At 44.9% G+C, this 288358-nt stretch overlaps 2 protein-coding genes and 2 pseudogenes across 4 annotated transcripts in view; 1 reads left to right on the top strand and 3 right to left on the bottom strand.

Moving 5' to 3' along the window:
* LOC141272102 (uncharacterized) overlaps positions 1–7699 on the top strand; it is an 11726-nt gene extending 4027 nt beyond the window's left edge. For all 3 annotated transcript variants that reach the window (XM_073682418.1, XM_073682416.1, XM_073682417.1), the window contains 6 exons: positions 414–563; positions 693–872; positions 955–1078; positions 1162–1259; positions 5374–5464; positions 5632–7699. In XM_073682418.1, coding sequence (XP_073538519.1) covers positions 486–563; positions 693–872; positions 955–1078; positions 1162–1259; positions 5374–5464; positions 5632–6773 — 1713 coding nt within the window. In that variant the 5' untranslated portion in view covers positions 414–485 and the 3' untranslated portion in view covers positions 6774–7699. The remainder of the gene's footprint in view (positions 1–413; positions 564–692; positions 873–954; positions 1079–1161; positions 1260–5373; positions 5465–5631) is intronic.
* An 8068-nt stretch (positions 7700–15767) lies between these two features.
* On the bottom strand, positions 15768–79875 carry LOC141271473 (uncharacterized; annotated as a pseudogene).
* A 1342-nt stretch (positions 79876–81217) lies between these two features.
* LOC141272099 (uncharacterized) lies at positions 81218–90539 on the bottom strand. Its single transcript, XM_073682412.1, has 5 exons — positions 90239–90539; positions 90037–90160; positions 89856–89953; positions 81584–81733; positions 81218–81454 (listed from the first exon to the last, which is right to left on the bottom strand). Exons 1-5 carry the CDS (start codon positions 90491–90493, stop codon positions 81248–81250), a joined length of 834 nt encoding a protein of 277 aa, XP_073538513.1. The 5' UTR covers positions 90494–90539; the 3' UTR covers positions 81218–81247.
* A 43267-nt stretch (positions 90540–133806) lies between these two features.
* Positions 133807–283225, bottom strand: LOC141271472 (uncharacterized; annotated as a pseudogene).
* Positions 283226–288358: the final 5133 nt, after the last annotated feature.

Genomic DNA, 288358 nt, shown 5'->3' with positions numbered 1-288358 from the left:
TTCATATAAAAGACTTAATCCGACAATATTGGTTGAAGTGGTGATGACAGTGTGTTTGTGATGTGATGCTCCACAGAGATTATTCATCATTAGTGTTGAGCGAGTATGTTCTGTTCCGAGTATGCTCGGGCGAGCACCGAGTATTTACAGCTGCTCGGTGATATGGTTGAATCGCTCCCGTGTGCATGATTTGCAACTGTTTGACAGCTTTATTACATGTGAGGAAAGTGTAAGAAATACACATTCCTCACATGTAATAAAGCTGTCAAACAGTTGCAAATCATGCACACGGGAGTGATTTAACCTTATTACCGAGCAGCTGTAAATACTCGGAGCTCGGCCCGAGCATACTCGGCGAAAGGGTTAATAGAACATACTCGCTCAACACTAATCGTCATCTTCTCCCCACTCAGGTCCCTACAATATCGGATCCTCTCAGTGGAGATCTTCTATATAAGACAATTTTCCTGATTGACCCATCAAGAATGATTAAGGACAGGGACAAGATGGCGGAGAGGATATTACACCTCACCCTAGAGATCCTCTTCCGGCTTACTGGAGAGGTGAGAGATTCTGATGACGTCACATTACATCATTCTTATCTATGGGAATAACAGATGGACAGAACTGGAGAGGTGAGGACTCTGGAAATGTCTGTAGTGAGATTTATTAATGTGTCTCTCCATAACCAGGATTACACAGTAGTGAAGAAGACCTCTAGGGAGCGCTGTCAGGCCCCTATATCGGAGGGATGGGGAAGACCCCTGAGCCCAATCACGGGGCCTCCACCTCACCTCCTAATACATGAGGACATCAATGACCAGAAGATCCTAGAACTCACCTACAAGATGATTGAGCTGCTGACTGGAGAGGTGACACTGCTGGGAATGCTGGGACATTATACAGTAACGCTATGAAGGGATCGGGGGATGACGGTATCATTGTATGTGTCAGGTTCCTATAAGGTGTCAGGATGTCACCATCTACTTCACCCTGGAGGAGTGGGAGTATTTAGAAGGACACAAAGATCTGTACAAGGACGTCATAATGGAGGTTCCCCAGCCCCTCACATCCCCAGGTAATAGACAGGACTAAATACACACGGCCTATAACTATCTGTATGTAAAGAATGAATTCAGTCCCTTTATGCCTTTCCTCCAGATCTATCCAGTAAGAAGACAACACCAGAGAGATGTCCCTGTCCTCTTCTTCCACAGAACTGTAAACAAGAAGATCCCAATGTTCCTCAGGATCATCAGGTAGATGGAGAGAAAGTGTCATGAGATCTTCCCTATGATGTGTAGAAGCTGTGAAGGTCTTGTGTTCAGTCTTGTTTTATCCATTCTGTCATCTGCTACCCCCATCCTGCACCCCCATTCTGTCATGTTCTACCCCCATCCTGCGCCCCCATTCTGTCATGTGCTACCACCATCCTGCGCCCCCATTCTGTCATGTGCTGCTGCCATCCTGCGCCCCCATTCTGTCATGTGCTGCTGTGGGATTGCAGTCTGCGCTTTCCAGCACCATTTTGTTGAAGACACACTGCATGTGTGTCTTCAATAAAACGGCACCGGAAATGCGTTATGCGCATGCGCCGTTTCCGACGGCAGATTCATCTCCCGTCCCCCGGCCCGAAGAGACCCCGCGGCAATCCCGGATAGGTAAGTTGTTGTGCCAGAGATCACGGTATGCGTTCATTGCTTACGCATACCGCGATCTTCTGGGCCACAATCCTCATCCTCGTTTAGGATGTGGATGTGTTCCTCTGTGGGGTCCAGACTGCGCAGGCGCGTTGCGCTTGCGCAGTCTATAGAGGCTTTGGACAGAGGTACGCTCCCAGGATTATATTATAGATGCTTATAAAAATGAAGGTACTTAGTGCATAAATTGGCTAATTCATGTATGCCCATCAACCACGAGAAGGTGACCTTTCTTTGATGGGATCTTAAACCTAATATTTATCAAACATGCCTCTCCCTGGCTATGCCATCAACCCTGCTTGTTCTTTGTATGTAGTTGGAAACTTCTTCTGTAAGAAGGAGCACCCTGTCCACATACACTGTGTTCCAAATTATTATGCAAATAATATTTTCTCAGATTTTCCCAAATTACCTATATGAATTGCAGTCATTGTAATTTTCCAGTCAAATAACTATTAGAGTACAATTGAAAGGTTTTTGTACAAACTGCCTATGATAACAGTATATTTTTTAAAAAATAAAAAACTCAAACTGCACTCAAAATGCATGTTCCAAATTATTATGCACAGCAGAGTTTTCAACCTTTTCATTTTAATAAAGAACAAAATAATGGTCATTTTTGAAATTATAAGCATTAGCAGGTTATTACAAGCTGAAATCAAACAGTTTTCAACTCAAAACTCTATTTTAGGTGATGTTACATTTGCACATAGGACCCCTTGTTCGAAAGGATCTTCTGAACTCTCTCGTCCATTGAATTTGTCAGGTTTTGGATGGTTTCTGCTTTAATTGTTTTGCATGAGGACAGAATACCCTCCCAGAGCTGTTGCTTAGATGTGAACTGCCTCCCGCCATCATAGACACTCCTTTTGATGATGCTCCAGAGGTTCTCAATGGGGTTGAGGTCAGGGGAGCATGGGTGTCACACCATAAGTTTGTCCCCTTTTATGCCCATAGCAGCCAGAGATGCAGATGTGTTATGTGCAGCATGAGACGGGGCATTATCATGCATGAAATGATCTCGATGGTCCAGATGGATGGAGTGGAGGATGGCTGGTTGATGGACACCCCATGCAAACACGGCTATGGCGCTAACAAGGAGGAGGTGGAGTAATGTTTTGGGCTGGAATCATGGGGAGAGAGATTGTCGGCCCTTTTAGGATCCCTGAAAGGGTAAAGATGAACTCCATAATGTATGTTGAGTTTCTCAAACAGCACTTCCTTCCATGGTTCAAGAAGAAGAACCGTGCATTCCGCAGCAAGATCATTTTCATGCATGATAATGCCCCGTCTCATGCTGCACATAACACATCTGCATCTCTGGCTGCTATGGGCATAAAAGGGGACAAACTTATGGTGCTCCACTGACCTCAACCCCATTGAGAACCTCTGGAGCATCATCAAAAGGAGTGTCTATGATGGCGGGAGGCAGTTCACATCTAAGCAACAGCTCTGGGAGGGTATTCTGTCCTCATGCAAAACAATTAAAGCAAAAACCATCCAAAACCTGACAAATTCAATGGATGAGAGAGTTCAGAAGATCCTTTCGAACAAGGGGTCCTATGTGCAAATGTAACATCACCTAGAATAAAGTTTTGAGTTGAATACTGTTTGATTTCAGTTTGTAATAATCTGCTAATGCTTATAATTTCAAAAATGACCATTTTTTTGTTCTTTATTAAAATGAAAAGGTTGAAAACTCTGCTGTGCATAATAATTTGGAACATGCATTTTGAGTGCAGTTTGAGTTTTTTATGTTTTTAAAAATATACTGTTATCATAGGCAGTTTGTACAAAAACCTTTCAATTGTACTCTAATAGTTATTTGACTGGAAAATTACAATGACTGCAATTCATATAGATAATTTGGGAAAATCTGAGAAAATATTATTTGCTTAATAATTTGGAACACAGTGTACATTTAAAAAAAAATGATAATATTTCATAGTATTTAAACTTCCATAATGACCTTCTGAGTAAGAGAAGTGTGAAGTAACACTAACTTTATAAAACAGTTTTAGGCTGTTTTGCATTTAAAATTGTAGCGTATGAATGGAAGTGTAAGGGTACGTGCACACGTTAAGTATTTGCTGCAGACATTTCTGCACCAAAATCGTGTCTCTTGGTATTAAAAACGCTGCGTAAAATACTCACATTTTTTATGAGCTTTTTATTTATGTTTTTTTCCCATTCATTATGATGGGTGAAAAACTCTAAAAACGCTGAAAAGTTTTACATGCTGTAGATTTGAAACTGCTTCAAATCTGTAAGGAAAAAAAAGCAGCGCATGCATGAGAATTCAGAAATTTCATGCAACTGTATCGCATCCAGGATGCCAACACAGTTGAACGTGCGATGATGGGCAGTGGGGGAGGCGTAGTGACTGCACTGGTGCAGGGTTCCCCCAGCTCACGGGCCCCATAGCAGTCGCGTGGCCAGCCTCCATTGGCGATATGCCACTGATCCATATTATATACAGCTTGTGACACAAAGCAGATTAAACGAAACTGCAAGTCTGCATTACGACAACTCCTGTGCTGTGTCCCCTCAATGCAGCAGCCCCCACAGTTTGCGCTGCACTTTCCATTTAAGCTCCACTGACACCGGACTTGGGGGAAGAGGATGTCAGTGTTAGCCCGGCCAAAGAATGTACACGTCCTGATTTTACTGGTACTGGAAAAGCAATACCGGTGTTATCAATGTTGCGTCTGGCAGCATCCGTGTGCCATCTGTGTGCTAGCCATGTGACATGTACCGGAATAGAATGCAGAACAGAAATGTCAGATGTTTATTTGTTGAAGGTGTGCAAACATGTAGATATATAGATGGGGTATGGGATAAATAGATGATAGATATCCGTGAGATATATGACTAGTGCTGTGCGTATGTAGCTTACTGTACATGTATTAAACTAATAAATAAACAAATGAAAATAATGATGTGGGGTACCCCCCAATTTTTGATAACCAGCAAAGGTAAAGCAGACAGCTGTGAGCTGATTTTATCAGGCTGGGAAGGCACATGGCTATTAGCTCCTTCCCAGCTTAAAATTACCAGCCCTCAGCCACCCCAGAAGTGGCGCATCACATGAGATTCTGTAATTCTGGCGCTCTTCCCAATTGACCTGGTGTGGTGGCAATTGAGGTAATGGGGTTTGGGGTTGATGTCAGCTATGATTTGTCAAAAAACACAGCTGTTATCAAGCCCTTTTGTTAGTGATGGAGAGGTGTCTATCAGACCCCCAATACTAACCCAGTAATAAAAAAAAAAAACACACACACGCACAAAAAATTCTCTATTAAAATAAACACTTGCTGTCTCTGGACTATAACACACAGGCACTTTTTAGCAGGGTTTTTTTCTCGCTAAAAAGTGCATCTTAGGCTGCGTGCCCACGATGCGTTTTTCATGCGTTTCCGCTGCGGAATGTGAAATGCATGTGAATACGCATGTGAATACGCGTGTATTCTGCAGGAAAAACGCAAGTACAATCTGCATGCATTTTTTTCTGCCAGGGAGATGCAGAAACGCTGCAGAAATTTTCTGCTTCATTTCTGCATCGTGGGCACATAGCCTTATAGTCCAAAAATAATGGTAATGATCTTTTCTGGTTTTCAAAATCATTTCAAACGTTTTTTCCATCTGTCGGTTACTTGTATCATCTTTGTTTCAGGGTGAAGATCTGACCCATATTAATACTATAAAGACCTACGTGATGGATGATGAGCCGTGTAAAGAGGAGATTCCTACAGATAACTGCACAGGTGAGTAGTGACCACAGAGAAGTCACTGATTATATTCATTCACTGACTTGTACAATTATGTGTAGCATTTTTTGGGAATATTAAAACAGTTGTTTTTTTATATGGAAATATTACAACATACTGTATGTTATTGAACAATAATAAAACTATTTTTTTATTCCTGGCAGACGATGCTACCAGAAGTTCAGAGGAACATCAATTCATTTCAGTATTTAAAGTAGAAGATCATGGTATAATACCGGATACATATGAATATCATGCCAGTGTTCCAGAAATACTTTCATCCCTTTGCAGCAAAGATCTTTCATTTTGTGCTTTATCGCCGACTGTTACTCAAAATGAAGAAAGCAGAAGGGATTTTGAACATCAAAGACCTCGCACAGAGGAGAAACCGTTTTTATGTCCAGAATGTGGGAAATGTTTTAAGAAGAAATCAGTTTTATTTAGACATCTTAAAATTCACACAGAGAATCCATTTTTATGTTCCATATGTGGGAAACATTTTTCTCAGAAATCTGACCTAGCTGAACATCAGATAATTCACGAAAGTGAGAAACCATTTTCATGTTCAGAATGCGGGAAATTTTTTACAGGGAAATTAAATCTTGTTCAGCATCAGAGAATTCATATGGGGGAGAAGCCATTTCCATGTTCAGTGTGTGGGAAATGTTTTACCCAGAAATCAGCTTTAGTTACTCATTACAGAATTCACACAGGGGAGAAGCCATTTTCATGTTCTGAATGTGGAAAGTGTTTTCGCCAAAATGCATCTTTCTATGCTCATAAAAGATCTCACACAGGGCAGAAACCATTTTCATGTCCAGAATGTGGGAAATGTTTTGCAGAGAAATCACATCTTGCTAGACATCAGAGAACTCATATAGGGGACAAACCGTTTGCTTGTTCAGAATGTGGGAAATGTTTTAATCAGAAATCGTCCGTAGTTAAACATCGGAGAATTCACACAGGGGAGAAGCCGTATTCATGTTCTGAGTGTGGGAAACGTTTTGGCGATAAATCTAAACTTGTTACTCATCTGAGAATCCATACAGGGGAGAAACCATTTTCCTGCTCAGAATGTGGGAAATGTTTTAACCAGAATTCAGTTCTAGTTGCACATCAGCGAATTCACACAGGAGAGAAACCATTTTCATGTTCTGTATGTGGAAAGTGTTTTGCACAAAACTCATCTTTATTTGCTCATCAAAGAGCTCACGCAGGAAAAACACTTTCATGTTCCGATTGTGGGAAGTGTTTTACCTACAAATCATATCTTCTTAAACATCAGAAAAGTCACACAGGGAAGTAGAAATGTTTCCTTTCTTTTAGATAATTTATTTGCAGCACAAAAATTGGCAAGAGAAAAATATGTACGCATATGGTTAATATACCATGTTAATTACTGAAGGCACAGAACAATATACAAAGGCCCCAATTCATAATGGCTTTTGCGTCTTTTGTGCTTTGTGTCCTTTTTTTGTTTGCACCCAATTCATTATTGTATTTTAGCCTTTTTTAAGTCTATTTTATATGTGCTCGTCGTTTTTTTTGTTTTTTTTTTCCACGTTGTGGGCAGAGTTTAGTGATTCCAGATGTTTAGCCAATTGCGACTTTTTGAAAAGTTGCAATACTTGGTGCAATTTCACTCCAGTTTTTCCCATGATTTATTTTTGAGTATGCCAAAAAGTTTGGCACAAATCTTGCGACTTTTAGTGCCAAAAGTCGCAAGAACAGTTCAAGACAGGAGAAAAGTCCATTTTTGACTTTACACCAAATTCATGATTCGTGTGCGCCTTTTTGATTAATGTGGCAACTAATACCACAATACAAAGAAAAAGGAAAGTTATATAAAAAAATGCAAATTATTAATCAGGGCCAAAGTATTAAGAATAAGGATCCTGCACATGTAAATTTACAATGCAGCAATGTTAAAAAAAAAACAATTACAAACCTGCTAAAATAATAAAAAATGCGGTTTCGCATTTGTTTGTCAAGGAAAGTATCTACGGTAGATGTTGATACGAATAACTCAGTACCCCTGTTCGAAAAAAATAATGTTAGTAGCTAACCATAAATCCCATGCTTTGTGAAAAAAAAGTTTTTTTTTACCAAAAGTTAGGCATCCCCTATGTAGATATAGTCCATTGTTGTAAAGTGTCAACCTATTTAATACTTCAAAAAAGTTGATGACAATGTTTTGTAAGTCATCCAATGCATTGCTGTCATTTTTATGAGCCAAGAATAAAGTTTCTCTCGAAAATATATGCATGCAATGTGTCCATTCTTCTTCAGGAATGGCAAATAAAGCAATTTTTGGATTGCAAAAAAAGTGGAGATGGTAAAGGGAAGATAGAAAACGTAAAGAAGTTGTCCACTACTTGGAGACCGCCTTATCATACCCCATGCTTGGCCCCGACAAAATAAAGCTTACACTCCCCTCCCGTGCTGGCGCCATTCCAGCTGTGTCGGCACTCGCGTTTCCGGAGTTCTCATGCGGTTGTTATGACACGTGAGCCTGGCGCCCAATCAGTTCTGGCGTCACTGGCTCCACCTTCGGCACGGGAGGTGAGTATAAGCTTTATTTTATCGGCTCCAAACATTTACATCAAGAAGGGGTTGTCTTAGTAGTGGACAATGCCGTTAACACATTGGACCAAAAAGTATTAGCGAGGAATGTATCTATTCCTAGTATGAAAATACAAAGTTATCTGGATATTGGCATGGAATAGCAAGTAGAACCATCAAATGAAATGATGACAAATAATGGCATATGAATAGAAGGAGGCATACAAATGTATCAATGAGATGACGGAGGAGTATTTCTACACGGGTTGAGCATAGGACTCTTACAAACTGGACTGTACTGCTGAGCTGGGCTGTGGTGAAGTTAAGAGGAGTGGTGAAGATAGAGGACAAAGGAGAAAAGAGGAAGGAATCTGTGTGCACAAAATGATCCGTATTGTGAAAGAAATGTTCATCAAGATATGTGCCAACTATCTACTGTATATAATGTTTTATCAGGTATCATTGAGTAAAAATTGAACTGTCTAGCACCTGGTCCTGGCAAACCAATGTCACCGGTTACATGCAGCCTGCAAGGGCATTGCGCCCCCACAGCACGAGTCCACGCACCCAGCCAGGTCCCCCACCTTCATGTAACATGCCGGGGCGTAAGAGACGAGTTACCTCGCCCATGGTACCGCCCCGCTCCACGTTACAGCAGGCTCATCTTTCTGCTTAAGTGAATGGATTTATAGTAGGATTGAATATCAGGGAGGCCAAGGCCTCCATATTGTTTTGGGAGGGAAAGAAGGAGTTTACAGGGGAGTCTTGGAGGTTTAGGTTTCCATATAAAGTAGGAAAAAAGCTTTCAAAGGGAATTTAAAAAGGATATAAAAACTGTCTGCGTTTTGATTGACAGCGCGGACATTCAATCTGAGACTGGGAGGTGCTGAACTTCCGTCAGGTGTTCCCTGTTCCTAATGATTACTCAACTACTTAACTTGGCTGGCAGTCCCAGATAGCCATCATTCGTAGCTTCAGTTGTGTGGTTTGTCTCTCCGTGCCTTGTGCTTTGCTTGTAGATCTATTGCTGCCAGACTTTGGACCTCGTTCTGACCATCCATTTGCCTAGCCCCTTTGCTCTGATCCACTATCTTCCTGGTATTCTAACCTTGGACTGTTACCAGACTACGCCTTTTTCTTTTCCCTCTGTTTATCACGTACCCTCCTGGCTCTTGACCTCGGACTCCTTGAGTATCCTGACTCACAGCTTGTCTGTGAGAAGTGACTCAGCATCACATCTATAAAGCGTTTTGTAAATACATATAATCTTTAAGCCCTAACCACTTTCGTAATTAGCTTTATTATTAAATTCCCTACACTTTTCAATATCCTGCTATTTGCTCATTTTGTTTTTTCTTGGGTTTTCTCATTTTGTTTTGTTTTTTTACACTTTGCATGTATACCTGGGCATAGTCCAGCTCATTTCTTTGGTTTTGCTGTAATCTCTTGTCCTTCGCACAAACTAGGGCACCCTCACCCACCTTTCTGAGCTTAGTATTTCATCTGTATAGCTTCTCATGCATGGTTGTCTCAGTCTTGGGTTTTGCCTGTGAAAAGGCCACAGTGTGAACGTGCTCTTCCATTTTGTACGTATACCAGCGCATAGTCCATCTCATTTGTTTGGTATTGCTATGTGTTTTTTTTTACTTTACTACCTGTAACAGCAGGTTTGGAGTATGTCACAACTCGTTCATAAGATGTTATTCAAACAATCATAGTAACAAGGAATGAAGTCATAGTAGTTGTAGTATAGTGAGAGGTCAATAGGTGGCAGCAGAGTTCTGCAGTAGTTAGAATCATGAGGAATGTGATTTCTACTCCACAGCATTAATAAACATTAGGCCAATGATCTTATATACAGTGTAGACAGGTTCTACAGATGAAAATAAGCTGCTGGCATAGAAAAATTAGAGCTATGCTCTTTTGCACCGGGAGGAGTATTTCTTGTAACGTTTGGAGAACTTTGACTACTGTGGTAAGGGTTCTTGTAGATGGAGGAAGGGCACCTAAAATCTCGTGGTCAATCACAAAATGGTGGACAGCACCAATGTATCTTCGGAGCAATACAAGGAGTTAGCAAAACCCCAGCAAAGAATGGCACAGAGCACTTAACACCTCCTGTGTGGACCACTTCCGTGACAGATAGTGATGAGAGGCAGATGTTTCTTCGGTAGAAGTCCTTGTCTGGTATCACCAGCCATTGGCTCCAGTTCTGCAGGATCATTGCGTGTCACAAGATGGCAGTCAGGTGACGAGCAGATGTTTTCTTGTTGCTTCTGGCAAAAGGCTTCACCCACCTTGTTAGTAGGAGCAGAGACCCTCCTCTGGGCAGATACAAAGGGTGTTGGAGACACAACATCACCGCTCCCTCAGGGATCTATGACCTGAGGAGTCCGAGGCCACAGTGGCACCAGGGTCTCAATTCCTGAGATGTCTCCACATCAACTTTACTCTCCCTCGCCTCTTCGGCATGCACACTTCTACCAGGAGTGTGTAGGTAAGGGAAGAAATATGTATCTATTGTAAAGGCCTGTAAATATCAGTTAAAAGTGGTCTAGAAGCAAGATCTTCACCAACACACATCTGTCTCCTTGAGTGGTAAGCCAGGTTCCTTCACAAATCAAATGTGTAGCGAATTTACCAAAAAATTCCAATTTGATTCCGCATGGGTAAATGTATGCCATTGACATGAGTTACGTTCCACATAAGGTCTAGTCAGTGCTGGAAGCCGAAAGATACCGATCACAGATCTGAAGCAGAGGACTTTATATGAAGCTGCAGTGGCAGGACAGACGAGAGGTGGGCCTAGGAAGGGTGAGTATAATATTTTATTATTTTTAGCCTCTTTCTAGACCTCCATTTATTATACTTTTGGGTCATTCATTTCAGATTGAATTAAAACTACCAGTCAATTTGAGTGAATCTTCCCAAAATAAATTGAAAGCTGGTAAGGTATTGAGATTAAGCTTGGCTGACAGTAAGGGGTCTTTCACACGTCCGTTTCCACACATACTGGAGACACTGACACACGTAAACCCATTCAAATGAATGGTTCTGTGCACGTCAGTGTGTTTTCACGGACCGTGTGTCCGTGGGCAAAACACGCTGATATGTCTGTTTTTTACCCGCAGCACGGGCCGCAAAATGTCCCACACACGTGAACACGGATGACGTCCGTGTGTCATCCGTTTGACACATATCAGCACCTGGGAATCAGCGGTACAGTTCGTGCTGTTCCCAAGCGCCGGGTGCTGCAGGCATCTGTCATCATTGTCCCCTGCCAGAGTTGCGATCAGCGCGAGCAAGGGACAATGTTGAGAGTTATATTTTGCCCCCTCTGTGTCCAGCAAGTGTAAAATAAGAATAAAATAAAAAACATTATATTCACCTTTATACCTAATTCTTTGAAGCCATTGTCCCCTGAAAAAAAAATAAAAAGCAACCATAATGCTCACCTGTCCAACATGCTGTCCCACGCTGTAATCCATCTGACCGACAATTCTGCATCAGCGTCTGCGGTGGCTTGAGGCGACTGAGGAGAATGAGTCGCTGCAGGGAGCGGGCCCATGAACTGTGCTGAGTTCACTGAGTGACAGGACACCACTCGGTGAGCTCAGCGCCGGTCCGGGGCCCACTGGCTGCAGCGAGTCATTCTCCTCTGCTCCTCAGCGTGTGAGGTCAGATGGATTACAGTGTGGGACACTTATTTGATCTTCAGACAGGTGAGTATAAGGATTTTTTTATTTTATTCTTATTTTCACAGGTTTTGCAGACAGTTATAATCAACCAAAATGTTGTCCTTAGGTACCATTATAGGGTATTGCTGTGCATATAGATATATGAAAATCAATAGGTTTGGTTACAGATCTAATTATATCACCACAGATCAAACAATGGCAGAAAAATCTTTAAAATGTCAAATTTTATTACACAAAAAGAAATATACAAAAAATATAAAAAAAAAAAAAATGGGATAAAAAAGCACTTCAGACTGCGAGGGACAAAAAGACATGATATGGGGCTGCCACAATAATAAGTAAATAAGTACCTCAGGTAGGTAACAGAGGGATTATACACTATAAAAAAGTGGGCAGCTAAAGAGTATGTATACAAATAAGCAAATGCACGCCGAATGGCAGTAAAGGTTACCACAGGAATCCCAGATTGAACATGCAGCCTCTAACTCTCATAGTAAAAAAAGTGCATTGTAAAATGCATTACATATAAGGCTTGTGCCAAGAGGCTCAAGAAAATAGAAGGTATATAGATACAATAGGTTAGTAGTACCTTAAACAAATCTGCCAAGATGCAGATGCCAGTGGAGTCAAACGTCCCTTGATAAAGATAACGAAACGCGCGTCGAGGCACGGTACTATCCTTGGCACACTGTCCAGAGACTCCTTGGGACTATCTTGATCTTTCTTCTACACTTTGGTGAGTTACATCAATGTGGAGACTGTTGTTCACACTGTTTTAGCATCAGTAATGGGGTACTTCTCCTTTCTGTTTAGCTGCGGGTCTTAATTGGGTTCCCCCTTGAAGATTGATTATATGAATACGTACTGGCATGCACTTTAATCACCCCTTATATATGGTGGGACATTTTCCCGTATTTGACCGACGCTTTTAGGTTCTAGTATCTCATTTTTCCTTATGCAAAACTGTAATTTGTGATCATATTATTGACGCTCACCTGCATATATCCGCCTAAATTTTGGGCGGCAACTATTAGTATACTATATATTACTGTCCCTTGGATGTCCCTGAGGTTTGGCACACGTCATTTTCCTTCCCTGCCTAATGTGAATTTATGTGTATTTTACTCTGTCTTGAACTTTTCATATTTAAATAAAATTATGTCCATTTTTGCCGTAAATACTCCAAGGCTCTCCTTTTTTTTCTAGTTATTGCGAGTAGGCATCATGGATCCAGTGCCTGACACTATGTCGTGTCACTAGGGTCCATAATTATAATACAATGGCTGGCCACTTTTGTTTAGATACAATAGGTTAGTAGTACCTTAAACAAATCAGCCAAGATGCAGATGCCAGTGGAGTCAAACGTCCCTCCACCCCAAAGCATGTTTCATGTTTGACTTCCTCAGGGGGCGTGGTTTGGGTAGGGATGTCAGTACATTATATGTGTTTGAGTAGTCAATGAGAAAACTTGACTTAATCACGTGTGTGCCGTGCCGCATGTTGACCTGTCGGCGCATGAAGCCTCGGTATCGCGTCCTATATCACGTGATTGCCGGCTTCAGTTCAGTCAGTGGAGGGCACTGTAGATGAGGAAGTAGACAGTTATAGTAAGGGAAGGGTTAAACATAGATGAGAACAGCCCCTATTTTAGGCAGATAGAGATATAGATAAAGTTGGAGATAGTACTGTTTAGAGAAGGATAAGACGTACTACAGCAGGAGCTCAGGGCCAGTGGGCTGAAAGTCACGCAGGATACCAAGAAAACGAAAGGAGATGAAAGCAACAACATGAGAAAGGCAGCGACCAATTTCAGTGAATCATCCCTTAACGTCCGAGGCCTACGGCATGGAAAAGGTATGGAGGAGCCAGCCTTTCTTTAGTCCTCAAGGGGGAAAACAGATGGGGATTCACAGGCAGATATCAGATGAGAGTTGCAGGAGGCTGTGGAGCTGGGGGTGGGACATCCGAGGGGCAAGAAGTGCCAGCAGAGAGAGGGATAACGCAGGCAGCAGGAACTGTTACCACTGCAACACACTGTGCTGTATCCGTGACTAAAACTGAACTGAATGTTTTTAGTAAAGTTGGATTGTTGAAAAAGTGTCTGGTGTGAGCGGTGTGGCTGAATCCGGGACCGGGATCGTGGAGAAAACGGAGTCCCCAGGACAAACAGTGAGTATTATCCAATTCACACAACAGACAGGACATTATCTTTTATTTGTGGGGTGCCAGGGTGTTGGAGAACAGCAGCACCTCGCCCATGACTACCGCCCTGCGCACCTTACACAGAGGAGCATAACTCAGGATATAAAGTCAGCAGGTTGAGGGAGAGCTAGTAAAAGAGAAAAAAAAGGCTAAAATAAACCATCTAGCCCTCGGTATTCCCAGCAGCAGCTCACTTGTATTAAACATGTTCACCAAACACCTGTTTGATTCCAGCATACCTCACTTTGTAGAGCAGACTAACCAGAAGCTCTGCCTTTGTCCATTCTCAACACACTCTACACTGCTGAGCTAACCCCGGACTGGATAATAGGATCGACTTTTCTCAGCCAGGTTCTTTTGATTACTCAAAAAAACCGGACCCAAAATCCAGTCACATTAAACCCTCTCAGTAACCTACCGTTATTGGTACAGCTTACATTACCAACACATATCTACCATCCAGGACCTTACCTCCTGCTTTCCTACAACACACACATACTGTAAATATACAGATATATAGACATACACACATACATATGCACACACCTACAGAGATATACACAAACATGTATACACACAGATATTCACGTATATTGGGGATGTTTTTACTTCCAAGGATCAGGAAAGCCGACAATGCAGTTCTCACCTCCATGTCTCCCTTCTGGCCCATATGCTCAATTGAAGCTCCTCTCAGGCGGGAAGGTGGCAGTGCAGGGTGTGCTGCGTAATTTCACTATAGCAGACAGTAGCGTACTGCATGGCCATATCTGTTGCACTGTGATGCAGCCAGGCTGGCACATCAACACATTTAAAGGCACTGCAGAGTGGCCCTGTATAGCTGCTGGGGGAGCGGCCCAATTGACATTTTCCCCTCTGCCCCCTGGCCAAACTTGCCCCTGATCTGGATATACCTATTGATGCCCTACTTATTTGTTCAATGTGCTCATACTGGTTATTTGTCAGTGGAGCCTTTTGATTATACTATTTCCTGGACAGCTTCTATTGTGTTTTATAAAATGGTACTATAAAAATGGTTTTAATAGTGATGAAATAAAGGTGTTTTTAGCAGGAGTTTTCTCTCGTTATGGTATTTTTTGCAGTAATTGGTCCCTTGAGGTTATTTCATTCTTGGTTAGTGTTTTTTTTTTCAACAGTACATTGTAAGTATGTAATTCTCCATTCATTAGTTATATACATATTCTGCCGATCAACAGAATGGGAACTTTTATCTCAGGTAACGTGGAGCGGCAGCGCGCATGCTCAACCTGCTGCGCCACTCATTCCTCATGAGGCTGAGCTCGGCTTTTTTGGAAGAACTGCCATTTTATTCAGTGGTAAAAGTTCCCTGTTTTGCCGATCGGTGTGGGCCCAGTAGTCGGACACCCATCCACCCAAATTATCAGCTATCCTGCGGATAGGTTCTTGTCTTCACTGGACAGATCCTTTAACTCCATATATTCCAAGGTAATATTTAAACATAAAAAGACCAAAGACAAATAGATCCAAACAAAAAAATGTAAGTTTTAAAATCAAATCTTTAATAAGAATTCGTAAAAAATTTTTAAAAGGGTTGTCCGACACTCTTCTTCCTAAACTTGCATCAGGCGTGTGGAAACAGTGCTGTACGTGATCGGGACACTTGCCGAAGCCACTATCCGACTCATCTAATTAATAGGATACCCTGCTAATTAGCTGAGACCGTTTGAGCTGCGGATGGTTACCTCAGCCACTGGGGTGATCATGTATAAAAGCGTCTCTCTCATTGTCGAATAAAGTATCCTTGGCTTTCAACAACTTTAAAATGCAGATATATATGAACGTAAAGTATTTTACAAACATGATTGATAAATGTTTTTATTTGGATTCAATTTGCTTTACAATAACAGATATTTATTAGTAATTGTACACATTTCCTAATCATCATTAAGTGCTCCAAATTACTTTCCTTTTCTCTTGTACATACTTGACTTAACTGATTGTAAATTATGACTTTTTATTGTACAATTTGTCAATAAAATGATTTAAAAGAAAATGACTACTTTGGTGTGTGAGTACTTAGATGTTTAAGATAATTCGATTTCTGTGCAAGATTCCTTTTACTCGGAACACAAAAATGGTTTCTCTTGTGCGTGTGTTCTCTGATGTTGCTTAAGTCTATATTTCTCTGTAAAACATTTCCCACATTCTGGACATAGAAATGGTTTTTCGCCTGTGTGATTTCTTTGATGTCTCGCAAGTCTTGATTTAACGCTATAACATTTCCCACATTCTGAACATGAATATGGTTTCTCCCCTGTGTGACTTCTCAGATGTTTGTTAAGTTGACATTTCTCTATAAAACATTTCCCACATTCAGAACATGCAAATGGTTTCTCACCTGTGTGAATTCTCTGATGTACAACAAAAACTGATTTCACAGCAAAACATTTCCCACATTCTGAACATGCAAATGGTTTCTCTCCTGTGTGGCTTTTCTGATGATTAACAAGGTGACACTTCTCTGAAAAACACTTTCCACATTCTGCACATGAAAATGGCTTCTCCCCTGTGTGAGTTCTCTCATGTGTATCAAGATAGCGTTTCATTGTAAAACATTTCCCACATTCTGCACATGAAAATGGCTTCTCCCCTGTGTGAATTCTCTTATGTGAATCAAAAGAGTATTTTCCTGTAAAACATTTCCCACATTCTGTACAGGAGTATGGTCGCTTCCCTGTGTGACTTCTTTCATGTGTAACAAGATATTTTTTTTCAGTAAAACATTTCCCACATTTTGAACATGAAAATGGTTTCTCCCCTGTGTGAGTTCTCTGATGTGCAACAAGTTTAGATTTCCCTGTAAAACATTTGCCACATTCTGCACAGAAGTATGGCCGCTCCCCTGTGTGACTTTTCTGATGTGAAACAAGATGACATTTCTCTATAAAACTGTTCCCACATTCTGTACATGAAAATGGCTTTTCCCCTGTGTGACTTTTCTGATGTATAGTAAATCTTGATTTATCGCTATAACATTTTCCACATTCTGAACAGGGATATGTCTTCTCTTCTGTGTGAATTCTCTGATGTTTAACAATTTTAGATTTCTTTGTAAAGGTTTTCCCACGTTCTGTACATGAAAATGGCTTCTCCCCTGTGTGACTTATCTGATGTAGAGCAAGTCTTGATTTATTGCTATAACATTTTCCACATTCTGAACATGAATATGGCTTCTCCCCTGTGTGAATTCTCTGATGTTTAGCAAGATGAGATTTCTTTGTAAAACTTTTCCCACATTCTGTACAAAAATATGGTTTCTCGCCTGTGTGAATTCTCTGATGTTCAACAAGTTGCGATTTTTGTGAAAAACTTTTTCCACATTCTGAACATGAATATGGCTTCTCCCCTGTGTGCATTCTCAGATGCGTCACAAGATGGTGTTTCAATGGAAAACATTTCCCACATTCTGAACATGAATACGGCTTCTCTCCTGTATGAGTTTTCTGATGTATGACTAAAACACATTTCTGCTTAAAACATTTCCCGCATTCAGAACATGAAAATGGCTTCACCTCGGAGTGAGTTCTTAGATGTTTAACGAGATATGATTTGTGGGTAAAACATTTACCACATTTTGAACATACAAATTCATTTTTCCTTGTATGACTTTTCTCATGTATAACAAAAGATGATTTCCTTGTAAAACATTTACTACATACTGAACATGAAAATAGCTTCTCCTCTTTGTGAGATCTTTGAAGCTCAACATCTCGTGTGCTATTTTTTTTTTGCATAGCAGTCTGTGATAAATCAGAGGTTAAGATCTTTTGAAAAGGATCAGATAATAGACTTTTGCTTTGAAGGGCTGGTGGTATATCTGGGTTAATGGCATACTCTTCATGCATATCTGGTTTGATATCACGATCATCTGCTATAAAATCTGAAAACATCAGATGTTCCTCTGAGCTCCTGGTACAGTAATCTGCCAAGAATAAAACTGAATGTATTATTAGTTTTCCAATAACACTGCCCTAAAATTATATTAATTATAATACATTCTATAACGTTCCTTTAAAATTTGTAGCAAATTTCAATTACCAACATCTTAAGACAGTGGTGGCAACAGTAGCATCAAAACAAGTACTTATAGATTATGTGATTAGCACATCAAGATGTGCTTTTTGACTGTTTTTACTCCTCTGTTGAAGCCAGCTTCTCCGCAGACCCATGTTTTAGTGTCATGGTCACCAATCTTTTCCAGTGAAATATTCAGCCGAGACTCGTAACATATTTTTAATATTTAGTGGCTTTTTATTGGCTAAAGAGTGTATTCCAAATGGAGGACAAGTCCTTTATACTTCTCTATACGTGATGTCAACTAAATACAGAAGCATTGTTGAATGACTATTTCTACATTAGGGCAGATCTGACTGCACAAATGGGTCCTTTTTGAGCGTGACGCACAGTTGGTTTACCTCTGCTGCTTTATGGATATTACATGCGTTAGGGGCTTATTTGGTGACGTGGATTCGCAACGCCGAGGGTCATAGTAAGCAGCAAGGATTGAAGGTATTAATGCAGCAGACATGGAGAAGCCAGACAACATGTGTCACAGTGGGGAACAGTAAAGCTGAATATACAGGATGGCATGTGGATCAGTGGGGCTGGAGTTCTAGATAGTACAATGATCAGCAGAGCAGGTGGTACAGGCACCTTGGAATAGCAGAGGTGAATATGTTGGCTGGTAGCTAGATGGAGATCCGAGTGCGTGGACAGCAACCTGGAACAGCAGAGCTGTGTCAGCAGTAAGGCAAAATGGAATAACATAGTCGAGTGTGTGGAAAGCAAACCCAGAATAGAAAAGCAGAAATGACAGACACCTTGCTATAGCAGAGCCGGATGTGTGGTCAGCATTTGGGATAGTAAAGCCAAGTTGACAATGAGATACTTAGATGTAATAGAGGGGAGTTTGTAAGAAGGCACACTATACTGCTGCAGCAGGACCCAGCTTTTTTAGAGCTGGGTTAGTTAGGTAACAAAGTACTAGAACCTATGTGGTAGTAGCATGCACACACTATCTGAATACTCAAGCGATGAGCAATCGCTAGAGCTTGCCTTAAGAGGCCTACGGCGAAGATGTCAAACATGCATGCCAGGTTACCATAAAAACCCAACATACATATGACTAAAGAGAGCTGGCAACAACAGAAGGAAGACACTCGGATAAGCAATGGAGCAAGAGCAGTTGACAAACAACATAATTTTGGGATTGTATGATGCATCATTAGTTAATTGTACTGCACATTAAACTTTATGCTGCTACTTTCTAATTTCTGGATATGCTCAAATGCTATTTTGTAGGCGTAATGTATTGCACATCGCACATTGGTCGTGTCTTATTTCCTTTTTACTCCTTGTTTTTGATATTGGAACCATATATATTACAACCCCAATTCCAAAATTGGAACACTGTAAAATGTAAAGAAAACCAGAATGCAATAATTTGGAAATCTCCAATAGTCATATTTTATTCACAACAGAAGATAGTTTACAGATCAAAAGTTGAAAGTCAATTTTTTTCAACTGAAATGAAAAAAAGTCTAACTCATTAGAAATTGATGGCGGCATCACACCTCAAAAAAGTTGGGACAGGACTAATATAAGGCTGAAAAGTAAGTGGCGCAAGCAAAAAAACAGTTAGAGGGTCGATTTTTAACAAAGTCACATGGCTGTGTATAAAAAGAGAATGTTAGAGAGGCAGAGTCTCTCAGAAGCAAAGATGGTGAGAGATCACCGATCTGTGAACAACTGGATCTAAAAATTGTAGAACAATTGAGAAAACTGTTCATTAATGTAAAATTGCAAATACTTTGAATATTTCACCATCGACAGCACATAATGTCAAGAGATTCTGGAGAAATCCATATTCAAAAGGGATAAGGCTGACTGTCATTATTAAATGCTCGTGCTCTATGGGCCCTCAGCTGGTTCTGTGTTAATACATGTAAGATTTGGTCGTATAAATGCCTGCATGGGCTAAGGAATATTTCCAGAAATAATTGTCTGTGAACACAGTTCACCGTGCAATCCACAAAAGAAAGTTAAAGCTGCATCATGTAAGAAGAAGTCATATATCATCACAAAGCAGAAACACTGATGTCATATATAGACCAAATTTTATTTAAAATGGACTGAGGCAACATGGAAAACTGTTCCGTGGTCGGATGAATCAAAATGTGAAATTCTTTATGGCAACCATGGACGCCTTGTCCTGTGGACTCAAGAGGAGAGGGCTTGTTATCAGCGCACAGTTCTGCATCTCTGATGGTACGGGGTTACATTAGTGCCTATGACAGGTGCAGTTTAGACATTTGGAAAGGTGCTATCACTGCTGAGCATTATATAGAGGTGTTAGAACCACATATGCTCCATCCAGACAATGTCTGTTTCAGAGAAGGCCGTGTATATTTCAGCAAGACACTGCTAAACCACAAACTGCATCCATCATAACAGTATGGCCTCGCAGAGGAAGAGTTCAGGTGATGAACCGGCTGCCGGCAGTCCAGACCTTTCACCAATACAAAATGAAAAAGTTGCCAAATAAGAGCCAGGACAGTTGAGCATCTAGTAATCCTACATCAGACAAGAATGAGAAACATTCCTTTCCCAGAACTCCAGCAATTGTCTCCTCATTTGTCAGACGTTTACAGACTGTTGTAAAAAGAAAAGGGAACACTACACAATGGTAGGCATGGCCCTGGTCCAAATTTTGAGATGTGTTTGTGCCATTCATTTCTCAATAAATACATTTTTTCAAATTAAACAGAAAAATGTCCAACGTTCACCTTCTGATCTGTGTCCTATGTTCGGTTGTGAATATAATATGGCGATAAGAGATTTACAGATCAATGCATTGTGGTTTCTTTACATTTTACACAGCGTCCCAACTTTTTGGGAATTTTGGTTGTAAGTACAGTACAAGTCTAACCTTATGGGTAACTTACTATTGGTCAGCCACAGTATACCCATGGAGTGACTGTTTTGTTAATTTTAGGAGTTACCATATTTTTCGGACTACAAGATGCACCGCACCATAAAACGCACCTAGGTTTTAGAGCAGATAAATAGAAAACAAAAAATGTAAGCAAAAAAGGTGGTCATGATGCTCTGTCTGCTGCTGACACAGTTATAGGGGTAATTTCCCCCAATTATATTAATTTCCCCCATCCTGGTATATATGGCCCCCTTCTTCCTGTTATACGTGGCCTCCATCCCCATCCTGGTATGAATGCCCCCCTCATCCCCCATCCTGGTATGCATGGCACCCCTCACCCCCCATCCTGGTACGCATGGCACCCCTCACCCCCAATCCTGGTACGCATGGCACCCCTCACCCCCAATCCTGGTATGCATGGCACTCCTCATCTCCAATCCTGGTATGCATGGCACTCCTCATCCCCAATCCTGGTGTGCATGGCACCCCTCATCCTGGTATGCATGGCACCCCCTGATCCCCATCCTGGTATGCATGGCACCCGCTGATCCCCATCCTGGTATGCATGGCACCCCCTGATCCCCATCCTGGTATGCATGGCACCCCCTGATCCCCATCCTGGTATGCATGGCACCCCCCTGATCCCCATCCTGGTATGCATGGCACCCCCCTGATCCCCATCCTGGTATGCATGGCACCCCCTGATCCCCATCCTGGTATTCATGGCAACCCTCATCCTGGTATGCATAGCCCACTCATCATGGTATGCATGGGACTGGAGAGTAGCGAATATTCATGCTCTTTAATAGTGGGCACACGTGACCGCTGAGCCGCAGCAGGAGCCGCGCTGCGGCTACACTGTGCGCGCTATGAAGGAAAATTAATATTCTCTGCTCCCCATGCCCATGGGCGTGGGGAGCAGTGAATATTTATTTTCTTTAGCAGCGGACAGTGTAGGCTGCAGCAGGTGGCTCCTGCCTCCTGTGCCCCGCTCCTCAGCCACTGCCGCTCACCCTACACCCACCACCATCCACAGCCACAGTATATATATATGGTGTAAGAAAGACTTGGCACTCGCTTCTTCACATAGACTGAATTATTTTATTGTTCATAGAAATGGCCACTTGTCTGAGCAGTGGATACTGCAGACACCTTTTCAGTGCTGCATGCTGCAGTGAAATCAACTCCCAGATGACTGTAGAAGGTCTTACTGACCGAAACGTCTTTATTAAATCTGGAATTTCTATGAACAATCTGGAATTTCTATGAATAAAATAATTCAGTCTATGTGAAGAAGCGAGGGCCAAGTCTTTGTCTTTCTTACACTGTTTAAAGGATTGGGGTCCTACTTGTGCACCGAAGTAAACCCAGAAGTGCAGTGTTTTAAAAGTGTGTCTTATAGCCCGAAAAATGTGGTATTAATTTTTCTTGTATTGTATGGTTTGCTATTTACAATCCACCTTTTTCTTATTCATGATGTTCTCACTTATTTATGAGTATGTTTGTTTGTGATTTGTAAAACTTTTAAAGAATAACTAAATATTTTTTGTTAATTATTGATGAGCCTTCATCTGCTTTCTTCTGTCTTCAAAACCATGCTGATAGTGCTGGTTTATCTGCCTAGTCCATGCTCCATTACAAGCTGCTATGAACTACAGATCTAGAAAGAATCTATTCTAAAATACTCCCCCCTTCCCGTGTGAGTTTCTCGGTTACCCTCCTCCTCAATGCACCAATAGACACTGTTTACTGCACGCAGTAAAGATTTTTGCAGTTCAGAGCAGCTTGTGAAAAAGCATGAACTAAGCAGACGAAACAGCACTTTCAGCATAGACCTTAAAGTAGTATGCGAGGAAAAAAATTGACATGTGCACGGCCCCATAGAATAAAATGTGTTTTGTCTGATCACACTCGGAATAAAATTACAGCCATTTGCACGAGCCCAAAGACTCCTTTTCACAAATTTACTCCACAACTTTTGAGTCCCAGTTTGGTTCTGCTGGCCGAATCTGTCGATATTCGATTTCATCAGTTTGTTCGAACGAACTTGGCCAGGAAATTCAATTTGCATGTAAGTTATTCGATGAAAATTGGATTTGTCTTATGCTCTGGGGTCTTAATAGAACCCAGAGCATAATAAATGGAGAGTCTATAGAAAAAAAAAAATAAAAATAAAAAATTCGATACTCACTGGTCTTCCACCCCATGTGGCCTCTTTTTTCCACAAGCGAGTGATGTCCTCTTCTGCTATCTCCACTTTGCGCCAGCTAAGTCAGTGCCTTGGGCAGCACATGTCATCACATCAGAGACCTATTTATCACTGGAAAACCAGGAGTAGAATGAAGATGGCCCAAGTGGATGTCACACGCCAGAGGATAGAAAAAGTGGCCAAACTGAGTAGAGGACCCGACAATGAGCTGCAGCAACACCAGGACAGATGAGAAGTGTGGTGAATATCTTTTATTTAAACCCTTTCCTAGCCCTGTACAATTCAACAAAATGGTGACTAACATTTTCCTGAATTTGCAAGTAAAGAATTGTTAAAAATTTGGATTCAGGACAATCTATTTTTTTTTTTTGTAAAATTTGAGGTGAACTAAATTCACCTTAAACAAATTTGCTGATCTCTTGGATACGAGGCAGGTCACTCTGCTGCAGACTGCACAATCCAACATCTTCACAAATTCCCAATTCTTTTAATTTCTAAGCTACTGAATCTTAATCATTTCTCTAGAAGTCCCTCGGTTATCTCAGAGCCCTCCTTCGGTCCTTCTGCTCAATCGGAGGTCAAAGAAATTTTGTACCAACCTGTGACTTCTCAGCATTTAGTGATCACCACTCACCTGTGCGGTTATCTGTAGGAATCTCCTCTTTACACCGCTCATCATCTCTCACATATGTCTCTCTAGTATTAATATGGGTCAGATCTTTACCCTGAAATAAATATTGTGAAAGTCACAAGAAATTATTTTGAAGAACAGAAAAAAAAATCCTAAATTAAAATGACAACCAAAAATGACATGACCTCAGTAGTTATTAACCCTTTCTAGACATTGGACCTACTGTTAGATCCAGTGTTGGGTCCCTGTCTTTGATGCGGGCTCAGGATCTGAGCCTACATCTTTACTAGAAGATGATGACTTTGTTATTCACCTATTATCTGTATCTGACGGCAACAAGTGGAGCCCACTATTGTTAACTTCTTAAATGCCGCGGTAAATCTCTAACAGCAGCATTCAAATCATGTTAACCGGGGGGCTCAACGTTCCTTACACCCTTCAGCTTCCTCGTAGGGCGTCAATCAGTTGTCACAACGGTACTCCTATAAAAGACAGCCTTTAGTTCACATTCATAGGGGACCATGATTTTTAAAAATAAAATTCTTGAAAAATGGCAACACTAGTGATTTTTTTTATTAATTTTTAATTTTTTTTGCTACTTAAATTAAAAAAAAAAAAAGCTATTCAAGTTTGGTATAGCTGTGATCGTATCCAAAAAACAATTGCGGAATTGGTAAAATGATTGTTGCCATTCAAAGCTACAACTTTCTATAAAAAAAAAAAAAAAAAAAAAAAAAAAAAAAAAAGCCCTCACACAGGGCGATGGAAAAATAAAAAAAAGTTATGGCTCTTGGAGGAAGGGGAGGAAAAAGTTGAAATCATAAAAACGGAGAGTCATGCGGTCAAGAAAGGATAAAATAGCTGCAGGTCTTCTCTATAAATCCAACCTGTTGGCTCCTAATTCTAACCAGCAATCTCCATAACCAGAAAATTGTAAGAAGATCCAGACAACATTAAGGAGTCCCCTAATCAGGTGGACTAAGAGTATCATGTTGCATATGAAATCCAGGATCATACTGTGTGAAACGTTGCAAAATTTGCTGCAATTACTAATAGCACAAAAAAATTCCCAACATTTAGAGTCTTTACATCAGCTCTACCAACTTTGTCTGCAGTAGATTTTGGACGCATGGCAGCTAAAAGATGACCAAATCCATGTGTCTTAGTGAATTCAGTGAATCTTTTTCCAACGCACCTTTCAAGAAGTGTCACATACAAAACGACAGTGTTGATAAATCGACCCCCTCTATCTATTGCTTTAATTCTGCCATGTACACAAGTATAAAACATACACTGAATGGCCACTTTGTTAAAAACTCCTATGTATTTGGATCTCCTTTGGCCTTCAGAATTGGAGCAATTCGTCATGTCATGGAGGAAACTAGGTGTTGAAATTGTTATGTAGGAATATTGACCTGGATAATTAGATGAAGCTACTGACATGTTCTGATTAACCCGTTCTTCCTCATCAGAGAGATTCTATGTTGAAATCCATGACTAAAAGACCCTTGTGGCACAGTTTATCATCCTTCTGCTATAGGATAAACAATTGCCTCAACAGGAGGAACCTGGTTACCCAAAACGCTTGCGTATCAGAGGACCAAATGTGTTCCCAAGAATCATTCCCCACACCATCAGTTGATGTCCACCAGTCTGACAAAAAGGGATTAATTTATACATGATGTTGGGGCCAAGTTCTGAATCTCCCATCAGCATGATACCATAGAAATTTAGATTAATCTAACCAGGCAATGTTTTCCCATTGGTATTAGATTCACTTGTTGCATTATTTCACCATTGTAGTCATCTTTCTGATACCATTAAACAGCAATGACTCTCAAATTGGTCATTTGGCATTATAACGTAAACATCTGTGCTAAAGGAATGAGGAGCGGTGTCTTTGGATGCCTTTGTTGGTCACCAGCACATTTGGCTGCTATCACTGCGCACCCACTTTTCATCTGAATGATTCTTCACCTTTTCCCTGGACCTCTTTCATAGGTGAAGTATTTACAATCACAAGATCCTCCTTTATTGGATGATTTTCTATGATCACAACATTCTCGTTATACTCTTGATGCCATTGTATGAAAAACCGCAAAGCTTTGAAGCTTTTCAAAATAGTGTCCCTGGCTACTCTAGCACTGTTAATCCTGTCTTGTTCGAAGTCTCTCAGATTGCTTGATTTTTCTATTCTAATGTGGATTTACACAGAAATTAATCCACAAAAAAACTGATCACTTGATTTAGGCTGCACGCCATGGTCACAGATGTAATTTCCATACAGAGAAGAGGGCTGAAGTCTCTAGTAAATTGGCCATTCAGTGTATAAAACTGTTTGTTAAAACCAGACTGAACACAAGACCTTCACAGCTTCTACACATCATATGGAAGATTTCATGATACCTTCTCTCCATCTACCTGATGATCCTGAGGAACATTGGGATCTTCTTGTTTACAGTCCTGTGGTAGAAGAGGACTGGGACATCTCCCTGGTGTTGTCCTCTCACTGGATAGAACTGTAGGAAACAGATACAGGGACTGAATTCATTCTTTACATACAGATAAGTATAGGCCGTGTGTATTTAGTCCTGTCTATTACCTGGTGATGTGAGAGGCTGGGGAACCTCCATCATGACGTCCTTGTACAGATCTTTGTGTCCCTCTAAACACTCCCACTCCTCCATGGAGAAATAGACGGTAACATCCTGACACCTTATAGGAACCTGACACATACAATGATACCGTCATCCCCCGATCCCTTCATAGCGTTACTGTATAATGTCCCAGCATTCCCAGCAGTGTCACCTCTCCTGTCAGCAGCTCAATCATCTTGTAGGTGAGTTCTAGGATCTCCTGGTCATTGATGTCCTCATGTATTAGGAGGTGAGGTGGAGGCCCCGTGATTGGGCTCAGGGGTCTTCCCCATCCCTCAGACATAGGGGCCTGACAGCGCTCACTAGAGGTCTTCTTCACTACTGTGTAATCCTGGTTATGGAGAGACACATTAATAAATCTCACTACAGACATTTCCAGAGTCCTCACCTCTCCAGTTCTGTCCATCTGTTATTCCCATAGATAAGAATGATGTAATGTGACGTCATCAGAATCTCTCACCTCTCCAGTAAGCCGGAAGAGGATCTCTAGGGTGAGGTGTAATATCCTCTCCGCCATCTTGTCCCTGTCCCTATCCATCCTTTATGGGTCAAACAGGAAAATTCTGTTATATAGAAGATCTCCACTGAGAGGATCCGATATTGTACGGACCTGAATGGAAAGAATATGAGCCCATGTAAAATTATAAGGTAATTCACGTGGCAATGAGCAGATTTGTTCTGGTCAGAATTTGCACATAATTTTTTATGCAAATCGAATGTACATTATTATGCTGTGTAGTGTCTTCAGACCCGAGAGCATAATAAACATATGGAAAAAAATTATCCTTTCCTGGCCCTCACCGTTTACACAGTGCAGACTTGCTTCAGATTAATCATTTTCTTCGGTGTGGCATTCACTTGGCCATCTTTGGCACTTTCAAAAATGGCTGGTGTCTGAAAATGACAAACATGGACCAGTGAAGACCAAACCAGTTATTGGATCAAAAAATACAGATGAGGGCCAGGTGAGTATTATTTTTTTCAAACTATTTCTCAACCTCTTCTTGGCACTTTTGAATGCAGCAAAATGTCAGCTCTCCACTATTTTGCTGGATTTGTGTGAGTTGAATGGCAAAAATTGTTGGAATTCTGGCGAACATGAGACTAATGTGTTGTCAAGGCAGCACCTCCATGTTTGAGGTCATGACATAAAACTCCTGATCAATTAGTTTTCAACCAGGTATATGTAAAATCCTAGAGATCTTCAAATCTTGGTGAAATTTTATTGAGAATGGATTGGATTTGGGTATAAGAATCCAGCTTATGGGCAGCTGCAGACAAGCGTATTTTCGGCCTGACAAAACATCGGATCGCACTCAGACCAATGTTAAGTTCAGGTCGCACTTGGCCTTGTAAGTCAATGAGTCGGTGGAAAACATTGGACTATACTCGGATGTCATATGAGCACAGTCCAATTTCCACGAACTGAAAGAATGATGAAGAAGAGGTTTTTTTCTCTCCATCTTCTACTAATCCAAGAAAATCAGATCACACTATGATCACACACTGATCAGAGTACGATTTGCATAATCGACCGGATTCTCTTTAACCCCTTCCCGACCCGTGTCACACCGTCTGTGACATGGAAAACAGTTCGTTCCCGACCCGTGTCACACCGTCTGTGACATGGAGGGATCGCGCCCCTGCAGCGCCTGCGAGCGGGGTCGCTCAGGTGTCACAGTTGCTACTGCAACTGGACATCCTGAAGTCGACCCCACCGGGGGTGGATTAACCCCCCCGTGCCTGGGACCCCTCCGATTGGCAGTTTCACTAAAAGTGAAAATGAAACAGCCAATCGGAATGAATTAAATATTTCACCAATGAAAATTGGTGTAATATTTAAATCTGGGCATGGCCTGATGCTTACAGCATCAGCCATTGGCTGGGGGGAGTGTCACCTCTGTCCCCCCCTCCCCCCAGATCTGATTGGGGGGCTAGCGTCGCATGGATACTAGCCCCAATCAGATGTGGAGGGAGTTTTAAATGATGGCCGCAACTGCCCAGCTCCTACCCGTCCATGGATCATGTGGTGCCGTTGTGGACCCTCTACTGCTGCCCCCTGTGGACCCTCTGCTGCTGCCCCCCGTGGACTCTCTGCTGCTGACCCCGTGGATCGCGTCTGCCGCCGCTGATCCGCATCAGGTAGTATTGCCCCCACTCCCCCCTGACCCCCCCTCCACCCCACCTCCACTTTCATACCTGCACCCCGACCTCCGCTCCCTCTCCCACGTCTTCATCCACCGGCTGCTGCTCTCCTTCTGACAGCCGGTGGACTGTGATCACAGGCAGCAGCAGGCTCAGTGTAAATGCCCTGCTCCTGTGATCAAACCCACCATCCCCCAGTCCCAGTGATATCACCCCCCACCTCCCAATAATCACCCCCTCCCCCCAGTGTTCACCCCCCCCCCCGCAAACCCAGTGATCACCCCCCTGCTGCTGGCTCCTGCTCCCCTTTCTGCCCCAGTAATCACCCCCCTGATGCTGCCGGCCTCCTACCCCCCTTGCTGCTGCCGGCTCCTGCCCCAGTGATCACCCCCCTTGCTGCTGCCGGCTCCTGCCCCAGTGATCACCCCCCTTGCTGCTGCCGGCTCCTGCCCCAGTGATCACCCCCCTTGCTGCTGCCGGCTCCTGCCCCAGTGATCACCCCCCTTGCTGCTGCCGGCTCCTGCCCCAGTGATCACCCCCCTTGCTGCTGCTGCTGGCTCCTGCCCCAGTGATCACCCCCCTTGCTGCTGCTGCTGGCTCCTGCCCCAGTGATCACCCCCCTTGCTGCTGCTGCTGGCTCCTCCATCTCCTCAGCCCCCTCCTACACCTGACCACCCCCTCATGCGCCCCCTACGCCAGACAGCCCCCACACGTGACTGCAGAAGGTTACACCAAGCACACACACACACTATAATAAAGTTTCAATTTTTTTTTATTTTTTATTTTTTTTATTTATTTATTTTTTTACACACGCACGCAGCACACAAAATGTCCCGCCCGTCCCACTCATCCCAGTCTAGGGCGTACTCAGCTGAGGAGGCTATGTCAGGTTGGTGTGTGTGTTGTAGTGTATGTGAGGTTGTGTGTGTGTGTGTGTGTGTGTGTGTGTGTGTGTGTGTGTGTGTGTGTGTGTGTGTGTGTGTGTGTGTGTGTGTGTGTGTGTGTGTGTGTGTGTGTGGTGTATACACTACAATATACCACACCGCACACCAACCTGACATACACTACACAATGGTGTCCGCTAACAAATTGGAACCATGTTGCGTTTGGAGAGTCCCTGTGTGACCAAACATTGGAGCTCCCCAACAAGTGACCCCATTTTGGAAAGTAGACCCCCCAAGGCACCTATATAGATGCATAGTGAGCACTTGGAACCCCCAGGTGCTTCACAAATTGATTCATAAAAATGAAAAAGTGGAAAAAAAAACACTTATTTTTATGGATTAATTTTTGAAGGACCTGGGGGTTCCAAGTGCTCACTATGCATCTAGATAGGTGCCTTGGGGGGTCTAGTTTCCAAAATGGGGTCACTTGTGGGGGAGATCCAATGTTTGGGCACACAGGGGCTCTCCAAACGCAACATAGTGTCCGCTAACAAACTGAATGGAAAATCGGCTCAAATTGTTAGCGGACACCATGTTGCGTTTGGAGAGCCTGTAATGTGCCTAAACAGTGGAGCTCCCCCACAAGTGACCCCCATTTTGGAAACTAGACCCCCCAAGGCACCTATCTAGATGCATAGTGAGCACTTGGAACCCCCAGGTGCTTCACAAATTGATCTGTGAAAACAAAAAAGTACTTTATTTTTCACAAAAATTTTCTTTTAGCCTAAATTTTTTAATTTTCACATGGGTAACAGAATAAAATGCATCCTAAAATTTGTTGGTCAATTTCTCCTGAGTACACTGATACCTCATATGTAGTCATAAACCACTGTTTGGGCGCATGGCAGGGCTCAGAAGAGAAGGAGCGCAATTTGACTTTTGGAGCTAATTTTCCATTCAAAAAGTAAAATGGCGCTCCTTCCCTTCTGAGCCCTGCCGTGTGCCCAAACAGTGGTTTATGACCACATATGAGGTATCAGTGTACTCAGGAGAAATTGACCAACAAATTTTAGGATGCATTTTATCATGTTACCCATGTGAAAATTAAAAAATTTAGGCTAAAAGAAAATTTTTGTTAGAAAAATTAAAATGTTCATTTTTTTCTTCCATGTTGCTTTAGTTCCTGTGATGCACCTGAAGGGTTAATAATCTTCTTGAATGTAGTTTTGAGTAGCTTGAGGGGTGCAGTTTTTGGAATGGTGTCACTTTTGGGTGTTTTCAGTCATGTACACCCCTCAAAGGGACTTCAAATGTGATGTGGTCACTAAAAAAAATGGTTTTGTAAATTTTGCTAGAAAAAAGATAAATTGCTGATGAACTTTGAACCCTTCAAACTTCCAACCAAAATTTTTTTTTTTTCCAAAATTGTGCTGATGTAAAGTAGACATGTGGGAAATGTTATTTATTAACTATTTTGAGTCACATCACTCTCTGGTTTAGAATAAAAATTAAAAATTTGAAAATTGCGAAAGTTTCAAAATTTTTCCCATATTTTTGATTTTTTCACAAATAAACGCAAATATTATCGACCTATATTTAATACTAACATGAAGCCCAATATGTCACGAAAAAACATTCTCAGAATTGCTAGGATCCGTTGAAGTGTTCCAGAGTTTTTACTTTGTAAAGGGACACTGGTCAGAATTGACAAAAATGCCAAGGTCTTTAGGGTCAAAATAGTCTGGGTCCTGAAGGGGTTAATGAGAGAATTTACGGTCATGTGCACCTACCCTAAATGTTACCAATATTGGAAGCTGAGCCTCATGGGAAGGTGTTGAAAGCGGGAAACGTGTCTCACATTCTTAATCAGAAAATAGAGATGAATCACATACATCTGGAGGAAGTGAGAGAGCAGCAGCTGCCATTTTTTCTGGATGTATGTGATTTGTCCAAAGGCAAGAAAAGTGAAGTCAGCGCAGATTGCCCTCAGGGATTGCGTGACATAAAAATGTCAAGCGATCCCCAGGAGGACCAGTGTTGACACTGCTGGAACAGCACCAGCACTGGTGGCGAGTATAAGTGTTATTATTTTACAAGGGGAAAACATAGGGTTTTAGAAGGGGTTGTCTGTGTAGTGGAGAATCCTTATACTTCTTCCATTTTGTCACAATTATCAATATTGCATAAAAAAAAACAACAGCTAATCTTTAGACAACCTTAAGGGACTTTCTCACGAAGTGCTGTTCTTGGCGATCCCTGTCAGTCCCGTAGACCAGAGGTCCCCAACCGCCGGTCCGCGGACCAGGACCAGGCCGTTGGGGTTTTTCAGCCGGTCCGCGGGGAGAGGGGGCCCCTCCAGCCTCCAGCAGGGCCGCCATCAGGGCATGACTGCCCTGACTCCAGTATGGGGCCCGGCAGGAGCCCCCTCGGAGCCCCCCTCTTGTGCGTCTCTCTCCTCATGGGGCCCCCGGCCGCATGCTAAGCGCCGGGTCCGGGACATCTTAGCGCTGCGCTGCTGCGGCAGCACCTTCATGATTCCCCTGACTTCCGGTCATGTGACGGCGCCGTCACATGGCCGGAAGTCAGGAGAACCTGGTGTCAGCGATTTGGACGAGCGGCAGGATTCTGCAGGGATCGCATGGGGGTAAGTATAACAAGTTTTATTTTTTTTTTAAATACAATTAACTAGGAGTGGGGGGAATGGGAGATGCACATGGGGGGGAGGGGAGAGATGAGAGATGCACATGGGGGGGAGGGGAGAGATGAGAGATGCACATGGGGGGGAGGGGAGAGATGAGAGATGCACATGGGGGGGGAGGGGAGAGATGAGAGATGCACATGGGGGGGAGGGGAGAGATGAGAGATGCACATGGGGGGGAGGGGAGAGATGAGAGATGCACATGGGGGGGAGGGGAGAGATGAGAGATGCACATGGGGGGGAGGGGAGAGATGAGAGATGCACATGGGGGGGAGGGGAGAGATGAGAGATGCACATGGGGGGGAGGGGAGAGATGAGAGATGCACATGGGGGGGAGGGGAGAGATGAGAGATGCACATGGGGGGGAGGGGAGAGATGAGAGATGCACATGGGGGGGAGGGGAGAGATGAGAGATGCACGGGGGGGGGGGATGAGAGATGCACGGGGGGGGGGATGAGAGATGCACGGGGGGGGGATGAGAGATGCACGGGGGGGGGGATGAGAGATGCACGGGGGGGGGATGAGAGATGCACGGGGGGGGATGAGAGATGCACGGGGGGGGGATGAGAGATGCACGGGGGGGGGATGAGAGATGCACGGGGGGGGGATGAGAGATGCACGGGGGGGGGATGAGAGATGCACGGGGGGGGGGATGAGAGATGCACGGGGGGGGGATGAGAGATGCACGGGGGGGGGATGAGAGATGCACGGGGGGGGGATGAGAGATGCACGGGGGGGGATGAGAGATGCACGGGGGGGGGATGAGAGATGCACGGGGGGGGGATGAGAGATGCACGGGGGGGGGATGAGAGATGCACGGGGGGGGGATGAGAGATGCACGGGGGGGGGATGAGAGATGCACGGGGGGGGGATGAGAGATGCACGGGGGGGGGATGAGAGATGCACGGGGGGGGATGAGAGATGCACGGGGGGGGAATGAGAGATGCACGGGGGGGGATGAGAGATGCACGGGGGGGATGAGAGATGCACGGAGGGGGATGAGAGATGCACGGAGGGGGATGAGAGATGCACGGAGGGGGATGAGAGATGCACGGAGGGGGATGAGAGATGCACGGAGGGGGATGAGAGATGCACGGAGGGGGATGAGAGATGCACGGAGGGGGATGAGAGATGCACGGAGGGGGATGAGAGATGCACGGAGGGGGATGAGAGATGCACGGAGGGGGATGAGAGATGCACGGAGGGGGATGAGAGATGCACGGAGGGGGATGAGAGATGCACGGAGGGGGATGAGAGATGCACGGAGGGGGATGAGAGATGCACGGAGGGGGATGAGAGATGCACGGAGGGGGATGAGAGATGCACGGAGGGGGATGAGAGATGCACGGAGGGGGATGAGAGATGCACGGAGGGGGATGAGAGATGCACGGAGGGGGATGAGAGATGCACGGAGGGGGATGAGAGATGCACGGAGGGGGATGAGAGATGCACGGAGGGGGATGAGAGATGCACGGAGGGGGATGAGAGATGCACGGAGGGGGATGAGAGATGCACGGAGGGGGATGAGAGATGCACGGAGGGGGATGAGAGATGCACGGAGGGGGATGAGAGATGCACGGAGGGGGATGAGAGATGCACGGAGGGGGATGAGAGATGCACGGAGGGGGATGAGAGATGCACGGAGGGGGATGAGAGATGCACGGAGGGGGATGAGAGATGCACGGAGGGGGATGAGAGATGCACGGAGGGGGATGAGAGATGCACGGAGGGGGATGAGAGATGCACGGAGGGGGATGAGAGATGCACGGAGGGGGATGAGAGATGCACGGAGGGGGATGAGAGATGCACGGAGGGGGATGAGAGATGCACGGAGGGGGATGAGAGATGCACGGAGGGGGATGAGAGATGCACGGAGGGGGATGAGAGATGCACGGAGGGGGATGAGAGATGCACGGAGGGGGATGAGAGATGCACGGAGGGGGATGAGAGATGCACGGAGGGGGATGAGAGATGCACGGAGGGGGATGAGAGATGCACGGAGGGGGATGAGAGATGCACGGAGGGGGATGAGAGATGCACGGAGGGGGGTGAGAGATGCACGGAGGGGGGTGAGAGATGCACGGAGGGGGGTGAGAGATGCACGGAGGGGGGTGAGAGATGCACGGAGGGGGGTGAGAGATGCACGGAGGGGGGTGAGAGATGCACGGAGGGGGGTGAGAGATGCACGGAGGGGGGTGAGAGATGCACGGAGGGGGGTGAGAGATGCACGGAGGGGGGTGAGAGATGCACGGAGGGGGGTGAGAGATGCACGGAGGGGGGTGAGAGATGCACGGAGGGGGGTGAGAGATGCACGGAGGGGGGTGAGAGATGCACGGAGGGGGGTGAGAGATGCACGGAGGGGGGTGAGAGATGCACGGAGGGGGGTGAGAGATGCACGGAGGGGGGTGAGAGATGCACGGAGGGGGGTGAGAGATGCACGGAGGGGGGTGAGAGATGCACGGAGGGGGGTGAGAGATGCACGGAGGGGGGTGAGAGATGCACGGAGGGGGGTGAGAGATGCACGGAGGGGGGTGAGAGATGCACGGAGGGGGGTGAGAGATGCACGGAGGGGGGTGAGAGATGCACGGAGGGGGGTGAGAGATGCACGGAGGGGGGTGAGAGATGCACGGAGGGGGGTGAGAGATGCACGGAGGGGGGTGAGAGATGCACGGAGGGGGGTGAGAGATGCACGGAGGGGGGTGAGAGATGCACGGAGGGGGGTGAGAGATGCACGGAGGGGGGTGAGAGATGCACGGAGGGGGGTGAGAGATGCACGGAGGGGGGTGAGAGATGCACGGAGGGGGGTGAGAGATGCACGGAGGGGGGTGAGAGATGCACGGAGGGGGGTGAGAGATGCACGGAGGGGGGTGAGAGATGCACGGAGGGGGGTGAGAGATGCACGGAGGGGGGTGAGAGATGCACGGAGGGGGGTGAGAGATGCACGGAGGGGGGTGAGAGATGCACGGAGGGGGGTGAGAGATGCACGGAGGGGGGTGAGAGATGCACGGAGGGGGGTGAGAGATGCACGGAGGGGGGTGAGAGATGCACGGAGGGGGGTGAGAGATGCACGGAGGGGGGTGAGAGATGCACGGAGGGGGGTGAGAGATGCACGGAGGGGGGTGAGAGATGCACGGAGGGGGGTGAGAGATGCACGGAGGGGGGTGAGAGATGCACGGAGGGGGGTGAGAGATGCACGGAGGGGGGTGAGAGATGCACGGAGGGGGGTGAGAGATGCACGGAGGGGGGTGAGAGATGCACGGAGGGGGGTGAGAGATGCACGGAGGGGGGTGAGAGATGCACGGAGGGGGGTGAGAGATGCACGGAGGGGGGTGAGAGATGCACGGAGGGGGGTGAGAGATGCACGGAGGGGGGTGAGAGATGCACGGAGGGGGGTGAGAGATGCACGGAGGGGGGTGAGAGATGCACGGAGGGGGGTGAGAGATGCACGGAGGGGGGTGAGAGATGCACGGAGGGGGGTGAGAGATGCACGGAGGGGGGTGAGAGATGCACGGAGGGGGGTGAGAGATGCACGGAGGGGGGTGAGAGATGCACGGAGGGGGGTGAGAGATGCACGGAGGGGGGTGAGAGATGCACGGAGGGGGGTGAGAGATGCACGGAGGGGGGTGAGAGATGCACGGAGGGGGGTGAGAGATGCACGGAGGGGGGTGAGAGATGCACGGAGGGGGGTGAGAGATGCACGGAGGGGGGTGAGAGATGCACGGAGGGGGGTGAGAGATGCACGGAGGGGGGTGAGAGATGCACGGAGGGGGGTGAGAGATGCACGGAGGGGGGTGAGAGATGCACGGAGGGGGGTGAGAGATGCACGGAGGGGGGTGAGAGATGCACGGAGGGGGGTGAGAGATGCACGGAGGGGGGTGAGAGATGCACGGAGGGGGGTGAGAGATGCACGGAGGGGGGTGAGAGATGCACGGAGGGGGGTGAGAGATGCACGGAGGGGGGTGAGAGATGCACGGAGGGGGGTGAGAGATGCACGGAGGGGGGTGAGAGATGCACGGAGGGGGGTGAGAGATGCACGGAGGGGGGTGAGAGATGCACGGAGGGGGGTGAGAGATGCACGGAGGGGGGTGAGAGATGCACGGAGGGGGGTGAGAGATGCACGGAGGGGGGTGAGAGATGCACGGAGGGGGGTGAGAGATGCACGGAGGGGGGTGAGAGATGCACGGAGGGGGGTGAGAGATGCACGGAGGGGGGTGAGAGATGCACGGAGGGGGGTGAGAGATGCACGGAGGGGGGTGAGAGATGCACGGAGGGGGGTGAGAGATGCACGGAGGGGGGTGAGAGATGCACGGAGGGGGGTGAGAGATGCACGGAGGGGGGTGAGAGATGCACGGAGGGGGGTGAGAGATGCACGGAGGGGGGTGAGAGATGCACATGGGGGGGTTATGTTTACATAACTTTGTTGCCTTATGAAGGGCGGGGGGGGCCCCCAAAAATTTCTTGCACAGGGGCCCACTACAGTCTGTGTCCGCCCCTGGGATGAAGTAAATGCAGCTGAACAGCAGCTGTCAGGACAGCTGCCCTGTCCTGCTGCAGGGCGTGATGGGGCCTCAGTGATGCGGCTCCTGGCACAGCACATTATGTGGGGCTCCTGGCATAGCTCCTCGCGGGGACCTGGTCTACACTATATGATAAGTATGCACTAAACTCCAAATCCCTCCATTACCCCGCCCCCATATGACCAAAGCCCCGCCCACCCCACCCCCTCCTTGCTGGGCCATGGAAAAATGATCTTGCTTCAAGCCGGTCCCTGGTGCAAAAAAGGTTGGGGACCACTGCCGTAGACAATGAATAGAGTTCATGTATGATCGCGCAGCTACAGTAAAATGCAATGGGAGAATGGCTTTTTTTCCCACCAATAAATTAATAAATGCAGATTGATAAATGAGGACAGTAAGTGAATTTTAGGATGGATGAATAGCTGACGTGGCAGCAGCAGGAGCAGATTGTATGTTGCTATAACATCATACAAATTCTGAAAAAACTTGAGGAGAAAAGCTGCAGCTCGCCAATATAAATGTTATTGTAATATGTAGACAATGGTTCACATTGTGGAGTACTACAAGTCCCAGGAAGCTATCAGGCTGTAATAAAGGCAGGACGTGTGCATGCTGTCTGTAGGAGTCTGAAAACATAAGGCAGCACGGTGGCTCTGTGGTTAGCACTGCAGCCTTGCAGCACTGGGGTCCTGCGTTCAAATCCATCCAAGGACGACGTCTGCAAGAAGTCTGTATGCTCTCCCCAAGTTTTGTGGATTTGCTCCCACGCTCATGTGTTCCCTCTAAAACAATAGATTTTATTTAGTTGATTAAAAAAAAAAAAAAAAAAAAAACACACACACCAAAAAATCCTGTGTATTAAAATAACTTGCTGTCTTATTAGAAGACAATAAAGGCTCCCAAAGTGATATGATGGCCTCGACAAGCCCTGATATGCCACTAAATAAATCCTGCCTAACGTGGAGGTTGGCACCCTAAAATTGCGTATTTGGCGCCCCCACTCAGCGACGGCTGTCCCTGTCTCTCCCTGTTAATCCCTGTCAGGTGATCTAAACAGGGTAATAAGGCGACTGCCTGGTGTAATACAAAGTTGCTCCTATTTCTAATCAAAGTATACAGGAGATATTGATAGACATTTTGACAAAAAGAAAATTGATAGAATTATCTTGTATCATATTAAAAGCTGCCAGCCATCCTGCAGCAGCTTTCATCATGCAGCTCCATTTTTTATGAATCTCTAATACCTGCATCGGCCTCCTGATGAACCAGACACAGTTGGGGAAACGCGTTGAGGCGCTAATAGGATACAAGATAAAAAACCAAGCAATGTGAACTGAGGTCTAAGATGGTACACATGCAAGAAATAGGAGAATGTTCACACTAGCAAAAAGATACAAAACCTACAAAAGACAAAAAATATATCACATACCCTACCATCATTATATATAAATGTAAAGCAAAGTTGCATATGAAATATAGGGTACTTAGTGAACTATTTTTGATCAAAAAAAGTATACAAGCCGTCCCACCGGTGACCCTAACTGGGACGGTCCTACACTGTCTATATTAAAAACCTTACTGTATATCAGAGTTGAAGTAATGCATATAAAAGGGTAGACAAATAGGACCGGGTCCCAACTCCAGACCACCTAGGCCCGTGGTAAGCTACATATATACTAATCAGCTCAACAAAGGGGATGCCACACCCTTAAATTGCACAGAATGCAAACAAGACAAAAAACCAAGCAATGTGAACTGAGGTCTAAGATGGTACACATGCAAGAAATAAGAGCATGTTTACACTAGCAAAAAGATACAAAACCAACAAAAGACAAAAAATATATCACATACCCTACCATCATTATATATAAATGTAAAGCAAAGTTGCATATGAAATATAGGGTACTTAGTGAACTATTTTTGATCAAAAAAAGTATACAAGCCGTCCCACCGGTGACCCTAATTGGGACGGTCCTACACTGTCTATATTAAAAACCTTACTGTATATCAGAGTTGAAGTAATGCATATAAAAGGGTAGACAAATAGGACCGGGTCCCAACTCCAGACCACCTAGGCCCGTGGTAAGCTACATATATACTAATCAGCTCAACAAAGGGGATGCCACACCCTTAAATTGCACAGAATGCAAACAAGACAAAAAACCAAGCAATGTGAACTGAGGTCTAAGATGGTAGACATGCAAGAAATAGGAGAATGTTCACACTAGCAAAAAGAAGCAAAACCTACAAAAGACAAAAATATATCTCATACCCTACCATCATTATATATAAATGTAAAGCAAAGTTGCATAATAAATAAAGGGTACTTAGTGAACTATTTTTGATCAAAAAAAGTATACAAGCCGTCCCACCGGTGACCCTAATTGGGACGGTCCTACACTGTCTATATTAAAAACCTTACTGTATATCAGAGTTGAAGTAATGCATATAAAAGGGTAGACAAATAGAACCGGATCCCAAAATCAGACCACCTAAGCCCGTGGTAAGCTACATATATACTGACCAGCTCTTATTTCTTGCATGTGTACCATCTTAGACCTCAGTTCACATTGCTTGGTTTTTTATCTTGTATCCTATTAGCGCCTCAACGCGTTTCCCCAACTGTGTCTGGTTCATCAGGAGGCCGATGCAGGTATTAGAGATTCATAAAAAATGGAGCTGCATGATGAAAGCTGCTGCAGGATGGCTGGCAGCTTTTAATATGATACAAGATAATTCTATCAATTTTCTTTTTGTCAAAATGTCTATCAATATCTCCTGTATACTTTGATTAGAAATAGGAGCAACTTTGTATTACACCAGGCAGTCGCCTTATTACCCTGTTTAGATCACCTGACAGGGACAGCCGTCGCTTAGTGGGGGTGCCAACCTCCACGCTAGGCAGGATTTAATTAGTGGCATATCAGGGCTTGTCGAGGCCATCATATCACTTTGGGAGCCTTTATTGTCTTCTAATAAGACAGCAAGTTATTTTAATACACGGGATTTTTTGGTGTGTGGTTTTTTTTTTTAATCAACTAAATAAAATCTATTGTTTCTATTGCAATCTTCTCATACACACTGAATACTTTTCTTCAGTTTTGCTCCCACGCTCCAAAGACATAATGATAGGGAATGTAGCTTGTGAGCCCCAATAGGGACAGAGATGATGTCTGTAAAGCGCTGTGGAGTTAATGGCGCTAAATAATTGAAATAAAAACAAAAAAAATATATACATCCACACAGCTGCCTCAGCTCCTCGGCGTCTTGTTCTCACAGATACTCGTATAAGGCTACGGCCTCCTGTCAGTATTTTTCTCAGGAGTGGGAGCCAAAACCAGGAGTGGGTGATAAATGCAGAATTGGTGACTTGTTTCTATTATACCTTTTCTCTGATTGTTCCTCACCTGGTTTTTGCTCCCACTCCTGAGAAAAAATACTGTCCGAATACTGATAGTGGGACTGTGGCCTTAAGTCACCTTCTGTGAGGAAATGTAATGGGGAATCGCCACATACCTCCTCCTGCACAGCCGCCGCACACTGGATGCATGGTCCTGTCTAGAACTCAACTTCCTCTGTGAGGAAATTACATCACAGGAAGTGGCTGAGCACCCACAGCTCAAAGCCCACACCAGGAAGCAGCAGTGTGTGTGCTGGTAACTAAGAGGAGTGAGGAGCTGTGTGTAGACAAGAGGGGGGAGGAGCTGCAGGAAGGAGCTGTGTATAGATGAGAGGAGTGAGGAGCTGCAGGATGGCGCTCTGTATAGATGAGAGGAGTGAGGAGCTGCAGGATGGAGCTGTGTATAGATGAGAGGAGTGAGGAGCTGCAGGAAGGAGCTGTGTATAGATGAGAAGAGTGAGGAGCTGCAGGATGGCGCTCTGTATAGATGAGAGGAGTGAGGAGCTGCAGGATGGAGCTGTGTATAGATGAGAGGAGTGAGGAGCTGCAGGATGGAGCTATGTATAGATGAGAGGAGTGAGGAGCTGCAGGATGGAGCTCTGTATAGATGAGAGGAGTGAGCAGCTGCAGGATGGAGCTATGTATAGATGAGAGGAGTGAGGAGCTGCAGGATGGCGCTCTGTATAGATGAGAGGAGTGAGGAGCTGCAGGATGGCGCTCTGTATAGATGAGAGGAGTGAGCAGCTGCAGGATGGAGCTATGTATAGATGAGAGGGGGGAGGAGCTGCAGGAAGGAGCTGTGTATAGATGAGAGGAGTGAGGAGCTGCAGGATGGCGCTCTGTATAGATGAGAGGAGTGAGCAGCTGCAGGATGGAGCTATGTATAGATGTGAGGAGCTGCAGGATGGCGCTCTGTATAGATGAGAGGAGTGAGGAGCTGCAGGATGGCGCTCTGTATAGATGAGAGGAGTGAGGAGCTGCAGGATGGAGCTCTGTATAGATGAGAGGAGTGAGGAGCTGCAGGATGGCGCTCTGTATAGATGAGAGGAGCTGCAGGATGGCGCTCTGTATAGATGAGAGGAGTGAGGAGCTGCAGGATGGAGCTATGTATAGATGAGAGGAGTGAGGAGCTGCAGGATGGAGCTCTGTATAGATGAGAGGAGTGAGGAGCTGCAGGATGGAGCTATGTATGGATGAGAGGAGTGAGGAGCTGCAGGATGGAGCTATGTATAGATGAGAGGAGTGAGGAGCTGCAGGATGGAGCTATGTATAGATGAGAGGAGTGAGGAGCTGCAGGATGGCGCTCTGTATAGATGAAAGGAGTGAGGAGCTGCAGGATGGCGCTCTGTATAGATGAGAGGAGTGAGGAGCTGCAGGATGGCGCTCTGTATAGATGAGAGGAGTGAGCAGCTGCAGGATGGAGCTATGTATAGATGAGAGGAGTGAGGAGCTGCAGGATGGCGCTCTGTATAGATGAGAGGAGTGAGGAGCTGCAGGATGGAGCTATGTATAGATGAGAGGAGTGAGCAGCTGCAGGATGGAGCTCTGTATAGATGAGAGGAGTGAGGAGCTGCAGGATGGAGCTATGTATACATGAGAGGAGTGAGGAGCTGCAGGATGGCGCTCTGTATAGATGAGAGGAGTGAGGAGCTGCAGGATGGAGCTATGTATAGATGAGAGGAGTGAGGAGCTGCAGGATGGCGCTCTGTATAGATGAGAGGAGTGAGGAGCTGCAGGATGGAGCTATGTATAGATGAGAGGAGTGAGGAGCTGCAGGATGGCGCTCTGTATAGATGAGAGGAGTGAGGAGCTGCAGGATGGAGCTATGTATAGATGAGAGGAGTGAGGAGCTGCAGGATGGAGCTCTGTATAGATGAGAGGAGTGAGCAGCTGCAGGATGGAGCTATGTATAGATGAGAGGAGTGAGGAGCTGCAGGATGGCGCTCTGTATAGATGAGAGGAGTGAGGAGCTGCAGGATGGAGCTATGTATAGATGAGAGGAGTGAGGAGCTGCAGGATGGAGCTGTGTATAGATGAGAGGAGTAATAGGTAATAGACTGCAAGATGGAGCTGTGTATAGATGCGAGGTGTGAGGAGCTGCAAGACGGAGCTGTGTATAGATGCGAAGAGTGAGGAGCTGCAAGACGGAGCTGTGTATAGATGCGAGGAGTGAGGAGCTGCAAGACGGAGCTGTGTATAGATGCGAGGAGTGAGGAGCTGCAAGACGGAGCTGTGTATAGATGAGAGGAGTGAGGAGCTGCAAGAAGGAGCTGTGTATAGATGAGAGGAGTGAGGAGCTGCAAGACGGAGCTGTGTATAGATGAGAGGAATGAGGAGCTGCAGGACGGAGCTGTGTATAGACAGGAGGGAGGAGCTGCAGGATGGAGCTGTGTATAGATGAGAGGAGTGAGGAGCTGCAGGATGGAGCTGTGTATAGATGAGAGGAGTGAGGACGGAGCTATGTATGGATGAGAGGAGTGAGGAGCTGCAGGATGGAGCTGTGTGTAGACGAGAGGGGGGAGGAGCTGCAGGAAGGAGCTGTGTATAGATGAGAGGAGTGAGGAGCTGCAGGATGGCGCTCTGTATAGATGAGGAGTGAGGAGCTGCAGGATGGAGCTATGTATAGATGAGAGGAGTGAGGAGCTGCAGGATGGCGCTCTGTATAGATGAGAGGAGTGAGGAGCTGCAGGATGGCGCTCTGTATAGATGAGAGGAGTGAGGAGCTGCAGGATGGAGCTATGTATAGATGAGAGGAGTGAGGAGCTGCAGGATGGCGCTCTGTATAGATGAGAGGAGTGAGGAGCTGCAGGATGGCGCTCTGTATAGATGAGAGGAGTGATCAGCTGCAGGATGGAGCTATGTATAGATGAGAGGAGTGAGGAGCTGCAGGATGGCGCTCTGTATAGATGAGAGGAGTGAGGAGCTGCAGGATGGAGCTATGTACAGATGAGAGGAGTGAGGAGCTGCAGGATGGCGCTCTGTATAGATGAGAGGAGTGAGGAGCTGCAGGATGGAGCTATGTATAGATGAGAGGAGTGAGGAGCTGCAGGATGGCGCTCTGTATAGATGAGAGGAGTGAGGAGCTGCAGGATGGCGCTCTGTATAGATGAGAGGAGTGAGGAGCTGCAGGATGGCGCTATGTATAGATGAGAGGAGTGAGGAGCTGCAGGATGGCGCTCTGTATAGATGAGAGGAGTGAGGAGCTGCAGGATGGAGCTATGTATAGATGAGAGGAGTGAGGAGCTGCAGGATGGCGCTCTGTATAGATGAGAGGAGTGAGGAGCTGCAGGATGGCGCTCTGTATAGATGAGAGGAGTGAGGAGCTGCAGGATGGCGCTCTGTATAGATGAGAGGAGTGAGCAGCTGCAGGATGGAGCTATGTATAGATGAGAGGAGTGAGGAGCTGCAGGATGGCGCTCTGTATAGATGAGGAGTGAGGAGCTGCAGGATGGAGCTATGTACAGATGAGAGGAGTGAGGAGCTGCAGGATGGCGCTCTGTATAGATGAGAGGAGTGAGGAGCTGCAGGATGGAGCTATGTATAGATGAGAGGAGTGAGGAGCTGCAGGATGGCGCTCTGTATAGATGAGAGGAGTGAGGAGCTGCAGGATGGAGCTATGTATAGATGAGAGGAGTGAGCAGCTGCAGGATGGAGCTCTGTATAGATGAGAGGAGTGAGCAGCTGCAGGATGGAGCTATGTATAGATGAGAGGAGTGAGGATCTGCAGGATGGAGCTGTGTATAGATGAGAGGAGTAATAGGTAATAGACTGCAAGATGGAGCTGTGTATAGATGTGAGGTGTGAGGAGCTGCAAGACGGAGCTGTGTATAGATGCGAAGAGTGAGGAGCTGCAAGACGGAGCTGTGTATAGATGCGAGGAGTGAGGAGCTGCAAGACGGAGCTGTGTATAGATGCGAGGAGTGAGGAGCTGCAAGACGGAGCTGTGTATAGATGAGAGGAGTGAGGAGCTGCAAGAAGGAGCTGTGTATAGATGAGAGGAGTGAGGAGCTGCAAGACGGAGCTGTGTATAGATGAGAGGAATGAGGAGCTGCAGGACGGAGCTGTGTATAGACAGGAGGGAGGAGCTGCAGGATGGAGCTGTGTATAGATGAGAGGAGTGAGGAGCTGCAGGATGGAGCTGTGTATAGATGAGAGGAGTGAGGACGGAGCTATGTATGGATGAGAGGAGTGAGGAGCTGCAGGATGGAGCTGTGTGTAGACGAGAGGGGGGGGGAGCTGCAGGAAGGAGCTGTGTATAGATGAGAGGAGTGAGGAGCTGCAGGATGGCGCTGTGTATAGATGAGAGGAGTGAGGAGCTGCAGGATGGCGCTCTGTATAGATGAGAGGAGTGAGGAGCTGCAGGATGGCGCTCTGTATAGATGAGAGGAGTGAGGAGCTGCAGGATGGAGCTATGTATAGATGAGAGGAGTGAGGAGCTGCAGGATGGCGCTCTGTATAGATGAGAGGAGTGAGGAGCTGCAGGATGGCGCTCTGTATAGATGAGAGGAGTGAGCAGCTGCAGGATGGAGCTATGTATAGATGAGAGGAGTGAGGAGCTGCAGGATGGCGCTCTGTATAGATGAGAGGAGTGAGGAGCTGCAGGATGGAGCTATGTACAGATGAGAGGAGTCAGGAGCTGCAGGATGGCGCTCTGTATAGATGAGAGGAGTGAGGAGCTGCAGGATGGAGCTATGTATAGATGAGAGGAGTGAGGAGCTGCAGGATGGCGCTCTTTATAGATGAGAGGAGTGAGGAGCTGCAGGATGGAGCTATGTATAGATGAGAGGAGTGAGGAGCTGCAGGATGGAGCTCTGTATAGATGAGAGGAGTGAGCAGCTGCAGGATGGAGCTATGTATAGATGAGAGGAGTGAGGAGCTGCAGGATGGCGCTCTGTATAGATGAGAGGAGTGAGGAGCTGCAGGATGGAGCTATGTATAGATGAGAGGAGTGAGGAGCTGCAGGATGGAGCTGTGTATAGATGAGAGGAGTAATAGGTAATAGACTGCAAGATGGAGCTGTGTATAGATGCGAGGTGTGAGGAGCTGCAAGACGGAGCTGTGTATAGATGCGAGGAGTGAGGAGCTGCAAGACGGAGCTGTGTATAGATGCGAGGAGTGAGGAGCTGCAAGACGGAGCTGTGTATAGATGCGAGGAGTGAGGAGCTGCAAGACGGAGCTGTGTATAGATGAAAGGAGTGAGGAGCTGCAAGACGGAGCTGTGTATAGATGAGAGGAGTGAGGAGCTGCAAGACGGAGCTGTGTATAGATGAGAGGAATGAGGAGCTGCAGGACGGAGCTGTGTATAGACAGGAGGGAGGAGCTGCAGGATGGAGCTGTGTATAGATGAGAGGAGTGAGGAGCTGCAGGATGGAGCTGTGTATAGATGAGAGGAGTGAGGACGGAGCTATGTATGGATGAGAGGAGTGAGGAGCTGCAGGATGGAGCTATGTATAGATGAGAGGAGTGAGGAGCTGCAGGACGGAGCTGGGCCGTGGGGTACTTGGTAGCCGGGCCGGTCGATGCTGGGGGATGTCACAGTGGCAGTGACCCGGTCCGTGACCCAGGGTGGTCAATAAAAGGGTAATAAAATAAAAGGAATAAAGTTTTTATATACAGTATAATGTTCGTGATGCCACCTGTGGTATGCGGCTATAGGGGGCTGCCGTTGCGGTGCAGATCCCTTGGAGCTGGTGGTGACGCAGCTGAGTTGGTTCAGCTCTCCACAGGCAGAACTAAGCTCCCGGGCAGGATGTAGTGATGCTATGAGGTAGATGTTGCTGTGCGGTATAGTGCAGGGCTGGTGATGGCGCAGCAATAATTCTAGGACACAGTGGGTTGCAGTCTTCAGGTTTACTCAAAGTTGTCAGACTCCAGGTTCCCAGTGACAGGGTAACCTCCCACGCCGTCCTGTGTTTACCAAGGCAGGGGTTCAGCAATCTCCCAGGTGTTTCAGGAATACCTAACAGGACCCCATTCTGTGTGCCTTCCTCGGTCGTCTTCCTGCACTGGCTCTCACCCTCCTGCCCTGCGCCTCGCAACCAGTGTCCCAAGCCGGTAACCTTGGATTTTGGCGGGCAACGTGCAGTCCCCTGAATCCTATGTGGCTACCTTTTTAGCAATGTAGTTTCAGTTGTGAGCAGCTGCAACCTGAAAGTACAATAGCCTCCGGTTTCTAGCTGAGCTTTGTAGTTCTCCACTAGTTAGGGGCCGGTCCCCTTTGTGGCCTGATCCCTCCACGTTCCTGTAGATTCGGGCGCACGGGTGGCTTCCGCACTCGCCGTTCCCCTGGGATCCCCTCACTTCTGGAGCCTTCCCTCTGCTCCCGTCCTCTTCCAGATTGTCCTCCTGGGCCTCTTAATCTAGGCCCTCTCCTCTGAGCAGAGCTCCTACAGAGCTCCTGCTCCCACTCTCTCCTCTCAGACTGAACTCACTCTTCCAAGATGGTTCCCCTTTTTATATTTCTTCTCAAGTGCTCCCCTGATCTTCTTCCTCCACCCACACCCACTACATTGTTCCCCCCACTTCCAACCAGGGACAGGGCTCAGCATAAGCCAGTGCATCTTGCCCCGCCTGCTTGTCTGGAATGGTGTAGTGTTGGATGCAGGTTGGTGTGTCCCGGGCAGTACTCCCTCCTTACCTGAGAGTGGGGTACCACACCTCTGGGTGAGATTCAGTACCTCTGTGGCGACTGAACCCGCAGGGGCACCACATATAGATGATAGGAGTAATAGACTGCAGGACAGAGCTGTGTATGGATGGGAGGAGTGAGGATGGAGCTGTGTATAGATAAAAGAAGTGAGGATGGAGCTGTGTATAGATGAGAGGAGTGAGTAGCTGCATGATGGAGCTGTGTGTAGGTGAGAGGAGTGAGAAGCTGTAGGATGGAGCTGTGTATAGGTGAGAGGAGTGAGGAGCTGCAGGATGGAGCTGTGTATATGTGAGAGGAGTGAGGAGCTGCAGGATGGAGCTGTGTATAGATGAGAGGAGTAATAGACTGCAGGACGGAGCTGTGTATGAATGGGAGGAGTGAAGAGCTGCAGGACGGAGCTGTGCATAGACCAGAGGAGTGAGGAGCTGCAGGATGGAGCTGCGTATAGATGAGGAGTGAGGTGCTGCAGGATGGAGCTGTGTATAGATGAGAGGAGCGAGGTGCTGCAGGACGAAGCTGTGTGTAGATGAGAGGAGCATAGGCGGATTATAATGAGGGCAATCCGGGCGACCGCCCGGGGCCCCGAGCCTGCAGAGGGCCCACGGCTCCAGGCGGGGTGTATAATGCCGGATCGCCCTCATTATATGTGCGGGCCGCCGTGGCACATACCGGTAGCAGTGGCTCCCCCAGCAGCAGCAGCCGCTACTTCTTCATCGGCCGGGCCAGCACTGCAGCAGTTAACTTCCCTGTGCAGGCCCGGCCGCGTCACTGCTAGGAGACACGGCCCTGTGCGCGGCCGTGTCTCCTAGCTGTGACGTCACGCAGTGCGCGCCCGGCCTGCACTGCTACTTACCACGGGAGAGGAGCAGGAGCCAGGAGGACTGGAGCCGAGCCGGGGGATGGTGAGTGTGTGTGTGTGTGTGTGTGTGTGTATATATGTGTGTGTGTGGGCAGATGTCATTGTGTGATGTCTGTTTGTGTGTGTATGTCTGTGTGTGTGTGTGTGGGCAGATGTCATTGTGTGATGTGTGTGTGTGTGGGCAGATGTCATTGTGTGATGTGTATATGTGTGTGTAGGCAGATGTCATTGTGTGATGTCTGTTTGTGTGTGTGGGGGGGTAGATGTCATTGTGTGATGTCTGTGTGTGTGGGCAGATGTCATTGTGTGATGTCTGTTTGTGTGTGTGGGCAGATGTCATTGTGTGATGTGTGTGTGTGTGGGCAGATGTCATTGTGTGATGTCTGTTTGTGTGATATCTGTGTGTGTGTGTAGGCAGATGTCATTGTGTGATGTCTGTTTGTGTGTGTGTGTGGGCAGATGTCATTGTGTGATGTCTGTTTGTGTGTGTGTGGGGGGGGGCAGATGTCATTGTGTGATGTCTGTGTGTGTGGGGGCAGATGTCATTGTGTGATGTCTGTTTGTGTGTGTGTGTGGGCAGATGTCATTGTGTGATGTCTGTTTGTATGTGTGTGTGTGTGTGTGGGCAGATGTCATTGTGTGATGTCTGTTTGTGTGTGTGTGTGGACAGATGTCATTGTGTGATGTCTGTTTGTGTGTGTGTGTAGGCAGATGTCATTGTGTGATGTCTGTTTGTGTGTGATGTCTGTTTGTATGTGTGTGTGTGTGGGCAGATATCATTGTGTCATGTCTGTTTATATGTATTTGTGTTTCAAATGTGTTTATGCGTGTATGTATATGTCTGTATATGTTTGTGTGTGTGCGTGACTGCGTGCGGCCTCCTGCTGAGTATAGTTGGTGCCGTGCGGCCTCCTGCTGTATCTGGGGGGGCGCCGTGCGCCCCCCCGCTGTGTACAGATGGCTACGTGCAGCCCCCCGCTGTGTATAGATGGCTACGTGTGGCCCCCCGCTGTGTATAGATGGCTATGTGCGGCCCCCTGCTATGTATAGATGGCGCCGTGCGGCCCCCCGCCGTGTATTGATGGCGCCGTGCGGCCCCCTGCTGTGTAGAGATGGCGCCGTGTGGCTCCCCGCTGTGTATAGATGGCTACGTGCGGCCTCCCGCTGAGTATAGATGGCGCTGTGCGGCCTCCTGCTGTCTCTGGGGGGGGCGCCGTGCGGCCTCCCGCTGTGTATAGATGGCTACGTGCGGCCTCCCGCTGAGTATAGATTGCGCTGTGCGGCCTCCTGCTGTCTCTGGGGGGGGCACCGTGCGGCCTCCCGCTGTGTATAGATGGCTACGTGCGGCCTCCCGCTGAGTATAGATTGCGCTGTGCGGCCTCCTGCTGTCTCTGGGGGGGGGTGCCGTGCGGCCTCCCGCTGTGTATAGATGGCTATGTGCGGCCTCCCGCTGAGTATAGATGGCGCTGTGCGGCCTCCTGCTGTCTCTGGGGGGGGCGCCGTGCGGCCTCCTGCTGTGTATAGATGGCTACGTGCGGTCTCCCGCTGAGTATAGATGGCGCTGTGCGGCCTCCTGCTGTCTCTGGGGGGAGCGCCGTGCGGCATCTATACTCAGCAGGAGGCCGCACGTAGCCATCTATACACGTATACTCAGCAGGAAGCCGCACGTAGCCATCTATACACAGCGGGAGGCCGCACGGCGCCATCTATACACAGCGGGAGGCCGCACGGCACCATCTATACACAGCGGGAGGCTCCATGGCGCCATCTATACACAGCGGGAGTCTCAGTGCTTTGCAAGAGCAGTCAATAAATTCTGCTTGACTAATTCTGAGCACCATGAAGTCTGGTTCGCTTATAACCTGCTGTCTTCATTTGCAGCTTGCTGAATTCTAACTCATTTACTGTCATTCGAGACGATGCCTTTGCTGGTCTCTTTCACCTTGAATACCTGTAAGTGCTCCACTTAATGTCATATTTTTGATTCTGTTCTTCTTCATCTTTTGGCATGTGAAATTGTATGAGCAAGTATTCATATGAATTTATGACCTACTTAAACCTTCGAGGACCTTAAATTTTATTCAATCAAATTTTTTTCCAGTTTAAAACTATGGGACATATACAGTGCCTACAAGTAGTATTCAACCCCCTGCAGATTTAGCTGGTTTGATAAGATGCAAATAAGTTAGAGCCTTCAAACTGCAAACGAGAGTAGGTTTTATGAACAGAAGCATAAATCTTACAAACCAAAAAGTTATGTTGCTCAGTTGAATTTTATTAAATTTTAAACATAAAAGTGTGGGTCAATTATTATTCAACCCCTATGTTTAATATTTTGTGGAATAACCCTTGTTTGCAATTACAGCTAATAATCGTCTTTTATAAGACCTGATCAGGCCGGCACAGGTCTGTGGAGTTATCTTGGCCCACTCCTCCATGCAGATCTTCTCCAAGTTATCTAGGTTCTTTGGGTGTCTCATGTGGACTTTATTCTTGAGCTCCTTCCACAAGTTTTCAATTGGGTTAAGGTCAGGAGACTGACTAGGCCACTCCAACACCTTGACTTTTTCCCTCTTGAACCAGGCCTTGGTTTTCTTGGCTGTGTGCTTTGGGTCGTTGTCTTGTTGGAAGATGAAATTACGACCCATCTTAAGATCCTTGATGGAGGAGCGGAGGTTCTTGGCCAAAATCTTCAGGTAGGCCGTGCTATCCATCTTCCCATGGATGCGGACCGGATGGCCAGGCCCCTTGGCAGAGAAACAGCCCCACAGCATGATGCTGCCACCACCATGCTTGACTGTAGGGATGGTATTCTTGGGGTCGTATGCAGTGCCATCCAGTCTCCAAACGTCACGTGTGTGGTTGGCACCAAAGATCTCGATCTTGGTCTCATCAGACCATAGAACCTTGAACCAGTCTGTCTCAGAGTCCTCCAAGTGATCATGAGCAAACTGTAGACGAGCCTTGACATGACGCTTTGAAAGTGAAGGTACCTTACGGGCTCGTCTGGAACGGAGACCATTGCGGTGGAGTACGTTACTTATGGTATTGACTGAAACCAATGTCCCCACTGCCATGAGATCTTCCCGGAGCTCCTTCCTTGTTGTCCTTGGGTTAGCCTTGACTCTTCGGACAAGCCTGGCCTCGGCACGGGAGGACACTTTCAAAGGCTGTCCTGGCCGTGGAAGGCTAACAGTAGTTCCATAAGCCTTCCACTTACGGATGATGCTCCCAACAGTGGAGACTGGTAGGCCCAACTCCTTGGAAAGGGTTTTGTACCCCTTGCCAGCCTTGTGACCCTCCACGATCTTGTCTCTGATGGCCTTGGAATGCTCCTTTGTCTTTCCCATGTTGACCATGTCTGAGTGCTGTTCACAAGTCTGGGGAGGGTCTTAAATAGTCAGAAAAGGCTGGCAAAAAAGATCTTTAATCCACACATGTGAAGCTCATTATTCTTGGTGCCTGAACTACTTCTTAATACTTTAGGGGGACCAAACAGAATTCTTGTTGTGATGAAAGCCGGCCGGTGGGTGCAGCTCTCTGGCACCCCTTTACCTCTCAGGTCAGTCAAGGTACTGCACCTAGAGAAAGTAGTGCCAGGTAGCTGCAACCAGCGCAGGGAACACGGTAGAGTGTTATCCCTTCAACGTCACTAAACCGTAACGTCACTACACAGCACAACTCGCTAGCGCCCTCTTAGCCTCAGGTCAGTCAAGGAACTGCACCTAGGATAAGCGGTCGCCAGAGAGACTGTCCTGTAACCTACTGGGTATCGGGGCCCTCTGTAGTGAGGGCGGTATATATATCTTCCTTGGCCGCGCCAGGAATATATATATCTGAACCTCCGACCGTCACTACCAGCCTTCCCCAATCCCCAGTTGGTATGCTGCCACCAGTCCCTATTTTAGATATACGCCCAGTCCGTGAATGGGCCTATATCGGGTCAGGAACCAACCCTGGGTAGCGTTTTTGGCTTGAGCCGAGCTCACACGGACGTGCGTTCGTTATGCAGAATAAAAGGCAGGCCCACAATTACTTGAGGTAATTGATTATAATAATACACTAGATACACGATATACAACTAAATATACACAGGTATAAGGTCAGGCTAAACTATACAACAATGGAATACAACACACAGAATCACCACAGCATATCAGTTACCGGTTTCTTGATTTTCTTGTGACGCAGGGAGAGGATTCTGCGGTCTCAGGCACGGTTCTTTGTTACAGGCTGAGGCCTACCACCGCATGGTCAAACTGCTCCTCCCCTTGGTGGCCTCAGCTGGTGCTCAGATGTTCAGCACACCACTCTTGGGTCAAGACTGACTTATCTCTTATCTGTCCTGCTATCTTACCTGCCCCGTCCCGCCCACTGCTGGTGAGGTCAGCTGGCTCAGTCTCCACCCTCAGGTCTAACTTCGATCAGAAGCCCAAATTCTAAGGAACCCAATAACTTCTTCTGGGATGGTCTCAGGATACCCCCAGGGGTTCCCATGGATTCGGGCCACCGTAACCGACCTTTTGATATCAATTATGATACCATACGGTCCTCAGGAGTGGCTCAGCGCTATATCTTGGCTTCCAGAGCACGTACCAACGTCTACCGCGGAGGCTTGTGTGCGCAATGGCTCCGGGACGCCGTGATATTTTTTTATTGGCCCATTCCACACAACATGCGTGTACTATTCATGTTTCTATATCTTATGCCTCCATGCTTGTGACAGACAAAGAAACTAGTGCTATGGGACAAATGGTCAGTTACAGATGGACGAAGCACCCCCCCCTGCTGGCTGTGTTTCCTCTCGAAGTCTTTGAAGCTCCTAGCATTCAAGTGTTAAGTAGGCCCTGGGGCTTCTTATCTCACAGGAGCCTGGATGGGGGAAACTATCTAGTTGACGTTTTAACAGAAGGTCCCAAGGGTGGGGGCTGCTGAAGTGTGGCCATCCCTGGATATGATTTATCATTACCAAGATGGCGGCTACGGGTTCATCACACCTCCCCCTATACGAGGGCGCGAGGGGGTAGCACATTCCTGTGTTCCCCCATGCGTCCTTCTGCACCCTCCCCTTGCCGGGATAACCCGTCAGCGTTACCGTGGTCACGGCCTCTTCTGTGGCGAATGGAGAAGTGGTACTGCTGGAGAGCGAGGCTCCAGCGTAGCAACCTGCCATTCGACCCAGAGACCGTGTGTAACCAGCTGAGGGGGTTGTGGTCCGTCTCCATGGTGAAATGGCTCCCGTACAAGTAGGGCTGCAGACGCTGCAGGGCCCATACAATTGCCAGGCATTCTTTTTCCACCGTGGAGTAAGCCACCTCCCGGGGCAGTAGCTTCCTGCTCAGGTACAAGACAGGATGTTCCTGGCCTGTCGTGTTGACCTGACTTAGCACAGCACCGAGGCCAAAGTCACTGGCGTCGGTCTGTACCACAAACGGCCGGTCGAAGTCGGCAGCTTGCAGTACAGGGGAGCTACTTAGGGCGGCCTTGAGTGCCCCGAAAGCTGTCTCGCAGGCGACTGTCCAGTCGACTGCGACGGGCAGCTTCTTCTTGGTGAGGTCCGTCAGGGGCTTGGCCAGGGTGCTATAGTGTGGGACGAACCTCCTATAGTACCCGGCGGTCCCCAAGAAGGACATCACCTGCTTTTTGGTCCTAGGAGTGGGCCAGGATGCGATGGCATCCACTTTCCCAGGTTCTGGCTTCAGAACCCCCCCGCCTACCCGGTGACCCAGGTAGAGGACCTCACTCATGCCCAGCTGGCACTTTTCCGGCTTGATGGTCAAGCCTGCCCGGTGGATCCGACCGAGCACCTGCCGCAGGTGCTCTAGGTGATCCTCCCAAGTGGGACTGAAGACTGCAATATCGTCCAAGTACGCAGCCGCGTACCCTTCAAGTCCCTCAAGCAGCGTATTGACCATCCGCTGAAAAGTGGCAGGGGCATTCTTCATGCCGAAGGGCATCACTGTGGACTCGTACAGTCCAAAAGGGGTGATAAAGGCAGAGCGTTCCCTTGCCGCGGGGGTCAGAGGAATCTGCCAGTACCCCCGGCTCAGATCCATGATGGTCAGGTACTTAGCCCCGGCCATCCGATCGAGCAGGTCATCGATGCGTGGTATGGGGAACGCATCGGTGGCCGTTACAGCGTTGAGCCCCCGGTAGTCCACGCAGAACCGTGTAGTTCGGTCCTTTTTTGGAACGAGGACTACAAGCGAGGCCCACGCGCTGCTGGATGCCTGGATCACCCCCAGCTTCAGCATCTCGTCTATCTCTTGGCGCATGTTTCCCTGCACCTCGAAAGAGACCCGATATGCTGAACGCCGGATCGGCGGGTGATCGCCAGTGTCCACGTCGTGGACAGCCATCTCAGTCCTTCCGGGCAGGCTGCTGAACAGCCCCCGGAAGGGGTGCAGGGTGGTCCCCAGCTGGGACCGTTGGTCCTCCGTGAGCTGGTGGCCAACCCCCACATCCTCGATGGACCCACCCGCCTTGGCTTGGGTGAACAGATCCAGGAGGGTTTCTACCTCTCCTTCCTCGGGAAGGTTGCACACTGGGTGGGCAGTCGCTTCCCGCTCATGATGAGCCTTCATCATGTTCACGTGGAAGGCCTTCCTCCTTCCACGGGCGTGATCCAGGGTGACCAGATAGGTGATGGCGTTGAGTTTCTGGTGCACGAAGTAGGGACCTTCCCAGGCTGCCTGAAGCTTGTTCTGTGGTACGGGGACCAGTACCCACACCTTTTGACCCACCTGGTAGGTCCTCTCACAAGCATTCTGGTCGTACCACCGCTTCTGGTCGGCCTGGGCCTGGGCCATATTGTCCTGCACCAGCTTTGCCAAGGCCATCATCCTGTCCCGGTGGCGCACGACATACTCGATGACCGACACCTCGAGGGTGGCCAAATCCCCTTCCCATGCTTCCTTCACCAGAGCCAGGGGGCCCCGTACCCGTCGCCCGTACAGGAGCTCAAAGAGGGAGAACCCCGTTGAGGCCTGCGGAACCTCCCGGTAAGCAAATAGGAGGTGTGGGAGGTAACGCTCCCAGTCTCTCCCGTGGGAGTCGACCAACATCTTAAGCATCTGCTTTAAGGTGCCATTGAACCGCTCACACAGGCCATTAGTCTGTGGGTGATACGGGCTGGCCACCAGATGTTGCACCTGCATTTGCTTACAGAGGGACTCCATCAGTCGCGACATGAACTGGGTCCCTCGGTCGGTGAGCATTTCTTGGGGGAAACCCACTCTGGAGAAGATCTCCAGTAAGGCGGTAGCCACCTTGTCGGCCCGAATGGACGACAAAGCTACCGCTTCCGGGTGGCATAGTCCACTACCGTGAGTATGAAGCATTTCCCGGAGTGGCTGGGAGTGGACAGAGGTCCAATAAGATCCACAGCGACCCTCGAGAAAGGCTCTTCGATGATTGGCAGAGTTACCAGTGGGGCTTTGGGGAGCGGCCCCGCCTTCCCCACCCTCTGACAGGTGTCACACGAACGGCAGTAGGCACCCACCGCGGCTCCCATCCCAGGCCAGTAGAAATGCTGAGCTATCCTGGCCTTGGTTTTAGCGATCCCTAGGTGTCCGGCCATCGGAATCTCGTGTGCGATCCGCAACAATTCCGCCCTGAACGGATAGGGTACCACTAACTGTCGGTCCCTGGGCCACGCCTCCGGTGAACCCTGCTGGACCGTTACCCGGTACAGCCGTCCCTGGTCCCAGACCACACGCTCGCAGTCTGACTCCATGGGAGGCTGTGCCGCCTGTTCCTTGAGAGCTTTCAGGCTGTCGTCTGCTTCCAACGCAGCCTGAAATTCCTGACTTGATGTGGCCAGAATCGACGAAACTGCCACATCCTCCGTCAGCCCCTCCGGGCATGTCACCTGGCCGCTGTCTGACCCGGCAGACACTTGGTCAGAAGTGGGGAAGCCGTCGGACCTCTGCAAGGCTCCTTGGGCTCCGGCGCTCCCACTCCTGGTGACAGCGGCTATGACCGCTGTGACCGTGGGTGCCCGCTTCCCCTCTGTTTCTGACCAAGCCGCCCGATCAGGCAGGCTTCCTAGGCCTTTGGACATCTCGGATGTGGGGAACTCCTGCCCTGGGGTCTTACCTGGCGGCTCCTCTCTTGGGACACCCCCACCCCCCATGGCCTGTTCCTCCCCCTGCAGTGGGCCTATACTCAGCAGCCTGGATACCCCTGGGAGCCCTACACTGCCGGTAGCTGCCCCCCTCTCCATCCCTGAGCTTCCCTCTACAGAATCCTGCCCGCCCCCTCCCTGACCGGAGGACAAGAGGTCACGGCACGCCAGCTGAGCACCTCTGCGGGCATCCCCACACTCCCCACCTGCTTTCACTAACCCTGTTTGTGTTGTGTCTGTGCAGGTGTTACCCTCAGGTTTCACTCCCTCCTCCTCAGCAGGACGCACACTACATACAACATGGTTGGCATTAGCAGCAGACAAATCAATACACTCTTGGGGGGCCGAACTTGGGGGTTCAGAGGGTACATACTGCGATACTAGACACCCCAAGTCGGTCCCTAATAAAACATTTGCGGGAATATTTGGCGTTACTCCCACCTCCCGCATCCCCCTCCCGGCACCCCAGTCCAAATACACCATGGCAACGGGAAGTGCCGGCTCCACGCCTCAAACCCCGGAGACGGAAAGAGTCTTTCCTGGTACCAAGTCCTGGGGGGACACCACCTCAGGCCGTACCAGTGTTCGTTCAGCGCCAGTGTCCCGCAGTCCCATGACCGCAGAACGGCCTATGGTGACGGGTTGGATGTTGTCCAGGGACCTACCACCACCCCCCCCCCCACACACAAAACATTGGGCGCTCTCTGGGACTGGGATGGGGTCTTTTGGCGCTGGGGACACTCAGCCCTAAAGTGTCCTTGTTTGTTGCATAGATGACAACGTCTTACGTCTGGTCCTTGCCTGGAGAGGGCAACAGGGGGATACAACCCTTGTGTTCTAGGGGCCGGGGAAACAGGGGCATGATTGGGCTTACCCCCTCTCCAGGTGCTGCTGGCAGACTTCTTCAGCTCAGGCGCCCTGTTATTGGCATACTAGTCTGCCAGGGCGGCTGTAGCAGAAGCCCCTGTTGGTTTTCGGTCACGGAGGAACTGTCGGAGGTCCTCTGGGCAGTTCCACAAGCACTGCTCCGTGACGAACAGTTCCTGGACCTCCTGGCGGGTAGTAAGCGCTAGACCCGAGGTCCAGTGCTCTGCGGCTCTCAACAGCGCCCGCATATGATCGGTCCAGGTGTCCTTGGGGCCACGCAGCAGGCTCCGAAACTTCTGGCGGTACGACTCGGGAGTGAGGTTGTACTGCCGGATCAGGGCCCGCTTGATGCAGTCGTAGTTCTGTACCACCCCGGCAGGTAAGTCCCCCAAGGCATCCAGGGACTTACCCCTCAAACGGGGGGTCAGGTATCTGGCCCACTGATCCCGGGCCAGATGGTGCTGAAGACAGGTCCGTTCAAATGCCACCAGAAAGGAGTCCAGGTCCCCATCCTTCTCCAGTAGAGGGAAGTCCTCAGCTCGGACTTTGGACGACTTGGTCTCCTGATGGGTTGGTTGCTCTAGCGGAAGCCCCCGCTGGGCCAGGTCCAGTCGGTGCTGGCGCTCCGCAGCTCGCTCTGCAGCTTCACGCTCCGCAGCCTCCCGGCGCTCTGCAGCTTCACGCTCCGCAGCCTCCCGGCGCTCTGCAGCTTCACGCTTCGCAGCCCGCTCCGCAGCCCGCTCTGCACGCTCCTCCTCCGCTGCCTTCTCTGATGCTGCCAGGAGGGTTTTGTAGACGGCATCGCCATGAGACTTGCCATAGCCGCTTGTAAAAGGGCTTGTGATCTGGACAGGCTGGGCTGGTTTGGTGGTGGGCAGCCCACTGCGGGACCGTATACTGGGGACTGGCTCCCTGAGGTGCCCGGGCTGGACTCCTCCTCGCCATGAGTAACAATGTCCTCCCCTCCTGCCACACGGACCGTAGCATTAGCCTCTTGCAGGGTCTTGCTCCTGGTGCCGTCTGCCATCTTGGTAACCGACACCGCTGCAACCCTGAGTTTGCACACACCTTGTTATACTTTTAGCCTGACCGTCTAACGTTGGGCTAACCTTAAGACTCCAGCAGTAGAAGTTACCACTGGCAGTCTTTAGTGCCTGGGAGTAGGGGTCCCACAACACTATTATTCTGCAATCCCACCGCTCTGCCACCAATGTGATGAAAGACGGCCGGTGGGTGCAGCTCTCTGGCGCCCCTTTACCTCTCAGGTCAGTCAAGGTACTGCACCTAGAGAAAGTAGTGCCAGGTAGCTGCAACTAGCGTAGGGAACACGGTAGAGTGTTATCCCTTCAACGTCACTAAACCGTAACGTCACTACACAGCACAACTCGCTAGCGCCCTCTTAGCCTCAGGTCAGTCAAGGAACTGCACCTAGGATAAGCGGTCGCCAGAGAGACTGTCCTGTAACCTACTGGGTATCGGGGCCCTCTGTAGTGAGGGCGGTATATATATCTTCCTTGGCCGCGCCAGGAATATATATATCTGAACCTCCGACCGTCACTACCAGCCTTCCCCAATCCCCAGTTGGTATGCTGCCACCAGTCCCTATTTTAGATATACGCCCAGTCCGTGAATGGGCCTATATCGGGTCAGGAACCAACCCTGGGTAGCGTTTTTGGCTTGAGCCGAGCTCACACGGACGTGCGTTCGTTATGCAGAATAAAAGGCAGGCCCACAATTACTTGAGGTAATTGATTATAATAATACACTAGATACACGATATACAACTAAATATACACAGGTATAAGGTCAGGCTAAACTATACAACAATGGAATACAACACACAGAATCACCACAGCATATCAGTTACCGGTTTCTTGATTTTCTTGTGACGCAGGGAGAGGATTCTGCGGTCGCAGGCACGGTTCTTTGTTACAGGCTGAGGCCTACCACCGCATGGTCAAACTGCTCCTCCCCTTGGTGGCCTCAGCTGGTGCTCAGATGTTCAGCACCCCACTCTTGGGTCAAGACTGAGGGATCTCTTGTCTGTCCTGCTATCTTACCTGCCCCGTCCCGCCCACTGCTGGTGAGGTCAGCTGGCTCAGTCTCCACCCTCAGGTCTAACTTCGATCAGAAGCCCAAATTCTAAGGAACCCAATAACTTCTTCTGGGATGGTCTCAGGATACCCCCAGGGGTTCCCATGGATTCGGGCCGCCGTAACCGACCTTTTGATATCAATTATGATACCATACGGTCCTCAGGAATGGCTCAGCGCTATATCTTGGCTTCCAGAGCACGTACCAACGTCTACCGCGGAGGCTTGTGTGCGCAATGGCTCCGGGACGCCGTGATATTTTTTATTGGCCCATCCCACGCAACATGCGTGTACTATTCATGTTTCTATATCTTATGCCTCCATGCTTGTGACAGACAAAGAAACTAGTCCTATGGGACAAATGGTCAGTTACAGATGGACGAAGCACCCCCCCTGCTAGCTGTGTTTCCTCTCAAAGTCTTTGAAGCTCCTAGCATTCAAGTGTTAAGTAGGCCCTGGGGCTTCTTATCTCACAGGAGCCTGGATGGGGGAAACTATCTAGTTGACGTTTTAACAGAAGGTCCCAAGGGTGGGGGCTGCTGAAGTGTGGCCATCCCTGGATATGATTTATCATTACCAAGATGGCGGCTACGGGTTCATCACACTTGTGGTTTGAGGGGTTGAATAATAAATGACACTCTGAATGAACTTTTAACGTTTAAAAAAAAAACAAAAAAAAAAAAAACCAAAAACAAAATTTGCTGCAGTGCATTTCCCACTTCCAGGCTGATCTACAGTACAAATGTCACAATGCCAAGTTAATTCCGCATGTGTCAACCAGCTAAATCTGCAGGGGGTTGAATACTACTTGTAGGCACTGTATGTGCCTTGGTCCTCAAAGGGTTTTTAAAGGGGTTGCAAACATAAATACGAAAAAAATAATTCAATTAGTGCTTTTTGTGTTCATTTAATTTTTATTTGAAGTCCATTTTTTTTATATACCTTGAAATTAAGCCCTACCCCATGGAATGAAGCCCTACCTACATGACATCTGAGAGCTACATGGATCCCGCTTGAGAGGTGCCTGTCCGTCACTACTATTCAGTTTTAGGGTCCACTCACTAAGCCATATATTCTCTCATGCAAGAGAATAGGGCCAATTATGCTAATGACACTCGACTCAAACTCAGAGCTTCAACTGAGTGTGATCTGATTCTCTCGCAGCACAGATATGGAGAAGATGGAGAACTTACTTTCTCCATAGTCTCTGTGAGTGTTCATCGGACTGCACTTGGATGACATCCGAGTGCAGTCTAATGTTTTACGTGCACCCATAGACTTGTATGGGTGCACATGGTCCGAATATCGAATGAGATTATTTTCTCATGCCAATAATCGCAGATCTGCACTGTCCCATAGTATAACATAGGACCGAGTCCTATCCGATAAAACATCACATAGCATTCAGCCGTGTTATACGACAGTGTGAGCGAGTCCTTAGAGTCAAGGAATATTTACATGCAGATGATGATATTACTCTCCAAGTGCATATTTTTTTAGGCGAGTTCATAGTAAATGCTTTGCCTTTTTGACATGTGATCAACTAAAGAACAAGAAAGATTTAGGACCTCCCCTATAGAGAAACGGAAAATAGTTTGGAGGACTTGCATGTCCTTTTTTATTTATTATGAGAAAATCATAAAAGATCCCGTTTTTTCACCATGCTGTGACTTTCTGCTGAGGGAGAGGGAGAGAGCTGCCCTATTCAGAGTCTGTAATAAGACCTGCTGACAAAAGTGTTGAAGATACAGTCTAATGTGAATTAACAATGAAAAAAAGTTAATTTCACAAATGGCTTGTATTTTTTTTAATGCAAACCTTTTTGTGTTTACAGCTCCTTTAAAGGGAATCTGTCATCAGGTTTTTGCCACCTAATCTGAGAGCAGCATAATGTAGGGTTAGAGGCACTGATTCCAGTAATGTGTCACTTACTGGGCTGCTTAGTGTTGTTTTGATAAAATCATTGATTTGTCAGAAGGTAATTATCACTAGATGACTAGTAAGTTCTGTAGGACCCCACCCCCATCACTGATCAGTAGATTTCTGTGTACACTGAGCATGGGCAGAAAGCTGCCAATCAGTGGTGTGGGTGGGGCTATACAGAGCGCAGCATTCAGAGAGCTGCTAGATCTGCAGCAGATAAAACGGTGATTTTCTCAAAATGACAACAAGCAGCTGAAAAAGTGACACATCGCTGGAATCAGGGTATCTGCCCCAATATTGTGCTGCTCTCAGATGAGGCAGCACAATTAATATTGTGGCAAATTAATTTCCCGTGAACTATCACATGATCTATCACAGGGGATCATGTGACATGTCACGTGATAAATCAGGTGGGGGGGGGGGGGCCGCGCCTTCTAAACTGCCCGGGGCCCTTGCTACTCTTAATCCACTCCTGGAGAGGAGTGAGGAGCTGCAGAATGGAGCTGCGTATAGATGAGAGGAGCGAGGTGCTGCAGGCCGAAGCTGCATGTAGATGAGAGGAATGAGGAGCTGCAGGACGGAGCTGTGCATAGACCAGAGGAGTTAGGAGCTGCAGGACGGAGCTGTGCATAGACCAGAGGAGTTAGGAGCTGCAGGACGGAGCTGTGCATAGACCAGAGGAGTGAGGAGCTGCAGGATGGAGCTGCGTATAGATGAGAGGAGTGAGGTGCTGCAGGATGGAGCTGTGTATAGATGAGAGGAGCGAGGTGCTGCAGGACGAAGCTGTGTGTAGATGAGAGGAGTGAGGAGCTGCAGGATGGAGCTGCGTATAGATGAGAGGAGTGAGGTGCTGCAGGATGGAGCTGCATAGAGATGAGAGGAGTGAGGTGCTGCAGGACGAAGCTGCAAGTAGACCAGAGGAGTTAGGAGCTGCAGGACGGAGCTGTGCATAGACCAGAGGAGTGAGGAGCTGCAGGATGGAGCTGCGTATAGATGAGAGGAGTGAGGTGCTGCAGGATGGAGCTGTGCATAGACCAGAGGAGTGAGGAGCTGCAGGATGGAGCTGCGTATAGATGAGAGGAGTGAGGTGCTGCAGGATGGAGCTGTATATAGATGAGAGGAGTGAGGAGCTGCAGGATGCAGCTGCGTATAGATGAGAGGAGTGAGGAGCTGCAGGATGGAGCTGCGTATAGATGAGAGGAGTGAGGAGCTGCAGGTTGGAGCTGCGTATAGATGAGAGGAGTGAGGTGCTGCAGGACGAAGCTGTGTGTAGATGAGAGGAGTGAGGAGCTGCAGGATGAAGCTACTTATAGATGAGAGGAGTAATATACTGCAGGATGGAGCTATGTATAGATGAGAGGAGTGAGGAGCTGCAGGATAGGGCTGTGTATAGATGAGAGGAGTAATATGCTGCAGGATGGAGCTGTGTATAGATGAGAGGAGTGAGGAGCTGCAGGATGGAGCTGTGTATAGATGAGAGGAATAATATACTGCAGGATGGAGCTGTGTATAGATGAGAGGAGTGAGGAGCTGCAGGACGGAGCTGTGTATGGATGAGAGGAGTAATATACTGCAGGATGGAGCTGTGTATAGATGAGAGGAGTGAGGAGCTGCAGGATGGAGCTGTGTATAGATGAGAGGAGTAATATACTGCAGGATGGAGCTGTGTATAGATGCGAGGAGTGAGGAGCTGCAGGATGGAGCTGTGTATAGATAAGAGGAGTGAGGATGGAGCTGTGTATGGATGGGAGGAGTGAGGATGGAGCTGTGTATAGATGAGAGGAGTGAGTAGCTGCATGATGGAGCTGTGTATAGATGAGAGGAGTGAGTAGCTGCATGATGGAGCTGTGTATAGGTGAGAGGAGTGAGGAGCTGCAGGATGGAGCTGTGTATATGTGAGAGGAGTGAGGAGCTGCAGGATGGAGCTGTGTATAGATGAGAGGAGTAATAGACTGCAGGACGGAGCTGTGTATGAATGGGAGGAGTGAGGAGCTGCAGGACGGAGCTGTGCATAGACCAGAGGAGTGAGGAGCTGCAGGATGGAGCTGCGTATAGATGAGAGGAGTGAGGTGCTGCAGGATGGAGCTGTGTATAGATGAGAGGAGCGAGGTGCTGCAGGACGAAGCTGTGTGTAGATCAGAGGAGTGAGGAGCTGCAAAATGGAGCTGCGTATAGATGAGAGGAGTGAGGTGCTGCAGGCCGAAGCTGTGCATAGACCAGAGGAGTTAGGAGCTGCAGGACGGAGCTGTGCATAGACCAGAGGAGTGAGGAGCTGCAGGATGGAGCTTTGTATAGATGAGAGGAGGGAGGTGCTGCAGGATGGAGCTGTGTATAGATGAGAGGAGCGAGGTGCTGCAGGATGAAGCTGTGTGTAGATGAGAGGAGTGAGGAGCTGCAGGATGGAGTTGCTTATAGATGAGAGGAGTGAGGTGCTGCAGGATGGAGCTGCATATAGATGAGAGGAGTGAGGTGCTGCAGGATGGAGCTGTGTATAGATGAGAGGAGTGAGGTGCTGCAGGACGAAGCTGCATGTAGATGAGAGGAGTGAGGAGCTTCAGGACCGAGCTATGCATAGACCAGAGGAGTGAGGAGCTGCAGGATGGAGCTGCGTATAGATGAGAGGAGTGAGGAGCTGCAGGATGGAGCTGCGTATAGATGAGAGGAGTGAGGAGCTGCAGGTTGGAGCTGCGTATAGATGAGAGGAGTGAGGTGCTGCAGGACGAAGCTGTGTGTAGATGAGAGGAGTGAGGAGCTGCAGGATGGAGCTGCTTATAGATGAGAGGAGTATTATACTGCAGGATGGAGCTATGTATAGATGAGAGGAGTGAGGAGCTGCAGGATGGAGCTGTGTATAGATGAGAGGAATAATATACTGCAGGATGAAGCTGTGTATAGATGAGAGGAGTGAGGAGCTGCAGGACGGAGCTGTGTATGGATGAGAGGAGTAATATACTGCAGGATGGAGCTGTGGATAGATGAGCGGAGTGAGGAGCTGCAGGATGGAGCTGTGTATAGATGAGAGGAGTAATATACTGCAGGATGGAGCTGTGTATAGATGCAAGGAGTGAGGAGCTGCAGGATGGAGCTGTGTATAGATAAGAGGAGTGAGGATGGAGCTGTGTATAGATGAGAGGAGTGAGGATGGAGCTGTGTATAGATGAGAGGAGTGAGGAGCTGCAGAACGGAGCTGTGTATAGATGAGGAGTAATATACTGTAGGACGGAGCTTTGTATAGATGCGAGTAGTGAGGAGCTGCAGGACGGAGCTGTGTATAGATGAGAGGAGTGAGGAGCTGCAGGATGGAGCTGTGTATAGATAAGCGGAGTGAGGATGGAGCTGTGTATAGATGAGAGGAGTGAGGAGCTGCAGGATGGAGCTGTGTATAGATGAGGAGTAATATACTTCAGGACGGAGCTGTGTATAGATGAGGAGTAATATACTGCAGAATGGAGCTGTGTATAGATGAGGAGTAATATAATGCAGGACGGAGCTGTGTATAGATGAGGAGTAATATACTGCAGGATGGAGCTGTGTATAGATGAGGAGTAATATAATGCAGGACGGAGCTGTGTATAGATGAGGAGTAATATACTGCAGGATGGAGCTGTGTATAGATGAGAGGAGTGAGGAGCTGCAGGACGGAGCTGCGTATAGATGAGAGGAGTGAGGTGCTGCAGGATGGAGCTGTGTATAGATGAGAGGAGCGAGGTGCTGCAGGACGAAGCTGTGTGTAGATGAGAGGAGTGAGGAGCTGCAGGATGGAGCTGCGTATAGATGAGAGGAGTGAGGTGCTGCAGGATGGAGCTGCATATAGATGAGAGGAGTGAGGTGCTGCAGGACGAAGCTGCAAGTAGACCAGAGGAGTGAGGAGCTGCAGGACGGAGCTGTGCATAGACCAGAGGAGTGAGGAGCTGCAGGATGGAGCTGCGTATAGATGAGAGGAGTGAGGTGCTGCAGGATGGAGCTGTGTATAGACCAGAGGAGTGAGGAGCTGCAGGATGGAGCTGCGTATAGATGAGAGGAGTGAGGTGCTGCAGGATGGAGTTTTATATAGATGAGAGGAGTGAGGAGCTGCAGGATGGAGCTGCGTATAGATGAGAGGAGTGAGGAGCTGCAGGATGGAGCTGCGTATAGATGAGAGGAGTGAGGAGCTGCAGGTTGGAGCTGCGTATAGATGAGAGGAGTGAGGTGCTGCAGGACGAAGCTGTGTGTAGATGAGAGGAGTGAGGAGCTGCAGGATGAAGCTACTTATAGATGAGAGGAGTAATATACTGCAGGATGGAGCTATGTATAGATGAGAGGAGTGAGGAGCTGCAGGATAGGGCTGTGTATAGATGAGAGGAGTAATATGCTGCAGGATGGAGCTGTGTATAGATGAGAGGAGTGAGGAGCTGCAGGATGGAGCTGTGTATAGATGAGAGGAATAATATACTGCAGGATGGAGCTGTGTATAGATGAGAGGAGTGAGGAGCTGCAGGACGGAGCTGTGTATGGATGAGAGGAGTAATATACTGCAGGATGGAGCTGTGTATAGATGAGAGGAGTGAGGAGCTGCAGGATGGAGCTGTGTATAGATGAGAGGAGTAATATACTGCAGGATGGAGCTGTGTATAGATGCGAGGAGTGAGGAGCTGCAGGATGGAGCTGTGTATAGATAAGAGGAGTGAGGATGGAGCTGTGTATGGATGGGAGGAGTGAGGATGGAGCTGTGTATAGATGAGAGGAGTGAGTAGCTGCATGATGGAGCTGTGTATAGATGAGAGGAGTGAGTAGCTGCATGATGGAGCTGTGTATAGGTGAGAGGAGTGAGGAGCTGCAGGATGGAGCTGTGTGTATGTGAGAGGAGTGAGGAGCTGCAGGATGGAGCTGTGTATAGATGAGAGGAGTAATAGACTGCAGGACGGAGCTGTGTATGAATGGGAGGAGTGAGGAGCTGCAGGACGGAGCTGTGCATAGACCAGAGGAGTGAGGAGCTGCAGGATGGAGCTGCGTATAGATGAGAGGAGTGAGGTGCTGCAGGATGGAGCTGTGTATAGATGAGTGGAGCGAGGTGCTGCAGGACGAAGCTGTGTGTAGATCAGAGGAGTGAGGAGCTGCAGAATGGAGCTGCGTATAGATGAGAGGAGTGAGGTGCTGCAGGCCGAAGATGTGCATAGACCAGAGGAGTTAAGAGCTGCAGGACGGAGCTGTGCATAGACCAGAGGAGTGAGGAGCTGCAGGATGGAGCTGCGTATAGATGAGAGGAGTGAGGTGCTGCAGGATGGAGCTGTGTATAGATGAGAGGAGCGAGGTGCTGCAGGATGAAGCTGTGTGTAGATGAGAGGAGTGAGGAGCTGCAGGATGGTGCTGCTTATAGATGAGAGGAGTGAGGTGCTGCAGGATGGAGCTGCATATAGATGAGAGGAGTGAGGTGCTGCAGGATGGAGCTGTGTATAGATGAGAGGAGTGAGGTGCTGCAGGACGAAGCTGCATGTAGATGAGAGGAGTGAGGAGCTTCAGGACCGAGCTGTGCATAGACCAGAGGAGTGAGGAGCTGCAGGATGGAGCTGCGTATAGATGAGAGGAGTGAGGAGCTGCAGGATGGAGCTGCGTATAGATGAGAGGAGTGAGGAGCTGCAGGTTGGAGCTGCGTATAGATGAGAGGAGTGAGGTGCTGCAGGACGAAGCTGTGTGTAGATGAGAGGAGTGAGGAGCTGCAGGATGGAGCTGCTTATAGATGAGAGGAGTATTATACTGCAGGATGGAGCTATGTATAGATGAGAGGAGTGAGGAGCTGCAGGATGGGGCTGTGTATAGATGAGAGGAATAATATGCTGCAGGATAGAGCTGTGTATAGATGAGAGGAGTGAGGAGCTGCAGGATGGAGCTGTGTATAGATGAGAGGAATAATATACTGCAGGATGAAGCTGTGTATAGATGAGAGGAGTGAGGAGCTGCAGGACGGAGCTGTGTATGGATGAGAGGAGTAATATACTGCAGGATGGAGCTGTGGATAGATGAGAGGAGTGAGGAGCTGCAGGATGGAGCTGTGTATAGATGAGAGGAGTAATATACTGCAGGATGGAGCTGTGTATAGATGCAAGGAGTGAGGAGCTGCAGGATGGAGCTGTGTATAGATAAGAGGAGTGAGGATGGAGCTGTGTATAGATGAGAGGAGTGAGGATGGAGCTGTGTATAGATGAGAGGAGTGAGGAGCTGCAGAACGGAGCTGTGTATAGATGAGGAGTAATATACTGTAGGACGGAGCTTTGTATAGATGCGAGTAGTGAGGAGCTGCAGGACGGAGCTGTGTATAGATGAGAAGAGTGAGGAGCTGCAGGATGGAGCTGTGTATAGATAAGCGGAGTGAGGATGGAGCTGTGTATAGATGAGAGGAGTGAGGAGCTGCAGGATGGAGCTGTGTATAGATGAAGAGTAATATACTGCAGGACGGAGCTGTGTATAGATGAGGAGTAATATACTGCAGGATGGAGCTGTGTATAGATGAGGAGTAATATAATGCAGGACGGAGCTGTGTATAGATGAGGAGTAATATACTGCAGGATGGAGCTGTGTATAGATGAGGAGTAATATAATGCAGGACGGAGTTGTGTATAGATGAGGAGTAATATACTGCAGGATGGAGCTGTGTATAGATGAGAGGAGTGAGGAGCTGCAGGACGGAGCTGTGTATGGATGAGAGGAGTAATATACTGCAGGATGGAGCTGTGTATAGATGAGAGGAGTGAGGAGCTGCAGGATGGAGCTGTGTATAGATGAGAGGAGTAATATACTGCAGGATGGAGCTGTGTATAGATGCGAGGAGTGAGGAGCTGCAGGATGGAGCTGTGTATAGATGAGAGGAGAGAGGAGCTGCAGGACCGAGCTGTGTATAGATGAGGAGTAATATACTGCAGGACGGAGCTGTGTATAGATGAGAGGAGTGAGGAGCTGCAGGACGGAGCTGTGTATAGATGCGAGGAGTGAGGAGCTGCAGGATGGAGCTGTGTATAGATGAGGAGTAATATAATGCAGGACGGAGCTGTGTATAGATGAGGAGTAATATACTGCAGGACGGAGCTGTGTATAGATGAGGAGTAATATACTGCAGGTTGGAGCTGTGTATAGATGAGAGGAGTGAGGAGCTGCAGGATGGAGCTGTGTATAGATGAGGAGTAATATAATGCAGGACGGAGCTGTGTATAGATGAGAGGAGTGAGGAGCTGCAGGATGGAGCTGTGTATAGATGCGAGGAGTGAGGAGCTGCAGGATGGAGCTGTGTATAGATGAGAGGAGTGAGGAGCTGCAGGACCGAGCTGTGTATAGATGCGAGGATTGAGGAGCTGCAGGATGGAGCTGTGTATAGATGAGGAGTAATATACTGCAGGATGGAGCTGTGTATAGATGAGAGGAGTGAGGAGCTGCAGGATGGAGCTATGTATAGATGAGAGGAATGAGGAGCTGCAGGATGGCGCTCTGTATAGATGAGAGGAGTGAGGAGCTGCAGGATGGAGCTGTGTATAGATGCGAGGAGTGAGGAGCTGCAGGATGGAGCTGTGTATAGATGAGAGGAGTGAGGAGCTGCAGGACCGAGCTGTGTATAGATGAGAAGTAATATACTGCAGGACGGAGCTGTGTATAGATGAGGAGTAATATAATGCAGGATGGAGCTGTGTATAGATGAGGAGTAATATACTGCAGGATGGAGCTGTGTATAGATGAGAGGAGTGAGGAGCTGCAGGACGGAGCTGTGTATAGATGCGAGGAGTGAGGAGCTGCAGGATGGAGCTGTGTATAGATGAGGAGTAATATAATGCAGGACGGAGCTGTGTTTTGATGAGGAGTAATATACTGCAGAATGGAGCTGTGTATAGATGAGAGGAGTGAGGAGCTGCAGGATGGTGCTATGTATAGATGAGAGGAGTGAGGAGCTGCAGGATGGCGCTCTGTATAGATGAGAGGAGTGAGGAGCTGCAGGATGGAGCTGTGTATAGATGCGAGGAGTGAGGAGCTGCAGGATGGAGCTGTGTATAGATGAGAGGAGTGAGGAGCTGCAGGACCGAGCTGTGTATAGATGAGGAGTAATATCATGTAGGATGGAGCTGTGTATAGATGAGGAGTAATATAATGCAGGACGGAACTGTGTATAGATGAGGAGTAATATACTGCAGGATGGAGCTGTGTATAGATGAGAGGAGTGAGGAGCTGCAGGACGGAGCTGTGTATAGATGCGAGGATTGAGGAGCTGCAGGATGGAGCTGTGTATAGATGAGGAGTAATATAATGCAGGACGGAGCTGTGTTTTGATGAGGAGTAATATACTGCAGGATGGAGCTGTGTATAGATGAGAGGAGTGAGGAGCTGCAGGATGGAGCTATGTATAGATGAGAGGAGTGAGGAGCTGCATGATGGCGCTCTGTATAGATGAGAGGAGTGAGGATCTGCAGGATGGAGCTGTGTATAGATGCGAGGAGTGAGGAGCTGCAGGATGGAGCTATGTATAGATGAGAGGAGTGAGGAGCTGCAGGACCGAGCTGTGTATAGATGAGAGGAGTGAGGATCTGCAGGATGGAGCTGTGTATAGATGAGAGGAGTGAGGAGCTGCAGTATGGCGCTCTGTATAGATGAGAGGAGTGAGGAGCTGCAGGATGGAGCTGTGTATAGATGCGAGGAGTGAGGAGCTGCAGGATGGAGCTGTGTATAGATGAGAGGAGTGAGGAGCTGCAGGATGGAGCTGTGTATAGATGAGAGGAGTGAGGATCTGCAGGATGGAGCTGTGTATAGATGAGAGGAGTGAGGAGCTGCAGGATGGCGCTCTGTATAGATGAGAGGAGTGAGGAGCTGCAGGATGGAGCTGTGTATAGATGAGAGGAGTGAGGATCTGCAGGATGGAGCTGTGTATAGATGAGAGGAGTGAGGATCTGCAGGATGGAGCTGTGTATAGATGAGAGGAGTGAGGAGCTGCAGGATGGCGCTCTGTATAGATGAGAGGAGTGAGGAGCTGCAGGATGGCGCTCTGTATAGATGAGAGGAGTGAGGAGCTGCAGGATGGAGCTGTGTATAGATGAGAGGAGTGAGGAGCTGCAGGACCGAGCTGTGTATAGATGAGGAGTAATATAATGCAGGACGGAGCTGTGTATAGATGAGGAGTAATATACTGCAGGATGGAGCTGTGTATAGATGAGGAGTAATATAATGCAGGATGGAGCTGTGTATAGATGAGGAGTAATATAATGCAGGATGGAGCTGTGTATAGATGAGGAGTAATATACTGCAGGACGGAGCTGTGTATAGATGAGGAGTAATATACTGCAGGACGGAGCTGTGTATAGATGAGGAGTAATATACTGCAGGACGGAGCTGTGTATAGATGAGGAGTAATATAATGCAGGATGGAGCTGTGTATAGATGAGGAGTAATATACTGCAGGATGGAACTGTGTATAGATGAGGAGTAATATCATGTAGGACGGAGCAATGTATAGATGAAAAGAGTAATATACTGCAGGATAGGGTTGTATATAGATGAGGAGTGTGTTGATGAAGTACCAGTAACCCCAGTGTCAGTTTCGTTTTCCTGGAGGGATAGTGTAAGAACACAGCACCTATAGTCATGTGGGTATTTGTGCTAAGGCTCCAATCCAGCAGAGAATGCCCTCAGGAGTAAAATTATCATTAGAGTCGACGGGAGCCCTGCGGAGTAGGCTGCCTATTCCCAAGCTAACTTTGTCACACTATATAAAATCCATGCCGGTCGCATGGATTTATATAGTGTGACCAAGTTGTCAAGCACTTTCCAAGTTATGTTAAAATCTCTTGGAAAGCGCTTGTCAACCCACATGCGGAAATGCATGTGAAGAACGCTTCACATCCGCATGTCCCTGGCAGGAAAACGCATGTACAATCCGCATGTACAATCCGCATGTACAATCCGCATGTACAATCCGCATGCGTTTTTTTCTGCCAGGGAGATGCAGAAACGCTCAGGAAATATCCGGAGCATTTCTGCATTGTGGGCACATAGCCTTAGGGACACGATAAAGTCACTAAAAAATAAATTAACACCTACAGATGTAAGCTATATATACAATGTCTAATAGACATGCATGTATCTCATATAATCAAAAAAACTAATGGAGAATAAATTTGCCCATGTTGTCAATGCCCTTTAAGCCATAGCACATATTACCAGCCAGTATATTTATAAATTAATGCAGTAGAGTAGACCAGTCATCTACTTATTTTAAAGTTGAGTTACCCATCACGACGCGTTTCTTCTCTTGTGAGTTGCACAAGGGGTTCATCAGGGGATCTATTTGAGTAGAAAGCAGAGCTCCAATCCAGCTCTTGCTACAAAGACTGAAAACATCATAATAGATTGCTGCATGTATGACATAGGCTAAAACTCTTTTAAGCCCATCCTGCCACACAGGTACTGGAAGTATTCCAGTTCCGGGATATGTTGAGGCCGCCTGTTCGATGCCACGCCAATGTGCACCAGATACATATACAGGTCCCCGGATGTACCATCTCTCAATGGTGGAGCGCAAATGCGTTCCACCAGATAACCGCGTCACCGAAAGAGACATCTCTAGACGATGGAACGCAAAATGCGCTTCATACTTCATTCTTACCAAACTTTCTCCTCTCCAGTCCGTCCTGAATGCGGCAGCCAGAGTCGTATTTCTGTCCAGCCGCTTCACCGATGCCTCCATCTTGTGCCAGTCATTACACTGGTTGCCCATTCGCTACAGGTTCCAATATAAACTCATCGCTCTCACCCACAAAGCTCTCCACAGTTGTGCACCGCCTTATATCTCCTCTCTCATCTCTGTCTATCGCCCTACACGTGCCCTCCCCCTCCGTTCTACGCATGACCTAAGACCAACATCACCCATAATTCGAACCTCGCACCTCCGTCTCCAAGACTTCTCTTGTGCTGCGCCAGTTCTCTGGAATACACTACCCCAGGCGATCCGACTGATGCCTAGCCCCCACGTCTTCAAGTGCGCTTTAAAAACCTATCTCTTTAAACAAGCCTACCACCTCAACTACTCAGTAAACTAACTTTCCCCTGTCCCCTCCTTCTAAATATTATTCAGAATCTGTTCCCTACTGTTCATCTGTCTCCACACCCTCCATGCACAAGATAACTGCACTCGATACTTGAGTATTGCACTTAAACATACGCGCTGATGACCGGATCATGCAGCTTTATATGAAAATCCCTATTTATTATAATTGCTAGATCTGAAATAACAAGCACTTTTCACCTATTGTGCCCCCATTTCCTTGTAGATTGTAAGCTTGCGAGCAGGGACCTCACATCTAATGTAACTGTTTAAACCGTCTTACCTTGTATTGAATTTATTGTCTGTACATATCCTCGCTTAATTGTAAAGTGCTGCAGAATATGTTGGCGCTATATCAATAAAAAATATTATTTATTATTATTATAAGTGTAAATTGCCGTGTCACCGGAAATTATGTCAAATTGGAACACAAAATTCGTTCCATTGAGTGCTCACAGAGTACAAGCGAACACTGGGGCTCTCCATCAGGCGGCACAAGTCTGCCAAAAGGATGATGCGTTAAAGGGCAGTACAAAAAAGTATATAAAGTCGTCAAGGGTCATGGGAACATGTAACCCAAATGACATAACAAGTGATTAGGGAGGGAGGGGGAGAAGAACCATAATACAGCACCCCCTAACACAGTGGTTCTCAACTCCAGTCCTCAAGACCCACCAACAGATCATCTTTTCAGGATTTCCTTAGTATTACACAGGTGATGGAATTATTACCTGTGCAATACTAAAGAAATCCTGAAAACATGATCTGTTGGTGGGTCTTGAGGACTGGAGTTGAGAACCACTGCCCTAACAGAATATGTAAGGATGTTACATAGAATAGAATAAATATGACCCTAAAAATAAAGGGTCAGATAATAATGGCGTGGCCCCTTAGAGACCAATGTAATTAGACATCATTCACTGTACAGAGAAGAGATGTTTACACCCTTAAATATAGCTAGTAAAGCTGAGTTGCTCATTCAACCCCTCACGACTCATAGACTCAAGCAGAAAAATCCAGCGCCTTTCCCTCTGGAGAATTTTTGTCTCAATCACCCAGTCGTTTTGACTGGGGAATAGTTTCAATAACTCCAAACAAGGACGACCCCAAATACCCCTGATGTACATCAACCATATGGCGTGCTAAGGGAGTATCCCTTTTGTGGTTGATGTCGCCAATGTGCTCGCCTATTCTTACCCTGAACTGTCTTTTTGTTTTACCCACATAGTTTTTGGAGCAGGTGCATATACAAACATGTACGACACCTGCAGTTTTACAATTGGCAAAGTCCCTATTGGTATATGCTCTGCCAGTAATAGCGCTAGAAAAGATTTTTGACGTGTTCATATACTTGCAAAAACTGCAGGTGCCGCATTTAAAGGTACCCACTTGCCTCTGATCTAACCAGGTCCCTCTGGGTTTTGGGGCATTAAAATGATTATGTACCACATAGTCTCACACGGACTTGCCTCTCCTGAAAGTGACTAATGGTGTTGGGGAAATCTGATCCGATAGATCTGGATCTGCTTGTAAAATGTCCCAATATTTACGGAAGATGTTCATTATTTTGCTATTTTGGTCATCATAAGTTCCAGTAATTTCTTTACATGTATTCTTAATTCCAAGGGTAAGCAACTCCGTGCGATTGCATCCCAATGCACGTCTATAGCCATCTTAACAACTTGTGAAGGGTATCCTCTATTTCGGAACCTTCATTTCAGGTTATTCGCCTGCATATAAAATTCTCCCAGGGAAGAACAATTTATTCTCAGCCTCAAGAATTGTCCCTTAGGGATTCCACTCTTGAGGCTTGGGGGATAACTCTCCCACCTAAGGAGACTATTTGATGCAGTCGGCTTTTGGAAAATTGAGTTTTTTAGATAGCCCTCCGCACCCTTCGCTATCATAATGTTCAGGAGAGTGATCCTGTCCCCACCCAGAATTTTATCCGGGGGCACCATTTGACATCCCCGTCCTGGAACACAACAGTGTCTTCCCACCAGCCCAGGAGCAGGTTAGCATACATGGGGCCACAGGGACTCCCCATCGCCGTGTCCCTGAGCTAGTGGAAGAAACTGCCATTAAAGAGAAAATAGTTATGACTAAGTACAAATTTCAGTACTTCCAATACGAACTTATGTGCTGTTAAATATGTACCTCTTGTACTTAGATAATACTCAGCTGCTTGGGTACCTTTTTTGTGCGGTATGCTACGGTACAATGACTCCATGTTAATGGATGCGAGAATTGTACCAGATTCAAGATGGATATCCTCTATCTTAGTCAGTAAATCTTTTGTGTCCTGAATATAAGACCCTTATTCTATTTCACTTGGTTTTCTACACTGTCATGTCATTACATTATGAATGACAGGACGGAGGAGAGCTGCAGCATGCGTGAGCTGCTCTGAATCTATCCCAGCTATCGGCATTATTCCTCCATAACTAGAATAGATCAAAAGCATTGTATGTAATTACAGGGTGTAATGACATTACATATGTGATGTCAGAAGATCTCAGTGTGGATATTGGATATAAAAATATCTACACACCCTTGTTGAAATGCCAGGTTTATTTTAATGTAAAAAAGAAAACAAGAAGAATAATTTCAGAACTTTTTCCACCATTAATATCACACATAATCTGCAAACATAGTTTTTAAAATCAAATGTTTAATAATAAATGGCAAAAAGTTTTATAGGTTGTCCAATACCACTTTTTTTCCTCACCTGACATCAGGCATGGGGAGACACTGCTTTACGTGATCAGGACAGTTGTCAAAACAATAGTCCAATTCTCTATTGTTCTCATCTGATTATTAGGACATCTTGCTAATTAGCTGAAACAACTTATGTTTCAGATGGATGTCTCAGTAAGGGCACAGATAGACGGCAATATAACACGGACAACGATCACATCGCACTGCTCGGACTGGCCGAGATGGATGTCTCAGTAAGGGAACAGATAGACGGCCATATAGCACGGACAACGATCACATTGCACTGCTCGGACTGGCCATCGGCTCTCCTGACCTGAGCGTGACAGCTTCATGTATTTCTATGCAGCTGTAATGCTTGGGTTAGGAGAGCCATATGCCCAGTCCGAGCATTGCGATGCAATCTTCGTCAGTGTTATACGGTTGTCTGTCTGCGCCCTATATTGATCATTAATAGCAGTGTCTCTCCGTGGCCATTGTCAGCTAAAGTAGTGGAGGCACCCAACAACTTTAAAATGCAGTTATATAACATAAAATTGTAGACTATTTTATATACATGATTGATATATAGGTTTGTTATTTGAACGCTTTCCTTTTCAATAACAGATGCTTATTATTAATTGTATAAATTTCCTAATCATAATTTAGAGCACTAAACTATCTTATTTTCTTTTACAGATATGTGAATTTAATTTCACTGCAAATTACTTTTTTTGTACAATTTAAAATATCAGAAATTAAAATAAAAAAGGCTACTTCCCTGTGTCAGTTCTTTGATGTTTAAGAAGTTTTAATTTCTGTGGAAAACATTTCCCATATTCAGAACATAAAAAGGACTTCTCCCTTGCGTCAATTTTGTGATGTTTAAAAAGTTGATATTTCTCTGTAAAACATTTTCCAGATTCTGTACATAAAAATTATTTCTTCTCTGTGTGACTTTTCTTATGTCTAACTAGTTCAGATTTCTCTGTAAAACATTTCCCACATTCAGAACATGAAAATGGCTTCTCTCCAGTGTGGTATTTCTGATGTGTGGCAAGATGATATTGGTCTGTAAAATGTTTCCCACATTCTGTACATGAATATGGCTTCTCACCTGTGTGAATTCTCTGATGTATAACACATAAGTATTTCCTTTTAAAACATTTCCCACATTCTGTACAGGCATACGGCTTTTCCCCTGTGTGAATTCTCATATGTACAACAAGATTGTTTTTATGTGTAAAACATTTCCCACATTCTGAACACGAAAATGGTTTCTCCCCTGTGTGAATTCTGTGATGACTAACTAAGTGAGATTTCTCTTTAAAACATTTCCCACATTCTGAACATGAATATGGCTTCTCCCCTTTGTGAGTCTGCTGATGTCTAACAAGTCTTGATTTACTGCTATAACTTTTTTCACATTCTGAACATGAATATGGCTTCACTTCTGTGTGAATTGTCTGATGTATTACAAGATTAGATTTTTTCCTAAAACACTTCCCACATTCTGAACACGAATATGGTTTATCTCCTGTGTGACTTTTCTGATGTTTAACCAGTCCAGATTTCTCTCTAAAACATTTCCCACATTCAGAACATGAAAATGGCTTCTCCCCTGTGTGAATTCTCTCATGTATAACAAGTCTTGATTTCGCTGTAAAACATTTCCCACATTCTGAACATGAAAATGGTTTCTCTCCTGTGTGTCTTTTCTCATGTTTAGCAAGGGTATATTTGTCTATATAACTTTTCCCACATTCTGCACATGAATATGGCCTGTCTCCTGTGTGAATTCTCTGATGTATGACAAAATCGTATTTCCTTTTAAAACATTTCCTGCATTCTGCACAGGAATATGATTGTTCCCCTGTGTGATTTCTCTCATGTGTGACAAGGTTGGTATTCCCTGCAACACATTTTCCAGATTCTGAACATGAAAATGATTTCTCCCCTGAGTGATTTATGTAATGGCTAGCTAATTGAGATTTCTCTGTAAAAGATTTACCACATTTTGTACATGAAAACGGTTTCTCTCCTATGTGAATCATCTGATGTCTAACCAGTCTTGATTTAATGGTATAGCATTTCTCACATTCTGAACATGAATATGGCTTCACTCCTATGTGAATTATCTGATGTGTAACAAGAAAGCTTTTTTCTGTAAAACTTTTCCCACACTCTGTACATGAAAATGGTTTCTCCCTGGAGTGACTTCTCTCATGTCTAGTAAGTCTGGATTTAATGGCATAACATTTTCCACATTCTGAACATGAATAAGGCTTTTCTCCTGTGTGTATTCTTTGATGTATAACAAGAAGGTGTTTTTCTTTAAAACATTTCCTACATTCTGTACATGAAAATGGCTTCTCTTCAGTGTGACCTCTCTGATGTATAGCAAGTTTTGATTTATTGATATAACATTTCCCACATTCTGAACATGAATATGGTTTTTCACCTGTGTGACTTTTCTGATGTTTAACAAGTGCAGATTTCGCTATAAAACATTTCCCACATTCAGAACATGAAAATGGCTTCTCCCCTGTGTGAATTCTCTGATGTATAATAAGACTTGCGTTCGCAGTAAAAGATTTCCCACATTCTGAACATGAAAATAGTTTCTCTCCTGTGTGTTTTTTATGATGTTTAGCAAGAAGAAATTTCTCTGTAAAACATTTCCCGCACTCTGCACATGAATATGGCTTCTCGCCTGTGTGATTTCTCTGATGTTTGACAAGTTGAGATTTGTCTGTAAAACATTTCTCACATTCAGAACATGGATATGGTTTTTCCCCTGTGTGAATTCTCTGATGTATAATAAGACTTGATTTCGCTGTAAAACATTTCTCACATTCTGAACATGAATATGGTTTTTCCCCTGTGTGAATTCTCTGATGCATAGTAAGACTTGATTTCGCTGTAAAACATTTCTCACATTCTGAACATGGAAATGATTTCTGTCCTGTGTGGTTTTTCTGATGTTCAGCAAGGAGTGATTTCTCTATAAAACATTTGCCGCACTCTGCACATGAATATGGCTTCTTCCCTGTGTGAATTCTTTGATGTTCAACAAGTTGAGATTTCTCTGTAAAACATTTCTCACATTCAGAACATGAAAATGACTTCTCTTCTGTGTGAGTTGTTTGATGTTTAAGAAGATATGATTTGTGAGTAAAACATTTCCCACATTTTGGACATAAAAATTCCCTTTTCTCATTGTGACTTCTCTTATGTGTAACAAGAGTTGATTTCTTTGTAAAGCATTTCCCACAATCTAAACATGAAAATTTCTTCTTTCCTTTGTTAGTTCTTTGATGTGCAATATCTATTCTGTTAATTTTATTTTGCTTAACATTCTGTGATAAATCAGAAGATCGCATCTGTTGAAAATGATCAGAGGAACGATATTTGCTGTGAAGGGTTGGATGTATAACTGGTTCAATGGCATGCTCTTCATATGTATCTGGTGTGATACCATAATCAATATCTCTAAATTCTGGAGATATCAGATGTTCCTCTGAGCGCCTGGTACAGTCACCTGTCAAGAATAAAACAATAGCAGTGTCTTGAAAGTATACCCCGTGAATTTTTCCACAATATTTCACGTTACTCCCACAAAATTTAAATGTATTTTATTGGGATTTTATGTGATATAGCAACACAAAGTAGCAAGGATTTGCGAGGTGTAAAGAAAAATGACACATGGTTTTCTAAATATTTAAAAAAATATAAATCTGAAAATTGTGATGAGCATTTGTATTCAACCCCTGAGTCAATATATTGTAGGATCACCTTTCACTGTAATTACTGCCAGGGCTGTGGAGTCGGAGTCGTGGAGTAGGAGTCGGTGTCCATTTTAGTGGAGTCGGAGTAGGTATAAAATGGACGGACTCTAACTCCTAAAATGTCTAATAAATTGGGTCCAGTAGTTCAATGTAGTTTGTGGGGAATATTTTTTTCATAAGAATTTGGGAAAGTTATGAAATGTCCTATAAATGTCTGTCCTATTCCTGATCTAAGGGTCTAGACTTTTAGCTGAGATGAATCTGTGCTACAGTAAGTTTATCACTTAAACATGAGCCATGTATGAGGGAGTCGAAGTCGGAGTTGGTGTCATGGAAATTGAGGAGTCGGAGGTTTGGCTTACCGACTCCTCAGCCCTGATTACTGCTGCAGGTCCTTTGGGGTATGTCTCTACCAGCTTTGCACATCTAGAAGCTGATTTTTTTGCCCATTCTTCTTTGCAAACTAGCTGTAGCTCAGTGAGATTGGTTGGCAGCATGTGTGAAAAGCAATTTGCAAGTCTTGCCACAGATTCTCAAAAAGATTTAGGTCTGGACTTTGACTTGGCCATTCACACACATGAATATGCTTTGATCTAAACCAGTGTTTCCCAAACTCCAATTTTCAGGGCCCCCAACAGATCATGTTTTCAGGATCTCCTTAGTATTTCACAGGTGGTGGAATTATTATCAAGGCATCAGAAATTTCCACAGGCTCTCATAGCTGAGCAATACTAAGGAGATCCTGAAAACATGATCTGTGGGGGGCCCTGAGGACTGGAGTTTGGGAAACACTAATCTAAACCATCCTTTGTTGCTCTGGCAGGATGTTTACAGTCGCTGTTCTGCTGGAAGATGATACCTACGCACCAATCTCAAGTCTTTTGCAACCTCTAACAGATTTTCCTCCAGGATTGATCTGGATTTAACGCCATCCATCTTCCCATCAACTCTGACCCACTTCCCTGCCCCCGATGAAGAAAAGCATCCTCACAGCTTAAAGTTGGCACCATGTTTGATCGTGGGGATGGGGATGATGTTTTCAAGATGTTGTGCAGTGTTAGTTTTCCGCCACACAGTGTTTTGCATTTAGCCCAAAAAGTTCTACTTTGGTCACATCTGACCAGAGCACCTTCATCCACATGTCACGTAGGGAACACAGCTAGCATGTGGAAGAAGGTGCTCAGGTCAGATGAGACCAAAATAAATCTTTTGGGGCTATATGCAAAATGATATGTGTGGCACAAAACTACTACTCCATTTTGATGAATTTGGATTTTGTTTGTAAAATTCGACACAAATCTCAATAATTTCTCTCGAAGTCCTTCTGTTACCTCAGAGCGCTGTGCTGGTCCTGATGCTCAATTAGAGGTCAAACAAATTTTGGATATCACGAGATTCAGAGAAAAACTATTTTATGTTTAGGTAAAGCTATTGTCCAGAGAAAAAAAAAAGGACAAACCCTTTCTTTGTGTTTGATAAAGCACCATTTCAATTTTACCTATTAAAATTTTTCTGCTAAACTGTGTTAATAAAAATAGTGTGCTTTTTGATTACATGTCAAATCTTTCTGCTCGTAAAATCCTCATCAAAAACGCTGTATGAACAAACTCTAATTTTCAACACAAAATTGTAGCAACCAATCAATAGAGTCAAACAAAATCTGTGACTTCTCTGCATTTAGTGGTCACTACTCACCTGTGTAGTTATCTGTAGGAATCTCCTCTTTACACCGCTCATCATCCCTCACATATGTCTCTGTAGTATTAATATGGGGCAGATCTTTACCCTGAAACAAAGATTGTAAAAGTGACAGATAAATGGAGAAGTCTTGTGAAATGATTTAGAAGAACAGAATAGATCATAAAATAAAAAGACGAAGTTAGCGCATAATTTGTGCGGCCCCCCCGAAGGATGGTATAAATATCCAAATGGCCATCGGCAGAAAAACAGTTCCCCACCCCTTGAGGGTAAACAACTGCCATGATGAGAGGAACTCGGTTAGCCAAGACGCTTAATCCAACTACAGGTATCACATGACCAGGGTGTTCCCAGGAAACATTCCCCACACCATTACTCCACCTCCACCAGCCTGACAAAAAGGGTTGAATTGATATTGGGGCCAAAATCTGACCGTCCCATAAACACGGTGTCACAATCATCTAGCTTCATATGACCAGGCAACGTCCAATTTTTGCACTCCTTTACCCACTGGAGTCACATTTCTGTTACCCTTAGACAGTGATAAATCCAAAATGGTTGTCCGCTGTTTCAGCCGATCTGTGCTAAGCAATGACAAGATGCGTGTTTTGACAGCTTTGTTGGTTACCAGCATATTTTGCTGCGATCACTGTGTACCCTTTTTCATCAGAGTGATTCCTCACCTCCTCTTTGGACCTCTTTCATACATAAGCTGTTTACATCAACAGGATCCTGTTTCATTGGATGTGTTATCTTGGCATACTCTTGACACCATTGTACATAAAAACCTCAAAAAGGCAGTTTTTAATTTACTGGCCCTGGCTACTCTGGCACTGACTATCCTATTTTGTTTGAAGTCTCAGATTGCTTTATTATTGTATTGTAATGTGGATTCACACAGAAACGAATCCATGCAGGTTGATAAATCACTTGATTTATGTTGTACACATCCAATTTCCATACAATGAAGCTCCAACTGGAAAAGTACAGGTGTCTCTAATAAACTGTGTATAATACTGATGTATAAAAAGAGTGAACACAAGACCTTCACAGCCTTCTACACATCATAGGGGAGATTTCATGACACATTCTCCCCATTTACCTGATGATCCTGGGGAACATTGGGATTTTCTTGTCTACATTCCTGTGGAAGAAGAGGAGGGGGACATCTCTCTGGTGTTGTCCTCTTTCTGGATAGAACTAAAGAAAACACAAAAAGGGACTGAAATCATTCTTTACATATAGATAATTATAGGCCATGTGCATTTAGTCCCGTCAGTCACCTGGAGATGTGAGGTGCCGGGGAATATCCATCATGACGTCCTTGTACAGATCTTTTTGTCCTTCTAAATACTCCCACTCCTCCATAGAGAAATAGACTGTGACATCCTGGCACCTTATAGGAACCTGACACATACAATGATACTGTCATACCCTCGATCTCTTCATAGCGTTACTCTATCCCAGCATTCCCAGCAGTGTCACCTCTCCAGTCAGCAGCTCAATCATCTTGTAGGCGAGTTCTAGGATCTTCTGGTCATTGATGCCCTCATGTATCAGGGGGTGAGGTGGAGGCCCCATGTTTGGGCTCAGGGGTCTTCCCCATCCCTCAGACACAGGGTCCTGACAGCGCTCACTAGGGGTCTTCTTCACTACTGTGTAATCCTGGTTATGGAGAGACACATTAATAAATCTCACTACAGACATTTCCAGAGTCCTCACCTCTCCTGTTCTGTCCATCTGTTATTCCCATAGATAAGAATGATGCAATGTGACGTCATCAGAATCTCTCACCTCTCCAGTAAGCCGGAAGAGGATCTCTAGGGTGAGGTGTAATACCCTCTCCGCCATCTTGTCCCTGTCCCTATTCATCTTTGATGGGTCAATCAGGAAAATTCTCTTATACAGAAGATCTCCACTAAGAGGATGAGATATTGTAGGGACCTGAATGGGGAGAAGATGACGACGTAACATCAAAAAGATCCCATGTTAAAATACTAATGATTAGTTGATCCCTTCTCTCGAGTTTGGCCAGGAAATTCAATTTTGATACTATTTTTTTTCTATGCAAATCAAAACTATATTATTATGTTCTGAAGTCTTTTCCAACCCCAGAGCATCAACAACATATATAAAAACGTGAAAAAAATTATACTCAACCTATCTTACCGCGTAGCCCCACTCCAGTCCAATTGTTTTCTTTGGTTGCTTAAGTCAGTGGTACATGCTTCACTAGGCCATGTTTGGTGGCTTCCAGCAGCTAAAACATTTCCAAAAATGGCGGATGTCAGAAGGCACCAAAGATGATCCAGTGAAGACAATACCAGTCTTGAACCAAAAATACAGGTGAGGCCTGGGTGAATATTATTTCTTTTTAAGCTTTTTGTAACCCATTCTTGGCCATTTTTAATGCAACAAAATAGCAGCCTGACACCTTTTTGTTAGTATTGCGCAAGTTGAATTGCGAAAAATATAATTCTGGTGAATTTTGATTCACCTCAAAACGATTTGCGCATCTGTAGAACATGCAAATACTGGAGACAATCAAGGGAATCATGGGTTCTACATACAAGAGCTGTGCACATCAGAGCGGTGTTTGTTGCGGATCTCAGGGTCCAGACCCCCACTGATTGGCAGCTTTTTTGCAGTGTCTATCTTATATACTGTGTATATGTATCAAAAAATTGCATAAAAATCAGTTACAATTGAGCAGCATTTTAAGCTGAGGATGCAGGAAAGAAGCTGGAAGCGGTATACCTGCCTCACATTCTTACGCCAAGTTCACACGACTATATTTTTGGTTCGAGTGCCGCTCGTAAAAAAAACAGACCACTCGGACCAATGTTATTCAATGAGGCTGTTCATATGAGTGATTTCTTTTGATGGACTGAATCTGCGAAAAAAAAATTGCAACATGCACTTTTTTCTTCCCTGCCAGATGAGACTTGCCCACTCAAGTCTAGGTGCGCCCAACAAAACAAAATCAGATTCCATACGGAGCCACTATGTAGTATACGATATTTATGGATATGTAAGAAGACAAGCCACTGTGTAACCAGAAGAGGCGTGGTAGAGGGGAGGAGATTGATCAGGACTCTGGGGACAGCTTTGTAAGGGAAATGAGTTGAGGAGGAAAACAGCACTTGTGCAAGTTCTGAGGTGATTCTGACGCCAGAGAGAGACGGGAGGAGCAACAGCAGCGTCCGGAGCTCCTGTCAGGAATATCTGCCCAGCCCAGACGTCGACGGTCAAGCCCCGAAGACCCGAGCGACGCCAGTCAAGGTTCCCAACCCAGACGTCAACGGTCAAGCCCCAAAGACCAGAGCGACGCCAGTCAAGGTTCCCAACCCAGACTTCGAAGGTCAAGCCCGAAGGCCAGAGAGACGCCAGTCAAGGTTCCCAACCCAAACGTCGAAGGTCAAGCCCGAAGACCCGAGCGACACCAGTCAAGGTTCCCAACCCAGACGTCGACGGTCAAGCCCGAAGACCTGAGTGACACCAGTCAAGGTTCCCAGCCCAGACGTCGACGGTCAAGCCCTGATGACCCGAATGACGCCAGTTAAGGTTCCTCACCCGAATGACGTCAGTCGACAGCACGGGAACAGGTTGCGGCGGCACTGTTCTCAGACATGTAAACATTTGGCATAGTCGGCAGGATACGCAGAAGGCTCAGAAGTTCTTTTTTGTTAAGAATTACAATCATCTGGAATTTATAAGGACTCTGTGTAATAAGGTGTGATAGAGTGATATTGCGTAAAACATGCCTTTCTTTAAGAGAAAGGTAGGTCTAAGTGAGTCTATTGAGATTCCAGATTGGGAACAGACTCCCTATAATATTTTGGCAACCAAATGGTCCCATAGTGTTGGTTTGAGTGAACCATGGGACAAATGTTTGAATGATGCTGAACCTGATGATGTGGTTTCATGCTTGCAGAAAGTGAAAGTAGAAAAAGGTAAAGAGTTGAGCGATGTTGGTAGGCATGGATGGATTCTGCTGGTTGCATATAGAAAACAGCATGAGGAAAGAATACGTATATTAACAAAAAGTTCAGGAATTGGAAAGACAGTTGTGTGAGGCCCAGAATGCATTGGTTATAGCATAGTGTCAGAATAAGTTATTAATGGACAGATGTGATGGATATCAGCATGTTGCAGAAAAGGCTGCTTTATGTGTAGCGCAGTATAAATACAAAAGGAGGCGAGGGAAGGTTAATAAAAAGAAAGTAGCTTTGGCCCTAACCAAAGCAGGGATAGAGTGGAGCCCTGATCAGTGGGATTCAACAGACTCCGAAAACATCACCGATCCAGAGACTGAGGATGAATATTTCAATAGAAAGAGAGAAATTGATCCTCCTCTTAACCCAGTGAAAGTTCAACCTATATATGGGAGATGGATTGTAGAGACATCTACAGGTAAACAGAATAATAATGCAGTAGAGGATTACAGTCAGCAGGAGCTTAATGACCTTCATGATCGTTTTTCTCAAAAGCCAAATGAATCTTTGGTAGCTTGGGCTGTCAGATTATGGGAGATGGGGGCTCATGGAGTGCAGGTGAACGCAGTGGATGGCCCAAAATTTGTCCATCTCAGTCATGAACCTGTAGTGAAGGAGGCCTTCCATACCTTGACAATTCAGCAGCCGCATGTGGTGTGTAGTATGCTTGATGTTGTGGCCATGGCATTGCAGCATAAATACCCATCCGAGACGGACTGGCCGCCCAATGATAAACCATGGTTTACATTGAAAGATTGTACTCAGAGGTTGAAGGAGGAGGTCATGAAAAATGCTATTTAGGCAAGCTCTTATGATGATTATATGCAAGTTGCTGTGAGCGTATCTGTTAGAAATCGTATCATTAGAAATGCCCCTCCAGCCTATAAGCATATCATGATGACAATAATGATAAATCAGACTGGGAAAACTATCGCCAATACATTGGAGGCAATTAGACAGTTAGGGGATCTGGGAGATTGGGGTAATTTTCCCTCCGAAGAGCAGCGTGACAATGTCAAAAGTAACTACAATCCTAGATCCCGTATTACCCGGAAAGATATGTTTATGGCCTTGATAAAGGATGGTGTCCACAGGGATAAAATAGACGGGATTGGTACTGACGAGATGTGGAAATTGTATCAAAAGAGAGGACTTAATAAAAAGTCAGGGGTTTCACACTATAGAAAGGTTACAGTAAAATATTCTGAATCCCCACAGCAGGGGCCGGGCAGGACACGGGGAGAGAGAGGGCCCACTCCCTCCTCGTCGCCAGCAAAGCCCACAGCACCGGGGTTTGAGGATCTTTATGCTGAAGTTAAATCCTTGATATAGAAATTCAAAGCCCAACAGAAGGGGGCATCATTTTCTCCTAATAAGATGTCTTCATCTAAAATGGAGATCGATGGAGGGAGACAGATAAAAGTGATTGACATGCTGGCCACGGCCCACAAATGTTGGTAGATACAGGGGCCGAGGCCAGTTTGATTAATGGAAATCCAAAACAATTCAGTGAGTGCAAGGTTATAACTACAGAATTAGGAGGAAAGCAAATTGAGGCAATTCAGGACAGAGCAAAACCAGGAGTTAGTGGAATCTCCACATTGCATGAGAAGTTAAGCAAAGTCCCTCTGGGACTTCAGGAGCTGGAGATACCCTTTCGAACAATTGATTCCTGAGCAGAGGAAACAAGCGTGGTTTACAGAAGGGTCAGCTAGGTACCAAGGTAACAACCATGTGTGGAACGCAGTGGGCAATCAGACTACAAGTATACAAAGCAAAGAAGTATGGGGAAAAGAGTTGTGGCAAGATATCTGGGCCATTGTATAAATAATTAAAGTGACTGTGATTCATGTTGATGCTATTTGTGCTTCAGATACCCTGGAAAGATTCTTCAACCCAGTAGCAGACGAACAGTCCAAAATATCAGTCACTGAATCCAGTAAAAAGACTGACACCACGAGGAACTGCTCGGACTGACTCAATGGGCACAGACCAGAGGGGTGCCCATCAGGTTAGATTTGATAAAGGAAACCATCATGAAGTGTCAACATTCAAAACAGAGACCAATAACTCATGTGGTGAGAGGCCAGAAAGCTGGAGGAAAACTTCCTGGGCAAATTTGGAAAATGGACTACATTGGCCCTCCTCTACATGATGGAGGATGTGTATGCATGGCTGTGGATGCATATTCTGGGTTTACGTTGATTTGTACCTGTAAAATGGCCAATGCTAACAATACTATTAAGACTTTGGAAACAATGGTATTGTACTGTATCCCAATACAGATTCAAAGTGACAATGAAAGTCACTTCAAAGGAGTTGTAAAGAAAATCAGGACTGCTATAGGCTTGCAAATGCCACCTGAGCATTTTGGTCTTATAACCTCAAGGTCAGGCTTGGCCTTAAAGGGTATTCAGGATATGGATATCTTATAAATATGGATATCTTATAGCCTACATATTGTAACATATTGTTTATATACTTTGATAAAGTTGTGGTCATTAGACCAAGTGTGGAATATATTGCAATATACTGCAGTGCAATATCATTGATATACTCTGATACTGAGAAACTAGTTCTTTCACATGAACTGTCCTTGATGCATGCTATCCGCAAAGTGTTTGCTATGTGTCAATGCAGTAAGACAATGTTAGGCTGCGTTCACACATTGCGTATTTCCCTGCGTTTTTTTACGCTGCGTATTTTCCTGCTTTTTTTACCTGCGTTTTTTGAAGCAGGTAAAAAAAGCACCTCCATTCACACACTGCGTAAAAAAGCGCAGCAAAAAACGCAGTGTGAAAATGAAGGGTGACATGTGTACTGTCTGTGTCGTGTGTGTCTATGTGTCCTATGTGTCTATGTGTCATGTGTGTGTCCTTAGCAGTGTATGTACAGACTATGGATACTCACCTACCCGATGCATGAGAGACGCGTCTGCTCCGTCCAGCGCTTGCAGCATCTGCCGTGAAGCGATCAGCTGACTGTCACGTGACCGGCTTGTAATCAGCTGACCGGCCGGTTACAAGCCGGTTAGCTAACAGCTGATCGGCTCACCGGCAGATGCTGGAAGCGCGGGATTGGAGCGGACCGGACCGGACGCCTCTCCCCTGACATCGGGTAGGTGAGTATCCATCCTGCGCCTCCGTAAAAAAGCGATGGAATTACGCAGTGTGTGAACACCGCTGCGTAATTCCATCGCTTATAATGGGCACAATAGAGAGAAAGCGCGGGACGCAGCTGCGTAAAGAATTGACATGCCAATTTTTTACGCAGCTGCGCTTTCCCGCTGCGTAAAATTACACAGTGTCTGAACGGCAAAGTGAATTTCCCATTCACTTTGCTGGTAGACACAAAGCACATTGCGTATTTTCAAAAAGCGCACGCAAAAAAGCGCGCGAAAATACGCAATGTGTGAACGCAGCCTTAATTGTTCTATGAAGTTGTGTGTTTCAAAGATTCATTATCCTGATTTGTACACAAGTGACTATTGTGATATTTGCTTTGACAAATAGTGTTATTGTAACCAAAATACTGATTCAGATAATGTGTGTACACTTACCATTATGTTCCATAAGAAATACACAGATCTATTGTCTAAAACAATGTTTATAGGTAAACTTCTCGAGATTACAGAACCTGGCCAATTCTGTATTATCGACGACTCATACTTATAAACATTAACCAGTTTTATGCTTCCATTGTCTAAGCCTTATAAAAGTCGCTGGAATCATGATACAGATAGAAGCCATAAGTTATACCTGCACTGATGTGTAGTGTTGTATGTACCTGTCCATGCAGTGTTGTGAAGACTTCCAGGGGTCTCTCTGTCTTGGTGAAATTGCTTCTCTGATGTTCCAGACGGATGATGTTTAAAAGCTCCTTGGTGATGAAGTGAGTATATATACATGTACTTAAACTTTGTATTATAACATATACAAAAGTGTTTGCAATATCATCATATCATACTATTCCTTTAATTATGTATTTTACCTTTTATATCAACTATTATAAATAAAATTGCGTTATATCGCAAAGGGTTGCCTTCTTTAAAGCCGTATCCGAACCTTAGTGTCAAAAACTTGGCAAAACACATGTGCGCCAGTAACAGGACGTTGCAGAAGCTCTGAAGGTGTCAGATCGCAGAATCACGGGCGGGTCGGCAACCAGGAAGGACACGCGAGACGGGCCATTACCTCTGACAGGGACATATGGTACCGGGCATGGATAGAGGGAAAGACAGTAGTTAGACGGGAACCAGCAGACACTAGAGCGGCATAGCGAAAGTGGATAGAGAGTTACGGGGGAAACGGGCAGCGAGTTGTGATAGGAACAGAGTATTGCCAAAGCTTTAACAGACTGCCCCTTGCCCACTATAGTTAATATACTTCCCCTTCCCTCCAATAGATCATTTTAAACTACCAGCCCCTGAATTCTAGGGTATTCTGATCCTTCATTCTGTTATGTGACTTACTGCTTATTTTACTGTCAAATGTTGTAAAGAAATTGTTACCATTATAATACATGTTTTACAATTTATATTAGTTGTTAAATAAAATAAATATACTGTTGTTCTGCCTGTGTCTCCGCTGTTGCATACTGTTTACCTGCAATATATATACATTGCAATTCTTTAGCAAAAGATACTGTATTTAGTCTTCTCTGCTAAATGAGATTTGCTATAGTTGCTATCCTGCTATAGTATACACTACTAAATCTTATTTCTTACACTGCTCAGAGATTTCTTTTTTCCATAAACTTCATTCAGGACTTTACATCACCAATACTTCAAATGATATTTAGTAAGCGGTCACAAGAGTCCTAAATTGACTGTATTACCACCAGCTACCTATACAATTGTTTCCCATTTTCCTTGTTTTGGGATCTGTGCCATACCCCGGTGTTCATGTGGTTTCAGGCTTAATTCACACTCAGCATTTTTAATCTCATTTTTCCAAATTTAAGTAAGGCTGTGTGCCCACTATGCGTTTTTTTAACCGTTTCCGCAGCGGCAAAAACGCTGCAGAAACGCTTAAAAAACGCATGGTAGAAGGTCTGCCATGTTCCCCAATGATAATCCGCATGTGCACATGCTGCGGAAATTTCCGCTGCGGATTATCATTGCGGAAAAAAACGCAGCACTACCAATTATTTCGCCGCCATGGACTTGCATTAGAACGCACCAATTCCGCAAGACGGCATCTGTACTTGCGTGTGGAGGACAGGAGACGCTCCTCCAGACCCGGGTACCCTAAAAGCTGTAAAAAAAAGAATAAAATAAAAAATAAAGGTTATACTTACCTTCCGACGGCCCCCGGACTCCTTCCCTGTGCTTGCCTGCAGATCGCGCAGGACTGAAGGACCTGCGGTGACGTCACAGTCATGTGACGGCAGGTCCTTCAGTACAGTGTACCGCGATCTGCCGGCAGCCAGCACAGGAGCGCAGCAAGACTGTGGGGGCCATCGGAAGGTAAGCATAGGTTTATTTTTTATTTTTTGACATTCTCTCGGGTCACACTATATAAATCCATGCCGGTTGCATGGATTTATATAGTGTGACCGAGTTGTCAAGCACTTTCCAAGAGATGCTAAAATCGCTTGGAAAGCGCTTGTCAACCCGCATGCGGAAATGCAAGTGAAGAACGCTTCACATCCGCATGTCCCTGGCAGGAAAACGCATGTACAATCCGCATGCGTTTTTTTCTGCCAGGGAGATGCAGAAACGCTCAGGAAAAAAGCCTGAGCATTTCTGCATCGTGGGCACATAGCCTAAATCTGATTTTTGCTGCTGTACTCGAGTACGGCCACTACACGGTGTATGGAGTTGGGTCTTCCAGCTCTATAACCAGTGTATTGCTGGAAGCTATGAGACTCGCCAACAGCTGATTTGTGGAGGTACCAAGCATCGTACCCTCACAAATCTTGCAAGAAAATTGTGAGAAGATACAGATATCTAATGTCTATGATCAGCTTTAATTCTATCATACTGGTGGATAAAACAAGACTGAACACAAGACCTTCAAATCCTTCTACACATCATAGTGGAGATCTCATGACACTTTCTCTCCATCTACCTGATGATCCTGATGAACATTGGGATTTTCTAGTTTACAGTCCTGTGGAAGAAGAGGATGGGGACATCTCTCTGGTGTTGTCCTCTTACTGGATAGAACTGGAGGAAACATATAGAGGGATTGAATTCATTCTTTACCTATAGATAATTATAGACTGTGTGTATTTAGTCCTGTCTATTACCTGGTGATGTGAGGGGCTGGGGAACCTCCATCATGATGTCCTCGTACAGATCTTTGTGTTCTTCTAAATACTCCCACTCCTCCAAGGAGAAATAGACGGTGACATCCTGACACCTTATAGGAACCTGTCACATACAATGATACTGTCATCCCCCCAATCCCTTCATAGCGTTACTCTATCCCAGCATTCCCAGCAGTGTCACCTCTCCAGTCAGCAGCTCAATCATCTTGTAGGTGAGTTCTAGGATCTTCTGGTCAATGATGTCCTCATGTATCAGGGGGAGAGGTGGAGGTCCCGTGATTGGGTTCAGGGCTCTTCCCCATCCCTCAGACACAGGGTCCTGACAGCGCTCACTAGAGGTCTTCTTCACTACCGTGTAATCCTGGTTATGGAGAGACACATTAATAAATCTCACTACAGACATTTCCAGAGTCCTCACCTCTCCAGTTCTGTCCATCTGTTATTCCCATAGATAAGAATGATGTAATGTGACGTCATCAGAATCTCTCACCTCTCCAGTAAGCCGGAAGAGGATCTCTAGGGTGAGGTGTAATATCTTCTCCGCCCTATCCATTGTTAACAGGTCAATCAGGAAAATTCTCTTTTATAGTAGATCTCCACTGACAGGATCCAATATTGTAGGGAACTGAATGGGAAGAAGATGGAAAATCATAAAGAATCCAATGTAAAAAAAGTGATGAGCAGATCTGTTCTCTCGAATTTGGCCAGGAAATTACTATAGAATTTTTTTTTATGCAAATCTAAAGTACATTGTTATGTTCTGAGGTTTCTGTAGAGCCCAAACATAATAAAGATATGTTAAAAAAAGTGAAAAAAATTATACTGTCCCACAGCACAACCCCCCTTCAGTATGGACAGTGGTGCAGCCTTCACTGGACAATCTTTGGCCTCTTCTGGCGCCCAGTGGCAGAGATAAGAAGACACCAAAAATGGCTCAGTGAAGACATGTCATTCATTGCACCAGAAAAGAAAAGAAAGCTGAGGGCAAGGTGATTATTATGTTTTAAACTTTTTTAACCTCTTTTTGGCCCTTTAGAATGCCGCAAAATGGCAGCCTGTCACATTTAGCTGGATTTGCGCAAATTGAGCTGCACAGCCAGGGCTGGGACAAAGTATTTTAGTGCTCTAGGCAGATGAGGCCAATGGCACCCCGCCACCCCAAAGCAGATCAATCAGAGACTAAGTAACAGGACTCTTACGCACCTCCCACTTACCCCCTGATGAGTTAGGTAACAAGCTCTGATGCACCTTTCCATTAGAATTGTTCCTTTTTCACCAAAAAATGCCAGCAAAAGTAAAAAAAAGAGGTGTATTTTAGGGATGTGACTTAACATCCCATATTTTGAATGTCAAAACCAAGGATAGTCATGGAAACTAATATAGCTTAATTATAATGAGGGCCGTTGGTCTCAATTAAGGTGTCCAGCACTTGGCAGATACCCTAATTGAAAATGAACAGACCTCCATCATAGATAAAGGGATACGTTTGATGATTTCTGCGTCCATCGTGCAACAAATACAGCAACAAATACAGCTTTCACAAAACTGATGGTGGTTCTCGTGATGTATTCACGTACTGATGATGGTTCTGATGACATATTCCGATTTTTGTGACATATTCATGTAGTGATGGTTGTTCTTGTGCTGAATTCATGTACTTTTGATGGCTTTGGTGATGTATTAATGTAGTCATGATGATTCTGGTGATATATTCATCAACAGAACCATCATCAGTACATGAATACGAAACCAATATCATCATCAGTACATAATTTGAGCACTAGAGCCATCAATAGGACATGAATATGGCAACAAACACATCATCAGTAAATAAATACATCACCAGACCCACCATCAGTACATGAATACATCACCAGAACCACCAATAGTACATGAATGCATCACTAGAACCACCATCAGTACATGAATACATCAACAGACCCACCATCAGTACATGACCACATCACCAAAACCATTATCAGTAGATGAAAACGTTACCAGAACCACCATATGAACATGAATATATCAACAGAACAAGAAGTACTTGAATACAAGAATCAAGCAAGTTCAACAAGCTATTGTAATGTCAAGTAAGGCCATAAACAATTGTATCGCATGAACCTACAACCCTACAACTTCCACTATATCCTTAACAATGGTAAAATGGTACTAGGAGTTGTTATTACAAGCCATCATCAGACTGCTGACCATAGAAGAACCACATTACTGATGACTTGCAATCAGTATCACAAATAAATTTCATCTAGGTACTTTATAGGTGACTTTTTCTCTGAAGTCGTCTATTTCTTTTCATCTCCATCCTGTTTAGATGCCACAATGACTTTTCACATCCACAGCTCGTCCCTGTAGACCTCCCTCTTCTCCAGTCTTCTGCAGCACATCCCAACAAGGTGCCCTTAAAAATAAGAGTGTTATTAAAACGTCCTCTGCATAAAAATACAGTTATATGAAAAAGTTTGGGCATCCCTATTAATCTTAAGCTTAATGTTTTATAAAAATTGGTGTTTTTGCAACAGCTATTTCAGTTTGATATATGTAATAACTGTTGAACACAGTAATGTTTCTGCCTTGAAATGAGGTTTATTGTACTAACAGAAAATGTGCAATCTGCATTCAAACAAAATTTGACAGGTGCATAAGTATGGGCACCTCACCAGAAAAGTGACATTAATATTTAGTAGATCCTCCTTTTGCAAAAATAACAGCCTCTAGACGCTTCCTGTAGCTTTTAATGAGTTCCTGGATCCTGGATGAAGGTATTTTTGACCATTCCCCTATACAAAACAATTCCAGTTCAGTTAAGTTTGATGGTCGCCGAGCATGGACAGCCCTCTTCAAATGATCCTACAGATGTTCAATGATATTCAGGTCTGGGGACTGGGATGGCCATTCCAGAACATTGTAATTGTTCCTCTGCATGAATGCCTGAGTAGATTTGGAACGGTGTTTTGGATCATTGTCTTGCTGAAAGATCCATCCCCTGCGTAACTTCAACTTTATCACTGATTCTTGAACATTATTGTCAAGAATCTGCTGATACTGAGTGGAATCCATGCGTCCCTCAACTTTAACAAGATTCCCGGTGCCAGCATTAGTCACACAGCCCCAAAGCATGATGGAACCTCCACCAAATTTTACTGTGGGTAGCAAGTGTTTTTCTTGGAATGCTGTGTTTTTTTGCCGCCATGCATAACGCCTTTTTATATGACCAAACAACTCAATCTTGGTTTCATCAGTCCACAGTACCTTCTTCCAGAAAGAAATTGGCTTCTCCAAATGTGCTTTTGCATACCTCAGCCGACTCTGTTTGTGGCGTGCTTGCAGAAACGGCTTCTTTCGCATCACTCTCCCATACAGCTTCTCCTTGTGCAAAGTGTGTTGTATAGTTCAGGGTTCCCCAACTCCAGTCCTCAAGGCCCACCAACAGGTCATGTTTTCAGGATTTCCTTAGTATTACACAGGTGATAATTGCATCACCTGCACAGGCAATAATTCCATCACCTGTGCAATACTAAGGAAATCCTGAAAACATGACCTGTTGGTGGGCCTTGAGGACTGGAGTTGGGGAACCCTGGTATAGTTGACCGATGCACAGTGACACCATCTGCAGCAAGTTGATGCTGCAGCTCTCTGGAGGTGGTCTGAGGATTGTCCTTGACTGATCTCACCATTCTTCTTCTCTGCCTTTCTGATTTTTTTCTTGGCCTGCCACTTCTGGCCTTAACAAGAACTGTCCCTGTGTTCTTCCATTTCCTTACTATGTTCCTCACAGTGGAAACTGACAGGTTAAATCTCTGAGACAGCTTTTTGTATCCTTCACCTGAACAACTATGTTGAATAATCTTTGTTTTCAGATCATTTGACAGTTGTTTTGAAGAGCCCATGATGCCACTCTTCAGAGGAGATTCAAACAGGAGAACAACTTATAAATGGCCACTTTCAGTAGCTTTTCTCATGATTGCATACACCTGGCTATGAAGTTCAAAGCTCAATGAGGTTACAAAACCAAAAAAAGTGCTTTAGTAAGTCAGTAAAAAGTAGGTAGGAGTATTTAAAACAAGAAAATGATAAGGGGGCCCATACTTATGCACCTGTCAAATTTTGTTTGAATGCAGATTGCACATTTTCTGTTAGTACAATAAACCTCATTTCAAGGCAGAAACATTACTGTGTTCAACAGTTATTACATATATCAAACTGAAATAGCTGTTGCAAAAACACCAATTTTTATAAAACATTAAGCTTAAGATTAATAGGGGTGCCCAAACTTTTTCATATAACTGTATCTGTCTATACTGTGCCTTAAGAACGCCTTCTATAATATATGGCCTCCACACTGTCCGCCCTTATGAGCTACACCAGCCACACTGTCCCTCTTAATGAGCTATAACCACCACACTGTCTACCATTATCAGCTATAATAGCCACACCGTCCACCTTTATGAACGACAGCCTATGCCATGGCAGTCCCCTCTCTAATTTTCCATTACACTTTCTATATCTCCACACTGCTCCCTCGCCATGCTAACCTCTCTCCATACTGTGCCCCCATTTCACACTGTCCCCTCTCCATTCTATGACCCCTTCTTCACACTATGCCGTCATATTGCCCACCACGCTGCCCTCTTCAAACTGTAACCACTCCTCACACTGTCCCCCTACACAATATGATGGTCATCAGAGCTGCCCATATGGTATGATATCCACAACAAGCCCCCAATGTACAGTGGCTTGCAAAAGTATTCACCCCCTTGGATTTTTACCTATTTTGTTACATTACAACCTATGTTTAAATATTTTTGTAATCCGATTTGTGTGTGCTGCATCACCACTAAATAGTCTAAGTTGGTGAAGTGAACTGAGAAAAATATAAGCAAAAATTTAATTTATGGGAGAAAATAAAAATTGGCATGTACATATGTATTCACCTCTTTTTTAGCTCGCAGTGACTCCCCCGGCGACTGCGCACTAGACCACTGCAGGGAATAATGGGGCCGGGAGCAAAAAAAGTGCGCCTTGCGTTATAGGCGCTTTGCGCATGCGCGGGATGTGGATGAGAAGAGTGCACGTCACAGGGCCCTGTGACTTGCAGGGGAGGGAAGGAATATGGAAATTAAGTAGATAGGCGGGGATTTCTTAGCGTTCCCTGGACGGGAAGCAGGTCAAAACTGAATTAATAAAAAACAATTTCAAAGCAAGCAAACCTCTAATATGGGCCATACAGGTATGTATAGATTTACATTTCTATAACCTGTATGCCCATATTAGAGGTCTGATAACTACCAGGGGGTGACAAATTCCCTTTAAGCAAGAGGCACCACTAATCAAACAACACCATGAAGACCAATGAGATCTACAAACAAGTCCTGGACAAAGTTGTTGAGAAGTACAAGTCAGAGTTGGGTTGTAAAAAAATATTCCAATCTCAGATGATCCCCCGGAGCACCATCACATTCATTATCATCAAATGGAAAGGACATGGTATCACAACAAACCTGCCAAGAGAGGGCTTCCCATCAAAACTCTCAGCCCGAGCAAGGAAGGCATTAATTATCTGGGAGGCAGCACAGACACCAAACGTAACCCTGAAGAACTGCCGAATTCCCAAGCAGAGACTAAAGTATCGGTCCATACGACCACAATAAGCTGTACACTCCATGGAGGTGGTGTCACGCCAGGTTTGGGAAAGACTTAGTGCAACACAGAGGGAAAAGGGAAAGGGAGCCCAGACACTAGGGAAAGGGGTGAAGTGGAGACCTCCTAGTCTGGTCTAGCGTCACGCTGCCTCAACTACTGTCCCTATATTGCCTCCTCAGCAATTGCTGCACGCGTGCCTCGCCCTACTCTCCCTGGCATATGGCTGTGGCTAGGGATGGAAGGAGATGAACACTAGTCAACCTCCAGTAAACTCTATAGACAACAAGGGTGGACAAAACAGGGGAAATGGCTTAGCTTTAGATGAACTCCAAATAAGCACACGGCCTCAAGCTCCAGAGAGGACGAAGTACTGCTCCTGCTAAGTTTCACAAGTAGAAATGGATATAGCCGGCGACTCCCTCTCAGACACACCAGGTATATATACACCCAGGCCAGAGAGCTTATTAGCAAGAGAGAGGTAGCCGCTCGGTCCTAAAGACAGCCTCTTATCTAGGAAGCTGTCTGCAAGGCCAAACGTAGAGATCTCCTGCAACCCACTAAAGGGCGACTGTCTGTCACCTCTGACACACCTGTGACAGTACCCCCCCCTTCCTCAGGACCGGATTTCTCAGGAAAAGAGGTGTGGAATGAGCAAACCAATCTGGGAGCGTTCACCTCTAACGCTGAAACCCACATCCACTCCTCTGGACCATAGCCTTTCCAGTGCACAAAGTATTGTAGAGAATGACGTTGGAGACAAGGATCTACAATCCTCGAAATCTGGAACTCCAGATTACCATCAACCATTACTGGGGGTGTTGGTAGAGGTGAGGGCTCAAGAGGTTCCACATACCTTTTGAGTAACGACCTGTGGAACACCTTGTGGACCTTAAGGGCCTGAGGAAGTTCAAGACGAAACGTTGCTGGGTTAATGACGGCGGTTATTTTATAGGGACCAATAAACCTAGGTCCCAGCTTTCAAGAAGGAACTTTCAATCTTATATTCCTGGTAGACAACCACACAAAGTCATTCACATTCAGATCTGGACCTGGCAAGCGTTTTCTGTCAGCCATACGTTTACACCCGTCTCCCATGGTCTTTAAATTACACACCCTGCCATACCAAGAAGAGAGACGAAGCAAACTGTTCCTCCTCAGGAACTCCTGAAGCTCCTCCCCCACTGAAGGTACCAAACTGTGGATGATAACCGTATGCACCGAAGAACGGTGACCTGCCAGTGGATTCTTGACGATGATTATTGATGGCAAATTCTGCCAGCGGTAAGTAGAATGCCCAATCCTCCTAATTTTCAGAGACGAAACACCTGAGGTATGTCTCCAAGTTCTGATTGACACATTCGGTCTGACCATTCGACTGAGGTGGAAGGCAGAGGAAAAGGACAGCTGCACCCCCAGTAGAGAACAGAATGCCTTCCAGAACTTGGAAACAAACTGGATCCCCCGATCAGACACTACATAGGAGGGAACCCCGTGAAGTTTCACAATCTCGTTTATGAACACCTGAGCAAGTGTCTTGGCATTGGGAAGTGCAGGTAATGCGACAAAGTGAACCATTTTACTGAACCTATCTACTACGACCAAAACCACCGTTTTGCCTGCAGAAACCGGTAGGTCCGTAATAAAATCCATGGACAAGTGTGTCCATGGCCTACTAGGGATAGGTAGCGGAAGAAGAGTACCAGACGGACGGGTATGAGGAAACTTAGAACGCGTGCAAATACTACAAGCAGCTACATCCCGATGCAACCCCGGCCACCAAAAACGACGAGAGAGGAGGTCCTCGGTTGCCTTACCACCTAGATGCCCAGCAAGCACAGAGTTATGATGTTCCTTGATTACTTTGCGGCGTAGATCAGATGGTACAAATAACTTTCCTGAAGGGCAGGAGCCAGGGGCTTCCCCCTGAGCCTCCAACACCTCACCCTTCAGTTCAGGATAAAGCGGCCGAAATGACTACCCCTTTCTGCAATATCGGGGCAGGGTTCTCATGGCCACCACCACCAGGGAAGCTCCGGGAGAAAGCATCAGCCTTGACATTTTTGACCCCTGGACGAAAAGTGACAACAAAATTGAACCTAGTAAAAAACAGGGACCATCTGGCTTGCCTAGGGTTGACACGTTTAGCTGTCAGGAGATTAGACAGGTTCTTATGGTCAGTAATAACAGTAATAGGATGGCCAGCCCCCTCCAACCAATGTCGCCATTCCTCGAATGCCAATTTGATCACCAAAAGTTCCCTATTACCCACGTCATAATTTCTCTCACCTGAAGACAATTTTTTTAGAAAAGGCGGTGCATGGATGCCATTTACAAAGGGACGAACCCTGAGACAACACAGCCCCAACCCCGACATCCGAAGCATCGACCTCCACAATAAAGGGTTGAGAAACATCGGGTTGACTGAGTATAGGTGCAGTGGCAGAATGATTCTTTAAGGAAAAAAAAGCCTGGAGGGAAGTGACGCGCCCCTGGGCCTGTGTCGCGCTGCGTTGCGCACGCGGGAGCTTACCCAGAGCCGGATCTCTTGAGGGTTGTAGTCTCGTGGCGGTGACCCGGTCCGTGCCCAGGGAGTCAAACTGAGCGGCGATGTAACAGCGGTAGATGCAGGACGACTACGCCACCCGTTGAATGCAGCTATGGAGCTGCCGCTGCAGGACAGTCCGCTGAGGCCGGTGGATGGATGGTGCAGCGTAGATGGTATAACCCCCAACGGGAGGGGTATGGCCTCAGGGCAGCAGTTGTGGATGATGGGGGTAGCAGGAACCACTCAGAGACGGTGCGGTGTAATTCAGGGTCTTTACTGGTAACAACGATAGACCCTCCCGGAGTACTTGCTAGTGAACGGGGCCTGGTCAGTCCTTGAGCAGATGGGATCTCCCCTGGCCAGGCGGAGTTGTAGGCCTCCCAAACTGACTGTACTCTTCTGGCTACCTTGCTAGAAGCGGATATAAGTAGCCCACGTCCCTGAGTGTACCGTGTGGTGCTCACCCGTATGGCCGGTGACTCGGGGCCTTCTAATGGCTTCCGCTCCACGATGGCGGTGCTGGTCCCACGCGTGTGACCGTGCCTTCGGGTTTCTGGGCCTGAGGACCTGAAATCCCCTGCCGGTCGGCTTCTGCTGCTGGGTAAGAGTTAGTCCCCACAGCCTCGGACGCCGGGTCCGGTAAGAAAGCTTCTCAGTCAGGGCGAGCTCTGCAGCTGCCAGCCCCTGACTCGTAGTAATATTGCTCCCAATGAGCTTCTGCTGTTTCTTCCTATGCTGCTTCTCTGTCTCTACTCTCCTTGACTGACCAACTCTGCCTCAGCCCAGGGTTTATACAGGGGAAGTTCTTCCCCTCCCAAGACTGGGCAGGAGGTGTGGCATGCACAGGATCCCTGACCAAAGGACCTCCCACCTGCTCTCAGACATAACATTACATTACTGTGGAAAACCAGACCCCTGGGGTGCCACAGAAGCATCCGACCATTTGGAAAAATTAGACCCCTTCTTAGTCATGTCAGTAAGGGGTTTCACTAAAACAGAGTAATTTTGGATGAATTTCCTGTAAAAATTAGTAAAGCCCAGAAAACTTTGTAGAGCCTTCAGGTTCTTGGGACGTTCCCAGTCAAGAACTTCACGGATCTTCTCCGGATCCATCTGAAAACCTGAAGATGACAAGTACCCCAAAAACTGCACATCCTGAACAGCGAAAACATATTTTTCTAGTTTGGCATAAAGTTTGTTATCCCTTAATATCTGAAGCACCTGCTTAACATGCCCCCGATGAGTCTCAAAATCAGGTGAATAAACCAAAATATCGTCCAGATAGACCACCACAAACCTCCCCACTAAATGATGGAAAATATAATTTATGAAATGCTGGAATACCGCAGGTGCATTGGTCAAACCAAAAGGCATAACCAGACTCTCGAAATGTCCTTTTGGGGTATTGAACGCTGTCTTCCATTCGTCCCCTTCTCTGATTCTAACCAGATTGTAGGCTCCCCTTAAATCCAACTTGGAGAATACCTTAGCTCCCACAACCGCCATATTTTTTCTTCACAACGAAGAACCCTGCTGCCACGGGCGAAGATGAGGGTCTGATATGTTCCTTCTCCAGACTTTCCACAATTAAATCCTTCATGGCTTGTCTCTCAGGGCCAGAAAGATTATACAGTCTGGAGTTCGGTAGTTTAGCTCCGGGGGTCAGGTTAATAGGACAGTCATAAGAACAATGAGGAGGCAAATCCTGACACCCCTTCTCAGACAAAACGTCCTCAAAACCAGACAGAAAAGAAGGTAATATTTCCGTAGAGACAGTAGCAATGGAAATATCTAGACAGTTCTCATGGCAGTAATCTCCCCATTCAATAATCTCCCCGGTTTGTCAATCCACCAACGGATTATGTTTAACAAGCCAAGGTATACTCAAGACAATCGGAGTAGGAAGATTGTCCAGAACATAGCAAGAGATGATTTCACAATAAACTGACCCCACCCTCAGTTTTACATTATGTACAATCTGAGTAAATGCTTTCTGTGCAAGTGGAGCCGAGTCAATGGCAAAGATGGGAATAGGCTCTGCTAAAGCACAGCAAGTGAGACCATGAGTTTTCACAAACTCAGCATCAACCATGCTGACTCTGGCGTCACTGTCAACAAACACAGAATTTTTTTTCTGTTTTGCTCTCTATCACCACCTCTGCTGTCAGGACAAAGCGGGAACTGCAGTTTGGCCACAAATGCACCACTTGTTTATCCACTCCAGACTACCGAGAGTTAATCGAGTCTCCTTTTGTTTAGGAACTGAAGGACAGGTCCCAACAAAGTGTCCTTTTTTCCCACAAAAAAAAATATGCCTTTTTTCTTACGAATCTCCGGTGAGATGTATGATGTAGAGACACCCCCTAACTGCATGGGTTCCTCCACCTCCCCCAGTACTGGTTCACCCCAAGACCGCTCCCCTGGCAGAGGTACACAACCCTGGCAAGGAGGCTCCGGAGAAGGTGGTCGTACTTGTCTATCCCGAAGGCGTCTATCAAGACGTATGGCCAAAGACATGGCAGTCCTCAAGGCCTGAGGAGTTTCATGTACAGCCACAAGGCATCGTTCAACCTTTCAGTAAGCTCCTCACAAAATTGACTTTTAAGGGCTGAGTCATTCCATTTGGAATCCGTTGCCCATCTACGGAGTTCAGAACTGTACATTTCCACTGACCAAATCCCCTGCTGAAGGCGACGTAGCCTAGTCTCAGCCAAGGCGACTCAGTCAAGGTCATCATAGATGAGGGCCAGAGCTCTGAAAAACCCCTCCACAGATTGGAGACAAACCGAGTCCTGAGGTAAAGAAAACGCTCATGACTGAGGATCTCTCTGCAATAGAGAGATCACAATACCAACCCGTTGCTTCTCATTACCGGAGGAGTAGGGACATAGATTAAAATACAATTTACATGCCTCTTTAAATACAAAAAAATTGTCCCTACCTCCTGAAAACCTGTCCGGAAGGAACCTTTCAGGCTGGACAGGCCTACCTGCAGAGACCCCCCATATTGGCGAACTGTTACTGCAGATGCTGCTGCCGTACATGACCACGGAGGTCATTCACCTCCAGAGACAGCCTGTGCAGTCGCTCTGCAACTGAACCCATACCCAAGGGAGAAAGGAAAAGAAAAAAGGTGCACGCCCAAAAACACACAAAGAAAAAAACAAACTGACAGTTCCCTTTTTTTTTTCTTTTTTTTTTTCCTTTTCAAAACGTGCTCGGCCAGCTATAATGTGACACCAGTATTATGGCCACACAGCACCCCACACAATATGATATCTATCACAGGCCCCTATCCAGTATGGTCACCATAGGTCCCAGTGTTATGTCCTCCACAGCCCCATATATAGTATGGTTACCACAGCCCCTCTTTTACTTTTCTGTCCCCCACACAGCCCCTCTTTTGCTGTCCCCCCCCCCACACACAGCCTCATTTCATGGCCCTTTGCATAGTTCCTCATTTCATGGCGTAACTAGAATCCGATGAATGCCACTGAAAAATTTGGATTTGGACCCCCACCTGCAGGGTGGTTAGATGTATGAGTCCTTGTAGTGTTCTAAATCCTATGAAGACGTGTGTTTGCCCCTCATGTAATTATGTCATCCATACTGGCCCCTTCCTGTGATAATGTCCCCAATACCAGGCCCCTTCCTGTAATAATGTCCCTTGTTCTTGCCCCTTTCTGTAATGATGTTCCCCATCATGAACCCCTTCCTGTAACAATGTCCCCCATCCTGATCCTTTTATTTAATAACGTAACTCGTTCTGGCCCCTTCCTGTAATAAATAAAAGGGCCAGGAACTGGGACATTAATAATGTACCCCATCCTGGGATCTTTCCTCATATAATGTCCCCCATCTTAAGCCCTTTATTTAATAATGTCCCCCATCCAAGGCCCATTCCTGTTATAATGTCCCCTATTCTGGGTCTCTTTCTGAAACAATAGCTCCAACCTGGCCCCTTTATTTAATGATGTCGCTCATCCTGGCTGTTTTCTTTAATAATGTCCCGCATCCTGGGCCCCTTCCTATAATAATGTCCCCAATCCTGGGCCCCATCCTGTAATAATGTCCCTCATCCCGGGCCCCTTCCTATAATAATGTCCCCAATCCTGGGCCCCATCCTGTAATAATGTCCTTCATCCTGGGCCCCATCCTATAATAATGTCCTTCATCTTGGGCCCCATCCTATATTAATGTTTCCCATACTCAACTTTTCCCTCAAAGCGTTGTTCTCGGCAATCTCCATCAGTCTCATAGACAATGAATGGAGCGACTACGTTCATGTGTGACCATGTGGCTCAATTCAATAAGGAGAAACTTGCAATAAGGAAACCCTCATTGTAATTAGATACAGATAGAGAAAAACACAAAATTCATTATGGAAATTATTGCTTTCCTCCCCTCTCCCACCAACAAATGGAGTGCAGATTGATAATTAAGGGCTGTAAATGACTTTCGAGATGGATGATTCCTAAGTAAGCTAACATGGCAGCGGCGGGAGCAGATTGTTGTTTGCAGTCCCATACAAATTATGAGAGAACGTGAGGAGAAAAGCTGCTTCTCGGCAGGATAAATCTTATAGTAATATGTAAGCAATCAGCTGCTCGCTAAGTGTACTATAAGTCCCGTAAGGAGACGTGTGTGGTGCCTATATGTCCCTGAAAACATGAACAGATCAGCCATTAGCCCAGAAGCCTCAGCTCCTCCGCGTCACGTCCCTACATACACACGACACATGTAGAAGTCACATTCAGTGAGGAAGGTTACTTACTACTGAGGTGAGGAGAACAACCGAGGGGAAACGTAATGGAGAATCTCCACAAACCTCCTCCTGCAGATCCGCACACTGGATATGGTCGTGTCTAGACTGGAACAGCTCGTGTGAGATGGTGATTACACAGGAAGAGGCCAAGCCTCCTCACATCACACAATACAGAGCTCCTACCGGGAAGCAGAAGTGCGGACACAGGGTCATCTGTGTATACAGTCTATGTGTCTGCAAAATAGAAAAAAGGTATTTATCCAGCTCACCCGAAAAATCTGCTGTTCCACCGCTAGTGCAGGGATGTGAAGCTTGAGTTGGCAACAAGGCAAGATATGGTTTCAATGAGTGTATCCAGCAACAATTCCGGGGTGAATTTCAATTAAGAAACAACCTTTTATTTGAAAAAATTCTTGATGGTTAAAAAAAATTTCAGTTCATCAGGGCATGCTCAAACTTGCGCTTTTCAAACTGAATGTTCTTAATGCTAGTATAGCAGGCTATACTAGTACATGTGTCTGCACCTCTTCATTCATATGGCCTGATGAAGGTGACATTCCCCCTGGGCCGTGGGGTACTCGGTGCCGGGCCGGTCGTTACTAGGGGAGATGTCACAGTGGCGGTGACCCGGTCCGTGACCCACGGCCGTCAATAAAAGGGGATATTTACAGGGGGTTTATAGTTTTTATATACAGTTTGTGACGCCACCTGTGGTATGCGGCTATATGGGGCCGCCGTTGCGATGCAGATCCTCAGGAGCTGATGGTGACGCAGCAGAGTTGGTTCAGCTCTCCACAGGCAGAGCTCAGCTCCAGGGCAGGAAGTAGTTATTTTATAGATGTTGCTGTACGGTGTAGTGCAGAGGATGGCACAGTTAATAATCAGTCCACAACTTAATGGCGGTTTCCTATTACCTTTTCTTGCGGTGGTTAGGCAGACCGGGGCACGGGTACTAGCTGGTAGTAGAGGTCCGGGCGGCCTGGAAGCAAGTTGGGGGATCCACCTCGCCAGGTGGAGTTGTAGGCCTTCCCTTTGTGCTACCTCTTTGGCCCTGCTGCGTATAGCTGTGCTGTGGCCCTCGTCCCTGAGTAAAACATTTTTGTGCTCACCCGTATGGCAGACAGCTCTGGCCTTCCTGGGGTCTCACTCCCACGTGGCGGTGCTGGGCCCTATGTGCTGCTGAGCCTCCGGGCATCTGATGGGGCCAGGAGACCAGCAGTCTCCTGCCCTCCGGTTTCTGCTGCTGGGCTTTCGGTGCCCCACAACCTCGGACTCCGGCGTCCGGTTCTTCTGCGCTTTCCTCTAGGGTGAACTGCCGTGCAGCTCCACTCCCTAGGTCTTTCCTCATCGACGTCCTGGCTTCAACTCCTGTCTGCTCTCCTCACACTCACTAACCCCGTCTCCAGATCCCAGTTGCTAAGGGGAGGAGCTCCCCTTGCTGGTCTGGAGCCAGGAAAGTGTTGCATGCTTAGTAAAACCTGATTAGGGGACCCCTCCTTGCTTCCAGGCATGGCCTCACCTCCTTGTGAGGGAGGCAATGCCCCTGTGGCAACCGGACTCCTGGGGTGCCACAAAGGCACCTGTACAGTGCTGATACGCATAGCCTCAATAAAGTAACCGTACCTCTACCCATGAGCCGTCTTTTTTTTTTCCAGTAGCACCCAATGATTCCTTGTTTTTCTTCTACGCCCTGCATTACTCCTTGTGGTTTCCATCTTGCAGGCCCGGCTCCAGGTTTTTGTGAGCCCCAGTCAAAAGAGTCTCAGTGGAGATCTCTTGAAAGGAAAAAAAATCGGTAATGGTTCGGTGGAACCCTCAGGCAGGAGCATTTCAGTCCATGAAGTAGGCCCTGTGTGGACAGTCGGTCCTCATTAGCCCCAACTTCAAGGAAACCTTCATTGTACAGACAGATGCCTCGGAGGTAGGCCTAGGGGCGGTTTTGTTGTTGAGGAGAGCTATAGGCTCAAATACTTAATTAACCTCAAGACATAGGAGATTGAGAGAAAAGATCCACAAAGTATATTATTTCACCTTACTTAAGGTTGTTTAGATCAATAGAGGGCTGGCATTTCCTGTTTCATCACGCCATGTTCTGTTCTGGGAGGAAGCTGCATTCTATAGAAGGACTAACCCACCTTGATGACCTCATGGACTACGCCCCTTGATGACCTCATGGACCAACCCACCTTGATGATCTCATGGACTATGCCCCCTGATGACCTCATGGACTGCGCCCCTGATGACCTCATGGATCACGCCCCCTGATGACCTCATGGACTACGCCCCCTGATGACCTCATGGACTATGCCCTCTGACGACCTCATGGACTACGCCCCCTGATGACCTCATGGACCACGCCCACATGGACTAACCAATCAATACATCTGGTTATTCACATTCTGGGCTAACCGAGCTCACATACAGTGTTTATATAAGTCTATGTTGGGGTTGAATAAAGAGACTTGGAGCTGAGCCATAGCTGATCAAGGAGAGCTTACATCCAACTGTGTGTGTGTGTCTGATGTTATTCTTTCTTGCATGCGCTTGATCATATCCATTAGGCCAGGAGCAGGCAACTAGTTAACATACCAAAGTGTTCACCCTAACATTGTCACAAAAAGTGAATGGTGAAGAGCACCCGGTTACCTACTTGAGTAGAAAGCTTACCCCGGTGGAGAAAAAACTATAGCGTGGTAGAGAAGGAGTGTTTGGCTATTAAGTGGGCCTTGGAATCGCTACGTTATTATTTTCTCGGGCGTCAGTTCCGCTTGGTGATGGACCACTCACCCTTGGTATGGATGAGGAACGCCAAGGAGAGGAATGCGTGAGTCACAGGGTGGTTTCAGTCAATGCAAAATTTCAGTTTCTCTGTAGAACATCGCGCTGGGAAGTCGCAGGCAAACGTGGATGCCCTGTCCCGGGCACCCTGTATAGTGACAAAAGTTCTACCCCACAAGTTTGAACAGAGGGGGGGATATGTGAGGCAGTGACTGGGATCGTATACGAGGGACGTTATATATCCCCCAGAATGTGTACAGAGACCTATTAAACCCGTTGGAGTGCGCTGCAGGCACAGACACAGCTGCGGCTGCAATGCAAGAATGAAGGTGAGCATTGACCTGGTCAGGCTATCTGGCTAAGGCAGATTAAGTAAAACCCGACCGGGCCTTCATTTCTTGGGGGAGGCTACAGGAAGGCAGTGGGGCAGCCTCCTCCCTCCAACCCGGGTTTTCCAGTGGCTCTTGCCACAGGTCCTTTGAAAACCCTGCATTGAGGGTTAGTGTTGTTCAGGGTTGGGACCTGCTAGGAGCATAGCAGGAAAGCTCGACGGGCCTGGGTGTAGCTGAACCCACGCCTGGAAAGGCTCTGCACCCGTCAGGCTCTGAGTGGCCCGGTTCAGCCGTTGCCCACGGCAACCGTTGTTTATGGACTTATGTTAACCCGGCTGCGAACCGGAGGACTTTCTGTTTACATGTGAGTTGCTGCATAAAAGCTGTTTATGTTGGACTTGCTTGGGTCACTGCCTCAGTTACTGCACGGTGTGAACACCACCACCTTACAGCAGTCATGCACACACACAGTACGCAGACATGCACACACACACGGTACGCAGACATGCGTGCACATGCAGACATGCACGCACATGCAGACATGCACACATACAATACGCAGACCCACAGATACACAAACATACACAAGTGCGTGCACATACATACATATTTGAACACAAATTCGTAAAAACACATATAACTCAGACATATATATATATACACACAGTCATACACACTGACATACACAGACATTCATATGATACATGGACACACACACGCACATTAGAAATATTTTTAATATGGGGATTGGGGAAGCTGGCAACAAGCCTCGCTCACCTGCCCCCGGCATGTTTCCCACCCAGCTCCTCATGTGGCTGTGCAGGGCCACCGGCATGTGTGTCACAGACATGGCCTTGGCCATCCGGGGAGCCCACTCGCCATCGGGGCCCGGGCCGCCCCCCCAGCATCTGTGCACCAGACATGGCCGCGTGCTGTGCGGTTGTGTCTGCTAGTAATGCTGCGACAGGGGCGACACACAAGTACAAGTAAAGGAGCAGTATGAATGAATGATCTACAAGCGCATCATGTTTTATAATTTTTTGCCCAGCAACCAGTTTTGCACGTAGTGGCCAGTCTTTTCTGACAAAGTGTTGTTCTCTCACACGACTGTCCCATTCACAGAGAAAGCAGCAGTACTTGGTATAGCCAAGCTGCATTCCAAGGAGAATTGCCACTACCTTCAAATCTCCACATATATTCCAGTTATAATTGCAGTAATGAATGTGGTTCAACAGTAACTGCATGTGCTTCATAAGTCTTTTATATGCATTGCATATCCGAATGGTATAGAATGATATATATTGCCGTTGTGTAATAAAACTGCCTTCAGACTTCTGATGGACGAGTCAATACACAGTCACCATTCTGTTGGGTCATGTTCACATCCTAGCACACTAAACAAACCCGTGATGTCATGGCAAAAAGCTAAATCATCAACCCGACTGAAGAATTTTGTAAGATCTTCTTCACGACTACGAAATACAATCTGGTGACAACAGATTCCATCCTTGCAGCCTTGATCCCAGTACTTCTGCCTGGCTCTTTGATAAGTTCAAATCCCTCACCAGGTCATTCAGATCAGCTTGACACAGAAGATGTGGCTCACTGGATGTTGGTGGTTCAAAGTCTGTATCAGCAGAAGTCTCCTTTTCTGCCGACCTCTATTGTTGCTTCGTCGTCATCTTCCTTGAGAGTCCATACTTGGTGGCTTTGGAACTGGGAGACTATCATCATGTGGTACTGGTCGCATGGCTGATGAAATGTTAGGATAGTCTATGAATTTCTTAGTCTTTGCTGAAAACCCAGACACATTTGTAATACAGAAGTAACAAACACTAACATGATCCCTCTGCTCCCTCCATACCATTGGGACAGCAAACGGCATTGAAGATCGCGATCCCGTTATCCAGAGTCTTAGATTGGCAGAGCAAGAAGTGCAACATATATGAAGTGCCCAGGACTTATCTTGGTCCCCAATTGCACAACCCAAATATAGAGCATATGCTTTCTTGATAAATGGACTTATGTTTCTTTTCTAATTTTTCAGAGTGTACTCACCACAAATGTAACAGAAAGTGTCACGGCTATTACGACACTGACAAGATATTTCAGAATTGATTCATTAGAAAATACTAGAGATATACTGTACAGATCAAAAGTTTGGACACACCTCATTTAAAGATCTGTCTGTATTTTCATGACTTTGAAAATTGTACATTCACACTGAAGGCATCAAAACTATGAATTAACACATGTGGAATTATATACTTAACAAAAAAAGTGTGAAACAACTGAAATTATGTCTTATATTCTAGGTTCTTCAAAGTAGCCACCTTTTGCTTCGATGACTGCTTTGCAGACTCTTGGCATTCTCTTGATGAGCTTCAAGAGGTAGTCACCGTAAATGGGTTTCACTTCACAGGTGTGCCCTGTCAGGTTTAATAAGTGGGATTTCTTGCCTTATAAATGGGGTTGGGACCATCAGTTGTGTTGTGCAGAAGTCAGGTGGATGCACAACTGATAGTCCTACTGAATAGACTGTTAGAATTTGCATTATGGCAAGAAAAAAGCAGCTAAGTAAAGAAAAACGAGTGGCCATCATTACTTTAAGAAATGAAGGTCAGTCAGTCCGAAAAATTGGGCAAACTTTGAAAGTGTCCTCAAGTGCAGTTGCAAAAACCATCAAGCGCTACAAAGAAACTGGCTCACATGAGGACCGCCCCAGGAAAGGAAGACCAAGAGTCACCTCTGCTTCTGAGGATAAATTTATCCGAGTCACCAGCCTCAGAAATCGCAGGTTAACAGCAGCTCAGATTAGAGACCAGGTCAATGCCACACAGAGTTCTAGCAGCAGACACATCTCTACAACAACTGTTAAGAGGAGACTTTGTGCAGCAGGCCTTCATGGTAAAATAGCTGCTAGGAAACCACTGCTAAGGACAGGCAACAAGCAGAAGAGACTTGTTTGGGCTAAAGAACACAAGGAATGGACATTAGACCAGTGGAAATCTGTGCTTTGGTCTGATGAGTCCAAATTTGAGATCTTTGGTTCCACCCACCATGTCTTTGTGCGACGCAGAAAAGGTGAACGGATGAACTCCACATGCCTGGTTCCCACCGTGAAGCATGGAGGAAGAGGTGTTATGGTGTGGGGATGCTTTGCTGGTGACACTGTTGGGGATTTATTCAAAATTGAAGGCATACTGAACCAGCATGGCTACCACAGCATCTTGCAGCGGCATGCTATTCCATCCGGTTTGCGTTTAGTTGGACCATCATTTATTTTTCAACAGGACAATGACCCCAATCACACCTCCAGGCTGTGTAGGGGCTATTTGACCAAGAAGGAGAGTGATGGGGTGCTACGCTAGATGACCTGGCCTCCACAGTCACCAGACCTGAACCCAATCGAGATGGTTTGGGGTGAGCTGGACCGCAGAATGAAGGCAAAAGGGCCAACAAGTGCTAAGCATCTCTGGGAACTCCTTCAAGATTGTTGGAAGACCATGTCCGGTGACTACCTCTTGAAGTTCATCAAGAGAATGCCAAGAGTGTGCAAAGCAGTCATCAAAGCAAAAGGTGGCTACTTTGAAGAACCTAGAATATAAGACATATTTTCAGTTGTTTCACACTTTTTTGTTAAGTATATAATTCCACATGTGTTAATTCATAGTTTTGATGCCTTCAGTGTGAATGTACAATTTTCAAAGTCATGAAAATACAGAAAAATCTTTAAATGAGAAGGTGTGTCCAAACTTTTGGTCTGTACTGTATATCAAGCAATTGCAGTGAGGATTGATGGTGGAAACGGTAATGTTTATGAACTCGAAATTCGACCGGCTTCATCTGATGCCGCATATACAAACCCTGGCAAAAATTATGGAATCACCGGGCTCGGAGGATGTTCATTCAGTTGTTTAATGTTGTTGAAAAAAAGCAGATCACAGACGTGGCACAATACTAAAGTAATTTCAAATGGCAACTTTAGGGCTTTAAGAAATACTAAAAAAAATCAAGATTAAAAATGTAGTACTCAGTAAGGGTAATTTTTTTTAGACCGTGCATCCCCCCTACTCTGGAACTCTCTACCCCAACATATCAGACTCTCGCCTACTCTGTAAGCCTTCAAAAATAACCTGAAGACCCACCTCTTCCGACAAGCCTACAACCTGCAGTAACCCTCGCTCCACCAAACCGCTGCACGACCAGCCCTACCCTCACCTACTGTATCCTCACCCATCCCTTGTAGACTGTGAGCCCTCACGGGCAGGGTCCTCGCTCCTCCTGTACCAGTCACTGACTTGTATTGTACATGATTATTGTACTTGTTGTTTGCTATGTATACCCCTTTTCACATGTAAAGCGCAATGGAATAAATGGCGCTATAATAATAAATAATAATAACGCAGATTGATTGAGGGCAATGGGTGACTTTCAGGATGGATAATTAGCGAGTAAGCTAACATGGCAGTAGTGGGAGTAGATTGTTGTTTGCAGTCGTCATACAAATTAGGAGAGAATGTGAGGAGAAAGGCTGCATCTCGCCAGGATAGATCTTATAGCAATAAGTAAGCTATCAGGGCCTCGCTGGGTGTAGTACTATAAGTCCAAGCAAGATCTCAGGTTATAATAAAGGCAGGACTTGTGGGGCATGTAGGACCTGAAAACATGAACAGAGCAGCCATTAACCCATAAGCCTCAGCTCCTCAGCGTCACTTCCCCACATACACATGACAAGTGAGGAAAGTTAATTACTGAGGGAGGAGTACTACCGAGGAGAAATGAAAAGGGGGATCTCCACAAACCTCCTCCTGCACAGCCGCACAGTAGATATATGGTCGTGTCCAGCATGGAGCTGCTCCTGTGAGTAGTGATGTGTCGGTCGCGAACAATCCGACACAAAGAGCTGGCTCCCTGCTGTGACTGATGGGAGCCGGCACCCCAGTGAGAGCCACTAACTTCTCTTAAAGGGGTATTTCGATCTCCAAGATCCTATCCCAGTATGTAGTAGCTGTAATAATAAAATTAGCAAATACCTCTAATTAGAAATGTAGTATAGTATTTTTGATTCGCTATCTCTCTTTCCTCATGGGCAGGCATCACAGGACCTTAGGTATCCACTGTTACGACCACTAGCAGCTAGCTAACTGTTACTTTATCAGTGGATGTAACCATGGATACCTAAGGTATACTACAAAATGCTATACTACATTTCTAATTGAAGGTATTTGCTAATATTATTATTATTACACCTACTACATATTGGGATAGGATCTTGGAGATGGGAATACCCCTTTAATAGCTCGGGCATAAAATTCTTGCGTTTCTCGGACGTAACTCCGCCCACCTGAACCAAACTACGCCCATTCTTCAATTTAATTGGCTGCTTGCGAGTGGGCGGAGTTTCAGCCGTGGGTGGGTGGAGTTTCGGCAGCATCATCATCATCTTAAACATGTGTTCACTTATGGTGAACACATATTTAATAGGGATCCATTTAGGATCTGAAAGAGCCGGCTCTTTTTAGTGAGCGGAGCCAGAAGAGCCAGATCACCAAAAAGAGCCGGACTGCCCATCACTACCTCTGAGGTAATGATGACACAGAAAGTGGTGGCGCCTCCTCACATTACAGTACAGAGCTCCTACCATTCAGCAGAAGTTCGGACACTGTAAAGGAACACTGGGATACTGCACTCACCACTAACATTTCTCACTTTTGTATCAGCTATGTTCCAATCTGAGCAGGATCGGATCTTTTTCCATGTACGCCATTATTATTATTTTCCATCTCTCTATTATTATTCTCATTTACCTATACCGATTATGCCAATCATTGTCCCATCCCCTTTGAACCCTATTTTAATATTCTTGTTTTTTGAAAAAAGGAGGATTGTTATAGTAAATATTTATACTGTGATTTGATTATTATTTTAGACAATTAAATATACCTATATATCCTTGATATTTTTGTATTTTAGCATTAGCTTTTATTCATAAAAGCAATAACACAACGTTGTATCTTATATCTACTGTAGGTGTCTTTGTGTTAAGTTTCTTTGTTATAGAATATGCAGATTGCCTCTTCAGAGAAAAAGAGGACTTGTACTCTATAGCGCCACCTATTGGAAGCAGCAATCCTACAAGTCACAATCAAACCTTTAACAAGCCTTGCAATATGACTTAGGATAAAAGCCAACTCAGAATCTCAATTTGCAGACAGGAAAAGCTGTGCAGAACCAGTTTTCAAGGAATTTAACAGTTTCCATGATTTATGACCTTGTTATTCCCAACTTACATCGTTTCTCAGTGAGGCCTGTAAAGGCCCCGTCACACATAACAAGATCGCTAGCGAGATCGTTGATGCGTCACGGTTTTCGTGACGCAATAGCGATCCCGCTAGCGATCTCGTTATGTCTGACAGGTAGCAATAGCGGCGTCATCGCCGCTCATGCAAATCTGTGCACGCGCCTATGTGGATTTTAACATTCATTCTGTTTTTTTTTAACCTATTCATAAGAAAACCTACAGAAAGTGTCAGCTAGTCTCAGGGCCAGTGTAACTAACGGTAGCTGTACTGAAAAATGTTTGCAAGTTTTATGGAATAAAAAATACAAATAATAGTAAACAATACATCAATGTGTCACACCATCATGTAGGAGAGACCAAAGATATTGGATGGAAAAAACAGTGACAATAACCCCCTCACCCCCAGGCAATTATCCATTTTTCATTTGGTTTCTTCCCCTTCTGACCAGAGCCATAACTTTTTTATTTTTCCATCAATATGGCCAAATGACGGCTTATTTTTTGCAGGATGAGTTGTAATTTTGAATGACCCCATTGATTTTACCATATAGTGTACTGGAAAGCAGAAAAAAAAATTCCAATTGCGATGAAATTGCAAAAAAAAAGTGCAATTCCACAATGCTTTTTTTTTATTTTTATTATTATTATTATTATTATTTACCATGTTCACTATGTGGTAAAACGGACCTGCCATTATGATTCCTCAGGTCAGTATGAGTATGCAGACTCCAAACAAGTATAGTTTATTTTTTATTTAAGTGGTAAAAAAAATTCTGAAATTTGTATGAAAAAAAGTTTTTTTGCGTTTGTCAACATCTTCCAAGACCCGTTACATTCAAATTTTTCGGGATCTGGGGCTTGGTGAGGGCTTATTTGTTGCGCCTGAGCTTACATTTTTATTGATACCATTTTGGGGTAGATATGATGTTTGGATCGCCTGTTTTACTACAACCGACCAAAAAAATGAAATTCTGGTGTCTTGATTTTTTTCTCGCTATGCCGTTTACCGATCGGATTTATTTATTTTATATTTTCATAGATCAGACATTTTTAAACACAGTGATACCAAATGTGCATATTTTTTACATTTTTTCTTCATGGTTTTATTTTTAATGGGGCAAAAGGGGACTGATTTAAACTTTTGTATTTTTCTAGTATTTTTTAAAACTTTTTTTTTTTCACTATTTACTTTATTCAATAGTCCCCTTAGGAGACATGAAGCTGTGATCATCCGATCACTTGTGCTACACATAGCAGGGTTTTAGCCCAGCTATGTATAGCAAAAATCATGATCTGCAATGAACGCTGATGGGCAGGATTTGTGACGGGCTTCCAGCCAACGCACGTTAAATGTCACTGTCAGTGATTGACAGCTGAATTGAACTTGTTAACAGCCGCGGGTGAATCTCGGATCCACCCGCAGCTGTTAAGAGACACTTGATGGCTGATTAAATCAGGGAAAGTGCAAAGAAAAATGTGGGCTCAGCGCCGGAGCCCACATCAAAGTTAGGGACACGGCCGATGATGTAAATATACATCATTGGTTGTGAAGGGGTTAATATAGTAAATAACCTCATATAGTACCGATAGAAATGCTTCTTTCTCAGTGTATACATAATGGCTAATTTCCATGTGAAATAATAACAGTCATAAGTTAAAACACATGAAAATAGTGAACACAACACAAAACAGGTGTTTTTTGTTAATTATTCTAATTTACTGAGATAATGACTTTTGTGTTTTCATTGGCTGCAAGCCATAATCATCAACATTAACAGAAATAAACACTTGAAATAGATCACTCTGTTTGTAATGACTCTATATAATATGAGTTTCACTTTTTGTATTGAAGAACTGAAATAATTTAACTTTTTGATGATATTCTAATTTAGTGAGATGCACCTGTATATCCTATATGTATAGTACGGTGAAAGAATCCCATTAAGACCAAGGCGATAGAAAAAATAGTTAATATTTATTGACAAAATTGCAAAGTTATATAAAGTACAATTAATTAATGGAAGTCAGTGAAAAGTACGGCTAAAAAATTGCGGGAGATGGAACAAAACCCTAAACAAGAAACAACCAATCTCAACAATCTGGGCTCCCAGGATAAAGTCCCATGGAAAGCTAGTGAATATAACAGTTCAAATATACTACCGTTCAAAAGTTTGGGGTCATTTAGAAATTTCATTATTTTTGAAAGAAAAGCAAATTTTTTTTCAATGAAGCTAACATTAAATGAATCAGAAATACACTCTATACATTGTTAATGTGGTAAATGACTATTCTAGCTGCAAACATCTTGTTTTTATTGCAATATCTACATAGGTACAGTACAGACCAAAAGTTTGGACACACCTTCTCATTTGAAGATTTTTCAGTATTTTCTTGACTATGGAAATTGTACATTCACACTGAAGGCATCAAAACTATGAATTAACACATGTGGAATTATATACTTAACAAAAAAGTGTGAAACAACTGAAAATATGTCTTATATTCTAGGTTCTTCAAAGTAGCCACCTTTTGCTTTGATGACTGCTTTGCACACTCTTGGCATTCTCTTGATGAGCTTCAAGAGGTAGTCACCGGAAATGGTCTTCCAACAATCTTGAAGGAGTTCCCAGAGAGGCTTAGCACTTGTTGGCCCTTTTGCCTTCACTCTGCGGTCCAGCACACCCCAAACCATCTCAATTGGGTTCAGGTCTGGTGACTGTGGAGGCCAGGTCATCTGGCGTAGCACCCCATTACTCTCCTTCTTGGCCGAAAAGCCCTTACACAGCCTGGAGGTGTGTTTGGGGTCATTGTCTTGTTGAAAAATAAATGATGGTCCAACTAAACGCAAACCGGATGGAATAGCATGCCGCTGCAAGATGCTGTAGTAGCCATGCTGGTTCAGTATGCCTTCAATTTTGAATAAATCCCCAACAGTGTCACCAGCAAAGCACCCCTACACCATCACATCTCCTCCTCCATGCTTCACGGTGGGAACCAGGCATATAGAGTCCATCCGTTCACCTTTTCTGCGTCGCACAAAGACACGGTGGTTGGAACCAAAGATCTCAAATTTGGTGTCATCAGACCAAAGCACAGATTTCCACTGGTCTAATGTCCATTCCTTGTGTTCTTTAGCCCAAACAAGTCTCTTCTGCTTGTTGCCTGTCCTTAGCAGTGGTTTCCTAGCAGCTATTTTACCATGAAGGCCTGCTGCACAAAGTCTCCTCTTAACAGTTGTTGAATAGATGTGTCTGCTGCTAGAACTCTGTGTGGCATTGATCTGGTCTCTAATCTGAGCTGCTGTTAACCTGCGATTTCTGAGGCTGGTGACTCGGATAAACTTATCCTCAGAAGCAGAGGTGACTCTTGGTCTTCCTTTCCTGGTGCAGTCCTCATGTGAGCCAGTTTCTTTGTAGCGCTTGATGGTTTTTGCAACTGCACTTGGGGACACTTTCAAAGTTTTCCCAATTTTTCGCACTGACTGACCTTCATTTCTTAAAGTAATGATGGCCACTCATTTTTCTTTACTTAGCTGCTTTTTTCTTGCCATAATACAAATTCTAACAGTCTATTCAGTAGGTCTATCAGCTGTGTATCCACCAGACTTCTGCACAACACAACTGATGGTTCCGAACCCCATTTATAACGCAAGAAATCCCACTTATTAAACCTGACAGGGCACACCTGTGAAGTGAAAACCATTTCCGTAGACTACCTCTTGAAGCTCATCAAGAGAATGCCAAGAGTGTGCAAAGCAGTCATCGAAGCAAAAGGTGGCTACTTTGAAGAAACTAGAATATAAGACATATTTTCAGTTGTTTCACAATTTTTTGTTAAGTATATAATTCCACATGTGTTAATTCATAGTTTTGATGCCTTCAGTGTGAATGTACAATTTTCAAAGTCATGATAATACAGAAAATCCTTTAAATGAGAAGGTGTGTCCAAACTTTTGGTCTGTACTGTATATAGAGGCCCATTTCCAACAACCAACACTCCAATGTTTTAATGGTACATTGTGTTTGCTAACTGTGTAAGAAGGCTAATGGATGTTTAGAAAACCCTAGACAACCCTAGCACAAGTATGTTAGCCCAGCTGAAAACGGTTTGGCTGATTTGAGAAGCTATAAAATTGACCTTCCTTTGAGCTAGTTGAGAATCTGGAGCATTACATTTGTTTGTTCTATGAAACTCTCAAAATGGCCAGAAAAAGAGAACTTTCATGTGAAACTCGACAGTCTTTTCTTGATCTTAGAAATGAAGGCTATTCCATGCGAGAAATTGCCAAGAAACTGAAGATTTCCTACAACGATGTGTACTACTCCCTTCAGAGGAGAGCACAAACAGGCTCTAACCAGAGTAGAAAAATAAGTGGGAGGCCCCGCTGCACAACTGAGCAACAAGACAAGTACATTAGAGTCTCTAGTTTGAGAAATCGACGCCTCACAGCTCCTCAACTGGCAGCTTCATTAAATAGTACAGGCAAAACTTCAGTGTCAACATCTACAGTGAAGAGACGACTCTGGGATGATTGACATCAGGGCAAAGTGGCAAAGAAAAAGCCATATCTGAGACTGTCTAATAAAAAGAAAAGATTAATATGGGCAAAAGAACACAGACATTGGACAGAGGAAGATTGGAAAAAAGTTTTATGGACAGACAAATTAAAGTTTGAGGTGTTTGGATCACACAGAAGAACATTTGTGAGATGCAGAACAACTAAAAAGATGCTGGAAGAGTGCCTGACGCCATCTGTCAAGCATGGTGGAGGTAATGTGATGGTCTGGGGTTGCTTTGGTGCTGGTAAAGTGGGAGATTTGTACAAGGTAAATGAGATTTTGAATAAGGAAGGCTATCACTCCATCACTCCATTTTGCAACGCCATGCCATACCCTGTGGACAGCGCTTGATTGGAGCCGATTTCATACTACAACAGGACAATGACCCAAAGCACACCTCCAAACTATGCATGAACTATTTAGGGAAGAAGCAGGCAGCTGGTATTGTATCTGTAATGGAGTGGCCAGCGCAGTCACCAGATCTCAACCCCATTGAGCTGTTGTGGGAGCAGCTTGACCGTATGGTCCACAAAAAGTGCCCATCAAGCCAATCCAACTTGTGGGAGGTGCTTCAGGAAGCATGGGGGGAAATTTCTCAAGATTACCTCAGCAAATTAACAGCTAGAATGCCAAAGGTCTGCAATGCTGGAATTGCTGCAAAGGGGGCATTCTTTGACAAAAGCAAAATTTGAAGGAAAAAAATATTCTTTCAAATAAAAACCATTATTTCTAACCTTGTCAATGTCTGGACTATATTTTCTATTCATTTTGCAACTCATTTGATAAATAAAAGTATGAGTTTTCATGGAAAAAACAAAATTGTCTGGGTGACTCCAAACTTTTGAACGGTAGTGTAGCTGCTAGCAAAAATGAGACCTATGTAAGAGAAGTAGATGCACACATAAATAATATATGCTGGAGAAGCACATGCACAAGGAATGCTTCTATACAAGGAATGATATATACAGAGCTATACAGTTATATAGGCAGGCAGAACCAACAGAGCTGACAAACATATACAGGTCAAGGTATTAATGCCCAGGGGACAGGTTAGTGCAACCACATGGTTATAAGTGCCCCCAAGGTGACACAATAATCATAAAAATCCTCAAAAGTTACCAATGGTCTCGTTTAAACCATCAGGCGTTCAACCATGCCTGTAAATCAATCAAGATGTATAGCAATTACCTTAAGACATGGTAGGCTGGCGTGCGAGACACAGGAGGGAATATGGAAGCACCTCAACGCGCGTTTCGCCTGCGTGGCTTCATCAGGAGGTGTGCCTTACAGTTAAAATGTGGGTACTATTATAGTGGAAGTGGATGATGGGCGTCAAATCGGTGCGCTGCCCACGATGTTACTCCGCCCTGGAGACGGGGTGGGCCGGAGGGCACCATGCATAATGGGAGGGAGGACGTGCGTGATCCCCTCTATCACCATGGCAACACAACGTCGCCCGCGGCACCAGCAGGGCATGTGCAGGGTGCGTCTGTGCCATGACAGAGATCATGAAGTGATGCATGGATTAGGGCAGACGATGCAGGTATCCAGCGCCGTACATGCCGGGGGAGAGTGGCCAGCTTTCACCCACCCACGGCAACCACACCCAGCCGCATCACCACAGGGGGTGGAGCCAATTCCAAGGAAATGCATGTTACAAAAAATGGTAAGGCATCAACGCAATAATAGCATTTGTGTAATGTATAGTAGCCATTAAACAGGAAATAACTCAGTCCACAGTAATCCTTCAACAGCAGATAGATCAAAATGGAATAATAATATGCAACATGATGGTAATAACATATAATGAGAAAAAGACAAGACATAATAAGTTAACGGCGAGTTGAGCCGTAAACAGTCCCAGAAGCAGTTGTCCGGGTCCCAAGAATATCACTGATAACAAGGAAGGCACCAATTAAATGGGCAGCAGATTCCATGCTTCATGAAAACATGCAATATCAAAGTAGACAAATTGATATCTATGGATAAATGAACAGAACAAAATTAGAGATGCAAAGCAATAAAAACACACAAAAATAGACCCACCAATTAAAAGAAGCGCAAAAACAGAAAAGACTTGAAAATGACACTTTCGTTCAACCCTTTAGGAGCTACAGTATCCAATAAAATTATCCAGCGTGTTTCTTTTTGCAGATGTTTCTGCTTTAAATTGCCCCCTCTGATGTCAATATAAATGTGATCAATGCCTCGTGCTACAAAACTTCTGGGGTTACATTGATGAACCTCAAAAAAGTGTTTGAGCATAGTTTTTAGGAGGTGAGGGTCTGAACATGTAGCCACGTTTTTGATGTCTTCCATGTGTTCTTGAATACAAATTTTGAAAGGTCTAGCAGTCATGCCTATATAAGTAAGTCTGCACGGGCAACTGACGTGATAGACGACCGCCTCTGTCTCAAAAGTGATGTGATGGACTATTTTGAAGGTTTTATCATTTTTAGAATTCGAAAAGTCGATCTCTTTTGGAATATATTTGAAAGCAACCCCATGAGGGGCCCTTGCTCCCAAAAAGATGGTGTCTGCTAGGAGTTACGTAATGACTCTTAGAGAACATGTCCCAGAGTGTCCGTGATCTCTGCCAGCCTGGTCACCAAAGGTTGTCTGGTGAGTTGGTGTTGGAGATCTTTATGGGTGAGCAGAACTGGCCAATGTTTAGAAAGGATGTATAGAAAGGAAGTATGGTATGATTGGAGAATGGGAGAAACAGGGAAGATGCACACATAAAGGAACCCAAGTTCGAATCCACATTCAAACAGTTTGCATAGAGAGATGCGTTATGATACGACACTCCAATATTAATTTTTATAAAAGAGAAAACCATCATTGTATGGCCTTGGTATTGGTATATGCAATAGTTGTGGACTTTTTTGTTTGTGTGAAGGAGGACCTTATGCTGATGCTGACAGTAGATTGCGGTGTTGTGTAAAGTTTCCTTGTTTATGGTATTGTAAAAAGAAAAAAGTCTCTCTTGTATTTTCTGTTTTGTTCTTACTTCCTGGTGCAGTACTGAGTGACTGTACATTTTTTCCTTTACCTCATGTTCTGAGAAGTAAAAGCTTGTTATCCCATGTAATCTGCTCTGTGAAGTTTCTACCGCAACTGTGGGGATCCAGAAGCTGTGCAACAGGTTATGGGCCCAGGCACCCAGGACACCGTAACTCTCAGCAAGACCCTGGTGAATGCAGAAGAATTCTTCAGTACAATTCTCTCCAAACAAGTAAGACAAGTTAAAGATGACAAGTAGCACAGAGCTAAAACTCACAGTAGCTAAGCTGAATAATGAGAATTATCAATTATGGAAGTTTAAAGTAGAAATGTTATTGTCTAAAGATGATTTATAGGAAGTAATCACTACAGATAGACCTGATTTGGATAATCAGACATGGGATAAGAAAAATAGACAAGCAAGAGCTACCATCAGCCTATTAGTGGATGATGCTCAATTAATCCACATAAGGAATGAGGATACAGCAAAGGGAATGTGGGAAGCACTAAGAAAGCTAAATGAAAGACCCAGCTTAAATCACAAGTTATTTTTGCTAAGAAAGTTTTACAGTATGAGACTAAGTGCAGACAATGACATGCAGAAGCATATATTCTCTATTATGGAAGTGATATCACAGCTGAGATCAATTGGTGAAGATATTAAGGAAAGCCTTGTAGCAGCAATATTATTGTGTAGTTTACCGGATTCATATACTGCTTTGATAAATGCACTAGATACAAGACCTGAAACAGACATTACATTAGAGTTTGTGAAGACCAGACTCATAGATGAATATCAAAGAAGGAAAGAACAAACAAATGATTCTTCTACTGAAAAAGATAATGGAAATGCTCTTAAAGCTACAGAATCAAAAAGACCCTATAATAAAGAGACAAGAGAATGTTTCAGATGTAAGAAAAAAGAACATTTAAAGAAAGACTGTACTATATGGAAAGCAGAACAACAGAAATTACATCATAAAGAGAATACACAGAAGGTAAAAAAACACAATTTATGATTCATGTGAAAATAATTGGAATGGCACATTTAAAGTGACTGATAAGAAATCATCGTTGGGTTGGTTTATTAACTCAGGAGCAACAAGTGACATGACAAGTAATAAAAATTTCTTTACTGAACTTAATTTAAATAAGAAGGAAGCCATTTATCTTGCAGATGGAAGCAAAATAACTGAAGAAGGTGTTGGACAAGGAATGCTAAACTGTTCTAACAAGTTTGGGCATGATTCAAGAATACTTGTACAGGATGTGTTAGAAGGAGGATTGTTATCTATAAAACGTCTAACAGCTAAAGGACTTACTGTAAAATTCAAAGATGATGAGTGTACAATCCTAGCAGCAAACAAGGTAATAACCAATGTCAAGGCAGATGAACAATTATATCATCTAGACACATTAAAGGAACAGATGAAGTTGTGTACACATGATCACAAGAATTGTATTCACATGTGGCATAGATGTCTATGACACAGACATCCTGAAAGTATAATGGAGCTACAAAGGAAATAATTGACAAAGGATCTATTGATATCTGACTGCTCAATTACCGTAGATGTGAATGTTGTATAAAATCAAAAGCCACAAGGATATCTATTCCTAAAGAAAGTGAAACAAAAAGCACAAGACCACTTGATTTGGTGCATACTGACATATGTGGACCCATGAAAGTGACTACATCAGGAGGCAATAGATATATGGTGACTTTTATAGATGACTACTCAAGATACACAGTCACATACTTGATCAAGAACAAAAGCGAAGTTTTCAATAAACTAGTAGACTACGTGACAAAGTCGAATAACAAATTTAAGAGGAAACCAATTGTCATTAGAAGTGATAATGGAGGTGAATTCACAGGACACCAAATAGAAAACTATTTAAGGAAAAATGGTATAGAGCATCAAAAGACTGTTCCTTACACACCTGAACAAAATGGAGTAGCAGAAAGAAAAAACAGAACTCTGACTGAAATGATAAGGTGTATGCTGACAGATTCCAAACTATCAGAGAAATATTGGGGTGAAGCAGCAATGACAGCTACATATCTACAGAACCAACTATTTTCTAGAAAACTGAAAAAAAAAACATATGAACTGTGGCAAGGTATGAAACCAAGTGTAAATCATTTAAGAGTTTTTGGTTGTAAAGTTTTTGTATTCATTCCAACAGAAAAATGTTCCAAACGTCAAAATAGGTCCATGGAAGGAATATTTGTTGGATATAGTGAAAATTGCAAAGTATATAGAATCCTAGATCCCAAAACAGAGTTATGGTGAGTAACAGTGTGACATTGATTGAGGATCAAAATGAAATCACTATGATTTCACTGGAAACAAAAAATGAGAAAAACAGCAATGATATAGCTGAAGGAATATCTGATGAAAAAGAAGTTGAAATTAATAAAAAACAGAATACTGAAAGTGAAGAGAAACAACTACAAACAGACACAGGACCAAGACGTTCAATAAGAGAAAACAAAGGAAAACCACCAATACGCCTTTCATACAAGGCAAGTACAAGTAAAATTTATGAGCCTACCTCTTGGGAAGACATATCTCGACTTCCTGAAGAAGAAGCCAATAAATGGATAGAGGCAACAGAAATAGAAATAAAATCCATGCATGACTCAAAAGCATGGACACTAACAGAATTACCAGAAGAGAGAAAAGCTATAGGATGTAAATGGGTTTTTAAAGTAAAGTACCGAACAGATGGCACAGCTGAACGATACCGAGCAAGACTCGAAGCTAAAGGTTATTCTCAAAAATATGGAGAAGACTATGATGAAACATTTTCTCCAGTTGTCCAACATACTACTATAAGAACTTTGTTTGCAGTTGCAGCAATGAAACAAATGGAACTGAAACATCTGGATGTAAAGACAGCATTTTTAAATGGAAGTTTAAAAGAAGATATTTACATGGATCAACCTCCAGGATTCAAAGATGAAAGTAACCCAAACATGGTTTGCAAATTACCGTATTTTTTGGACTATAAGACGCACCGGACCATAAGACGCACCTAGGTTTTAGAGGAGGAAAAAAAAAATAAAATTTAAGCATAAAATGTGGTCATGATGCACTTTTAAGGGGGAGGGGGTCTTCTGCTGACACTGGTATAGGGGTAATGTCCCCCACTTCTGACAATATCCCCCATCCTGGTATATATGCCCCCTCCCTTCCTTTTATACGTGGTCCCCATCCCCATCCTGGTATGCCTGGCATCCCTCCATTCTGGTATGCTTGGAACCCCTCCATCCTGGTATGCATGGCACCCCTCCATCCTGGTATGCATGGCACCCCTCCATCCTGGTATGCATGGCACCCCTCATCCCTATCCTGGTATGCATGGCATCCCTCATCCCCATCCTGGTATGCATGGCACCCCTCATCCATGTCCTGGTATGCATGGCGCCCCTCATCCCTGTCCTGGTATGCATGGCACCCCTCATCCCTATCCTGGTATGCATGGCACCCCTAATCCCTATCCTGGTATGCATGGCACCCCTAATCCCTATCCTGGCATGCATGGCACCCCTAATCCCTATCCTGGTATGCATGGCACCCCTAATCCCTATCCTGGTATGCATGGTCCCCCTCATCCCTATCCTGGTATGCATGGCACCCCTAATCCCTATCCTGGTATGCATGGTACTCCTCATCCCTATCCTGATATGCATGACACCCCTCATCCCTATCCTGGTATGCATGGCACCCCTCATCCCTATCCTGGTATGCATGGCACCCCTAATCCCTATCCTGGTATGCATGGCACCCCTAATCCCTATCCTGGTATGCATGGCACCCCTAATCCCTATCCTAGTATGCATGGTCCCCCTAATCCCCATCATGCTGCACATAAAAAAAAATAAACACTCCTACTCACCTCTCTTCTCTCCTCCAGCGCTGCATCCTGTCTGCCTGCTCTGATCTCTCCATGTGAGCCACGCATGGCGTCACTGCCATGCGCGGCTCACAAGGAGAGATCAGCTGCCAGAAGTCACTGCTCCCCACGCCGGGTCTGTGTGCGCGGGGAGCAGTGACTTCACTCTCCTTCATAGCCGGCACACAGCGGAGCCGCGCTGCGGCTCCTGCTGCTGCCAGCTATCTCGTGTGCCTGCTCATTAAAGGGCATGAATATTCACCCCCCTCCCCATGCCCATGGGCGTGGAGAGAGGTTGAATATTCATGCCCTTTAACAGCGGGCACAGGCTATTCTGGCAGCAGCAGGAGCCGCAGCGCGGCTACACTGTGTGTCGCTATTAAGGAGCATGAATATTCAGTGCTCCCCACGCCCCATGGGCGTGGGGAGCAGTGAATGTTCATTTTCTTTAGCAGCGGGGACAGTGTAGGCTGCAGCGGGCGGCTGCTGCCTCCTGTGCCCCGCTCCTCCACCGCTACCGCTCCCCCCACACCCCATATATATATATATATATATATATAATATTATATATATATATACACATACAGTACAGACCAAAAGTTTGGACACACCTTCTCATTTAAAGATTTTTCTGTATTTTCTTGACTATGAAAATTGTACATTCACACTGAAGGCATCAAAACTATGAATTAACACATGTGGAATTATATACTTAACAAAAAAGTGTGAAACAACTGAAAATATGTCTTATATTCTAGGTTCTTCAAAGTAGCCACCTTTTGCTTTGATGACTGCTTTGCACACTCTTGGCATTCTCTTGATGAGCTTCAAGAGGTAGTTACCGGAAATGGTCTTCCAACAATCTTGAAGGAGTTCCCAGAGATGCTTAGCACTTGTTGGCCCTTTTGCCTTCACTCAGCGGTCCAGCTCACCCCAAACTATCTCGATTGGGTTCAGGTCTGGTGACTGTGGAGGCCAGGTCATCTGGCGTAGCACCCCATCACTCTCCTTCTTGGTCAAATAGCCCTTACACAGCCTGGAGGTGTGTTTGGGGTCATTGTCCTGTTGAAAAATAAATGATGGTCCAACTAAACGCAAACCGGATGGAATAGCATGCCACTGTAAGATGCTGTGGTAGCCATGCTGGTTCAGTATGCCTTCAATTTTGAATAAATCCCCAACAGTGTCACCAGCAAAGCACCCCCACACCATCACACCTCCTCCTCCATGCTTCACGGTGGGAACCAGGCATGTACAGTCCATCCGTCCATTTTCTGCGTCGCACAAAGACACGGTGGTTGGAGCCAAAAATCTAAAATTTGGACTCATCAGACCAAAGCACAGATTTCCACTGGTCTAATGTCCATTCCTTGTGTTCTTTAGCCCAAACAAGTCTCTTCTGCTTGTTGCCTGTCCTTAGCAGTGGTTTCCTAGCAGCTATTTTACCATGAAGGCCTACTGCACAAAGTCTCCTCTTAACAGTTGTTGAAGAAATGTGTCTGCTGCTAGAACTCTGTGTGGCATTGATCTGGTCTCTAATCTGAGCTGCTGTTAACCTGCGATTTCTGATGCTGGTGACTCGGATAAACTTATCCTCAGAAGCAGAGGTGAATCTTGGTCTTCCTTTCCTGGGGCGGTCCTCATGTGAGCCAGTTTCTTTGTAGCGCTTGATCATTTTTGCAACTGCACTTGGGGACACTTTCCAAGTTTTTCCAATTTTTCGGACTGACTGACCTTCATTTCTTAAAGTAATGATGGCCACTCGTTTTTCTTTACTTAGCTGCTTTTTTCTTGCCATAATACAAAATTCTAACATTCTATTCAGTAGGACTATCAACTGTGTATCCACCTGACTTCTGCACAACACAACTGATGGTCCCAACCCCATTTATAAGGCAAGAAATCCCACTTATTAAACCTGACAGGGCACACCTGTGAAGTGAAAACCATTTCCGGTGACTACCTCTTGAAGCTCATCAAGAGAATGCCAAGAGTGTGCAAAGCAGTCATCAAAGCAAAAGGTGGCTACTTTGAAGAACCTAGAATATAAGACATATTTTGAGTTGTTTCACACTTTTTTGTTAAGTGTATAATTCCACATGTGTTAATTCATAGTTTTGAAGCCTTCAGTGTGAATGTACAATTTTCAAAGTCATGAAAATGCAGAAAAATCTTTAAATATGAAGGTGTGTCCAGACTTTTGGTCTGTACTGTATATATATATATATATATATATATATATATACACACCCCCCAACATTCGGACTATAAGACGCACCCCCCATTTTCCTCCAAAGTTTTGGAGGAAAAAAGTGCGTCTTATAGTCCAAAAAATACGGTACAGAAAAGTATATACGGCTTAAAACAAGCTGCTAAAGCGTGGAGTGATAAAATCACGGAGGTGCTCACAAATGAAAAATTTAAAAGAAGCAAAACTGATCCTTGCCTGTACACAGAAAGACTAAAAGACAGATGGATCTACTGTATGTACTCACATATGTTGATGACATTTTTGTTTGTTTTGAAAAAGAAAGGGATAAAGAGGACATACTAAAAATCCTGAATCAACATTTCGAGATCAAAGACTTGGGAAATGTGAAACAGTACTTAGGAATACAGATAGAAAGAGAAGAAGATGGAAGTTTCCTACTTAATCAAAATCACATGATTCAAGACATAACCGAAACATTTGGATTGAAGGATTCAAAACCAGCAAAGTCTCCAATGGAAGCTAATTATGTTAAAGAGATGAGTAGTGAGAAAAATGTGTTACCAAATAATGAAGAGTACAGAATGGCGATAGGAAAATTACTGTATCTAGCGACTGTTACAAGGCCAGACATTGCAGCAGCAGTAGGAATTCTGAGTAGAAAAGTATCCAAGCCAAATAAAGCGCATTGGAATGCTGTGAAGAGAGTAATACGTTATGTGAAAAGAACCAGCAATGTTAAAATGAAACTACCTAGAAGTGGTAAATGCATTTTAACTGGATACATTGATGCAGATTGGGCTGGAGATCCAACTGACAGAAAATCTACCAGTGGCTATCTTTTCTCTCAGGTGGACCAATTAGTTGGACTAGTAAAAAACAATCAATAGTAACGCTGTCGTCAACAGAAGCAGAATATGTTGCAGCAGCACATGCGAGTCAAGAAGTTCTATGGTTAAGACAATGTTGAAACTGTGACAATAAAGAATTGTTGCTGGAAATGACAGAAAAAGTAATCGGCCGTAGAATACAGCCTGACCATGAATAACTGCAGTAGCCGGAAGTGATGTTATAAGAAGGCAGGCAGTCATGAAACGCAACATCTGCTCCAGCATAATGGAAATGGATGATAGGGGATGAGAGCGGAAGTAATATAATGAAAAGGCGGGCAGTCATGGAACGCATCTTGGATCCAAGCAGAGCTGGAAAAGGCGAAACAGTAAAAAATTAAAACGAACACGCGTGAAACACATCCTGCACTCCAAAAGGCCGTTAATGGGAGCGGCGTTCAGAGAAGACAGGGGTCCCATATCCGAAACAGTGAAGTGCAGAGCATAGTATGAAGCATAATTGTTTGGTGCAGATCTTCCTTTTTAACATATAAAGAAGTGAATTCACAGATATTAGACTTAAATGGTACAATTATAATTTGGCCACAGAGATCATAGGACACAAAATAAAAGTGAGCTATACAAGTGAAAAAATGTGTTAAAAAAGAGAATAATGGAGACAGTGTAAGGTGCGCGGGGCGGTAGTCATGGTCGAGGGGCTGAGTTCCCATGCCCTGGCACCCCACAAATAAACAGTGTCCTAGTTCCTTAGTGTCACGCTGTGTACAATGCAATGTACTCACATTCATCCAGGAGGCCCCCACTGCACCACGTCCTTTGGTCCAGTAACAGCCGCACACAAATTAGGGGACACTCGCTTCTTCACAGTCCAACTTTACTTAACAATCCGAGTTTAATTGATGATACAGCATAGTATGTTTCCATGTTCTCTGTTTGTTCAGTCTGAGCTATCCCTTTGCTTACTAGTTCCACCAGCCCCCAGGATACTCTATCCGGCTCTGCAGTATTAACAAGACCGGTCCCATCTCCCTCACGCATTTCCATGTCCAGCTTCCACTTGTTGGAAGTGAATAAGGCACGCTTCCCAGTGCCTAGTTCGTGCCGTAGGCCCTGGACATTACAGGAATGTCCGCTGAAGATCATTGCTGACGTTCTCATACTGCCAGAACAGTGTGTACTTCTCGTGCCCTCCAGCCCTCTGGCCTTGAACTCTTACTAAGACTTATCTATCTCTCAATCTAATCTAACCAGGAAGTTCTCCGTCTTTTATATGACAAAGTCCCTCCCATGCTGGGCTGGTCCCAAACATATTAAAGGTATCTAACCTTGTGCTCCAGTTCCTATACCTAATATGCCAGCCTCTACATATTTCCTTTTCCTAAATCTAAGAATTAGCCTTACACTATACCTTATGTCCTCACCTATCTAAAGTCACTAGCTATCTTTAACCTAAGCATTAAACTGTATCCTATACTTTCCCTATATCTTATACACAAATAGCATTGTACATTAATCACGATCCATTAAGAACACCGCATACGTTAGTACCTATAAAACTCTATGCAGTTTCACATATCACAAAAATGCAATAAAATCATATATAAGAACACACTCCTTTACAAACACTATTTTAAGGGGGTGAGGTATATGGCAGTCTCTGTCACACCCTTAAAAAGTGCCAGTGAAAAACACATAACAGACATAATGATAAAATGAAGGAAATCCAGCTTCACAAACCGTGAATGTTTTATTCACACAAAATGCTTCAAGAACATACAGAGTCAAAGTGTTAGCACCCTTGATATTGTTCTAGAAAAGAAAGTATTTCTCCCAGAAAATTACTGCAATTACACATGTTTTGTTATACACATGTTTATTTCCTTTGTGTGTATTGGAACACCACAAAAAAAAAAGAGAAAAAAAGGCAAATTGGACATAATTTCACACAACACCCCAAAAATAGGCCGGACAAATAACTGCAATCAAACGCTTCCAATTGGAGCAGTTTGCAAAAGAAGAGTGGTCCAAAATTCCAATTGAAAGGTGTAAGAAGCTTGTTGATGGTTATAGGAAGCAAATGATTGCACTTACTTGACTGCAGTTATTTATTCCAAAGGTAGTGAAACCAAATATTAAGTTGAGGGTGTCTAGTAGTCCAATCACTAGGATATCATTCACAGTCAAAAAAACTCAGAAATATGAATGCCTATTCAGGTCCCAAAAACTTATAAACCATTTAAAAGAAAGACCCTCCTACTATATACATAAACTTTAATTGGTAAATATTAAAAAGGGGAGGCTTTTTAGCAGAGGTTTAGTCAAGGAAGATGGGTGGATAGGGGTATTGACCCTAGTCAAGGTCTAAAGGTTTCCCTACCTTACCGCGGAGGTTGGCATCCTAGGGTAACGAATTGTCGCCCCCGCTCGACGTCGGCTCACCCTCACTGACCCTGTTAAATCCTGGAATATCACCACTGTGAAAAAAACAAGCACATATATAGACACACATGAGAGCCACAAGGGGGGTAATGTTCACCCTACCTTGCCGCGGAGGTTGGCATTCTAAGAGTCGATATGGCGCCCCCGCTCAACATCGGTTAGCCCTCAGTGTTCCTAAATTACCCTATAAAGGGGGGGGGGCATAGATGTTAGTTAGCAGTAGATAAATACATGTGACAAAGAATAGTTTAGATGAAAAATCAAAAAACGGTATTTATGATACAACAATGCATATAATCATAACAAATGCTCTCCATATGTCAATCCGGGTCACATACACCTCATAAAGTAGAAATAAACAGTAGGTATTGTGAACATTATTGAATGACCAGATCAAAATAATGTTCCTTAAAGATCCCTTAGAAGGTCTATTGCACAGTCCCAATGACCTAGAAATGCATCTGAAGGGAATTTAATGTCCCTCAACCAATATACAGTAGGTATAAAAAAAATCAAAGAATTTACCTTTGTAAAGGCAATGTTCACCTTATACTCCTGCACAGATCCTCGGTAATAGATATAGAGCTATTGCTCTTGCCCTTGGTAATAGATATGGAGCTATTGCACTTGCCCAATGGCCTAGACAGGGTTTACTACAATGAGCATACCTACAGATACAGGCTTATTATATCTATATTCTCGGTTTTTATCCAGATCTGAAGTAGTTCAAAAATGATTTTGTAATCTCCCAAGGGAATATCTAAACCAGAGAACTGGCCAACAATTCATAATGACTGCATCACAAGGGACATATATAACCACAGGAACATCTAATTAAAAAGACAAGTAAGACATTTAAATAAAAAGTGTTTGTAAAGTACTTATCCTTATTGATGTCATAATTTTCATCCCTCTGGTAAAAAGCTCCCCTTTTTAATATTTACCAATTAAAGTTTATGTATATACCGTTCACAGTCACCAGAAGCCCCTCGCCAAAATGAGGAACAGAACTACAGGCAGGAAAGGTGAAGTAGTAGTAGCGCCGGCCAATGCTGCAGTGCATTGGTTTTGAGACCAACGGACAATGGGCTGATATATGATCCAGGGCACGACACCTCCAACAAACAATGGTACGCCTTGAACCCGGCTCTGACCCGACCCCTCCAGGGTCTTTGGGTGCCCCTCAGTCGTGGTCTTGGGTCCCTTCTTTTGCATATCCCTATCTTTTGCATATCCCAGGAAAGTGACCTCAGGCTTCCTTGATTGCTCAAGGAGGAGGTCTTCACACCTAATTATGTTTCCAAAAGGTTCACAAGGTTATCTGGTTTCTGTGGATCTCCTTGGGCAACCCAGCTTTGGGTAGCGAGTGGATAAATCGGTCCACTACCATTCTTTCCACCATCTGTGCCATAGAGCAGGTCTCAGGCGACAGCCATTTTTGCACCAGGTGTAACAGGTCAAACATCTGAGACTGGGTAGGCTTGTCCCTTTAGTAATACCAGAGGTGCACCTGTTGTGCCCTGACAGCCAGAGTTACACCCAGAAGTGGCATAATCTACACCTTCATCTTGCAATACTCTTTGGGATCCTGCTAGGCAAGGTCGTAGTATGTTTTCTGCAGTTCCCCAGTAAGGTATGGAGTTAGAACCTCTGCCCATTGCTTTGGGGGCAGTTTCTCCATGTCTGCCACTCTCTTAAAAACAGTCAGGAAAGCCTCGACATCGTCTTCCAAAGCTATTTTCTGGAAGGCCTCTTATACTGTTCGCTTCACATGGATACCGTCACTTTGGTTGGCAGAAGTTGACACCGCCCTGACCTGAACATTTTCTGCCAAGAGAGCCATCGGCTGCTGATGCAACTGCTGAATCAGGAGTTTGTTGGTTTCTTGTTGGGCCCTCTGTTGCGGCTGCATATTAGCCTAGACCAGATGCTTATCAATCTCCTCCATGCTTTCAGACTGTGTTTTTAATGCTGTAGCTGCCTTTACACTGGACATTCAATCTTTAACCCCTTCATGACCGGAGCATTTTCCTTTTTTGCTTCTTCGTTTTTTGCGCCCCTTGTTCCCAGGGCCATAACTTTTTTTACTTTTCGGTTATTATGGCCGTGTGGGGACTTATTTTTTGAGGGACGAGTTGTTTTTTATTTTTTGTTTTTACCACGTTCACTGAATGCTAAAACTGACCTGCCAGTATGATTCTCCAGGTCATTACGAGTTCGTAGACACCAAACATGTATAGGTTCTTTTTTATTTAAGTGGTGAAAAAAAAATCCAAAGTTTGCTAAAAAAAAAAAAAAAAATGGCGCCATTTTCCGAGACCCATAGTGTCTCCATTTTTCGTGATCTGGGGCTAAGTGAGGGCTTATTTTTTGAGCGCCGAGCTGACTTTTTATTGATACTATTTTGGGGTAGATCTGATGTTTTGATCACCAATTATTGCATTTTATTGCAAAGTTGCGGCGACCAAAAAAACCACTACAAGCAGCACTTGTCCGATCGCCTCTGCTATATACAGGCGATGAGCAGATCGCCTGTACGTAGCAGATTTGCTCCCTTGCTATGAGCGCCGACCACTGGGCTGCGCTCATAGCAATCTGATGCAGACCCCAGGTTGTCATGCCAACCCATCGGTGACCCGTGATCATGTGGGGGGTCACTGATGGCCGGGGTAAGTGACGCACATCCGGTTTGCGCAAGTTAAATGCTGCTGTCAGTGATTGACAGTGGAATTTAACTAGTTAACAGCTGAGGGTGGATCATAATTCCACCCGCGGCTGTTGTGGGCACATGTCAGCTGTATAGATCAGCTGACATGTGCCCGGTTTAGTGCGGCCTCAATGCCGGAGCCCGCACCAAACAGGGAGTTATGACGTGGGGCACACTATTACATACCACGTCATAAAGGGGTTAAACTGTAATCACCTGAGCTCTTTGAGACATCTGGCCCTCATTCAAACACCAATTATAGGGGTTCACTCTCTTGGTTAGCTGCTTGGAACACGAAGCCACAGGTTTTTTTTTTTATCTCACACCCGGAATAGTGTTTATTTCCATTAGTTGTATAGTACCAAAACAAAACCATAAACATAAAATCCCAAGCCTTGTTCAGGCAATAATTAATTGAAAGGGTATGTGTTCAAAATAATAGCAGTGTGGAGTTCAATTAGTGAGGTCAATCATTCTGTGACGAAACAGGTGTGAATCAGGTGGCCCTTATTTAAGGGTGAAGCCAGCACATGTTGTACATGCATTTCTCCTTGAAAGCCTGAGAAATATGGGTCGTTTGAGACATTGTTCAGAAGAACCGCGTACTTTGATTAAATAGTTGATTGGAGAGGGTAAAACTTATAAAGAAGTGCATACAATTATAGGCCGTTCAGCTAAAATGATCTCCAATGCTTTAAAATGGAAAGCAAAACCAGAGAGACATGGAAGAAAACGGAAGACTACCATTCAAATGGATCGAAGAATAGCCAGAATGGCAAAGGCTCAGCCAATGATCAGCTCCAGGATGATTAAAGACAGTCTCAAGTTACCTGTGAGTATTGTGACAGTTAGAAGACGCCTGTGTGAAGCTAATCTCTTAGCAAGAAGTCCCCGTAAAGTCCCACTGTTGAAAAAAAGACATGTACTGAAGCAGATACAATTTGCCAAAGAACTCATCAACTGGCCTTATAAAATTATATACATTTCTCTTCATGTTTTGAATTATGTATGGAAATAAAATTTAGTATAAAGATTGTGCGCTTAACTCATGTTTTTGAACACACTGCTATTATTTTGTACACTACTGTATATTCCAAGGCAATATTTTAATATCTAAACAATAAAGACATATAGATCCAAATACAAGAATTTAAAATAAAATGTTTTATATTAATTGTACATTTTTTTTTAAAGAGAATGGCCAGAGCGTCTCAACCTGACCTGAGAAGCGTGGAAGGACATTGCTATACATGATCAGCACACTTTCTGAAGCAACCATCCATTTCTTTACTTTTCTCATCTGTTTAGTAGGACACCTACCAAGTAGCTGAGACAAGTTACATTTCGGGTGGTTGTCTGCATCAGTAACTGTGTTAATCACAGATATGTGACATTGAGATAAATAATTCAGAGGATTCTACACTTCAGCTCCATCTCTGTATGATGTTATTCTGCTTTCCAGCCAGTCTTAAAGGGGTTGTCCACTACGTTGACATTGATGCCCTATCCTTAGGATAGGGCATCAATGTATGATCGGCCAGTGTCCCGCTTGTGGCACCCCCGCCGATCAGCTGTTATCCGGAAGTCCTTACCTGCGGTGCTCGGCCGTCAAGTTGTAGTGGCCGCCGCTTGTTACTGCACATCCACCTCATTCAATTGAATGGGAGGCGGATGTGCAGTTACAAGGGGCGGCCACTACAATTTGACGGCCAAGCACCGCAGGTAAGAACTTCCGGCCGGCGGCAGCTGCCACCGGCACCGATAACAGCTGGTCGGCGGGAGTGCCCACTTGGATAGGGCATCAGTGTCAAAGTAGTGGACAACTTCTTTAAGTAACAGCTTCCAGGGAGGACAGCCCTCTACTCTATCTACTACTCCCCTGTGTGAGTACTTTGATGTTGAAGAAGATTTGCTTTCCGTGTAAAACATTTACCACATTCAGAACATAAAAATGGCTTCTCCCCTGTGTGAATTCTCTGATGTCTAGCAAGTTTTGATCGAACACTATAACATTTTCCACATTGTAAACATGAATATGGTTTCTCCCCTGTGTGATTTCTCTGATGTATAACAAGACTTGATTTCCCTCTAAAACATTTCCCACATTCAGAACATAAAAATGGCTTCTCCCCTGTGTGACTTCTCTGATGTCTAGCAAGTTTTGATTTAACACTATAACATTTCCCACATTCTAAACATGAATATGGTTGCTCCCCTGTGTGATTTCTCTGATGTGTAACAAGACTTGATTTCCCTGTAAAACATTTCCCACACTCTGAACATGAAAATGGTTTCTCTCCGGTGTGACTTTTTTGATGATTAACAAGGTGAGATCTCTCTGAAAAACACTTTCCACATTCTGCACATGAATATGGCTTCTCTCCTGTGTGTGTTCTCTGATGAGTATCAAGATAAAATTTCAATGTAAAACATTTCCCACATTCTGTACATGAAAATGGCTTTTCTCCTGTGTGAATTTTTTGATGTCTATCAAGTCTTGATTTCATGCTGTAACATTTACCACATTCTGAACATGAATATGGTTTCTCCCCTGTGTGACTTCTCTGATGTTGAATGAGTTGATACTTCCGTGTAAAACATTTTCCACATTCAGGACATGTAAATGGTTTTTCCCCTGTGTGTGTTGTCTTATGTGTAACAAGATGTGATTTCATTATAAAAGATTTCCCACATTCAGAACATGAAAATGGCTTTTCCCCTGTGTGATTTCTCTGATGTATGACAAGAGATGATTTCACTTTAAAACTTTTTCCACATTCGGAACATGAAAATGGCTTCTCCCCTGTGTGATTTCTTTCATGTGTAACAAGATTTGATTTAACTGTAAAACGTTTCCCACAAACTGAACATGAAAATGGCTTCTCCCCTGTGTGACTTCTCTGATGTGTTAGAAGAGTTGATTTCACTGAAAAACATTTTCCACAATGTGAACATGGAAATGGCTTCTCCCCCGTGTGACTTCTCTGATGTGTAACAAGATGTGATTTCACTGTAAAACATTTCCCACAATCTGAACATGAAAATAGCTTCTTTCCTTTGAGAGTTTTTTGGTGTTCAACATATTTTTCATTATTTTCATTTTGATTAACAGCCAGTGATAAATTAGTGGGTAAGACCTTTTGAAAAGTATCAGATAGCTTTTTGCTTTGAAAGGCTGAAGGTATATTTGGAATAATGGTATGCTCTTCATCTGTATTTGGTGGGATACCATGATCTTCTGCTTTAAAAACTGAGAATATCAGATGTCCTTCTGAGCTCCTAGCACAGTCATCTGCCAAGAATAAAACTGAATTATTTTTTCCAACAGTGCCTTAAAATTTCATTACTCGTTATAATACATTATTATACATTCTATAATGTTTCTATACTAATTGAAGTAAAATTGAAATATCAACTTACCAAGACAGTGGTGGCAACATTAGTGTCAAAACAAGGACTTATAGTTTATGTTGTTAGGACATGTGTTCTTTAATTGCTTAATTTCTCTGTTGGACCCAAATGTCCAAGTTTTAGTGAAATATTTAGCAGAGACTCTTGCAAGGGCTTGTAAGTCAGTGCTTTTAGGTGGTGTCTGTCTTTCTCACGCACTCCCTTACCATTACATGTACTTTAGAACAAAAGGAAGCGCTGCCATGAGTAACAGGGGTGTTGGTAAGAGATGCCCCAAGCGTATCGCTGTAGAATACAGCTTCATTCCCCTTAACAACACCCCTGTTACTCATGGCGCTTCCTTTTGGTTATTCCCTATCTCCATAGGTGCTTGTGAGTCCTCAGCAGCCATGTTGTCCACATGGCTTCAGCCTTGACTCTAACCATTGGGGACTTATCCCCTCTTTTTTCTTTTTTACATACAAGTACCATGCACCTCTCTTTCCTATATTTGATATTATATCCTATGCATTTTAGATCACACAGAACCTTATGTTTTCTATCCTCTTATGATATTGGTGGTTGCTCTATCTATTTTAAAAGGTTTCCTTTCAATTATTTGGTATTATATAAGGATATTATTTGATGATATTGCACATGTGACCTTATATGAGGGGGTTCTGGGACACTCATTACCTGTATTACCTATTTGGGAATTAGTAGATTAGTAATATAGCGCTAGCCTGGTCTATTGTGGACCTATGGGGTATAATTTTTGGCATCATTTTGTTTTTTTAAATGTTTTTCATGTGTGTCTACTATGGTGTTTAATAATAAAAAATACATACTTTTATTAGGATCCGGGTGTGCTCATCATTAATGTGTTGCCTTTCCCATCTCTCTCTGTGCATTGTTGATGCTATACATGATGCAGCACCCTATCTGTGATTCTTGTATTTAGTGGTGCACCCTGCCTTTCATATACGTATACACTTTAAAACAGAGGAGACACAGGGAAGAAGTATTGTCATACCCAAATACTAGTGACTTTGGAGCAAGTTAAAGCCTTGATTAGTACATGGATTATTTAAAAAAGGTCTGTATATTTTTTCCTATTTAGCAAGACTAAAGAGTGGTATACCACAATGGAGAACAAGTCTTTTATATTCCTTTATATGTGATCAAAACAGAATATGGAAGTATTGTAAAATACCAATTTCCACAACAGTGCTGCCCTGACCGCAAACTTGGGTCCTTTTAGAGGGTGATATAGAATTTGATCACCCATGGTGCTTTTTGGATATCACATTTGTTAGGGGCTCACTTGGTGAGGTGGATCTGCTGAGCTACAGATGAGGGTGCACAGCACGGATTGGAGCGGTTAATGCAGCAGATATGTGTTAGTGGTGTGAGCACACTACCTGAGTACTCAAGCTGCGAGAAGCCATCTGAGTGGGCCTTATAATGACTACGAAGAAGATGTCAGTGGTGCATGCTGGATTAACATAATAACCTGACATAAATAAGAGCAGAGACAGAGAGACAGTCACAACACAGAGAAAACTCATGGTCAGGCGCTTCTGCTAAGATGGACAAGTAACAATATAGTTTCTGGATTTTATTTATGTATCATGTATCCCATTATACTGCGCACTGACCTTTATGCTGCTAGTTTCTAATTTACAGATAAATTGTAAATTTATCTGTAAATAATTGCTGTTCAGATGTTTGTTTTGCATATGTTATAAAATGAGTTCTGAATTTGTTATCTGCTAAATGTATTATCACTACGTCGCCATCTGCTGGTCAGTATTAATTCACCACTCACTCTCGTTCATTCCAATTAAGTTGATTCAAACTGGGCGTGGCTTCGCATGGCAGTTGGTGGGTCTCTTGCTCTTAGCAGCCATTTTATAGCCTGTGCTGCTCTGAGACAGGAACCACTTACTGGGCTAGCAAAGTCATCAATTTCTAACCAGCAGCAACCGACGTCAGCAGCTTCAGAGAAAGCGACAGTATTGTACCATCAAATATCATTATAACCTGTATCCGGTTTTCAATAAACCAAGTCTTGAATTGCATCCTCGCTGTGGTTCTACATTCAAGTCTACAGACGTTGAGCCTGCGATGGTCCTGTCTGCTCTGGATTTTGGATACGGAGGTAAAGAAAACAAAATCTCACAGCATATAACATATCAGCTACACATCCAATCACCTTATGGGGAAAGACAACAGTCAGAAATTGACTTAAGGAGAACCGGTCATGTCAGTTGGAGCATGTAAACTGCCCCCAGGTTGTTGTTAGTGATGCAATAAGTATCACTAACACGCTTTTTGCATTAAAATTAGTGCTGTAATCTTTTGTAAAATCCATTTTATATCCTTATATCTTACTTGCTCATTTAGTCATAGGGGTGTTCCTTTCTTTATCCAGTCCGGCTTGTCACTGCCCACTCAATTTGAATTGTCCCCGGTTTGTGCCGAAGTCACATGAATAGGCATGCTGTGGTCCTGCGCTTGCACACTGTATGTGGTCACTCACGCTTGCGCAATATGTATTGTAAAGCCGCGCGTCACGGTTCCCGTGCACGCAACTGGGAACGTGGGAGCCGATCATCACTGCAAAAAAAATCAAAATGGCCGAAAAACATCCCTCACAATTTTCTGGCACCGAAATACAAGTGCAAGCTGATTCTGAACATTATGAAGACAGGAAGCAGAGCTCACACTTGCGGCAGACAAAAATCGCATGACCAATGCGCTCTCTCAAACCGACGCTAAAAGTCATTGAAAATTACCATGCCACAAAACATGAGAAGGTCTACGGGAATGAGTCGCCTCCCTCCGGTCGGGTTTTCAACACCACAAAAGTGATGCAGTGAGTTTACAAGACGCTATTAGATGGCTGAACACAGCTCACAAAAGATACAAGAGACTGTCTGCAAAGTATGCAACCTTTCTAAAAGACTCTAATATCGACCAAGCCTTGTCTGAGTTAAGCAAAGCAGAATTAATAGCCAGAGAAAGAGACACAATGGTGCAGGGTGTTAAGGATAAAGCAGAACTCCATATTATACATTTGCAAGAAACCAGATTGCATAGGTCAAATTCATCTAAACATTCTGCTCAGTCATACAGATCGTCTTGCTCAAGAAGTTCAGCCCTGAATGATAGAATGCTAGAAACCCGCATAAACGCAGAGGAATCCAAAATAAGACGTTCCTTCACAAAAAAGGAGGCAGAAGCCAAGAGACCAGAAAAAGAGGCTTGGATAAAGATTCTTCAGACAGAGATGGAAGAAGAAATCGCACCCGCCAAGGTAAAAGTACTTGAACAAGCATTAAGTCATAGTCTTGATCCTGGTTGCCTACCACCACGGGAAGAAGAAGACCCATTTGACTACCAGTGACTATATGCTGAAACAGTCCTCTGAAGCGCCCCAAATTTTCAGCACTGTTCAAGCTGACAATGCTAAAACTTCAAAGTCAGCTCTACCTGCAGAGCAAGTGTCACCCAAAGCACCTGCCCAAACTCAAAACCAACACTCCTAAGTACCCTCTCAAGGACAGTTAATACAGGAAGATGACCACAAGGTACTTTCTGGAATGTTTCCACAACTCAATCAGCAGTCATCAGAACTTCCAGAGGCTAAACCACAGCTCAACCCTGCAGCAACATCATTCTATCCGGGAACATCTCACCCCTTTACGCCAGACAGCTTATATGTCCAAGGAGCACCACAAATTGATACAGCAACAAGGAGTGAAAAATAAGACATGTCTGAGTTTGCCAGGTTCATGGTGAGCAGGGAGCCAATCAACACCAGTCTCTCGAAATTTGACAACCGCGCCGAGAACTACAGAGTCTTGAAAGCAACCTTCAAGGTTGCCATTGCCGACCTCAACCTATCTGCGGAGCAGTAGCTTGAGCTCATGATCAAATGGTTGGACCCAGGCTCTACAAGTCGTATCAGCAGCAGATCTCGCTGCTGCCTGGCAGGGACTTGAACGAACCTTTGGCAGTGCTGAAGCCATTGAAAGGGCCTTATTCAAGAAACTGGAGACCATCCCAAAGATCAATCTTAAAGAAGTCCACAAGCTTCTGGACTTAAGTGATCTGCTCATGGAATTGGAACTCGCAAAAAGAGACCCTCCTTTGTCTGGACTGTGTTATCTGGACGCTGCCCATGGAGTGAACTCAATCGTCACAAAGCTGCCACACAGCTTGCAAGAGAAGTGGGCAGCACGGGTCTCAAGCTACAAAAGAGCACGCAATGTCACTTTTCCTCCATTTATCCATTTCTGCAGGTTCGTCGACGAACAGGCCCAGATGATGACCGACCCCAGCCTCGATTTCCTGGAGTTTAACACTGCAGCTCCAGCAGCATCATCATCATCAAGGTATGAAAGCGTCACACATAAACGCAGAGACTTTAACAACAGTGTCAGAGTTAGAAAGATTAACCTTCCACCACCTGCAGAGCCTATCGGTAAACCTTACTCTACCTCGTCGGGAGACAAGTCTTTCAATTGTGAATGTCCTATTCATAAAAATCCACACTCACTGAACGAGAGCAGAGGATTTAGGTCCAAACCCATGCAGGAGCATAAGAACATCCTCAGTGAGCTTGGGTTATGTTTCAGACGCTGCGCCTCATTGGAGCATATGGCCAGGGACTGTAAATCTGCCATTAAGTGTGAGGAGTGTTGTAGCGACAGACACGCCTCAGCTATGCATCCAACCCCACCTACCAGCGATGCACTGGCCACAGTCACCACTAGTTCAACTCCAAGTCATGGCGGGGAGCCACAGATTCACGCAGACTCTTCTACAGCTGATTCCTGCTCATGCTTGCAGGTAAGTGGGGAGGGCCACGGCACCAAATGCGGTGCCAAGATATGCCTAATCAGGGTTTACCCAGAAGGACAACCAGAAAAGGCAATGAAAATGTATGCTCTCATTGATGAACAGAGCAATGAATCCCTAGCTCAACCTAAATTCTTTGAAGCTTTTGGAATCAAGGAAGCAGAAATACCTTACACTCTGAACACCCGGCCGCATATAGACTAGTGGCAGAAGGGCAGAAGGATTCTTTGCTTCTCCCATCAATGGAGACAAGGAAATACCCTTACCAACGCTGATTGAATGTGATCAAATATCTGACCATAGGGATGAGATCCGTATCCCGGGAGCTGCATTTCACCAACCACACTTAAGACACCTAGCCAGCGTTATTCCCCTTATGGATATGGATGCCAAGATTCTAGTCCTGCTTGGCAGACAATTTAAGGGTACACAAGGTGCATCAACAGTGTAATGTTCCTGACTACGCTTCATACACTCAGAGACTGGACTTGGGGTGGGTAATCATAGGACTCTTTTAAGACTTGTGTGCTCTGGGATGGACGTTGTAAAGCCGCGTCGGCCACGTCACGGAGTCACAAGCCTGAGACCATCCGGATCATCACCAGTGACCTGATCCAGGATCAAATCATGCCTTCCCAGGACCTCTCCAGCCTGTCCCTGATCATGACCAACCAGGCGTGAGTCCTGACCAAGGCGGAGCGAGAAAAGGCAATGCAGGCTAGGAAAAGATGGAAAACGAGACGATATGTTTAAGTGTTTATTCTTGCATGCTAATATGCCTTTATCATTACAGTTTTTGGACTATATTCAAAGGACATTAGCTCAACAGCGAAATTACTTATGGAATTTCAGACAGGGAGTGTGCTATTCCCCCAGAAATAATTGCTGTTCAAATGTTTGTTCTTCATATGTTCTAAAATGAGTTCTGAATTTGTTATCTGCTAAATGTATTATTTCTATGTTGCTATCTGCTAGTCAGTATTAATTTACCACTCTCTCGTTTGTTCCAATTAAGGTGGTTCAAACTGGGCGTGGCTTTGCACTGCAGTTGGTCGGTCTCTTGCTCTTGGCAGCCATTTTACAGCCAGTGTTGCTGTGAGACAGGAATCACTTGCTGGGCTAGCAAAGTCATCAATTTCTGACCAGCAGCAACGGACGTCAGCGACTTCAGAGAAAGCGACAGTATTGTACCATCAAGTATTATTTCTGTATCCGGTTTTTCAATTGCACCTTCACTGTGGTTCTACATTCAAGTCTACAGATGTTGAGCCTGCGCTGGTCCTGTCTGCTCCGCATTTTGGATATGGAGGTAAAGAAAACAAAATCTCACAGCATCTTACCTATCAGCTACACCTCCAATCGCCTTATGTGGAGACAGAAAAGGCGGAGTTTTTTTCTCCTTGTCTTTGATATTGAAACAACATATATACTGTACAGTGGCATATAAAAATTTGGGCACCCCTGGTCAAAATTACTGTTATTGTGAACAGTTAAGTAAGTTGAAGATGAAATGACCTCTAAAAGGCCTAAAGTTAAATATGACACATTTCCTTTGTATTTTATTTTATTTTTTTCATCTTTTACATTTCAAAAATAAAAAAAATAAAAATGGGCAGATGCAAAAGTTTGGGCATCTTGCGTGGTTAGTACCTAGTAGCACCCCCTTTTGAAAGAATCACAGCTTGCAAACGCTTTTTTGTAACCAGCCAAGAGTCTTTCAATGCTTGTTTGAGGGATTTTCATCCATTCTTCCTTGGAAAATTCTTCCAGTTCTGTGAGATTCCTGGGTCGTCTTACATTTACTGCTATTTTGATGTCTAGCTACAGATTTTCAATATTGTTCAGATCAGGGGACTGTGAGGGCCATTGTAAAACCTTCTGCTTGCGCCTTTTGGGGTAGTGTATTGTGGATTTTGACGTGTGTTTAGGATAATTATCCATTTGTAGAAGCCATCCTCTTTTCAACTTCAGCTTTTTTACAGATGGTGTTATGTTTGCATCAAGAATTTGTTGCAATTTCATTGAATCCATTCTTCCCTCTACCAGTGAAATATTCCCTATGCCATTGGCTGCAACACAACCCCAAAGCATGATTGATCTACCTCCATGCTTAATGGTTGTGGAGATGTTATTTTCCTGACATTCTGTGCCCTTTTTTCTCCACACATACTTTGATCTTTTTGGCTAAAGAGTTCTATTGTAACCTCATTGGTCCACAGGACTTGTTTCCAAAATGCATTAAGCCTGTTTAGATGTTCTTTTCCATACTTGTGATGCTGAATTTTATGGTAAGGACGCAGGAGAGGTTTTCTTTTGATGACTTTTCCATGAAGGCGATATTTGTGCAGGTGTCTCTGAAGAGTAGAACAATGTACCACAACTCCAAAGCCTGCTAAATCTTTCTGAAGGTCTTTTGCAGTTAAGCAGGGGTTCTGATTTGCCTCTCTAGCATTCCTATGAGCAGCTCTAACTGAAATTTTGCTTGGTCTTTCAGACCTGATCTTGACCTCCACTGTTCCTGTCAACTGCCATTACATTCCGAATTGAGGAAAGGGCAACTTGAAAACACTTTGCTTTTTTCTTATGGCCTTCTCCTGCTTTGTGGGCCTCCACCATTTTCATTTTTGGAGTGCTAGGCAGCTGCTTAGAAGAACCCATGGCTGCTGTTTTTTTTGGCACAAGATTAGAGGAGGCTGGGTTTTTATAAAGCTGGGAAAATTGCATCACCTGGCCTTTCCCAACCAAGTTGGCTGATATCCAGGTGTGCACAAGACATAGGATTTTATTTCTTAACATTTCTCAACATTAGGTCGAGAAGTTTGGAAAGTCATTTGGACATGCTCTATGTGTGCATGAACCAAAAACCCGCCAGTCTGATGCTACCTTGCTTATTCCTGATTCTCCATGAACCTTATGGACTTTATAACAGATTGATCCAAAACTTATTGTAGATATTTGGATAATAACAGATGGATCACTTTGTTCTTATCCCCGGTGTTCCTACAGCTGCCTGTCTGTCCATGGATTACAATTGTGTATTGTTTTGTACAGCTTGCATCAACATTTTGGAATGGACTCTGTGGAGCATTGGAGATTTGGTCAGATTTATCTCTGGTCTATCATCCTCATTCCAAAGTGAATGAGTCGATCATATTTTGGAGAACTATTTTCAACGTTTGGTTTTGCTACTATGGGAGACTGAGAAAATTTGTTTCTGTGTGTTCTACAAAATATGTATAACAAAAATCAACTATATCGCAATCATTTTTATTTCATAGTTTCTCTTTATCATATATAGAAGTATACATCCATCTTGCTGTTTAATGGTCGAAATTTCACCACTTTCACCACGGTGAAAAGAGTCCAAAATAACTAGCTGTGGAAGGGTCCGAAAACTTAGTTCCAGTCTGGGTCATTCAGAGACACTGTCAGGGAGAAAACGCCTGTAACTGGGTGACGTATCGGGGGTCCTTCACCTTTCTCAAGCATTTTTGAGTCAAGTCAATTAGATCTGCACCAATGTGCACATTCAAGCATCATTACTGATTCCCAATTTTTCAAGTGTCCATTTCTAAGCCATTGATTCTCAATCCTTTCTCCAGAAGTCCCTCTGTTACCTCACAGCCCTCTCCTAATACTCATGCTGAATTCCAGGTCAAAAATTTTTGGATGTTAAAAGATTCAGAAGAAAACTATTATCATGTGGATTAGTTAAAGCTATAGTCCAAAGGTAAAAAATGTAAATCAGACCTGTATTTTTTTCTGTGTTTGAAAAAAGTGAAACTTTGCCATTAAAATGTGTTAACACACTCCTAAACATTTTAAATTGCAACACTAAGAAGAAGTTGTGGAAAAATGTTAATGATATCGAAATGATGAAACAAAATTTTCAAAAGCAACTCCAATTTATTCAGTATCAAACATGAGTGCCATCGCACATTGGCATGCAATGAAGTTATTAATGGTAGTCTGAGGAATGTTCTGTCGCTTGGACAAATCATTAAGATCTGCTGCTGGCAACTACCTTTTCCAATTGCCGATCAATGATTTACCAGATGTGCTCAATGGAAGATAAGTCCTAAGATGCTCCAGCCATGGTAGCACATTTAGGTGATGCAGGTTCCTTGGATTAGTATGAACAACATGCCGCCTGGTGCTGTTGTGCTGAAAAATGGCTTCTGGGACACTTTGGAAAAATGGTCATACTGCTTGTTTCACAAACAAATCAATGTATCGCCGAGCTGTTAATGTATCTGCAACAAAGACTACAGGGGTCCAGCTATCATATATCATGACACCTCACACCATAGTCCCAGGACTAGGACCAGTTGCTCATACATCTGTAAGCTGCCTGTGTGGCTTAAACATGCTCATGCTTTAAAGTAAATAAATCGAGATGTTTTAAAAATGGTGTTTCCATTTTTATATCATGTGCATATCATTAATATGTCTATTCATCCTGTGATTTCCATAATTCCACAACTTTTCCTTCTTGGAGTTGCAATATCAATGAGAAGTGTAAAAAGTGTGTTTTTTATTTATGTGTCAAATCATTCTGCTAGTAAAATTTACGTAAGAAAAACAACTCTGTACAGACCCTAAAATTCAACAAAATAATTGTTGAATTTAGTGGTCACCACTCACCTGTGCGGTTATCTGTAGGAATCTCCTCTTTACACCACTCATCACCCCTCACATATGTGTCTGTAGTATTAATATGGGGCAGATCTTCACCCTGAAACAAATATTGTAAAAAGTCAAAGACAGATGGAGAAGTCACGTGAAATTATTTTTACAAAAGATCATATTTTAATGTAACAACCAAAACTGAAATGCCAGATGAAAGGTCTCCTGCTTAAATCCAACCTGTCGGCTCCTAATTCTAACCAGCAATCTCCATAACCAGAAAATTGTGAGAAGATCCAGACAACATCTAATGTCTATGATCAGCTTTATCCTGTCATCTCCACCAAGTATAAAACATATATTGAATGGACAACTTATTAGGGTACTTTAATATTGCGCTTATCTTCACGTTCATGGGTCCCGTCGGGGCTTGCGTCCGAACCCCCCCACAAAACAGGATTCAGATATACAGTGGTGGCCAAAAGTATTGGCACCCCTGCAATTCTGTCAGATAATACTCAGTTTCTTCCTGAAAATGATTGCAATCACAAATTTTTTGCTATTATTATCTTCATTTAATTTGTCTTCAATGAAAAAACACAAAAAGAATTGTCCTAAAGCCAAATTGGATATAATTCCACACCAAAACTAAAAAAGGGGGTGGACAAAAGTATTGGCACTGTTTGAAAAGTCATGTGATGCTTCTCTAATTCGTGTAATTAACAGCACCTGTAACTTACCTGTGGCACCTAACAGGTGTTGGCAATAACTAAATCACACTTGCAGCCAGTTAACATGGATTAAAGTTGACTCAACCTCTGTCCCGTGTCCTTGTGTGTACCACATTGAGCATGGAGAAAAGAAAGAAGACCAAAGAACTGTCTGAGGACTTGAGAAACCAAATTGTGAGGAAGCATGAGCAATCTCAAGGCTACAAGTCCATCTCCAAAGACCTGAATGTTCCGGTGTCTTCCGTGCGCAGTGTCATCAAGAAGTTTAAAGCCCATGGCACTGTGGCTAACCTCCCTAGATGTGGACGGAAAAGAAAAATTGACGAGAGATTTCAACGCAAGATTGTGCAGATGGTGGATAAAGAACCTCGACTAACATCCAAACAAGTTCAAGCTGCCCTGCAGTCCGAGGGAACAACAGTGTCAACCCGTACTATCCGTCGGCGTCTGAATGAAAAGGGACTGTATGGTAGGATACCCAGGAAGACCCCACTTCTTACCCCGAGACATAAAAAAGCCAGGCTGGAGTTTGCCAAAACTTACCTGAGAAAGACTAAAACGTTTTGTAAGAATGTTCTCTGGTCAGATGAGACAAAAGTAGAGCTTTTTGGGAAAAAGCATCAACATAGAGTGTACAGGAAAAAAAAAGAGGCATTCAAAGAAAAGAACACGGTCCCTACAGTCAAACATGGCGGAGGTTCCCTGATGTTTTGGGGTTGCTTTGCTGCCTCTGGCACTGGACTGCTTGACTGTGTGCATGGCATTATGAAGTCTGAAGACTACCAACAAATTTTGCAGCAAAATGTAGGGCCCAGTGTGAGAAAGCTGGGTCTCCCTCAGAGGTCGTGGGTCTTCCAGCAGGACAATGACCCAAAACACACTTCCAAAAGCACTATAAAATGGTTTGAGAGAAAGCACTGGAGACTTCTAAGGTGGCCAGCAATGAGTCCAGACCTGAATCCCATAGAACACCTGTGGAGAGATCTCAAAATGGCAGTTTGGAGAAGGCACCCTTCAAATATCAGGGACCTGGAGCAGTTTGCCAAAGAAGAATGGTCTACAATTCCAGCAGAGCATTGTAAGAAACTCATTGATGGTTACCAGAAGCGGTTATTTTGGCTAAAGGTTGTGCAACCAAGTATTAGGCTGAGGGTGCCAATACTTTTGTCTGGCCCATTTTTGGAGTTTTGTGTGAAATGATCAATGATTTGATTTTTGCTTCATTCTCTTTTGTGTTTTTTCCTTGCAAGCAAATTCAATTAAGATAATAAGACCAGAGAATTTGTGATTGCAAATTTGTGATTGATTCAGGAAGAAACTGAGTATTATCAGCAGTCAGATTAGTAGACTGCGTCTGGGTGTCCGCCTCCAGTAAACATATAAGCCTGAAAATGATTCACAGCAGAGCGCACATTCACTCTGCCAGCACCATTATAGTCTATGGCCCCGTCAGCGCATACATCCAAGTCCCGTTTGTGGGGGGTTTGGACACAAACCCCGATGGGTTCCATGAACATGGAAAAAAGAGCAATGTGAAAGTACCCTAGGTGACACCCATCTAGTTTGATCTCCTTTGGCCTTCTAAATCACAGCAATTTACCACGTCATAAAGTCTACTAGATGTTGAAATTGTTATGCCAGGTAGTTTCTGATCAGCCCATTCTTCCTATTTTTCCTCGTCCCAGAGATGCTCCATAGGATTATGATCTGGGGACTATGAAGACCAAGGAGACAAGAAAAACTCGTTGTCATGTTCCTGGAACCAACCCATCACTATACGACCCATGTGACATGGAGCATAGCGGAGCTCCCCATGGGCCGGTTGCCACAGTAGTGTTGCCTCCTTCACCGGAGATGATATTACGTTTGGAAGCAGGAGGCGCTCCCCACGTCAGGTAAACCCCACATGCACACATATATTTTCCGATCCCTGACCTGAAGGGGGAGCTCTACATCCTATTCTGGGGAGCAGCCTTTTCCGGCTGGAGGGAGGAGTTAGTCAGTGAGTGTGAGAGGGAAAGGAGAGGGGGAGAAAGCAGCAGAGAGAGAAGGAGAAAGTTCTGGGGAGCAGAGCACGTGAAGAGCTCACCCCAGGCAGTGGAGCAGAGGACGACAGAGTCCTGGGTTGTACGGGCATTGCACGTCCTGGCAATCAGATCTGGAGGACAGGAGACTGCAAGTTTCCTGGCCACAAGCAGAGGCCTGGCAGCACAGTGGTATAACTAGAGCCCGGAACTGCACCCAAGATGTCAGTACCCATTATAGGTTCGCACCGCCTGCTAGTACGGAGCTTAGGGCAGGAGTGAAGAAAAGGGACCGCATGATAGCCCACAGGCATCGGGGCCCGCAACGGAGAAGCGCAGCAGGCAGGCCTCCAAACCCACCTGACAAGGTGGACTCCGATTGCTTCCAGGCTGATCGGACCCTCCTAGACCTAGTGACCAGTGCCCCCGACTCCACAGCTTTCTCTGCAGTAAAGGTAACCGGACTGCATTCCTCGTGTCTGTCTTCTTCTGCGCCTCCCCGCAGCTGTGCTACCACCGCGACTATCATCACTGCTGCCGCCCTGCTCTCTGCACCCTGTTTCCCCCGCCGCCATCCTTCATATAAGCTTTCTCAATCCCTGCGGGCCCGCTTCACCCGTCGGAAGTATTTCATCCCAGGTGCTATACCATCTATCCCCCAGGGTCCACACAGCAGCGCTGGTCATCCCTGACCAGGCACCACAGGTGGTGTCACATAAAGACTACGAATCTCCTGTAAATACTCCCTTCATCTGCTCGGCCAGGGCCACGGAGCTGGGCCACTGGAAGACTGCCGGCCCGGCTACCGAGTACCCTAGGCCCTTACGTTCGCTGCACATAGTCCTTCTGTCATAGTGTAAACAGCTGCCATAAATGGAGGAATATGACTGACCACAATGCTTAGGTAAGCCCCCTAGTGTTCAAACATTCATCCACTGTATTAGAGGACCTAGAATGTACCCAGAAACATTCACCACCTCATTACTCCACCTACACCAGCCTGATAAAACGGGTGAAACTGATACATAATGTTGGGGCTAAATTCTGACCCTCCCATCAGAATGGTGTCACAGAAATCCAGATTCATCAGACCAGATGTTTTCCACTGCTGAATAATCCAATTTTTCCACCATTTTACCCACTGGAGTCGCCTTTTTTGTTTGCCTTAGACAGCAATTGCTCTCAAACTGGTGGTCTGCTGCTATATCCCATCTGAGCTAAGAAGCAATGATTTTTGAATTTGGACATTTTTGTTGGTCACCCATGTATATGGCTGCAGTCACTGTGCCCCGTCTGTTTATTCTTGACATCAGATTTCCTTCTCTTACCCCTTCCATAGATGAGTTATTTCCACACAATCCACTTATATTGAAGGTTTTTCCTAGATTACAATATTCTAAACTCTTGATGCCAATGTATAGAAAAACCCAAAAGGTCAAGAGTTTTTAAAATACTGTCCCTGGCTACTCTAGCACTGATGACCCTGTCTCGGTCAAAGTCTTTCAGATTGCCTCATTTTTCTATAAAACTGTGGATTCAAATGTAAACTGATCCATAGAAAACTAATCACTTGAGTTTCTTCTGCACTCTGGGGTGATAGGTCTAATTTCCATAGAGCGTAGCTCCAATCCAAGTGAAGGAGTCTCTAATAAATTGTCCGTTCAGTGTATAATACTAGTGGATAAGACAAGACAGAACACAGGACCTTTCTCTCCATCTACCTGATGATCCTGAGGGACATTGGGATCTTCTTGCTTACAGTTCTGTGGAAGAAGAGGATGGGGACATCTCCCTGGTGTTGTCCTCTTACTGGGTAGAACTGGAGGAAAAACATACAGGGACTGAAATAATTCTATATATACAGATAATTATAGGTTGTGTGTATTTAGTCATGTCTATTACCTGGTGATGTGAGGGTCTGAGGAATCTCCATCATGACGTCCTTGTACAGATCTTTGTGTCCTTCTAAATACTCCCACTCCTCCATGGAGAAATAGATGGTGACATCCTGACACCTTATAGGAACCTGACACATACAACGATACTGTCATCACCCCGATCCCTTCATAGTGTTACTGTATAATGTCCCAGCATTCCCAGCAGTGTCACCTCTCCAGTCAGCAGCTCAATCATCTTGTAGGTGAGTTCTAGGATCTTCTGGTCATTGATGTCCTCATGTATCAGGGGGTGAGGTGGAGGCCCCATGTTTGGGCTTAGGGGTCTTCCCCATTCCTCAGACACAGAGTCATGACAGCGGTCACTAGAGGTCTTCTTCACTACTATGTAATCCTGGTTATGGAGAGACACATTAATAAATCTCACTACAGACATTTCCAGAGTCCTCACCTCTCCAGTTCTGTCCATCTGTTATTCCCATAGATAAGAATGATGTAATGTGACGTCATCAGAATCTCTCACCTCTCCAGTAAGCCAGAAGAGGATCTCTAGGGTGAGATGTAATATTCTCTCCACCATCTTGTCCCTGTCCCTAGCCATCCTTGATGGGTCAATCAGGAAAATTCTCTTATATAGAAGATCTCCACTGAGAGGATCCGATATTGTAGGGATCTGAATGGTAAGAAGATGAGCTGATGTAAAATCATAAAGATTCATGGGTGATCATATAATTACAAAAAAACAGCATTCAGACACTATATTTATGTAAAAATACAAAAATAAAAAGTTACGGCTTTTGTAAAATGGGGAAGGAGGTAAAAATTATAGAATTAATATAGTTTCCATCATGTTATACTGAAAGAAACCTGCCCTAGAGTGTTAATAAGACAGGTGTCACTGATCATGTGCAAAATGAAGCCCAGATACTGAGACCAATCTATACAATGCAAGCTCAGGTCAAATCAGCCGCTCAGCATTCAGAAAGACACAGTGGACAACACAGTGAACAGCCTCTTCTTACCTCAATAGTCCAAGTATCTCCAGTATTAGATCAGATAGACAGAGAAGACAGCAGTGTGAGCAGCCTCTTCTTACCACAGCAGACCTGGTATCTCCAGTATTAAATCAGATAGACAAAAAGGACAGCAGTGTGAGCAGTCTCTTCTTACCTCATCAGAAAAAAAAAGTTGGAATGTGGAGACATTAAATCTAGAAAGTTAAATAGATAATCAATAAGTTATATGTACCCTAGAATGGCACAAATAAAATCCAAAAATGTTAGTATTTTGTCCAGACCTTAACAGATTGATTAGAGGAGTAGCAAGGGGATTCATACAAGGGGAGGTGAAACACTTAAGTGGACCCACAAACTGGGTAAACATGCTTAAAATTGAGGTACAATTTAACTCTAGTGGTTGTGAACACCCCAGTGGGCACCTCAGAAGATAACTATTCATTCCAAATGAGCAAAATTACTTAAAGGGGTTGTGTCATCTTTTTTCAGCAGAAGCATACCACTCCCCTGCCTCCTGGCTTCCTGAGGGGCAGTGCACTCTTGCTGGATTGACATTTCACACGCCTTTGTATTGCAGTATAAGGGATGACACAATTGTAGGTTCAAGTCTGCGAAGGGGACTAAAAAGTCAAGTAAAAATAGTTTTAAACAAAAGAAAACCTAAAAATTTGAATCACCTCATTTTTCCCCATTGAAAATAAAGAAATAAAAAATGAAGACATATTTGGTATAGTAAAAGTCCAATCTATTGAAATCTAAAATTAATTTATCCGATCGGTAAACACTGTAACAAAAAAAAAACAACAAAACACCAGAATAGCAGTTTTCCATTCACCAAACATTCCTAAAAAAATACAATAAAAAGCGATCAAAATATTTTATGGACCCCAAAATGGTATCAGTGAAAGCATCAGCTCAGTCACCACGCAAAAACCGAACACTAACACAGCTCAACTGATGGAAAAGTAAAAATGTGACGGGTTTCGGAAAATGGTGACACATAACAAATGTTTTTTTTTTTTTTTTTTTATAAACTTCTGGGGGGTGTTTTCACCACTTAAAAAAATGCAAGTTTGGTATTGCCATAACCGTACTGACCTGCAAAACCGGGTTTCCAGGTCATTTTTACCGAATAATGAGCGTCATGAAAACAAAACCCAATGGCGGAATTTTATATTTTTCACTATTTCACCACAGTTGTAATTTTCTTTATTCAGTACATTTTACAGTAAAATGAATGGAGTCAGGAAAAAATACAACTACTCCCGCAAAAGAAAACAAGCCCTCATTCTGTAGCACATATATCGTGAGCAAGAATGCTGCTATAGACGTGTCTGCAGTCCATCGCCTTAAGTGTCCATGCTTAAGTGTGAGAAATATGAATTATACCTGATTAATATGATGCATACACACTGTACTTTAGTCATCTGCCATCATTGCACTCTAATCAGCATCTCTGTTTATCCATTCCTCATACAGTTAAGTGACCCAACTTTCCCATGCTGATTTCTTCCTTGCTCTTCTCCTATATACACATTGTACGTGACCCAACTTTCCCATACTGATTTCTTCCTTCCTCTGCTCCTATATACACATGGTATGTTTTTCAACTAACTATTACTACCCCCCACTCTTATTTATGACTTTGTTTACTTGTCCCTTGAATACCCTGCATCTGGCTTAGCCTTAATCAGCTGATCAAGATGAGCACAGACCACTCCTATCTGGTTCACACTTGAATGCATTCTGTGGCCCATATACTGTGAGCAAGGAGTCTGCTATAGACGTGTCTGCAGTGCATTGCCTTAAGTGTCCATGCTTAAGTGTGAGAAATATGGATTATACCTGAATTTAACCTGAAGATAACTGGAAACTTGGACAATGTAAACAATGTGCGTCTTTGTTTTCACTCTCACCCCCATAGTCCTCCACTTTCTACTAACCCCCTCCAACTGGCTGTCATTTACCGCCTCTCAGGACCAGCCACCACCTTCCTAGACCATTTCACCACCTGATACTTAATTTCCTTTCCGCTGACATACCCACTATCATCATGGGCGACTTCAACATCCCCATTGACACGTCTCTCTTAGCTGCCTCTAAGCTTCTATCCCTCACTTTCTCCTTCAGCCTTACTCAATGGTCTTCCGCAGCCACTCACAAAGATGGCCACACTCTGGACCTCATCTTCACCTGCCTCTGTTCCCTATCTAAAGCCCCCGTCTCACATAGCGAGATCGCTAGCAAGATCGCTGCTGTGTCATGGTTTTGGTGATGCAACAGCGACCTCACCAGCGATGTCGCTATGTGTGACACTTTGCTGTGAGGTCACTGATCGCTGCAAAGTGTCCTAGACCATTTTTTGGTCGTTGCCCTCCCACTGGTCTGCACACATCGCTGTGTGTGACCAGCGGGAGCAGCGATCAGGCTGGTAACCGTGATAAACATCGGGTTACTAGGGGCACACGCGCACCTAGTAACCCGTTGTTTATCAATGTTACGAGCCTGCTAAAGTGAGCGGTAACCTCCCGCTCACCGTAGCAGAGTGGTAACCATGATAAACAACGGGTTACTAGGTGTGCGTGTGCCCCTAGTAACCCGATGTTTATCATGGTTACCAGCCTGCTCCTGCTTCAGCAGGCTGGTAACCAGGAGCAGGACATCGTGGAAAGATTCTTTCCATGATGTCGCTGCTCCCCTGATCGTTGGTGAGCCTGCCTGTTTGACAGCTCACCAGCGACCACATAGCGACGCAGCAACGATCCCTGACAGGTCGTATCGTTGTCGGGATCGTTGCAGCGTCGCTAAGTGTGACGGGGCCTTAACCTCTCTAACTCACCCCTCCCTCTTTCTGACCACAACCGACTTATATTCTCTACCCTCTCCTCTCCAGGGCCACAATCCCCAACCCACAAACTTGCATACCCTCGCAGAAATCTTAAACATCCTGACCTACACTCACTCTCTGAATCCCTCCTCCCTCTTACAAACATCTGTTCCTTACATGACGCAGATGTTGCTGCTGCTTTATATAACGCCACAACAGCTGCAGCTCTCAATTCAGTCTCCCCCCTCACAGATACCAAAGCTCCCACAATCAACAGGCAACCCTGGCACACCAGCCTAACCAAAGAACGTGACGGGCCTCCAGGGTTGCTGAGCGTAGATGGGAAAAGGTCCCACTCCAATGAGCACTTCATCGTATTCAAACAGTCCCTTACTACCTTCAAGTCCACACTCACTGCCACAAAACAAACGTACTTCTCATCTCTTATATCCTCTCTGTCTCACAACCCTAAACAGCTATTCAACACCTTCAATTCTGTCCTCCACCCCCCAGCGCCTCCTCCCTCTCCTCTCAGCCGAAGACTTTACCTCATTCTTCAAGCTTAAGATTGATATCATCAGACAAAGTTTTTGCCTAAAGTACCCCCAGCCCCTCCTCACACCTACTCAATCCTCCTCCTCCAAAACCAGCTTCTCCACCATTACGGAAGATCAACTTTCCTCTTTACTCTCCAAATCACACCTCACCACCTGTGAACTTGACCCAATCCCGTCCCGCCTCATCCCCAACCTTACCACTATCTTCATCCCAACCCTAACCCACCAATCTGTTACTAACAACTGGTGTCTTCCCATCATGCTTCAAACATGCCTCGATCACACCCAACCTCAAAAAGCCCTCCCTTGACCCATCCTCTCTGACTAGCTATCGCCCCATATCACTTCTTCTTTATGCCTCAAAACTACTCGAACAACATGTCCACTTTGAACTGTCCTCCCACCTCTCATCCTGCTCTCTCTTTGACAGCCTCCAATCTAGCTTCCAACTGCACCATTCTACTGAAACTTCCCTGACTAAAGTCACCAGCGACCTACTAACTGCCAAATCCAAGCAACACTACTCTGTCCTCCTCCTCCTAGACCTGTCATCTGCCTTCGACACAGTGGACCAATTCCTCTTGCTACAGACTCTCTCATCTCTTGACATCACAGACTTGGCTCTATCTTGGATCTCTTCATTCCTAACAGACAGGACATTCAGTGTCTCCCACTCACACACCACCTCCTCATCTCATCCCCTATCTGAAGGTGTCCCCCAAGGTTCAGTTCTAAGACCCCTGCTATTCTCCATCTACATCTTTGGCCTGGGACAGCTCATAGTGTCTCACGGCTTTCAGTATCACCTCTATGCTGATGACACACAGATCTACCTCTTCGGACCCGATATCTCCTCCCTACTAACCAAAATCCCACAATGTCTGTCTGCTATTTCATCCTTCTTTTCTGCTAGATTTCTAAAACCTAACATGGATAAAAATGAATTCATCATCTTTCCACCATCTCATTCATCCCCCCACCTGACCTATCCATCAATGTCAGTGGCTGTTCACTCTCCCCAGTCCCGCAAGCTCGCTGCCTTGGGGTAACCCTGGACTCTGATCTCTCCTTCAAATCACATATCCAAGCCCTTTCCACTTCCTGCCGACTCCAACTCAAAAATATCTCCCAGATCCGCACATTCTTCAACCATGAATCTGCAAAAACACTAGTGCATGCCCTCATCATCTCCTGCCTCGACTACTGCCACCTCCTGCTCTGTGGCCTCCCTTCTAACACTCTCGCACCCCTCCAACCTATCCTAAACTCTGCTGCTCGACTAATCCACCTGTCCCCCCGCTATTCCCGGCCTCTCCTCTCTGTCAATCCCTTCACTGGCTCCCCATTGCCCAGAGACTCCAGTTCAAAACCCTAACCATGGCATACAAAGCCATCCACAACCTGTCTCCTCCATATATTTGTATATAATCTGGCACTCGAAGTAGTATGAAATATAATTTTAATCAAATATTTAGAGTTCTTTCAGAGATTCATAAGAAATGCAATCCTCAAACTGTGACGTTTCGGTCATCCAACTGCGACCTTCATCAGACACTAATGCATATACAAAAGACAAGAAATGCATAGGTATAAGATTTACAAAAAATGAATGAAAGTTGGCAAAAAATACATTATGCAGGATTAGATAGGTAATACATCCTTCAATGAAACATATGGAGGATACTATCTGTTGTAATCACCATGTAAAAATAAAATAAACAAGATCAATGGGAGAAGGGGTCATGCAGTGAAAAAATCAAGCCTCATCAAACAGAATATAGTATATCTGAACAGGAATCTCATAAAGAGACAGGTGGTCAAAATGTTAAGGGACCCATAAAATAGAAAAAATAGAATGCATTCTTAAAGAAAAATCCGGAAAGAAAAAAAAAAAAAAAAGGGGGGGGGGGGGGGAGAAAAAATGTGAAGGAAAAAGTGTAGGACCATGTATATGGATCTAAAGGATAACATTACTGTAAGCCAGATGAGAAGAAACTATAGTATAGAGCAGTAATAACAATAAGGGATACAGAAGATGAATGAGATATATGAAGGGTATTGTAGTGCCGGCGTCCCTGCCCTCTGCTAGGCAGGGACGCTGCTCCCCTCACCGCTCTGCCCCGTGCCCGGCGTCCCTCTCCCGCTCTGCTGTCAGCGCGCGCTCCTTCCCGGCGTCCTCCTCCCGCTCTGCTCTCAGCGCGCGCTCCTTCCCGGCCCCTGTGCTTAGGGCGCGCGCGCGCGCTCCCCTCCTCTTAAAGGGGCCGCGCGCGTCGTCCTAAGGAGTCCCCGGCCAATGGCCGGAGGACTTCATCATATATAAGGCACCTCCTCCAAAATGGAGGTGCCCGAGCAATGTTGTTTGCACCTGTGTCTCACCTGTGCTTCAGCCCTCAGGTCCCGTTGCCAGTTACCTGCCAGTTACCTGTCAGATTCCTGCCTGATTACTTGCTACCTGTCTGCTAGTCTGAGGTCCGACGGTCTGCCTTACTACTCCTGTCAGTCTGTCTAAGGACCAGCCTGCCCGCTCACCTGGGAGCGCTTCTCCGCTACCTGCCTGCTTGCCTGCCCGGAGGCTTCGCTGTCACGTGCTGTGACCACCAGCTATTCCAGAGACTCTTGCCCGCTCACCTGGGAGCGCACATCAGCTACCTGCCTGCCTGCCTGAGGTCCGACGGTCTGCCTACCAACTCCTGTCAGTCTGTCTATGGACCAGCTTGCCCGCTCACCTGGGAGCGCACATCTGCTATCTGCCTGCTAGCCTACCTGGAGGCTCCGCCGTCACGTGCTGTGACCATCTGCCTGTCCAGTGACTCCTGCCCGCTCACCTGGGAGCGCTCATCTGCTACCTGTCTGTTTGCCTACCCGGAGGCTCTGCCGTCACGTGCTGTGACCACCCGCCTGTCCAGAGACTTCTGCCCGCTCACCTGGGAGCGCTCATCTGTCGCCTGTCCGCTGGTCTTCCTGGAGGCTCCGCCGTCACATGCTGTGACCACCCGTTCATCCAGAGACTCTCGCCTGCTCACCTGGGAGCTCTCGTCTATCTTCAGCCGCCACAGGTCGTACCAACCCTATACCTAGAGACTGCCCCGGTCACTTGCCGCGACCTCCAGCCCGTTCACTCAGAGACTGTCCCGTTCACTCAGAACTGTCCCGTTCACTCAGAGACTGTCCAGGTCACCTCCTGTGACTGCCTGCCTGGTCGCCACCCGCTCCCTTACAAGGACCGCCCCCTTGTATTGTAGCCCAGAGGTTCCGCCTCCCAGACCCGTTACAGTTTGCTCGGGCCATGGAACCGGGTGGCACCCAAGCTCCCTCGCTCTCGGACCTGTGTCATGAACTGTCCCGTCAAAGGTCCCAACAGGAGTCCATCCTGGGTCACCTGCGGAATGTCAATACTCGCCTGGACACTCTGACTGCTCCACCGACAACCTCCGCCAGTGCCATGTCTCGCAATCTGGCAGCTCCGCTGCCCACTAATACCATGGTATCCTACCCCGGACCCCGGCTTTCTGCACCTCCTCGCTTCGGAGGCGACTCCGTCCAGGCTCGGGGCTTCATAAATCAGTGCACCCTGCACTTTGAACTATTGTCCCACCAGTTTAACTCCGACCGAGCCAAAATTGCATTCATCATGTCCCATCTCACCGGGGAGGCTCTGGCCTGGCTAAATCCTCTATGGGAGAGAGGAGACCCCCTGGTGTCCAACTTGCCTGCTTTTCTCACGGCTTTCCGGAAAGTCTTCGACGAACCCGGACGGAAGACCTCATCCGCATCATCATTGCTACGCCTCCGTCAGGAAAGCCTCACCGTGGGCCAATATGCCATACGGTTCCGTACCCTTGCCTCGGAGCTGGCCTGGGATAACGACGCTCTGGTTTCCGTCTTCTGGGAGGGTCTGTCCGGCCGTATTAAAGATGAACTTGCCGGTCGGGACATTCCTACCACTCTCGATGACTTAATAACTCTTGCCACCCGGATTGACCTACGGTTCCAGGAGCGTGCCAGAGAGGTCACCCGTGAGAGGAGGTTACTACGTCTAGCTCCTACTTTTCAGAAACCCGTCACTCCTTCTGTCTCTAACCAGGTACACCCTCCTGAGCCTATGCAGGTCGACCAGACCAAGATGGTCAAGACCCGTCAGAACTTACGCCGTGCCGAGGGGACCTGCTTCTACTGTGGCAGTAAGGAGCACCGGATCCGTGCCTGCCCGGAGAGGTCGGGAAACGCCTGTGTCTAGGTTCGCTCAGAGAGGTCCACCTAGACAAGAATAAATCCTCTCCATCCCTGCTGTTGTCAGTTTCAATCGTCTACGGGGAGAACCGTTATTTCGAACTAGCCCAACTGGACTCTGGAGCAGCCGGGAATCTTATTTCACAGTCCCTGGTAGAGAAATACCGCATCCCCACCAAACCTCTGGCTGTACCCTTGTCTGTGGCTGCCGTGCATGGGGGGCTCTTACCACGCCCCATCCAACTCCTCACCGAATCCATTACTCTGCAGGTGGGAATGCTGCATTCTGAAAGTATCTCCTTTCATGTTCTGCCTGGACTCTCTCACGCCCTCTTGCTAGGTCTGCCTTGGCTCCAGAAACATGCACCCGTGCTTGACTGGCAAACCGGAGAAGTCCTTCGCTGGGGACAAGACTGTCATAAGACCTGCCTGGTTCCCGTCCATCCCGTCCGTCCCTCTCCTACCCCAGCTAATCTACCTGGACTTCCGATTCCTTATTGGTCTTATGCTGATGTCTTTAATAAAAAGGAGGCAGAGACATTACCCCCTCATAGACCATACGACTGTCCCATCGACCTGTTACCCGGTACTACTCCTCCCCGTGGGCGTATTTATCCTTTATCCGCTGCTGAGACCTGGTCGATGTCCGAATATATTGAGGAGAATCTGGCCAGGGGATTCATCCGGAAATCTACCTCCCCGGCAGGAGCAGGCTTCTTTTTCGTCAAAAAGAAGGACGGCTCTCTCCGTCCCTGTATAGACTATAGAGGCCTAAACCAGATCACGGTGAAGAATAAGTACCCCCTTCCGCTCATTCCAGAATTATTTGATCGTCTGAGGGGGGCTAGAATCTTCACCAAACTAGACCTCCGTGGGGCGTACAACCTGGTTCGTATCCGTCAGGGGGATGAATGGAAGACGGCATTCAACACCCGGGACGGCCACTATGAATACCTGGTAATGCCCTTTGGTCTCTGTAACGCTCCTGCCGTCTTTCAAGAGTTGGTCAATGACATCTTCCGGGACCTTCTCTACTCCTGCGTAGTGGTGTACCTGGACGACATCTTGGTCTTCTCTCCGGATCTCCAGACTCACCGGAGGGACGTTCGTCAGGTCCTGCTCAGGCTCAGGCAGAATCACCTCTTCGCTAAATACGAGAAGTGCCTCTTTGAGCAGACCTCGCTTCCGTTTTTGGGCTACATTATTTCTCAGACCGGCCTACGAATGGATCCAGAGAAACTGTCTGCCATCGAGAAATGGCCCCGACCGGAGGGGTTGAAAGCCATTCAGCGGTTCCTGGGCTTCGCCAACTACTGCCGCCTCTTCATACCACACTTCTCTTCCCGGACTGCCCCAATTTCCGCGCTCACCCGTAAGGGTACTAATCCCAAACAGTGGCCGCCCGAAGCAGAAGAAGCCTTTCTTTCCTTAAAACAGGCCTTCTCTTCCGCCCCGGTGCTGCATCGCCCGGACGGCAACAAGCAGTTCTTCCTGGAAGTGGACGCCTCCTCCTCTGGAGCTGGAGCGGTACTTACTCAAAAATCTTCTTCCGGGAGGATGGTAACTTGCGGCTTCTTCTCTAAACTCTTCTCATCCTCAGAGCGCAATTATTCCATAGGAGATCGAGAGTTATTGGCCATCAAACTGGCATTGGAGGAGTGGCGTTACCTGCTTGAGGGGGCTCTTCACCCGGTAATAATTTACACTGACCACAAGAACTTGGCTTACCTCCAGCATGCCCAGAGACTTAACCCGCGCCAAGCCCGGTGGTCCTTGTTTTTTGCTCGTTTTGATTTTGTCCTTCATTTTCGCCCGGCTGACAAAAACGTCAAGGCGGACGCCTTGTCTCGATCCTTTCTGGTATCTGATCTCGAGGAAGATCCGAAACACATCATCGATCCCGCCATAGTAATGCAGGTGGCTCCCGTGAGTCTAAATCGTCTCCCTCCCGGAAAGACGTTCGTATCAGTACCTGATCGGGAGAAGATCCTTCACTGGGGTCACTCGTCTAAACTGGCTGGCCACGCTGGTCAGAAGAAGACCCTCCAGCTTATTTCCCGTCACTACTGGTGGCCTACCCTGCACAAGGATGTAATAGACTTTGTTTCTGCCTGTGTGTCCTGCGCCCGCAACAAGGTTCCGAGACATCTGCCAGCCGGTCGCCTCCTTACGCTCCCAGTACCTGCTGCCCCCTGGCAGCATATTGCAATGGACTTCATAACTGACCTCCCACTCTCTGCCGGTTGTACGGTCATTTGGGTGGTCGCTGACCGCTTCTCCAAGATGGCTCATTTCGTTCCCCTACCAGGCCTCCCGTCTGCACCCGAGCTAGCTAGAGACTTTATTCGTCACATCTTCCGTCTTCATGGCCTGCCCCTCCACATCGTGTCGGATCGTGGGGTACAGTTCACCTCACGCTTCTGGAGAGCCACTTGTAAACTACTAGACGTCACCCTGGACTTCTCTTCCGCTTACCACCCACAGTCCAATGGTCAAGTGGAGCGGATCAATCAGAACCTGACCAGTTACCTCCGGCACTTCGTTAATGCCCACCATTCTGACTGGGTGGATCTCCTACCATGGGCCGAGTTCTCTTACAATAATCACGAGAGCGAATCCTCCTCCAAATCCCCGTTTTTTGTAGTCTTTGGTCAGCATCCTCGGATTCCTTTTCCTGTCTCCACCTCGGTGGACAACCCGGCTGCGGAATCTCTCGTTAGCAAATTTCCCTCCATTTGGGAGAGTACCCGATCCGCACTCCTTCAGTCGTCCGAACGGATGAAAAGACACGCTGACAAAAAACGCCTGGATCCTCCTCAATTTCGTCCAGGAGATAAGGTCTGGCTCTCATCTAAATATGTTCGACTCAAGATACCTTCTTACAAGTTAGGGCCTCGGTTCATCGGACCTCTGGAGGTCACCAGTCAGATCAACCCGGTGGCCTATAAATTGAAACTCCCGGCCAACTTACGGATCCCTAACTCCTTCCATGTATCTCTCCTCAAACCTGTGGTACTTAACTCTTTTTCCAAGTCTACAGGTACGCCTCCTGCTCCGGTTTCCGCTGAGGACGAGTTTGAGGTAGAGAACATTCTTGCCACCAAAAGGGTAAGAGGAAAGACCTTTTTTCTGGTAGATTGGAAGGGGTTTGGTCCTGAGGAGAGAACGTGGGAGCCCCGGGAGAACATCCATGCCCCTCTCATCCTAGCTAAATTTCTGTCTGGCCTAAAAAAGGGGGGGCCTAAAGGGGGGGGTACTGTAGTGCCGGCGGCCCTGCCCTCTGCTAGGCAGGGACGCTGCTCCCCTCACCGCTCTGCCCCGTGCCCGGCGTCCCTCTCCCGCTCTGCTGTCAGCGCGCGCTCCTTCCCGGCGTCCTCCTCCCGCTCTGCTCTCAGCGCGCGCTCCTTCCCGGCCCCTGTGCTTAGGGCGCGCGCGCGCGCGCTCCCCTCCTCTTAAAGGGGCCGCGCGCGTCGTCCTAAGGAGTCCCCGGCCAATGGCCGGAGGACTTCATCATATATAAGGCACCTCCTCCAAAATGGAGGTGCCCGAGCAATGTTGTTTGCACCTGTGTCTCACCTGTGCTTCAGCCCTCAGGTCCCGTTGCCAGTTACCTGTCAGTTACCTGTCAGATTCCTGCCTGATTACTTGCTACCTGTCTGCTAGTCTGAGGTCCGACGGTCTGCCTTACTACTCCTGTCAGTCTGTCTAAGGACCAGCCTGCCCGCTCACCTGGGAGCGCTTCTCCGCTACCTGCCTGCTTGCCTGCCCGGAGGCTTCGCTGTCACGTGCTGTGACCACCAGCTATTCCAGAGACTCTTGCCCGCTCACCTGGGAGCGCACATCAGCTACCTGCCTGCCTGCCTGAGGTCCGACGGTCTGCCTACCAACTCCTGTCAGTCTGTCTATGGACCAGCTTGCCCGCTCACCTGGGAGCGCACATCTGCTATCTGCCTGCTAGCCTACCTGGAGGCTCCGCCGTCACGTGCTGTGACCATCTGCCTGTCCAGTGACTCCTGCCCGCTCACCTGGGAGCGCTCATCTGCTACCTGTCTGTTTGCCTACCCGGAGGCTCTGCCGTCACGTGCTGTGACCACCCGCCTGTCCAGAGACTTCTGCCCGCTCACCTGGGAGCGCTCATCTGTCGCCTGTCCGCTGGTCTTCCTGGAGGCTCCGCCGTCACATGCTGTGACCACCCGTTCATCCAGAGACTCTCGCCTGCTCACCTGGGAGCTCTCGTCTATCTTCAGCCGCCACAGGTCGTACCAACCCTATACCTAGAGACTGCCCCGGTCACTTGCCGCGACCTCCAGCCCGTTCACTCAGAGACTGTCCCGTTCACTCAGAGACTGTCCAGGTCACCTCCTGTGACTGCCTGCCTGGTCGCCACCCGCTCCCTTACAAGGACCGCCCCCTTGTATTGTAGCCCAGAGGTTCCGCCTCCCAGACCCGTTACAGGTATAACTTACCGGATTGCTATTGAGGTGAGAGACCTGGAGAAAAAGCGCACAGTGGAAAGGACCAATATGCCATATAGAGGAAATGCGCTGATCTTGTTTATTTAATTTTTACATGGTGATTACAACAGATAGTATCCTCCATATGTTTCATTGAAGGATGTATTACCTGTCTATTCCTGCATAATGTATTTTTGGCCAACTTTCATTCATTTTTTGTAAATCTTATACCTATGCATTTCTTGTCTTTGTATATGCATTAGTGTCTTATGAAGGTCGCAGTTGGACGACCGAAACGTCACAGTTTGTGGATTGCATTTCTTATGAATCTCTGAAAGAACTTTAAATATTTGATTAAAATTATATTTCATACTACTTCGAGTGCCGGATTATATATTCGTATTAAGTAAGGAGTGGTACCCTTTCCGTGCACCAAAATCAATCCGGAGTGACGTATATCTGAACTCTCCATATATTTGTGATCTAGTCTCCCGTTACATACCTGCACACAACCTTCGATCCTCACAAGATCTCCTTCTCTACTCCCCTCTTCCCACAATCGCATATAAGATTTCTCCCGTGCATCCCCCCTACTCTGGAACTCTGTACCCCAACACATCAGACTCTCGCCTACCATGGAAACCATCAAAAGGAACCTGAAGACCCTCCTCTTCCAACAAGCCTACAACCTGCAGTAACCACCGCTCCACGACCAGCTCTACCCTCACCTACTGTATCCTCACCCATCCTTTGTAGATTGTGAGCCCTCGCGGGCAGGGTCCTCGCTCCTCCTGTACCAGTCACTGTCACGTTTTGTTCAAGATTATTGTAATTGTTTGTGTATGTATACCCCTTTTCACATGTAAAGCGCCATGAAATAAATGGCGCTATAATAATAAATAATAATAATAATATGGCGATGTCGATAGGAAAATAAACAAGATATGGCTTTTGGAAGAACAGGAGAAAAAAACGAAAGGGCAAAAACAAAATTGTCTGGCAGTGAAGGGGTTAATGTGACCTGCGCCCAGTAATGGGGAATCTCCACATACCTCCACCTGCAGAGCTGCACACTGGATATATGGCTGTTCTGTGCGCACAGGACCTGTGGTGATGTCACAGGAGGGGAGGAGTCAGGGGTCACATGATCAGGGGCCTCAGTGGATGCAGGACTCTGCTGTGCTGGTTGTCATGGTGCTGGATGAGGGGAAGTTTATGTGTGGGGTCAGGAGGAGTTTACAGTGGGGATGTTGCAGAGCCACGTTTGTACAATGTGTACTGAGCGGAGCCGTGTGTACAATGCATGTGTACGAAACGGAGGCATATATGTACAAGGTATATGGAGCAGGACTATGCGCTTATGATATACATAAAGGAGCTGTGAGTGTACGACATGTACAGATTGGGACCATGTGAATAACTATGTCACTTACGCAGGGCGCGTGCATTTCGATCTATATATACACACTATATAAACAAAAATATTGGACACATCCTTTTTTTTTTTTTTACAACCTTCGGCTCGCTCCCGAGCCATGACTACTTGATGGATGAACGCACTGTAGGAATATCGATCTTGTGTAAGCCTAGATAGGTCCACCAGGGTCTTCTCCAACGTTATCTTGGCAGTTTCAAGGAAGCAAGTTGCTGGTCTTCCTGTTCACTTTGTTCCTTCTATTCTTCCGACCATAATTATTATTTATTTATATAGCACCATTGATTCCATGGTGCTGTACATAAGAAGGGGTTACATACCAAATACAGTTATCACTTACAGTAAACAAACTAACAATGATAGACTGGTACAGGAGGAAGAGGACCCTGCCCTTGTGGGCTTACATTCTACAAGATGATGGGAAAGGAGACAGTAGGTTGGGGGGGGGGTTGCAGCACCTCCGGTGTTGTTGAGGTGGCAGCAAGCAAGGTCATAGCAGGCTGTAAGCTTGTTTGAAGAGATGGGTTTTCAGGTTCCGTCTGAAGGGTCCAAATGTGGAGGCTAATCAGACGTGTTGAAGCACAGAATTCCAGAGGATGGGGATATTCGGGAGAATTCTTGGAGGCGATTGGGTGTGGAACGAATAAGTGTGGAGGAGAGAAGGAGGTGTTGGAGGAGATTACGTAAGGGAATACAGTATATCGGGAGATTAGTTCAGAGATGTACAGAGGAGAAAGGTTATGGATGGCTTTGTAGGTCAGTGTTAGTAGTTTGAACTGGATACGCTGAGCAATTGGGAGCCAGTGAAAGGATTTGCAAAGGGGGGTAGCAAAGGAGTAGCAAGGCGAGAGATGAACCAGTCGCGCAGCAGAGTTGAGGATGGACTGGAGGGGTGCGAGAGTGTTAGCAGGTAGGCCACAGAGGAGGATGTTGCAGTAGTTGAGGCGGGAGATGATGAGGGCATGCACAAGCAGTTTAGTAGATTGAAGGATTCTGGAAATATTTTTGAGCTGGAGGCGACAGGAAGTGGCGAGAGCTTGGATGTGGGGTTTGAAGGACAGGACCATAATGTCCTTCTCCAGTGATTGCTCTCTTCGTATGATATGTCCAAAGTAGGCAAGTCATAGCTTGATGATCCTTACTTCTAGTGACATTAGTGACATGTCTGGCTTGATTTGTCCCAAAATTGATTTGTTTGTTTTTCTTTCTATCCATGGACACATTCTACCATTAGACAAAATAATCCACAGATACGGTCTGGCATAACACTGTTGTGCCAATTATGCCCAAGTTACCTGACATTCAACCAGGACTCAGTGACTCATCCCCAGTTATAAATTCTTCCTTAACTAGCTGAATTACAGGAATGGATAAATGCTAGCTTGATAAGACAGAACCTGGATAAAATGGAAGTTCCTTTGGCTGCAGGACAGCGCTTAAGAGCAAAATGATAACCTTCAAATTAAACACTTCAATATCTGTGAAACACAGCCCTTCAAAACTCAGAATTATTCATCATGAAACATTGCCTAAATTAAACATCTAATTCCACTTAAACATCTATTAGCACAGGTACACACCTTCATAACCTAGGACTACTGTGATGTTTTAACTCTAGGCTTCACAGACAAAGCAATATACTACCTTCAGTTAGTCCAAAACCCTGCAGGTAGCTTAATAAGCGGTAGCCTCGTTATGCCCTAATAATACCAATCGTCTCCACACTGCACTGTATACCGATGAAATGGAGAACAACTTTTAAAATTTGTGACCTTTAAAGCTATGAACAACTTAGGCCTCTGCTACTTGAAAGATATACTGAAGTCCTACACTCAATGCCGATCAGACAGATCAGCAGTCGGGAATAACCTGTTCGTATCTGTCGAGGTTCACCAGGTGAGGTGGATCCTCTAAGCCCCAGGTAGGCACACAGACCTCAGGCATTGAGGCAGTAAGCTCGAAGGCATGTACACACCAAGAACTTAGCACACTCTGGAATCTCAGGAGCCGCACAGCAGATGAATATAAACCTGCAGGGATGCAAGTGAGTAAACACTTGTGACAGAGTCACTGGTGTTATATACGAAGGGAGGTATGTGTCACTACGGCTGCTTGCCTGTGTGAACTGAACCTACAACTTTTCACCAGCATGTTATATGTTGGGGGTGTAATCACCATTGTGAAGTGAGTGGATTTGTGTGAATGGCATAGAGATAGGGTGGGAAGTCATTCACCCTACCTCCCCTCAGGGTGTGGCTGAGCAAGCTTAAATGCTCAGACACTGTTTTTTTTTCTCTGGTGTGATCTGGAAAGTCAAGTCTCCAGGCTGTGTGTGGAAGCTAGAGAGCTCCACAAAAGGACTTTGCCTGAACGGCTTGTGATACCGAGAGCGGGCAGAACCCGCTCACTTATGGACTGTGCTATACTTTATGTTTTTGTTTTGCCGTTACACCGGAAAGGCCGTGTTTACTTTACTGAATCTGCAGTGCTTATGCAGCTACAATAAACCTGCAGAGGAAACCGTGTCATGAGTCTATTTCTGGAAACAGCCGAGTGAGTCGTCTTACCACAGTTGGTGTGAGAGTGCGTGCAAGATTCCAGGAACACTTGTACCTGCCACAGAGAACAGTGGATGTCCTGGCTAAAGGCTGTCAACCAGCAGGAAACGTCCGGCAGCATGGAAGAGCTAATCAAGCACCTGGTGCAGAGACAGCCGAGCATGTAGCAGCAGCACCTGCAGAGCCTGCAGAGCGTGCAGCAGCAGCACCAAGAGCAGCTACAGCAGCAACAAGAGACCACTAAACTGCTGATGCAACAGATCCAGCTCCAGAAACAACAGGAGCAGCATCATCAACAGCAGCAGCTGATCGAGTTACTTGCAGAGGCGGTCCATCGCACAGCAACAGCTCCGACAAGTCCAGTTGATGACTCACATGTCAGGAAGACAGTAAGGAGAGTGTTACAGAAGATTACCCCAGGGGATGACGTTGAGGCATTCCTGACTGTTTTTGAAAGGGTGGCGGAACAGGAGAGATTGCCTCTGTAGCAGTGGGGGGAGGTTCTGGCGCCATATTTGACTGGGGAGCCACAGAAGGCCTATTATAATCTGACTTTACAAGACGTAAAGGAATACGCCAAATTAAAAACCGAGATATTGGCACGCTCAGGAGTGACTATGTCTGTCAGAGCGCAAAGGGTCCACCACTGGGCGTACGCTGGCGACAAACCTCGACGCTCACAGATGTTTGCCTTGCTACATCTAGTCCAGAAGTGGCTGCAGCCAGAGTCTTCCTCTCCTGCCCAGATGGTTGAGCGTGTGGTGATGGACAGATTCATCCATTCCCTACCCAAGCCAATGCAGACCTCGCGAACAACCTCGTGGACCTGGTAGAGAGGTACCAAGTGGTCGAAAAATCTCTCGGGAACCTGGACATAGTAAATTCCTGTACTGGGGTACCCAAAGAGGGGCGGGCTCACCACTTAAGGGGTCTAGAGTCACAAACTGGGGTCATCCCAAACCCACTGAGGGTCCGGCAAAGACTGCTGTGAGGGATGTGGTATGTTGGCAGTGTCACAACCCTGGACACGTAGTCACCCGGTGTCATATGTCCCCTGAGCCAATGGACTGCAGCCTAGGCAGATGATGTTCATATTATGCTTATCCAGCCTGCAGTGTGGACTGTCAACCCGGCGAGGGGCCACAGGCGTGTGCCGTGTCCATTAATGTAGTAAAGGTGATTGGACTGTTAGACTCTGGGAGTCTGGTTACCTTAATCAATGCCACCCTTCCCCACCAGCTGATCCCTAAAAACACTGTGGGCATCCACTGCATACATGGGGACGCCAAGAACTTCCCGGTGGCCAGGGTGAATGTGGGAACAGACTGTGGTGCCCAATCCCACGAGGTCAGGGTGGTCAAGGGCCTGATACATCCCATCATATTGGGGGACGATTTTTCCTTGTTCTGGGACTTGTGGGGTAAGGAAACCGGACTGAGTCATGGGGTCAAAAGCCAGGTCCCTAGGGAAATACCCCAGGCGACAAGTGGATGAGTCCCCACTGTGTGTCCTTGCTAGCGACGAGGATGAGACTGTGACCGAGAAGGCCGACCTTCCTGTGTTAGAGGGTTCCGGAGAGAACTTTGGGTCTGCTCAAGTTCGGGACTTGACCTTGTAGGGGGCATGGGACAATGTTACTGTCTGTAATGGGGTTGCTCAAGAGCTGGGGGCAGACACCAGGTACCCACCGCTTTGCAGTTCAGGGGGAGCTATTATACTGGGTGACTAAACTAAGAGGTGAGGAGATAGTGGAACAGCTGTTAGTTCTCGGGACATACCGATGGAGGGTATTAGATATGACCCACTCACATGCTCTGGGGGGACACCTGGGGGTTGAGAAAACCCAAGAAAGAATAATGAGGAGGTCCTATTGGCCAGGATGTTACCGGGAGATCTTAAAACTATTGTAGGTCCTGCCCCACCTGCCAGATAACTGCGCCCTCCTGCCACTTCCGTAGTCCCTTAGTTCCACTACCGGTGATAGAGGTTCCCTTTGAGAGGATTGCCATGGACCTCGTGGGTCCCTTAGTCAAATTGTCCCGGGGCCACCAATGCATCCTGGTGGTCATGGATTATGCGACCCGGTACCCCGAAGCGGTACCCTTAAGGAACTCGTCCAGTAAGAGTATAGCCCGGGAACTGGTTCATATTTTAGCTCGGACAGGTCAGCCAAAAGAGATTTTGACAGAACAAGGAACTCCCTTCATGAGCAAAGTGATAAAGGAGCTCCGTAGAGTCCTTCAGATTGCCCAGATACGGACCTTAGTTTACCATCCACAGACGGACGGCCTGGTGGAACGCTTTACCAAAACCTTGAAAGCGATGCTCAGTAAGGTCGTTGAAAAGGATGGGTGAGACTGGGACTACCTGCTTCCATTTCTGCTTTTCTCGATCAGAGAAGTCCCTCAAGCCTCTACTGGCTTCTCTCCGTTTGAGCTCCTGTATGGCCGGCATCCAAGAGGTCTCCTAGACATTGCCAAGGAAACCTGGGAGGCCGAGGTCACGCCCCACCGGAGCGTCATCGAACATGTTGCGGGAGAGAATGGTGAAAGTGATGCCCATCATGAAGGAACATCTCTTCCAGGCGCAGGAACCCCAGGCGAGGGTGTGTAACCGGTCGGCAAGGCTGAGACAGTTCCAGCCTGGGGATCGCGTTCTGGTTCTCATCCCCACCATCGAAAGTAAGTTCCTGGCCAAGTGGCAAGGCCCGTATGAGGTGGTGGAGAAATTCGGTGAACTGAACTACAGAGTCCACCAACCTGGCCGAAGAAAGCCGCATCAGGTGTACCATGTGAACCTGCTTAAGCGATGGCGAGAACCTGTCAGAGCTCCTTGCCTGGGAGCCACTCCCAGAGGCAAAGTGGAAGATGTCACAATAGCGGAGACTCTATCGCCGGCCCAGAAGCAACAGTGTCAAGAACTGTTACAGCGGAATCGTGACCTGTTCTCAGAGTTGCCGGGGCATATACAGGTAGAGCATGACGTGCTAACAGAGCCGCATATAAGGGTAAACCTGAAACCCTACAGGATTCCTGAAGCACGCAGTGAGGTGATCTCAACCGAGGTGAAAAGGATGTTAGACCTCGGTGTGATAGAGGAGTCAAAGAGTGGATGGTTGAGTCCCATCGCCCTCGTGCCAAAACCCAACAGGGAGTGGAGGTTTTGTAATGACTACCACCTGCTGAATGAGTTGTCCAAATGTGACGCATACCCGATGCCCCGCGTCGACGAACTCATCGAGAGGCTTGGACCAGCGAGGTATATCACCACCCTTGACCTGACGAAGGGCTACTGGCAGATCCCCATGTCCCAGACGGTCAAGGAGAATACGGCTTTCTCGACACTTGATGGGTGTTTCCAATACACTCGAATGCATTTCAGACTGCAGGGGGCCTCAGACACCCTCCAGAGGGCTATGGATCGGATCCTAGCCTTAAATAAGAAGTATGCCGCAGCCTACATTGACGGTATTGTGGTCTTTAGCCCAGACTGGGCTAGTCATCTATCTTAGGTACAGGCAATTCTGGATGCTCTGAGGAAGGTGGGATTTACTATAAATCAAAAAAAGTGTGCCTTTGGAAAGGAAGAAGTCAAGTACTTGGGTTATGTCGTCAGGAGAGGTGAAATAAAGCCACAAGTCAATAAAGTGGAGGCAATCCAGAACTGGCCGCAACCAATAAGCGAGTGAGAGCGTGCCTGGGAATTGTGGGTTATTACCGGAGGTTTATCCAAAATTTTGCCATGATGGCTGTGCCACTTACGGACCTCCTAAAAGGCATCAGATTAATGATGGTGAAATGGACAGAGGAAACAGACGGCATTCCAGAGGTTGAAGCTAGCTATGTGTAAGCAGCCAATCCTGGTAGCACCTGACTTTGAGAAAGAATTTTTGCTTCTGACAGACTGTTCAGAAGTTGGCTTAGGACCCGTACTCTCTCAAGAGATAAATGGGGAAGAACATCCCATTCTCTATGTGAGCCGGAAGCTCTCTTCCTGCGATAAAAACTATGCGATAGTAGAAAAAGAGTGTTTGGCCGTAGATACACTGAGATACTACCTACTAGGCCGGAAGTTTAAACTGGCATCAGACCATGCCCCTTTGAGATGGTTGAGAGAAATAGTAACTCTGACACTGACTAATAATGGTAGGTATCAGCTATAATCTCTAATTGACATAAGGGATAAAGCTCTTAAATAGTTATATTCACCTATAGCAAGTGGTCCACAATAACATAAAGGCTCCTGCTTCCTGCCCCGACGTGCACGTTTCGCCGTAGCTTCTTCGGTGACAGTGTCAGAGTTACTATTAAGCAAGAAGTGTTTATTTAATGTTACTATTTATAGAGGTAATTATGTGCTGGATCTATGTGTCTTTTAGGACCTACAGCACTATTATCATCTGATGTATTACTTTGGCCATACCTCTTGCTGTATTAAGCTCTGACATAGTTTTGACAATAATTCAGTGTTAAGCATATCTGGGCTGTTTAGTGTCAGAATAATCAAGATGAAATGCCATGTTGAAATTTTCTTGTACCTTTGATGGACTGAGTACTGTATTATCTTCAGTATATACCTACTTGGTGTTAATCAAGTTCATTTTTTGAATATATGAATCAATTTTGAAGTATTAAATTTATGGCAGCTGACAAGTGAAACACATTTTGTGTGTAAAAAGCTTTATAGTTTCACCTTTTTGTCTCTGAATATAAAAAGGTTCCATTTTGTCTTCCTTTACATTGGTACCTTTTCCTATTTTAATTATTTTTATCATGTTTAAAATAAAATATTTATTTTAACACATTTTTGTTACTTCCATTTTTTTGCGTGGTGACTATCGGGCACTGTGTAAAAGTTCTGTGTGTAAATTACATTAGCGATATCTATAGTAAATTCTACAATAGCTCAGAAATCGACGAATCCTCGCTGCGCACAGTGCAGACTGGACATTATAGTCCTCCATACAGTATTATGGGCACCACATGGTCCTCCATACAGTATTATGGGCCCCATATATTGTTCTATACAGAATAATGGCCCCCATATAATGCTCCATACAGAATAATGGCCCCTATATAATGCTCCATACAGGATACTGGCCCCCATATAATGCCCCATGCAGGCTGTGTTTCCCCACATAATGCCCCATGCAGTCTGCCCCCCCATATAATGCCCCATGCAGGATGTCACCCCCCTCCATATAATGCCCCATGCCGGGTATCACTCTCCCCCATATAATGCCCTATGCAGGATGTCACCTCTACCCCCCAAATAATGCCCCATGCAGGATGTCACCTCTCCCCCCCATATAATGCCCTATGCAGGATGTCACCTCTCACCCCATATAATGTCCCATGCAGGATGTCACCTCTCCCCCCCATATAATGCCCCATGCAGGATGTCACTCCCCCTTCCCATATAATGCCCTATGCAGGATGTCACTCCCCTTCCATATAATGCCCCATGCAGGATGTCACCCCCCCATATAATGCCCCATGCAGGATGTCATTCCCCCCCCCATATAATGCCCATTGCAGGATGCCATTCTCCCCCCCCCCCATATCATGCTCATTGCAGGATGTCATTCCCCCCCATATAATGCCCCATGCAGGAAGTCATCCCCCCCCCCATATAATGCCCCAGGGCCATGCAGGATGTCACTTCCCCCCCGATATAATGCCCCATGCAGGATGTCACTTCCTCCCCCCCATATAATGCCCCATGCAGGATGTCATCCCCACCCCATATAATAGTAACATAGTTTGTAAAGCCAAATAAAGACTTGGGTCCATCAAGTTCGACCTGTTAGTTCTGTAATTGCTAAAGTTGATCCAGAGGAGGGCAAAAACCCCAAATGATTTAGCCAATCTTCACCTGAGGAAAAATTCCCTCCTGACTCTGAAACCAGCAGTCAGAATAAATCCCTGTATCAACCTACTATTTTATTTTATTTTTAAGTATATGCTGAAATCTGCCTGGTATCTAGAAATGCATCCAGTCCCCGCTTGAACTGGTGTAGTGAATCTGACATTACCGTCTCCTCACTCAGTGAATTCCATATTCTCACTGCTCTTACCGTAAAGAACCCCTTCCTATGCTGGTGCTGAAACCTTTTCTCTTCCAGTCTTAGTGAATGCCCTCTTGTTACCGTAATATCCCTCCTTTTGAACAAATCCCGGGCAAGATCTCTATACTGTCCCCTAACATATTTGTACATATTTATTATGTCCCCCCTCAACCTTCTCTTTTCTAGGCTGAATAGTCCTAGTTTTGCCAACCTCTCTGGGTATTGCAGTCCCTCCATTCCCTTTATTAATTTTGCTGCCCTCCTTTGTACCTTTTCAAGCTCATTTATATCCTTTCTATATATTGGGGCCCATAACTGAGCACAGTATTCCAAGTGTGGTCTGACCAGTGCTTTGTACAGTGGAAGAACAATGTTCTCATCCTTTGCAGCTATACCTCTTCTGATACATCCCATTACCCTGTTTGCCCTTACAGCAGCGGCCTGACTTTGGGCACTCCAATTTAGCTTGCTATCAATCAAGATGCCCAAGTCCTTCTCCATCTCTGAATTCCCCAATGATTTCCCATTCAGTGAGTACTGGTGACTTCCATTTTTCCTTCCCATATGTATGACCTTACATTTCTCCTCGTTAAACCTCATTTGCCATTTAATGCTCCACCTACCCAGCTTATCCAAATCCCTCTGTAGGTCTGCACTGTCCTCTTTTGTATTAATTGTTTTACATAACTTTGTGTCATCTGCAAATATTGATATTTTACTATTTATCCCGTTGACTATGTCGTTAATAAAGATGTTAAATAACATTGGGCCTAGTACAGACCCCTGTGGTACCCCACTAGTGACGCTTACCCAATCTGAGTATATTCCATTTATAACCACCCTCTGCCTTCTATCCTTTAGCCAGTTAGCTACCCACTTGCAGACATTTTCCCCCAGCCCCATCATTCTCATTTTGTATACCAACCTATTATGTGGCACGCTATCGAACGCTTTTGAGAAGTCGAGATACACGACATCCACTGGTTCCCCCTGATCTACTCGAGAGCTAACCTCCTCATAGAAGTCAATCAGGTTTGTTTGGCAGGAGCGATTCCTCATGAATCCATGTTGGTTCGGGATTAAAAGATTATTAGCATCAAGATGCTCCGTAATTGCCTCTTTAATGAAGCTTTCAAAAATTTTGCCCACAACGGACGTCAGACTCACCGGCCGATAGTTTCCGGCGTCACTTTTCGCTCCCTTTTTGAATATTGGCACTACATTCGCCTGTCGCCAATCAAGTGGCACAGACCCAGTCTCAACAGAGTCCTTAAATATAAGATATAACGGTCTGTCTATCACATTACTTAGTTCCCTTAGTACCCGTGGGTGTATGCCATCAGGTCCTGGTGATTTGTTTATTTTAATGTTACTGAGGCGTTTCTGTACCTCAACTTGGGTTAGATTTGTCATACTTAGTGGAGGATTAAGCTTGTCACTTCTCATTTCTCCTGTTCTATTTCCTTTGTGAAAGTTGTCAAAAAAAAAATATTTAATAGATTAGCTTTATCCTCATCTTTCTCTATGATTTTGCCTTCCTCACTTTTTATCGGTCCAATATTATCCGATTTAATCCTTTTACTATTTATATACGTAAAGAACAGTTTGGGATTTGATCTACTTTCCCTAGCAATACGTTTCTCTGTTTCCTCCTTCGCTATTTTTATGTTTTTTACAGGTTCTCGTTTTTTCCTTGTAACACATTAGTGCCTCCTTACTGTTTTCCTGTTTTAATCTCTTGAATGCCTCTTTTTTGCTATTTAACGCCCCTTTTGCGTTCTTGTTCAACCATATTGGTTTCCTCTTATTTCTGGCCCTTTTATTCCCATACGGTATATACCTCTCGCACTGAGTATTCAGAATTCTTTTGAAGGTTTCCCATTTACTATTCGTATTCCTTTGATTAAGAACTTTGTCACAGTCAATAAGTTGAAGGTTTTCTATCAGCTGATCAAACTTCGCCCTCCTAAAGTTTAATGTTTTTGTTGTTCCCTTATTGATAACCCTACTGAAGGGCATTTTGAAGTCGATAATATTATGGTCGCTATTACCTAGGTGCCCCCCTATCTGTACCTCAGTTATTCTATCAGGCCTATTAGTCAATATTAAGTCTAACACTGCCTTCCCTCTCGTTGGTTCCTGCACTAGTTGGGAGAGATAATTATCCTTAATATTTGTCAAGAACCTTTTTCCTTTCTGAGATCTACAGGTTTCTGTTTCCCAGTCAATATCCGGGTAGTTGAAATCCCCCATTACAATCACTTCATTATGTTTTGCTACTTTGTCTATTTGTCCTAATAGCAGATTCTCATTCTCCTCTGTTATATTTGATGGCTTATAGCAGACCTCCAGTAATATTTTATTATTATTTTTTGCCCCCTCTATCTCTACCCACATGGACTCGACCCCCTCTTCTCCCTCTCCTATATCTTCCCTTAGTCTGGGTTTTAGACATGACTTTACATATAAGCCGACTCCTCCGCCTTTCCCCTGTTTCCGGTCCCTTCTAAATAAACTATAATCTAATAAATTTTTGCACCAATGATATGTGCACCCCTGATACTCACCCTCTACATAGCACATCATACAAAACTGATTAATCTACTGTCCAAATGCATTTTGAGTCAATTGAGAGAAAATCAAAATATGAATATTTGTTGTTGTCGACACTTCTTGATTCCACCTACAGGAGATTTTCTGACCCCCCATTCTACAACCATAGATGTTAATATGGAGTCGGCCCCTCTGAAGAATTTACAGTTATTATTCTACTGGGAAGGCTTTCTACAAGATTATGGAGGTGTCTGTGAGACTTTTTGGCCACGAAGCAGAAAAGCATTTGTTAGCTCAGGCACTGATGTTGGATGAGAGGTCCTGGGCTCACAATATCCACATCCTAAAAGTGTTCAATGGGGTTTGTGGGGTCTGATCAGGATATACAATCTTTAGGGATGATTTTATAACCTTTTCCTGCCTGATGAGCATCAACAACTCTTCTTCTGTGGTCCTCAGAAATCTCCTTTGTGCCATGATAAACTTCCATAAACATATATTGTGAAGATCAGACTTTGATAGATCCTTATTCTTTAAATAAAATAGGTCACCTACATACACCTGATTGTCATTCCATTAATTGAAAACAACTCTGGTCAGGGGTCTGTGCACCCATTGAAGTTCTACCACATCAAGTTTGCTCAACCATGCCATTATGGACTTTGATAAAGCTTATATATTCCACAGCGCTTTACAGACATTATCATCACTGTCCCCATTGGGGCTCACATTCTAAATTCACTATCAGTATGTCTTTGGAGTGTGGGAGGAAACCAGAGCACCCAGATGTTGCCCTTGGTTGGATTTGAACCCAGGACCCCATTGCTGCAAAGCAACAGTGCTAACCACTGAGCCACCTTGCAGCCCATGCTGACCTTGCTTTTTGCACTGGGCACAGTCACTCTAGAGCTGAAAAGGGCCATCTACAAGCTGCTCCTACAAAGTTGGAAGCATATAATTATACAAAATGTCTTATATGCTAAAGTATTAAGATTTCATATCATTGCAAGTAAGGCGCCAACCCCTAAATCACAAGTCCATACCATTATGCAATCAACCAAGTAACATTTACCTGGTATTCAGCAAACCCTGACTTGTGGAACAGACTGCCAGATAACACAGATAACAACACAGATAACACAGTGATAACCCACTGAGTACAGATAATGTAAAAATTTAGCCAGTAGAAAAAGAATAATAAAAAATGGGAATCCTAAGTAGTTGACTTGATATCTTTTAATGGCTAATTGAGAAGGTGATGAAAAATAGCAGCTTCCAAGGCTACTTACAGTGGTGCTTGAAAATTTGTGAATCCTTCAGAATTTTCCATAATTCTGCATACATTTGACCTAAAACTACATCAGATTTTTACATGCCCTAAAAGTTGATAAAGAGAAAGAAATCCAACTAATTAGTCAAAAATATTAGACTGTCATTTTTCAAATTCGAAAAATGATCCAATATCACACGTCTGTGAGTGATGAAAGTGTGTAAAGCTTTGCATACAGTAACTGGTGTGACTTCCTTTGTGCAGCTATAACTGCATCTAAACGATTCAGGTAATTGTTGATTAATCCTACACATCGGCTTGTAGGAATTCCTCCCATGAGCTGCTTGCTTCAGGTCCTTCCACAACATTTTTTTTAGTATTAAGGCTAGGGCTTTGACTTTGCCATTCCAAAACCTTATCTTTATTCTTCTTTAATCATTCTTTTGTAATAATACTTGTGGCTTTGGGTCATTGTCTTGCTGTATGACCCACTTTTGCTCGAGATTCAGTTTATGGATAGCTGTCACAACATCTCCCTTTAGAATTTTCTGGTATAATTTGTAATTATTTTTTCCATCAAGGATGGAAGCCTTCCTGGCCTACATGCAGCAGAATAGGCCCAAACCATGATTCAACCAGCACCGTGTTTGACAGATGGTGTGAGGTGTATATGCTGTAATGAAGTGCTTTTCTTTCTCCAAACATAACTCTTCTTATTAAAAACAAAAAGTTTAGTTTTGGTCTCATCCATCCATAAAACATTGTTCTAAGATCACTTATCCATCCATAAAACATTGCTCTAAAGATCACTTGGACAACTCTTCTGGCTTATCCAAGTGATCTTTACCAAATTTCAGATTGGCAGCAATGTTCTTTTTGGAGAGCAGTGGCTCTCTTCTTGCTATCCTGCCATGCACACCATTGTTGTTCAATCACCTCCTTATATTGGACTCATGAAAATTAACTAATGTGAGAGGGGCCTTTTGTTGCTTATAAGTAACCTTGGTTTCATTTGTGACCTCGCAAACTATTATATGCCTCGCTCTTGGGAGTGATCTTTGTTGGTCGACCACTCCTGGGGAGGGTAATACTTGTCCTCGATATCCTCCATATTCATATATCCTTCCAATCTGTCTGACTGTGGATGGTTATGTAAGCATTTCCAGCCTGATTTGCATCAACAACTCTTCTTCTGAGGTACTCAGAAATCTCCTTGTGCCATGATACCCATGACAAACTTTCATAAACATCTATTGTGAAGATCACACTTTGATAGATCCTTATTCTTTAAAGAAAATAGGTCACCTACGTGCACCTGATTGCCATCTCATTAACTGAAAAATACAGACTCTAATTTTCCCTTCAAATGATCTGCTAACAGTAAAGGTTCACATACTATTATCACTTACAAGTATGTGAAATTGGACCATTTTCCTCATTTAAAAATGACAAAGTCAATTTTTCACTCGTTTTATTTGGTTCTCTTCATCTACGTTTAGAACTTTGAGAACCCCTATTAGGGAATTCACTAACTGAGGGAAACATTAGTTTCAATATTAATGAGTATATTACATTAGGTCCAAGGGAGTTATATATAGAATAAAATGTCCCTGCAATAAATATTATGTAGGGAGAATAAAATGACAACTATGTAAAGGGGTTGGTGAACATATTCGTAATATAAGCAATAAATTTGAGGGTCATCATTTGTCCAGCCACTGCAACCAAACATGAAGGACAAGTTGATGGTTCAGTATTTTTGGATATACAAATTGTAAAGAGAGATTGGGGTCGAGGAGATTACTTAAAACAAACGTCACGTATTGAAAGCAAATGGATATTTGAAATGGATACCTTGGCACCAAAGGGCCTAAATGACGAAATTGAGCCATTTGCCTTTAAATGAATAAGTACTAGCTTGTGGAGAGATAAAGGAGTCTTGCTATATAAGACATCAGTGCATGGACCATAGCCATCCATGAAAAAATGAAGCCATGTTTTCCAAAATGCATAGAAAGGAATATTGCTCCATGCTCTGAACCTTAGCATCATAGTGACGTCATTTCGACTTGCCTCCCTGAAATCCTGTGTAGAACGCACAAGTTACTAACTACTGAGTGAGCGTTACCGGCCTGAACACCTCTGAGTCTGGACTATAATTGCTGCTCTATGGGATATACCCTACCTTACAGTAGATTTGTCCACCGGACATTAAGAAGATTGAGCCCATTAGGAAGAAAGTTGACATTATTTAACTTATGTGTCATGTTGAATGAATGCCGTATCACCACTCACCTGATCGAAACCTCCATCCATCTGTGCTACATTGCTCACTTTATATTACTCATTGTCCTAACATTCTAAAGTCTGTGGATTTTCTTACCTTGTCAGATATGAGCTAATAGGTTTTTAATATAGATATACATGTTTTATTGATGCATTTAGTTTCATTAGTGGGTAGCATCCTTGTGTGACCCCTGGAGGATCTGAATTCAAAAGGTCACAATGCTTAATTGATCGAAGGTCCTCCTTGGAGACCATTTGTCTAATACCTTGAATTAGAGTGGATTCACTATCATTCAGTACTGAAGGGGTTAAGGACCCTTTCCCTTTTGGCTGTGAAGTTGTAGCTTTAGAACTCAGCTGAAGCACCTTGTGACCACTCCCTTCCGCTATATAAACCTACTCCCAGCTCCATCCCTTGGCGGTTATAGATCCTCTATACTGACCTCTTTGAAGGAGCCTATCTCTGGATAAGCTGTCGTGTTCATTACTATTGCAGCAGCAGTTTCCTGTTGGAGAAGTTGAGGGGTGCTATTTGTTGTGTTTTTCCCTCCTATTTGGCTTACCTTCCTCGTGTTGTCTTATGGTAGTAGTGTGACTACTGTCTCGCTGGCCTACACACAAGACAGGGTAAGTTCAGGGCCAGCGGGGGCTTGGGCATGTGATCACGCAAGGGGGTATGACCAGTCTAGGGGCCATAGGGAGTGCAGGGATCTGACTCAGGTTTATGTTAGGAGGTGACTCCTCTCCCTCCTCCCAATCATGATGGGTCCCAGCAGTCGGACTCCCATCAATCAACAAGATGTACGGTAAGTGATAACTTGTTTTCACGGGACAAGCTTTTTAAAGTAGAGATGGTAGGCATTTTGTATATAAACAGTCAAGAGATAATATCTTACATAGTGCTGTTGAAAAAAGGCAAATGTCCATTGGGAAGACCCAGGGTCTTCTGTGGGTGTAACGCTACTCAGACAACACAGGGTGAAGGTAAAACAGCGTGGCAATACTTTATTGAACCACGAAGCGGACAATAAACACACAGAACAGTCCCAGCAAATACCCAAGATGGTACAACATTACACAGGCTCACACTTCTTTCTCCGCCCGCCTAGGATAGAACAGCTGCGACTTTGGAGACTTCAAGGGCCGACTACCTCAACCAGTAGCCACCCCGCTTCTGGCGGGGTCCCACAGAGAGGAGGTAGCAGCAAGCTTAGGAAGCTAGCAGTCCATCAAGGTGCAGGGCCAGGAGATCCGAGGCTCCCAACCTGGCCTCTCCGAGAGTTTCCATGGGGCCAGATGACCGGTGGGTCCCAATATGGCTTCTCCGAATGTCTCCGTGGGTTGCAGGCGACCGGTGGCAACCCCAAACTCCTGGCAACCCCAAACAACATATCCATGGGGCCAGGTGACTTGTTCGTCCTCTCCTGGTCTCCCCAAAATGTATCCATGGTTTCTCTGATGGTCAAATGGAGCAGATCTGTATCTTTCCAGTCAGGGCCGATACGCTTAGACTAGAAGCATATAGAATTCAAATTTGTGTCTCTTTTGGTAATGCCATGCAATCCATTTGCTGTCCTGAATGATGTCTCTCATTCTCCTTGTAAAGTCTTTCAGATGCTCCTTGATTCTGTCCCAAGTCTCTCTGCTACAGAAGCACATGTCATTTTTAAGAACACATCCACAGGTCAAGGGTCATTAGTCACATGTCAAAGGTAAAGGTGCTGGGCATTACTCAGATGGCTCAGCTATTATTGTTTGAGATAATCTATTTACATAGTTGGCATCACAGGGGCTGTTTTAATTTAACTTTCAGGGGACTTAGTACAATTTGTCATTAGCATAGTAAACATGATTGTTTCCTAACGAATAGAATTCAGCATTCAGGGTCATACAAATACTATGACCTTTTTGTTCAGCAAGAGAAATACAAATACATTTATAAGTCAACACAACACAATAGTGTATTTCTCTTGACTTAACAAATCTAATAGTCTGGCTAATTAAGATTTTAGGCTGTATTGTCACATCCATTAATTTCAACTGAGGGATGACAGAATATAAATGAATGGTAGTCATATAGGTAAACCAATAATCTAATGCAATCCAACCTAAAAAGGGAAAGTTTCCCTTTTGATTCCAAGTGTTGATCAAAGTAAACTATTCAGAACAATAATTTTAAGACATTTAAATATGTACTAAATCACAAGAAAAGCCACAATGGTGCTACTATTCATTCACAAGTACAGCATAATAGAGTGAATTCATTCACGCTGGGGACGAAGGGACAACCAGAGTGCAATGGAAACACGAGGCAAGATGTACAAGACCTAATGCAGCAGCAACCCTGCCTCATGTGACCCTACTCCACCACAGCTGCACCCCCTCCCACCCCCAATACTGTAAAATTGGACTATAAGATGCACCACCATTTTATTTTAATTTTTTTTTCCTAATTTCCTCCCCAAAATTTGGGGTGTGTCTTGTCTTACAGTCCGCAAAATATGGTAAATGTAAAATATTTTATACACACGCTAGACACTACTCACACAAAAGCTGTGATGCTGGGTAGCCAAAAGGTCCGAGGTCAAAAAGCTAATAGAGTAAGTCATAAACAGAGGGGTGAGACAAAGGTGTAGTTAGGAAACAGTCCAAGGTCAGAATTCCAAGAAGGTAGCTGATTACAACAAAAGGGCTAGGCAAACCAATGGTCAAGACAAATCCAAGGTCGCAGCAAAGATCAGAATACCAGACAAGGAGCACAGAGCAAGCAAACACCTCATGAGCAAAGCTACAATTGGCAGCAATCAAAGACAGAGAGCTGGTTAAGTAGTCAGGTAATTACTCTGGACAAGAGACACATGGATGAAGCCCCGGCACACCCTGATCCTGATTGGACGGAAAACTGTCACTCCAGACACGGACAGCTTAGCACGCCCCAGCATTCGATTGGACGGCTGAGCGCTTGATCAACATACTGTCAGCTCAGCGCACCCCATTCCTAGATATTTATTAGTAAATGTAAGTGAAGAAAAGCTGGAAACAATAGCGCAATAGGGTTTATCTGATGTATAACGGGGATCAGGGTGTTAGGAATTGCTCACTTGATGGAGATGTGTGAAACACAACAACTCACACAGCTTGAAAATGTTGGCAGCTGCAAGCTGATTTGAAAAGAAACAATAGAGAAATGGGGTTCACTGCGAAGATACCAATAGATGAAAACAGGAAATACCTGACAACGTGTTTCAACGTTAACAAACATCATGACAAAATTTTTGTGGTTTTTCCTGATGAAGAAGTTTGTTAATGTTGAAATTACTTTTCTTTTCATTTGTAGATGTGACTTAACTTTGACAGTAAATGATGACTTATTTTCTTGTAAAATTTGAAAATACATGATTTTGTTAGAAAACGGCTACGTCACTGTGTGAGTACTTTGATGTTTAAGAAAATTTTATTTCTGTGTAAAACATTTCCATCACTCCTAACATAAAAATTGCCTCTCCCTTATGTGAATTTTCTGATGTGCAATGAGTTTATATTTCCCCATAAAACATTTCCCACATTCTGTACATAAAAATCTTTTTTCGCTGTGTGAATTTTCTGATGTGTAGCGAGTGTTGATTTAACATTAAAACATTTCCCACATTCTGAACATGAATATGGTTTTTCCCCTGTGTGAATTCTCTGATGTCTAACAAGTTGAGATTTCTCCGTAAAACTTTTCATACACTCAGAACATGAAAATGGCTTCTCCCCTCTGTGAATTCTCAGATGTACAATAAGACTTGATTTCACTGTAAAACATTTCCCACATTCTGAACATGAAAATGGCTTCTCTCCTTTGTGACTTCTTTGATGTTTAATGAGGACAGCTTTCTCTGTAAAACACTTTTCACATTCTGCACACGAAAATGGCTTCTCCCCTGTGTGACTTTTCTGATGTGCATCAAGATAGCACTTCAATGTAAAACATTTCCCACATTCTTCACAAGAAAATGGCTTCTCTCCTGTGTGAATTCTACGATGTGTAACAAAATTGTATTTCCTGTTAAAACTTTTCCCACATTCTGAGCATGAATATGGTTTCTCCCCTGTGTGCATGCTCAGATGTCTGACAAGTGGGGGTTTTAATGCAAATTTTTTTCCACATTCTGTGCATGAATACGGCTTCTCTCCTGTGTGAGTTTTCTGATGTGCAATTAAAACGTATTTGAACTTATAAGATTTCCCACATTCAGAACATGAAAATGGCTTCTCCTTTGTGTGAGTTCTTTGATGCTTCCTAAGATATGGTTTGTGAGTAAAACATTTTCCACATTCTGGACAGAAATATTCCTTCCCCCTGCTGTGACTTTTCTGATGTGCAACAAGTGATGATTTCACTCTAAAACATTTCCCACAATCTAAACATGAAAATAGGTTCTCCCCTTTGTGAGTTCTTTGATGTTCAAGATCTCCTTTGTTAATTTTATTTTGTTTAACATTCTCTGATAAATCAGAGGATAGGATCTGTTGAAAAGGATCAGAGAATAGATTTTTGCTGTGACGGGCTCGAGGTATATATGGGATAATGAAATGCTCTTCATGTGCATCTGGTGTGATATGATTATCTGTTATAAAATCTGAAAACATCAGATGTTCCTCTGAGCTCCCGATACAGTCATCTGCCAAGAATAAAACTCAATTTATTGTTTGTTTCCAATAACAGTGCCTTGAAATATTATTAATTATAATTAATTATTATACATTCTAGAACATTTCTATAGAAACTGTAGTAAAATTCAATTATAAACAGCTAAAGACAGCTGGCACCATTAGCGTCAAAACAGGTACTTATAGATTATGCTGTTAGGACACCTGCAAATGCTCTTTAATTTTTTTTGCTTCTCTATTAAATCAACCTACTTCCTAGGTCCATGTTTTAGTGCTACTGTCACCAATCTTTTTTCTAGTGAAATATTCATACAAGATTCATAAAAGGGCCTATTAGGTGGTGTCTGTCTCATACATTCCCTAACCCTTAAATGCACTTTAATGAGTAGGCATTAGGAAAGTAAAAGTGCGGCCATATCAATGGCTTAGGAATAAGTGTTGATTAGGACATGAATTACATTTCTTAATTTTTTGTATATTGTTCTTATTTAGTGGAACTAAAGAGTAGAATGGCTCACCTGTTGAGGTGAATTCGTTAAGCCCTAGGTCAGGGTGAGCAGAACGGACTGTATGTTTTAATGCAGAAGACCTGGTCAAACCAAATGGCACATAGCACATGGAAAAGTGAGGACCATTAGATAAAAGAGAAATTTAAATCAAAATTTGGTAAGACCACCCTTAGCATGAAAGCATGAAAGCATCAGTTCTTCTAGGTACATTTGCACAAAAGTTTTGAAGGAACTTGGCAGGGAGGTGGTTCTGAAAAATCTTGGCAAACTAACCACATATCTGTGGATATCAGATGGTCCTAATTCTCTCTGAAGAGGCCATTTGGATACATAAAGAAAGCATTGCAAAATGCTCATTTCTAGAACAGCACCAATCTGACTGCACACTTGGGTCCTTATGGAGGATTCTATACATTTTCTTTACTCATGCTGCTTTTTGGATATCACATATGTTAAGGGCTTGCTTGGTAATGTGGATTCGCAAAGCCATAGTTCAGTGTGAACAGCATGGACTAGAAGGGTTGCTGCAGCATACTTGAACAAGCCAGATTGCATGTGTCACAGCAAGGAACAATAGGTCTGGATATGCTGAATGGCACATGAATTAGTAGATATGGAATGCTGGATAATATGATGATGATCAGCAAAGCAGGTAATACAGGAAGGCACCTTGGAATGGCAGGGTCGAATATGTGGAAAGCACTTTCGAATAACAGGGGAAAATATTGTCTGTTCCCTAGATACAGGGCCGAATGTGCAAAGAGCACCCAAGATCAGCAGACCCGAGTATAGACAATTGAAAACCACAGAGAATAAACAACAGTCAAACACCTGGTTGCAGCAGAGGCAAATGTGCAATAAGCACTCATGATAGTAAAGAGTAGGTGGCAGTGGGACACTTAGATGTACTAGAGGAAACTTTGTCAGGAGGCACACTATATTGCTGCAGGAAAGCCCAGCTGCAGCACATCTGGGATAGTTAGGTGACAAAATACTAGGACACATGTGGTAGTGGCGCGTACACACTACCTAAATACTTGAGCCGTAAGGAGTTGCTTGAGTAGGCCTTAACTTTCCTACTGTAGTGATATCAGAGGACCACACCGCTTTACCATAATAACACAATGCATATAAGATCAGAGAGAGGTGGCGGCAACAGATGGTAAATGTGTGGAGCAAGAGCAGGTGAATAACAGCTTAATTTATTATGTATCATTAGCCCATTGAACTGCACATTGAATCTTATGCTGCTACTTTATGTTAACTTATGGATATACTCAATTGCTGTTTTGTAGGTATAAGGAATTGAACATTGCACAGTGGCCATGAGTGTTTTTAATTCCTTGTTTTTTTTTTTTATATTGGGGCCATATTTACGATTTAAATGTCTATTCTTATTATGGGTAACTTGCTATTTGTCAACCTATTTTTAGGAGTTTTACATGTTTTGGAGTTGTGTAGTTTGGAATTTACAATAACATTTTGCTTATTCATGATGTTCTAATGTACATACTATTTATTTATAAGTACGGTATGTGTGTTGGAGGTTTGGAAAATTGCTCAAGAGTAACTAAACTTTTCTTCTTAACTTAATTATTCATCAAACTTTACAAAATCAAGAATCCTTGTAAAATACTCCATTACCTTAGTTTGTTTCCTTATATCTCCAATACCATGTGCTGGTATAACGGCTCTTTTCCAAGCTGCTGTGATCTTCAGATCAAGCAAGGATCTATACTCAAACATTCTCTCTTTGTGAGCTTTTCTGTTCCTCTCCCCATGCTCAGATAAGAAAGTGTTTCTGAACAGTGCACAAAGGCAGTTCAAGCTTGTGAAAGAGCAGGAACTAGGCAGCTAAAATAGCACTTTCAGCATGATGTTGGAAACATTGTAGAAGGAAGCTAAATAATGCAATGGAGTATATTACAAAAAGCCTCCATTTTTATTCTATGCTGACAGTATCCTCTTGTACCTCTTTTTACAGCACGGAAACCAACAGTCAATCACAGACTTTCTTCTGATTTGAAAGGACACAAAGAATTTCTTTAAAAAAGCAATTTCTCAGTTTAAGAAAAGGCTGATAAAAAATGCAAGCGTCTACCTTAGTTTCGGTCTAGAGAAAAGGTCTGTTTTTCCTCAAGACATATCCACTTAAGGACTTCTATTCACAATCTTACTCCACAAAGTTTGACTTCCAATATGGTTCTGATGATGACCAAATCTTCCAAAATTCGAACTCAGCAAATTTGTCAAGAAAGTTCATTATGCAAAAATTTGAGACTAACTTCACCGCTCATTTGTCCCGCAGCCACCACAGACCACTGACTGTTCCGCCTCTTCTTTCTACAAATCCATGACGTTCGTTTTGGCCATCCTCACTCTGCACCAGGCTTAGTCAGCACCTCATTGACGTCAGAGCCACACAAGGCACTGGCAGCCCAGTCGCAGAGTGACGATGATCCAAGGGGTTGTTGCATGCCGGATAAAAGAAAAAGGGATGGGGAGAGGAGGACCAGACAATGGGAAGCAGCAAAAACAGGAAAAGTGACAATTTTTGAAACCCTTTTTCGGCCCTTGAAAACTTACCCACCATTTTGCTGGATTCGCATGAAGCAAATCACAAAAGAAATCTTGATTTTTTTTTGCAAAATTCGAGGTAAATTCAATTTACCTTTAAAAAATTTGCTGATCTCTGGGATATGAGGCAGGTCAATCAAGTTTGCAAGCTGCACAATCCAACATCTTGGCAGATTCCCAATTATTTTTCCGTGTCCCTTTCTAAGCCAATAATTTTCAATCATTTCTCTAGATGTTCCTGTCTCAAACCTCAGAGTCATATTCTGGTCCTGATTCTGAATTAGAAGTCCAAGAAATTTGAGACTTAAGATACCCAAAAACTATTTTATCTTGAGGATTGGAAAAGCTATAGTCCACAGGAAAATACAGAGATCAGCTCTTTATTTTTTTCGGTATGGAAAATGCGCCATTTAATATTTTACCCATTGAAACTTTGCCATTAAAAATTTGATAATAAAAAATAGTGTGCTTACTGTTTTACGCATCAAATATTTTTGCAAGGAAAAGCCTTAGTTACTTACCGGTAACGGGATTTTTCGGAGAACATGACAGCACCACGAGAGAGGATCCGCCCATCAAGGACAGAAAACCTACAGGTTAAAAAGGGTGAAACCTCTCTCCCGCCTCAGTTTAGGTTAACAGAGCATGAGAGGACCGCCAAGGTTAATTATAACAAGACAAAAAAACACAATATTCATTTTAAGCCAATGACTTTAACTAACTTCCCCCGAGGGTGCAAAAAAGGAAAATAACTCTACGGGGGTGCAAAACACCAGTGTAGGGAGGGAATATAAGGGTGCTGTCATGGACTCCGAAAAATCCCGTTACCGATAAGTAACTATGGCTTTATTCGTACTTCCATGACAGCACCACAAGAGAATTACAGAGATGAAAGGAAATTAGGGAGGGACCACAGCCTGAAGCACCCTTCTCCCAAAGGTGAGGTCAGAGGAATCACCCAAATCTAACCTATAATGCCTATAGAAGGTGGAGGGAGAAGACCAGGTGGCAGCCTTACATACAGTTAGGTCCATATATATTTGGACAGAGACAACATTTTTCTAATTTTGGTTCTAGACATTACCACAATGAATTTTAAACAAAACAATTCAGATGCAGTTGAAGTTCAGACTTTCAGCTTTCATTTGAGGGTATGAAACTCCTAAACCCTTCATCCAATTTTAATGTGGATACCCTCAAATGAAAGCTGAAAGTCTGAACTTCAACTGCATCTGAATTGTTGTTTAAAATTCATTGTGGTAATGTCTAGAACCAAAATTAGAAAAATGTTGTCTCTGTCCAAATATATATGGACCTAACTGTATGTCTTCGATGGAAACCCCCGTCTTCTCGGCCCAGGAGGTTGCTACTGCTCTGGTGGAGTGTGCCCTCAACCCCTCCGGTACTTCCTTATCTCCCGAAGAGTAGGTGAGGGAGATGGCTTCTATAATCCACCTCGCAATTGTAGCTTTTGAAGCTTTACAACCTTTCCTAGCCCCTGATGGCATATAAATAGGGAACTATCTTTCCTAAAACTCTGTGAGACCTCCAGATATTTAAGTACGCACCTCCTAACATCCAATATGTGTAGTTTCTCCTCTTTCTGATTTTTATGGGGAAAACAAAAAGTTGGAAGATTTATCTCTTGAGTCCTATGAAATCGTGAGACTACCTTTGGAAGAAAAGCTGGGTCAGGCCTTAATACAATTCTATCATTCAGAATTCGAGTAAATGGTGGGGATATAGAAATCACCTGTATGTCACTCACTCTTCTGGCTGAAGTCAGGGCAACTAACAGTGCTGTCTTGAGAAGAATAATTTTATGGGAGGCTGAATCTAGGGGTCGAAGGGAGGGTTAGTCAAGGCATTTAAGACCAGGTTTAAATCCCAGGGAGAGGATCTGGATTTAATAATAGGTCTACACCTAAGAGAGGCTTTTATAAACCGTGCTATCCAATAATTAGCCGCTATATCGAAAGAAAATAAGGCTCCTAAAGCCAAAACTTGTACTTTCAATGTACTAGTGGTAAGGCCCTGATCTAAACCCCGCTGTAGAAATTCTAGTATCTTCCCAATAGGAACCCCATCCTCTGGTTTGAATTTTGAAAAGGACAGGAACTTCCTCCAAGTTCTAGCGTAGATGTGGGTAGTAACGGGTTTTCTGCTACATAGGAGAGTGTTTACTACATTTGTGGAAAACCCTTTGCTGGTTAACAGTGCCCTTTCAAATTCCATGCCGTTAAATGGAGATTTGAGGCTGGAGGATGGGGAACCGGACCCTGAGTGAGAAGGTCCGGAATCTCCAGAAGAACCCAGGGGTCTGATATTGACATTCTCCGGAGACAAGAGAACCATGGCCTCTTGGGCCAAAAGGGGCATATGAAGATCATTCTTGCTTTGTCTGCCCTGATCTTCCTTATGACTGACGGAAGCAGGACCATAGGAGGGAATGCATATGCCAAAGGAAACTCCCAGGGAATCATGAAGGCGTCCACTGTCAGGGGCCTTTCTCTGGGGTTTAGAGAACAAAACGCTGCCACCTTCCGATTGTATCTTGTCGCGAACAAGTCCACTGTTGGAAGACCCCACATTGCAACAATATTGGAGAATATCTGAGGGTTCAAGGACCATTCTCCTTCTCTGACGTTCTCTTTTCCTCTTAGATGCACAGCAGAAAGGGAGAGAAAATGATCTTTTGCTTTCTGAAGAAGACTGCTACTGTCATTAAGTCTTTTGAACGGGTTCCCCCTTGATGATTTATATAAGCTACTGTGACTTGATTGTCCGAGAGTATACAGACATCCTGGCCCTGCAAATATACAAGGAACCCACTGAGCGCATGATCAACCGCCAAAAGTTCCTTAACATTCGAGGAAAACTGTACCTCATTCTCTGACCAGGTCCCCTGAATTAAGTTACCTTCAAAATGAGCTCCCCAACCTGTAGCACTTGCATCCGTAGTGAAGACTGCAGTAGGTTTACTTTCCCAAGGGACTCCCCTAGAAGGATTAGTGTACACCAACCACCAACGAAAGGATTGTAAGGAGCGAGGGGCCAAGGTAAACTGCTGGTCTAGATGTCCATCTAGAATTGAGTCGTTATATAATATATCCCATTAAAGAGCCCTTGAGTGAAATTGGGACCAACGCACCACGGTAAAACTCGAGGTCAGGGTCCCTAATAATGACATGGCTTTACGGAGTGACATAGTGGGTCTATCCATACAATGTTTTACTAGGCCCTAGATTTTTGCAATCTTTTCTTCTGATAAATGCCATAACTGTCTTTCTAAATCTAAAATGACCCCCAGAAATTGTTGAGGCTTTTGTGGGGTCAACCTAGATTTTTCCAGATTTAGAAACCAACCCAGGCCTTCTAGGACAGAGATTGTCACTTGAAGGTGGGCTTCACATTGTACAAAGGAGTTCCTCACTATCAGGAAATCATCCAGGTAAGGGAATATTAAGATGTCTTTTTCTCTTAAATGGGCCATAACTTCTGACACTAGTTTGGTAAAAACTCTCGGGGCTATAGCCAACCCAAAGGGAAGGGCGGTATACTGGAAGTGTTTAACAACCCCTCTTATTTCAATGGCCACCCTTAAATACTTCTGATAATCTTTATTAATGGGAACATGGTAATATGCGTCTCTAAGATCCAGGACTACCATATAACAGTGGGCGAAAAGTAATTTTATTATTGTTTTTAATGATTCCACTTTAAAGGTATCTGTAATGCACACACCCGGGCTGAGTGGCGTGTGCGTGTGTATGTAGTGATTCCACTGTGCCATGAACCGGAGAGTGCCTGGAGGGGCGTAACTAAGTATCTGCCCGATCCGACCAAGGTCGCACGACGGCATACGACGCCAGTGCACCAGGGAGGAACCGGGCAGGGGGACCAGATGCTACTCCAGGTCAGACCCCGGACACGGCCGTTGACCCACACAGGGGAATACTGGAACAGGCAGGTTAGGCTGGCACACAGACTGGTGGGTATAGGCTGACACGGCTGGAGTACAGACGGGTGGATGCTGGCGAGCACGACTGGTATGCAGGGTATGCAGGCAGGGAGGTACTGGCTGGTATGACAGGTTGGAGCACAGAGTGGATAGGACCCAGTTCAGACTGGGACTCAGGAACAGAACCGCAGATGCAGCGGACAAACACAGCAGAGTGAGACCGCCCGGAGCGGCGAGCAAGAGCAGAGCAAGACGAGACCGCCAGTAGCGGTGAGCGAGAGTAGAGCAGGACAAGGCTGCCTGGAGCGATGAGCAAAGGGTCAGAGCAGAGCGAGACTGCCGGAGCAGTGAGCAAGGAGTCAGAGCAGAGCGAGACTGCCGGAGCAGTGAGCAAAGGAGTCAGAGCAGAGCGAGACTGCCGGAGCAGTGAGCAAAGGGTCAGAGCAGAGCGAGACTGCCGGAGCAGTGAGCAAAGGGTCAGAGCAGAGCGAGACTGCCGGAGCAGTGAGCAAAGGGTCAGAGCGGAGCGAGACTGCCGGAGCAGTGAGCAAAGGGTCAGAGCGGAGCGAGACTGCCGGAGCAGTGAGCAAAGGGTCAGAGCGGAGCGAGACTGCCGGAGCAGTGAGCAAAGGGTCAGAGCGGAGCAAGACTGCCGGAGCAGTGAGCAAGGCAGAGCAGGGGGGACAGGGCTCTGTACACACGGAACAGACAGGAAGGGAAAGGCAGAACCAGATACCCACAGGGTACTTGCAGTGAAGTAGCGAGTGGACCACAAACTCACAAACGGAAGTACAGTGACAACGAGCAGGAGTTAGGTACGAGTTCAGACTCTGCAGAAAAAGGGAAGGTACGGACATAGAGAAAAACAGGAAACAGGCTAGGAGAGTATTCAGACAAGAACAGACACAGCAGCAAGATACAGGAGCGGGTCTAGGTATGCGGCCCCTAGAAGGCGGAACGAACAGGCTAGGAGCGTGTTCACACAGGAACAGGCAAGATACAGGAACGGGTCTAGGTATGCGGCCCCTAGAAGACGGAAAGAACAGGCTAGGAGCGAGTTCACACTGGCCTGGAAATACAGCCTCCAGGATAGGCAGAAGACAACAGGCTAGAAGATAGTTCAGATAGGACACAGTTCAGACACGGGAACTGATACCACAAGGCAGGAAACATAGACAGGACCTGGCACATCAGTGACAAGACGCCAACTGACAGAACACAATGCTCAGGCAGGGTTTCTTGGGAGGAGCTGGGTTAAATACCAGGTGACAGACAGCAATAGGCTGAGGACGCATCAGGGGTGTGTCTGCAGCAGGTACAAGAAACAGGAAGTGATCGGGCGCCACCCTTAAGCAGCAGAAACAGAGGCAAGCAGACAGCATGGAGGGAAGCCAGGCTAGCAGACTGGACTGGAGATCAAGTGCGCGCTCTTGCACAGTGGGAGATGGACCACTATGCAAGGACACCGCCAGGTATGTTACAGTACCCCCCCCCTTACGCCCCCTCTTCTTCAGGCCTGCCAGAATGTTCTGCAGGGAATTCGAGGGCCAATCCTTCACTTCAAGGAGATCACTTCCACTGTCCACAGGAAAAACTGGTCTCATCTGGTTAGCTAGGATGCTACCTCCTATCCAGCCATCCTCAGCAACAGACGAAAAGGGTGGAGTACCAGGAACAGCACACAAGGAAGTCTCTCTCCACTTATTATCAGGTAGCACCCCAGAGGGTTCAGGAGACAACTGGAAGTCCTCCGCCGGGTTGGCGGGGTGCAGAGACTCGGGGGTAACCTCTGCTTCGGAGTACACTAGGTTGGACTCGCTGGAAGAAGCGGCAAAGGTATCAGGTACCGAGTATAGGAGAGTCCCTGTCCATTCGTTATCAGGTAGCACCCCGAAGTGTTCAGGAGACAACTGGAGGTCCTCCGCCTGGTTGGAGGGGTGTAGAGACTCGGCGATAACCTCTGCTTCGGAGTACACTAGGTCGGACTCACTGGAAGAAGCGGCCGAGGTAACAGGTACCGAGTATAGGAGAGTCTCAGTCCATTCGCTACCAGGTAGCACCCCGAAGGGTTCTGGAGACAACTGGAGGTCCTCCGCCTGGTCGGAGGGGTGTAGAGACTCGAGGTTAACTACCGCTTTGAGGTACCCATTGTCAGGCTCACAGGACGGAGCGGACGAAGTATCGGGTACCGGGTGTAGGGAAGTCTCTCTCCATTTGACATCAGGTGGTATCCCGGAGGATTCAGGAGGCAACAGGGGGTCCTCCGCCAGGTAGTAGAGATGCACAGACTCGGAGGTAATCACTGCTTCGGAGTACCCTTGGATAGGCTCACCGGTTAAAGTGGGTGAAGCATCAGATACCGGGTGCAGGAAGTCCTCCTGTGTGGATTCTAGGTGGGCAGAAGTCTCTTCGGGCAGGAGAACTGGTGCGCTACCCACGCACATTACCCATCGGGGCTGCTCCGGGATACAGGGAAGTGAAGCTTCAGCAGGGACCTCCAGGTTGGGGTCAGGAGGTCTTTGGGAGGACAGACCCTGGCGTGACGGCTTGCCTCTAGGCCTAGCACATCTGGACTGCCTCTTGAGGTTGGGAGGAGTATTCCGGAGAGCGTAGTCATCCTGTGTATTCTAGGTGGGCAGTAGTCTCTTCGGGCAGGAGGACTAGTGCGCTACCCACACACATTACCCAACGGGGCTGCTCCGGGTTATTGGGAAGTGAAGCTTCAGCAGGAGCCTCTGGATTAGGGTCATCGAAGACCATTAGAAAGGCCACCAGGAAGGCCATTATGTCCAGGACGATAGGATCCTGTGCGTCCCATAGGGGGGTAATCCATTTCAAGGCATCACCCATTAGGTAAGACATCATGAATCCCACCTTAACCCGATCGGTGGGAAAACAAAGAGGGTAGAACTTGAAGTGTAGCATGCATTGCTCCACAAATGCACGACTCAGTCTTGGATCCCTATAGTACCGTGGTGGATCCGCAGGAACGAGTGCTGATAGATCCATCTGGACGGGTGCGTAATACGCCTGAAACTCAGCTGGTAGCAAAAAAACAAAAAAGTTTCTTCTAGAAGCACGTATTCGCTGGAAAACATCTCAGAGAGCGAAGGCCATGGGGCTCAACGGGAACCATGGCCTGAGCATGCTGTAATGCACACGCCCGGGCTGAGTGGCGTGTGCGTGTGTATGTAGTGATTCCACTGTGCCATGAACCGGAGAGTGCCTGGAGGGGCGTAACTAAGTATCTGCCCGATCCGACCAAGGTTGCACGACGGCATACGACGCCAGTGCACCAGGGAGGAACCGGGCAGAGGGACCAGGTGCTACTCCAGGTCAGACCCCGGACACGGCCGTTGACCCACACAGGGGAATACTGGAACAGGCAGGTTAGGCTGGCACACAGACTGGTGGGTATAGGCAGACACGGCTGGAGTACAGACGGGTGGATGCTGGCGAGCACGACTGGTATGCAGGCAGGGAGGTACTGGCTGGTATGACAGGTTGGAGCACAGAGTGGATAGGACCCAGTTCAGACTGGGACTCAGGAACAGAACCGCAGATGCAGCGGACAAACACAGCAGAGTGAGACCGCCCGGAGCGGCGAGCAAGAGCAGAGCAAGACGAGACCGCCAGTAGCGGTGAGCGAGAGTAGAGCAGGACAAGGCCGCCTGGAGCGGTGAGCAAAGGGTCAGAGCAGAGCGAGACTGCCGGAGCAGTGAGCAAGGAGTCAGAGCAGAGCGAGACTGCCGAAGCAGTGAGCAAAGGAGTCAGAGCAGAGCGAGACTGCCGGAGCAGTGAGCAAAGGGTCAGAGCAGAGCGAGACTGCCAGAGCAGTGATCAAAGGGTCAGAGCAGAGCGAGACTGCCGGAGCAGTGAGCAAAGGGTCAGAGCAGAGCGAGACTGCCGGAGCAGTGAGCAAAGGGTCAGAGCAGAGCGAGACTGCCGGAGCAGTGAGCAAAGGGTCAGAGCAGAACGAGACTGCCGGAGCAGTGAGCAAAGGGTCAGAGCAGAGCGAGACTGCCGGAGCAGTGAGCAAAGGGTCAGAGCAGAGCGAGACTGCCGGAGCAGTGAGCAAAGGGTCAGAGCGGAGCGAGACTGCCGGAGCAGTGAGCAAAGGGTCAGAGCGGAGCGAGACTGCCGGAGCAGTGAGCAAAGGGTCAGAGCGGAGCGAGACTGCCGGAGCAGTGAGCAAAGGGTCAGAGCGGAGCGAGACTGCCGGAGCAGTGAGCAAAGGGTCAGAGCGGAGCAAGACTGCCGGAGCAGTGAGCAAGGCAGAGCAGGTGGGACAGGGCTCTGTACACACGGAACAGACAGGAAGGGAAAGGCAGAACCAGATACCCACAGGGTACTTGCAGTGAAGTAGCGAGTGGACCACAAACTCACAAACGGAAGTACAGTGACAACGAGCAGGAGTTATGTACGAGTTCAGACTCTGCAGAAAAAGGGAAGGTACGGACATAGAGAAAAACAGGAAACAGGCTAGGAGAGTATTCAGACAAGAACAGACACAGCAGCAAGATACAGGAGCGGGTCTAGGTATGTGACCCCTAGAAGGCGGAACGAACAGGCTAGGAGCGTGTTCAGACAGGAACAGGCAAGATACAGGAATGGGTCTAGGTATGCGGCCCCTAGAAGGCAGAAAGAACAGGCTAGGAGCGAGTTCACACTGGCCTGGAAATACAGCCTCCAGGATATGCAGAAGACAACAGGCTAGAAGATAATTCAGACAGGACACAGTTCAGACACGGGAACTGATACCACAAGGCAGGAAACATAGACAGGACCTGGCACATCAGTGACAAGACGCCAACTGACAGAACACAATGCTCAGGCAGGGTTTCTTGGGAGGAGCTGGGTTAAATACCAGGTGACAGACAGCAATAGGCTGAGGACGCATCAGGGGTGTGTCTGCAGCAGGTACAAGAAACAGGAAGTGATCGGGCACCACCCTTAAGCAGCAGAAACAGAGGCAAGCAGACAGCATGGTGGGAAGCCAGGCTAGCAGACTGGACTGGAGATCAAGTGCGCACTCTTGCACAGTGGGAGATGGACCACTATGCAAGGACGCCGCCAGGTATGTTACAGTATGTATTTTAAGAAGGCTATTTAAGGATCTTAAATTTATGATTGTCCTGAAGCACCAATCTGGCTTGGGGACCAGGAAGAGCGAGGAGTAGAATCCGTGTTCCTCTTCTGTTTTCGGAACCTCAATCAGGACATTTTTCTTTAATAGGTCTTGAATCTCCAATACAAGGGCAGTCTGCCGCTCTGGGGAGGAACTAGAGGGAATAATCACGAATCTTCTGTAAGGAAGGGCTTTAAATTGAAATTTAAGACCAAATCTAATTAGGCTCAGAATCCAATTGCTGTGTGAAATACGATCCCAAGACGGGAAAAACAATGACGATCTCCATCCCACCTGGGCCGATTGTGATTCCCCTGGCTTCTGCTCATCTCTGGAAGAAGAACCAAAGAGTAGGCCTCTACCTTTGCAACATCTTTCTTCTAATTTCTCCTGTTCTCTAAAAAATCTTCTTCGGACAAACTTCTTTTTCCGAAATGATTTCTTAAAAGAGGGTAGAGATACAGACAGAAACCCCTTCTTAGGATCTCCAGCTTTTTCCAAAAGTTTATCCATGGTTTGGCCAAAAAGATATTCCCCCTCACAAGAAATAGTACAAAGTCTAGACTTCGTTTGTACATCTCCAGGCCAGCATTTAAGCCATAGAGCTCTCCGAGCAGCATTTGATAGAGCTGATGATTTCGCTGCCAGTCTAACCGAGTCCGCACACGCGGTAGCCAGAAAGGCCGCTGCACCCTGGACTAGGGAAAGGGAAGAAATCATCTCCTTCCTGGAGACACCCTCCTTCAGTTGGTTGTCTAGTTGTTCCAGCCAGACCATCAGGGCTCTGGATGTGCAGGTGGCTGCAACTGCTGGTTTCAGGGCTCCTGCAGCTGTCTCCAAAGCACCTTTCAAAAAGATATCTGCTCGTCTGTCCAGGGGGTCTCTTAATGCTCCCATGTCGTCGAATGGGAGAGAAGACTTTTTTGATGCCTTAGCAATGGCAACATCTAGCCTTGGTGCTTTTGACCAAGAGGAACTTGCGGCATCATCAAACGGATACTTACTTTTGAAGGAGGGGGGATGCTAGCCTTCCTGTCTGGCTTTTGCCACTCTCTAGCAATGAGATCTTTAATTTTAGTGTTCATGGGAAAACATCTCTGCTTTTTCTGACCTAATCCCCCAAACATTACATCCTCCAAAGATTTTTCTGGTCTAGTGTCCACAATGCCTATGGTAGTCTGGACAGCTTTCACCAAGGCATCAACCTCATGCAGAGGAAAACATTGTCTATCAGACTCGCTATTAGAGGAAGAGGTGGAAGAGGAGGAAACGTCTGAGATATCAGAGTCTGAGACTGGCTGAGGGTCCTGAAGAGAATGCCTGGGCTCAGAATTCCCTCGCAAAGCCTTGTCTGTTTCTTTTTTAATTAAAGTTTTTAGACCTAAGGAAAACCCTGTTTCTTCCGTCATCACCTTGTCAATACAAGGTTGACACAATTTTTTAATATATGCATCAGGGAGCAGATTGCTGCATAGGGCACATTCCTTATGTTTTAATTTAAATGAACATTTCTTGCTCTGAAACAATTATAGACAGAGAACTAGAGGAAGAATTAGTAGAACTTTCACGAAGATTCCACATACCCCCTGGAATATGTGGTACTGTAGAAGCAGAGGAATCCTTATTAACTGGCGGAGGATCACGCCGAACAACAGGACCTTCCTTCCTGCTTTTTGCGGTGAACTTCCTAGTTGAACGACTGGACCCATACTGGCAACGACGTTGCACCGCCCGTTGTGAGGGCTCCCCAGAGGGCTGCTCCTGCAGCAGTTGTTCTTGCTGAGGTGGTAGCTGCTCTTTCGAATCTCCCACGTTGCCAAAAGAAAACAATGGGCAGGGAAGCACCTCTGTATGCTGCCAGGTCCTTTTCATACTGGCCATACCTGGTACCTGTGTGGTGGGTCCCCGGAAGGAACCTCCCTCTCCCCCCAGGTGGGCTAATCACTGCCTCCCAGCAGCACTGGCGGGACGCCCCTCGTCAGCGGCGAACAGGCTCCTGCTCCGGCGTTCTCACACACTCGCATGCAGCCCCATACTTCCTGGCCGAGCACGAACCACGCCCACTTCCGGAAGGCTCCGGCACACCGGAAATACGTCACAGGGCCGCGCCTGACACGTTCCCCGCCGGCTGCGGCCCAGGTCTCCTGTATAGTGTAGCAGGGGGGGCGGTGGTCCACACATAGCGGACCATCCACCTCTGCAAGAGGGGATGTCACACTGACCGCAACGCACACGGAGGTGCCCCAATGAGCCCTGCCGTGGCGTCTCCAGAAGTTCAGGACCGACTAGGGCAGGAACTTCACCGCCCCAGCCCTGTCTATTCCATCTGGGGCAAGAGATCTTTTTTCTTCATCCTGCAGGTAAGCCTGATAGGTCTCCCATCAAGGACAGAAAACCTAAACTGAGGCGGGAGAGAGGTGCCACCCTTTTTAACCTGTAGGTTTCCTGTCCTTCATGGGCGGATCCTCTCTCGTGGTGCTGTCATGGGAGTACGAATAAATCCACATGAAAACAAACCATAACATGTAACACAAACTTGTACTCACCTGAGCGGTTATCTGTAGGAATCTCCTCTTTACACCACTCAAAACCACTCACATATGTCTCTGCAGTGTAAATATGGGTCAGATCTTTACCCTGAAACAAATATTGGAAAATTCACAGACAGATGAGAAGTAGTAAGAAATTATTTAGGAAAAAAGATCATAAATTAACATGATGACCAAAAATTAAATGACAGCAGTAGTTATCAAATCACTTCAGTTCCTTAATAAACCAAAAACTTGTAATCACTAAAGGGCCGGTGTCTCTAATAAATTGGCCATTCAGTGTATAATACTGGTGGGTCAAACAAGACTGAATACAAGACCTTCACAGCCTTCTACACATCATAGAGGAGATTTCATGACACGTTCTCTCCATCTACCTGATGATCCTGGGGAACATTGAGGTATTCGTCTGAACCATCATGTGGACGAAAAGGACAGCGACATCTCTCTGGTGTTGTCCTCTTACTGGATAGAACTGTAGGAAACACAAACAGAGACTGAATTCATTCTTTACAGATAATTATAGGCCGTGTGTATTTAGTCCTGTCTATTACCTGGTGATGTGAGGGGCTGGGGAACCTCCATCAAGATGTCCTTGTACAGATCTTTGTGTCCTTCTAAATACTCCCACTCCTCCATGGTGAAGTAGATGGTGACATCCTGACACCTTATAGGAACCTGACACATACAATGATACCGTCATCCCCCGATCCCTTCATAGCGTTACTGTATAATGTCCCAGCATTCCCGGCATTGTCACCTCTCCAGTCAGCAGCTCAATCATCTTGTAGGTGAGTTCTAGGATCTTCTGGTCATTGATGTCCTCATGTATCAGGGGGTGAGTTGGAGGCCAAGTGATTGGGCTCAGGGGTCTTCCCCATCCCTCAGACACAGGGTCCTGACAGCGCTCACTAGAGGTCTTCTTCACTAGTGTGTAATCCTGGTTATGGAGAGACACATTAATAAATCTCACTACAGACATTTCCAGAGTCCTCACCTCTCCAGTTCTGTCCATCTGTTATTCCCATAGATAAGAATGATGTAATGTGACGTCATCAGAATCTCTCACCTCTCCAGTAAGCCGGAAGACGATCTCTAGGGTGAGGTGTAATATCCTCTTCGCCATCTTGTCCCTGTCCCTATCCATTCTAGAAAGGTCAATCAGGAAAATTCTCTTATGTAGAAGATCTCCACTGAGAGGATCCGATATTGTACCTGAATGGGAAGAAGGTGAGTCGATGTCTCTCCAGACCCCAGAGCATAATAAACATATGAAAAAATAAAAAGAGATACATTATACTCATTTGGACGACACTTGTCCCACTACACAGTCCAGTCATCTTCTTTGGTCTGGTAACTGATGCGACCTTCACTGGGCCATCTTTGGTGGCCTTTAGTGCCTGACATCTTTGGTGTCTCTAAAAATTGCCAGCATAAGCACACGTCAAAGATGGCCTAGTGAAGATCATACTGGCTATTGGACCGAAAAAGACAGGTGAGGGCCAGGTATTATTTTTTAAAACTTTTTTTTTAACCCATTCCTTGCCATTTTTAATGCAGCTCTACGATATTTAAGGATTTGTAGAAAATTAATCGAAAAAAATTGGTTTCTGGTGAATATCCAATCACCTAAAAAGTGATTTAACTTACCAAAGTCTAAAAAAAATACAACTACTTGAGATAATAAGGGGAAATATGAGGAGATATAATGTGTGTACGTCGTACTGTATTCTCTGTCTTTGTATGGATCAGAACATTTAGTATCTTATCAACACAGTTCCTCCACTTTTGAGGTCAAAGCACGTTGCACCTTCACATGAAGATTACAGGTAATCACTGATGGCAGCATATTTGGCACATGATCTCTGAGGAGCAACGTGGAACAGAAAAGTCAAATCACGTAAATTCTGTAAACTTAGGCTGACAGAAACCATGGGAGCTTCAGCGTTCGTTCGAGTGGAGGGTATATAATACATTCACTTGAAAGATTGTTTATTTTCAGTGTTAAGAAATTAATCTCCTAATGTAAAACTCCTAATACATTGGTTTTCAACCAGGTAAATGAAAAAACCTAGATATCTGCAAAACTGTTTTATTGAGAATGGGTAAAATATGGGGCCATTATATTATATGGAAGGCAATGATGAGGCCATTAGACTATATGGAGGGCAATGTGGAGTCCATTACATTATATGGAACTCAATGTGGAGGCAATTATATTATATGGAAGGCTATGTAGGGCCCATTATATTATATAGAAGGCAATGTGGGGTCCATTACATTATATGGAACTCAATGTGGAGGCAATTATATTATATGAAAGGCTATGTGGGGCCCATTATATTATATGAAAGGCTATGTGGGGCCCAATATATTATATGGAGGGCTATGTGGCGTCCATTATAATATATGGAGGGCTATGTGGGGCCCATTATATTATATGGAAGGCTATGTGGGGCCCATTATATTATATGGAAGGCTATGTGGGGCCCATTATATTATATGGAAGGCGATGTGGGGCCCATTATATTATATGGAGGGCTATGTGGGGTCCATTATATTATTTAGAGGGCAATGTGGGGTCCATTACATTATATGGAACTCAATGTGGGGACAATTATATTATATGGAAGGATATGTGGGGCCCATTATATTATATGAAAGGCTATGTAGGGCCATTATATTATATGGAGGGCTATGTGGGGCCCATTATATTATATGGCAGGCTATGTGGGGCCCATTATATTATATGGAGGGCTATGTGGGGTCCATTATATTATATGAAAGGCTATGTGGGGCCCATTATATTATATGAAAGGCTATGTGGGGCCCATTATATTATATGGAATGCTATGTGGGGCCCATTATATTATATGGAGGGTTACGTGGGACCCATTATATTATATGGAAGGCTATGTGGGGCCCATTATATTATATGGAAGGCTTTGTGCAGCCCATTATATTATATGGAAGGCTATGTGGGGCCCATTATATTATATGGAAGGCTATGTGGGGCCCATTATATTATATGGAGGGTTATGTGGGACCCATTATATTATATGGAAGGCTATGTGGGGCCCATTATATTATATGAAGGGTTATGTGGCATCGATTAAAATATATGGAGGGCTATGTGGGGTCCATTATATTATAATGAGGGCTATGTGGGGTCCATTAAATTATATGGAAGGCAATGTGAGGGCCAATATTGGAAATCGATGGCCAGTGGAAAGAAGCTGAAAGAGAGAAACTTTCCTCATATTCTTTATCAGACAACAGAGTTCTTATTTTTTTGGTAAGGCATTAGGGATTCCCTATTCCAGCTTCATTTACTCATCCTACATGTCTACACCTTGGCATGCCACCATCTTGCCTTCAATAAAACAGATTAACAGTATATCTGTACTTGGGGTAAATTAATTAATGTGATTGCAAACTACTGATCTAGATGCTTAGTACAAAAAGAACAAGTTTTAGTTTCTTGTTATAGGGTAAAAAGTCACATCACTGTACAAAACAAAATCCCAAGCCGTCTGGCCACAAACTTCACAGCTCCTGTATAGTCCAGGTGTAAGACCTACAGACCAAGACCTCAAACAAGTGTCCATGATGATGGCTTCCACAGCCGATGTGATAATGTATAAGATAGTCATGATTCACCTTTCAGCACCTCGGGACAAGTGGTCTCTGACTGTCCTGATAACATGCCAAACAAAATCCTGCAGACCCCAGTAATCGGTCACTGTCCTCAGTAGTGATGAGGGCACAGACCACTGAAGCCACTGGATTGCTGCAAAATGGGTGACGATTATTTGGTAACAGAGAGGATCCTTCTATTCTACAGCAAAATACATCTTAAATATCACAATTTGTGAAGACAAAATATGAGATGTCCTGCTACAAAATCTACTAATAAAACCTATTTACTTATACTTTTCTGAAATATATATTTTCAATAAAGTTAAAGGGGTATTCCCATCTCCAATATCCTATCCAACATGTAATAGGTTTATTAATAATAATAATATTAGAAAATACCTCCAATTAGAAACGTAGTTTAGCTCTCCTGGTTCACTATGTCCTTACTCTATGTGTAGGGCATTGCAGTAGCTTAGGTATCCATGGTTACAACCACTCACAGAGTGACAGTTAGCTGTTAGTGGTCATAACCATGGATACCCAATCTACTGCTGGATAGCTTACACCTGCTACATAATTTCCTTTAATTCCTACTGAGGGAGAAGAACCACCAAGGGGAAACATAATGGGGGAATCTCCACATACCTCCACCTGCAGAGCCGCCACCACATATATGGCTGCTCTGTGCGCACACCGCACAGGACCTGTGGTGATGTCACAGGAGGGGAGGAGTCAGGGGTCACATGATCAGGGGCCTCAGTGTCTGCAGGACTCTGCTGTGCTGGTTGTCATGGTGCTGGATGAGCTGACAAGGGATCAGTAGAAATGTACAGTGTGGATGTAGCAGAGCTGTGTGTGTATGATGTGGAGGCCATAATACTATATATAGGGGTAGGCCCCGGGCGCAAGAGTGTCAGTGGGCCCCTTTAACACAGATACCGCAAAGAAATATATATATAGTACAATGCTGAAGATTTCACTTCTTACATTACATGAGTGATATCTATTGTAAATTCTACAATAGCTCAGAAACCGGCGAATCCTCACAGCGCACAGTGCAGACCGGACAGTATAGTCCTCCATACAGTATAATGGGCACCACATAGTCCTCTATACAGTACTATGGGCCCCATATATTGCTCCATACAGTATTATGGGCACCAATAAGTCCTCCATACAGTATTATGGGCACCACTAAGTCCTCCATACAGTATTATGGCACCACTAAGTCCTCCATACAGTATCATGGACTCCACATAGTCCTCTATACAGTATCATGGGCACCACATAGTCCTCCATACAGTATCATGGGCTCCACATAGTCCTCCATACAGTATCATGGGCTCCACATAGTCCTCCATACAGTATCATGGGCACCACATAGTCCTCCATACAGTATCATGGGCTCCACATAGTCCTCCATACAGTATCATGGGCTCCACATAGTCCTCCATACAGTATCATGGGCACCACATAGTCCTCCATACAGTATCATGGGCACCACATAGTCCTCCATACAGTATTATGGGCCCCATATAATGCTCCACACAGAATAATTGGCCCATATAATGCTCCATACAGAATAATTGGCCCATATAATGCTCCATACATAATGGGCCCATATAATGCTCCATACAGAATAATGGACCCCATATAATGCTCCATACAGAATAGTGGACCCCATATAATGCTCCATACAGAATAATGGACCCCACATAATGCTCCATACAGAATAATGGACCCCATATAATGCTCCATACAGACTAATGGGCCCATATAATACTCCATGCAGAATAATGGACCCCATATAATGCTCCATACAGAATAATGGACCCCATATAATGCTCCATACAGAATAGTGCACCCCATATAATGCGCCATACAGAATAGTGGGCCCATATAATGCTCCATGCAGAATAATGGACCCCATATAATGCTCCATACAGAATAATGGAGCCCATATAATGCTCCACACAGAATAATTGGCCCATATAATGCTCCATACATAATGGGCCCATATAATGCTCCATACAGAATAATGGACCCCATATAATGTTCCATACAGAATAGTGCACCCCATATAATGCTCCATACAGAATAGTGGACCCCATATAATACTCCATACAGAATAATGGACCCCATATAATGCTCCATACAGAATAATGGACCCCATATAATGCTCAATACAGAATAATGGACCCCTTATAATCCTCCATACAGAATAATGGGCCCATATAATGCTCCATACAGAATAATGGACCCCATATAATGCTCCATACAGAATAGTGCACCCCATATAATGCTCCATACAGAATAGTGGACCCCATATAATACTCCATACAGAATAATGGACCCCATATAATGCTCCATACAGAATAATGGACCGCATATAATGCTCCATACAGAATAATGTACCCCATATAATGCTCCATACAGAATAATGGACCCCATATAATGCTCCATACAGAATAATGGGCCCTATATAATGCTCCATACAGAATAATGGGCCCATATAATGCTCCATACGGAATAATGGACCCCATATAATGCTCCACACAGAATAATGGACCCCATATAATGCTCCACACAGAATAATTGGCCCATATAATGATCGCTACATAATGGGCCAATATAATGCTCCATACAGAATAATGGACCTCATATAATGCTCCATACAGAATAGTGCACCCCATATAATGCTCCATACAGAATAATGGAACCCATATAATGCTCCATACAGAATAATGGACCCCATATAATGCTCCATACAGAATAATGGGCTGCATATAATGCTCCATACATAATAATGGGCCCATATAATGCTCCATACAGAATAATGGGCCCTATATAATTCTCCATACAGAATAATGGGCCCATATAATGCTACATACAGAATGGACACCATATAATACTCCATACAGAATAATGGACCCCATATAATGCTCCATACAGAATAATGGACCCCATATATTGCTCCCTACAGAATAATGGGCCCATATAATGCTCGATACAGAATAATGGGCTCATATATTGCTCCATACAGAATAATGGACCCCATATAATGCTCCATGCAGAATAATAGACCCCATATAATGCCCCATACAGAATAATGGACCCCATATAATGCTCCATACAGAATAATGAATCCCATATAATGCTCCATACAGAATAATGGACTGCATATAATGCTCCATACAGAATAATGGACCCCATATAATGCTCCATACAGAATAATGGACCCCATATAATGCTCCATACAGAATAATGGACCCCATATAATGCTCCACACAGAATAATGGACCTCATATAATGCGCCATACAGAATTATGGGCCCATGTAATGCTCCATGCTGTATGGGCCCCATATAATGTTCCATGCTGTATGGGCCCCGTATATTGCTCCAGGCTGTATGGGTCCTGTATAATGCTCCATGCTGTATGGGTCCCATATAATGCTCCATGCTGTATGGGCCCCATATAATGCTCCATGCTGTATGGGCCCAGTATATTGCTCCAGGCTGTATGGGCCCCGTATAATGCTCCATGCTGTATGGACCCCATATAATGTTCCATGCTGTATGGGCCCCATATAATGCTCCATGCTGTATGGGCCCCATAGTGCTCCATGCTGTATGGGTCCAGTATATTGCTCCAGGCTGTATGGGCTCCATGTAATGCTCCAAGCCTCCATACATAAAAAAAAAAAATCAAATACTCACCTCTCCTCTCTGGCTGCTGCTCTGCTCCGGACTCTAATGCTAGGTATGGGAAGGACCCAGCGTACTACAGGAAAAGGGGGGAAGCCCAGCAACTAGGGAAAGGGAGAATGGAGACCCCTAGGCAGATCTAACAACACCTTGACTCCCCTATCGTCCCTAAATAGGTTCTGCACGTATCACCGAGCAGGATATCTTAGCCCTGGCTGTCCCTAGAGCTAGGCCCTAGGAAGGGAGGGGGAGGGGTGAGCACTAGTCAGCCCCACTGCAACTAAAGACAAACAAGGGAAACAGACAATGGGATACACTTAGCTTTGAGAAGACACCAGAGAGATCACAACTACAATCCGCAAAGGAACTCCAAGAAGAATCTAGCCAACTGCTAGAACTCCAGACCTCTACAGAGGAATTTACTCTATCACCAGCGATTCTCTGGAGAAACGGAGGGTATTTAAAATCCAGCAAGGGTATGTTAATTAGCAGCAGAAGGTGGAGATCACCGCTGGGTCCTAGAGAGGGAGGAATGATGAAAGGATCAAGAAGGTGTCTGCAAAGCCAAGTGCAGCAACCTTCTACAACCGGATCCAGAATGACTGTCTGTCAAACCTGATACACCCATGACACAGACTTCTCAGCTTCGCCATCTTCATGCTCTCTGCGCTGTGACTGCTCAGCAGAGGGCGCGCTGTAAAGACGTCATCGCGCCCTCTGACCTGAGACGTCACAGTCAGAAGACGCGGAAGAAACAGGACCTGCTGAAGAGGCACGGGGAGAGGGAAGTATTATGTCGGGGCCCTGAGCAAGCGGGGCCCCTTAGCGTGCTGGGGTGCCCGATGGCGAGTGCTCCCCCTTGCCTGCTCAGGGACCGGCACTTACTTAGGTGCGCCGGGTTCTGACATCGGGCCTGTATAGAGACATCATAATGTACATAGGGTTGTGGGGCCATCATGTACATAGGGAACTGCAGCATCATACTGTATCTAGGGGTCTATATATAGGGAGTTGTGAGGATCATCATATTGTATATAGAGACTGTGGGCGAATCATACTTTATATATGGAGCTGGGTTACATTACACTGTATCTGTGGGCTGTGGGAGCATCATTTGCTATATACTGGAATGTGGGGAACTGTGGGGAAGTCATATTGTATATAGAGGCTGTGGAGACATACTATATATAAGAGAAACTATAAAGGACATCATACTGTTTATAGGGAGATGTGATCAGTGGTCAATAGCGTCAGGCCATGCGACCACTATGAGGCCCATTAGTGTGAGGGGGCTATTACATTATATGGAAGGCAATGTGGGGCCATTATACTATATGGAAGGCTATGTGGGGTTAATATATTGTATGGAAGGCTATGTGGGGCCATTATACTGTTTGAAGGATTATGTGGGTGCCATTATAATGTTTGGAGGGCTAAGTGGGGACTATTATATTGTTTGGAGGGCTACATTGGGGCTATTATACTGTTTGGAGGGCTAAGTGGGGGCCATTATACTGTTTGGAGGGCTATGTGGGGGCCATTATATTGTTCAGAGGGCTATGTGGGGTCCATTATACTGTTTGAAGGGCCATAATACTGTTTGGAGGGCCATGGGGGGCAATATACAGTGTGGGGGCAATTATATTGTGTGGGAGGCTGTGCTGGGGTCCCAGTTCGGTCATCATACTGTGTAGAGGTCACCATACTTTGCTGGGTGGGTACAGTAGGGTCATCATACTGTGCATCTGGAGGGTGTGGTGTAGGAATTCACTGTATGGGTATCAAACCGTGTTTGGGGGGCACTTTTGTTGGCATCATACTTTATGGGGGCAATGAAAGGGATATCTAGGACTTCAAAGGGAGGAAAATTACTCTGTAAGGGCTGCAAAGTTGTGAGATATGCTCTTCTATGTCCTACGCAATATGTATTTTTTTTTATTTGGGGGGGGGGGCGCTTAGAACTTCTGCTATGGGGCCTCATGATTTCTTTGTACGCCCCTGGATGTAATGACATCATACTGAGTATAGGGGAGCTGTGAGGACGTCATACTGTACGTACTGTATGTAGTGAGCAGGGTGTCCATTACATTGTATATAGAGAGCTGTGAGGATCAACATACTGTATTTAGGGAGCAGTGAGGATATCATACTGTATATATGTGGGTTGTGGGGGACATCTTACTGTGAATAGGGGGCTGTGGGGCCATCATACTGTATATAGAGAGCTGTGGGGGCATCATACTGTGTATAGGGACCTGTGGGGCCATCATACTGTGTATAGAGAGCATACATAGGACAGACACCTGTAACGATTAAAATTTGTTTCACAGAACATCGTTCAGCCAGTAGAACTTTTGAACAAAAGAAAAAAGAAAAGATTCTAAAAAAAAAAATTCTGAAAGATTTAGAGAAAGAATATGGAGAGACAACAATGCTAGACATTTATTTAAACATAAACATCAGGTATGTGAATTAAGATGGAGGATTTTGGAAGAAATAGCAGGAGGAGATCAAGAGGAATTATAAGTTTGGTTATTAAAAAGAGAAGTTTAAATAAAAACGTCAATATCAGTACTGAAGATTCCAATAGATAACCATCTTATATGTAGTTTTTTTTTAAAACTATTAGTGACTAGGTATGTATTTATATACAGTGCTCAAAAAAATAAAGGGAACACTTAAACAACAGAATATAACTCCGAGTAAATTAAACTTCTGTGAAATCAAACTGTCCACTTAGGAAGCAACACTGATTGACAATCAATTTCACATGCTGTTGTGCAAAAAAATAGACAATAGATGGAAATTATTGGCAATTATCAAGACACACTCAATAAAGGAGTGGTTCTGCAGGTGGGGACCACAGACCACATCTCAATACCAATGCTTTCTGGCTGATGTTTTGGTCACTTTTGAATGTTGGTTGTGCTTTCACACTCGTGGTAGCATGAGACGGACTCTACAACCCACAGAACTTGCTCAGGTAGTGCAGCTCATCCAGGATCGCACATCAATGCGAGCTGTGGCAAGAAGGTTTGCTGTGTCTGTCAGCGTAGTGTCCAGAGGCTGGAGGCGCTACCAGACCAGGAGACAGGCCAGTACACCAGGAGACGTGGAGGGGGCCGTAGAAGGGCAACAACCCAGCAGCAGGACCGCTACCTCTGCCTTTGTGCAAGGAGGAACAGGAGGAACACTGCCAGAGCCCTGCAAAATGACCTCCAGCTGGCTACAAATGTGCATGTGTCTACACAAACGGTTAGAAACCTACTCCATGAGGGTGGTATGCGGGCCCAACGTCCACAGATGGGGTTGTGCTCACAGCCCAACACCGTGCAGGACGCTTTGCATTTGCCACAGAACAACAGGATTGGCAAAGTCACCACTGGCGTCCTGTGCTCTTCACAGATGAAAGCAGGTTCACACTGAGCACATGTGACAGACATGACAGAGTCTGGAGACACAGTGGAGAGTGATCTGCTGCCTGCAACATCCTTCAGCATGACCGGTTTGGCAGTGGGTCAGTAATATTGTGGGGTGGCATTTCTTCGGAGGGCCACACAGCCCTCCATGTGCTCACCAGAGGTAGCCTGACTGCCATTAGGTACCGAGATGAGTTCCTCAGAGATCCTCAGACCCCTTGTGAGACCATATACTGGTGGGGTTGGCCCTGGGTTCCTCCTAATGCAGGACAATGCCAGACCTCATGTGGCTGGAGTGTGTCAGCAGTTCCTGCAAATCAAGGCATTGAAGCTATGGACCTGAATCAGATTGAGCACATCTGGGACATCATGTCTCGCTCCATCCACCAACGTCACGTTGCACCACAGACTGTCCAGGAGTTGGCGGATGCTTTGGTCCCACAGAAGACCATCCGCAACCTCATCAGGAGCATGCCCAGGCATTGTAGGGAGGTCATACAGGCACGTGGAGACCACACACAATACTGAGACTCATTTTGACTTGTTTTAAGGACATTACATCAAAGTTGGATCAGCCTGTAGTGTGTTTTTCCACTTTAATTTTGGGTGTGACTCCAAATCCAGGCCTCCATTGGTTAATAAATTTGATTTCCATTGATGATTTTTGTGTGATTTTGTTGTCAGCACATTCAACTTTGTACAGAACAAAGTATTCAATGATAATATTTCATTCATTCAGATCTAGGATGAGTTATTTGAGTGTTCCCTTTCTTTTTTTGAGCAGTGTATTTTAGTGTTAGACATTGATTTGGATTATTTAATAAACAGCTATAACAAACAGGTAACATTGATATAGTAATATTTTATAAAGCAAAATTAATTGTTTATATTATTAAATAAAATTAATAATTATATATTGCTAGTTTATAGGTATTACATTGTATTAAATAGTGAAAAGAACTTGTAAGTGGAGTCTTAGTAATTCATTGTAATGTATTTGTTGGTGGTGGCTGTTATGTGTTCTAAATGCACAGTTAACCAAGAACCACAAACTTGAGAAAGGGGATTGTCCTGAAATGTCGCTACGGCTAAGATTGCTTAATACCAACTATAGTGTCTCTGCTTGTTTTGGAGCTCAAAAGATAGGAGCTGAGGTTTATGGAGAGAGCCTATTGGAAGCACTTTTCTTTATAGACTAAAGTATTTGTGAAAGTTAGTGGGCTGTGAGACCATCATGATGTAAATAGGGAGCTGTGGGGGCATCATACTGTACATAGGGAGCTGTGGTGCCATCATAATAATAATAATTTTTATTTTAATAGCGCCAACATATTCCGCAGCACTTTACAATTTTAGGGGTGGGGGCTTCAACAGACAAAAAGACATTACCAAAAAAGCATAACTCAGATATCAAAAGGAGTGAGGGCCCTGCTCGCAAGCTTACAGTCTATGAGGAAATAGGGGGGTGGGGGAGGGGGGGTGACACAAAAGGTAAAATGTACAAATATTGTATAATACAGCCATAATATGCTAAATAGGGTAAGTACATAGCAATACATGAACTGGTCGCCAGCCAGTATGTGTACAGTACAGACAAGCTATTCAGTGCATGGATGGTCTGTTTTAAAAACTGACCCTATCATTCGCAAGTTCCTGCCAGAGAGTCCACTGCTCACGGTGAGAAGGAGCAAAAATATTAAGGATCTATCTGTGAGAAGTCACTAATAGTGTTGAGCGAGTATGTTCTATTAACCCTTTCTCCGAGTATGCTCGGGCCGAGCTCTGAGTATTTACAGCTGCTAGGTGATATGGTTGAATCGCTCCCGTGTGCATGATTTGCGACTGTTTGACAGTTTTATTACATGTGAGGAATGTTTATTTCTTACACATTCCTCACATGTAATAAAACTGTCAAACAGTTGCAAATCATGCACACGGGAGAGATTCAACCATATCACCGAGCAGCTGTAAATACTCGGAGCTCGGCCCGAGCATACTCGGACAGAACATACTCGCTCAACACTAGTCACTATATCTCAAATCCTTCTCTTCCATTTTGTACGGGTAGACAAGAGACTTGGCTGTTTTCCGTGTGGCTCATGATAGGCCTGCCGTACGACTACATTTTGTTCGGCAGAAGGCAGGGAATTTAAAATCATGAAATATATCGCGTGTAGCACGACTCATGTCGTATATCACGCCACTTGCCCATGTGGCTTGATAAACGTGGGCCTTACGTCCCGCGAATTACGTGTCCGTACACGGTAACATGTGAGGGACATACGTGCCGCAGCAAAAGTGAAGGATATAACATTGCTTAAGACTATACCTCGACATTTTAGGTCCCACCATGACTGCGATCCAGATGGCCTCAAAGTTAGGAGCATCGATCGCATTCATGGTGGTGCCAGGGGTGGAGACCTTAAAAAACTACTGGCCCAACTTGAGTGTCGGTGGATAGTCAAACTAGGTTCTATGACCCCGTCCGGTTTGAATGAAAAATTAAGTTTTTCACCATTCTTATGAATTTGACTTCCATGGAAAATTCTAAATATTCCCTTCTTTTCCTCCCCCTTTCCATCCTTTTCACCCTCCTCTTCTCCCTCTTTCCCTCTCTCCTTTTCCCTCTTTTTTCTTATCCCATCCCCTTCTCATTGGCGTTTTTGATTTACCACCCTGGTATTGCTTTTTAACAAATTAATTTTGTATGTTCTGTGTTTTATTTTACCGAGAAGTTTCTTTTTTCTATGGTGTCCGCCGTCAACCCAGCTTCCTTGTGTCTGATTCTTCTGTGTCCATCATGGAAAAGCATTTTCAATACCATCTGCGGCAGCACTCCACTTCTCATGATTTGATATTATGTATATGCTGTACAGTCATGGCCAAAAGTTTTGAGAATGACACCAAAATTATATTTTCACATGATCTGCTGGCCTCTGGTTTTTATTAGTGTTAGTCTGATGTTTATATCACATACAGAAATATAATTGCAATCATATTATGAGTACCAATAGGTTATATTGACAGTTAGAATGAGTTAATGCAGCAAGTCAATATTTGCAGTGTTGCCCCTTCTTCTTCAAGACCTCTGTAATTCTCCCTGGCATGCTCTCAATCAACTTTTGGACCAAATCCTGACTGATAGCAGTCCATTCTTGCATAATCAATGCTTGCATTTTGCCAGAATTTGTTGGTTTTTGTTTGTCCACCCGTCTCTTGATGATTGACCACAAGTTCTCAATGGGATTAAGATCTGGGGAGTTTCCAGGCCATGGACCCAAAATCTCTATGTTTTGTTCCATGAGCCATTTAGTTATCACCTTTCCTTTATGTCTTTCTTGGGTGCCCTGGAGGCTTTTTGACAACAATGGAAGCGCTCTCCTTGAAGTTCTTGATGATGCGATATATTGTTGACTGAGGTGCAATCTTTGTAGCTGCGATACTCTTCCCTGTTAGGCCATTCTTGTGCAGTGCAATGATGGCTGCACGTGTTTCTTTAGAGATAACCATGGTTAACTGAAGAGAAACAATGATACCAAGAACCAGCCTCCTTTTAAAGTGTCCAGTGATGTCATTCTTACTTAATCATGACTGATTGATCGCCAGCCCTGTCCTCATCAACACCCACACCTGTGTTAATGGATCAATCACTAAAACGATGTTAGCTGCTCCTTTTAAGGCAGGACTGCAATGATGTTGAAATGTGTTTTGGGGGTTAAAGTTCATTTTCTGGGCAAATATTGACTTTGCAAGTACAGTAATTGCTGTTACGCTGATCACTCTTTGACATTCAGGAGTATATGCAAATTGCCATTACAAAAAATGAAGCAGTAAACTTAGGAAAAATTACTATTTGCCTCATTCTCAATACTTTTGGCCATGACTGTACATTAACTTGTGCTGATTATATGTATTAAACCCATCTCTCTTGTTTGGTATGCACATTTCTGTAGTATATATTGTACTGTATTTTACTTACAGATTATCCCGGAGTTCCTTAGTATAAAGGTGCCAGCATAATATACTTGCAATATACAACCACAAAACCCTGTCAGACACATTGTATCTTTATGTGCGATACCACCAAGGTGTGCATGCGCGCGGTGTTCCCTACACGTCCCGCCCCCAATGGCATCAATACGGTGCGATGTGTGTCATTGACGTCATGGCAAGTATTCTTCCTGACATGCACCTCTCACGTGATTTGCCGAACGGGACGGAAGTGACGTTGGAGACTCCGCCCCCATGCGCTGTGTTAGTGATGGCTATCGCACACATGCGTTTGGCGGCATATATAAAAACCCGCCTGGCACATAGAACACACAGGCCCGACGAAACATACGCGAAACACGCGTAGGGGCTCCTGTTTCTGACCAACTTGGCACTGCAGTATTTTATGGGTGTCTACTGACTTTATATGCCACTGTGCTTTTCTGGACACATGGCCATTTTGGCTAGTATTGTTTTTTTTTTAAACTTTTATTGTTGCAGGGACTATAACTATCTCTATATATACATCCTGACTATCCCCTATATATGGAATATGTCCCTTTTGATCTTCCTATGTGTCTAGACACGCTATATGCAATACTATATTTTATTACATATAAGTGCCAAATTTGTCACACGTGTCTTTTATCATTCACTTCTCACCATTATGATAATAATTAAATAAATGTCATTATGTTTTATATGCATTACTGTTGTACTGACTGTTTTTTTGGGTTACAACTCCCTGGTGATTCGTATTGTTTCTCATATCTAGTTTGGGAGGACCCTTTTGGTTACTATGGTCTCTACCTATTTAAATAGTTCCATCCTATTCTTTATCAGTGCATGGATGGTATGAACAGGATTTTGAAGAAAATTTTGATATGTGCCAAACTGGGACAGTTAGACAAGTGTGTTAAGGCGATAGGCCAGTCTAAAGAAATGAGTTTTTAGGGCATGCTTAAAGCTGTGGGTATTGGGAATTAGTCGAATTGTCCTGGGTAGTGCATTCCAAAGAATTGGCGCAGCACGTGAGAAATCTTGGAGACGGGAGTGGGAGGTTTGGATTAAAGAGAATTTTAGTTTTAAGTCATTGGCAGAACGGAGGGCACGGGAAGGGTGGTAGACTGAGATGAGGGAGGATATGTAGAGTGGTGCTGAATCGTGGAGAGCTTTGTGGGTAAGAGTGATAAGTTTATATTGAACTCTGTATTGGTTGGGCAACCAGTGCAATGACTGGCACAGGGAAGAGGCATCGGTGTATCGGTTGCAGAGGAATATGATCCTGACTGCTGCATTCAGGATGGATTGGAGAGGGGAAAGTTTAGAAAGAGGGAGACCAATTAGTAAAGAGTTGCAATAATCCAGACGAGAATGAATAAGAGCTACAGTAAGAGTTTTTGCCGAGTCAAAGGTAAGAAAACTTCTGATTCTAGAGATGTTTTTGAGGTGTAGATGACACGAGCGAGTGATTTGATGTGAGGACTAAGGAAAGATCTGAATTGAGTATGACCCCAAGACAGCGGACTTGTTGCTGGGGAGTAATGGTGGAGCCACAAACAGGAATGGCAATATCGGGCACAGGTAGGTTAGTGGAGGGAGGAAATCTGAGTAGTTCATCATACTCTATAAAGGGAACTTTGGAGAAATCATGCTATGTGTAGGGCTTTTTTTTTACCAATTTTCTTGACAAGATGGGGATGCCCATCACAGAACACTGTCCAGTCACTGCAGATCAAACTTTTACTCACACACAGCAGACCTTGATACAGCTGGATCCAGCTTGTCCCTGTTTGGGGGAATCCCACCCCGCACCCTTGAATCCCTTTGACCTATATGCAGTGAACATAGCCTATACATCTGATGAAGGGTATTCACCTGAAACGTTGTGTGATACTGTAGTGTTGGTGTAACCAATGGATATGACATATCTAATATATATAATCGTCTTATCCCGTCTGTCCTTCTGTCCAGGAAATCCCACGTCGTTGATTGGTCCGGCCGCGGGCAATCAGCGACGCGGGATTTCAGAAAAAGATGGCGGCCGTTAGCAGCTCATCTGCCGCACGGAGGTCAGCGGTGATGTAGCCGGGAGATGCCCGCAGCAGAAGTACCCTGACCGGCGGTGGGAGATCAGCGGCTAGGGCCGCTGATCTCCAGACGGCAAATGTGAAGGGAGAACCGGGGAGCGGCGCCGCGGGTCGGGATACTTCTGCTGCGAGCAGCCGGTCATCTCCTGGCTGCTTGCAGCAGAAGTACCTGCACAGGCAGCGCCGCTCCCCAGTCCTCACTAATACGATTCGCTGATTGGTCGCGGCCTTCGGCCGCGACCAATCAGCGATATTGGCGCCAAATTTAAACATCGCTCTACTCATTGCGCCTGGTCGGCCGCATACATATTCTAGAATACCCGATACGTTAGAATCGGGCCACCATCTAGTTGACAATAAATCCGTACAATAAATCCCAGTTCCTTCACTCTGTCTACTATAGAACATTTTTTCAAATTCAAGTTTTTTTTTATTTTTTGTGTTGAAAAAGTACAAGAAAATACAATCTACATAGTAAAAGGGGTAACGTAACTATAAATCTATGCATAACTACAGTATATTGGGGGGGTACAGGGAGGGTTTTCCATCAATATCCAGATCAAGCATGTATTTTTCCATATGAAAGATAGAGAGAGAGGGAGCGGACCACGGCAGACCACCAATCAATAGAGTGTGATTATGATCATTGTTGTGACGACATCCCGGATAAATTTAGTTGGGGGCTAGATGGTAGGCGTCAGAGTTTTGGAAATCCATCCAATCCCTCCAAATCACACAGTATCTATCGACATCAGCCGGTGAGATGGCAATCAGATGCTCCTTCCTATTAAGGAGGGAGATCTCCGCAAACCATTCCTCCACAGTGGGTGGGTCTCTGCTTTTCCAGTGTCGTGGAATGACATTCTTAGCCGCCTGTATTAGGTAGCCTATTGATGACCTTTTATAACTACGTTTACTTATTGGTAACATTGATAAAAGGAGGGCTTCTGGCGTATTAGGGATAGTCAAACCAGTTATTTTCTCAATCATGGGAACCACCTTTGCCCAAAATGCATTTATTATAGGGAACCCCCACCATATGTGTGACATTGTCCCTTCCCCCTCCCCACATCTCCAACATCTGTCTGAGACCACTGGGTACCATCTATGAAGGACTGCTGGTACCCGGTACCATCTAGAGATCATTTTGAAGGAGGTTTCCTGAGCTTTGGACCCTATTGAGGTTTTATGTGTTAGGAAGAAACATTTATCCCATTGTGAGTCAGAGAAGGACTTCCCCAGTTCCCTTTCCCATGTACCGCAGAATCCTGGCCTATTGTCAGCTACCTGGGCAATGAGGAGATTATACAGTAGGGAGATGGAGTGTGTAGGGGTGACAATGATAGGCACAATTTTTCAAAGTTTGTGAGATCTCTATGAAGATGTGTGCGCTTCTTCACAGTTGAATAGAAGTGTTGTAATTGACTATATTCAAAATTAGCCTTCGGGGAAGTGGCTCTTCCCTGTAACAAGTCATTGAGGGGGAGCAGCGAAGTGTTGGAGATGACATGAGAAAAGAATATCGGATGGGATTTGTTTGAACCGAGAAATCTATTTGCAGATAGTCCTGGTGGGAAATCCGGATTATCTGAAATCGGGAGCAAGGGGCCCTGGGGGTCGATTAAGGATAAGCTTTTTTTATGGGATCTCAAAGCCAGAGCAGTGGCATAAGTACTATATGACATAAGGCCAAGAGAGGGGACAGTTAAATGGGCGCACCATGGGAGAGTGGTAAGAGCTTTAGGACAAATGGATTGAGCTATTTTGACCCATACCTTCCCCTCCGAATGATGGAAGAAGTCCAGGATTCTAGCGTGTACTGCTGCCATGTAATACCTTCTACAATCCGGAAGGCTAAGGCCCCCCTTTTGTTTGTGTCTGATCAGAACATCTCCCCGAATGCGCAGTCTTTTCCAAAAATTTGAGGGAATTATCACGGGAATGGTTTGGAAGAGGTATAAGAGTTTAGGTAGGACGTTCATTTTTAGTATATTTATTCTGCCAAACCAGGAAAAATCCTTCACCGTCCAAGAAGTAAGATCTCTATGGAGTTGTTCAATAAAGGGCCCAAAATGAAGATAAAATAGACGGGAGAGGTCTCTATGAATACGAATTCCTAAGTATTTGATACCCTGTGAGGGCCAGGCAAAGGGAAAGTTGGACTGGATGGAATCCTGTATGGATTTGGGGAGGGAAACACCGAGGGCCTCAGACTTCGCTGCATTGATTTTAAAATTTGACCATGTACCAAAGTGATCTATTTCAGCCATAACAGCAGGGATGGATATATGTGGTTGAGTGATATATAGCAGGACATCATCAGCAAATGCAGAGCACTTGTACTCGGTGCCTCCCACCCCAATCCCCCTAATATTGGGATTATCGCGGATTGATGAGAGCAGGTGCTCCATCACTAGGATGTATAAGAGAGGGGACAGAGGACATCCCTGTCTTGTCCCATTGGTATATGAAAGGTGATGATAATGTTCCATTTATCTTCAGCCTAGCTGACGGATTGCGATACAGGGCCATGATTTTGGCTATAAAAGGGTCCCCTACCCCAAGCTTTTTAAGAGAGTAATATATGGCGTGCCAGGAGACTCTATCAAATGCTTTCTCAGCATCCAAAGAGAGTATCAGTAGAGGGATACCTCTTGATTGGGCATGATGAATAATGTCAATTGTCTTTAAAGTGTTGTCCCAAGCTTCCCGCCCAGGGAGGAATCCCACCTGATCCAAGTGTATGTGTGCGGTTAAGAAAGGTTGCAGCCTATTCGCCAATATTTTCGCGTAGATCTTCAGATCCACGTTCAGCAGAGAGATTGGTCTATAGCTAGAACATAAGTGTGGGTCCCCACCCTTTTTTGGGAGAACAGTGATATGTGCCTCTGTAGTTTGGGGAGGGAAGGTGTTTGTGCAGGATGCGTGATTAAATCCTCCCAGCAGGATAGGTGAAAAGAGCGGAAGGAATGTTTTATAGAATTTGACTGTATATCCATCTGGGCCTGGACTTTTTCCACTCGCTAACGACTGGATAGCTAACTGCAATTCGGGCTCTGTTAAGGGTTCATCTACAGATGTGGCGGGAGACATTTTTAAAGGGTTCTGTGCTTGTGTCTCAGGCGTGTCGGTCCCAATCAAGGAAGTATTAACAGGGGATGTGTTGTTTGGTATACCATCGAGATTGTATAGTGGAGTATAATATTTATGGAATTCAGTTGTAATATCTTCCGTTTTGTTTAGCATTTGACCCGAGTTGTCTTTTATTTTTGGGATGTGATTTTGGGCTTGTTGGGATTTTAGAGCTCTCGCTAGCATGCGTCCACATTTATTGCTATATTCATAGAACTTACTGCTACAGACCTGGAGATAGCGTCTATATCCCAAGTCTAATAGTTTTTTGGCTTCCTGTCTGGCTGATAATAGGTCTCGGAGTGTTGCTGTGGAGAGGACATGTTTGTGGGCTACCTCAAGGGTTTCTACTTTACGCAGAGCGAGATTGAGGTTATGTGCCTTCTCTCGCTTCAATCGGGAGCCATGTTTAATAAATAGACCCCTAAGAACGCATTTCAGTGCCTCCCATTTGATTGTGGGGGGAGATACGTCGAATTTGTGGTCTTCCTCAAAGTTTGATATTGTGTTGGTTACATCCTGGGTGCACACCGGGTCCAGTAACAAGGATTCGTTTAGTTTCCACGACCCTGAAAGCTTGGGTAGATTGGGAATAACGAGAGAACAGAATATGGGAGCATGGTCAGACCAAAGCATAGTCCCTATCTCCGTCTCCGGCTGCCAAGATAGGGCTCGGTGTTGCACCAGGATAAAGTCAATTCTGCTGTAAGAATCATGAGGGGAGGAATAAAAGGTATAATCTTTGACAGTCGGGTGTGTGAGGCGCCAAACGTCACAGAGCTGTAGTTGGAGAAATGCCCTCTTTACTTTTTTGATAGCTGAATAAGATAGAGATGCTTTTCCTGTTGAATTATCTAATGTAGGATCTAGTGTTAAATTGAGGTCTCCACACAGAATGACTGTACCCTGGACAATGGGAATGGCTTTGTCTATTAGGTTGAGAATGAACTGAGTTTGACCCTGGTTAGGGGTATAAGCATTGATGATTGTGAAAAGTCTGCCTTCAATTTTTAAAATTAGGAGCATATACCTTGCATTTGGATCTTTAATGCATTCGACAAACTCGTGTGTCAGGCTTTTGTGAATGAGGATAGCAACTCCCTTACTCTTAGATTGGGTGTTATTACACAGGTGCCAGTGGGTATAATATTTGTTTTTAGGGGTAGGGGTATGATGTTCTTTAAAGTGTGTTTCCTGTAAGCACGCAATCTGTACCTTTATTTTGTGAAGTAATCTAAGAATTTGGGCCCTTTTTTCCAGGATGTTAAACCCCTTCACATTGAAGGAGGCATACTTAAAAAAAGTGTCGCCATTGGGTTGAATCTCTCGGCGGTCCGCTCCCCTCAGAGTGAAATGATTGCAAGCATCGATGGACATTTGAAGCAACTGTGGGAAAAAGACAACAGGGTGAAACAAACATAACAAAAGAAACAGTAAGTAAAGAACTACTGTTCGGGGTATAAGTAACCATTTTAAGTAGAACCAAGCGTATGGGGGTACCCGATCGCCTGGCGGTGTCCCTTCAGGGGGAAAGTGACAGCTAAGCATCGTGAACACTAACACTCCTTTTGAGAATTGCGTTGCAGGAAAAAAGACTAACCAACCGACTATGAAAAACATTACTGAAACTTACTGAAATGCAAAACCATTAAACTCCCACAGGGTTACAGTGGGGTCACTATAGAACATTTTTGACTGATTTTGTCTGTCCCAAAAAATTCCTACTGTTTTTGACAGAAATAAATCTCACACATGCTTTTAAAGGGACTCTGTCAGCACGGAATGATTCTTCAAACGAAGTCCAGCCGCTTGGTGCTTCATGGAGGGGTCAATCATTTAAATACACCTTTCCACCTGCTTGTTGTCCCTCTATCTCTACCCAGTCCTTATTTGATTGACAGCTCTGGCTTCATAGAACCAAAGAAGGGAGGAGATAGATGGAAGCCAAGCAGGGGAAAAGTTATACAAGACAATGACTTTTGTCCAGTATTGACTAAATTCACACATTACTTTTGTATGTTTGTAATATACATTTGACATTGTAGCTGAAAAAAAAATGAAAGATCCAAACATGATATAGTTTATAAAAGCAGATGTTTATTAATCTTTGGGAACAAGTTTTAAAGGGGTTGTCCAACACATCTCTCTCGCTCTTCAACCTGATCTGACATAAAGAGTGTGGGACAGTTGGCAAGTCAATTATCCCATGGCCAGCTGATGATTGAGACAAGTTTAGCCGCATTTCTTCATAACCGATGTCAGATCAGAAGGAAGAAATAGGCACCGGATAACAGAATTAGGATGTAATCATATTGTATATATAAACGTGAATTATCCTATGCACATGGTTGATATACACAGAATCGCTGCTTCATTAGATATCAGCCCTTTCCCAAGTGGAGCTTCCCTATATAGAATTTAGACACTAGATACTTAAGCTGTGAATCCACATTAGAATGGGAAAATAGAATGATCTGAGTAATTTCGAACAAGGCATGGTCACCAGTGCTAGATTAGCCTGGACTGGTATTTAAAACTGTGATCCTTGTGGGGTTTACTTGTACAACTGTATTGAGAGTATACTAAGAATAGCGTGATTGAGGAAAAGCATCATGTGAAAGACGATCCGGTGGAAGTGAACAATTGTTCTGATGTCATGCACACTGCAGCTTAATACAACACTGCTTCTCTAAAGCTTTCAAGCACACCAACTATAACAGCAGACAACCAGTTACACAGAAAGGAAAGACTTGGGAAGTAATCTTGAAGCCCAATTTTTGAGACAACTTCAAGAAATAATTTTCTCCTCATAGACCAATATTTCTGCAGAGAGATTTCAGAACCCTAGTGAAATCTATGGCCAGAAGAATTACTGCAGGTTCTGAAGGCAAAAGGAGATCCAATGCACTACTAGATGGGTGTCTCTAATACAGCGCCCATTCAGCGTATATGTGTTATTTGGATTCTATGAGGGGTTGTCAAAACTTTTCCACACTCTGGTTATATTAAATTTCTCTTTTCACGAACAAATGTGTATGAATGGATAGTGACGGTCAAGGAAGGTCACACAAGTGTCAGCCATGAATCGCAGCCGAACACCTGTCCACATCCACAACTGATGACATCATTGAGTATGCACATGAACCGATTCTATGAGATAGATGAATGACAGCGGCAAATCATTACATGGAGAGGCAAAAAGAGTAGTGCATTTGTGGCTCGAAGCTGAGCCTAAAAAAAATTTCAATGAAGGAATATGAAAGAGTGTTGACAAATGGACAGACTGTATTGAAAAGCACAGAGATTATTTTGAAAAACTATGTATTTGTCGATTCTGAAAGTAGCTTAACCCCTTCATGACCTTGGGATTTTCAGTTTTTGCTTTTTGCTCCCCTTCTTCCCAGAGCCACAACTTTTTTATTTTCCCGTCAATATGGCCGTTTAAGGGCTTGATTTTTGCATGATAAGTTGTACTTTTGAACGACACCATTGATTTTACCATATAGTGTACCGGAAAACGGGGAAAAAAAAATCCAAGTGCGGTGAAATTGCAAAAACAAAGTGCAATTCCAAAATTGTCTTTTGTTTTGTTTTTTACCATGTTCACTAAATACTAAAACTTACCTGCCATTATGATTTTCCCGGTCATTATAAGTTCTCCAATAGCAAACATGTATAGGTTCTTTCTTATTTAAGTGTTAAAAAAAATTCCAAAGTTTCAAAAAAAAAATAAAAATGGCGCCATTTTCCGAGACCCGTAGCATCTCCATTTTTTTGGGTCTGGGGCTGGGTGGGAGCTTATTTTTTGCGCGTCGAGTTGACGTTTTTTATTGATACCATATTGGGGTAGATACAATGTTTTGATCACCTGTTATTGCAATGTTGTGGCGACCAAAAAAACCTAATTCTGGGATTTTTATTTTCTTTCTCGTTACGCCATTTACCAATCGGATTAATTCTTTCTATATTTTGATAGATCAGGCATTTCTCAACGCAGTGATACCAAATACTTGTATTTTTTTATTGTTGTTTTATTTTGAATGGGGCTACAGGGGTGTGATTTGAACTTTTATAGTTTTAAAAAAATTTCATATTTTTTACAAACTTTTTTTAAAATTTTTTTACTTGCTTCAATAAGCTGAGATCGTCTGATCGCTTGTGCTACACGAGCCATGTGTAGCAGAAATGATCATCTACTATTACGCCGGCCACAGGGCGGCGCTCATAGCAGATCTGCAATGAAAAGCACGAGGGTCTTCTGCAGATCCCCGGTTGTCATGCCAACCCATCGGCGCACCGCGGATCATGTGACAGGGGCACCGATCGGCGGGGTTTGTGTCGCACTTCTGGCAAGCACATGTTAAATACCGCTGTCAGTGATTGACAGCAGCATTTAACATGTTAACAGCTGCGGAAGGATCGGAATTCCACCCGCGGCTGTTAAGGGCACACGACAGCTGATCAATTCTGCTGTCATGTGCCTGAAAAGATGCGGGCTCAGCGCCGGAGCCCGCATCAAATGCCAGCATACAACTTATGGTGTACCTATACGTCATAGGTTGTGAAGGGGATAAAAAAAAATTATACAGCCAGAGTGTAGATTTATTTTGACTCACCCTTGTAGTTGTTTTTTGATAATACATGTTTATTGGTAATTGCATACATTTATTAATCAACACTTAGTGCTGTAAATGCTCCACTGTTTATTTTTCTTGTATCACATGTGACTTGATCTGTTCCGTTTTTTTTTTCCTGTCTACAATTTGTCAATAAACTGATTTAAGGGAAAAAAAGAAAATTGAGTTTTCTCTGTGTGAATTCTCTGATGTTTAAGAAAATTTGATTTGTTTGCAAAACACTTTCCACAAACAGAACATGAGAATGGCTTCTCCCCTGTGTGAGCTCTTTCATGTTGAATTAGATATGAGTTTTGGCGAAAACACTTTCCACACACAGAACAGGAGAATGGTTTCTCCCCTGTGTGAATTCTCTGATGTCTAATAAGATCTGCATTTTGGTTAAAACATTTCCCACATTCCAAACATAAAAATGGCTTCTCCCCTGTGTGACTTCTCTGATGTATAACAAGTTTTGATCTATTGTTATAATGTTTCCCACATTCTGCACATGAGAATGGCTTCTCCCCTGTGTGAATTGTCTGATGTCTAACAAAAGTTGATCTCTGGTTAAAACATTCCCCACATTCTGAACATGAAAAAGGCTTCTCTCCAGTATGACTTCTCTGATGTTTAACAAGATCAGATTTCTGAAACCAACATTTCCCACACTCTAAACATGAAAATGGCTTCTCCCCTGTGTGAATTCTCTGATGTCTAATAAGAATTGATTTGCGATTAAAACATTTTCCACATTCAGAACATGAAAATGGCTTCTCCCCTGTGTGAGTTTTCTGATGTGTAACAAGAATTGATTTGTGGTTAAAACATTTTCCACATTCAGAGCATGAAAAAGGCTTTTCGCCTGTGTGAATTCTCTGATGTCTAACCAGATCAGATTTTTGAGAACAACATTTCCCACACTCAGAACAGGAATAAGGCTTCTCCCCTGTGTGAGTTCTCAGATGTTTAACAAGATCAGATTTCCGAGAAAAACATTTCCCACATTCGGAACATGAAAATGGCTTCTCCCCAGTGTTTTCTCTTTGATGTTCAACATCCATGCTATTATTGTTATCTTGCTGTGATGAATCGGTAGATAGACTATGTTGAAAAGGATCAGGTGACAGAACTTTGCTGTGAAGAGCTGGATATGTATCTGGGACAATGGTAATGGAATACTCCTCATATACATCTGGTGTGATACCCTGATCTTCTACTTTAAAATCTGAAATTAGGACATGTCCATCTGAGCTCCTGGTACAATCGTCTGTCAAGAATAAAAACAATTTTGTTATTTTTCAATACGAGTGCCTTGACATATCAATCATATATATCATTAGATTTCTATATAAAAATGTCTGTACTAATTGCAACACAATTCAATTTACAACAGACTAATCTGCTTCTCAGACATCAACCTGCCAGACTTTTGTCTATACATCTGGTTCAATCTTTGACCACGTATTGCTCATCAGCTGTAAACTGCGGGTAAGAGACTAATGCTTAGGGTGACGCACAAAGCTGACTACTTTTTGCCTCACCTTACTGGTAAGCATAAATCAACAAAATAACTGGTCAAAACCATTAAAGGGTCAGCGACCCACATAAAAAAAAAAATCAAGTTACAATTTGCTCATCACTGTGGGTCTGACTGCTGGAACCCCAAGCGATCCAGAGATTGAGACTCTGGAACCTTGAAAAAAAAGGTACACTGTTCTATTGACAGAAGAGGATGGAACTATGGTCAGCACGTGACCATAAAGTAAGCTTGTGGTGACATAATAACAGCTCAAATCGGCAAGCTGTTTCAAATAATAACAATTGTTGTGTTTGCCAGAAATTTCCTTTCTGGACTCGACAAGATTTTTAAGGATACGATGGTGCATTACATAGCCCATGATTCTAAGGATTCGACATTTACATTGTCTATCAGTTATAAATCATTCAACCAACTGACTTCCATCTCTAACTTCCTGATTTTTTCAAGATTTTCAATGTTTTTTACAACTTCTTTCCCAAAGTCTATCACGTCTGTGTGCATCTAGCTAAGGCTTCTCCTCCAGTTGGGTCATAGGTTTCCTACAGTGTTTAGTTCTCTGAAAAGGCTGGTGACTAGAGAAAGATTTCTTCTGATCTGTTTATTCACACCAGTTGTTGCAGCACAGTGGCTCAGATGGAAAACAGCTATAAATACTCACTATGGATATTTGAGTATATGAGTATATTGTTTCAAACTCAGTAACAACTAGAAGCTGTCTTCCAAGAGTTTGCCAACAACATTGTTCGAGGCCTTCTTTATGCTATAAGACGCCCCCATTACTAAACCTATAGTCAGATTGTAAGTAAAAAAACACCCATAATAAAGTTCTTTATTTGAAATAATGACACAGACTACTATATTGAAATAAACATTCCCCATCCCTTTTTTTCCACTAGGAAAAAGGAAAAATAAAAAAGCAAACTTATACTCACCTGAAGATAATCCACTAAGGCCAATGTCCTCTGTAAAAGACAAAAAATAAGAACAACCATATTTCTCAGCTATCCGACAAGATGATAATCCATAAGGAAAACTCTAGGTCCCACGTCGTAATCCATCTCTGGGAAATCTGAAATTCATGGCTGAGTGGTGGCAAGATGTGACCGCTCAGTCATGAATCCAGGCAGGCACAGAGCTGCCTGTGAGAACATCTTCACTGACCTGCAGTGACGTCATTGAAGTTACCGCAGATCAGTGAAGCTGTTATTCCCACGGGCAGCTGTGACCTAACTGAGCTGCGGTGACCTCAACGAGCTCAGCTCTAGCACTGGGAGAAAAATCCGCACCTTGCCACCGCTCAGCATTGCATGCTCCTCTGGGAAATTAAATATGCAAATTGTCTCTTCAGAGAGGAAGAGGACTACACAAGGAGAAACCTTACCCCTTCGATTCCAGTCTTAGCCTGTCACCTAGCTAAATCAGATCTCATACTTTGCACTGACGATGGGCAATACCCCAAAACACTGAGTCTGCAAATTGGGATTCTGGTTTGGCTTTCATCCTAAATCATATTGCAAAGCTCGTTAAAGGGTCGACATTGACTTCTAGGATTGCTACTTCCAATAGGTGTCACTAGAGTTCAAGTCCTCTTCCTCTCTGAAGCGACAATCTGCAAACTTTATGGTTGCGCGCTAGCAAGCATTGAACAACATAAAGGCCGTGATGCCGCATGAGAAACTGTGTTGTGACTGTTGCAAAAACTACAAAACTGCTGGATTTTTCGCTGCTCTCTTACAGTCACATTGCTGCTCCAAAACTGTTGTGCAACAGAAAGTTGCATGCAAATTGCACAAAAAGTGTTTTTTGCATTGGATGGATTACAGTCTGTCTCTGACATAGATGTACTGTTCAATCAATGCTTTGGCTTGTTGTCTGAATTACTTCAGAGCAGTTTAAATTCCTCTTCGAACTATCAATCTCAGTCCAAAGTGCAATTTGTAAAATTCACATAAAAGAAAACTCTGGTGAACAGCCAGTGAATGAGTAGAATCGTATTTAGTGGTTACTACTCACCTGGATAGTCGTCTGTACATATCTCCACTTTATACCATTCATCACCACTCACATATGTCTCTGTAGTTTTAATGGGGGTCACATTTTTACTCTGAAACAAAGATTGTAAAAGTCACAGACAGATGGAGAAATCATCAGAAACTATTTCAAATAGAAAAATGACATGACAGCAGTAGTTATCACATAGCTGCAGGTCTCCAGTATAAATCCAACTTGCCGACTCCTAATTATAACCAGCAGTCTCCATAACCAGAAAATGGGAAGATCCAGACAACATCTAATATCTATGATAAGCTTTATTCTGACATCTCCACCAAGTATAGAAGATACATTGAATGGCCACTCTACTACAGACACCTATCTGGATTTTCATTGGCCTTCAGAACTCCAGAAAATTCCTAATGTCATAGGTTCCACCAAATGTTGAGACTGTTTCGCAAAAATATTGGCCTATGCTGACAGGCTAGCTTCTCGCAGTTTTTTCGCAAATTAGATGGCAGTACTGACATACTCTGAACAACTTGTTCTATCTCGCAGGGGGCCTAGTAATCTTAAGAGCTATGGAAAAATGCAAGAGCGCAATAGGGTCTTATCTAATTAATAATTGTTACAGAAGTATTAAAAACTGCTCACCTAGTAGGGTTGTGTGGGACACAACACCTATAAAGCCTGGACTCCAGATGCTGCAGCTTCCTATGGATATGTCAAAGATAGATGCTGGGAAAGGAAGTTGTTTCTGCGCTCTCTGGAGTCACGACAAACCATTAGTATGGATAAAATTGTAGGTTTATTGTCTAGCATTTCAGTCCACCGACCCCTTCTTCAGGACAACCGTACACAACCATGTATGGTTGTCCTGAGGAAGGAGTCGGTGGACTCTGAAACGCGTAAATAATAAACCTACATTTTATCCATACTAATGGTTTGTCATGACTCCAGAGAGCGCAGAAACAACTTCCTTTCCCAGCATCTATCTTAGTAATTTTAAGAGGCACACAGGATTCCTTAGTGCCGGTTGCCACGGAGTACTGAGGTGAGCGCCATACCTGGGACCTACAATTATTTTTCTCAACTCTAGTCATGGGTCTAATTTCTATATTGGGAAGCTCTAATCATTAAAGAGTAGGTGTCTCTAATAAATTGGCCATTCAGTGGATAACACTGTTGCTTTGCAGCATTGGGGTCCTGGGTTCAAATCCCACCAAGGACAACATCTGCAAGGAGTTTGTATGTTTTCCCCATGTTTGCAAAGACATACTGATAGGGAATTTAGATTGTGAGCCCCAATGGAGACAGTGATGATCATATTTGAAAAGCTGTGGAATTAATGGCGCTATATAAGTGAGTAAAATAAATGAATAAGTAATATTGGTGGATAAAATAAGACTGAGCACAAGACCTTCACAGCCTTCTACAAATCATAGGGAACATCTCATGACACCTTCTCTCCATGTACCTGATGATCCTGAGAAATATTGGGATCTTCTTCTAAACAGTCCTGTGGAATAAGAGGAGGGGGACATCTCTCTGGTTTTGTCCTCTTACTGGATAGAACTGAAGGAAACACATACAGGGACTGAATTCATTGTTTACATAGAGATAATTAAAAGCCATGTGTTTTTAGTCCTATTACCTGGTGATGTGAGGGGCCGGGGAACCTCCATCATGACGTCCTTGTACAGATCTTTGTGTCCTTCTAAATACTCCCACTCCTCCGTGGAGAAATAGACGGTGACATCCTGACACCTTATAGGAACCTGACACATACAATGATACCGTCATCCCCCGATCCCTTCATAGCATTACTGTATAATGTCCCAGCATTCCCAGCAGTGTCACCTCTCCAGTCAGCAGCTCAATCATCTTGTAGGTGAGTTCGAGGATCTTCTGGTCATTGATGTCCTCATGTATCAGGGCGTGAGGTGGAAGCCCCATAATTGGGCTCAGGGGTCTTCCCCATCTCTCAGACACAGGGTCCTGACAATGCTCACTAGAGGTCTTCTTCACTACTGTATAATCCTGGTTATAGAGAGACACATTAATAAATCTCACTACAGACATTTCCAGAGTCCTCACCTCTCAAGTTCTGTCCATCTGTTATTCCCATAGATAAGAATGATGTAATGTGACATCATCAGAATCTCTCACCTCTCCAGTAAGCCGAAAGAGGATCTCTAGGGTGAGGTGTAATATCCTGTCTGCCATCTTGTCTCTGTCCCTATCCATTGTTGACGTGTCAATCAGGAAAATAATCTTATATAGAAGATCTCCACTGAGAGGATCCGATATTGTAGGGACCTGAATGGGGAGAAGATGAGCCGATGGAACATTATATTGAGCAGATGTAACATGAGCCGGCGCTCTTTGGCTTTTCCCTTCACATGCGCAGTACAGTACCTTACTGAGCAGAGAAGTGGCCTGCGCAGGAGCCCGATGCCATGGATACTGTGTGGATGAAGACGAAAAAGTCATCCACACGAAGCAAGAAGACGCGGGATCAAAAACAGCGAGGCCCATGAAACTGGACCGCCCCGCCCGTGAGTATAATAAAAGCTATTTTTTGTTTTTTGGAGAGTGCATTGGGAACATAAAAATAGCATTTTAGTATGCTGCCGCATAGGGCGTACAGGTGCTGGCCCTGCTTTATATGGCAAAAACCTGGTGACAGGTTCCCTTTAATGGAAGTACATGTGCAGATGCCATCTTTGTCAAAATGTCCAGGCAGTTAAACTTCGTTATTAGACAGAGCATTTGAATCTTTGTTTTAGCTACTGTTTTCTTTCATATTTACTGCTTATTCACATATCGAGTGAACTCTAACCATGTCAGTCCCTCACTTATCCCCTCTCCCATGTACAGCTAACATGCTCTATTCACAAGATTAAAACATTCAGATGAGAAAAAGTGGTAGCACTCACTGGTCTGTAAAAAGGCAATTCTTTATTTCTTTACATTAAAATTCATTAAGGGGGAGCTTGTGGAGCACCTGTCAGACGACCCGTAGAAGCGCAAATGAGCGCGAAACGGCCGTCGTCTGACAGGTGCTCCATATGCTCCCCCGCAATAAATTTTAATGTAATGAAAAGTGACACACCAGCTCTGGCATGCCAAAGTAAAGAGGCTTATTCGTCGTGCAATGCTCCTCTGGGAAATTTAATATGCAAATTGCCTCTTCAGAGAAAAAGAGGACTTGAATCTCAATTTGCAGACACGGTGTTTCGGACTGTTGGCCCTCGTCAGTGCAAAGTATGAGAACTGATTTGGCTAGGTGAGAGGCTCTCTGGACTGAGGTCTAAGGGGTAACGTTTCTCCTTGAGGAAAGTGACACACCAGCTCTTGCATGCCAAAGTAAGGAGGCTTATTTGCTGTCCAGAGAGCCTCTCACCTAGCCAAATCAATTCTCATACTTTGCATTGACGAGGGCCAACAGCCCGAAACACAGTGTCTGCAAATTGAGATTCTGATTTGGCTATTATCCTAAGTCATATTGCACGACTCGTTGGATTGCTGTTTCCAATAGGTGGCGCTATAGAGTTCAAGTCCTCTTTTTCTCTGAAGAGGCAATTTGCAGTGTAATGAAATAAAAAATTGCCTTTTTTCAGACCGGTGAGTGCTACCACTTTTTCTCTTATACATATGGACTATTGATGACTTGTTTCATTATGGTAAGTACCTGGTCAAGCATGGGCTAGGTGTCCTTTTGGATCCTTTGTGACTGTTTAGCAGCAGGGTGAGGAGGTACAGGAGTGCGGGAGTTTTACTCTGCTTTTTCTATAAAACATTCAAAACCATCCTCTTCTACTGCACTTCATAGGAGACACTTTTGCAAATGACTGACTCTCTCTATTCTTTTACTCATTACTATCTGCAGGAAAAATCTCTCTGAATTCTGGCCCACCTTCTATTGCTAAATTTAACTTCTTGTCGGCCACATACAAGAAACTTACTAATCTTATAACCATTTATTGCATGTCTTTTCCTGTCTTCTTTTACTGGAATTCATATTCAGTGTGTAAAAAACTACCCTTATAGTCACAACTTCTTTCTTTCAAATTCTCTTAACTTGGCTCTCACTGAAACCTGGATTCAATACTTGGACACCACCTCCACTGTTTCTCTCTTGAATGGTGGGCTACACTTTTCACTTCCCCCAAACTTAGAACAAACACAAAGTACTATTCAAATCATTTCCAAATACTCTAACTTATGTTCCCCTCTTTTGAGGCCTACACAATCAGACTCTTCCATCCCTTCTCTCTGCAAATGGCACTTGTTTACTGTCCTTAGGGCCAACCCCACCAGTTCCAAGATCACTTTCTCACCTAAATTCCCTATTTTTTATCCGTGACATACCCGCTCTCATCACAGGGAACTTTACTATCCCTACTGATAATCCACTGTCTCCATCTGCTGCTCATCTTCTATCTCTAACTTACTCTTTTTGCCTTCTATAACTTACTCTCATACACATGAAGACAGGAGTAGACTAGACTTAATATTATTCCGTCTCTGCTCAGGGTATGTCTTTGCTAACTCTTCTCTCCCGCTCTCTGATCAAAAGACTTCTTTCCTTTGTCGCCCCTTTCAGGACACCCCTACATATCGTACAAATAGAAAGTTTCATGCCATTAACACCCAGCAATTTGTGCAGAATATAGTATATACAGTCATCATTGTCCCCAATCTCCTTGATCTTCTGTTCCAATTTAGCTGCTAAACAGTATAAAAAGAAACTCAAATGTGCGCCGGATGAATCAGCCCATCCCCTATACACAGAACACACTGACACAAACCCTGGCACATGTCGCAAACAGGTTTTCATCTGGGATGCTCTAGGTGTGCCAAATGTGATATGCGGAGAGAAAAAAAATCAGATTTGGCAGAATACTTTATCCACTGTTTTTCACCTTTCCAAACAAGCCTGCTTCACCACCCTCATCACCTAATTATCCTGTAGTACAAATGACTCCTTGACACTTTTCACTTCCTCCTTAGTCCTAAAGTGCAGGTCCCTATCACAAATCTCAGCACTGACAATCCCCAGCCATCACTGCCCAACTAAAATATTTAACCTTTCTTTCTTTTTGTATCTTTCCTATCTCTTTCAAACATATTGTTGTTATAACCCCATTACTAAAAAAACATCCCTCGACCAGAACTGCTCTGGCAATTACAGACCTGTTTCTAATCTCTAAACTGCTGGAATGATTGGTCTAATCTGTCTAATTCACTATCGTTCAGATAACTTTCGAGTCTTTACAATCTGATTTTCTCACTCTATACTCTACGAAACTGCTCTTAGTAAAGACTCAATGACTTAAATATAAGGGCACGTTCAGTATTTGGTCAGTATTTTTCATCAGTATTTGTAAGCAAAATAGGAGTGGGTGAAAAATACAGAAGTGGTGACGTGTTTCTATTATACTTTTCCTCTGATTGTTCCACTCCTGGTTTTGGTTTACAAATACTGATGTAAAATGCTGACCAAATACTGAATGTATGAACAGGGCCTTATTATAACAGCTCCTCTTACTGTAAAAAAATTGGAGGTGGTGGCTGACTCAATGACCAATGAGAAGGTATCAGGGTTTGATGGCCTATCTGTTGACATTTATAAAAAATATGGGGACAACGTTCTCCCTAAATTGTTAAGAGTTTTTCAAAGATTACCTGGCATGAGGCTCACTGCCTACATCAATGTGGGAGGCCATAATTGTGGTGTTGCTGAAACCAAGTAATGACTCCCAGTTGGTAGAATCATATAGGCCTACCTTGCCCTTGACGACAGATGTAAAGATACTACCCAAAGTCTTATCAAACAGCCTCAACACTCGTTTGAATTTTCAACTTATGTGTTACTCTGTAATGTCTGATATTGTTTGTACATGTATCGTCTAAATCAGGGGTCTCAAACACGCGGCCCGCAGGCACCATAGACCCCAATCGCAGCCCGGTCCAGGAGCTGCCGGCAGCTGTGCTTCAGTTCAGTGTATTGCCGCGCAGAGACCGGCTCTCTGCACAGCAATACCAGTGCCAGCTGCCGGCCTCTCAGAGGCCAGCAGCTGACATCAGCGTCCCAGGGCATCAGCGTATGACGTCACTGACACGCGCAGATGTCAGCTGTTGGCCTCTGATAGGCTGGTATTGCTGTGCAGAGAGACGGTCTCTGCGCGGCAATACAATGAGCTGAAGCGCAGCTGCCGGCAGCTCCTGGACCGGGCCGCGATCGGGGTCTATGGTGCCTGCAGGCCACAGGTGCAGAAAGGACACCGAGGGAACGGAGGACAGGTGAAAATAATCTTTTTTTTTTCTCCTGTATGTGTAGAACGGCACAAGGGACAGTCCTCCAAGATGGGGACCAGGCTGGAGACAGTCCTAAAACATGGGGACCAGGCTGGGGACAGTCCTAAAACATGGGGACCAGGCTAGGGACAGTCCTAAAACATGGGGACCAGGCTGGGGACATTACAACAAGATGGGGACCAGGATGGGGCATTACTACAAGATGAGGACATATCTACAATATGGGGACCGGTATGTGACATTACGACAATATGGGGCCCAGTATGGAACATTACGACAAGATGGGGACAAAGATGGGGGACATTACAAGATGCAGACCAGGGTGGGGCACATTACTACAAGATTTTGGCAGAAAAACTTCAAAATAAAGCATGAAAAAATATTTTGCCACTAAAAATGCTGCTTTATATCTAAACTAAGGTAAACAAAAAAAGTGCATGTTTTATTATCGCCACATCCATAACGACCCAAGCTATAAAAAATAAAACAGCAAAAGTGTTCAAAAGGTGTATAGAAAAAAAAATGGTATCACTAAAAATGTCACTTTGTCCTGCAAAGAATGCGGCCCCCCAAATTAATTTTTTTTCCGTGTGCGGCCCATATACCCAGTCGAGTTTGAGACCCCTGGTCTAAATAGTAAAGTGTTGCGGAATATTTTGGCACCATATAAATGAAATTATTAATATTATTGCTTGGGAACTCAACACACGTGTGTCATATAATCTAGGACCATTCATGTGTGCTAGATAATATGACTGTTATCACTCAACCATGAATCATCCTTCAAATTCCCATCGGATCTAGTGATCCCTGTCCTACTTGTATCTGGCCACTGCAGGACCAGTTAGGATTATCTGGATGCGGAGCGGAGTCTTCTCTACTATAGCAAAACACAATCCATCACCAATACTGCAGTAGATATTCATTAACAAGGTCAAGAAAGTCCTACATGGACTTCATTATCGCTAGACATTATAAATATTTCCCCTATTCCCAGATAAAGAACCGATCTCCCAAATAATGTGGCTTCTGGCTTGATTCACACAGAGTTCATTGATGCTTAAAAACGACCTGGCTGCAGAATTCTCCAGGTCAGTGCTATTATGGTGATGCCACGCATACTTTTTTTTTTATATCTTAGTTTAAAAAAAATTAAAGGGGTTGTTCCATTTCAGATAATGTTTGGCCCCGGCTGCAGTTTGTTAAAAAATAACAAACCGCGCTGGATTTATCCTCCTCAGGTCCATTCTCTGCTGATGTTCCAGGGGTCTGGTATTGGTTGAGACACTGACATCACATCAAGAGTTTTCAAGGGATGTGTTTTCATGAGAACTCCTGCCCATTGTGCGTCTGTACATTGTGCGTGTTCACATTTACGCTACATGTGAACACCGCCTTAGGATTATTCATACTTTTTTTTTTTAGTCCCACCACTGACTGGAACCTGCGATCATTTGATCACTCATCCATAGTATTATATACCGAAGAGATCGATCTTGACCAGAATGGGAGACAGGCTCCAATATTCACTACACACTGTACACGGATTACATCCTGCTGCTGCTGGAGCAGATAAAGGCTGATGGGTGAGGGGCAGTGATGTCAGAGCCAAAAACCTCATACTGAAGAACAGAGAAATCATCAATATGTTACTGGTGAACATGAGAAACAATCGCACTAATAACAAACACCCACATACCTCCACCTGCAGAGCCGCCACCACATATATGGCTGCTCTGTGCGCACAGGACCTGTGATGAGGTCACAGGAGGGGAGGAGTCAGGGGTCACATGATCAGGGGCCTCAGTGGATGCAGGACTCTGCTGTGCTGGTTGTCATGGTGCTGGATGAGGGGAAGTTTATGTGTGAGGTCAAGAGGGGTTTACAGTGTGGATGTAGCAGAGCCGCGTGTGTACGAGGTGTACGGAGCGGAGCCGTGTGTGTGTACGAGGTGTACGGGGCGGAGCCGTGTGTGTGTGTACAAGGTGTACGGAGCGGAGCCGTGTGTGTGTACGAGGTGTACGAAGCTGAGCCTTGTGTGTGTGTACGGAGCTGAGCCGTGTGTGTGTGTGTGTAAGAGGTGTACGGAGCTGAGCCATGTTTGTGTCTACGAGGTGTACGGAGCGGAGCCGTGTGTGTGTACGAGGTGTACGAAGCTGAGCCTTGTGTGTGTGTACGGAGCTGAGCCGTGTTTGTGTCTACGAGGTGTACGGGGTGGAGCCGTGTGTGTGTGTATGAGGTGTACGGAGCTGAGCCGTGTGTGTGTGTGTGTGTGTACGAGTTGTACAGGGCGGAGCCGTGTGTGTACGAGGCGTACGGAGCTGAGCCGTGTGTGTGTGTGTACGAGGTGTACGGAGCTGAGCCGTGTGTGTGTGTACGAGGTGTACGGAGCTGAGCCGTGTGTGTGTGTACGAGGTGTACGGAGCTGAGCCGTGTGTGTGTGTGTGTGTACGAGGTGTACGGAGCTAAGCCGTGTGTGTGTGTACGAGGTGTACGGAGCTGAGCCGTGTGTGTGTGTACGAGGTGTATGGAGCTGAGCCGTGTGTGTGTGTGTGTACGAGGCGTACGGAGCTGAGCCCTGTGTGTGTGTACGAGATGTACGGAGCTGAGCCGTGTGTGTGTGTACGAGGTGTACGGAGCTGAGCCGTGTGTGTGTGTGTACGAGGTGTACGGAGCTGAGCCGTGTGTGTGTGTACGAGGTGTACGGAGCTGAGCCGTGTGTGTGTGTACGAGGTGTACGGAGCTGAGCCGTGTGTGTGTGTACGAGGTGTACGGAGCTGAGCCGTGTGTGTACGAGGTGTACGTTGCTGAGCCGTGTGTGTGTACGAGGTGTACGGAGCTGAGCCGTGTGTGTGTACGAGGTGTACGGAGCTGAGCCGTGTGTGTACGAGGTGTACGGAGCTGAGCCGTGTGTGTGTGTGTACGAGGTGTACGGAGCTGAGCCGTGTGTGTGTGTACGAGGTGTACGGAGCTGAGCCGTGTGTGTGTGTGTACGAGGTGTACGGAGCTGAGCCGTGTGTGTGTGTACGGAGCTGAGCCGTGTGTGTGTGTACGAGGTGTACGGAGCTGAGCCGTGTGTGTGTGTACGAGGTGTACGGAGCTGAGCCGTGTGTGTGTGTACGGAGCTGAGCCGTGTGTGTGTGTACGGAGCTGAGCCGTGTGTGTGTGTACGAGGTGTACGGAGCTGAGCCGTGTGTGTGTGTACGAGGTGTACGGAGCTGAGCCGTGTGTGTGTGTGTACGAGGTGTACGGAGCTGAGCCGTGTGTGTGTGTACGAGGTGTACGGAGCTGAGCCGTGTGTGTGTGTGTACGAGGTGTACGGAGCTGAGCCGTGTGTGTGTGTACGGAGCTGAGCCGTGTGTGTGTGTACGAGGTGTACGGAGCTGAGCCGTGTGTGTGTGTACGAGGTGTACGGAGCTGAGCCGTGTGTGTGTGTGTACGAGGTGTACGGAGCTGAGCCGTGTGTGTGTGTACGGAGCTGAGCCGTGTGTGTGTGTACGAGGTGTACGGAGCTGAGCCGTGTGTGTGTGTACGAGGTGTACGGAGCTGAGCCGTGTGTGTGTGTACGAGGTGTACGGAGCTGAGCCGTGTGTGTGTGTACGAGGTGTACGGAGCTGAGCCGTGTGTGTGTGTACGAGGTGTACGGAGCTGAGCCGTGTGTGTGTGTGTACGAGGTGTACGGAGCTGAGCCGTGTGTGTGTGTACGGAGCTGAGCCGTGTGTGTGTGTACGAGGTGTACGGAGCTGAGCCGTGTGTGTGTAGTGTACAGAGCAGAGTCAAGTGTGTGGGTGAAGTGTACAGGATAGAGCCACGTGTATGCGACCTGTATACGGAGCGGAACCGTGTGTATGTAGTGTGCCGAGTTGTGTGTACGGAATGTTCAGAGCGGAGCCGTGTATGTATGATATGTACAGAGAGGAGCCATGTGTGTATGATGTGTGAGGAGCTGAGCCATGTGTGTGTAATACCCCAGAGTTGTGTATAATAACTTATAACATGTAAGTATTGCACTATGCCCTGAAGATGTTTGTATACTTGTAATTGTCTGTTGCACCGTTTAGAAAAGAAACAGTTTAATCTCCTCACCAAGGCAGGTTGCTAAGAGAATGGCTTGGTGGGTGGAGTTGGGTACAAAAATGTTACAGCAAGAACAGTTTGAGTCTAGAGAGTCAGAATAAGAGCCTAGAAAAGAAATTCAGTGAGCAGCACCACAGCACAAGGACGGCTCAAGTAAAACATGTGAGGGAATTTATTCCACTGTTCCAGCCGGTCCGTTATGGAGCAGCTAGACGGAGAAAGTGTGAGAAAGCATCTAACATCTACTACTGGGGTGGAGTGAAGCCTTGGTTCTCTTGAGCGCACGGGTCTAACTGCCATTGCAAGTGCCTAGAACGCAGGAAGAATACTCAGACAGAAGTTACTCATAGCAACTATGGGGAAAATGTCTAACGCACCTCACACATAATGAAAATTAGTGAGACTGGAATACGAAGGCCAATTAGGGGCCACTGCCCTGACAGGGTGGAAGATAATTCCATAGCGCCAGTATTAGACACCAGATTTAGACACTGGAGGGACTTGCAGTCATGTGCTCTTCATATGCACCCGGTTCTCTGTCTCTGCTACCATCTACTGTCTTTGATTTTGGGACTTTTGTCATCTGCACGTGTTTTACTGTACCATCTCTGGCTGTTATCCTTTTGGCTGTGTTGAAAGCAAAAGTTAACCTATCGATAGCAGAAAAGATCCAGCCTCAGAAATCCATAAAATCAGAAATTTTTCTTCAATATATATTGAAAATTGAAGATAGGGGAGAGAGAAAATATTAGGGCAGACGCATTTCAGACTGTAGGGTCCTGTTTGCCAGGCTATCTCTGCATGTGTCACAGCTGTCTAAACAGCCGTGACACTTGCCAGCGCGGCGACAATGAATGAAACGCCGAGCACGCCAAAATACTCAGCGAGCACCCGAGCGTGCTCGCCGAAAGGGTTAATGAGGCATACTCACTCATCACTAGTCCTTAGCCATTGCAATGACTGGATCTTTTCTGCTATCGATTGGTCTTCCTGCTGCACTTCCGGTATTCTGTGCCTTGGACTCTGCAATGGGTGAGCTGACTTGATTTTTTCTATTGTGTAAAAGTTAACCTGTTCCACCGTTAAGCTGACTCATCATACTTCCCATCAGGCTTTGGTTAAGTAAAAAGTTTATTCTCTGACTTTGGTTTGGGCCTGCCAAGCCCAACGGCAATATGCGGTCTGCAGAGGTGTATCACCAAGGTACATCAGTGCACACACCTAGCCAGGACCCCCATTTTAATTGAGCATGGCGGGGCATGGAAGATTAGTACCTCACCCACGACTAGCGCTCTCGACCACAATACATCAGTAAAAAAAAATAAGAAACATTATGGTTTTTGAAATGTGGAGCGGAATTAATGAAAAAAAAATCCCTTCCGACTCCACTTAGAGCAATCAGACCAGTTTTCTGGATCAACATCTGATCGTAGAATCTAGTCCCCATAACCTGTAATTTTATATTTTTCACAAAAAGGCATCCAAGCCTCCTTGTATTTTTGTAGTGAATAACTATTACAACATCATGTGGAAGGGAGTTCCATAGTCTCACTGCGCTTACTGTAAAGAATCGCCATCTATTATTATTTATTTTTAAAGCACCATTGATTCCATGGTGCTTTACATATGAAAAAAATTTACATACTAAATACAAAATATAATGAACAAACTGACAATGGCAGACTGGAACAGAGGGGGGGGGGGCTTACAGTCTGCTGGGTAAAGTGTAAGGAGACAGTAGGTTGGGGGATTGCAGCAGCTATGGTGGTGGTGAGGTGGCAGAAGGGTCATTGCTGGCTGTAGACTTTCCTGAAGAGATGGGTTTTCAAGTTCCGCCCCAAGGTTCCAAATGTGATGAATAATTGTATGTGGGGCACTGAATTCCCAGAGTATGGGGTCTACTTGGGGAAGTCTTGGAGGCGATTGGGTGATGAACATACAAGTGTTTAGGAGAGATGGAGGTCTTAGGATAACCAGAGAGTACATGTGGGAACATATCGGTAGATTAATTTAGAGATATATGGAGGAGACAGATTATGGACAGCCTTGTACCGTATTTTCCGGCGTATAAGATGACTTTTTAACCCAGGAAAATCTTCTCAAAAGTCGGGGGTCCTCTTATACGCCGGGTGTTGTCTTATAGGGCGGGTGCTGAAACTTCCGAGCCGGACTGGAGAATCTGCGGACGCTGCATACAGTGGGGGAGCTCAAAAACGGCTGCATCCCCGCCGTATGCGGCAACCGCATGAAAGCACCAAGGGCGTTGCTGTAAACGTACGATAGAAGAAAATCTACTCACCAGGATTCGTGGAAAAAAGTGTCTTAATGCGGTCCCGATGACGAGGTGAGGGGGCGCCTCACCGGGAAGGTGTAAGTGAAGGGCGGAGCAAGCTGCAGGCGTCCCGAACACCCGGGGTATGGAAAAAAGGGATAGAGCGGCGCTGTGCCCAGAAAAACATGCCTCTTTCACCCGTCTGGCCTGCCCTTGTATCCTATTACCTCCTTCTCTGCCTCTCAGATCTTGCACATGCGCGCCTGCGCCGCTTCACTGCAGTCCTCAGGAGCGAGATCTGAGAGGCAGAGAAGGAGGTAATAAGATACAAGGGTGGGCCAGACGGGTGGAAGAGGCGTGTTTGCGCTACCGCTCTGATAGTCTTGGAGACAGGGAGGGCTGCGCAAGCAGGGAATTCTGACCAATCCAAGCAGGCTTTGTATACAACAACCAGCCAATCTCCGGTAAGGTACATCGCTTGCTGTGATTGGTTGTTGTATACCAAGTACCACATACAGTACAGCATCAGTATCTGTACCTGTTCAAACAGTATAGCACCAGTACATACAGTACAGTATACAAATGTCCAACAGTCAAAACCCCATCATAGCTCCACCAGCAAGAAAAAAGAAATATGGAGCCAGTATCAAACTTAAAGTTGTAAACTTTGCCATGGAACATAATAACTGCCCTGCTGCAAGACAATATGGAGTAACAGAAAAGATGGTTCGGGACTGAAAAGCAAATGAAAAAGCATTAAAGAGTATGCCAAGGGGTAAGTGTGCATTAAGAAGAGGCACCCCACATTGGCCAGAACTCGAAAAACATGTAGCAGACACGGTGAATGAGCATCGCCAAAATGGTTATGTAGTGACACGAAATAAAATACGTGTGTTTGCAATTCAGTGGGCCAAATCTAACCCAGATCACAGCAACAAATTTAAGGTCACTGCATCCTGGTGTACTAGATTCATGGAAGGCATAATATGGTACCGCAGCAAAAGACAAAACTGCCCAAAAATTACCTGCAGATCTTGGTAGCAAAGGAAATAGTTTCCATTGATACGTAATACAACAGCGCACTAAACATGGCTATGCGTTAAGCAGTATTGGAAATATGGATGAAACTCCAATGAATTTTGATATGGTTGGAAATAAAACTGTCCAAAACAAACAAAAAAAAACTATTTTAATTAAAACAACAGGGCATGAGAAGTCCAGTTTTACAGTGGCATTAGGATGCACAGCTGATGGCGCCAAACTGAGACCAATGATTATTTTTAAAAGAAATACAATGCCGAAACTCAAGTTCCCTGTTGGTTGTTTTTTACATGTGAATGAAAAAGGCTGGATGGATGAAGAAGGGGTAAAGCTATGGCTTGATAACTATGTAACAAATTTATTTATTTTTTTGTTCCTGGGTACAAAGTGTGTTTTCCTAACCCATTATGCCTAAAACAAATAGAAAATAGTTGTTGTTCCACAAAAACTTTGCTTCTGTGATCAGGACAATGAAATTTTGAAATGTGTCTGTTTTCGGGAAAATTCTCGATTCGTATTCAATACTGAGTAGTCTTCTAGAATATTCTTGAACTGCTACAATTGTGCAGAAGTTTCTACAATTTTCCAGAATTGTCTAGAAGTTTCTAGAAACTTTTAGAACTTTCTAGAATGTTCTCGGACTGTTCAATAGTAGTCATACAAGTATAAAAGCACAAGTGACTCGAACCAACATTTCGGTTTACGTTATTGCTGAGTAAGAGAATAACAAATCGTAGTTAAAGGGACACTGACAGGTCATTTTTCAGTATGATACTAATACTACCCTTGAATAGGGCCTGGGCAGATCTTTTAAAAACGTGTAAAATCATTATTCTACCCTTTGTTGTTTCCATGTTATCAGCATTGTCAGACCCTACAGGGAGCTGGTACATTAGTCTTCTCCATTATAAGCAAACAGGAATAGTCCGGCTGCTGTATAAACTGTCATGTAATTAAAAACTCCCTCTCTTCAGCTCTCAGTGCAGTGTCAGGTTTCAGTTTCCATAGGAGCTACTGTACTGTTCTGTTGAGGACAAGAGGGAGAGAGCTATTTGTTTTAGATGGCAACAAGAGGTTGTTTGCACCCAGCAGATACATTTTGCCACGTGTATGGACAATTTATAAAGACAAGAGCGAGAAAGTATTCCATAAAAGCATGTTGTAAGATGTGAGAGGCCTACAAGGCATATTTCGGCATGCCAGTCGGCGATCAAGACAAGTCCTGGGCACCTCATTTCACATGCGAATATTGCAAGAAAACTCTTGAAGGTAAGGTGAACAATTGCTGCTCGTTTAGATGGCAGTGCTTTATTTTGTAGAATTTCAATGATTTAGATCTACTACAGTTTAAGGAGTTGCAATTGACAAAATTTTCACATATGTCAATGCACTAAAGTAAAATATATATTAAGTAATGTGTAAAATGTCCTGCTTTTAAATTTATATAATTAATTATATCGGCTATGTTACAGGTTGGTACAGGGGAGAAAAGAGAGCCATGAAGTTTGCTAATCCGTAAATTTGGCGGCAACAGACAGACCACTCAAGCAACTGCTACTTCTGCATGGTGGATCCTGCCAAACGTCGCACAGGCAAGAATGCACCTCAAATAGTTTATCCAGACATTCCTTCTTCCTTTGCCCCAGTACCATACTGCCCCAAGCAGCCTGTTCCAACTCCCCCGAAGAGGGATCAGCCATCTTCTGGAAAAAGCAGCAAGTCAGACAGCGAGGAAGATATTGGAGATCAAAATTATGTTTTCACAGATGCGGTTGAGGAGAGAAGGCCCTACTTTCCAAACCAGAAAGACGTCCCTGATCTGATCAGGGACCTTCATCTTACCAAGTCCAATGATGAGCTTCTGACATCCAGGCTCAATCAGTGGAACTTGTTGGATGAAAGCGTCACCAAACATTTTCCAACTTCTTCAGTCGGGAAGATGGGTTGTGCTTCTGCAACAATGTGGCCGGTCTTTTTGAGGCTATAGGTATCACCTGTAACCCGAGTGAATGGCACCTATTCATAGACAGTTCATCCCGGAGCCTCAAAGCCGTGCTGCTTCACAACGGAAACAACTACCCATCTCTCCCTATGGCTCACTCTGTGTATCTCAAAGAGGACTACACCAGTGTCAAGATGTTGCGGAGTGCCTTGAAGTATGACGACTATGGATGGGAAGTCATCGGAGACTTCAAAATGGTGTCATTCCAGATGGGCCTTCAAGGCGGTTTCACAAAATTTCCTTGTTTCCTTTGCCTCTGCGACAGCCGTGACACTAAGGCGCACTATCACAGAAAGGACTAGCCACAGCGGACCAAGTTCTTTGTGGGGAAGAGCAACGTCAAGTGGGAGCCGCTGATAGAACCTCTGAAGGTGCTGATGCCACCACTGCACATCAACTTAGGCCTCATCAAGCAATTTGTCACGGCTCTTGACAAGGAGTCAGCAGTTTTCAAGTACCTCCAAGATCTCTTTCCAAAGCTGTCTGAGGCAAAGATCAAGGCCTGTATCTTCATCGGACCGCAGATTAAGAAGATCATAGAATGTGACGAGTTCGCCAAGCTGCTGAACAGGACGGAGAAAACGGCTTGGAACAGTTTTGCTGCAGTGGTTCATGGCTTCCTGGGTAATCACAAGGCTGAAAACTATGTGCACTTGGTTCAGACTCTCATAAAGAATTACGCCATACTGGGATGCAGAATGTCTCTCAAAGTCCATATCCTTGACGCGCATCTTGACAAGTTCAAGGAGAACATGGGAGCTTACTTCGAGAAAGCGATTTGCAGTACACCCGCAAATCTAGAAAACCTACTCATTTATGAGTGATTTTTGACTGTCTTTGTCTATTTACCATGCAAATGTAGTTTTTTATTAGACCGCATGAACGAAAATATAATAATTTCCTTTTTTTGTCACAATAAATACAACATTTTTCTGGGCTATGGTCATAAAATCAAAGTTTGTGCTGAATGTAGTTGTTTTTCCATAGTCTTTAAACATAACCAGTTGAAATATTACAATTGGAAGCCAGTAACAAAAATTGTGTTACATAGTGGTATGGAGCAGGCGACGAGGTGGACTTATTCAAAAATGTAGTCTGCTGGTGTGGGATATGTTCAGGGCTCATTTAACTCTCAGCACCAAGCAAAGGCTTGCAAGACTAAACACAGATGCGACAGTTATTCCTGCAGGATTGGCATCATTGGTACAGCCACTGGATGTGTGCCTAAACAAGCCATTTAAAGATCGCATTTGAGAATAGTTAAATGGATGGTTAGTAGTGAAAAGTCATTCACAAAAGGAGGAAACATGCGTGCGCCACAGTTGGATGTTTTGTGCAAGTTTGTCATAAAAGCCTGGAATGATATTGATGCAGAAACAGTAATCAAGTCTTTCAAGAAGTGTGGCATATCAAATTCATTAGATGGTATGGAGGATGACTACTTGTGGCAAAATGAAGAGGAAGCCGAAGCAGAGACCACACCATCTGATACGGAATTTGATCCATGCGATGGCTGCCATACAAATGTATCACAAGATGTCATTGATGTACTTATTATATCAGATGACGAACAGGAGGATTTTGAAGGCTTTTAAAGGGAAAATGTCACGCCAGCAAAACCTGTAAAAATACCGTAGCTTGCAGTTATGATGGGCGTTGCTAACTCGCCAGGGACTTGCCTGGCACTTACTTTCTCTCTATTGTTTGTTATCTTCCTCCTATCATCATCAGTTCCAGTTTGGTTGACAGCTTAGAAAACAAACAGCATGGCAGCTCCCATGGGTTTATTGTCTTATCCTTCTTTTCAGCTTTAGAGTGAATTAGGAAAAGTTTAATCCACTTGGACTGTTTTATGTTTACATGTTTGATGACAAACAGCCTTATGTTTGTAAGTGACAGTTTTCCTGCTAAGTACCTGTCAAAAGCATTTGAATTAAAATTACGATATTGAAATCAAATCTGATGTTTTTTTAATTTTTATTTGGTGCGCATTGGAAGAGGGGTAGTCTTATACGGCGAGTATATCCCAAAATCTATATTTTAACTGGAAAAGTTGGGGGTCGTCTTATACGCCCAGTTGTCTTATACGCCGGAAAATACGGTAGGTCTATGTTTAAAGTTTGATTCTTTGGGAAATTGAAAGCCAATTAAGAGATTTATAGAGAAGAGAAGTGGATTAGTTTGGCAGCAGAGTTAAGAACAGACTGGAGAGGTGTGAGAGTGTTAGCCGGAAGGCCACAGAGGAAGATGTTGTAGTAGTCTAGGTGGGAGATGATGAGAGCATGCACTAATATTTTCGTATATTCAGTCTTGAGAAAAGGTTGGATTCTGTACATGTTTTTTAGCTGAAGGCAGCAGGAGGTGGTAATGGCTTGGATATTATGACTAAGCCTTTGTTAGAGTAAGGAAGGAGTTAGTGTCTTCAGACCTGCCAAAATCTCATAGGGTGTGGGCGAATTTTACACCTTCTTTCATCTAGACATAGACTATGGCCACTTGTCACCATTGCAGGCTCAGGTGTAAAACGATCATTACACAGATCTCTGTACTGTTCCTTCATATATTAGTACATTGTAATAAGATCAGCCCCATGCCTTCATTTTTCCAAACTGAATAACCTTACTCATTATAACCTGTCTTGGTAGTGCAGTCCACGCATTCCTTTAAAGAGGTTGTCAATAACAATAAATAATTTGCCCATTGATTAAAACATTGTAAAGAAGTATTTTTGTAAATACCTCTTTTGCCATTTTTGCCCGTGAGCGGCGCAATCGGTGACCATTCAGGCCGCATCACTTGACCCGGCTGCAGCGGCCTCTGACATCTGCTGATGTCACGTCAAGTTCCGGATATACCCAGGCTGACTTCACGGCACAAGGCACGCTGGGATTGGGAGTGTCCGAATTATGTCACAAGGGGCGGGCCGGGGAAGATGATAGCGCCCTATGCGAGCATCTCCGACCGGGGCTCGTGGGGAAATGGCGCGTCCTGGTTGGATCTAGGGGGAGGGCAGTGTCGGAGAAGGAACCGGAGGAGGCAAAATCGGAAGGAAGCACTGTGAGTCCCATATAAATTGGAGATAGACCACAGATGGAGCGCTCACGCTCCAGCTTCAGCTCTCCTTGAAGTGCCATGGAGAATCAGCAGCAGCAGCCGACTCACCATAAGCAGCGTGGACACAGCAAAGGGACAGCCATCTCAGTCAGAGGAGCAGAGTGTCTCAAGACTCCTCTGTGTCCAAAGAGGATGCTTCATGTATCCCAGAACAGCCTCCGAATCAGGTCCCCTTAAAAGTGACAGCGGGTGTTGAGTGATCTTCGTGAATGTCACCATTTTCATAGGCCTCCCTGTTTTTGTTTAATCACTAGGGAAGGCCTAGAAAAGCTAGCACTAAAATATATCAGAGAATGTGCCCTATATAAAACCTTGCTAGCAGTGCACTGGCAGAAAAGTCTCTGTCCAGCCTGCATTCAGAAGACAATTAGTGAAGAGACCCCGACTTTGCCTCAAGCCTTAGATCTGTTATCAGGGCTGAGGTGGAAGGCTCCCTAAAATCCCTATAAAAAAATGGAAAAGAAAATCTAGGGAAGTCTCTTCTGAATCTGACGTTTCCCAGTTATCAGAAGGGGAAGATGCAAATTGTGTCTTCAGAGAGGAAGAAGATTTGGCTGGATGAGAGGCATCAGACCGGTATCTAGGGGTAATATTTCTCCTTGTGGAGAGTGACGTGTTAAAGGGAATCTGTCACCCCCCTGGGCGATAGCAGACCTCCACTATGGCCATACAGGGTATAGAAGAGTAAATCTATACATACCTGTATGGCCCATAGTAGAGGTCTGATTGCAGAGAAAAGCACTTTAATCAATTATTTTTTCCACAGGCGCCAAGCAATCCCCGCCTATCTGCTTATTATTCCCCTAAATCCCCGCCTCTCTGTTTAATTATCATTCCCCCCCTTCCCTGCATGTCACAGGGCCCTGTGACGTGCACTGTGCTCCCTGACTTCCGGGCGTGCGCAAAGCGCCGCTCACATAGAGTGCGCTTTGCTTCATCCCGGCCCCGTCTCTCCGTGCTCTGCTCCGCAGGTTTCTATTGCAGGTGCCGGGGGGTCACTTTCACTTTCCAGCGCCTGCGCAATAGAAATCTGTGGTGCAGAGCACAGGTAGACGGGGCTGGGATGAAGCAAAGCGCGCTTTATGTGAGCGGCGCTTTGCGCATGCCTGGGAGTCAGGGAGCACAGAAATAGTAGAGGTCTGATATCGCCCAGGGGGTGACAGATTCCTGTTAAGCACGTCAGGTGAGGAGTCTTTTAAAGCCGCAATGCTCCTCTGGGAGATATGCAAATTGTCTCTTCAGAGAGGAAGAGGGCTAGAACTCTAGTGCCACCTACAGGAAGTAGCAATCCTAAAAGTCAATAGTGACCCTTTAAGGAGCCTTATCACATAGTGACATGGGGAGCAGATCATGTATCCCGGTGGAAGATACGGATAGACTAGTCAAAGCCGTTAGGTCAACAATGGGCCTAAAAGAGGAGAAAATGGCTAAATCCCTAGAAGATGTGATGTTCAGAGGGTTAGAGCAGAAAAAGAAACATACTTTTCAGGTTAATAGTAAGATCCAGGCACTCATTAACAAAGAGTGGAAAAAATCACAACAAACCAGTGCCTTGCCAATGTGTCACCCCAGGCCTGGATGCCACAAATATTAAAGGCTGTGTCTGAGAGCAGGAGGGAGGTTCTCTGGTTAGGGACCATTAGCATGCAGCACCTCCTGTCCCAGGCCAGTAGGGGGAGCAGGCTGCCCCTATAAAAGCTGAAACTGAGGGCAGGGTTAGGGAGACCAGGACCCACTTCTGAAGCATCCAGAAGGGTTCCCAGAGGAAAGGGACAGGTCAGCAGCAGCTGAGGAGTCCGGGAGGCAGAGGAGGAACAGCAAGCCAGGGACAGAGGCAACGAGAGCCGATCTTGGCTGAGAGAGAACTGCACAACTGGACACTGGGGTCCGAGGCTGTCAGGGTTGCAAGCCCAGCAACAGATAACCAACTCGCAAGGGATTTCAGGTTCCTTGGCCTGAGAAGCCTGGAGGCTCCGCCACACAGAGGGACCAGTACAGCACGGAGAAGCAACAGGTACCTAAGGCCCGAGTCGCAAGCCATACAGGCAAAGTACACGGCCAGCTCAGGGACGTGGGCTATCACACCACAAAGAGGGGGATAGTCAGCAAGGGCAGAGAGAGAACGGTAGGCCTACCCACTCACCCTGACCAGTGGGGCTCGCCCGAATGCTCTCAGACACCCAGGCCCATTCCTACCCTGTACTCCTGTTGGGTCATTAGTACTAACTACAATAAAGACCCTGGACTGTTTGAAGCAGACTCTGAACCCTTATTATTGCGGCTTGCACCATCACCCCCAGCATCCTATTACACTGCCCTGAGGTTACACTCTTCCCGTGGGGAGTTATCCTATCCCTGTGCTGCATACCAACATCAGCCTCAGCGGTCTGCCTTGCAGCGGCGGTCATCCCTGACCGCAATCCACGGGTGGCGTAGTCGGACATTCAAAACCCTACAAATAGACTGCCACAGCATTTGGTCTGACCACCCTGAGCCACGGGATCGGGTTGCCACTACTACCCCCATCATCACACTAAAGCCCGGTTCCGTGTGCCCCATGGCCAAGGTGGCGAGTCAGCCTCGTCTTCAAAAAGGAGATATCCTTTTGAAGAGAAGGACTGAGAGGTATAAGACAAGTTCCCTACGATTGACGGGGCGGTACCAAAATCCTCAAAGAGGTCGGCCGTACCCTTTGAAGATTCTGGGGTACTAAGAGATCCACTGGATAAAAAAGCAGATGGATATCTGAAACAGACTTGGGATGCAGCAGCAGGGAGTCTGAAACCGGCGATTGCCGGAATCTGTACCGCCCATTCCTTTATGATTTGGCTGCAACAAGTGGAGGAACAGCTGAAAAATAAAATCCCATGGGATAAGATTCTAGCCAACCTGCCTTTATTACAAGGTGCCGCAGAGTTTCTGGCAGACCCATCTGCAGACTCCTGTGAGGCTAGCGGCTAGGTCTGCTGGTTTGTCAAATGCAGCAAGACTGGCCTTGTGGCTCAAAGGCTGTCCAGGAGACCTTCAGTCTAAAAATAAACTATGCTCTATCCCGTTGATTGCCAATTTTTTATTCAGGAAGAAATTGGACGATATCTTAGAAAAGGCTGGTGATAAGAAGAAGGGCTTTCCTGTATTTTTTTCAGGTGATACAAGGAAGACTTCCTTTCGGAGGAAAAGATATAATAGGGGATGTCCTCCTGGAGAAGAGAAGGAAGTGGGAGTCCAAAAGTAGGAAATAGCCTGGATTTATGTACGGAGGTCCCTCTTTAACATCCAAGAAATGCTCTCAATGACGCCAGGCTACAAGTAGGGGTAAGGCTTTACCTCTTCATCCAGGCCTGGGAGAACATCTCTTCCAGCAACTGGATTCTGGACATGCTAAGGAAAGGTCTAACAATAGAGTTTTATCATCTGGCCTGTCAGACTTTCATAGTGACACCCCCCCAGGATGTCATCGGCAGAACAGCTAGCCCTAAACTCAAAGGTCTTGGGTTTGATAGGGAAACAGGTTCTGTGCGAGGTTCCAGAGGAAGAAAAGGGAAGGGGATTTTATTCCCCCTCTTTTCATTCAGAACCATCATCAATCTGAAGAACTTCAAAAGGTGGATAAAGAACCAGACCTTCAAAATGGAATTGGTGACCAAGGCCATAAAAATGCTCTTTCACAATGGTGTTTCATGACGATCGTCGACTTAAAAGATGCTTATTATCAAATCCCGATTCATCTAGACCATCAAAGGTACCTGAGAGTGGCCCTGTATATACAGTGGGAAATCAGACATTACCAATTCAGAGCCCTTCCATTCAGTTTGTCAGTGGCTCCAAGGATCTTCACCAAGGTAATAGCTGAGATGACTGCCTACCTTTGCATCCAGAACATCATTATCGTTCCTTACTTGGACGACTTCCTGATAGTTGGGAAATCGGAAGACCACTGTGCAACACAACTGAGAGATGTAAGGGTGATCTTAGAAGCTGGATGGTGAACACTCACAAGTCGAGGCTAAATCCAATAAAAATACAGTCATTCCTGGGCCTCATTCTAAACTCTGAACTTCAGACTTGTCTCTTTCCCGAGGACAAAATGGACAAGGTGGTAGATCTTGCCTTGGCAGCAACAGAAGTTCCAAAAATGACCCTAAGGAAGGCAATGTCCCTGTTAGGACCATCCTGCATCCCAGCGGTGAGGTGGGCCCAGCACAACACGAGACAGCTTCAGTGTGAAATTCTGTCTGCACAGAGGTTGCTAAAAGGACATTTAGAAGGGAAGGTGGAACTTTCTTTAGAAACTATAAACTCCCTCTTGTGGTGGGCAGACAGTGCAAACCTAACATCAGGAATCTAATGGATAAAGCCGGTAAGCGACATGGTCACAACCGATGTGAGCAATTCCGGTTGGGGGGCACACCTGAGAGATCACACAATTTAGGGTTATTGGTCACTCTTCGAGAGGGAAAAAACACAAAATTTGAGCTTGGTTTAAAATGGTATACATGCAGCAAAAACAGTGTTACTAAGAACCCTAATTTATTTAAATGCACTTGCTTTTTATTTATTGACAGCAGGGTTTATTTTTATTTTGTTTCTTGTAGGTCACTCTTCGAGAGGGGTCAATCGTCAAACCTGAAAGAGTTGTGGGCTGTAGAAAGAGCTCTGAAGGGATTTCTTCCTTCTCTCCTTGGTCACCACATTCGTGTCATGTCAGACTACCGGGCCACGGTGGCGTATATCAATCACCAGGGGTGGGACAAGGTCCCACTCCCTAGTGGGAGCAGCAAACAGACTCTTCCAGCTCGCAGAGCAACACTTTGTCCCTAAGAGCGCTGTACATAAAGGGTAGAGAGAACACCAAGGCAGACTTCCTAAGCTACAACAGACTGAAACAAGTGGAATGGATCCTAAACTCCCAGGTGTTTCAGTGGATAGTTCACTCATGGGGGGTGCCAGAAATAGATTTGTTTGCAAACAAACAGAACAGGAAAGTGAAAAAATTCTGTTCACTAAACCCTAGGGAAAACCCCTAAGCTGTAGATGCCCTTCAAATCCCCTGGAACTTCAGGGTGGCATATGCCTTTCCTCTGATAGCGATGATCCTAGCAATTGTGAAGAAGATCAGGGAGGATCAGGAGAGGGTGATTCTGATTTCTCCACTCTGGCCAAAAAGACTATGGTTTTCCCTATTGAGGATAATGTCAGTGTCAGAACCATGGATCCTGCCGGAGATCTTTCTCACCTATGGTCCAGTATGCCATTCTCAAATGAAGGGCTTCCATCTAGCAACATGGAATTTGAGAGGGCAATACTGAGTCGGAAAAGTTTTTCTCCAGGGTTAGTCTCCACCTTGTTAAAGAGTAGAAAGCTTATAACAACAAAAATTAACGGCAGAACGTGGAGAAAATTTCTGGAATTTTCAGGGAAAGCTTTGGGAAAAAAGGTTCCAGTTGGTTCCATCCTAGAGTTTCTCCAAAGGGGGTTTGAGCTAAAGTTGGCTACTAGTACCCTCAAGTTTAAGGTTTCAGCCTGGAGTGCATTATACAATTATAATATAATATTGCAGCTAATAAGTGGATATCAAGGTTTATAAAATCCTGTGATAGATCCAGGCCAGTCCCAATTCCAAGGGTTCCCCCATGGGATCTAAACTCAGTATCGTAGTCATTGACCAAAGATCCATTCGAGCCCTTACAGGAGTTGTCGGTTAACTTTTTTACAACTATTATACTGGTAGCACTGACTTCAGCCCACAGAGTGAGCAATATCCAGGCCCTTTCAGTAAACCCTCCTTATACGCATGTACATGAGGATAGGATTATATTAAGACCTGATCCGGGATACCTACCCCAAGGTAGTCTTAAAATTTCATAGGAATCAAGAGGTTATCCTGCTTTCCTTTTGTAATAACCCTAGGAATTCAAAGGAGGAGGAAAAATTTCACAGTCTAGATGTTAGAAGGACACTGTTAGAGTACATCTCTATATCTAGTCAGTGGAGGAAAACCCAGGCTTGTTTGTAGCCTTTCAGGGTAGCAGAAAGGGGTATGGGGTATCAAAGAGTGTCATTGCAAGGTGGATCAGGGAGGCCATTAGTTTAGCCTACTCTGCTAGCGGTGCTCTGGTGTCACGGGTGTATCATATGTGACAGTCGCCTTGCAGTTGGTTGCAGAATATCTCTTCGTTTGGCATTACAGACGCCTTCTTAAAAGCAGTCTCACTCTAGGACCCAGCGGCCACCTCCCTCCTGCTGTAATTGACATGCTGGCCTGGGTGTTTAAATACTTGCAGTCTGCTTTAGGGCGGCGTCGGTGATATGCACATGTTTCCTTGTGAAGGCTTGGAGCAAGTGCAGTTCTTACTTCCTCTCTGGTGCTAAGAGGATGCGTGTGCAATCTCTCTGAAATCGGTTCAAGCTAAGTTACTTTCCCCCGTGTCTGTCTACCTTGTTGTCTTTAGTTGTTAGAGGGGACTGACTAGCGCTCACCCCCCCCTTCCCTAGCGAGGGCCTAGCTCTAGGGAAATACAGGGTTTTAGGTTCCTGTGCGGCGATTGGTGAGAAACTAATATAGGGACGATAGGGGAGACAGGGTGATATCAGATCAGCCTAGGGGGCCTCCACTCCCCCTTTCCCTAGTGTCTGGGCTCCGTTCCCCTCATCCCTTCGTGTTGCAATTGGTCTTTCCCACACCTTGTGTGACATTTGGTTCCTGAGGGCATCAAGGCTCACTCTACCAGAGCTTAAAAAAAAAAACTGACACTTTGCTTTAATTGTTTGGTTTATTTTTTGGGTGTTTTTTTTCCCCTTCTCCTTGGTATGGGTTCAGTTGCAAAGCTCGCAGAACAGTTGTGCGGTCTTTCTTTGGAGGTGAATGACCTCCTCTGTGAGGTTCAGCAACAGCATCAGCGGCTACAGGTCGCTAATGTGGGAGTCTCTGCAGGTAGGCCTGTCCAGCCTGAACCCAAGGTTGCCCTCCCGGATAGTTTTCAGGACTTAGGGACAAGTTTTTTGTATTCAAAGAGGCCTGCAAACTGTATTTTAAACTTTGTCCTTACTCCTCCGGAAGTAAGGAACAACTAGTAGGAATTGTGATCTCACTGTTGCAGGGAGATCCTCAATCCTGGGCGTTTTCTTTACTGCAAGATTCGGCTTGTCTCCAGTCTGTAGAGAGATTTTTCGGGGCTTTCTCCCTCATCTATGATGACCCTGACCGAGTCGCCTTGGCTGAGTCTAGGCTACGTCGCCTTCAGCAGAGGAATCGGTCAGTGGAGACTTACAGTTCTGAATTCCGTAGATGGGCAACGGATTCTAAATGGAATGCCTCAGCTCTTAGAAGCCAATTTTGTGAGGGTCTTACTGAAAGGTTGAAAGATGCTTTGGCAGTATATGAAACCCCTCAGTCCTTGGAGGCTGCCAGGTCATTGGCCATACGTCTTGATAGACTCCTTCGGGATAGACGGATGAGACCACCTTCTTCGGGGCCTTCTTGTCGGGGCTATGGACCTCTGCCGGAGGAGCGGTCTGGCAGTAAACCAGTACTGGGGGAGCTGGAGGAACCCATGCAGTTAGGGGGTGCCTTTACATCATACATTTCCCTGGAAATTCGCAAGAAAAAAGGCGTATGATTTTTTGTGGAAAAAAGGGACATTTTATTGGGACGTGTCCTTCAATTCTTAAACAAAAGAAGGCTCGATTAACTCTTGGTAGTCTGGAGTTGGAAAAGCAAGGGGTGCATTTGTTTCCAAAATGCAGTTCCCAGTTTGTCCTGACAGTAGAGGTGGTGCTAGAGAGCAAAACCGAGAAAATTTCTGTGTTTGTTGACAGTGGAGCCGGAGTCAGCATGGTTGATGCTTAGTTTGTGAAAACTCATGGTCTTGCTTGCTGTACTTTAGCTAAGTGTATTCCCATGTTCGCCATCCACTCGACGCCACTTGCACAGAAAGCATTTACTCAGATTGTACATAATGTAAAACTGAGGGTGAGGTCGGTTCATTTTGAAAAAATCCCTTGCTATTTTCTGGACAGTCTTCCCACCCCAATTGTTTTGGGTCTTCCCTGGCTGGTGAAACATAATCCATTGGTGGATTGGCAAACTGGGGAGATTATTGCCATGAGAACTGTTTAGATATTTCCCTTGCTACAGTCTCTATGGAAATATTACCTGCCTCTCTGTCCGGTTTTAAGGACGTTTTTTCTGAGAGGGGGTGTCAGGATTTTCCTCCTCATCGTGCATATGACTGTCCTACTAACCTGACCCCCGGAGCTAAGCTACCGAAGTCCAGACTGTATAATCTTTCTGGCCCTGAGAGACAAGCCATGAAGGATTTCATTGTGGAAAGTCTGGAGAAGGGACACATTAGGCCCTCATCTTCGCCTGTGGTGGCTGGGTTCTTCTTCGTGAAGAAAAAAGATGGCGGTCTACGTCCCTGTTTAGATTTCCGGGAATTAAATCAAATTACCATCTGAGATCCATAACCTCTTCCTGTGATTCCAGATTTGTTCAGCCAGGTTGTGGGAGCTAAGGTATTCTCCAAGTAGGAGGGGAGCCTACAATCTGGTTAGAATCAGAGAAGGGGACGAATGTAAAACAGCATTCAATACCCCTGAAGGGCATTTCGAAAGTCTGGTTATGCCTTTCGGTTTGACCAACGCACCTGCGGTGTTCCAGCATTTCGTAAATGATATTTTCCATCATTTGGTGGGGCGGTTTGTGGTGGTCTATGTGGACAATATTTTGCCTTACTCACCTGATTTCGAGACACATCGGGGGCATGTTAAACAGGTACTCCAGATATTAAGGGATAACAAACTATATGCCAAATTAGAAAAATGTGTTTTCGCCGTTCAGGAGGTGCAGTTTTTGGGGTACCTGTTGTCATCTTCAGGTTTTCGGATGGATCTGGAGAAGATCCATGCAGTCCTTGATTGGGACCGTCCCGAGAACCTGTAGGCTCTACAATGTTTTCTGGGCTTTACTCATTTTTACCGGAAATTCATCCAAAATTACTCAGTAATTGTGAAACCCCTTACTGACATAACTAAGAAGGGGTCTGATTTTTCCAAATGGTCGGATGCCTTCCTCCAGCCTTTTTCTTCCTTAGGCTGTGTGCCCACGATGCATTTTTTAAGCGTTTCCGCAGCGGCAATTCCGCAGCAGAAATGCTTAAAAAACGCTTGGAAGAAGGTCTGCAATGTTCCCCAATGATAATTTCCGCTGCGGATTATCATTGCGAAAAAATACGCAGCACTACCAATTATTTTGCGGAAGCGCTGCGTTTTCGCCGCCATTGACTTGCATTGGAACGCATGGAATCCACATCACTGCATCTGTACATGCGGAATCCATGCGTTTCAATATGCGGATGGTACCCGGGTCTGGAGAAGAGGAGACTCTCCTCCGGACCCGGGTACCATAGAACCTGTAAAAAAAAGAATAAAATAAAAAATATACATTATACTTACCTTCTGATGACCCCCGGTGTCTTTGTCTTGGCTTGCCGGCAGATCGCGGTGGACTCAAGGACCTGCCATGACATCATTTACTCATGTGACGGGTCACGCGACCGCTGACGGCGGCAGGTCCTTTAGTGTACCGCGAGCTGCCGGCAAGCTGAGACGCATCGAATAAAGACACCGGGGGGCCATCAGAAGGTAAGTATATATTTATTTTTTATTTTTTAATATTCTTTCGGTCACACTATATAAATCCATGCCGGCTGCATGGATTTATATAGTATGACCAAGTTGTCAAGCACTTTCCAAGTGATGCTAAAATCGATTGGAAAGAGCTTGTCAACCCGCATGCGGAAATGCATCTGCTTGTCCCTGGCAGGAAAAACGCATGTACAATCCACATGCGTTTTTTCTGCCAGGGAGATGCAGAAACGCTCAGGAAAAAATCCAGAGCATTTCCGCATCGTGGGCACATAGCCTTAAAGAATTATTTTGCCACTGCACCTATGCTCAGTCAACCCGATGTTTCCCAATCCTTTATTGTGGAAGTTGATGCATCGGATGTGGGGGTTGGGGCTGTGTTGTCTCAGGGTCTGTCCCCTTGTAAATGGCGTCCATGCGCTTTCTTTTCTAAAAAATTGTATTCGGCTGAGAGAAATTATGACGTGGGTAATAGAGAACTTTTGGCAATCAAATTGGCGTTCGAAGAATGGCGACATTGGTTGGAGGGGGTTGTCCATCCTATTACATAGTTACATAGTTAGTAAAGCCGAATAAAGACTTGCGTCCATCAAGTTCGACCTGTTAGTTCTGTAATTGCTAAAGTTGATCCAGAGGAGGGCAAAAACCCCAAATGATTTAGCCAATCTTCACCTGAGGAAAAATTCCCTCCCGACTCTGAAACCAGCAGTCAGAATAAATCCCTGTATCAACCTACTATTTTATTCTATTTTTAAGTATATGCAGAAATCTGCCTGGTATCTAGAAAAGCATCCAGTCCCCGCTTGAACTGGTTTAGTGAATCCGACATTACCGTCTCCTCACTCAGTGAATTCCATATTCTCACTGCTCTTACCGTAAAGAACCCCTTCCTATGCTGGTGCTGAAACCTTTTCTCTTCCAGTCTTAGTGAATGCCCTCTTGTTACCGTAATATCCCTCCTTTTGAACAAATCCCGGGCAAGGTCTCTATACTGTCCCCTAACATATTTGTACACATTTATTATGTCCCCCCTCAACCTTCTCTTTTCCAGGCTGAATAGTCCTAGTTTTGCCAACCTCTCTGGGTATTGCAGTCCCTCCTTTCCCCTTATTAATTTTGTTGCCCTCCTTTGTACCTTTTCAAGCTCATTTATATCCTTTCTATATATTGGGGCCCATAACTGAGCACAGTATTCCAAGTGTGGTCTGACCAGTGCTTTGTACAGTGGAAGAACAATGTTCTCATCCTTTGCAGCTATACCTCTTCTGATACATCCCATTACCCTGTTTGCCCTTACAGCAGCGGCCTGACTTTGGGCACTCCAATTTAGTTTGCTATCAATCAAGATGCCCAAGTCCTTCTCCATCTCTGAATTCCCCAATGATTTGCTGTTATTACTGACCATAAGAACCTGTCATATCTCTAGTCAGCTAAACGTCTCAACCCTAGGCAAGCCAGATGGTCCCTGTTTTTACTAGGTTCAATTTTGTTGTCACTTTTCATCCAGGGGTCAAATGTCAAGGCTGATGCTTCGTCCCAGAGCTTCCCTAGTGGCGGTGACCATGAGAACCATGCTCCGATATTACAGAAGGGGGTAGTCATTTCGGCATTATATCCTGAACTGGAGGGTGAAGTGTTGGAGGCTCAGGGGGACGCCCCTGCCTCCTGCCCTTCAGGAAGGTTATTTGTACCATCTAATCTGCGGCGCAAAGTAATTAAGGAACATCATAACTCTGTGCTTGCTGGTCATCCAGGTGGTAAGGCAACCGTGAACCTCCTCTCTCGTCCTTTTTGGTGGCTGGAGTTGCATTGGGATGTGATTGAACACGTATCTGCTTGTAGTATTTGCGCGCGTTCTAAGGTTTCACATGCCCGTCCATCTGGTACTCTTCTTCCGCTACCTATCCCTAGTAGGCCATGGACACTTGTCCATGGATTTTATTACTGACCTACCGGTTTCTGCAGGCAAAACGGTGGTTTTGGTGGTTGCAAATAGGTTCAGTAAAACAGTTCACTTCTTCGCATTACCTGCTCTTCCAAATGCCAAGGCACTTGCTCAGGTGTTCAGAAATGAGACAGTGAAGATTCACGGGGTTCCCTTCGATGTGGTGTCAGATCGGGGGACCCAGTTTGTTTACAAGTTCTGGAAAGCATTCTGTTCTCGACTGAGGGTGCAGCTGTCCTTTTCCTCTGCCTTTAACCCTCAATCGAATAAACAGACCGAGCGCGTCAATCAGAATTTGGAGACCTACCTCAGGTGTTTTGTCTCCGAAAATCAGAAGGATTGGGGATCCTACTTACCGCTGGCAGAATTTGCCATTAATAATCATCGTCAAAAATCCACTGACTGGTCACCGTTCTTTGGTGCATAAGGTTACCATCCACAGTTTGGTACTCCACAGTTTGGTACCTTTAGTGGGGGAGGAGCTTTGGGAGTTCCTAAGGAGGAATATTTTGCTTCGTCACTCTCCTCGGTGTGGTGAGGGTCCTGAGTAATTTAAAGATCATGGGAGACCGGTATAAATGTATGCCTGACAGAAAATGCTTGCCAGGTCTGGACCTGAATGTGAATGACTTTGTGTGGTTGTCTACCCGGAATATCAAGTTGAAGGTCCCTTCTTGGAAGCTGAGACCTAGGTTTATTGGTCCCTATAAAATAACCGCTGTCATTAAGGCCCAGCAGTGTTTCATCTTCAGCTTCCTTAGGCCCTTAAGGTCCACAATGTTTTCTACAGGTCCTTACTCAAGAAATATGTGGAACCTCTTGAGCCCTCACCCCTACTACCGCCACCAGTAATGTTTGATGGTAATCTGGAGTTTCAGATTTCGAGGATTGTAGATCTTCATCTCCAATGTCGTTCCCTACAATACTTGGTACACTGAAAGGGTTATGGTCCAGAAGAGAGGATGTGGGTTTCAGCATCAGAGGTGAACACTCCCAGGTTGGTTCAATCATTTCACACCTCTTATCCTGAGAAACCTGGTCCTAAGGAGGCCACTCGTAGAGGAGGGGGTACTGTCACAGGTGTGTCAGATGTGACAGTCGCCCTGCAGTTTGTTGCAGGAGATCTCTTCGGTTGGCATTACAGACACCTTCTTAAAAGCAGTCTCACTCTAGGACCCAGCGGCCACCTCCCTCCTGCTGTAATTAACACACTGGCCTGGGTGTTTAAATACCTTCAATCTGCTTTAGGGTGGCGCCGGTGATATTCACATGTTTCCTTGTGAAGGCTTGGAGCAAGTGAGGTTCTTACTTCCTCTCTGGTGCTAAGAGGACGTGTGTGCAATTTCTCTGAAGTCGGCTCAAGCTAAGTTACTTTTCCTTGTGTCTGTCTACCTTGTTGTCTTTAGTTGTTAGAGGGGACTGACTAGCGCTCATCCCCCCCTTCTATAGCCAGGGCCTAGCTCTAGGGAAATACAGGGTTTTAGGTTCCTGTGTGGCGATTGGTGAGGAACGAATATAGGGACAATAGGGGAGACAGGGTGATATCAGATCAGCCTAGGAGGTCTCCACTCCCCCTTTCCATAGTATCTGGTCTCCCTTCCCCTCATCCCTTCGTGTTGCACTTAGTCTTTCCCACACCTTGCGTGACATTTGGTTCCTGAGGGCATCAAGGCTCACTCTACCAGAGCTTAGCTTTGGTGGCCTCCAGGGCAGAGAAAGTGGAGGTATTGATTGATCAGATTTGTAAGGCTACTACCTGGTCCTCACCTTCTACTTTCTTTAGGCACTATTGACTGGATGTATCCTCCTCTGCTGACTTAACCTTTGGTAGAAGTTTGCTGCAAGTGGTGGTCACTCCCTAAAGTGTTTCGTTTTTCCATAAATCTCTCAGGTGTGCTGTCACGGGTGAAGGGAAAACACCAAGGTTACTTAATCGTAGCTGTTTTTTCCAGAACCCATGACAGCACCTGTATATTTACCCCCACTCCTTTTTTCTCACCATATAGGTGTGCACTATAGATTGGGTGTTTTGATGTGGTGTCAGTTATGTATATAATGTTTTGGAGGTCCTCTCATGCTGTTTAACCCAACTGATGCGGGGAGAGGTGCCGCCCTTTTATTATAGTAGGTTTCCTGTCCTTGGTGGGCGGATTCCTCTCTCAAGTGTGCTGTCATGGGTTCTGAAAAAAATGGCTGTCGGTAAGTAACCGGTGTTTTTAATACATCCCATGATTTTATTTACTTTGCCAGTAGTTGTCCGGCATTGGTCACTAAAGTAGTGTTTGCCGTTCACCCATATGCCCAAGTCTTTTTCAGTGACAGTTTTAACCAGTGTTTTGCACATTTTATTTCTTTTGCCCAAGTGCATTACCTTACATTTATCTACATTAAACTTCAATTCCCATTTTCAGCCCAAACCTCCAACTTATATAAATCCCTTTGTAATATAATTATTAATAATATAATTATCCTCCTCTGTGTTGATTACCCTGCAGAGTTTAATATCATCTGGAACTATTGAAATTCTGCTGTGTATGCCCCCTACAATGTCATTAATAAATATGTTAAAAAGTTTGGGTTAATTTTATATTTTGATAGACTTTAAATGGGAACCTGTCATGCTGTTCAAACCTTAACCCTGTCTGCACAATTTCAGCTTTGGCGTTTCAGAGAAAATATAGTTAGCATATTCAGCTGGAGAACATAGCCAGAGACCCGACTAGTCCCAGGCTCTATGGCTTTTCCTGGACATGTGCATTACAATACTTTGTTCTGCCCTCAGCAGGGCAGAGAGAAGTACAGCTGGGCAGGAGCACAATGGAGGACACTATGTGGTTGACGTAGGACACGTCATCCACATGATGCAAGACGGAGGGTGATGAGAGGAGGCACCAGATCAAGACCAGTGACGCCCATCGTACTGTCCCATAGGCGAGTATAATAAAAGCTCTTATTTGTATTATGCAGAGCACATTGGGGACTTATATACAGCATTATATAATGCTGTATATGACGGCGTACAGGTGCTGGCCCGACTTTATATGGGAAAAACCTGGTGACAGGTTCCCTTTAAGACTAACATTTCATAGGCCAGTCTCAATGAAGGGTGTGAAGGAATAAAACACAAGCCATTTAATGATTTTGGTGCTGTGATACTGAGTCACTACTCATGGGCAAGCCATGAGATAGGGTAGTCAGGAAGTCCGAGGTCAAATACCAGGAGGGCTCGTAGTATAGAGGGGTAAGTCAAAGGCGTGGTCAGGAAACATTCCGGGGTCAAATGCCAGGAGGGTACGTCAAAACCATAAGGGGGAATCCACAAGAATAGTCACAACAAATCCTAGGTTCCTAGGTTCAGAAACAGGGTCAGAGTAAAGAGACACCGGGCTAAGCAAACACATCCAGCTAAGCAAAGCTACAACTGACACAACAGGAACCACCAAACATCTTCTACGAGCCTTCCGTTGGCGAACTTCAGCAACCCCAATATTCCTTTCAACTTCCTTCCAAACATGATCAATGATTGATGATCTTCTAATAATCTGGACAGGCTCAAAAGACGATCTGCTGACCTTCCACGATAAATTCAACAGGTTCCACCCAACCAACAAGCTAACCCTCAACACCATACAAACATCATTTTAACATAAGCCCACAGGACGTCTGGCATATCTTAGATGGAACAGCTTTCATCCAAGACACACAAAAAAATCCATCATCTACAGTCAAGCTCTGAAGTACATTCGAATCTGTTCAGACAGCAAGGACAGAAAACTGCAGCTACTATCACTGAGGAATATATTCCTACAACAAGGATACCATCCACTGGTAATAGATGAACCGATCCACAGAGCTACAAGGATACCGAAAAGCAACCTCCTGGATTATAGACAGAGGAAGGACAACAACAGGGTACCTCTTGTGGTCACATACAACCCTCACATGAACATCCTAAGGAAAATTGGTGCTGATCTCCAACCCATATTCCACAGAGACCACAAACTGAAAAAAAATATCCCCAGCACTACCACTTCTCTCCTACAAACAGCCCCTTAACTTAAGGAATCTCTTTCTCAGAAATGTCCTCTCATCACCATCAGTGACGGGCACATTCCCATGTAAAAACAAAAAATGCAAAACTTGTGTCCACATATTACCAAACACAAATCAGGACTACAAAATCATGGATGTCTTTTCATGTACATCCTCCAATGTGGTGTACATGATACAATGTACAAGGTGCCTGAAAGGAGTTTATACTGGAGAAACTATGCAAAAACTGCAAATGAGAATGACTTTACACCAACACAGAATTAAGAATGAACTGGACGCGCCTGTGGGAAAACATTTCTCTGGCCCAGGACACTGTATGACAGATCTAAAAGTTTTAATACTAAAAGGTAATTTCAAGGATGACAGAGAGAGAAAATTTTGGGAATTCAAATTGATAAGAATGTTCAATTTCTCGACGACAGGACTCAATCTAACACCTGGATTTATGACTCACTACATGGATTCAATTCACACCTCCACAAGACAGTCTCCAGATAATTAAACATTCCCACAGACTTTCCATTTGCAACTAAAAACCCTAAATTTGATCTCTTTGACTTATCATTAGGAGGCATCACCCTTTACACCTGTGCTCTGAAAGCTTGCATATCGATTTATTTTTCTGGTTAGCCAATAAAGGCATAACTCCGAGAATACTTTTGTCATTACCCACAATTTCTGTAATACAACCCAGACATGTTTATTATGAGAATCCAAATCAGGCAAGAAAATTTAAACATCAAGGTAAATAACAAAAAATCTCCCAATGCACTCAGAAAAGACATTGTTCATTACGTTTTGAAACACTGATGGTTAACGGTCCTGCCTTTTGGTTAACCCAGAAGGCAGGACAAGATTTTCGAATAGACCCTCTGAAGTTAAAAACGCCGTTTTCCATTAATCACCCTTCTGGATGCGTACTAAATTGTAAGCCCCTCTAAGATCCAGTTTAGAAAACCATTTAGCCCCAGTAAGCTGATTATAAAGGTCGGGGATGAGTGGAAGTGAGTATGTATTCTTAACCGTGATCTTGTTCAGTTCTCGGAAATGGAGGCAAGGACGGAGATCCCACATCTTTCTTTTTCACAAAGAAGAATCCAGCAGCCACAGGAGAGGAGAAAGAACAGATATGACTCTTCTGAAAGCTTTCGTTCACATAACTTTTCATGGCGGTACGTTCAGGCCCTTATAAATTATAAAGACGAGCTTTAGGTAATTTAGCACCAGGGACAAGATCAATAGCACCAGTCATAAGGACGATGGGGAGGTAATATCTCTATCTCCGAAGTCCTCTTCCATTTTAGCGGAACGCCTTGAAACTGGCATCAAACCACTAAAACTTGCAAAAATGTTTGCGCAAAAAACACATTTATGAATAAAGAAAAAATTTCAGCTCACCCCTGAGATGTAATCCCAGTCTGGCATGGAGCTGCTGCACAGTGCCTGGGTCAATGAGGAAGTGAAGATGGATCCAGCTCCACACACCAGGCAATTGATTCAAATTCAACAATCTTTATTGGCAAATCCTTTTAAAAATTTGTGGAAAAGACAAAAAATGAACATCTCAGATGAAAAAGCATATATTATGGGGTGGTGTGAATAAAAAATGGCATATGCGTTTCGAGTAAAAAACTCTTGAACACTGGCTATGAAAAAGAATATTCTGAACTGGACTTACAGTAAGTATACTAACAAATAATCATGGATACAAAAAAACAGGAATTAGATGTTTCGCACCCAGCAGTTCGCCCCCAGCAATTCGCCCCCGGGTACATTTCGCCCACGCACATTTCGTCCCCAGCATTTGGCCCCCAGGATGCTTTGCCCCCGCACATATTGCCCCCAGTTCGCCCCGGTCCGGGGGCGAAACGTGCGGGGGCGAAATGTACCTGGGGGCGAACTGATGGGGGCAAACTGATGGGGGCGACAATTCCTATAACCCAAAAAAAACCACATGAAAACAATCAAGAAAATACCAGTCACAGAGAAGACTAGACTGAATATACAGTACAGACCAAAAGTTTGGACACACCTTCTCATTTAAAGATTTTTCTGTATTTTCATGACTATGAAAATTGTACATTCACACTGAAGGTATCAAAACTATGAATTAACACATGTGGAATTATATACTTAACAAAAAAGTGTGAAACAACTGAAAATATGTCTTATATTCTAGGTTCTTCAAAGTAGCCACCTTTTGCTTTGATGACTGCTTTGCACACTCTTGGCATTCTCTTGATGAGCTTCAAGAGGTAGTCACCGGAAATGATCTTCCAACAATCTTGAAGGAGTTCCCAGAGATGCTTAGCACTTGTTGGCCCTTTTGCCTTCACTCTGCGGTCCAGCTCACCCCAAACCATCTCGATTGGGTCCAGGTCTGCTGACTGTGGAGGCCAGGTCATCTGGCGTAGCACCCCATCACTCTCCTTCTTGGTCAAATAGCCATTACACAGCCTGGAGGTGTGTTTGGGGTCATTGTCCTGTTGAAAAATAAATGATGGTCCAACTAAACGCAAACCGGATGGAATAGCATGCCGCTGCAAGATGCTGTGGTAGCCATGCTGGTTCAGTATGCCTTCAATTTTGAATGAGTCCCCAACAGTGTCACCAGCAAAGCACCCCCACACCATCACACCTCCTCCTCCATGCTTCACGGTGGGAACCAGGCATGTAGAGTCCATCTGTTCACCTTTTCTGCGTCGCACAAAGACATGGTGGTTGGAACCAAAGATCTCAAATTTGGACTCATCAGACTAAAGCACAGATTTCCACTGGTCTAATGTCCATTCCTTGTGTTCTTTAGCCTAAACAAGTCTCTTCTGCTCGTTGCCTGTCTTTAGCAGTGGTTTCCTAGCAGCTATTTTACCATGAAGGCCTGCTGCACAAAGTCTCCTCTTAACAGTTGTCGTAGAGATGTGTCTGCTGCAAGAACTCTGTGTCGCATTGACCTGGTCTCTAATCTGAGCTGCTGTTAACCTGCGATTTCTGAGGCTGGTGATGCAGATAAACTTATCCTCAGAAGCAGAGGTGACTCTTGGTCTTCCTTTCCTGGGGCGGTCCTCATGTGAGCCAGTTTTTTTGTAGCGCTTGATGGTTTTTGCAACTGCACTTTGGGCAAACTTTGAAAGTGTCCCCATTTTTCGGACTGACTGACCTTAATTTCTTAAAGTAATGATGGCCACTCGTTTTTCTTTACAGTTTCTAACAGTCTATTCAGTAGGACGATCAGCTGTGTATCCACCTGACTTCTGCACAACACAACTGATGGTCCCAACCCCATTTATAAGGCAAGAAATCCCACTTATTAAACCTGACAGGGCACACCTGTGACGTGAAAACCATTTCCGGTGACTACCTCTTGAAGCTCATCAAGAGAATGCCAAGAGTGTGCAAAGCAGTCATCAAAGCAAAAGGTGGCTACTTTGAAGAACCTAGAATATAAGACATATTTTCAGTTGTTTCACACTTTTTTTTTATGTATATAATTCCACATGTGTTAATTCATAGTTTTGATGTCTTCAGTGTGAATGTACAATTTTCAAAGTCATGAAAATACAGAAAAATCTTTAAATGAGAAGGTGTGTCCAAACTTTCGGTCTGTACTGTATAAAAAGAAAAAGGTGGAAACAAAACAAAAATATACCCTGGAAAAACTGGATAAGAAATATGTAATGCAATACATATGAACAACTATGTGTGTATACATGTATACATATGAGAAAGTCCTAGAGAAAACCTGTACAAGTAAAAGCAGAAAATATCCCAAAAGAAAAAGGGAGAAAAAAGAGGGAGAAAAAAAACACACGACCTCCAGACAATAAATATGTGCATGAATACATTTTCAATAAATATTAACTGCAGAAAACTCTAAAAAAAATAAAAATATATAAATAAATAAATAAAAAATTCTCCTTTTTCTCCTTCCTTTCAGGGCTCAATATTATGCTTTTAATAATGTAACATAATTTCTCATCTGAGATTAAGCCCTGATGGAGCATGTGTGTTTAGAGAAGATATCCAGAAAGCTTCTTTGTTGCGGATTGCATCAGTATGACTACCGCCTCTAACATGTTTCGGTATTTGTTCTATCGCGTATACACGCAGACCAATTTTACTGCGATTATGAGATTCCACAAAATGTTTTGAGATATTAGAGATGCTCCTATCTGTGGGCTCTTCAATGTCATAAAGGTGCTCCCTGATGCTAAGGTTTTGCACGGAGTTTGTCCACACTTAAAATAACCCTTTAATGACAACCATGTTTGAGATGTGGGTTTTTTGTGATGGTTAACATGCAAACTAGGTGATAATACATGTCCTAGCGTTTTTGCGCAGCACCACATTTCACAAAAAATTTGCAATAATTGAAAGTCATTCACTCCAGTAAACTGGATGAAATCTAGGAATCAAGATGGAGTCTGAAAAGAAGCAAAAAGGAGGCTGAACTGCACAGAAGTAAATTATATCTATATCTATATATATATATATATATATATATATATATATATATTGTAAGATGGCCGCCGGACAGGTCCTTAACAGGAGATATGTATCACCAAGGTTGGTAGCTTCGGTGATGTGAAACCGGAAAAGTATGCTCCAGCACGTATAGTGCTGAGAGGGTTAATAGGGCATATCAGGGATGGTTTTTACAAGCAGTTATAAGAGATGGGTGGGAGTGGCTGCTCACATATCCCCACCCCGGGGTGTGTTTTTTTGTAAATAAAATGGAGGCCAAGTGTCTCATTTGGTGTCTGTGTCTGGAGACGTGTGGATCTCCAGTGTGCTGGTCTGTGCTAAGGCCTTGATAACTGGACACTGACCTGTAGCGGGCAAACCCGCACCATTGCATGGACATTTTGCTTTGTGTTTTCCCTTTGTGCTGGAAAAGGCTGTCTTTTGCTTGCCTATTCGGACTATGAAGTCCGAATAAACCGACCTGAACATTTTAATGAAAACGTTCATTGTTCTTACCAGAACCGCGGCGGCTGGATGAGTACCAAACCCCTACAATATATACAGTGCCTTGAGAAAGTATTTGGCCCCCTTTAACTTTTCTGCCTTTTGCCACATTTCTGGCTTTAAACATAAAGATATAAAGTACTAATTTTTGGGGGAAGAATCAACAACAAGTGGGACACAATCGTGAAGTGGAATGAAATTTATTGGATATTTTAAACTTTTTTAAATAATGAAAAACTGAAAAGTGGGGCATGCAATATTATTCGGCCCCCTTGAGTTAATACTTTGTAGCGCCACCTTTTGCTGCGATTACAGCTGCAAGTCACTTGGGGTATGTCTTTATCAGTTTTGCACAGAGAGGCTGAAATTCTTGCCCATTCTTCCTTGCAAAACAGCTCGAGCTCAGTGAGGTTGGATGGAGGGCGTTTGTGAACAGCCATTTTCAGCTCTTTCCACAGATTCTTAATTGGATTCAGGTCTGGACTTTGACTTGGCCATTCTAACACCTGGATACGTTTATTTTTGAACCATTCCATCGTAGATTTTGTTTTATGTTTGGGATCATTGTCTTGTTGGAAGATAAATCTCTGTCCCAGTCTGAGGTCTTTTGCAGACTCCAACAGGTTTTCTTGCAGAATGGTCCTGTATTTGGCTCCGTCCATCTTCCCATCAATTTTAACCATCTTCCCTGTCCCTGCTGAAGAAAAGCAGGCCCAAACCATGATGCTGCCACCACCATGTTTGACAGGGGGGATGGTGTTTTGAGGGTGATGAGCTGTGTTGCTTTTACGCCAAACATATCGTTTTGCATTGTGGCCAAAAAGTTCGATTTTAGTTTCATCTGACCAGAGCACCTTATTCCACATGTTTGGTGTGTCTCCCAGGTGGCTTGTGGCAAACTTCAAATGAGACTTTTTATAGATATCTTTGAGAAATGGCTTTCTTCTTGCCACTCTTCCATAAAGGCCAGATTTGTGCAGTGTACGACTGATTGTTGTCCTATGGACAGACTCTCCCACCTCAGCTGTAGATCTCTGCAGTTCATCCAGATTGATCATGAGCCTTTTGGCTGCATCTCTGATCAGTCTTCTCCTTGTTCAAAATGAGAGTTTAGAGGGACGGCCGGGTCTTGGTAGATTTGCAGTGGTCTGATACTCCTTTCATTTCAATATGATCGCTTGCACAGTGCTCCTTGAAATGTTTAAAACTTGGCAAATCTTTTTGTATCCAAATCTGGCTTTAAACTTCGCCACAACAGTATCTCTGACCTGCCTGGTGTGTTCCTTGGTCTTCATGATGCTCTCTGCACTTGAAACAGAACCCTGAGACTATCACAGAGCAGGTGCATTTATACGGAGACTAGATTACACACAGGTGGATTCTATGTATCATTACCAGTCATTTAGGACAACATTGGATCATTCAGAGATCCTCACTGAACTTCTGGAGTGAGTTTGCTGCACTGAAAGTAAAGGGGTCGAATAATATTGCACGCCCCACTTTTCAGTTTTTAATTTTTTTTAAAAGTTTAAAATATCGAATAAATTTCATTCCACTTCACGATTGTGTCCCACTTGTTGTTGATTCTTCCCAAAAAATTAGAATTTTATATCTTTATGTTTGAAGCCAGAAATGTGGTTTAGGTCAGGGCTCTGGCTGGGCCAGTCAAGAATGGTCACAGAGTTGTTCTGAAGCCACTCCTTTGTTATTTTAGCTATGTGCTTAGGGTCATTGTCTGTTGGAAGGTGAACCTTTGGCCAAGTCGGAGGTCCAGAGCACTCTGGAAGAGGTTTTCAGCAAGGATATCTCTGCACTTGGCCACATTCATGTTTCCTTCAATTGCAACCAGTCGTCCTGTCCCGGCAGCTGAAAAACACCCCTATAGCATGATGCTGCCACCACCATGTTTCACTGTTGGGATTGTATTGGGCAGGTGATGAGCAGTGCCTGGTTTTCTCCACACATAACGCTTACAATTATCACCAAAAAGTTTTATCTTCGTCTCATCAGACAAGAGAATCTTATTTCTCATAGTCTGGGAGTCCTTCATGTGTTTTTGAGCAAACTCTAGGCGGGCTTACATATGTCTTGCACTGAGGAGAGGCTTCCGTCAGGCCACTCTGCCATAAAGGCCCGACTGGTGGAGGGCTGCAGTGATAGTTTGTAACATACCTGGCGGCGTCCTTGCATGGTGGTCCATCTCCCACTGTGCAAGAGGGCGCACTTGGTCTCCTGTCCGGAATGTCTCTCTGGCTTCCCTCCATGCTGTCTGTTTGTGTCTGTTTCTGCTGCTTAAGGGCGGCGCCCGATCACTTCCTGCCTTTTGTACCTGCTGTGGGTCACACCCCTTGTGCGTCCTCAGCCTATTGCTGTCTGTCACTTGGTATATAGCTCAGCAGCTCCCTTCTATCCCTGCCTGAGCATTGTGTTTCCTTCAGTGTGTGCTTGCACTCTGAAGGTGCCAGGTCCCGTCTCTTGTCTCCTGCTTTTTGTATCAGTTCCCGTGTCTGAACTGAGTCCTGTATGTCTCCTGCTTTGCGGTATCAGCTCCCGTGTCTGAACTGTGTCCTGTATGTCTCCTGCTTTGCGGTATCAGCTCCCGTGTCTGAACTGTGTCCTGTATGTCTCCTGCTTTGCGGTTTCAGCTCCCGTGTCTGAACTGAGTCCTGTATGTCTCCTGCTTTGCGGTATCAGCTCCCGTGTCTGAACTGTGTCCTTTTTGTGTTCTCTGGTCTGTCCTGTCTGAACACGCTCCTTGCCTGTTCGTTCCGCCTTCTAGTGGCCGATTTCCTAGACCCGCTCCTGCGTCTGGTCTGTCCTGTCTGAACACGCTCCTTGCCTGTTCGTTCCGCCTCTCTGGGGGCCGTATTCCCAGACCCGCTCCTGTATTCCTCTGCAGTGTCGGTCTCCTCCGTACACTCAGTTCCAGTCTGAACTCTCTCCTGTCCTTTACCTGTTTTGCCTCTATGTCCGTTCCCTTCCTTTTTCTGCAGAGTCTGAACTCGTACCTAACTCCTGCTTGTTGTCTCTGCAAGTACTGTGTGAGTATCTGGCTCTGTCTTTCCCTTCCTGTCTGTTCCGTGTGAACAGAGCCCTGTCCTCCCTGCTCAGCCTTGTCGGCACTCTAGCTGTGCTTGCCTGTAACCCTCTGCCTGTATTGTTCCTGAGTCCCGGTGTGTACTGGGTCCTATCCCGCCTGTGTTCCTACCTGCTAGTGCCTCCCTGTCTGCACTCTAGCTGTGCTTGCCTTTACCCCCCTGCCTGCATACCAGTCTGTGTGCCAGCCTACCAGCCTGTTCCTGTATTCCCCTGTGTGGGTCAACAGCCGTGTCCGGGGTCTGTCCTGGAGTAGCACCTGGTCCCTCTGCTCGGTTCCTCCTTGGTGCACTGGCGTCGTATGCCGTCGTGCGACCCTGGTCGGATCGGGTGAATACTTAGTCACGCCCCTCCAGGCATTCACTCTCCGGCACGGTCCAGTGGAATCACTACCAATCCCACGCACACGCCGCTTAGCCCGGGCGTGTGCATAACAGCATGCTCAGGCCATGGTTCCCGTTGAGCCCCACGGCCTTCGCTCTTTGAGAAGTTTTTCCAGCGAATACATGCATTAAAATAAAATAAATAATTTTTTTTCCCCCTTTAGCTGAGTTCCAGGCGAGTTACGCACCCGTCCAGATGGATCTATCAGCCCTCGTTCCTGCGGATCCGCCACGTTACTATGGGGATCCAAGACAGTGTCGTGCATTTGTGGAGCAATGCATGCTACACTTTAAGGCCTACCCTCTCTATTTTCCTTCCGATTGGGCTAAAGTGGCCTTTATGATTGACTACCTAGCGGGTGATGCCTTGAAATGGGTCACCCCCCTATGGGAAGCATGGGATCCTGTCATCCTTGACCTGCAGGCCTTCCTGGTGGCCTTTCGTATGGTCTTCGAGGACCCTAACTCTGAAGTCCCTACTGAAGCTTCATCTCCCTGTATCCCGGAGAAACCCCAATGGGTAATGTGCGTGGGTAGTGCACCAGTTCTCCTGGCCGAAGAGACTTCTGCCCATCCAGACTCCACACAGGAGAACTTCCTGCACCCGGCATCAGATGCTTCTTTCTCTTTAACCGGTGTGCATGTCCAAGGATGCTCCAAAGCTGTGGTTACCTCAGAGTCTGTGCACCTCTACTACCTGGCGGAGGATCCCCTGTTGCCTCCTGAACCCTCCGGGATACCACTCGATGACAAATGGAGAGAGACTTCTCTACACCCGGTACTCAATACTTTGTCCGCTTCGTCCTGTGAGCCTGACAATGGGTACCCCAAAGTGGTAGTTACCTCCGAGTCTCTACACCCCTCCGACCAGGCGGAGGATCTCCAGTTGTCTCCTGAACCCTTCGGGGTGCTACCTGGTAGCGAAAGGACAGAGACTTTCCTATACTCTGTACCTGATACCTCGCTCGCTTCGTCCAGTGAGTCCAACTTAGTGTACTCCGAAGCAGAGGTTACTCCTGAGTCTCTACACCCCTCCGACCAGGCGGAGGACCTCCAGTTGTATTCAGAATCCTTCGGGGTGCCACCTGGTGGTGAATGGACAGAGACTTTCCTATATCCTGGATCTGATACCTCGCTTGCTTCGTCCAGTGAGTCCGACCTAGTGTACTCTGAAGCAGAGGTTACCCGTGAGTCTCTACACCCCTCTGACCAGGCGGAGGACCGCCAGCTGTCTCCAGAACCCTTCGGGGTGCCACCTGGTGGTGAATGGACAGAGACTTTCCTATACTCGGTACCCGATACCTCGCCTGCTTCCTCCAGTGAGTCCGACCTAGTGTACTCTGAAGCAGAGGTTACCCGTGAGTCTCTACACCCCTCTGACCAGGCGGAGGACCGCCAGCTGTCTCCAGAACCCTTCGGGGTGCCACCTGGTGGTGAATGGACAGAGACTTTCCTATACTCGGTACCCGATACCTCGCCTGCATCCTCCAGTGAGTCCGACCTAGTGTACTCTGAAGCAGTTGTTTTCTCTGAGCCTCTGCACTCTTCTGACCCGGCGGAGGACCTCCAGTTGTTTCCTGAATCCTCCGGGATACCACCAGATAACAAAGAGACAGTGACTTTTCCTCATTATGTACGTGATAACCCGTCTATTTCTTCCTGTGAGCTTGACAAGATGTACCTCGAAGCAGAGATTACCCTTAAGTCTCTGTCCCCCTCCAACCCAGTGAACGACTGGCCCTCGAATTCCCTGCGGAAGATTCTGGCAGGCCTGAAGAAGAGGGGGCGTAAGGGGGGAGGTACTGTAACATACCTGGCGGCGTCCTTGCATGGTGGTCCATCTCCCACTGTGCAAGAGGGCGCACTTGGTCTCCTGTCCGGAATGTCTCTCTGGCTTCCCTCCATGCTGTCTGTTTGTGTCTGTTTCTGCTGCTTAAGGGCGGCGCCCGATCACTTCCTGCCTTTTGTACCTGCTGTGGGTCACACCCCTTGTGCGTCCTCAGCCTATTGCTGTCTGTCACTTGGTATATAGCTCAGCAGCTCCCTTCTATCCCTGCCTGAGCATTGTGTTTCCTTCAGTGTGTGCTTGCACTCTGAAGGTGCCAGGTCCCGTCTCTTGTCTCCTGCTTTTTGTATCAGTTCCCGTGTCTGAACTGAGTCCTGTATGTCTCCTGCTTTGCGGTATCAGCTCCCGTGTCTGAACTGTGTCCTGTATGTCTCCTGCTTTGCGGTATCAGCTCCCGTGTCTGAACTGTGTCCTGTATGTCTCCTGCTTTGCGGTTTCAGCTCCCGTGTCTGAACTGAGTCCTGTATGTCTCCTGCTTTGCGGTATCAGCTCCCGTGTCTGAACTGTGTCCTTTTTGTGTTCTCTGGTCTGTCCTGTCTGAACACGCTCCTTGCCTGTTCGTTCCGCCTTCTAGTGGCCGATTTCCTAGACCCGCTCCTGCGTCTGGTCTGTCCTGTCTGAACACGCTCCTTGCCTGTTCGTTCCGCCTCTCTGGGGGCCGTATTCCCAGACCCGCTCCTGTATTCCTCTGCAGTGTCGGTCTCCTCCGTACACTCAGTTCCAGTCTGAACTCTCTCCTGTCCTTTACCTGTTTTGCCTCTATGTCCGTTCCCTTCCTTTTTCTGCAGAGTCTGAACTCGTACCTAACTCCTGCTTGTTGTCTCTGCAAGTACTGTGTGAGTATCTGGCTCTGTCTTTCCCTTCCTGTCTGTTCCGTGTGAACAGAGCCCTGTCCTCCCTGCTCAGCCTTGTCGGCACTCTAGCTGTGCTTGCCTGTAACCCTCTGCCTGTATTGTTCCTGAGTCCCGGTGTGTACTGGGTCCTATCCCGCCTGTGTTCCTACCTGCTAGTGCCTCCCTGTCTGCACTCTAGCTGTGCTTGCCTTTACCCCCCTGCCTGCATACCCGCCTGCCTGCATACCAGTCTGTGTGCCAGCCTACCAGCCTGTTCCTGTATTCCCCTGTGTGGGTCAACAGCCGTGTCCGGGGTCTGTCCTGGAGTAGCACCTGGTCCCTCTGCTCGGTTCCTCCTTGGTGCACTGGCGTCGTATGCCGTCGTGCGACCCTGGTCGGATCGGGTGAATACTTAGTCACGCCCCTCCAGGCATTCACTCTCCGGCACGGTCCAGTGGAATCACTACCAATCCCACGCACACGCCGCTTAGCCCGGGCGTGTGCATAACATAGTTGACTTTGTGGAACTTTCTCCCATCTCCCTACTGCATCTCTGGAGCTCAGCCAGTGATCTTGGGGTTCTTCTTTACCTCTCTCACCAAGGCTCTTCTCCCACGATTGCTCAGTTTGACTGGACAGCCAGGTCTAGGAAGACTTCTGATGGTCCCAAACTTCTTCCATTTAAGGATTATGGAAGCTATTGTGCTCTTAGGAACCTTGAGTAATGCAGAAATTATTTTGTAACCTTGGCCAGATCTGTGCCTTGCCACAAATTCTGTCTCGGAGTTCCTTGGGCAGTTCCTTTGAGCTCATGATTCTCATTTGGTCTGACATGCAATGTGAGCTGTGAGGTCTTATGTAAACAGGTGCGTGCCTTTCCAAATCAAGTCCTATCAGTTTAATTAAACACAGCTGGACTCCAATGAAGGAGTAGAACCATCTCAAGGAGGATCACAAGGAAATGGACAGCATGTGACCTAAATATGAGTGTTCGAGCAAAGGGTCTGAATACTTATGACCATGTGATATTTCAGTTTTTCTTTTTTAATACATTTGCAAAAATTTCTACATTTCTGTTTGTTTTCAGTCAAGATGGGGCGCAGAGTGTACTTTAATGAGAAAAAAAAGACATTTTTAGAATTTACCAAATGGCTGCAATGAAACAAAGAGTGAAAAATGTAAAGGGGTCTGAATACTTTCCGTACCCACTGTATACCCCTTTTTCATATGTAAAGCGCCATGGAATTAATGGCGCTATAATAAAAATACATTATATATATATATATATACACACACACACACAGTTGTGCTCAAAAGTTTACATACCCCTGCAGAATGTTTGCTTTCTTGGCCTTGTTTCAGAGACTGTGATGATATGATAAAACAAAAAAAAACCTTTTTCTCCACCCATGGTTATTGGTTGGGTGAAGCCATTTATTGTCAAACTACTGTGTTTTCTCTTTTTAAATCTTAATGTCAACCAAAAACATCCAAATTACCCTGATCAAAAGTTCACATACCCTGGTGATTTTGGCCTGATAACATGCACAGAATTTGACACAAATGGGTTTGAATAGCTACTAAAAGTAACATCCTAACCTGTGACCTGTTTGCTTGTAATCAGTGTGTGTGCATAAAAGCTGAGTGAGTTTCTGGGATCCAGACAGACTCTTGCATCTTTCATCTAGCAACTGATGTTTCTGGATTGTGAGTCATGGGTAAAGGAAAAGAATTGCCAATGAATCTACGGGAAAAGGTAGTTGAACTGTATAACACAGGAAAGGGATACCAAAAAATATCCAAGAAATTGATAATGCCAGTCAGCAGCGTTCAAACTGTGATTAACAAATGGAAAATCAGGGGCTCTGTAAAATCCAAACCACGGTCAGGTAGACCAACAAAAATTTCGGCCACAACTGCCAGTTAAATTGTTCGGGATGCAAAGAAAAACCCACAAATATCATCAGCTGAAATTCAGGACTCTGAAAACTAGCGGAGTGGCGGTTTCAAGATGCACAATACGAAGGCACTTGAAAAAAAAATGGGCTGCATGGTCGAGTCGCCAGAAGAAAGCCATTACTGCGCAAATGTCACAAAGTATCTCGCCTACAATACGCCAAACAGCACAGAGACAAGCCTCAAAACTTCTGTAACAAGGTAATTTGGAGTGATGAGACCAAAATTTAACTTTTTGGCCACAACAAAAAACATTACATTTGGAGAGGTCAACAAGGCCTATGATGAAAGGAAAACCATTCCTACAGTAAAGCACAGAGGTGAATAGCTGATAGTTTGGGGATGTGTGAGCTACAAAGGCACAGGAAACTTGGTAAAAGTTGAAGGAAAGATGAATGCAGCACGTTATCAGCAAATACTGGAGGCAAATTTGCACTCATCAGCCCGTAAGCTGCGCATGGGACGTACTTGGACGTTCCAACATGACAATGATCCAGAACACAAGGCCAAGTCGACCTGTCATTGGCTACAGCAGAACAAAGTGAAGGTTCTGGAGTGGCCATGTCAGTCTCCTGACCTCAATATCATTCAGCCACTCTGGGGAGATCTCAAGCGCGCAGTTAATGCTAGACAGCGCAGGAATTTACAGGAACTGGAGACTTTTTTTCATCCACAGATGAGTCTGGGGATCACGTGGACATCGCCATGAAGAGTCTTTGATGAGGTAATGTCCTAACGGTCCTACTCCAGTAATTATGGGATGGGGTGACAATGTACAGTAGATGGACCCCTTAAGTCTTCATTCCAAGTACACTAACAGCTCGATGTTAGATTAATTTGGTAATGAAACTAGTAATATGGTCAGTTTTCCTGTGATTTCTACAATTCTAGGACTTTTCCATCTTGGTGTTGCAATTTGAATGTTAAGAAATATATATATATATGAAATATTTTATGCATATAGTTGATATACACTGAATGGGCACTTTTATGATTGGAGCTTCCTTGTATAAAATTTAGACACGTGACCGGTAGTAGAACATATAATCTAGAGTATACCAAAAATAGTGTGATCTAGGAAAACATCCATTAAAAGAGGATCCTGTGGACATCAACAACTTTATGACGAAGGGGTCAGTGGAGGATGTCAGGAATTGTTCTGACGATCAGGTGGTGCCTTAAAGCTGAATACAACACTACTGTGTACAAAAACACAAACTTACCGTTGTTTAGCACAGTTGGACTGTAGCAGCAGATGTCCAGTTTGAGTACGATTCGCATCGATCTAAAAATCCAAATGTTTGCACCAACTGCAAGAAGCTATTCTGTCTGTATAGGCAAATAATCCTGCAGAAATATTTCAATACCTGAAGAAATCTATGCCACAATGAATTGCCACAGTTCTAAAGTCCAAAGGAGGTCCAAAGCATGACTAGAAGGTAGTTATTTGGATTCTATTTGCTATTCAATAACAGATGTTTATTAGTAATTGCATGAATTTTCTAATCATTTAAAGCTCTAAGTAAGCTGTCATCCTTTTTTCTTGTGTGACTGTAAATTGACAGATTTTTTTCCTTTACAATTGGTCAATAAAATGCTTTAAAAAATGGCTACTTCTCTGTGATTTTTCTGATGTTTAAGAAAATATGATTTGCGGGTAAAACATTTCCCACAGAAAGAACATGAAAATACTTTTCCTGTGTGAACTCTTTGATGTTGAATTAGAGATGAGCTTTGGCTAAAACAGTTTCCACATATGGTACATAAAAATGGCTTCTCACCTGTGTGACTTCTCTGATGTCTTATAAGGTGTGATTTAGCTGTAAAACATTTCCCACATTCTGGACATAAAAATCCTTTTCCTGTGTGAGTTCTTTGATGTGCAATTAGAGACGCATTTTGGATAAAACATTTCCCACATTCAGGACATGAATATGGCTTCTCCCCTGTGTGAATTCTCTGATGTCTAACTAAATGTAATTTCTTCATAAAAGATTTCCCACATTCTGAACATGTAAATAAATTTGCTACTGTATGAATTCTCCTATGTGTAACAAGTTCTGAATTTTGGATAAAACATCTCCCACATTCTAAACATGAAAAAGGCTTCTCCCCTGTGTGAATTCGCAGATGTTTTACAAGGTCATATTTCCGAGAACAACATTTCCCACATTCTAAACATGAATATGGCTTTTCCCCTGTGTGACTTCTCTGATGTTTTACAAGATCAGATTTCTGAGAAAAACATTTCTCACATTCTGTACATGAAAAAGGCTTCTCCCCTGTATGAATTCTCTGATGTCTAATAAGATCTGAATTTTGGTTAAAACACTTCCCACATTCAGAACATATAAATGGTTTTTCCCCTGTGTGGGTTCTCTGATGTGCAATAAGAATTGATTTGTGGTTAAAACACCTCTCACATTCAGAACATGAAAATGGCTTCTCCCCTGTGTGAATCCTCCGATGTGTAACAAGGTCAGATTTCTGAGAACAAAATTTTCCACATTCAGAACATGAAAATGGTTTCTCCCCAGTGTGAATTCTCTCATGTTTAGCCAGATCAGATTTCCGAGAACAACATTTGCCACATTCTGAACATGGATAGGTTTTCTCTCCATTGTGAGCTCTTTCATTTTCAGTATCCAATCTGTTATTTTGCTTAACAGTCAGTGAGTAATCTGAAGATTGTACCCGTTGAAAAGGATCAGATAACATATCTTTGCTGTGAAGGGCTGAGAGTACATCTGGTATATTGGCATGCTCTTCATATGTATCTGGTGCTATGCCATGATCATCTGCTTTAAAATCGGAAAATATCAGATGTCTCTCTGAGCTCCTGGTACAGTTATCTGCAAAGAATAAAGCATTTATATTCTTCAATAATAATGTATTGATATTACAGTAATATTATCAATTTCAGAACATTTCTATATAAAAATGTATATACTAATTGTAGTAAAATTCCAACAGTAGATGGAACACTGCTAGGTATTGACCTTGGCTTTTTCCTGACTGTCATCCTGCCTCATTCTCATGCTTAGACATCCACCTGTATGACTTCTGTGTATAAACATGGCTCAATATGTTACCATGATTTGCTCAGCACCTGTAAATTGTCAGTCAGTGACTAATGCATGGGCTGTCTTGGAAACTACCTGCAACATGGGTGAATACAAGGGATTCATCGGTCTTACTGTCTGGTTTACCCAGGACCAAGCTATCTGAGGCTTGCCTAACATTGCTTGCAAGCATAATCATATCCAAATAATTGGCCAAGACTATTAGGATGGACAGTCTGCAATCAGTTGGGGGTAAACTTAACACATTCTTTCATCATGAAGAGACCAAGCAAATTCAAAACTCATGTAGTATCCTCCCATGTTGCTTTCATTATTAACCTGCTATGAGAGCTTTTCTCTTATGTTGTGTACAGCTTGTTTCCAAGGAGTACCTGTACAAGTGTGCCAGTAGATACACTCCAGGAAAGGAGTTAACGCCTTAAATCCCAGTCAACTCTCTCCAGTCCATTGATTGATATACAGCAGTTAGCTGCTCACCTCTCTCTCACTCACTCTCAGCTCCTGACAGGGCTCTTATCATAGAATGTTAGAGTTGGAGGGGGCCTCTGGGGTCATCTGGTCCAACCCTCTGCTCAATGCAGGATTCACTAAACCATCTCAGACAGATGTCTCTCTAGCCTCTATATGAAGACTTCCACTGAAGGAGGACTCACCACCTCTTATGGCAGCCTGTTCCACTCTTTAATCAACCTCACTGTCAATTTTTTTTTTCTAATATCTAATCTGTTTCTTCTCCCATTCAGTTTCATCCCATTGCTTCTAGTGTTTCCTTGTGCAAATGAGAATAAAGCTGATCCCTCTACAGTGTGACAGCCTTTGAGATATCTGAAGACAGCTATTAAGTATCCTCTCAGTCTTCTCTTTTGCAAGCTGAACATTCCCAGATCCTCTAACAGTTCCTCATACGACAATGTTTGCAGACCGATTACCATTTTGGTCGCTCTTTTCTGAACTTGCTCCAGTTTCTTCATGTCTTTTTTAAGATGTTGTGCCCAGAACTAGACACACTGTTGCAGATGAGGTCTGACCAAACAGGAATAGAGGGGGATAATTACTTGACGTGATCTAGACTGTATTCTTCTGTAAATGCAACCCAGAATTGCGTTTGCCTTTTTTGCTGCTGCATCACACTGTTGACTCATGTTCAGATTGTGATCTAATAGTATACCCAAGTCTTTTTCACATGTGCTGTTGCTTAGCCCTATTCCTCCCATTCTGTATATGCTTTTTTCATTTTTCTTGCCCAGATGTAGGACTTTGCATTTCTCCTTGTTAAAAACCATTCTGTTAGTTGCTGCCCAAAGTTCCAGTTTGTTTAGATCTTTATGAATCCTCTCTCTTTCTTCTCTAGTATTAGCTATCCCTCCTAGCTTTGTGTCATCAGCAAATTTAATCAGTTTACCCTCAATTCCTTCATCTAAATCATTGATAAAGATGTTGAACAACACAGGGCCCAGGGTGGAGCCTTGTGGTACCCCACTTGAGACATTCTTTCAACTGGATGTGCAACCATTTATGACTACTCTTTGGGTCCGATCACTTGTGGAATCAAATTCCCTTGACAGTCAGCATAGGCAGTTTCCAGAGCAGTTCTACAAGTCACAGCTTTCTCTTTCCTGAGCGGTGTGCTTTTTCAAAGTCCCTGTTATCACTGTATTTTCATATAGAGATAACAGTGTAAACTCAGAACAACCACTGGAAGACTATCAGCCTATGTTCACATGTCCAGTAGTGATCAGTTAGAATGGATCCGACAGCAATCTGTTGGCAAAAAAAGTTGTGCAGCCAGAACTGTTTAGTTATTTTTTAAATAACTGAACTCTGCTGGATCCAATTTTTTTTTTTTTAACACTGGTAAGGCAGCACTAGTCATCATAATTGGGGATACTCGCTGCACCGTGTAAATTAAACACACGTGCAATGTCCTTCCGGTATTTCACAATGCTGCAGTTTATTGCACTTCATAAACCGCATATCACACAGTCCTTCTTAGATTATCACCGGCATGTTTACACACTTAATATCCGGGAGTCTCTCAAGTAGCAGACAGGCCCAATTGGCCCAAGTTACAGCCTTCTGTAAGGTAATACTATAGCAATGTCTATATAAGTGTCCATATAACAAAGTGTATTACCTTTGCCGGGTTTTAGCTGCTGCAGTCCATTTAATCCGCCACCACTGTGGCTTTGCGGCTTCCCAGGTGGGGGTCTCTAGCCGTCGTTCCCTCAAAGGCCACTGACATCCACACAGGATCCAGGCTTTGCCTTTCAGGACTCTTCATCAAGCCTCTGCCTTCCAAGGCCACTAGCATCCACACAGGATCCAGTCTCGACCTTTCAGGCACCAGGCTTCACTCGGCCTCACACGGTCGGTGTCCCACACACATGGGAACAGGCCTTACGCCTCTCTCACAGAACACACCTGTCTCCCATCAAGCAGGGTTTATATATGCATCCCGTGCACACACACACACACACACTGACAGGACCTTGCTGATGTCACAGTCATGTGATCAGACAGACATTCTGTGCGCGCAGGACCTGTGCTATGTCACAGTCATGTGACCAGTCACCTGAGGGGGAAGGTACATGGTCAGGTAAAACACATCCTGGACCATTACCGTAATGCCAGCAAGTCGCTGCATTACACACTGAAGTTATGGAAAAAAACGGATCTGTTTTTTTGCTTACTGGATCTATACTGTGTAGCCCCAGACTTAAATTCATCTTTCATCAGCAATACCATTGCATTTTGCCTCTGATTGAGGTGCACCGTTGTCAAAGTTAGTTTCAGCACTCAATGGAATTATTTGCAGGTCAATTTATATTTCTTTTTGATTCATCATACTCAGTTCAAGTTAAGTTGAATGGGTCAATCAGTTTCAGCCTTGAGAAAAGGGTTAGCTTTATTCAGAACATATCGAGCAGGCTAATCTGCTGTGCTACAAGCTACATATTTTACCTTCTTTGCAAATTCCCAATTATTTTCTCTTCTTAAATGGGTTGTCCTGGACTTTCACATTGATGGCCTATTGTTAGGATGGGTCATCAATGTCTGATCAGTGGGGGTGTAACACCCAACACTGGGAACAGCTGATCAGTGGGGGTGCCAGGTGTAGCACCCCCACTGATCAGACATTGATGACCTATCCTGAGAATAGGCCATCAATGTTAAAGTCCCGGACAACCCCTTAAAGCAACTGATTCTCAACAAGTCTCTCTCATACTTCAGAATCCTCTTCTGATCATAATGCTGAATTCAAGGTCAAAGAAACTATGGTTTATAAGAGAACCAGAGGTAAACTATTTTATCTTGGGGATTGGAAAATCTATCATACAAAAGGAAGGATCTTGCAAACTTTGGAGAACAATAAATAGGTTGTCTATCTCTTTTTTTTAAATAATAAAGCATATTTAATTTACTGTTGCCTCACGGCCCTCTTCCAATAATGCTTGGGTCCTCACTCATTTCTGCACTTCCGGCTATAATTGTTGTAGCCAGTGAATAGATAAAATATCTGACTTTAATAATTATTACTCACCTGGATAGCTATCTATATGAAACTCCTCATTACACCACTCATCACACCTCACATATGTCTCTGTAGTATTAATGTGGTTCAGATCCATACTCTGAAACAAATTTTGTAAAAGTTAAAGAAAGATGGAGAAGTCACAAGAAAAGTTTTTGAAGAATAGAAAAGATCACAAATTATCAAAATGTCCAAAATGACATGACAACAGTAGTTACCAAATATCTGCAAGTCTCCTATATAAATCCAAAAAGTGACATAAAATACAACAGAAATGAACTGCAGACTCACTGGAGTACATTTCTTGTGGTGGCACATGGCAGCTGAACAATGCATGTTTATGGATTTTTTCAAATTAGGATAAAAATCATGCTTAAAATTGGCTGCGCTCCTGGAAAAGAAGTCTCCTGCTGCGATATTCACTGAAGGTTCTTTAATAACCACTATGCGTTTCGACGCCGAACCTGGGTCTTTCTCAAGTGTAAAAAAAACAAAAAAACAACAGATAACACATACTGGATGTCGTGTTGTATCCAGTATGTGTTATCTGTTGTTCTTTTTTTCTTTTCTTACACTTGAGAATGATGCTGGTACGATGTTGAAACGCATAATCCTTAACAAAGAACCTTCAGGTAATATTGCAGCAAGGACTTCTTTACCAGCAGCGCAGCCAATTTTTAATGCCATTTTGATCCTAGTTCGGAAAGCTTCCATCTGGTGGATTCCCCTCCCAGCCATGAGGCAGCGGCAGCTGGTTATTTGAACCTTTACAGTTGTTGTGTCTCTACACAACCACTCCAGGAAAGCCAAAACCTATTGTATAATCCTTCTCCTATCTTAGGGTTTTACCCTACTGTGCACTTCTCCCTCCACAGTTATCGTTCCTCTATTTTATGGATTTTGCACATCCTACTCCAGCGTAGTCTTAATGAATTGGGCCTAAATTTTATGCTGGGAAAGGACTGGTGTCTGTAATATATAGTCCGTTCAGTGTATAACACTGGTGGATAAAACAAGACTGAACACAAAACCTTCACAGCCTTCTATACATCATAAGGGAGAGCTCTGACACCTTCTCTCCATCTACCTGATGATTCTGAGGAACACTGGTATCTTCTTGTTTACAGTCCTGTGGAAGAAGAGGACGGGGACATCTCTCTGGTGTTGTCCTCTCACTGGATAGATCTGTAGGAAACACATACAGGGACTGAATTCATTCTTTCCATACAGATAATTATAGGCCGTGTGTTTATTTAGTCCTCTCTATTACCTGGTGATGTGAGGGTCTGGGGAACCTCCATCATGACGTCCTTGTACAGATCTTTGTGTCCTTCTAAATACTCCCACTCCTCCATGGAGAAATAGACAGTGACATCCTGACACCTTATAGGAACCTGACACATACAATGATACCGTCATCCCCCCGATCCCTTCATAGCGTTAGTGTATAATGTCCCAGGATTCCCAGCAGTGTCACCTCTCCAGTCAGCAGCTCAATCATCTTGTAGATGAGTTCTAGGATCTTCTGGTCTTTGATGTCCTCATGTATAAGGGGGTGAGGTGGAGGCCCTATGATTGGGCTCAGGGCTCTTCCCCATCCCTCAGACACAGGGGCCTGACAGCGCTCACTAGAGGTCTTCCTCACTACTGTGTAATCCTGGTTATGGAGAGACACATTAATAAATCTCACTACAGACATTTCCAGAGTCCTCACCTCTCCAGTTCTGTCCATCTGTTATTCCCATAGATAACAATGATGTAATGTGACGTCATCAGAATCTCTCACCTCTCCAGTAAGCCGGAAGAGGATCTCTAGGGTGAGGTGTAATATCCTCTCCGCCATCTTATCCCTGTCCCTATCCATTCTTGATCGCCACTGAGAGGATCCGATATTGTAGGGACCTGAATGGGGAGAAGATGACGATGTAACATCATAAAGAATCGTAAAAAAAAATAATATGAAGCATACTGAAGAAAATTGGTATAATTTAAATGACGGTAAGTACGACGACAAGAAATTCATGTTTCAACTTTCTCAGTTCTATGTCCAACATATCAAAAGAAAACATCATCATTGGAGAATTTTGGGGGGTGTCATGCAGAGAGGTAGAGACGGTTTTCTTAGTCTCCCTAGGGAGCGTCAATCTTTAGTATTGTGGTTTATAGTGAAAACAAGGATCTCATATGAAAGCAGCTGTTGAAGCCAGAACATAAGGGATGCTGCTCTCAGAGATTGACAGCAGCATTTAAAGGGAATCTGTCACCTCAAAATTCTATTTATCTCCAGCCATAACGGTAATTTGCAGGTAAATGTTGTTTTAATCATGGTGGGCTGGGTGAGGGAGCAGCGGCTACAGGGAGAACATGATGTTACATTCTCCCTGCACCAGACTGCTTCCAGTTATCTGCCGAAGCAGGCAGCAGCTACAGTCACCGCTCAATACACAAGGAGCGCAGCTGTAATTACAATGATTCCAGCATACTAAGTTATATCAACCCCAAAATGAAATGAAAAATATAAGCGTTACTATGTTATCCAGCACTGAGGGGGTTAATAGCAATGGGGAATCTCCACATACCTCCACCTGCAGAGCCGCACACTGGATATATGGCTGTTCTGTGCGCACAGGACCTGTGATGATGTCACAGGAGGGGAGGAGTCAGGGGTCACATGATCAGGGGCCTCAGTGGATGCAGGACTCTGCTGTGCTGGTTGTCATGGTGCTGGATGAGGGGAAGTTTATGTGTGGGGTCAGGAGGAGTTTACAGTGTGGATGTAGCAGAGCCGTGTGTGTACGAGGTGTACGGAGCGGAGCCGTGTGTGTACGAGGTGTACGGAGCGGAGCTTTGTGTATACGAGGTGTACAGAGTGGAGCCGTGTGTGTACGAGGTGTAAGGAGCAGAGCCGTGTGTGTACGGAGCGGAGCCGTGTGTGTACGATGTGTACGGAGCGGAGCCGTGTGTGTACGAGGTGTACGGAGCGGAGCCGTGTGTATACGAGGTGTACAGAGTGGAGCCGTGTGTGTATGAGGTGTACGGAGCAGAGCCGTGTGTGTACGATGTGTACGGAGCGGAGCCATTGTATACGAGGTGTACGGAGTGGAGCCGTGTGTGTATAATGTGTACGGAGCGGAGCCGTGTGTGTACGATGTGTACGGAGCGGAGCCGTGTGTGTATACGAGGTGTACAGAGCGGAGCCGTGTCTTACAGAACAGAGCCATGTGTGTACAATGGGTACAGAGCAGAACCATGTGTGAATGACGTATATGGAGCAGAGTCGTGTGTGTACGACGTGTACGGAGCGGAGCCGTGTGTGTACGACGTGTACGGAGCGGAGACGTGTACGGAGCGGAGCCGTGTGTGTACGACGTGTACGGAGCGGAGCCGTGTGTGTACGATGTGTACGGAGCGGAGCCGTGTGTGTACGACGTGTACGGAGCAGAGCCGTGTGTGTACGACGTGTACGGAGCAGAGCCGTGTGTGTACGACGTGTACGGAGCAGAGCCGTGTGTGTACGACGTGTACGGAGCGGAGCCGTGTGTGTACGACGTGTACGGAGCGGAGCCGTGTGTGTACGATGTGTGCGGAGCTGTGTGTGTACGATGTGTAGGTAGTGGAGCCGTCTGTGTACAGAGCGGAGCCACCTGTGATCAAAGTTAAAGAAGCGGAGCCGTTGTGTACTGAGCAGAGCCGTGTGTGTACGACGTTTAGAGCAGAGCCACCTGTGACCAATGTAGAAGGAGCAGAGCCATGTGTGTACGGAGAGGAGCTGTATATGTAGCGGAGCTGTGTGTGTACGAAGTGTATGCAGCGGAGCTGTGTATGTAGTGGAGCCGTGGGTGTACGGAGCGGACTGATGTATAAGGAGTGGAGCCGTGTGTGTAATATGCTGATAAGGGCACAGTCAGACGGCCCTATAAATTGAACCACAATGTACAGACTTGCCGCGGCTCTCGCGACCCAAGCAGGACCGCTTCATAGCTATTTTTGTAATATTTTAAGTAGAATTCAATTCCATTTGATAAATATTCACAGCATCTCTATAGATTAAATCCTATTTTTGTCTTTGAAACCTGATTGATAATTATATAAAAATACTTTGTCTTTTCAATACAAAATAAGTAGTTTCTTTGGGAATCTAAAAAGGATTGTTGTGTGTGTAAATACACAAAAATGTATTTGGTAAATTATATATTCTCTACAACTTCTCAAAATGAACTAGCTTTCCATCCTCCCAAACATCAGCAACATGGAGAATTTCAATTGCTTGTCGGGTTATAAAGTTTCTGAAATTCAGTTAAATTAGTCCGGATTCACACTATTGAACCTTGGTCCAGGAGCTTTCGTGCACCAAACAAAAAGATTAATACTAGAGACCTTCCAACACACAATCTGCTTGACAGCTGAGATACAGGTGCTTCTCACAAAATTAGAATATCATCAAAAAGTGAATTTATTTCTGCTCTTCAATACAAAAAGTGAAACTCATATATTATATAGAGTCATTACAAGCAGAGTGATCTATTTCAAGTGTTTATTTCTGTTAATGTTGGTGATTATGGCTTACAGCCAATGAAAACACAAAAGTCATTATCTCAGTAAATTAGAATACTTTAGAACAACAGCTTGAAAAATGTTTTTAAAATCCGAAATGTTGGCCTACTGAAATGTATGTTCAGTAAATGCACTCAATACTTGGTCGGGGCTCTTTTTGCATCAATTACTGCATCAATGTGGCGTGGCATGGAGGCGATCAGCCTGTGGCACTGCTGAGGTGTTATGGAAGCCCAGGTTGCTTTGATAGCAGCCTTCAGCTCATCTGCATTGTTGGGTCTGGTGTCTCTCATCTTCCTCTTGACAATACCCCATAGATTCTCTACGGGGTTAAGGTCAGGCGAGTTTTCTGGCCAATCTAGCACAGTGATACTGTTGCTTGTAAACCAGGTATTGGTACTTTTGGCAGTGTGGACAGGTGCCAAGTCCTGCAGGAGAATGAAATTTCCATCTCCAAAAAGCTTGTCGGCAGAGGGAAGCATGAAGTGCTCTAAAATTTCCTGGTAGACGGCTGCGCTGACTTTGGTCTTGATAAAACACAGTGGACCTACACCAGCAGATGACATGGCTCCCCAAACCATCACTGATTGTGGAAACTTCACACTAGATCACACGTTTTTGATTATATATCAAAGGGAAATAATCTAGCATCTAACACAAAAAAAAACATTTTCTTTTCTTTAAAAGATAATCTTTAATAGTTTCAATATGACACAAACAACATGAATAAAGTGCTCAATAAAAAAGTGACTTAGTGCAGGTAGACAAGCCAATATTGATCCATTCTGATCATTACCTCCACACCTCTCTTCATCAGAGGCGGTGAAAATACCCCTTAATCACTATATGTAAGATATATAGGTGTGAGTTTTAAACAAGAAAAACCTTTTATGCAATAAGTAACCTATTAAAAGAAAAACAAACAGCAGGAAGATGTAGGCGGAGCCTATATATATTCAGGTATCATGCTCCCCAAACTACATCAATATATCACATGTACCAAAAACATGTACCAAAAAGGGGGAGTACAAATTGCAAGAGGAGTCCTACTTCATAACAATGTGTCCAATTCCTGATATAATGTCCCTGGGACTCTTAATGTTGTTTCATTTACTGTTCCTATTTTGAATCGGTAGGTCAGTATTCCATCAAACATTTCATCATAATAATAACATGATATAAAGAGTTAACGTAGGACTTATCTTGCAAAGTTAGGTTGCCCCCAGAACTCCTCGACGCGTTTCCCTGTTGGTAAGTGGTTCATCAGGAGAAGATCCTGTCATCCTGCAGAGAGCTGTATTATTCCACCATATCCCCTTCTATATAAAGGCTCACCGCCTAGTATCAAGGAGATATCACTTCCCTGAGTTAGGGTCAGGATCTATTGCTTAGTCGGTCTGGTCTTCTGTCTCCTATTTCTACTGCGCTTGCGTTAGTTTAACCTCATTCACTAGAGGTATCCCAGTATCTACTGCGCATGTCTACCCCTCCTTCCAGAGCTTCAAGATTGTTACCTCCCATCTACAGTGCATCTGACGTAGTCTCCCATCTCTCGGGTCCTTTGCGCCTGCGCTATCCGCGCTCCTATAACTGGGATGCACACCGCGCATGTCTGTTCCTAACATACGGAGTTTCGAGTGTATTGCTCGATGCAGCGCCTACAGCGCATGCGTCCGGTCATATCTCGGGCAACACACACATCCAGCACCCTGCATAATATACCATGCGTCACTGCGCCTGCGCAACTCCAAACAATGAATTCTGCTCTCAACATCCATTTACGTTCCATACATAGCATTGTCCACTATCCATAAAAGGGGCTCTCAGATATAAGGTAGCTATTAATCGTTCCTCTGATTATGTCAGAGACTACGTAATGACGAGATGAGGGGGGGGGGGAGGCAGAAAAGGGGAATTCCTATTATCCATACCCGATACATCTCCTTTTTGTAAATTAGGGAGATTCAATAATAAAAATAGATAAAAAATTAAACCTCTAATATACTAGCAGCCTTTTCTCCGTCCTAAATCCTCATACATTATGGTGTATTTAACAACAAGATGGCTTCAATGGAGTATTAACCCTTGAGAACCAAAATCATCCTGTCCTTAATCAAGGGGTACAGTTCATTGGGGAAAGTCTTATGTGTCCTATAAACTAAGATAAATTGATGTTGTAAAATATTAAATTGATATTAGATAGTCATAGATTGATACTAAAAACAGTACAGGTTGATAATTTTCGGGTTTAGAATCAAATAAAGCAACAAACATTCTGTTGCTCATTCAGTCCATTAGGTGTGAGGGTGTCCAGTCTGAATATCCATTGGCATTCCTTCTGTAGGAGTAACCTATCCCAATTTCCCCCACGTGGATTTTTCCTAATCACTTCCACTACACAAAATGACAGGGACTTGGGATCATTGAGATGGTACTCCCTTATATGTCGGGCTAGGGGTGTATCCCTCTTGTGTCTTATATCTCCTAGGTGTTCTCCTATTCTCCTCCGCAACTCTCTTTTGGTTTTACCAATGTAGCTGCGGGGGCATGAACAGGTAACCATGTATACTACCCCCTCAGATTTACAATTGGCGAAATCCCTCATATAGAAGACCTTATTGCTCAGCATTCCCATAAAGTTTTTACAGGGCCTAATCCAGGGACAGAACTTACAATTGCCACATTTGAAGGTACCGCATACTTTTCGGTCCAGCCATGTCCCCTGATGGGTTGGTTTCTTGCACATACTGTGGACAAGTCTGTCCCTGATTGAGCGTCCCTTCCTATATGTAATTCTCGGATGTGGTGGCACACATCCCTTAAGGTCCGGGTCTGCCTTTAGAATACCCCAATGTCTCTTTATGATGTTATATACTTCATTTGATCTGTTGTCAAATGTACCTATGATTCTTATCAGTCCATTTTCATCCTCCCTATTCTTTGCATTTAACAGAACATGTCTGTTCTGATTTTTTGCAAATATGAAGGCACTATCCAGTACCTTCTCTGGGTAACCCCTTTCTCTAAATCGTGTTCTTAAATCCCAAGCATGTATTTCAAAATCTTTGTTCTCCGAGCAATTGCGTTTAACACGCAAAAATTGCCCCTTGGGGATACCTCTCCTAAGGGGGCCTGGGTGATGGCTTTCCCATCTGAGGAGGCTGTTAGCTGCAGTTGGTTTCCTAAAAGTCCGAGTAGTAATGAAACCCTCCTGATTCCTACTGATAGTTAT

Source organism: Phyllobates terribilis, unplaced genomic scaffold (assembly GCF_046119375.1).
Source record: "Phyllobates terribilis strain yellow unplaced genomic scaffold, ASM4611937v1 Scaffold_5__5_contigs__length_657084704, whole genome shotgun sequence".
In the NCBI taxonomy this organism is placed as follows: Eukaryota; Metazoa; Chordata; class Amphibia; order Anura; family Dendrobatidae; genus Phyllobates; species Phyllobates terribilis.
Note: the sequence above shows the minus strand (reverse complement) of the source record. Positions and strands in the feature narration are given on the sequence as shown.

Coding starts and splice junctions, on each gene's coding strand:
- LOC141272099 (XM_073682412.1), bottom strand. CDS start 90,493: ATGGACAGAACTGGAGAGGTGAGGACTCTGGAAATGTCTGTAGTGAGA. Junction 90,161..90,238: donor TTGAGCTGCTGACTGGAGAG/GTGACACTGCTG, acceptor TGTATGTGACAG/GTTCCTATAAGGTGTCAGGA. Junction 89,954..90,036: donor CCAGCCCCTCACATCACCAG/GTAATAGACAGG, acceptor TGTTTCCTCCAG/TTCTATCCAGTAAGAGGACA.